Source organism: Pogoniulus pusillus, chromosome 8 (genome assembly GCF_015220805.1).
Source record: "Pogoniulus pusillus isolate bPogPus1 chromosome 8, bPogPus1.pri, whole genome shotgun sequence".
Classification (NCBI taxonomy): domain Eukaryota; kingdom Metazoa; phylum Chordata; class Aves; order Piciformes; family Lybiidae; genus Pogoniulus; species Pogoniulus pusillus.
The window spans coordinates 33616790-33876817 of record NC_087271.1 but is presented as its reverse complement, the minus strand read 5'-3'; the positions used below and the strand labels follow the sequence as shown (position 1 = coordinate 33876817).

Sequence of the window (260028 nt, the reverse complement as noted above, 5' to 3'; positions counted from 1 at the left end):
ACAAATCCTATGAGGAGAGGTTGAGGGAGCTGGGCCTGTTTAGCCTGGAGAAGAGGAGGCTCGGGGGTGATCTTATTACTGTCTACAACTACCTGAAGGGGCATTGTAGCCAGGTGGGGGGTGGCCTCTTCTCCCAGGCAACCAGCAATAGAACAAGGGGGGACAGTCTCAAGTTGTGCCAGGGTAGGTATAGGCTGGATATTAGGAAGAAGTTCTTCATAGAGAGAGTGATTTCCCATTGGAATGGGCTGCCCAGGGAGGTGGTGGAGGCACCGTGCCTGGGGGTCTTCAAGAAAAGCCTGGATGAGGCACTTAGTGCCATGGTCTAGTTGATTGGTTAGGGCTGGGTGCTAGGTTGGACTGGATGATCTTGGAGGTCTCTTCCAACCTGGTTGATTCTATGATTCTATGATAGTGTGGCTTCTCAGAAGAAGAACTTGAACATTCATAGTGTGGCTTCTCAGAAGAAGAACTTGAACATTCATAGTGTGGCTTCTCAGAAGCCACCTGGTTTTAAAAGCAATTCTCAAACCACAGCCCTTCAAGTCTCAGCTGGTGTGTCTGCACTGAAATCAGTTGGTGTAAAAACGGGGTTATATCCTGATATTAAGTTTTAAGTGTCATCAAAATAGAAGGGTAACCAAACTAAATAAACATTTGGTTTCCCTTCCTGGGTATTTTATCTGTTCTATTAACAACTATCTTTTACTTAACAACATCACCACTAAAGTGAGATGACAAGATGAAATGGCCTCAAACAGTGCCAGAAGAAGTTTCAACTGGACATTTTGGGGAAAAAAATCATCACTTAAAGCTGTAAAGCCTTGAAACAGCTTGACCAGGGGAATCACTGTTCTCAGAGTTAGTTAAGAGATCTATAGATACGGCACTGAGGGACACGGTTCAGCGGTGACCTGTCAGCGCTGGGTTAATGATTGGACTTACGATCTGAAAGCTTTGGTTTTCCAACCAAAACTCTTCATTTTAAAATCCAGATGGTTTTATCGATTCTTCTCAGGCTGTAATGCTTGTAGCATGATTACACTGGGCCCACCACGATGCCTCACAGCCGGGCGCGGACGGGGGTCCCGCTGCTGCTGGGGTCTGAGGCGGGGACGGGAACCACGTACGCCCGTCAAGGCGCGCCACACCGCCCCCTGGCGGCGGCTGCCGGCCGGCCCGGGCCGCACCACAACCGCGCCCCGGCCCATCCGCCCAGCTTCCCGCCCCGCCCCGCCCAGAGGCGCCTGGCGAGGCAGCGCGCGCAGGCGTGGCGCGCTGGGCCCGCGCTGGTCCCGCCCCGCCGCCCATTGTCCTGGCGCCACGTGACGGGGCCGGTTACACAGCATCCTTCCCCGCCGCCGCCGCCGCCGTTTGTGCTGAGTCACGGCGCGGCGCTTCCCGGTGCTGCAGAGCGTCCTGCGGCTGCCGCCCGACTGACAGCCTTTCCTATGGGGACGGACGGCGCCCGCGCTCTCTTGGAGCGGGCGGCCACCCTCACGCTGCAGACCGGCAACCTCCTCAACTGGGGCTGCCAGCGCAAGAAGTGCCCGGCTACCCCCAGCGAGGAGGTGAGCGGGGCGGACCCCTCGGCTTCCCTTCAGGGCTCCGCCATAGGGGCTCACCCAGAGGCAGGGGCGGGCTGTGACGGGCGCCTGCGCGGCGGCAGGCGGGAGGGAGGCTGTGCCGCAGCTGAGCGCTTGATGTGCCGGATAGTGGAACTCCGGAGTGGCCATCTCTGTTGCTCGTGGGTGCGGGGACTCGGGGCGATCAAAATACGGCCCGGAGCAGAGTATTTTTTGCTGGCACTAGGCGTCATGGCCTGCTGCCCGTCGTCGAGAGGCAAAGGCTATAACGGCCCTAAGGGTCGCCGTAGCGGCTGCGAGCGCTGGCGAGCCGCGAGCATGGAAAGGGAGGACAGGACAGGGGCCTTGAGCGTTTGTTCGCTTTACCTCTCCTCTGCGAGTTCTGCCGTGCGGGGCGTTCGGGCCGGGCCGGTGCGCGAAGCGGTAGCACAGGGCTGGAGTAGCTGCGCGTTGCGCGTTGGAGAGCCAGCAGGGAGGCTGCGCCGGGCGTCGGAGAACATCCAGAGCGAGCCGTGCTAGCTGCAGCGCAGGGCTGCCTCCGCCATGCCCCTGCGAGCACTTGGCTGTGCCTCAGGCGCTTTGGGAAGGAGCCAGACCGTAAGCTCTCGAGGCTTAAAGAAATGAAAGGCTTACAAGTTGAAGTACTGTTTGTAATAGCAGAGGAGATCTTTGGTAATTCTGGAGAAAGAGGTGAATGGACGTGACCTTGCTTTACAAAGGGAAAATACAACCTGAAATTAATGTAATTAGTTGTTGGTGACAGGTTTCTGGAGAATCAGTCATTGCTCTCGCTCTTGAGGAGTGTAGCTGTCGTTCTTGGGTGAAAACTTGAGAGAACTGTTTAATTGCTACCGTGTTACCTTTAGCAGTGTACTTGGAATAATGCAGATTAAATGTTGGGAGGTCCTGTGGCCGTGAACTTTAGAACCACTGTATTTGCTGTCTTGTCATGACTCAGTCTGAAAATGGTGGTTTAATAATCAGCAGAACTACGGTTTTGGTTGTTTATTGTTAGACAGAGACATTGGTGATAACCTAGAAGTGGCTTGATTGTGTATTAATTTACTTAAATGGGAAGAAAGAGGACTGGATGATGTAAATGAGAAGGCAGAATTCATCATACTTTTCAGTCATCATGTGATGTTCTGTGGGTTTTTTTTTTGCCTGGTTGCCTATTACAACGTTCTGTAATCTATGTGAAACCTCTAGACATAAAGTGTGACAGTTACAAAGTAGCAAGATATAGAATATACATATTTAGCACTGTTTCACTTTCCCTCAGAAAGGAAAAGATAACATAATATGCTGCATCAAATTAAGTCAAAGAGTTCCAGCATTATGGAGAAGTATTCACAGATTGACAGAACAGTTTGGGTTGGAAGGGATCTCAAAGATCATTCAGTTCCAACCCCCCTGTCATGGGCAGGGACACTTCCCACTAGCCTAGGTTGGTCAGGGCCTCATCCAACCTAGACATGAACACTTCCAGGCAGAGGGCATTCACAGTCTCCCTGGGCAATCTGTTTCAGTGTCTCACCATCCTCACTGTCAAGAATTTCTTCGTCATCTCATCTAAATCTTCCCGCTTCAATCCATTGTCTGTCACCATATCACTACAAGCCCTTGTAAAAACTCCCTTCCTGACTTGTAGCCCACTTCAGGCACTGGAAGGCTGCTATAATTCTTGCATTTTGAATCAGTTTGGGTTTTTTTTTATGTGTGTGTCTGTTAATTTAAATGACTGTGAAATAATATGTTGAGTTCATGCTCACCAAGTATTATTTCTGTATTAAATCTTAAATGCTGTGATACCCAGTGTTGTGAGGGAGAGTGTGGCTTCTACTTTGTGCATGGTATTGTGAGCTCTCTGAATTAGTTTGCTGTCACAGGAAATTGGTATTTAAGGGTACAAAAAAGGTAAGGATAGATGTCCACAAAGTTATAAAATAGTTATAAAACTGAAGTACAGCAGGTCATGAAAGTGCTCTTTACCTGTGGCATATAGGAGCCTTGACAGTATGTTTATGTAGCCTGAAGGATTAGAATTCCCAAGGTGTATCACAGGGAAGCTAGAACATTGGCACAGCAGAGGCACTAATACAATGCACTTAATTACCTGATTTAAACTTAGTAGTTATGCCTTGTTATGTTTAAGAGAACCTGCTAGCAGAATCCTAGTCAAGTTTATTTTGCATCTGTGAATGCAAGAGTGGGGCTAGAATCTGAAGGCTCCCACTTGAGTGATGAAGGACTTAAAGCATTAGTGGTTTAGTAAAGTCAGATAGGCAGGCAGTAAATGAAAAGGGTCAAATGCATCTCAGAAAGAGAAGTTAATACTATGACTATTTAATGATTGATTGTAAAGTCTCCTTCCTGCCAGTGTCACAGCAAGTATGCTGTTATCTGACTACATTGTAACTATGCAAAAAAACATGAAACAAAAAAAAAAAAACATGACCACCCCACACCCTTGCTCTTGCTTGCTTAGCATTGTTCTTTCCTTTAAAGATGATCCGAGAAATTAATGCAGTGCACTACTCATACTTCACTGCTAAAACTTGCTGTGAAGTGGAGGGGAAATTATGTAAATAAACTAGTTTGAACAAGTTTCAGATGGAAGCTTTGAAGGAAGAATCATCTGTGGCTGAAGGAATGGTGGTGTAAGTTTGTCTGCTCAGTCTGTCCTACGTGTCTGTGACTCAACTGTGTTTCGTTATCAATGTTTTGTAGGTGCGGGACTGCATTCAGAAAACACTGACTGAATGGAGCTCCAAAATTGGACCAGATCTAAATCAGGTAGGAGAGGTGTTCTTCATGTTATCCATTTTACATGGGGAAAACAGATGCTTGAGCACGTCCAGAGAAGGGCGACGAGGCTGGGGAGAGGCCTTGAGCACAGCCCTACGAGGAGAGGCTGAGGGAGCTGGGATTGGTTAGCCTGGAGGAGGCTCAGGGGTGACCTTATTGCTGTCTACAACTACCTGAGGGGTGGTTGTGGCCAGGAGGAGGTTGCTCTCTTCTCTCAGGTGGCCAGCGCCAGAATGAGAGGACACAGCCTCAGGCTGCGCCAGGGGAGATTTAGGCTGGAGGTGAGGAGAAAGTTCTTCACTGAGAGAGTCATTGGACACTGGAATGGGCTGCCCGGGGAGGTGGTGGAGTCGCCGTCCCTGGAGCTGTTCAAGGCAGGATTGGACGTGGCACTTGGTGCCATGGTCTAGCCTTGAGCTCTGTGGTAAAGGGTTGGACTTGATCTGTGAAGTCTCTTCCAACCTTGGTGATACTGTGAAATATATAGTTGCCTTCACCTTTTCAATTATAAATGCATCTATTAAATTTCTGTTCAAATAGCTGTAGCTCCAGAAAGAGTATTTGTAAAAACTTCTTCTGTAGTATTCAGTGAATTTGGAGAGATTAAGAAATACCCAAGTAAAGAACCCTGTGCATAGCAAATAAGACAAATTTTAGCAAAATGAAGTCCCAGTCTGGAAGATTTCAAGTTAATTGTTGGGGTAATCACACACAAAATTTACATAACATACAATTTTGCTAACATGGAATCACAGAACTGTTGAGGTTGGAAGAGATCTTTGAGAATAAAGTTCAACTGCTTGCCTAGACCTCACAGTTCCACCACTACAGCTAAGCTACTATCACACTGAATCATTAATATCATAGTAGGATGCTGGCCTGAGCGTTAATATGTCATAGAATCATTGAATCAGTCAGGGTTGGAAAGGACCAAAAGGATCATCTAGTTCCAACCTCCCTGCCATGAGCAGGAACACCCTACCCTAGAGCAGGCTGGACACAGCCTTATCCAGCCTGGCCTTAAACACCTCCAGGCATGGGCCTCAACCACCTCCCTGGGCAACCCATTCCAGGCTCTCACCACTCTCAAGCTGCACAACTTCCTCCTCACATCCACTCTGAATCTCCCCACCTCCAGCTTTGCTCCATTCCCCCATGTCCTGTCACTCCCTGACAGCCTAAAAAGTCCCTTCCCAGCTTTTTTGTAGGCCCCCTTCAGATCCTGGAAGGCCACAAGAAGGTCACCTGGGAGCCTCCTCTTCTGCAGACTGAGCACCCTCAACTATTTCAGTCTGTCCTCATAGGAGAGCTGCTCCAGCCCTCTGAGCATCTGAAGTGTAGCCATGGTGGTCTTGGAAATAACTTCTGAAGATGCAGTAGTTTCTTTTTTCAGAACTGAAGACTTGGTACAGTTCCTAAAACCACAGTCAGAGGTGTCTGACATGGAGACCTTGGTATATGTGCCTGCTCCCCTTTCACTATTGCTTCTGGAAATCAGCAAAGCTGTAAATAGATTCCCACTAAATAGAGTTTATTGACTATTTGTTGGTAGGGCAGTAAAAATCACCTGAGAGGTGCTGAGGTGTTGTATGTGTAAGTAATGCAAAAGCTCATTTAGGCAAAGACTTAACAACTTCTTGCCAGCTGCTAGGAGGTGTTAGCCTTGTCAGAAGGTGAATCCTCTGAAACTTTCCTAATTTTAGTTTGAAAATTATTGTTGTAAATCTATATTTTACAGCCTTTTCACTGTAGGCTTTTCAAAGGCTTCACTGAAATTACAAAACACTTTGTATTTATAGAAGGATCTTCCCAACCAATGCCCAAACCTCCTATTTCTGTTAAGGTTTGTTGGGTTTGGTGTTTGGTTTTTTTTCAGCTAGTCAGGAGTCTTTTTCTTTGAAGCAAGACAGTTTGAGTTGGCACAGTGATCTGTTCACATCAGAAAATCAGAATCCATTAAGTCTTACCAATGACTTGTCCTTTAGGGGCATATAGGACCTTTCATGTGACTTCATATAGCATGAAGCTACTTTGTCATTGCATTTTAATACCACTTTTGTTTGTAACTGATGTAAGTTGCAGTCCCTGGAGGTGTTCAAGAAAAGACTGAATGAGGCACTTGGTGCCATGGTCTAGTTGACTGGATAGGATTGGGTGCTAGGTTGGACTGAATGATCTTGGAAGTCTCTTCCAACCTGGCTGATTCTATGATATGATTCTATAATTACTTTAAAAATATTGTTTAGGGACTTACTGTCTCCTCTTGAATTGTTCCTAAGTTTCATATACTTACTACAGGAAATAGTGGAAGTTCTGGAATGTTCTGTAGCTCAAGCTATAGAAAAAATAAATCCTGAAGAAAGGGATGAATTGAAAGTATCAGGTAAGAATGTGTTAAACCACTTTGTGATATAAACCAGTTTCATACGTGGTCACTAACAGGATATTCATATGTCTATGATTTTCTCCATTGTGTTTTGTAATTGCAAAGTGACATCAGTGCACACTGTTGCACTTCAGGTAATCTGGAGGTTGGATAAGAAAGAATTGAATTTGCACTTATGGTTTTAAAGCAGGACAGCATTTTTCAAGTTTAATTTGCATCCCTTTAAGCCATTTTTAAATGTGTTTTGTGGATCTGTTTTTTCTGAAGCAAAACATTACAGGTAATGCCACATTTAAGAACTAAAGTTGGAAGCATGTTTACTTCCATGTTTTTTTTCCAGTTTGAACTTCCTGAACTTGAAGGAGGCAGTCCAAACTAACACTAGTACATGTTGAGTCTCAGTAAATTGTGAAGAGGTCTGTTTGTACTGTTATGTTTGGGGGTTTTTTACAGGGTGCTGTGGTTATTGCTTGGTGTCTTGATGTGGAAGCCATAGCTTTACAGCCTAGTGTATCATCATACTGATTGGTCTCTTGTTCTGAGGCTATACAACTCTGATGTGTAAGAGAACAGTGACCTTATTTGGCAGTCACCTTTCAGAAGGTTGAGTTTTTCCACTTTTTTATACTAACTGGTGCTTATTCTAAGAGACCTTTACCTAAGAACTCATTGTTAATGCATACAGCAAAAGTAAATAGCTATATATTTAATATCAACTGGGCTCCTTCAGGTATTGATTTCAATGTCTTTGAAAATAGCAAAACTTTTCCTGCTGGGATCAAACTCTTCATCGATCGGAGATGCAGTTGACCTGGGTAAGTGTAAAACTCAAACTTCTGCTAGAGTTGTTTTTTTTGTTTGTTTGTTTGGAATTTAGAAAATAACCTTTTTCATGAATAAGATCTATTTAGTGACTTTCAAAAGCATTTCTTGTTAAAAGAGACTTGAGTAATCAGGTCTATTTACACATTAATTCAGTCAATAAACTTAGTTCATAGAATGATAGAATCAAGCAGATTGGAAGAGACCTTCAAGATCACCCAGCCCTTTCCAGTTGACTAGACCATGGCACTAAGTGCCTCATCCAGTCTTTTCTTGGACAGTGACTCCGCCACCTCCCTGGGCAGCCCATTCCAATGCCAATCACTCTCTCTGCCAACAACTTCTTCCTAACATCCAGCCTAGACCTCCTCCGGCACAACTTGAGACTGTGTCCCCTTGTTCTGCTGTTGCTGCTTGCCTGGCAGAAGAGACCAACCCCACCTGGCTACAGCCTCCCTTCAGGCAGTTGTAGACAGCAATGAGGTCACCCCTGAGCCTCCTCTTCTCCAGGCTAAACACCCCCAGCTCCCTCAGCCTCCCCTCACAGGGCTGTGCTCCAGGCCTCTCACAAGTCTTGTTGCCCTTCTCTGGACACATTCCAGTACCTCAACATTTCTCTTGAATTGAGGAGCCCAGAGCTGGATGCAGTACTCAAGGTGTGGCCTGACCAGTGCTGAGTACAGGGGCAGAATAACCTCCCTTGTCCCACTGCCCACACTGTTCCTGATCCAGGCCAGGATGCCGTTGGCTCTCCTGGCCACCTGGGCACACTGCTGGCTCATCTTCAGCTACTCTCTACCAGCACCTCCTGGTCCCTTTCTGCCTGGTTGCTCTCAGCCACTCTGTCCCCAGCCTGTAGTGCTGCTTGGGGTTGTTGTGGCCAAAGTGTAGAACCCTGCCCTTGGCATTGTTAAATCTCATCCCATTGGCCTCTGTCCACCCCTCCAGCCTGTTAAGGTCCCTCTGCAGGGCTCTCCATCTCTCCTACAGATGGACACCTGCTCGTATTTAAGTTGGATTGCTGTAGCCTTAAGTACACAAATTAAAATCTGACTCCTTGCTCCAAGCTGGAGCAAGTTTTTATTCTTTCACACAACTTGTGAAAAAGTAAATAGCAAGGTGTTATAGTAAATAATAAAACCAGTTCTTACTGGTTGTTATTTGCCAGTTCTTTTTAACATTATGAACTTTGGTTACTAACTCTGCAGTATTTCAGAGATTAGTTAAGAAGTAAACTAGTGCTGTTAGGGGATGATGAAATAGGTAACTTGTATTGGAAATAACAATACAATAGCTGCACTGATAGATGAAGTTTTGTTGGACCACTATAGCAGTAGTTGTAAGCAGCACTGAACTTCCTGACCTTGGAAGACTGCTGGGCATAAGAAGCTACCAAAGAACAAAGAGGCAGATATATTTATTTTCTACTGATAGCTAAGTTAGTAACCTCTCTATTGTAAGTTACAATACCATTAAAAATCGTATCCTCTTCCTGAAGAAAATAATACCTGAAGCTATTCAGTTTTATTCTGTTTGTTGTTCTTCTGTTCATCAGTTTTAGCATTGAAAAAGGAGGAGGGAAAAAAGCTTAATGCTTTGATTGAGTTACTATCTTCCCAGAGAGTGATTTGCCATTGGAATGGGCTGCCCAGGGAGGTGGTGGAGTCACTGTCCCTGGAAGTGTTCAAGGGAAAACTGGCTGAGGTACTTAGTGCCATGGTCTAGTTGACTGGATGGGGCTTGGGGACAGGTTGGACTGGATAATCTTGGAGGTCTCTTCCAACCTGGTTGATTCTATGATTCTATTGGTTGGATGATTTGGGCTTTTTGAATTGTTTTGTTGGTTGATTTGGGTTTTTTTGCCTTTTTGTGGTGTATTTTGTTGTTGTTTTGGGTTTTTTCCCCCCCAAGATCTAGAATCAGAAAGTGGCCTTCAGCTGTGTGTTTGGTTCTTTGTGGAAAATATTGTTACTCTCCCTGGCTGCTGATAGACTCAGAGGTTTGAAATAGTGGAAAGCTATCAGAGCGAAGCTGGAGGTGCATTGTTTTTGTGCTTTGGGTTGGTTTTTATTTGGGGGGAGAGAACTTTTGTGTTTTGTGGTTTGGTTTCTCTGTATTTTGAGTCGTGCTGTTTGTATCTCACAAAAAGTTTTGCAGTGTCTTTTCTTTTTCCTCAGCGTGTTCTGCCCTTGGTGTTACACAGTTAGACTCAGTCATCATTGCTCCACCTCCTGTTGACGATGGAACTAGCCTGTCCTTGGAGTACCTGCAACCTTATTGGCAAGAACTTGAACATTTGGTTCGAAACAAAAAGATTGTTGCCATAGGCACCTCTGACTTAGATAAAACACTCTTAGAGCAGCTCTATCTGTGGGCACAGGTGAGAACAAGCCTCCTACTTACAGCATTTCTAAAGTAACTTGTTTTGTTAGCTGTCACAGTGTTAAAAGCTTCTGTGCTAAAACCAGTGTTAAATATTTTGCATAACCCCCCATTTTTTTATTAACCCTATAACTTGCAGCATTTTGTGGATGATTACAATATTGTTCAAGGTGGAGGAGGCTTTAAGGTTGACTGTTACTTGGAATCACAGAATCAGTCAGGGTTGGAAAGGACCAAAAGGATCATCTAGTTCCAAGCCCCCTGCCATGACCAGGGACACCCTGCCCTACGTCAGCCTGGCCACAGCCTCATCCAGCCTGGCCTTAAACACCTCCAGCCATGGGGCCTCAACCACCTCCCTGGGCAACCCATTCCAGCCTCTCACCACTCTCATGCTCAACAACTTCCTCCTCACATCCACTCTGAATCTCCCCACCTCCAGCTTTGCTCCATTCCCCCTAGTCCTGTCACTCCCTGAGAGCCTAAAAAGTCCCTCCCCAGCCTTTTTGTAGGTCCCCTTCAGATCCTGGAAAGTCACCTGGGGATCTCCTTTTCTGCAGACTGAACAGCCCCAACTCTTTCAGTCTGTCCTCATAGCAGAGCTGCTCCAGCCCTCTGAGCATCCTCGTGGCCCTTCTCTGGGCACACTCCAACATGTCCACATCCTTCTTGCAATGAGGGCTCCAGAAGTGGATGCAATACTGTGAGTGGGGTCTCACCAGAGTGGTGTAGAGGGGAAGAATAACCTCCCTCACCCTGCTGACCACACTTCTTCTGATGCAGCCTAGGATCTGGTTGGCTTTCTGGGCTGCAAGTGCCCAGTGCTTGCTCATGTTGAGCTTCTTGTCCACCAGCACCCTCAAGTCCCTCTCTCCTCAGGGCTGCTCTCCAGCCAGTTTGGTGTTCTTAAATAGAGAAAGGCTAGAAGCCATGGGTCTGTTCAGTATCAGGTTCTTTGAAGTACTGAAGGTTTGAGTTTTGAATATTTTTTCTTTAGTAAGGAATATAAACAATATTCTTAAACCTTCATATTTATTCCATTGGCACTGCAAACAAAGTTGGTTTCACTTTAAGCTGAATGTAGAGATTTCCCCTTGGGAAAATGCAGTTGAATGCTTAGCTTTTCTTCTGTGATACCTGAACATACTGTGTAAGAGATCCTGCATAGTGCTGATGGGTGCTCTTTGCTGTTGCCTATACTGAGTGGAGAGTAATGGAGAGGGTTAATGACCACCTGTGTGATGATTCTGAATGCAGTTTGTGATGAGCAGAGAAAGTCAGTGGAAGAGCATTCCTTTTACCTTCATCTGATTTAGGCACTTATCTGAAGGCAAATTATGTCCTCAACAGAAATGTATTTGGATTTTATTTTTTTATTTGAAGTCTTACTCAAGCCAATGTCCCTATAATAACTTGGGATCTTTTTCTGAAGAAGGGAAAAGTCACTGCTGCTGTTTAGGAAGCACAGCAAACACAAAACCAAGATGGGTGGTTGTTGTAGCAGCACCTAAAGTTAGATCTTATTCTTGTTTTCGGTGCTGTGCTGCAGGAAGTTGCAAATGTGTCATGGTTTAGCCAGTTGAATCTGCTGCTGAGTGCTGAATACCAGGCTGACGTCTTGACAGCTTTAAAATGAAAGTGCTGGCTTGTGATATTTTGGGTGTTACCCACCCCTCCCCCACTTAAGATAAATCACCCAGACTAGACCCAGTGGCTGGAAAATAAAAAATGCAGCTTTATCTTTACAGCTTAGCACAGTACACAAGCAGATAGTTACAATCTATACAGCTGTAACCAGAACTATACCAGTTATAAAGTAATACAAAAACACAGCCCTCCCAGAAACCAGAGTCCCCAGGAGGGGCCCTCAATCACCCTTCCACCTTCTTCCCACCTCTCTGCCTCACCCCAGACTTTGCCTTGCGTTCAAGGTGAGTTTGGATGATTGGCCAGGGGGGTTAGGAAGCAGAAGGATTAGTCACACAGCAGGTTAGAGAAGGGAGCCAAAACCAGAGAGCAACTCTGTTATCTATGTTTGTGATTTTGTTTTTATCCATCTCAGCAAGACTGTGAGTGCAGCAGACATCACCACTGTCCTTGTCACAACCTATAATCTAATTCTTCTTGCCAAAATATCCCAGCTAGGCTCAAAATACCACACAGCTGGAGCTTGTAGATCAGACTGTAACATGAAAGGCTTTCTATTCTGGTTGCTGCTTCTAGTTTGGGCTGTTGGTCTTTTCTGCTAGGCTGACTGCAGGCTTGAGGGATGGGAGAGTTTTTTTATGTCTGGGTTCTCCTTTTGCTTTTCTGTGAAATAGCTCTGGTGTTATTTCTATTAAGGCCTTTATCTCAACCAGAGGGATTTTTGTGTTACTTTCCCTCCCCCTTATAAGAGCAGGCTGTGTTAAACCAGGACAGAGTTGCCTGATCAACAACAGGCAGATTTCATGAGCCTTATTCAGCCGTCAAAGGCAAAGTGATCAAAGTAGAAATTTCTGTTGTTAATAGAGGACATGGGGAAAACAAGCACATGATTTTTTTTTCTTACAGAAGTCTTTTGTCACTTTCAGGTGAAACCAAGTAGTAATCAGGTGAATCTAGCTTCCTGTTGTGTGATGCCACCTGACCTCACAGCATTTGCAAAAGAGTTTGACATACAGCTCTTGACTCACAATGATCCAAAAGGTAAGGCTTTGCCAGACAAGCTAACAGAAGACTTCTAAATGCATTTATTAGGAAAAAATAAGTTTAAAGTCAGGAGTAGTCTTTCTCTGAACTTCATCATTGCTTACATATGAAACCCAAACAAAGAATTCTGGAAGATTTTTCCTGTATGAAGTCCTTGGGTTTGCTTCAGTAAAAAGGCATAGAAGGTAATCTTCCAGCCTCAGATAGCTTCTTAAAATCATTTCAATCAGAGAAAATAAATAGAAGAACAAAGTACTGAGAAATTTGTAATACTTGCATTCAAAACCCCACTTATTTAAACAGAGCATAGAGCAAAATTGCACTTGTATTGCTGAAGGCCAGTGGATGACAAAGTCAACTTGTCTGTGATATAGCCTGCACAGAAATGTTGGGGGTTGAGCAGTCTGGTAATGGTAGACATGTAAAATTGTTACACTTGAAGCAGGATTCTCTCAAAATCATGACAATATTATGAAAAGAGTTGGAACACATTCTTGTTTTGTGCAGTGATTCATATACTAAATAAATGAAGGACCTGGAGGCTTTCCTTTAGAACTCTGACTTAACAGCTCCCTAGAATATTCTGGGATATGATATTAGTTTCTCTCAAGCATCATTTAACCTTCATCACTAATGATGCCTTAAATATCTTGCTGGAGTTGTAAGCAAGAAATCTTGAACGATATTCAATTCATTCCTTCCTTACATAGTTCCTTGTAGCCAACCCCACCCCCCAGAGGAAAAACGTGTATGAAACAGTATTTCTGAAGTATGTGCCTTATCATACCACTGCTGAAACAAATGAATTTCATCGGTGCATAAGCATATGTCAGCACTGCTCTGGCAGCATACAAGATGAATGGCCATTCAGTTAAATGGTTTCCATGTTCTGTGAAGTCCAAAGTGCAACCTGCAATTTAATTAATACTCTTCATCAAGAGTCATGAAATGAAGGAGAAAGGGGATTTGGATAGAAACCAAAAAGCAAGCAGTGATTCCTTGATGTGTTGTTTGCTAAGCTTAACTTTCCTGCAATGGGCAGAGGGAGACTATCAAAGAGATGGTTCCCTTGACTTGACTTTCCAGGGGAAACAAGAGGGATTTGTGCTAGCCTTTATTTTCTTCTTTGTGGCATTTAAGACTGTTTTTCTTAATTTGCTGGGGGCTTCAGATTTTTGAGCACAGTTGTGGGTGTTGCTATAGATGCTCAGCATCTCTTGATGGCAGAAGTAACAAATGCTCACTACTCTCCTGATTTTTGGCTTTATGCTTTACTTGCCTCTGGTTCGCCAAGCTAACTTCTGAAATTTAGCTATCTTTTTCTTTTCTTGCTAATGGCTCTGACCATTTCTGTTTGTTGTAGAAATCTCAGTTAAGTAGTTTTGGTGATAAAATATGCTACTCTACAAGTGTTAAGATTTAGGTCATTTTCAGCTGCCTATAACCTATGTGCATTCTGAAACTCTTGATCTGGGGAGTATCTGACACTGCTTAAGATTTTTGACTTTAAGAGAACGCTTCTCTTACTAAGTGTTGCTTTGTGCAGCTGTTTACATGACATTATCTAAAGCATGAGTATCCCTTTTTAACTTCAGAATTACTTTGTGAAGCAAGTTTCCAAGAAGTTCTTCAGGAAAGCATCCAGAATACGAAAGCACAGGAGTGGACTCCTTCATGGCTTCTCCGATACTCAGTCATTGTTAAAAGCAGAGGAATTATCAAGTCCAAAGGCTATATCATTCAAGCTAAAAGAAATGTCTCTTAAAACACTTGCATTTTCTGTTTCCTAATGGCCTACTGGTTTAATTTCTTGGGGATGGGGAGGGGGCAAGAAATTGCTTTTTTTTTCATAGAAATACTTTTACAGCATTTGTAACAAAGACCAAAAGTTGTAATTACTCAGCCATATGTCAGCAGGAGTCTGCAGTGTTCTAACACTATTTTTTTTTTCTTTCTTAACCTATTGATCAGTTCATTTATAATATTAAATATTTTGCATTTGTTTTTATCTGAAATGATCTACAGAGAAACAGTTGAAAATATTTTTCTTTGTATGACCAGTTCACTGTAAAATTATTGTTCTATTTCAGCTGCCATTAGGTAATGTAGAGAAGCTTATATTTTTTGAAAGAATTAATTTCTCTTAATACTTACCTGGTTGGTACAGAGTTGAAGCACTCAGTGACTAGATTTTATGGGAAAATGTGGGATTGTCTGAAAAATACCCTCGAATTAAAGTGATATCTCATTCCTTGGTGTGTGTATATACATGGACAGTTCTATTTGTGTGAATGGCAAAAAATGGTTTATTTTTAATACAGTGTAAAAGACATCAATGATTTAGAGACAATGCATCATCCAAATTACTTTCTGTCTGTTACTTGAATTCCTTCTGTCTTCTTTGTGCCTCAGTGTGCTTTGTTTAGTGTTTGCATAAGTGTGATGACAACTTTACTGCTTGAAATATAAAAGTGTACTGTTTTCTGAAGGTTTAAAACAAGAACTGAAAACAAGTGGTGAAAAAATCTGATAATAGCAAATTGAATTGTGCCTGTCTTCTCAGCTGTGCCTAGCTGTGGTTGTGGGTTTTGGTTTTTCTTTTTATTTAAATACTCATAACCTACTGTCAGAATCATCCAAATGTTGAAGCTGTTCACTACAGGATTGTCTAAAATCAATGCTGCCTTTTGCGGTTGCCTAGGAAACTTGTTTGCCTGAGTGCCACTTAGAAACGATGCAAGCAAGAGTTAGCTTGTAGTTAAGTGTATTTGTGTTTGGCAGCAGCTTAGTTCACTGGCTTTTGAATCCTAGGGAGATTGCTGCAGTTAAGGCAAAGCTTCTGGTTTAATAGGGTGTTTCTCTCAAAGACATCTTTTCACCTTTCTTGGCCTTCAAATCAGAATAGACAGCAAAAGCTCCACTTGTACTGTGTGTCTAAAATGCTCCTTTTTACTTCAGATTTCAGTGAGGAGCAGGACTTCAGATTATTAGTAGTCATTAACTTAATTTGTATATATTTTGAGATCTGGACTGTAAGGGAATGAATTTTCACCAACTTCTTTCAGATTCAGTCATATAGGCAGCTAGTGCAATGTGAATGCCTGTAGGTAGTGTTAGCTTCTTATAATCCATCCCACCAGGATACTGTTCCAAGATACCTTTTTTGAGTCCTCAAATATCTGTAGGTGGCAAATACTGGGAATTTCTTCTAGACTACTTCAGTTCTTTGATAAGTGAGAGAGATGGAGATGGGAACTAATAATGCACCCAAAAACGTTTGTGTTTTCACTTTTTCTGCTCATCAAAATGTCTTTCAAATGTTGTGTCAGTGTGTATCAGGTTCAAAATTACACAAGTTTCATTTTAAACTGCCCCACTAGCTTTGAGGTCTGCTGATTAGCTGTTATCTGTCTGTTTGGCTGGTGACATTCTCTAGTGTGTCGGTCTGCACGCGTGCTTGGTTTTACAAATTGGAATGCTGCAAAACTAGAATTGTGCTGCAAATGTAGAGGCTGCTACGTTGGGGTAACTAATTACTTCCTTTCTGTAAACTGCTATCAGTTTGCTTGCCATAGAACAGAAACTTTTAAGACATGAGAATTAATATTTTTCTAGAGTTGGCACTAGTGTAACATTTTATGAGCTTGATTTGTTTTGCATCGAAGTGGGAGAGATGGGATTTCCTTCTATGAAAAACTTGAAAGTTTGAATTAAAGTTTTAGGCACTTAATCTGTGCTTTCGTTAATTCCTGTCTCAACTGACTTGTGGAAAATGAGACCTCACAACACGCGGAGTGTTACCAGGGAAGCTATGTTTAATCAGCACTAGGTGACAACGGGAGGTCATCCTCCAAAGCCTTGCACAACTTCACCTTCTTCAGGTGAAATGTTTATACTACAACATGATATATATTCAGTACAGGGGTAGGGTTATTACAATTACTTCTGGGAATAGGTGGAGTTACTACAGTCAGCCCCTGGAACTCAATTCCATAAGGTCCCACTGTGATGGTTTGGGTGTTACCTCCCCCTTCCCCCCCTTATGAAATCACCCAGACTAGACTCAGCTGAGCTGGAAATTGAAATGAAGCTTTATATTTACAGCTTAGCACAATATACAAGCAGTTATTTACAATATATAGAGAGAAATAGACAAGTTCGTAATACAGAAACACAGCAGCCCTCCCAGAAACCAGGGTGCCCAGGAGGGGCTCCCAACCACTCTTCCACCTCCTTCCCACCTCTCTACCTGATCCCAGACTTTGCCTTATGTTCAAGGTGAGTTTGGAGAATCAGCTGCGGCTGGGGGGGGGGAGGTAGAAAGCAGAAGGTTTAGACAGCAGGTAAGGGAGTTGCTCTTTGGCTGCCTAACACTTTTCTCCTTAATCTATGTTTGTGTTCTCGTTTTTAACCCATCTCAGCAAGCCTGTGAGTGCAGTAGATATCACCATTGTTTCCTTTTCACAGCCTATAATTTAATTCTTCTCACCAAAATATTCCAGCTAGCTTGAAACTCGCACACCCACCTCTTTACACATGCTCATTCCCACCTGCTGAGTGCCTTTTTGGGGTCTTTGGGAGGAAGGCCACCTTCCTCAGTCTGATGTACCTTTTATCCACCTGGCATCAGTTGTGGGTCACGTTCTTGGCTGGAGTCTCTGATGTTCTCATCTTTTAACACGGTATTCTTCTGCGTGAGCGTGTTTCAAGACCCTCTCAAGCTTCCTCCACCTGCTTTGTGTTTATCTGATTGATGACGCTTTGTGTCGGTGCTCGCCCAGTTGATGCTTTAACTGGTTTCCTACACTATGTTCTCTCTCCCTTTTCCCGTATCACAGCCAGAGCGTTTTACACCGTCATACATGGGAGTTTGTGTCTTGTCATAACATGGTTTTACGTGACCAGCGCCCTGGGGTTTGATCTCAGGGCACCCTTCACCCTCTCCCACTATGGACGAGTGCACGTCCCTCACCGCACGGCGTGGCAGCTGCTCCTGCCGCTGCGCTTCTCGGCACGCTGCACCGCACTGCTCGTTTTCCGGCAGCGCCTGGAACGCGGCTATCGGCGGCTCCCCGCGTCCGCCCCCCGGCGCTCAGACGCCCCTCCGCGCCACGCTCTCCTGAGCCACGCCCTCCCGAGCCGCGCCCCTCCGCGCCACGCCCTCCCGCGCCACGCCCTCCCGCGCCGCGTCCCTCAGCCCTGCTTAGCGTGGCCGGAAGGGGCGGGCACGGCAAGGCTGGCAAGATGGTGGCCACCAGGCGCATGGCGGCCCAGCGCCGGGAGCGAGAGACCGGGGGCGGGAAAGGGAGCGGTAGCCCCTGCGGGACCGCTCCCGCCGACGCTTCGGAGGTGAGCGGAGCCGGGAGCCGGGGAGTGCGGGCAGCCTGGAAGGCACCCGCTCTAGGGAGCGGCAGCCATCTTCGGACGCACACGCGGCCTCGCCGTGGGGCACGGTGTGTGCCGCGGGTGGGCGGCGGAGTCTGCCGATTCCGCGGAGCTCGGTGGTGGCTGCAGTGTGGACTGTGGGTAGCGGCGTGCCCGCCTGCCGCGCCTCCCTGCCGGTGCCGCAGCCGCGCTGTGCCGCAGCCGCTCTGCAGGGCCCCTCGGGCTGATGTCGGATCTGGAGCTGCAGCGCTGGCAGCGCCTTTCCTTCGCGGAGCTGGCAGCCGGTTTGCCTTGTTAAACCTTTTCATTCTGGGAGCTAAAGCTTGGGGTTTCGGGCGTGCTGGTTTGGTGATCCGGTTGGGGATTTGGGGGTTTTTTGGTTTGGTATGGCTTGGGGTTTTGGTGCGGGATTTTCTCTTGTTGGGTTTTTGCACTGCAGTTGTTCTAGCGCTTCTTGGCAGGTTTTCTGCTGCACGGGCAAATGCTTGCCTAAATACTGATCGTTTAGGTGCTGTGATTTATGCTGATCTGTCGTTGTTTTGAGTTTTGGGATGGTCCTGCTGTTCCCAAGCATTATTTTCTTTCCAAAATTTAGGAATTGTCTTTCAGGTAACTTAAAAGCATCTTTAAAGAAAAGGTTTTATACGTAGTGCTGTGGTTGCCATGAGGGCGATCTCTGCCTTAAACTGCTAACACTGGTTAAGGAAAGCATCGAGGGGCAGATTCTGCCACTTGCTAGGCTTCAGCATTTTATATCCGAGCAAATCCTCATCAGTTTCTGAGCACCTTTTCTGGAGTTGCTTCCCATGATACTTGCCATAACTTCTAGAACGAGATCGTTGTTTAAGAAGAGCATGCTGATTTATATTTCTGAATGGATGTGTGTTTCTTCTCTTGCCTTGACCAAGAGGAGATGAATAAGCAAGGGATGATTTGTTAACGCTTTTCCCACATAGATATGTGATATGTTATCAGCTTGAGTAGATGTGTTTGAAAAGATTAGTGATTCATATAGCATCCTTCATATGAAGTGTTGTGATGGTTTGGGTGTTCCCCCCCCTCCAATTTAGAAATCACCCAGACTAGTCTCAGCCGGCTCTGGGAATATAAATGAAGCTATTTATTTACAGCTGGCACAATATACAAGCAGATATTTACAGTATATACAGTTACATACAGAAATATACAAGGTAAAAATAATACAGAAGCACAACTCCCCTCCCAGAAACCTGAGTCCCCAGGAGGGGCTCTCAACCACCCCTGCACCTTCCCCCTGCCCCTCTCAACCTTACCCCAGTCCTAAAGAAGAAAAGAGGTTCAGCCAAGAGGTTAAGAAGCAAAGGTGAGTGGAAGGTGAGGTTAGGGAGCTGCAGCTCAGTCAGAAGCCCAAAGCAGAGTGTGACAAAAATGGCGAGAGTGTTATCTAATCTTTTCTTCTTCAGCAAGACTCTGAGGGAAGTAGACATCACCATTGTTTTCCTTTCACAGCCTATGATCTAGTTCTTTTCACCAAAACATTCTAGCTAGCTTCAAACTAGCACAAGCATACTTCATCTGTCAGTGTCACTCTTTCTTAACTCCTTTTCTAGATGGCATCCGATGAATTGAATACTTCTGTATCTGTAAGGATGACTACAAGAAGAACAGCTAAATCAATTTGTAAGCCAGAGGTAGTTCAGGAATCTCAGTTTGAAGAACTGGAACGTGCAGAAACAAGGTCAAATGTCAGTGATAGCTTAGAGGTGGAAATGACTGGAAATGACAACACAGCCCTTCGTTCCACACAGCCAGTTCCTGAATCACAAGCTGATGGGGATGTGTCAGAAACAGAATCCAACTGCTCTGCCGTGTCTGGTCTTCAGACACCACTGTATGTAAGAGTAACAAGAAGAAGACAGATTGTAATTCCTTATCAACCAGATTATTCTGGCAAAAAAACCCGTGACAGAACAGCTTTTCTAAATAAGTTAAAAAGAATTCCAGATGAAGATGATGTCTCTGAAGCTGAGTCTTGTTCCTCTGCCGTTTCTGGTGTCCAAATGCCTAATGCTACCAGAAGTACAAGAAGTAGGCAAAGCAAAAAGAAACTTCAGCCATATACAGTTCATGAAGACCAGAGTGAAGACATTTCTGATGCAGAGTCATACTTAAGTACTCATTTGGAACCATGTGTCATTACCAAGCGAATTACGAGGAGCATGCAAATGAAATCACAAGCAGAAAATAGTAAGACTGAAAAAGAAAGCAGAGTTGTTTCAGAAGATGAAGATTTAATTAAGGACACCATTAAATCTGAGCTAGTAATAATTTCGGATTCTAGACCTGCTGCTGAACTTGTTCCTGACACAGAAGGTGCCTCTGGCACTGAGGATGATAATAAAGAATCCAGTTCACTTAAAAGCAAATGTTTTTCAGAATCTGCTGATGCAAGCCAGAGCGAGGAAGTGAAAAAGGAGGTTTTGAATGATGTGACACCCAGCAGTCTTAGAAAAATGAGAGGAAATAACACTGAATCACCTGGGAAAAAATCAATTAAAAAAAGACATTCTGCTGGGGGACATGATTCAGGGGAAGCATGCAGCCAAATACAAGGAGAACACTGTAGGGTACTTGTGAGTGAGGGGGAATCTGAGCATATGGATCTTTCTTTGGCTGATTGCTTGAGTCCCAAGGAATTTTTAGAATCTGAGGGGCAAGTAAAACTAAGCAAAAGTAAAAAAATTCCAGAATGCAAGAAAGCAGATGTTGAGGCTGATGCACAGCAATCTTTCACCCATGCTGATAAATTACGAAAGGGTAAGCGGAGCAGTGCAGTCATCAGTCCCCAAAAGGACATAGTTGTTGCACAGAGAGCTGATAGCCTTGGTAGATGCAGCACGCTTCAGATTGATGTGGTCAGTGATGAAGAACAAACAGGAGAGCAAGTGGAATCTTTGTCCCAAAGCAGGGAAATATCAAGCCACAGAGATGATTCTCTTGCCTTGTTTCTGAGCGAAGATAAGACTGATGAATCTGAAAGTAATGGTGAGGCAGACATAGGTATAGTTGAAGAGAGTCCATGTTATAAAGAGGCAAATAACAGGACTCCTTCCCACAAAAAATCTCCAAAACCAAGTTCACTGCATCCTGAAGAGCTTTTTGTAATTGATACTGAGCCTGGCATGAGTTCCAGCCGTAAGTACTATCTGGACCAAGATAGCGATGCTGAAAGTAAGCAACCTGAAGAATGTGAGGAACATGAAGAGTCTTCAGATTTGGAAGAGGCTGACGAGGAATTGGTAGACGAAGATGAGAAAGATGAAGACGACAGTTTGTTGGAAACTAAGCTTGATGTGTAAGTATCTTTCTGGGATTAAGTCAAGAGTTTTTAATTCAAACATATGCTTAGCATTTGTACATTAAGTGCTAAATGATGTGGAATAAATGAGGGAGTAGTTTAATCACATAAGTTCTACTGCCATGGAAAGTGGGGTTGCAGAGACTGTAGAACAAGTACAGTCTGTGAATGGAGGATGCAGGTGTTTTCAGTTTGTAGCAGAACAAAACTCTTTAACATATTGAGGCATCCAGAGGGCTTGTATATCTTCAGCCATAATATGAAACTGAGTGAAACTGGTGGTGCTGGCTTCATTGCTTATTCAGGTCACAGTTTTCTTAATTACTGATTTTTTTAATTTGTTCTTAATATAAATATCAAAAATCCAGTAATTTAATTACACATTCCCTAATTGGATCATCCTTTTAAATCTTACACAGTTTGATACACTTCTTTGGTTTTGGTTCTTGTGTCTGTGGGATGGTGGTACTTCAAGTGAGATCAACCCAGCACAGAATCATAGAATAACTCTTGAACTCTTCTAGTTGGGCTATTGCTAAATCCTTTTATATATGTAATAATCTTTAATAGTAATAATAATAATAAGTCTATTTAGGTTGGATGAATAAGTCATAACCTAAAAACCTTAAGGTAGGTCAGAAGAGTTGCAAAAAAACTTAGCCAATTATTTAATGCAAAGGCATTATGAAGATTACTCAGAGTTCATTGAACACTTGTGAAGGGCTTGTATTAACAGGTGATCAAGTTACAACAAATGTATGTTGTACTGCTTTAGCTGTCACTGTATTTCTCCATAATACTTAATAGCTTTTAAACATTCTTCTCATCAAAAACTTCCATTTTAGGATATAGTCCTTTGGCCAAAAGAAGTATGGAGGGGGAAAAAGTGACATACCCTAGCTTTGAAATGTTTAATAATGATGTTTCTAGTATTGGTACACAGACAAGGACTGAAATCATAGCATCAACCAGGCTGGAAGAGACCAAGATCATCCAGTCCAACCTATCACCCAGTCCTGTCCAGTCAACTAGACCATGGCACTAAGTGCCTCAGCCAGGTTTTTTTGAATGCCTCCAGGGACAGTGACTCCACCACCTCCCTGGGCAGCCCATTCCAATGGCAAATCACTCTGGGAATAACTTCCTCCTAACATCCAGCCTCTACCTCCCCCTGCATAACTCGAGACTGCGTCCCATTGTTCTGTTGCTGGTTGCCTGGGAGAAGAGTTTCCTCGTGCTTTTCACTAAAAGCTGACAACATTTTTACCACCCATATGCTTGTGTTTTTTTCTTTACCAAGCTTCTCAATATTTAGAATAAGGATGCTGGTTGTGAGTTCTTTTGGTAAGGTTAAGCAAATTAAGAATTCTTTTCTAGAAGAGTGGTATCTAAGATAAGAATACAATATTAGTTGAAAGATTTGTTGAATTGGTTCCCCAGACACTGTTCTTTTAATAAGTCTTCATCTAATGATATGGTTATTTTTCTCTGTTTGTTTTACTCAGAGAACAGTAGAAGGTTTAGCTGCATGTTTGTTACTATCATCTAATCATTAAGTATTTCTCTTTTAGTTTACATCTTTCCAGCAAGATAGACCCTGGTTTGAATATGAAGAAGCTTGGAGGTTTATATATTAGTTTTGATGCAAAAACCCAGAAGCCTAAATCCAGTGTAATTAAACAACTGAAGGAGAAAAAGAAGGACCCGGTAATGTGTTTACAATTATGCAGTTACCTAAAGTAACACAAAAATGTCAGTTTAATAAGGTTGGTTTTCTTTCTTTTAAATAAGCATCCTGGTTTATGGTTTGCTGAGAAATTCCATTCTTTTTTCATCAAAGTGAGGGTTTATATTTGGTTTAAATGTTAAGAATTGAAATACATCTGACAATTCAGAAACTGAAAAGCAGTGCAAATACCAGCATTACCTTGTAAAATACTCTAAAGCTGATTATGCTTGTAGTTTTGCCTGATAGTATAAAAGCTGAAGGTCTCCTAATGAGAAACTCTAGTTCATAGCAAGAAAGAATATCAGTAAATAAAGTTCTCTACTCTCCCTGATGTAGAGTCATAGAATAGAATCATAGAATCAGTCAGGGTTGGAAGGGACCACAAGGATCATCTAGTTCCAACCCCCTTGCCATTGTCAGGGGCACCCTCCCCTAGATAAGGCTGCCCAGAACCTCATCCAGCCTGGCCTTAAACACCTCCAGGCATGGGGCCTCAACCACCTCCCTGAGCAATCCATTCCAAGCTCTTACCACTCTCATGATCAACTTCCTCCTCACCTCCAGCCTGAACCTACCCATATCCAGCTTTGCTCCATTCCCCCATGTCCTGTCACTCCCTGACAGCCTAAAAAGTCCCTCCCCAGCTTTTTTGTAGGCCCCCTTCAGATCCTGGAAGGCCACAAGAAGAGCCTCCTCTTCTGCAGACTTAACAGCCCCAACTCTTTCACTCTGTCCTTGTAACAGAGGTGCTCCAGCCCTCTGATCAGCCTCGTGGCCCTTCTCTGGACATGCTCCAGCATCTCCACATCCTTAATTAATGTATTTAGTAGCTCTATTTCAAAAGCACACTTCCAGATACAGCGTTGTCCAAAATTCTGTTTTGAAGATCCCTACTGCTTTTGTTGTGGACCATAGAAGCTTAAGTATTATATTGTAGTGCTTGCTCAGTTTCCATGTGATCGATTTAGTGGGTTTGGTAAATGAGGTTAAACAGTGAGAGGACTATCTAATCTTGACAAAAATTCTTACAGCTCTTGCAGAAGAGTATAATAACTCCAGATTTTGAAAGAAAGGAGTGTGTCCCACCCTTCAGGGAATCCCTTCGCCAGCTGAAGAAACAGCGAAGAGTAAGTAAAGGGCTGATAATGCCTCAAATTACAAAACAAATCTTGGTGTAAAGCCCCATGCTGGAAATATGCTTATGCAGGCCTGTGATGGTTTGAGTGTTACACACCCCCTCACATTTAATAAAATCACCCTGACTAGACTCAGCAGCTGGAAATTAAAGAAATGAAGCTATGTTTACAGCTTAGCACAATACACAAGCAGATATTTACAATCTATACAGCTATAGACGGAAATAGACAAGTTAAAAAGTAATACAGAAACACAACAGCCCTCCCAGAAACCAGAGTCCTCAGGAGGGGCCCTCAACCACCCTTCCACCTTCTTCCCACCTCTCTACCTTACCCCAGACTTTGCCTTGCGTTCAAGGTGAGTTTGGAGGATCGGCCAGGGGGGTTAGGAAGCAGAAGGATTAGTCACACAGACTGCAGGTTTGAGAGAGAGGAGTGCAGCCCAAAGCCAGAGAGCAAACTCTGTGTTGTCTATGTTTGTGTTCTTGTTTTCATACATCTCAGCAAGCCTATGAGTGCAGTAACCATCACCATTGTTTCCTTTTCATGGCCTATAATTCTTCTCACCAAAATATCCCAGCTAGGCTCAAACTAGCACAAGGCCTTACTGGAGGTGGATGAACTGAAGTTATTGATTTCCACCCTGTGCAAAGCCATCCTTTAGTCACCAGGAGAGTGAACTGAAAGATAATGGGCTTGGATAATACAAATCTGTCATTAATAGAGTGTTGATAACCTTCTTGTAAGCATCATAAAATACATTTTTTTTAAGGTACAGTTATGTTCTAAATGCCTTATCAATCCTTTGGGTGGAAGAGTATCCAGATTTAGCCCATCCCGGTTGCCAAGTACAAATTTATCACTTTTGGTGTTGCATCCTAGGCGGAGCGAGAGAAAACAACAGGTGATGGTTGGTTTGGTATGAAAGCCCCAGAAATCACAAATGAACTGAAAAATGACCTTAAAGTTTTGAAGATGAGAGCTTCATTGGACCCTAAGCATTTTTACAAGAAGAATGATAGAGATGGTCTGCCCAAGTACTTCCAGGTAAATAAGATGGCATTGTCCTGCTAAAGTTTTGAACAGCTGTTCTTATTTTATTCCCTGCCTGTTTTGTAGGTTGACTCTACATTGATTTAATTTTGTAGCTTAACTGTTGGAGTGGCTGGAGAGCAGCCAAACAGAGAGGGGTCTGGGGGTGCTGATTGATACCCACCTGAACATGAGCCAGCAGTGTGCCCAGGTGGCCAAGAGAGCCAGTGGCATCCTGGCCTGCATCAGGAATGGTGTGGTCAGCAGGAGCAGGGAGGTCATTCTGCCTCTGTACTCTGCACTGCTTAGACCACACCTTGAGTACTGTGTTCAGTTCTGGGCCCTCCAGTTTAGGAGGGACACTGAGATGCTTGAGCGTGTCCAGAGAAGGGTGACGAGGCTGGGGAGAGGCCTTGAGCACAGCCCTACGAGGAGAGGCTGAGGGAGCTGGGATTGGTTAGCCTGGAGAAGAGGAGGCTCAGAGGTGACCTTATTGCTGTCTACAACTACCTGAGGGGTGGTTGTGGCCAGGAGGAGGTTGCTCTCTTCTCTCAGGTGGCCAGCACCAGAACGAGAGGACACAGCCTCAGGCTGCGCCAGGGGAGATTTAGGCTGGAGGTGAGGAGAAAGTTCTTCCCTGAGAGAGTCATTGGACACTGGAATGGGCTGCCCGGGGAGGTGGTGGAGTCGCCGTCCCTGGGGCTGTTCAAGGCAGGATTGGACATGGCACTTGGTGCCATGGTCTAGCCTTGAGCTCTGTGGTAAAGGGTTGGACTTGATGATCTGTGAGGTCTCTTCCAATCCTAATAATACTGTGATAATGTGATACTGTTAAAGTATTTTGATTACTTCACTGCGGTTTACAACTGCCTACTCCTGAGTATGTGTATATGCTGGGGTTTTTCAGTTTCAGCTGATTTCATAGTAATGAACAAATACTTAATTCATATATTGAACCCTTGCTGGGCTAGATCTTCACTGCTTTTGAAAGTATTGCCATTTTTTTAAACAAATATGTAGAAAATAATGAATGTTTGGGTTTTTTTCATTAGCTTGTGCAGTTTGAATGGAGACAGCTAGCTTTGTGTTCATTCAGAATTGCTGCTGCTGTAGCTCTCAGCTTTCAAGTGGCTAGCAGAAATAGAGTAATTACTGCCAAAACTGTAAAAACAGGTTTCTGACTGCTTGCACCTGTTTGAATAGTTAGCATGCTTGAAGAAGCTATTTTGAGGTATGAAAACACTACTGCTTCACTCAAAAAGATGGGGTCTTATATGTTTAGGAGGGGGTTCTTCAGGGGGAGAGTGATTTGCCATTGGGGTGGGCTGCCCAGGGAGATGGTGTAGTCACTGTCCCTGGAGGTGTTTAGGAGGGGACTGGATGAGGCACTTACTGCTGTGGTCTGGTTGATTGGATCAGGCTGAACTGGGTGATGTTGGTTGGATAGGTTGCACTGGATGGATAGGTTGGATGGGTTGGACTGGATGGTCTCTTCCAGCCTGGTTGATTCTGTGAGACTGCGCCAGGGCAGGTTTAGTCTGGATGTTAGGAAGAAATTCTTCACAGAAAGAGTGATTGCCCATTGGAATGGGCTGCCCAGGGAGGTGGTGGAGTCACCATTCCTTGAGGTGTTTAAAAGGAGGCTGGATGAGGCAAATAGTGCCATGGTTTAATTAATTGGAAGAGTTAGGTGATAGGTTGGACTCGATGATCTCAGAGGTCTTTTCCAACCTGGTTAATTCTGTGATTCTGTGACTCAGGAGTTTTGCACAAGTCCATTTTCACTATGTAACTATGTGATCAATGTATCTCTGGTTCTAACCTGAATGATAACTGGCTAGCATGCTAGTTGGAAAAAACATGATGCATTCCAGAACAAAGCCCTTGTAGTAGAGCTGGATGAACTGCTGTGTAGCCGTCTAGAGACAGGAAAGAGTTCCTACAGTCCTAAGGGGTTTGTTTCCCTCCTTGGAAATATGTTTAAAAGTTAAGAATGGGATTTCTCTTATTCATAAAAGCACTGCTGCAACAATCCAGTGTTGAAAACTGTACAGTCTTAAAGGTCAGATTATTATGCATACAAGGCTTTACTTAATTCTTTTGTTATTTGGCACTTTCTTAAGATCCCAGTCTGATCTTCTCTGTAGGTGACTTTACACTTTTCACTGAGGATTAAAAAGAAAAGGAAGGAAAAAAAAACCCACAAAACTACCAAACCTAAGTAACTAACATCTTGCTGTGCAGTTAACAATATTTCCCCCTCTGTTTTCTAGGTTGGAACTGTGGTCGATTCTCCCATAGACTTCTACCACAGTCGAATCCCTAAGAAACAAAGGAAGAGAACAATTGTTGAAGAGCTGCTCGCAGATTCTGAATTTAGAAGGTATTTAAAAGCAGTTTTGTAATTCTAATGTCCTGTGTAAGAGAAGACTATTTTTAACATTATTTTTTGTTGGGTTTATTCAGCTTATATGGGGTTTTTTTGGATGTTTCACATCTTTTTAGTGTGTTTTAGCACTTTAGCAGCAATGCCATTGAGAAGATCGAAAGACAAGAGGATAACTGGACTGAGACAGTATAATTTTTTTCTTCTGCATGAGAAGGTTTTTATCTAACTCAGGTCACTGCTATTGTGGCTACTCTTAATATCATAGGATGTTAGGGATTGGAAGGAATGTTTAGAGATCATCTAGTGCAACCCCCCCTACCAAAGCAGGATCACCTAGGGGAAGCCACACAGGAATGCATCCAGGTGGGTTTTGAAAGTCTCCAGAGAAGACTTCACAACGTCTCTGAGTAGCCTGTTCAGTGAAGTTTCTCCTCGTGTTGAGGTGGGAATCTGTGTTCCAGCTTGTACCTCTTGTTCCTTATCACAAAGCATCGCCAGAAAAGAGACCATCACCTTCATCCTGACACCCACCCCTCAGATATTTGTAAACATGAATGAGCTTCCCCCTCAGCCTTCTTCTCTCTGCCATTCCTCTTAGGAGATATGTTGAGGTCCCTGAATCATCCTTGCAGTTCTCTCTCCAGTAATTCCCATCTCTCTTGAACTGGAGAGCCTAAAACTGGATACAGTGTGCTGGGTATTCACATCAGGGCAGAGTAGAGGGGGAAGAGAACTTCCTTACTGCTGGGCACACTTTTCTTGATGCACCCCCAACACATGTCAGTGTTTAAGAGAGACTCTATCAGCCCTTTTTTGGTTCACTTCGGTAATAAGTGCTCAGGCTTAAACCAAAATCCAAGGGCTCTGAATGAGTGGTAGACACCTATGTATGAACAGGGATGTTTTGTTATTTGAAAGACTAGTTTTTCTTGGCATAATGGATAGAAAAATGCTAACTGCAATTCTGTGAAAGCTGATAGCATTTTATTTCATAACTCTGTCACCTGTCATGGGAATCAAAATCCCACTAGAAGTCTTATTTGAAGGTTATGATTTAACTCATTACCATTTGCTTAACATAAAATTTCTGGACCAGATCCCTTAGTTGGTCCATTCTGGTACTGTTCATTACATGATTTTAATCTGCACTTACTTTTTTCTCATAATGACATGTTTTCTTGGAAGCAGTAGATGGCTTAGGAATATAAAGTTAATGTTATCAGGCTTGTACATTAATTACTAATGTTGGGAAGGAAAGTTAGTACAGCTATTTCTTAACTAGTTTTCTTGCTTGATCTGGTTTATAAGGTATTTATTAGAGGCTATTTTAAAATTAATTAAAATGTGTTCAGTTAATTGATACTGTGGCTAATTAACATCTTTAACCAGATACTTTAGCATTAGTGCAGATATTGGTCAGGTTTCAGTGTTGCAATTAAAAGCCTTGGTACTTTTCAGTGTGCAGTGATCCATTGTGGATCATTGGTGCATAAGAATCTGTAGTCCAGGAATGTAAGAAGATAGCAATTCATGTTCAGTGAGTATATCCTGTTCATCATTTAGTGTTAATGTCATGTCAGTTTTCAGTCTTAATTAGACTCATTATCTTGAGATTGCTGAGAAGGCAGTATAAAAATGGCTGTAATTTGTCCATAATATTGTCTAAATTTGAGTCTTTCCACTATAAGCAGTAGTAGTATTTCAGCAAACTGTCCAAAATGTGGTTGCATATGCAATGAATCCCCCCCAGTTATGTTAAAAGTAATGATTCTTCAATGAAATATACTTCCCAACTAAATTTACCTGCATCTCCCATTAATCCTAGTGTGGGTTTCCCTTTACCAATGCATAAGTATACAAAACTTAGGAAACGTGACACGGAAAAGGCGAGAGAACTCAGTTTGACAAATTATATATGTAGACTACTTTCCATGTTACCTTTTCCTCAACTTTGGTTTGCCATGCTTAAAAGTAAATTATCTATTTTGTTCAGATATAATAAAAAGAAGTATCAGGAGATCATGAGTGAAAAAGCAGCTTTTGCAGCAGGGAAGAGAAAGCGGAAGATGAAGAAATTTCGCAATTAAGACTTGAAGAAAAGCAACAAGCTGGAGCAACTTACTTGTTATAAAGCTTTTTCACAAAATGCTTTGGTTGTGGTGTTTTTTTCTTTAAGAAATTGAGGCTGCAGTGATAATTTGATAGGGAGCTTATTCAAATTATCAGATGCCTAAAATTATTTTGGATTTTAAAATTACTTTCTTCCCAAATTCATGGTTATGGAAAAAGATAATGATATGAAACCTTATTGTTAAATCTAAGCACAAAATCCACCCTTGTCCACCTTTATGGTCTTTTAAGGCTTCACTTTTTACACCAATGAATTAGTAAATTCAGTTTAAAGTTATGTGTTGAATTCACCTTGGCACCTGTTATTTGCTAGAACTGTTTTTCCCTCATCTTGTCAGAGGTGCTGTGTTCTGTAATAGAAGATACTGAGAAGTAGTTTGGTTGTAAAGAGTTTTATTTCAACATTGACCATAACAAGAGTGAGAATGTCCTGGAATTCAGCATATGCACATACATTTTTTTATATATATATATATATATATATATATATATATATATAAAAATAAGTATATATAATATTTATATTATAAACAATACAGACAATTTATAATTAAATATAAAATAATATGGTATTATACAATATAAAACAATAAAGGTATATTATTATATAAAGATTTCTTTTTATTTATAAAGTTTTACTATCCAGGTAGGTGACAGCTTTTAATATTCTCCTCCATTTGAGAATTGCCAAACCATTCTGAAAGTAACTTGGCAGTGGTGTAGTGTGCAGATTGTGTAGCTGACTTGGAATAATTCTTGAGGGAAATAAAGTTTGGCTGCAATAATGGAACCACAGATGGCATCAGTTTGGTTCCCTTGTAGTGACAGTTGATAATCTTTTGTGATTGTCAGAAATATTGTGGGTTGGATATTAATGGCTTCATTATATTGCTGTTACAGGCAGGATAACTCAGTTATTGCACTTGGGCAGCAGAGAAAACAGATAATAGAAGTAATACTGTTGATACATTGGTTTAGATGGATTGGATGAGAAGATTTAGATGCTGTTATCAGTGGTGGTGTTTTCTTTATCATATGAACACTGAATTTTAAAGGTTGCAAATCTTAAGAAGTATACTCTTGACTAGGTTTTAACATTTACTAGTACTGAGAATGAGTAGTTGGATATTTTTTTTTAAGGATTAGCTATTTGTGCTGATAATAGATAAAATGAAATGAGCATTATGGTATGTACTGATCACCAACAGAAGCATGAGAGAAATTATCCTCTGATCTTTTGGTCCTTTTTTATATTCTTCCAAAGCTGACCATAATGTTTTGCTACCAGAGACAGGTGGGAATCTAGATTACTTAAAAAGGCTTTTGATAGCCTGGAGATAAATGATGTGCTAAGTAAAGTGAACTCATATCACACACAAAGTAGAACCACCTGTCCCCAAGTCTCAGCTAACATGCAAATGTTATTTTAGCACAAATGGGTGTAGGGTAATATCTTGTTACTGTTTTTTTTATCATTTAATCTATTATAGTGTCTTGTTCTCTGCATAAGATACAGAAACACAAAATAATTAATACTGAAAGCTGAGGAGTGAAAAGGCACCCCTGTTGTTGTCATTCTCTTGCATCCCAAAATGTTCAAGTGCAACTCTGGAAAAACAATGTACAACTCTGAAAGACCTTGTAAGAGAAATGCAAGCTTTGGTGTTACAGAGCAGCCAGGTTGGTGTCTGTTACTTATGCTACTGCATAGCTAGTTACAGAAGTCAATTAATATACAACATGGCCAGTGAGGGATTAGGGTTTTTTATCTTTACCTTCCTTTGTTTTTTCTAACATCTTCAGTTTTGCCATACACTGTGCCCAGCAAATGCCAGTGATTTCCTGTGGGAACAAGTGGATTGGAGAGTGTTCACTGGGCTGCAGGGTAGGATTTGTTGTAGGCTGTTTGTCTTTACTGTCACTGTTAACAACAGATTTCCCCCGGAGTAAAGGGCAGTAGGTACCATGTTGGCTTCTTTTATATATGCACCTGTTGCTGGTTTGGATATTACTGGGATGTTTTTTACAGCCATTGGTAACTCCTTTGTGGTGTTTATTCTCTCCTTGGTTTTGCCAGTATACCTTTTTCTTCTTGCTTTTGGGGCACAGGCTATCCTATGGTTACACAGTGCAGTGAGTTCACACTTCATCTAGATGTTACAGCCATAAAACTATAATGAAGAGATGAGGCTGACAGTGGCTGAGATGTTTGTGGTAGTCATGCAACTAGCACAGGCATGGTTAGTTTAGGAACAAGAAGATACTTCTCGCACTCCTCTGTCATGCTCTCATTGTTCACACTTCCTTTTTCCTTCTTTGGGGGTCTTTAGTCTTCTCTCTGCAATCAATTTATCCTCCTTAGAATTTAAGCTTCCTATCATTGCTGTTCATCTTGTATCATAGGAGAGTTGTCTTTTTGCTTACGTCTAGGAAATTCATTACTCCCTGAACCTGCAGTATTTTTTTCTTTTGGACTGTAGCCCTTAATTCTTGTAGCCCTTAATTCTTGTAGCCCTTAATTCTTGTAGCCCTTAATTCTGTATTTTTAGAATATTGGTTATGCAAATATTGTTTGCAGCATGCAACTATAAAAGCCTCTACCTTCAAGGTGTTTGGGATTGGGATTTTTTTGTTTGGTTTTGGTGGGGTTTGGTTTGTGTGTTGGGAACTAAGCATGTTTTATGAAGCTATCCTTAAATACAAGGAGTATGTGAAGTGTAATGTATTGGTAGAACACAAGCCCTACAAGGAGAGGCTGAGGGATCTGGGGTTTAGCCTGGAAAAGAGGAGGCTCGAGGGGGACTTCATTGCTGTCTACAACTATCTGAAGGGAGGCTGGAGCCAGGTGAGGGTTGGTCTCTTCTGCCAGACAACCAGCAACAGAGCAAGGGGACACAGTCTCATGTTGTGCCGGGGGTGGTCTAGGCTGGATGTTAGGAGGAAGTTGTTGCCAGAGAGAGTGATTGGCATTGGAATGGGCTGCCCAGGGAGGTGGTGGAGTCACCATCCCTGGAGGTGTTGAAGCAAAGCCTGGATGAGGCACTTAGTGCCATGGTCTGGTTGACTGGATAGGGCTGGGTGATAGGTTGGACTGGATGATCTTGGAGGTCTCTTCCAACCTGCTTGATTCTATGATTCTAAGTGACTGAACAAGGAGGAACTCTTCTGGCATGATGTAGTTAGTTTCTATAGGGTAAATGTAGAGAGGTTTTGGTAATTATCTGCAAATCCTGAGGAAAGTCTGATGTTTCTGTAAAGGGTTGAATGTATTTTATAGCTAGATGGCATTATTGAGTGAGTTAGTGTGCCACAAAATTGTGATGGTTAATGACCCTGCAGGTGTATTTCAATTAACGTGGATTTTTAAATAAGCATTAGAGACTACAGTCACACATTAATCAGATTAATACATAATTTATTTGATTGCCAGCAAAAGCAAGGAGGATTTTCTAGTGCAGTTGTTGTGTGTTTTTTTTTACCACTCAGGTTTTTCATTTGATTGCCGTTATTAAAATAGCTTCTTCATCCTCTGTCCACAGATATGCATAAGTTAGGGACAAGTTATGTGTATTAGTTCAAGGGTTAGATGCTTCCATTTTGTCTGCTGCATTTTGCATTTTGCTGCTTGAAAATAACCAGCAACGTAGCATAGAGCTACCTGTGGAGTTATCTCCATCAAAGACTGCCTTTTTCAAGTGAGAATACTGTCGTAAGACTGTTCTAGAAACAGAATAGCATGGGTATGCAGGTTCGTAGGTACTCATAGATGTGCCACTTGCTGCTGTGGAGGGGGTTGCGTCCTGGCTCTTCAGCACAAGTTTTTAATTCAAGAGTTGCTTGCCGGGCGAGCTGCCTTCCGCCGGGGGCACTGCCGGCCGGGGCGGGCGAGCTGCCTTCCGCCCGGGGCGCTGCCGGCCGGGGCGGGCGAGCTGCCTTCCGCCCGGGGCGCTGCCGGCCGGGGCGGGCGAGCTGCCTCCCGCCGGGGCACTGCTGGCCGGGGCGGGCGAGCTGCCTTCCGCCCGGGGCGCTGCCGGCCGGGGCGGGCGAGCTGCCTCCCGCCGGGGGGCGCTGCCGGCCGGGGCGGGCGAGCTGCCTTCCGCCCGGGGGCGCTGCCGGCCGGGGCGGGCGAGCTGCCTCCCGCCGGGGGGCGCTGCCGGCCGGGGCGGGCGAGCTGCCTTCCGCCCGGGGCGCTGCCGGCCGGGGCGGGCGAGCTGCCTCCCGCCGGGGGGCGCTGCCGGCCGGGGCGGGCGAGCTGCCTCCCGCCCGGGGCGCTGCCGGCCGGGGCGGGCGAGCTGCGCGTGGGGCTGCCCGCGCGCGGGGCGCTGCCTTGCGGCGCGCGGGCGGTAGCCGTGCTAGAGGACCGCTGGCGCGACGCGGAGCAGAGCTCATGCTGGTCTGGAGCAGATGGACACGCGTGACTGCATCCCTCCTCCGCTCTCCACCTTTCTCAGTGGTGGGGAAAGGATCTTACGTCGAGCGGAGACGGTTGTCTGACACACGGCTCCGTCTCCACGCGTTCCCAGACTTCACTGCTCTCTGTCGGCCTTGCCGGGAGGCGGGCCCAGAGAGCCACTCTGGGCAGAAGCTGCCGCCGGGAAGCGCCAGACGTCGGTCGAGCGGATTGCTCTGGCACTGAGGTAAGTGACGGGAGGGTGGGGTACAAACGTGTTAGACGAAGGTGGGAGAAGCGCGGCGGGGGGAAGTGGGGAAGAAAAAAGGGGAAAAAAAATGGGAGACACGACTCCGCCGGGACTCGAACCCGGAACCTTTGAATCCCTTCACCCTCTAGAAGTCCAATGCGCTATCCATTGCGCCACGGAGCCACCTGTTGGAGTCTTTGCGCACGGCTCAGAGAGCCTGCGCGAGGCGACCCTGTGGCGGGAAGCGGGGGGGCCCGTGAGCGGCTCGCGGGTGAAGTGTGCGTCAGCCCCGCGGCCGAACGCCGCCGCCTGTGCCGTTTGCTCTTTGCCAACCGGTGTGAACTGGCTCAGGCTCACAGGCCGCTGTGTAAATGAGCCTCGAGACAGCCTCTAGACGGCACTTTGAGTGCTGCCCGCGGCGGGGCCCCAGGCGGTAAGGGCTCACCGTAGGGCTCTGCTGTTATTTCTCCTGACAGACTAACGTTACTAAGTTAATCAGTAATCAAGACAAAATATTTGCCGGCATCCAGCAGGGCTTTTTCAATACTAATCCTTACGTTTGGGGGAAGTGTTCCTCCAAACATCCTTAAATTTGTGTAAGGAAATCACCATAGGATTGGGAGCCTTCACACAGGTGAGGATGAATTGGGTGAGCTGGCTTTGCTTTAACAGATACAACATTTGTCATGTTGCAGTTATTTCTAATGCACTTTTTACGACACTCCACTGGAAAGTGTCCAGAGAAGGGCGACAAAGCTGGGGAGGGGCCCGGAACACAAACCCAGGAGGAGAGGCTGCGGGAGCTGGGGGTGTGCAGCCTGCACAAGAGGAGGCTCAGGGGTGACCTCATTGCTCTCTACAACTGCCTGAAGGGAGGTTGTAGCCAGGTGGGGTTGGGCTCTTCACCCAGGCAACCAGCAACAGAACAAGGGGACACAGTCTCAAGCTGTGCCAGGGGAAGTATAGGCTGGATGTTAGCAGAAAGTTCTTCACAGAGAGAGTGATTTCCCATTGGAATGGGCTGCCCAGGGAGGTGGTGGAGGCACCGTCCCCGGAGGTCTTCAAGAAAAGACTGGATGAGGCACTTAGTGCCATGGTCTAGACGACTGAACCGGGCTGGGGGATAGGTTGGACTGGATGATCTTGGAGGTCTCTTCCAACCTGCTTGATTCTATGATTCTAAGGCACTTCTGGAGTAAATATAAACATTGCAGACAAGTGCCCTCCTTTCACTGGCAGTGCCAAAGACATGGAAACTACGCCGAGTTATCTTAACGTTAATGATTTCCAGCATTGTATGTTCCTTAGGGGCAGTTTAGATATGGGAGGTTTGGTTTTAAGTAGCAGCATCTGAATTAAAGGAACATAGAAAAGTTTAGCTGTGTTTACTGAGCATCCCATACACTGCAGCATTTTGCTGGCTTTCCAGTGCCACACCAGGAGTGAGGAGGGGGAAAGAAAGGAAGAAGTGTGGTAATCTGGAAGGCAAGACGTAGGTGACTAGTCCATGCAATCTCTGTCAGCCATTTGAATTGACAAAGAAATGGGATATGGGAACTACACCTGGAAATCAGTACCTTAGAATATTTTTGACGCACCCTGCCTCACTTCACTCCCACCTTGTAAATGGAAAGAATAAAGAAGAAGAAAATAAATCAGGTAAGTAATATTCTATTCTGTGACAGCGTTTTCAGTGTGGGTGGAACCATTACAGTATACTTGAATCGTTGTTCCAGTACTGTGAATGCCTATTGCTAAATCCATTACAAGGAACAATGACTGAACTGTATCTGTTCTAAAATCACAGCAAACCCCTGAGTGGATTCAGTAAAATGAGATTTTCCTTTAAGCACTTAATTAGGATCTGAAACAAGTCTTTGATGTTATTTTAATAAAATCAAGAATAAGCATATTAAAACCCCCAAAAGACAGGAGTATAAGGTTATTCTAAAACTAAAAATCCCCAAAACTGAATTTTGAGACCAGGAGAAGACTGTGGCTTTCTGCCACCTGCCTCTGGGATGACTCCCAGTCCTCAGGGACGGGGCTGCTCGTAGTGCCAGGGCCTAAGTAATGCAGTACAGTGGTTTTGTAAGAATCTCCTGTTTCACTTTGTAATAATTAAAAAATACCTATCTTCAGAAGAATGGAAAAAAAAAACCAACATGAAAATACAGGCACCCTAAAATCTGAGGAACCAGGAAGCTAATCAACTCGGGTAAAATAAACTGATTAAAATACACAGTCCACTAGCTATTGTGGAGAGGGCTGAGATACTGGGTGTAATGAACAACCAAGGTAACTCAGGAAATGAAGGCACACTGGTACTAGTGCACCTTGTGATTCTTGTGATGTCAGCTTCTGTGGCTGTGGCCAGCGGGAAGCCAAAGCTCATGAGCTGGCTGATTATTAAATAGCTCTTGCGATGCTGCCTAGAAACTGGAAGGGTTCAGTAGCTGCAGCAACTACCATATTGGAGGTGCAATCTCAAGCTAAACAAACTCTTGTGGAGCCAGAGCAGTTATAAACACAAAACAAGATATACCAAGTTGTACACAATTCAGGGCAGGACTGACTCAGCTTAAAAGCTCTGGGTCTGTATAGTCTTGCCACCACAACTGTTCTGTTAGACAAAACTCTTCATACTGCTTCTGGCAAACAAATGCAGAGTATGGAAAGTTTTTGAGTCTTCAAGGCCCTGGGCTGCATAAAACCAGCAGTTCTCTTTCTTTTAAGAGCTGAGATAATGTTCAAAGTAAGAGTAAAATTATGTTTATGCAACTTGCAAGTAACTAAAAGTCACCACAATCTTGTACTTTGTGAGTACCTGGGCATATTATTTTGGGGTGAGGCAAGTATCAGTACCTGAGCAATGTGATTTGGTAACATGGTACCCTTGAACCTGTACCAAATGACTGTAGGTGGTGAAGAATTAAAGTTTGCTGTGAAATAAGCCCCAAGGGCATTGACTCATACGGTGGTTACTTCCTCCCGTGTTTTTGTTTTGATTACTTGCTTTACACAGGTATGTAAATGCTGGCTGTTGGTCCTGTTTATTTACTTCCCTGGCTGAGGAAGTATTTGGATTTTTTTCAGAGAGATTTCAACATTTTTAACTTTTCTATACTGTGAATGTAATCCCAATGTGAAGTCCACATGTTCTTTCCAACAGCAGATGGAGCTGCTGCTTGAGAAACAGGCCAGCTCTTCAGTTCATGAACTAATGAAAAGTGGTATGTTAGGCAGAACGACCAATGAGATGATCCTCTGCCGGTGCCTGGATCGGTCTTTAGAATCATAGAATGAACCAGGTTGGAAGAGACCTCCAAGATCATCCAGTCCAATCTGTCACCCAGACCTGTCCAATCAACTAGACCATGGCACTAAGTGCCTCAGTCAGTCTCTTCTTGAGCATCTCCAGGGACGGCAACTCCCCCACCTCCCTGGGCAGCCCATTCCAATGCCAATCACTCTCTCAGGCAAGAACTTCCTCCGAACATCCAGCCTGTATCTCCCCCAGCACAATTTGAGACTGTGTCCCCTTCTTCTGTTGCTGGATGCCTGGCAGAAGACACCAATCCCCACCTGGCTACAGCCTCCCTTCAGGTACTTGTAGACAGCAGTGAGATCCCCCTGTGCCTCCTCTTCTCCAGCCTAAACACCCCCAGCTCCCTCAACCGTTCCTCTCAGGGCTGTGTTCGAGGTGCCTCACCAGCTTTGTTGCCCTTATCTGGATACATTCCAGTATCTCAACATCTCTCTAGAACTGAGGAGCCCAGAACTGGACACAGGGCTCAAGGTGTGGCCTGACCAGTGCTGAGTACAGGGGAAGAATAACCTCCCTTGTCCAACTGGCCACACTGTTCCTGATCCAGGCCAGGATGCCATTGGCTCTCTTGCCCACCTAGGCACACTGCTGGCTCATGTTCAGCTACTATCTACCAGTACCCCCGGGTCCCTTTCTGCCTGGATGCTCTCCAGCCACTCTGTCCCCATCCTGTAGTGCTGCTTGGGGTTGTTGTGGACAAAGTGCAGAACCCTGCACTTGGCATTGTTAAATCTTATCCCATTTGCTTCTGTCCACCCATCCAGCCTGTCACAATCCATCTGAAGGGCTCTCCTAGCCTCCAAGACATCCACACCTGCTCTTAGCTTGGTGTCATCTGCAAACTTACTGATGCTGGACTCAATCCCCTGGTCAAGATCATCAGTAAAGATGTTGAACAGGACTGGGCCCAGCACTGATCCTTGGGGAACACCACTAGTGACAGCTGCCAACTGGATGTGGCACCATTCACCACCACTCTCTGAACCCGGCCCTCCAGCCAATTCTTGACCCATATCAGAGTGAATCTGTCCAAGCCATGAGCTGCCAGCTTTGCCAGGAGCTTGTTGTGGCAAACAGTGTCAAAGGCTTTGGACTTTTCCCTCTTCTGGGACTGACCGAAGTTCACTTCTGTTGCAAGCTACCTTTCATCTTAGTTCCTCTTGAACTTTGTTCTCTGTTTCAGGGAGAAGAAGTTTCCAGGAATACAGTTGTGCTGGGTTTAGTTACTGGCACTTACAAAATGTTCACTGAACTCAGCTAGGTGGCATTTTGCTGATTTTAAATAGGAAGAGAAACCAAGGTAGGAACACCTTGACACAAGACAGCAAGTGCAGTGGCAGACCTTTACAACTCTTTCATTGATTTAAAGAAAAATAAAGGTTCTTCAAGAGACCTTTTACAGCTTGGGTTTCATCATTAAATTATTTAATTATGAGGTAAAATAAAAATTCTCTAGGGTAAGATTTGAACTTCAGTGAATTTATTTCAAAAGCCTGTTGTCCAAATATACAGAGCTCTGATAGGTGTTTGTTGTCAGAACCATCATCTTTCTTGCAGAACCCTTAGAGGAAAATATACTTCTTGAGAGCAAGACTTCATAGAAAGCTGCAGACAAAATGTTTATTGTGTGGAAATTACCTAAATAAGACCCTTAGACAATGGAGTTTTTTTCTTTCCCTTGAAGTAGGGGTTATTATGGCCCTGATGCTATGGTTCATCTGTGTAGTGTTCAAAAGAATCGTAGAATCAACCAGGTTGGAAGAGACCTCCAAGATCATCCAGTCCAACCTAGCACCCATCTCTAGCCAATCAACTAGACCATGGCACTAAGTGCCTCATCCAGGCTTTTCTTCAACACCTCCAGGCAGGTAACCTGATCATCAAAGGAGATCAGGTTGGTCAGGCAGGACCTGCCCTTCCTAAACGCATGCTGGCTGGGCCTGATCCCTTGGCCGTCCTCTAGGTGCTTTGTGATGGCGCTCAAGATGATCGGTTCTATAACCTTGTCTGGCACTGAGGTTCTAACACTATTCACATGGGCAGGGACACCTTCCACTAGATCAGGTTGCACCCTTTGAACTGGCAGGAAAAAAGATGGCATGCACTGAGCCAGAGGCTACTGAAAATAACTTATTCACGGAGGTTTCTTTCAGTTTATTTCTATTGTTTTAAAAATCATTATTTTCCTAACATGAAGGTAAATGCTCCATGTTGGTAGATACTGTTGCATCTCTGCCTTTTCCTCAGCGAGGCCTGTAATCTCCATGTGACTACTAGGGCATTGGAGATCTACTCCTCTTTGATATTCTGAAAAGACATTCTTCTTTTGCTTTTTATTAACATTTCAAGTCTGGTGGAAACTCCAAGCTTGCTCTTTTGGCTGCTTTGCTGAAGTTGTATTCTGTGAATTAATTTTCGTAACTGCAATTACCTTTGGTCTTTGACCTCCCTGTGTTGGGATTTCTGTCTGTCTTGCAGCCTTTTTTTTTGGGGGGGCTATGTATTTTTATATGATCTTATTATGTTATTTGTACTTTTCAGAGGGAACAAAGCAACGAGCTACACTTTTTTTCCCTTTTTTTCCCCCCTCAATTCTCATATTTGTGAGTCAAAGCAGTCCTAAGGACAACATGCTTCAATTAATAATTGGAGATTAATTTATCAGTGCAAAAGTTTTGTTCTTGTCTTACATTTTGAAGTCTAGGTGTAATTATCTAGGCTCTTACTTTTTTTAATTCAAGTCAAACCAACAAATATTTACACAGTCAAGTAGTTCCTGTAAAGCTTTTCAGATGTTAGTACAGCTCATCTTCTGTGCACGTCAGAAGAAAAAGCATGTATGTCTAGTGGTTTAATCCCAAACTTTTGCATTCTTATTCCACTCTTGTGTGCTGTGATTTGCTTAACTCACAGCACCTACCATGCTGTGTGACTGTAGGCAGTGCAGTCTACTCCGTTTTTTCCTTCTGCAATGTGTAGACAGTAGATGCTTCTTATTCCCAGTGTCATTGTGCAAGCTTGTCACCTGTAAGGTAACTTTAATATTTTGATAAAGCATTTCCAGAGGAATTTTCTTACTATTATCTACCTCATTTGTCACTTTCCATAGATCAAACTTCAGTGGCAGAAGATATCTAATAGAATGTACTCAGATGGTTTAGCTGCTCTTAAGCAAGCTTCCTTTCTCCTTTTAGGTTTACTAGGTCCTCTAGGTTTGCTCAGTCCTACTGGACTTGCAAGATATCCTTGTTGAAAATTGTATACATAGTTGACTTGTACACAGTCTTTTCTTGGACCCCTGATCTAGTATTTCTGTATTCATATTCAGTGAAGTGCAAACCAAGAATATACTTTTTTTTTTGCATTAAAGTCAAGTGAATAGTATGACTGGAATGTGTTAAGCTGGGAGTTTTCATTTGTGTCACAACTGTGCAAAGTGAAAAACCTTGGACGATGGAGTTCTCCTGTTGCCTGTGTATTCAGTTTTCCTCAGCTCAGTCACTTAGTTCTTTCTAAACCAATAGCAGGTATTCAGATTTGGTCTCCAGACTTTCAAAATGATCAAAAGGAGTAGGATGTGTTTCACTAGCACACACAGTAAGGCATTGTACTTTGAGATTATTAATATATGATTTTAACTCAAAATCAAGTATGCAGTTTAAAAGTGAGAGTTTGAGTATGTGATTAAAAGATAATAAGACTGAAATAATCTTTTAAAATCCTTACCTTTTCCCACACCATTTACATGCAGTATTTGCTTTCTCTTCTCACCCATGTGCTCTGGGAGTGATGGGCTGTGTTTAAGCAGTGGTGCCGTGCAGTCATCTAGTTCAGTGCAGATAACAGGAATGTTTTGTAAGCAAAAACACTAGGTTATCTTCTGCTTTCATTTGAATCACTCTGAATCTGAACTAACAAAACCAAACCAGCAGAGTTATTTCAAGGCTCTGTCAATATTAGTGAGAGTAGAATATGGCCTGGAGTGCCTTATTTTTTGTAATGGACAGAGTTGGCATGATGCTGCCTTTTAAGAGAGAAAGGGAAATTGATTTTTGTCAATTGAAGATGTCCCTGGTTAATAAATGCAGGCTTTCAGTGTTGTCATTCCCTTTCTTTTATGGGAATTGGGGGGGGGGGAAGCTTTTAATCTGTATTGATTTGGATTTCCTCTGAATATAAATAGGAAGATCAATGGCTGCAGACTCTTGTTTCTTTGATGGGGGACTTCAGTGTTAATGGGATTTATTGCTCTTTTTAAATTTCCCAGAGTGTGCCACCAGTACCATGTGGACTATTTTTCTCAACAGCTGAAAGTTATTGTTTCCTCCTATTAACTGTATTTATCATCATCACCTTATCTGCATTATTGTATCTCTAATTGTGTCCCTAAGGTTGTATGTAGCCTGTGCCAGTTCTGGAAGGAGCTTGTGAGGTATCTTCTAAAAGGATTAAAAGCTGTTGTTCGTGGTGAAATTTTGTTCCTTACTCAATTATGAATAAACCAGTAGTGTTATTTCAAGGCTCTGCCAATGTTAGTAAGAGTAGAATATGGCCTGGAGTGCCTTATTTTTTGTAATGGACAGAGTTGGCATGATGCTTCCTTTTAAGAGAGAAAGGGAAATTGATTTTTGTCAGTTGAAGATGTCCCTGGTTAATAAATGCAGGTTTTCAGTGTTGTCATTCCCTTTCTTTCAGGGGAATTAAAAAACAAAAATAAAGCTTTTAATCTGTATTGATTTGGATTTCCCCTGAAAATTATCAGGAAGAGAAATGGCTGCAGAGCCTTCTTTCTCTGATGGGGGACTTAAGTATTATGGGATTTATTGCACTTTCTAAATTTCCCAGAGTGTGCCACCAGTACTGCATGGACTATTTTTGTCAACAGCTGAAAAGTTGTTGTGTCCTCCTGTGAACTGTTTGTATCATCATCACCTCAGGGATGCAAATGATTGTGTCACTAAGGTTGTATGTAGTTGGTTGGTGCCATTTCTAGAAGGAGCTTGTGAGGTATCTTCTAAAATGATTAAAAGCTGTTATTCTTGGTTAAATTTTGCTCCTTACTCAGTTATGAATGTGATTGACTCAGCAGACTGACTCACAGAGCACTGACTCTGATCTAATTGCAGAAACAATGCTATTTTAAAATTATGTCCTTTTGGTAGTCTTTTAAATGCAAATATTACACAGGCTGGGAATCTAGCCCAGAATTATATGTACACTCTTCTCATAATTCCCCTAACAAGTTTTTACTAGATCTCTTTCAAATGTGTGTTGATTTTACTGTACTGGAAATTTTCAGTAAAATGATCCCTCTGTGGATTTTTAGAATCATCAGGCATGGATTATATTTTAAAGGTTTGCTTCTAAATTTGCTTTGTCAACTTGAATATTCACTTAATGTAGCTGTATAACAATTCATGATTTTGATTTTTATATCTAAGATCCATGTGCAGTGTGAGGTAATGGACTGGGTGCCAGGAATTCCCAAATTCTAAGACTGTCTTGGCCTTGCAGCACAGTTTGGTAATCATTCTTTTTTTTTTTTTCCTGTAGAATCAGTCAGGGTTGGAAGTAACCACAAGAATCATCTAGTTCCAACCTCCCTGCCACGGGCAGGGACAGGCTGGCCAGAGCCTCTTCCAGCCTGGCCTTAAACGCCTCCACGGATGGGCCTCAACCACCTCCCTGGGCAACCCATTCCAGCCTCTCACCACTCTCATGCTCAACAACTTCCTCCTCATGGCCAGTCTGAACCATTCTCCCTAGTCCTGTCACTCCCTGATAGTGTAAAAAGTCCCTCCCCAGCTTTTTTGTAGGTCTCCTTCAGATACTGGAAGGCCACAAGAAGGTCACCTGGGAGCCTCCTCTTCTCCAGACTGAACAGCCCCAAATCTTCCACTCTGTCCTCATAGCTGAGGTGCTCCAGCCCTCTGATCATCCTCATGGCCCTTCTCTGGACACACTCCAGCATGTCCACATCCTTCTTGTAATGGGGGCTCCAGAACTGACTACAGTACTTCAGCTGGGGTCTCACCAGAGTGGGGTAGAGGGGGAAAATCACCTCCCTTGACCTGCTGGCCACACTTCTCCTGATGCAGCCCGGGCTCTGCTTGGCTTTCTGGGCTGCAAGTGCACATGCTGGCTCATGTTGAGCCTCTTGTGTACCAGCACTCCCATGTCCCTCTCCTCAGGGTCTCTCTAGCCAGTCACTGCCTAGCCTGTATTTGTGCTTGGGATTGCCTCAACCCAGATGCAGGACCTTGCACTTGGTCTTGTTTAACCTCATGAGGTTGGCTTGTGCCCACTTCTCCAGCCTGTCCAGGTCTGGATGGCATCCCTTCCCACCAGCCTGTCTGCTGCACCACACAGCTTGGTTTCATCAGCAAATTTGCTGAGGCTGCACTCAATGCCTCTGTCCATGGCACCGACAAAGATGTTAAACAAGACTGGTCCCAGGACTGATCCCTGAGGGACTCTGCTTGTCACTTGGACATGGACCCATTGACAGCCACTCTCTCTTTGGGTGTGACCATCAAGCCAGTTCTTTATCCATCTAGTCTATCTAGTATCCACTAGTTTAATGGGGTCCACCTATCAAACCCACGTTTCACCAGCTTGGAGACCAGGACGTGGTATGGGACAGGGTCAAAACCCTTTCTTAGGTCCAGGTAAATGGCATCAGTTGTGACCTGTTCAGAGAAGGCCACCAGGTTTGTCAACCAGGATGTCCAACTTAGTGTTCTGCAGAATTTTAGCTCCATAGTATTTCTGTGTAATTGACCGAGTCTGCAATCAGCACCCATACCCTTCTAACCCTGCTGACATTCTGCATATTTCTTATCCTTTTACTCCCATTTGGCAAGCATGAGGGGAGTGTGACTGAGCACCTGACCCTGCACAGGCAGAGTTGTGCAGAGAAGATGCTCAGTAGCTCACAACTGACGCAGTGGAAAAGACGATGCAGCACCTGTACTATAAAGGAGTTATGTGTCCCACTCCAGCTCCTTTGAACTAGAAGATGTGACTTAACATCACTACTATCTTAGGCCTCTTAAATCCTCATTTGCCAATTAAATTAATATTTGATGTCAAGAATTGTTGGAAGGGCTACCAACTAGGCAGCAGCACTACACACTGGTATATTATATCATAGAACAATAGTTTGGTCAGTGCTTCAAGACTGACATTTGTGAAAATAAATAAATATATCCGTGAACCTGGTAAATGTATCCATAAACATAGTAAATTTGGTTTGGACATCATTTAGGTATTTCATACATGAATGCCATGTTGCAGTTTTGCAGTTAGCTTAAAAGCTGAACACCAACTCATGTGATGAGCTTCTCTGATCTATCAGTCAAACTTTTCTCTCCCACAGCCCTGGTGCAAGAACACAGAACTAGCAAGTGATTTTTATAGCTCAGCGTTGTTCCACATTCTTCCTTCCATTTTTGTTTCATAAAACCTCATTTTTTGTCTCGTTGAATTTAAGGCAATTTAACACCCTGCGGAATTTACAGTATGAGGAAACAAAAAGCTTCACATCAAAAGGCTGTTTTCTGAGCAGACAGTGCAGACACAAAGGCTTCTTTGTGATGAATGTGCAGAGTTAGCTCTGCCATTCTGAATCAGCAGTGAGTTTTTCTCAGTTCTAGCATTGAACTAAAATGTCCTTTGTTCTTTAGGGGGCTTTACTTTTATTTTCAAAATGCTGTCAGGCAGTAAGCATCAACTTAACAAAACAAAACAAAAAGTTTCCTGTGTTCATAGTTGCAATATACATTTATATAAGTTTATCATGGTTTATCCAAATTAGTACCAACCATCTCTGCAGCAAAAATGAAACAAGCAGCTTCCAGCATCAGTGATGTTTGGAGATCACAGGAACCAGTGATGCCAAGATCTCTTATTTTTACCATCACCCATGAAAATAATCTAAAAAGTGGTATTACTGCAATATACCACTGCTGTTTATGTTGTAAGTATTTTGAGTTGAATTCCACACACTAGGGTGTGGAATACAGAAAAAATTCATCTGAAAAAAAAATGCTGTCATGGATCCCATCCAAAATTACAGACACACAGAGGTTCAGGAACATTGCAATCAGATTTTTATACAAGTGACTTTATTCAGTAAGCTTACTGCAAAGTGATCACTTGTGGCTTTTTTAGTGTTGTGATGACAAGGTATGCTGTTGTATGCAGAAGTGGGGATATGGCTTCTTGGTTTACCTTCAAGCATCATTCCTATCCATGACTGGTTTGGAAGGGAAATGGGCTCTTGTATTTAGCATTAATTTGCTATGAAACTGGTAGTAGTTACATTTTTGACTGTCAGTTTTGCATGTTGTTTTTCAGACACACAGTTATCTGCTGTAGATAGTTTTATGGTTTATGTTACTAATCAGAATGAGAAAAGAGTTGGAAGAGTGGTTGGTCAGAGTGAGAAATGGTGCCTTAGGCAGACTGGACTAGTAGCATTCATATGGGGTTAAAGCAGAAGAGGACAACCTGGCAGAAGCACTACCTCATTTTGCTGCAGTTTTGAGTCAGCCACTTGACCCAGGATGCATCACATTTGTATCTGAGACCATAAACATCAAGCTCAGTACAAAGGGGAATGTTGGCTGAGGAGAGGAGGGCTTCTTGTTGCTCAAGCTCCTCCTGACCCTGCTCCTCTTTCTCCTTCTGCTTCCAAGGACTTTCTTCCCATTTAGTGTGACTGCCATATCTTTTCTGGGCTGAGTATAATTTGATATACTCTATATAATTTTATATACTCTATATATACATATATAATTTTATATACTCTATATATACATACTCATTGTATGGTTTCTGTTTCTGCATACCACTAACATCCTGAGCCCAGCATGCTGTTCCCAGGGCAATGAACTGAAATATAAACTCACAGACAGAGTTGGTGGAGAGGTGACCCTTGCTGTAGGCAGGCAGATGGCCCTGAACTGCAGAACAGGTGCCTATTTATTGGGTGATGCTTACATGCTTTACTTCTATTCCCACATTCCACCGACCTTCAGGCTCATTTGTTTACCAACCACAATTATCATGCGTTCTCACAGCTGGTGTTCAACACCTGCGTTCTCACTCATACCAGCAGTCAGCAGGGTTCTGCTATCTCTGCTCTCATTCAGTTCTCATACAAACCTGAAGGTTGGTTTGCAGTTCGTTATCTGCCAACTCTGGGTTCCCACAACATTGAAATCAGTTTTTATTTTAACTCCTGGGCCTTACTTTGTTTTCCAATCCCCTTTCTCTGCTGGGGAGGGGTTATTGGCTGATAGATACTATAATTTATTTAGATATATGGGCTAGGCACAGAGAGGAGTTTCTTTGGAATCCTTGGAAGTCATGAGAGTAGAGTGGAAGGTAAACAAGAGGCAGAGGAGAAACATAGCGAGTGTAATGCTGACAGTGCTAATAAGGTTTGAAAACATAACTGTTCTCAGGGCAGATGTACAGCCTAGGTGAGAGGGGAGTGATTGTAACTGAAAATCTTCAATAATAAACTGATTATATTCCATAATAAAATAATAATACATGGATGAATTATTATACATACATAGATATTATAAATACTATAGTACATAGAAGCACAGCCTAAGTGGGAAGGGAATGATTGTAACTGAAAATCTTGAGTGGCTCCCATAATAAAATGATAATACATGGTTGTATTATACATACATAGATATTATAGATACTGTAATACATAGAGGGACAGCCTAGCTGAGAGAGGAATGATTGCAACTGAAAATCTTAAGTGGCTTCCATAATAAAATGATAATACATGGTTGTATTATTATATATACACAGATATTATAGATACTATAATACACAGAGTTGGTAAATTTACTGCTCCTTTTTAAGCTGTTTAACTCTGGACTGGTGGAGGATGTTTACAGCCTGTGCATAGTTTTGCAATGATGTAAATGTGTCAGTTTTGTTGTTTAGAGATTTTGGAAGGGTTTTGCATAGTTGTTTTTCAAAAAGGTGTTTGTGGGGAGGTGTTATTTGTTTGTTTTCCAGTTCAAAATTGTTTTCTCTGTGAGTTGTTGAGCATTTTTAAGAATATTTTTCAAGGAACAGGCTGCAAAACTTTCATAAACTGGCTCCTTGGCAAATGACAACTGCACCTTTTTCACCTAGTGGAAAAGTAATAGTAATTAAAAGCAAGGTATGAAAAAGTTCACTGAACACAGTATACAGCTTCTCCTTGACTTAGTGGGGGAAAATGGCAACAACTCATAGCTCAGCTACCGTCACTGTGATTCAGCAGCAGCTGTCTCCCAGGCAGGTCCAACTGCTGACTTCTCAGGGTGTGTCTTTGACCAAGGAGCATTTGCGTTTTAGAAGTACATGATACACCATGATAACCTCTTTCTATGGTCAGAACACTTGTATTTATGTTTATTAATTAGTACCATCTTACCATTATGAATGATGTTCACCAGTCAATAAGAAATAGATAAGTGTGCTAGAAGATATTTTCAGTATAACTTTGTGGAAAGATGTTAATCTTGGATCTTAATTGTGGTAGTTATTCCTCAGTATGCTAGTGCTTTGTAGCACTGTAGTATTTTGAGAGAGAATAGTTTATAATAAGATTTTTACATAGTCAGCATTTTCCATAAAATTCATATAGAATCATAGAATCAGCCAGGTTGGAAGAGACCTCCAAGATCATCCAGTCCAACCTAGCACCCAGCCCTGCCCAATCAACCAGACCATGGCACTAACGGCCCCATTCAATTTTTTTTTTAACACCTCCAGAGATGGCAACTCCAACACCTCCCTGGGCAGCCCATTCCAACACCAATCACTCTGGGAAGAACTTCCTCCGAACATCCAGCCTAGACCTCCTCCTAGCACAACTTGAGACTGTGTCCCTTTGTTCTCTTGCTGGTTGCCTGGGAGAAGAGATCAACCCCCACCTAGCTACAGCTTCCCTTCAGGTAGTTGTAGACAGCAATGAGGTCACCCCTGAGCCTCCTCTTTTCCAGGCTAAACAACTCCAGCTCCTTCAGCCTCTCCTCACAGGGCTGTGTTCCAGGCAGAATCTTGTGGAAAATATAGGACAATGTTGAATACATTTTTGCTTCATATTTCTGACAGCTTAACATCAACTTGACTATCAAAAAATGCAACGATTGCTTTGAAAGACACAGAGAGATTGAACAGTTTTGAATCATGCTACACAGACAAGTTTGCACGCAAACACCTGTGATCTAACACTGCTGGAGTATGGTAGAAAAGGCTTAGGAAAACAGCAGCTGTAACACCCAGTCCGTGGAATGTCTGCTTTCCCACTTCTACAGCAGCAGTGCCTAGAGCTCATTTCGCATGACTGTACTTGTTTTTGCTCTTGGAAAAATGTGGCACCAACATCAACTTTGTGAGGGGTGACACAGCGAGTCATACTAAAAAGAGGTTTTAATTTTAATGTTGCAGTAGTAATAGTCTTATTTTTTAGCAAATATATAACTGAAACAAAGAACCTTTTAATGATAAACAACTCATTTGAAGTAAAGAGATTTAAGATGGATCTCTTTCACCAAACTGTATGAAAAATACAAGGATTTTCTTAGCTAGTGAGACAAAGGTTTCTTACTGTTGTTACACAGATTGAGTTCTAGTTCTTCTGCACCAGTTTGTGCTTTAGAGTAGTAGGAGCCTGTTCTTAGTACTACCTCTGGAGATGCTCCTGATTTACATAATGTTGCAGAATGCATTTTTTCCTCAAAATTTAAACTCTCAGCACCAGAGGATGCCAAAGTGTGACACAATGTTAACGAATCCTAGTAAAATAGCATTATATACATAATAATACATAATACATCTTTTCTAAATGCTGCTGTTTTGATCTCTCTCATTTTTCTCATGATCACATGTCACCACTGTGATACTGTAATACCAGAAAGCCTCAGGTTCTAGGTTTTCTTACAAAGACAGCAACACATTCCACTTGCCAGTGGCTGGCACACTCAAAGAAAAATTTTCAAGTATGTAGATAAACTTTACTTATGTCACACCCTTGTCTTAGTTCTCCTAGCTTTGGTTCGGAGGCTGTGGTTTCTATTTCTGTGTGCCATGCTCTCAGCAAAGGAAGAATGATAGAATCAAGCAGGTTGGAAGAGACCTCCAAGATCATCCAGTCCAAACTATCACCCAGCCCTGTCCAATCAACTAGACCATGGCACTAAGTGCCTCAGCCAGGCTTTTCTTGAACACCTCCAGGGACAGCGACTCCACCACCTCCCTGGGCAGCCCATTCCAATGCCAATCACTCTGGCAAGAACTTCCTCCTAACAGCCAGCCTAGACCTCCCCTGGCACAACTTGAGACTGTGTCCTCTTTGTTCTCTTGCTGGTTGCCTGGGTGAAGAGCCCAACCCCACCTGGCTACAGCCTCCCTTCAGGTAGTTGTAGACAGCAATGAGGTCTCCCCCTGAGCATCCTCTTCTCCAGGCGAAACACCCCCAGCTCCTTCAGCCTTTCCTCTCAGGGCTGTGTTCCAGGCCCCTCACCAGCTTTGTTCCAGTATCTCAACATCTCTCTTGAATTGAGGAGCCCAGAACTGGACACAGCACTCAAGGTGTGGCCTGACCAGTGCTGAGTACATGGGGAGAGTAACCTTGCTTGTCCTATTGGCCACACTATTCCTGATACAGGCTTAGTAAGAACTTAGAAATGCATTTTTCGTTCTTAGGCAAGACCTCATGGTGCAATTAATTTTACATCTTCCTTATACATTGTTTTTTCTCTGGGCTGAAATCTGTAGGATCCACCTGTGTTCCTCTCCAGGTTCATTTCCTCAGTCTTGCAGCTAGCATGCAACCATAATCCAAGTGCAGTTGAGGCACCTGCATTTTATTTGCCTAGAAATTTGACAGCAAATAATTAGATGTTGTGATCTCAATCTTTGGGTAGCAAAAATTATAATTTACTCTGATGCATATGTTAAAGTTGTTTTTACTTCCAAATATAAAGAATACCATACTTAATAGCCCCTGCTGCTGAAGAACTGCAGTATATTCCTAAAGCTGGTTTTAGTTCATTAGCCAACTAGGAGAAGACACATATCTCTGGCTAAAAAATACTGTCACCCAGTTTGTGTCAGACTTGAGTCAAGGAAAAATCATTCAGTAATTTACAATCTTTTTAATGATGGACCAGATCAGAGAATTTCCTCTGTGTGCATAAGCATTTGATCAAGTTAAGCAAATGCTTCTTTGTGTCTTCTTTTTGGGACACACTCAGTAATAAACTGAGTTCAAATAATGAACTGCTAAATCTAAAACTGTTGGAAGCAACTATTAATTTCAGGCTCTTGTTCTTTTTTTTTTCATGTTTATGTTCTGCCCTCACTAATTTGCTGGTTGCAATCACCAGTGCCAATGTTTAGGCAGTTACCTGATTTGTTGCACTGAAGATAGATATCTAAGTGCATTATTGGTTCCTGCAGTAAAAAAAGCTGAGGAGGGACTTCTTAGGCTATAAGAGAGGGACAGGACATGGAGGAATGGAGCAAAGCTGGAGATGGATAGGTTCAGACTGGAAGTGAGGAGGAAGTTTTTCAGCATGAGAGTGGTGAGAGCCTGGACTGGGTTGCCCAGGGTTGAGGCCAGGCTGGATGAGGCTGTGGCCAGCCTGATCTAAGGTAGGGTGTCCCTGCCCATGGCAGGGGGGTTGGCACTAGATGATCCTTGTAGTCCCTTCCAGCCCTTACCGATTCTATGGTTCTATACACCTTCAAATTGTGCAAGAATTGCAAAATCCTTTGCAGTGGATTATATCATTGGAATTATAATTAGATGCCAGGCTAAGAATTCTTTTTGTCATATAAAAGGGCTTCTGAAAGGAAGGAAAATAACCTAGTCACTGTTGGAGTCTTTTTGTATATCTTTAATAAAAGGCCTGTCAGTTTACTTGTTGGAGTAATGTCATCAGATTAGTGCTGCTTTCTTAACTGTGTCTAATCTCATTTGGTTCAAATATCATGGAATAAAAAAAAATCAATGTAGCGTAGGTTTGATTTGAAATAAAGGGAGGGTTAGCAAATCAGTAAACATCAGTTCATCATGTTTAATTAGCTAGCAGGGATTTTCTGAAGCTTACTAAGCAGGATCTGAACTAGCAGATTGGACATAGGTTTGCTAATTTATAGGGAGGTTTGGGTGTGGAAACTGGAAAATTATAAATCTATTCCCATTCTACAGACACTTTTTGTCTAAGTTTAATAGAAATTAGGGAAAAAAAGCCTAGTGAAGCATTTTATTTAGTCATCTTCTACCAAGCTGTGAAAGAAAAAAGATTAATAGCTACCTCTAACTTTAGATCATTTTCAGGAAATAAAGGATCACAAACAACTCAAATTCCTTTACATATCAATATATCAAATGCAAATCAAGTGAACCTTGCAGTCTTAGAGCAGTGACCTCTGAGTCAAGAATTTCTGTTTCCAAGGCTTCTCATTCTTGCTGACTGCTTTTCTGGCATAATGTATGGATTTTTTTGTGGTGTGCTACTTGCTGGAGGATGAATGAAGGCCTCCTGGCTCGTTTATCCTACTGTCTCACTTGGGATTTGAACTGTGTTGCTCCAAAGGAAAGTGCAGTGCTCTCACTTTCAGTTTTAATCCCTTTACCATTAGGCTTGCTATTTTTGTTCCCTGCTGCATATATTTTTTTTCTACAGCTATAGAACATAGTGATGGTTTTGGAAAGTCAGTAAGAGTGGTTTTGAACAATAGCTAACACTTGAACAGTTGTGCTTTTGAAGGTCTCCCTTGTTATAAACATTTTGTGTCTTAGAATGAGAAAGAAGATTGATATTCATCATAATTTAATTTCACTTTCTCCGTGCACTGTCTTGCTTTTCAATTTGATTGCTGCCTTTTTCTATTGTCTTTGTCTCAGACAAAATATCATTTGATATAATACCAGTTTGCTCTGTTTTACTAGGAAGAAATATTTTCTCTCCAAGTGCAAAGTTACAAAGCAAGTCATCTATGTTAAATGAAAACACCATGGCTTAGCAGAAATGTATTTGTCCTGTTCTCTTAGATCTTAGGAAGTATATATTGTCACTAGGATTCTGCTGGTTTTGTGAGATTCAATACATAACAGTTACAATCAAAGTAATTAATATGAAATGTTTTGTCTGGTGTGTTTCCCTCTAATTGAATAGTAGTAGTTTACATTAGAGGTTATGCTTGGAATTGTAAAATAAGCCAACATAAATGAGTGCAGAGATGTCTAGAGAAATGTACTGGCCATGGCTTTGCATGGTATTGTATTAACAGGAAGGAGTAAGGAGGCAGAGAGAAGTAAACAAGAAATAGACAATTCCTGTTCCTCTTAACTACCTGATTCCAAAGTTTAGAGCAGCCAAGCAGTAAGAATACACATGCATGAGTGCAAAAGCAGACTGCAGTGTAGAGAGTTCCAAGGCTACTGAGCTGTTCCAGAAAAGGAGGAATGATGCTCAGATAAACTGAGACTTTTTGTTCTAATTCATTTCAATGCCAAACCAGCTGGGTTCACTCAAGCCACCTTTATCAGTGTCTTAAGCTAAAACGATTGCTGTAGCACTGGTGTGTCTGAGGGCTGCCACCACAGTCTCTTCTCTTGTTATACTGCAGTCAGCTGCAATATGGGGGCATAAAACGAAGCCCTGCTTGAGAAGAGAGCATGTGTTTGTCCATTGGTCATAATTATCAGTGTCTTAAGCTAAAATGATTGCTGTAGTGCTGGTGTGTCTGAGGGCTGCCACCACAGTCTCTTCTCTTGTTATACTGCAGTCAGCTGCAATATAGGGGCATAAAATGAAGCCCAGCTTGAAAAAAGAGAATGTGTTTGTCCATTGGCCATAATTTAGCACACACCTGTGCTGTGTTTGTGTTATTACTGCTGCTAGATTGATTCTTATCACGAGTCTGATTTTATAGATGGCACTCAGTTCCTAGAGTCGATTGGTCATGTTAATATTTCAACCTTAAAAAAGGTAAAAAGTTTCATATTTGTAGAAAAACTTGGGAAAAAAGAAACTTACCATAAGACTTCAAGCACCAGAAGGCAAATAAAAAGCATACTGCTGTTAAAACAATTGTGGGGACTGATTCAGGACTTCTATATGGGCAGCCTTATGAAAAAGAATACAGCAGTCCTACTATTTCCTTTTCATTTTGAGGGGCAGAAGAGATGAAGATGAATCTATTCTATCATAAAACATTTCAGAAGCCTATTGTGGCACTAAGTAGTAGTTCAAGAACTTGAGACAGGCTTGTTGAGTGGTCCTGGATCTGCATATTTTAAAATACATGTGCTTCACAGGGGAGCAGTTTTATTTTGTTCTGATTTGTAAAAGAGAGTGGTTTTGCATGACCCACAAACAGTAGAGTTGGTGCAATGGAGGTAACATCTGGGATGATACATCTGTGAAATTGAAAGGAGCAAGACTAGAAATTTTTTAATTGGATTAGTCTGCAGTGAAATTTTAGCTTGGGATCACAGCTGCAATTTCATTTTCTCTTGATCCCCTCTCCCCAACAGAGAACTTAAGATGCTAGCTTTAACCAGATTTCTGATTACATGGCATATGCATTTACAGTCCATTACTGCTGAGTGCTTTATAGGCTCTGGCTTTTCAAGCTGAGAAGCAAGCTGTGGAGCCTTTTCAGTGGTGCATACTAGCTCAAATTCAGCACTGCTGAGTTTATGCTGCTTGTGACTGGTTTCAGGGGCAGGTAGAATGAATTCCCACCCAGATACAACAGAACATATAGATATACAGAAAGAAGAAATACTTACTGGACTGTAAGGATGAACATTTTCTGTTGAAGTGCTTGATGACTTAGTTCTATTTATTTATTGAACTAGAGTCTCCATCAGAAATGCTGTTATAGTTAGCCCAAGTCTTCCAAGTATTAGCTAAGTTGCATGTATTCAGTGATCTGCAGATTTGTACTACATGTTTCTGGTGAGAAGCTAGGTTCATTAATATTTAATCACTCAATTGCCATCAGTTCATACAATCATAGAATCAACCAGGTTGGAAGAAACCTCCAAGATCACTCAGTCCAAGCTATCACCCAGCCCTATCCAGTCAACTAGACCATGGCACTAAGTGCCTCATCCAGTCTTTGCTTGAATACCTCCAGTGACGGTAACTCCACCACCTCCCTGGGCAGCCCATTCCAATGGCAAATCACTCTCTCTGTTCTGCATCAAGCAAAAGCATTTAGCATTTCTGTGGACTGGTAATAGACAGTAAAGTCTTTGTGTTAACTTTAGGCCAGTTTTGAGAGAGAGGATGGACAGTAACTAGTCTGGGCATAGTTAGGGATTTGCTGGTATGCCAGATCAAGCATAGTTCAATTCTGCAAGAGCAAAGTGGCACCTACAGGTTTTTAACTGATTTGTCCTGACAGAGCATGTTTGTACCAGATCAGCGCTCCAAGTGAAATGGAAGAACATGTGCATGGAATCAGACTAAAAATATGCCATTCTCTTCATAAAGTTGTAAGAACACAAGTATACAGGGATACTTATTAACCCAAGATATCACCATATTGGTTAATAGTTTATGTAAGGATTTCCTGAGCTTTTTGTTGTCTCTCTCTGCTTTAAATAGTTTTGTATTTGTGCTAGTTTGAAGCTAGCTGGGATTTTTTAGTGAGACGAATTAGATTATAGGCTGTGAAAAGGAAACAATGGGGATGTCTACTGCACTCATAGGCTTGCTGAGATGTATAAAACCAGGAACACAAACATAGATAACAGAGTTGCTCACTGGCTCTGGCTGCCTGCCTTCTCTCTGTAACCTGCTGTCTAACTAATCCTTCTGCTTCCTAACCCCCCATGCCGATTCTCCAAACTCACCTTGAATGTAAAACAAAGTCATATAAGGTAGAGGGGTGGGAAGGAGATGGAAGGGTGGTTGGAAGCCCCTCCCGGGGACTCTGGTTTCTGCGAGGGCTGTTGTGTTTCTGTATTGCTATTTAACTTGTCTATTTCTGTCTATAGCTGTATAGATTGTAAATACCTGCTTGTGTATTGTGCTGAGCTGTAAATATAAAGCTTCATTCAATTTCCAACTCAGCTGAGTCTAGTCTGGGTGATTTTCACAAGTGTGGGAGAAGCAGGTAACACCCAAACCACCACAGTATTTTGTTGCTTTGTTTTCTTTGCACATAGTCTTTTCAGCTCATTTATTAATTTACTACCCAGCACATCTGGGACAGTGTTTTCTCCACTGAATAATATTATGTGAAAAACTGTTTCTTCTCGTTTAGAATTTTTCCTTAATAATTAAATCTGTTGACTGCTTACTAACAAAATCTGTCCATGTTATGGAGAAAGTTACACTTCTGTTTTCTAAGTGAGGTTAATGAAGGGTGGTTAATCTTTGCCTTCCATAAGCAGTACATAAAGAATGATGAACCACTGTCTCAGCTGGGGTTTTTTTGTAAACTGTTGATGATGTTGGCTACCTACCAACTGAAAATGGCTAGTTTGAAGTTTGACATGCTGATAAAGTAACTCAGTGGTATTACTTGTGAAATGTCTGGATAACAGAACTGTATCAAAGGAGAAAACCAAATAGATATGTCCCATTTAACTGAATTATTCTGCCACAGTAGCCTGAAGAGATGTTAAGGTACAACTTTAGCTGTGAATTATAATGTGTAGTGTGGTTGCTGAGGCAGTGTGTCTTTAAGTCTTGATTGGTATTTTGTAGGCACTTTATCTTTACATAAACATTGGCCAGAAGAGCATATACAAGTTGAGTAATGTTTTGTGTTTATTTCTCTGTAGTCTGTAGGAGATTTTTGAAACACTGGGCTGACCTCAAAATCTAAGAAGTGTCACTTCAATGCCTGGCCTGGCAACAATATTGATGCTAATTTTCTTTGCAAAAAAATCTATATCCTTAAGTCCGTCACAAAAATATTGTCAAAGTTTTACCCAAAATGTTTTACTTAGGATGCTGTAAACCAGTGATTTCAAAAAGGAAGCATGAAGGAAATCAGGGATTTAAATAACTCAGTGAGAGTGTTGATAGTCTGCTCAGTACATTGCGTAATACTACGTACTCCTACTGGCTCTGTCTGTGCTGAGCTGTTACTGTGAAAAACCTTTCTCCAGGTTCAGGCTGAACAGCATGTGCAGTGTCTGTGACAGTTTGAGTCCTTGGAGATGGAATTGGTTGAACAAAGTAGTCTATTGAGATAAATGTAGGGGATTCATTCACATGGAAATCACTCTTGGCACAGCTGATGCAAAGTATGAGTGAGAAACAAAAAGGAGCCACAGAGGTCTGCACTCTCAACACCAATAAATATCAAAGCTTCATTTTTCCGTAACATATGTAAGATACTTCACATCAATCTCACTCTAAGTTTTAAGAAGTGGTGAGACTTACTCCTACAGTGAAAGATTACTTTAATTTGAAACCTGGCTCTTATTTGTGTGTATAAATAAACCATTTTGTACTATTATAGCCCTAAACTTTCAAGTGAAGCAATTTTCATCTTCCTTAAAAGCCCACAGATATTGTTCTGCAGTACTGAAAGGCTGGATGAGTCTAGCTCATATCAGTAAAGAGGGTATGCAGAGCTAGCCAGTACCATCAAAAGCCTGGTATTATACCTAGGAAATCTTTGTTTTTCTGAATTTTGTTGTGTCAGATTTGTGCTTTAATTATTGAACTCATTTGATGGAAAGTGCTTATAAAATGAAGTATCTATAAAGTTTATCTATATCTGACTGGCTTGCTGTACTTACTACTAATTGGTATTAATATAGCAATATTTATAATTGTAGCTTGTGGTATCTTGCAACCAAACTTGTTATTACTTAGTGCCATAATGCAGCACCTGAGCTGTACAGAGTGTTATATGGATAGGTCAGCTTCTTGAGGCTGCAATTTAGACAGTTTCTTAGAATTTAATAGAATCAGTCAGGGTGGGAAGGGACCACAAGGATTGTCTAGTTCCAACCTCCCTGCCATGGGCAGAGACATCCTACCCTACATCAGGCTGCCCACAGCCTCATCCAGCCTGGCCTTAAACACCTCCAGCCATGGGGCCCAAACCATCTCTCTGGGCAACCCATTCCAGGTTCTCACCACTCTCATGCTCAGCAACTTCCTTCTCACGTCCACTCTGACTCTCCCCACCTCCAGGTTTGCTCCATTCCCCCTAGTCTTGTCACTCCCTGATAGTGTAAAAAGTCCCTCCCCAGCTTTGTTTAGGCCCCCTTCAGATCCTGGAAGGCCACAAGAAGGTCACCCCTGGGAGCCTCCTCTTCTCCAGCCTGCACAGCCCCAACTCTTTCAGTCTGTCCTCACAGCAGAGCTGCTGCAGCCCTTTGAGCATCCTTGTGGCCCTTCTCTGGACATGCTCCAGCTTGTCCAAGTTGATTTCACTGATGCCAGAGGAAAATAAAGGTGTATCTGAAAATGAAAATACACCTGGAAACGAAACTGATGGGCTCTGAATTCAAGAGAGCTAGTTAGAAAGGCATGCCAAATTCAAGTGATTCAAATCTTTAAGAAAATTCTTACACAGGTGTCCAATAAATGAGTTTTTCTTAATAAATGATTGTGTCGCAGCAAGAGGCTAAGCTTACTTTAGAAGTAAAATTTTGCTGAAGTAAAAAAGGCACAATGGAAGGAATTACTTTCCAGATGAGATGAAACTGCTGGCTGTGATGGCTCACCTAAGTAACTTGGCTGGTGACAGGATTACACCATGTTCTGCTTCTTGGCATATTACAGCCTGAATCTCTAAGGGAGATTGAAAAAAGGAGCATGAATTGATGTCTCTGGAATACTTAATATATCCACACAGTGATCTGGAGTTACTCAGCCTTAGCATAGTCATAATGCTCACATACCCACTTCACAAAAATTACAGTGAAGCTAAATTGAGGCAACTCTAGCTGGGTTAAAAATCTGATAGTACATATCACTTAGCTTGTGTCTGGAGTTGAACAGGCTAACAGCAGCAACAACATTTGATACTTCTGGGATATTGTGATAGGGAAAAGAAAAAAAATGAATGAATTGTTAGTAAAGGACTGCAATATCAACAGCTGGATTTAAAAGCTAAATATAAACCACCTTTTTTTCTGTGCCTTTGCTTCAAATATGCCCTGGTGTCTAACATCATGGAATAATTTTGTATTAAATGGAAATCTTTGAACTATTAGGAAAGCTTACATGTCCCTGATGAGTTGATGCAGTCAGAAGGCTACAGTCTGCATCTGCCATTGGAATGGGCTGCCCAGGGAGGTGGTGGAGTTGCTGTCCCTGGAGGTGTTGAAGAAAAGACTGGATGAGGCACTTAGTGCCATGGTCTAGTTGACTGGATAGGGCTGGGTGTTAGGTTGGACTGGATGACCTTGGAAGTCTCTTCCAACCTGCTTGATTCTATGACCGCAGCAGGGAGCATGTTTTTTGTGTCGTACAGAAAAGCACTCAGAAAGCAAAAGCAAAGTTCAGCTCAGAGGGTCTTAGGAACCTTCCACTTGATACCTTTTTGCCAGTGGCTTCATTTCATAGAAATTTCTGTATGGCTGGTGTTCATAAAAAGAACTCTACAAACCTAGCTTGTATTTGAGTTATTTTGATGTGAAAACTCCTGAAATGGTAAAAATTATGTGGGTATTGCTGCAAGAACCTCCACACAAGGATTTCAGAGTACTATCACTTCCCTGTTAAGCTCATTCAATTATAACATAACAAAAAGTCTCACTGAATATATAGAAGCAACTCATGGAGCAACCAGGGCTTTTTAACTTAATCTGGTGACCTGACCAAACCTGTGATGAGCTCTCTATTGCCGGAAACATGACAAGTACAGGAAGTGACAATGTTTAGAATGAGCAAACAGAAGATAGACCTTGTATTGCCCTCCAGTATGTGCTGGCACCCTTCATGTTTTTTCCTTTCTTCCTCTGGAAAGGAAGGATACTAATTTCTCAGTTGGGGAGCACACATATGCCCAACATCTGCCACAGACTGCGATGATGTGTTAATATTTGTAGTTTGGATGTCAGAAATTGTTTGCATTACCTGCCTTAAGCAAGAGTTAGCCCTATAAAATACTAAGCATGAAAGCAGAAGAGTAATAGGAAACTTCCTCTGCATTAAATCAGTTTTCATAATGATGTATTTAGAGTCTTTTGCATTTTTTTGTTGTCATTTCCTTTTACTCTTAGCCTTGTTCAGGCTCTGAATTATCTCAGCTCCCGACCACTAGGCTGTACCCTGCATTCAGTTCATGTAATATTGGTGAAATGAGACATTTGAGTTAATGTTTCTGTTTCCTTTCTTCACTGAAAATACCATTAGCAGAAGGATCATAAAGGCCATTAGTTAGTGGCTTATGTGAGAAAGGGGGGGGGGTGGGGGGTGTTTGGGGATTTTTGTTTGTTTTTTTTGGGGAGGTTTGTTTGGTTTTCAGTTTTTGTTGTTGTTTTGTTTTTTCCCCCCTTCAGCTGTAGGAAAAGAAATTCATGAAAACGTTAAGGAAAAATCCTACACAGGAGTTGACAAAGATTTAATAGCAGATAAATATGCCATAAAATAGTCACATTCAAAGGCATAAGGGCAATACAGCTGAAGAAAATGAATGTTGTATTTCTTAATTATCTTGTCATGTAAAGTTAATTTTCTGCTTGCACTTCAGTTTCTTTTGGTTTAGGAGTTTGGAGGTAAAGTCCTTATTGGTGGGCTTGGTTTTTTGCTGGTTTTGTGGTTTTTTTTGGGTTTTTTTTTGTTTGTTTGTTTGTTTGTTTTTTGTTTCTTTTGTTTGTTTGCTTTAGTTTAGTATAAATTAATACCAGAGCAAATGCAGCTGGCCAAATAAGATTAGATAGATGTTGTTTATCACAATATTGTTCAAAGAGAATGTTGCTCTGTGAAAATTCTGGGATTCCTTTCGTGCTTAGGGCAGAATTTATCTTTGCACTGGAATGATAAGTGTGGCAACTCTCCCCTGATTCTTGTACATATATCTGAATTGCCATGCACTAGCATGGAAACTAAATATTAAAAATAAAATGTAGAATTTGTAGTCTTAACATCTATGCATTCCTAATGAAGTTGTCAAAGAGTTTTGAAAGCAACTTCCTTCAGGTAACTGATTTAGAAGTGTATGAATCAGAAAAACACTGTGTTTTCACTGATGCTCTAACCAGCTAGCTGTTTCCCTTTTATCTCTCTGAAAATCATGTGTCTTTCATGATGACCATCTTGCAATCTGAAAGTACCTATTTAAAACAAGCCAGTAAAGGAAAGACATCAGTGGTAATGCTTGTCCTCGCCTCCCATGAGAATGTTCTTTGTGGCTGAAACATTCCTCAAAGAAATTCTTCTGTGATATGTCCATTAACTGCTGAGAGTTTCTGATCAACATTAATCCACAAAATGTTCTTAGTTTCTGTAATATCATAATTCTTTAGGGGTATATTTGTCACCCCTAACCTGCAATACTCTCCCAACAGTAAAAAAATCTGTTACAAAGCAAGTAATATATAGTGGAATATTCCACTGGAGAACAGAGAGATTTTGCAACATGATTTGTGAGTTAGCAGGTTTGTTCTTCAGTAGATCATGAAGTGGAAAATTTCCAGGGTTGCAACTTGTGTAATGGTGCATGTGTCCCTGAATTTTAAGCCTTTTGACTTGTTTTCAAGGTTGAACATTGAGGCAAAATTCATCGTGGCTTCCAAAACAATGTCTAGTCCAAAATATTGTGTCCTACTAATGTTACTTGTTGTAATTGAAATGCTTTAGAACTATTTCTAGGAGTGTAGTGTACTTTTATACAGGTAATACTGTGGCCTAGCTTTCTGCAGGATGCTATTTTTAGTTTGCAGTTTGTATTAACAAACAAACAAAACCAACCCCAAATCAAACTAACAAAACCACACAAAACCTCAAACCCAAACAAAACAAACTTCAACACTTTTCTGGTGTTCCAGGAATTACAAAAATGCTAACCAACTTTCTCTATCTGACAGAACACAACACTGGCTCTTTGCTGACCATAATGTTGGCCTTTGGACAAGAGTTCAGAGTAGACAGATCTGTTGGAACAAGTGGTTTGTGGCTGGAAAGTTGTATTTCCAGTTTGTTTCTACAGAGCTTATGAGCAAATACTTCTCCTGAAGTATAGATGAGAGGAAAATCTTCAATGTATCAGAAAGATATGATTAAAGATACTACCTGTCTGAACATGAGCTTTCTTGCTTCTGATATCAGTCCCTCCTTGAATATATTTAGGATATGCTCAGACTTGCAAGTAGAAATATCTTCACAAACTCAGCAATTCTTTGGAAGCTTAAGTATTTGTTTCTGTAGATCTTGAACATGAGCCCACGATATCTGCTTGCAGGCCAGGCAGCAACATCCTGGGCTGCATCCAAAAAAGTGTTGTCAGTAGGTTGAGGGAGATGATTCTGCTGCTCAATTCTGTTGTTGTGAGACTTCACCTGGGGTGCTGTGTCCATCTCTGCAGCCCTCAACACAAACCAGAGATGAACCTGTCAGAGTGGGTCTGCAGAAGGAGAGCCTGGAGAAGAGGAGGCTCAAGGGTGACCTCATTGCTGTCTACAACTACCTGAAGGGAGGCTGTAGCCAGGTGGGAGTTGGTCTCTTCTCCCAGGCAACCAGCAACAGAATAAGGGGACTCAGTCTCAAGTTGTGCCAGGGGAGGTATAGGCTTGATATTAGGAGGAAGTTCTTGCCAGAGAGAGTGACTGGCATTGGAATGGGCTGCCCAGGGAGGTGGTGGAGTCACTGTCCCTCGAGGTGTGCCTGGCTGAGGCATTTAGCCACTTAGTGCCACGGTCTGGTTGACTGGGTGCTAGGTTGGACTGGCTGATCTTGGAGTTCTCTCCCAACCTGGTTGATCCTATGAATTCTTGGTGTCATGGAAATCTCATAATCCAAGAGAAACAAAACTAACCCCCAAAAAAACCCAAACCCACCCCCCCTAAATTGAGTTTGTTGCAACTAGGGAAAGGAGAGTATTTTCTACTTTCCCAAATGGACTCAGTCAGTGTCTCAGTTCTAGTTTAAATTTCCCAGACTTAAATATAGTTAAAAGAAACAATAACAATTTATAGGATGCTTTTCCCTCTTCCCCTTTTTTTTTTCAAAGAAAAGGAATTAGATGCACAGAGGAAAAGGTAGAACACACCCAAATAAATAATCTCACTTCGATTTGGAAGTTAAAAGAGAAAACTTTAACAGTAAATAAAAGGTATTTGAGGTAAGGGAGTAACAAAAAGGTATAGAGAAGGGAAAACAAGATATAAAATATCTAAATGCAACCAGATTGATGGCAATGGGTTTGTCCACCTTGTGAACTGGTGGCCACATGGTCAAAGAGCAGCAGGAAACAGGAAGATGATGCTGTCAGGCAGGGAAGCAGGGTGAGAGAGCGAAGCAGGCAGTTCCTCTGTTTTTATAGGGGGCTGACTGGAAGTGGGAATGGACTAACCACTACACCTGGAGTGAGGATCGGAACCTCCTCTGGGGAGGACAGGCAGACCTGGGGCTAGGATCAACACCACTTCCCCAGGAGGGTTAACCCTTTACAGTCATGGTAAGAAATGTAATGTGATTCTCTCTAGCATTTTAACTGAAAAGACAGTAATGGTGGGACAGCTGTTTTGACATGCAATGAACAACAACAAAAGAGATCCTGCAGCAAAAATAGTTTACAGATTACCAAGCTTGAAAGCTGCCTGTAAAAACTTTTTGCTGAGCTGAAAAACTTAGAAATAGGCTTAGTGCATCATTCTGGATAAAGTGAGCTTTTTTGTAAGCTCAAGACCATGAGTCATAATTGCAGTTCTGCAATTTCTGTAGGTTTCATTTGTTATACCACTTCATAGTTCCTTGGCCAGAGAGAACCTTTTCTTGAAACAAAACTTTAATTTGAGTAAATGTTTGACTTACCTTGACTCCACACACTTAATTACCTGCCTAATACTGGGCATATGCTTGAAGAACCATGTTGAACCATGCTTCTAAGTTCTTGAAAGTCTAAGTAATTGCTTTGATGTCTTCTGCTTTTAAAGATAATTACTAATAACTATTTATACTTGGGGGTTTGTCTCTGCAGTACAAGGTATGGTTATATGCATTTTGCTGAGTAAGACAATGCACAGTTTTTTGTACTAAGTTGTTCTTAGGTTAGTAGTAAATTCATGGTAGTAGAAGATAAGAGTTCTTGAGTTTCAGTCAGTGCATTAGCTGGTTCTTGAACCAGACTAAAAAGTGCTGATGAACTTGAATGACGATAGGAAGTTTCAAGGGAGGAGACTGTTCTGCTTGATGAAATTTCCATGTGTTAGTGTCTTCTACTACAAAATGCAGCAAGTTCTTTAAAGCTATATGCCAGAACTGTGTCCAGTTCTGGGCTCCTCAATTCAAAAGAGATGTTGAGATACTGTAACGTGTCCAGAGAAGGGCAACAGAGAGGCCTGGAACACAGCCCTGTGAGGAGAGGCTGAGGGAGCTGGGGGTGCCCAGCCTGGAGAAGAGGAGGCTATGGGGGACCTCATTGCTGCCTACAAGTACCTGAAGGGAGGTTGTAGCCAGGTGGGGATTGGTCTCTTCTGCCAGGCAACTAGCAACAGAAGAAGGAGACACAGCCTCAAGTTGTGCTGGGGGAGGTACAAGCTGGATGTTAGGAGGAAGTTCTTCCCAGACAGAGTGATTTGCCATTGGAATGGGCTGCCCAGGGAGGCGGTAGAGTTGCTATCCCTGGAGGTGTTCAAGAAAAGCCTGGCTGAGGCACTTAGTGCCATGGTCTAGTTGTTTGGACAGGGCTGGGTGATAGTTTGGACTGGCTGATCTTGGAGGTCTCTTCCAACCTGGTTGATTCTATGATTCTATAGAATCTCCTGCTCTTGCTGTGTTTGAGCATATGTTACTCGCTTTATGTTACTCTTTACAAGCTTTTTTGCTAAAGTTCGAAGACCAAGCACATTGTGTCTGTACTAATCTCCATGTGTTTTCTCTTGGAGGATGATTTTAGGGTTTGAGGTGGGGGGGTTAGGTTTTTTGAGACAAGCAGGGGGAGCTTGGCAATGCTGGAAAATTCATTTTACTACAACAAGAATTTATCATTTGCACCAATTTTTGCATTTGGGTAAACCTAGAAAGGGATAAGGTAGGAGTTAAAGCTTCCTTCTCTGATGTCATATTGATACATATAAGGTATCATTTGAGAAACAATATGACATTTTCAGGCATACTTAAATGTCCCTGACAGCCTTTAAAACAGTTACTTGGGTATCTTGACCAAATTTCATTTGAGAAAGAAATTAGAGAAAAAGAACTGATGTTTTAGAAGAACAATTCTTCATTCTTTCAATGACATGGCTTATCATGACAAAGGATCTTTATGTAACATAATTATACTTAACATTTATTATTATTTCTAGTGACTTACAATATCAGAAACAGCAAAGCTGTCCAAAAGAAATTTGGATTTTCCTGGACTAACAGGCATAGTATGTTCTTTACTTTGGCATTTGCTACAGGACTTACTCCGTCTTACAGAAGCTGATATTAGAAAAATGAGATTTAAAGATCCAGTCCACACTTATTATCCAGTGTCCTGCTATGTCAGAAGGTAGAAAAAATATAGATAAAATTTTCATGTTGTCCTGCTGAAGACAACAGAGAATGAGTTAAGGCAACCTAAGCTTTACTGTCATATACAGACAATAAACCAATACTGATTCACCTTAGGATACTGCTCTCAATATAGATCACTGGGGTACTTTACCTAGACAATAAGAAGAATGACTAAATACCTATCTTTTGGCAAGGTTAACAAAATAAAAAAAAAACAAACCCCAACAACAGTGTGACCTCTTAATTTTTTTAGAAGTTGTAATTTAGAAAATGCTCTTTCACTTTCTATTCCTCTCAGTCTTCAGCTTAACAAGATACAGTAATGAGTAATGTAATTGATGGAAGACTATCACAAATGCCTTCCCTACTTGTAAAGATCTTACCCAAAGGTCTAATCCACGCTGTATTGTGTACATACCACTTCAGCTCTGCTGAAGAGAGAGAATGAGTGCTTGCACAGGCAGCCCTGACCTTTCTTTTCCATTTGGGACTTCGCTATGAATTAAGCCTTGATCACTACGTATTTTGTTGCTTTTATGATGCTTTTATCAGTCCAGTATCAAAATTCTACTCAGATTCATGAGAGTTGGAACACGCCCTATAAGATATTCTAGTTTGAGTGGAAGGATGTAGTGAAATGTTATTCAGGTGTGACTTACTGTACAGGGTATTTGGATAATTAACAAGATAAGAGAGCTATGCATTCTGCCCAGTAGTTTTAAAGATGATGTACTTGGCCAATATATCTGCTATTACTCTCTCTTGGTCAAGATAAAAAAAGACTTTTGAAGCATTTGTAGCATTTGGAGCATTGTATGAATTGAATATTCATAAAATCTAGTTAGCTATTTAACTTTTCAAAACAAAATAGAAGTGATGGTATACAGGTAGATCAGTGTGTTTTCTCCATGTTTTCTGAGGAATTACTGGTTTAACAATTGCATCATTTCTACAACTCATTGGCTTAACTTTCTTAAAGTATGGAAATAAATATGACATCTTTGTAGCTGCTAATAGGAACAGATTAGGAAATCATTCAGGCTGATTACTACAGATGTATATCAGTTAGAATTTTGTGTAGCTTTGGGACTGTGTTTTGTAACCTTTTCAGGTACTGGAGTGAGGAATACATGACAGTTTTCAATGCAATTTTGTCAGAGGAAAGGACTGCTCAAATGGTCATTCACATGGAGAATTGTTTTATAGGTAGTTATTTCACATTTCAATCTGATAAACTGAACCAAATCTCATCTTGTCATACTGCTATGGATTTCAGTGAGGCAAGCATTTGCTCTCCAAACTGGAGTGTATATATTTTCTGATCGTCAGATGTACACTTTGCAAAGTCACAGCACAATGCTATTTTGTTTCTCCTGTTTTTTTTTGGCAGTGAAGTGCTAAGTTCTAGTGAAAGCAGTGGTCATTCATATTTTTATGGGTATTTACCTTGGTGAGCAATGGTTTCGTTCACTGTCTGACTTTGGCTAATAAAATTAACTAAGTTTATAACCAAATTATGAGCTTGAAAAAAACAGAGCCAGGATTATCCCTGAGTTTGTTCTGTTTATGCCTGGGCATTTATATCCTAGATAGTTTTGCCTAGTATATTAAATAATTCTCCAAAGGCTGCAAACCAGATCTGTTCAGTCAGTCATACATGAGTGCAGACAGTTTTGTTTTCACAGCAGGGACTAATGGTTATCTGGTCTCCAGCCTATTAGGACATGTTTTTGTTTTGTGTCTTGGACAGTGCTGTGTCTGGAAGGAAAGTGCCTAATCAGTAACACCCAAGTACTTGTTTTCCAGCGCTGAAGTCAGACACTAGAAAAAAATATTGTTAAAAAATCTTCCATTCTATTAAAGAAATACAAATGTATTTATTTATACTCAGTATAAATGTGTTTATATGTGTTAAATGTGTTGATACATGTGTAAAATGTGTTAAATACACATGTATTTATTTACAATGCAGTGCAAAGGCTATACTATTCGATTTGCTGTTCTTTTTAACTTCCAGCAACAGCACTGAATTTGTTATTAGTTCAACAGTTTCCATACAGTGCTTGGTGTGATGAGTCATTTCAATGGGTAAGCATCTTTGCTGAATCAGGAGAAGTGTGACCAGTGGGTTGAGGGAGGTGATTCTCCCCCTCTACTGCACTCTGCTGAGACCCTGCCTGGAGTACTGCATCCAGTTCTAGAGCCCCTATGCCAAGAGGGGTGTGGACATGCTGGAGGGTGTCCAGAGAAGGGCCACAAGGATGCTCAGAGGGATGGAGCAGCTCTGCTATGAGGACAGGCTGGAAGAGTTGGGGCTGTTCAGTCTGGAGAAGAGGAGGCTCTGAGGTGACCTTCATGTGGCCTTCCAGGATCTGAAGGGGGCCTACAAAAAAGCTGGGGAGGGACTTTTTAGGAGATCAGGTAGTGACAGAACTAGGGTGAGTAGAGCAAAGCTGGAGGTGGGGAGATTCAGACTGGAGTGAGGAGGAAGTTGTTGAGCATGAGAGTGGTGAGAGCCTGGAATGGGTTGCCCAGGGAGGTGGTTGAGGCCCCATTCCTGGAGGTGTTTGAGGCCAGGCTGGATGAGGCTGTGGCCAGCCTGACGTAGGGTAGAGTGTCCCTGGCAGGGGGTTGGAACTAGATGATCCTTGTGGTCTCTTCCAACCCTGACTGATTCTATGATTCTACCATTAATTTCATAAGACTAAGCGTTTCTTTGTACATGGAGGTTAAGTTTTGGAAAGTTTTGTCAAAATATTTTCTTTTCTAAAACATTAGCTGATTCTAAAACTACTGTGTTAAGATTTGGATTCATCCCATGCAACTGCAGCTCCTCAGGTTGTGTTTCCACAGTAATTAATACCAAGGTCTGTGCATTGACATAATGCCCAGCAACACACTTGACCCGGATCAAATATGTGCACATGATCACATATCTATTGAATTAGGCAAGGTACACAATACGAAGTTCACTACCTTTATGCTTTTGCACTATCTTTATGCCAGCCAACAGCAGAGAAGTGAATAGAACAACTGGTTTGATGTGACCAGCATTAGCTAATCAGCAGGAAAATAACCATTTAAAACTGTTAAACTACTTCAGTCCAGAAGAACTAATTTTGTAGCAAACCAGTGCTTTAAATAATGAGGTTCTGATATTTTTGATCAGTACTAGAAAAGTGGAAGGTTGCTGTGCCATTGACTCTTGGGCTTTAATTGAAGCTGGGGTTCTAAAATGCCATCCTAACCAGACTATGCCCTCTTTCCTTTAGCTGTTTTCCCTTCTCTGTGACATTCCTTATGTTGTCAGTAAAACCATCTTGCAGCTGCACAGTTGAACCATTGGGAAATTTATCTAGCTGACAACCAACATTTTTTCCCCTCATGTTCATCCAGATTGGGTCCCCATATTAATTTACTGTTCAGCTGCACAAATACTTGCACAAATATGAATGGCCAAAGAAGAGAGAGAACAGAGATGAGCCCTGGTGGCTGAAACAGCCCCACTGCCTAAACTTGAAACCACAATTGAAGGCATTCTATGAGGAGCAACACTCTGTGCTCCTTCAAAGTATTTGTTAGTGATAGATGAATGCAGCAGATATTTCAGTCCACCTTCAATTTGCATAACCTCATGTAGGTATTTATAATTCTTGTTCATTGTAGCGAGTTCCTGACAAATCATTCAACAAGTGCTGACAGCTCATGGAATGAATTTAGGACTAGATGCTTGAACTAAAATTGACCTGGGACATTGAATTTCTTCTTCTGAATGCAGCCTTCCAAATTTCAAGAAAGCATTTTGTTTCCTTTTCTCTAAATCCTGATGATGTCAAACATTTTCTTAGGGCTTATTCCTGTAGTTAATTGACTGGCAAATTAAAGTGCACAAGTGGAGAAATGTTTTCAGTTTCTGTCTGCTTTCTTCCCAAGTGCCACATTATTACTAGTTCTGAATATATTTCTTACCACTATTCATGGGAAGACAACCATATGGCTGTCACATCAGGCTGACAGTTGCTGAAGCTGAGTATCTTTTATCAGGTAGTGGTGAAGTAGATGTGAAGTGAAACATCTTAGGGCACACCAACCCACAATGATGCTTTCCCAGAATACTTCCTCAGCCTCTAAGCATTTAATCTAACAGAAATGACATTTCAAAAATATATGGGTGGGAAGAGTCATAAATGCTCTTTCCACAGCCCTACCTTTTAATGTGCACAGCAGCACATTCTGGAGCTTGTTGTCCTGCCATCTCAGGTCTGTATTAGTTCATGTATTCATAGTATGTTGTGACTCCTTTGAGATGTACCTTTTGGTTTCTGTTCCAGAGAAATAGTAGAGTCAGGGGATGGGGCCTGCATCTTGCATAGGCTTCTTCCAATATGGAATCAAGATGCATCCAAAATTTGGGTATTAAGCCATTCCTAAGTAATATGAATTGTGCTTCTGTCTGTACTTATAGGAGTGTTCTCAGCAGCTATCTGACATCTTTTTGTAGCCTTAGAAATGTTTGCTTGGCATTGCAAAATACCGGGAAATAACATGCTCTTCTAGAAGCAGCTTCTTCTGGTATCTGAGAAACTGATGACAAATTAGGTGTAATCTGACTCCTATGTTCCAGATAAAGATCTCCCTTCCCAGAGCATGAAGGACTCTGTCCTGTAACAATGAGCAGTCCAAGACAGCTATCCTGAAAGCCCTAACCCAGTACTTAGGTGTAGTGCTGCAGAAAGGAACTGTGATTTTCTCAGTATCTTATAATACAACTACAGCAGGGTTTGATGCTATGTGGGATTGGGACAGAATAATATTTATCCATGCTACCATATTGTGCTACAGTCTTCAGGAGTGTGAGTTTGTTATGTCCTACAGTAAAAGAATAAATGAAACAATCCCACCACGATGTGTTTTTATTAGATGGTCATAACAATTATCATAAAACCATGACTGGTTTTGCCTTGTTAAGTCACATGCCTTTGTCTCTCTCAGATAAATCCCTTTTACTCATTCTGAATTTTTTGCTTCTCTTTGAAATGTAACAACTAGAGTGCTTTTGAGCAGTGGTATGTAGTGTCAGCCTGGCAGATTCCAGACTAGTGCTGAAGTATTCTGGTAGCGTTGTCAGTAGCTGGAGAGGGCTGCTTTGAATGTTTTCATCTGCATGACAGAAGCAGTACTGGTACCCGTGTGGTGTATTTTGCTTTCACCAAGAGCCAGGATTTGAAGGCTTTTGCCATTTCTGGAGCATTTTTTACTTCATACTGTCATTCTAATTTGGCCTAATATATCTTTGATTACTTTGCAAATTACCGGCAAATAAACTTGAGTTTCTAGCCAATAGTTAGGCTCATCATTAGTTTTCCTACGTGGCATCTGTGCAAGTTGAGGGAATGTTGCATTTTAGAGCTTGGGTTTTATCTCTGGTAAGTCTGCAGTAGACACTTGCTTTGACTTTTTGTCTATTAGTGAAGCTCCAAGAACTGCTGTGTGAGTAATCCATGCATGCCATGTCATCTTCTTGTGTATTTCTTTTCTATTTTACCACTGCAGCTGTCCACGACAGCTTTTACAGTAGATGTATTTTCTCCCAATTATTTTAGGGAGAGTAGAATTCTGATGTTTAAGGTCAAACTGAGAAATTGTGATGCATGTTCTTGTTTTGTCCTGTTGTCTCTTTTGTTACTGTAAGACAGGCACATTTTGAAAACAGTCTCTCAAGAACTGTCAAGTACAGAACTCTTGGCATAATAAAAGTACATAAGCTACATAATCACAGGTCTTTGGACCTAGGTCCCAATTATGTATGAGAACCACAAAAAAAAAAGCTACAAAGACCCTAATCTAGCATAATTTATTCTTACAGCATTCTTAATTCTTACAGCTTGCAGGCAAATTCTCTTTAATGGTTTTGCATCAAATATGTACCTGGGTGGGTTGAGTAAACTGTCATATGTGAAGACAAAGACCAGATTTTTTTTTTTTTAATCTGAAGACAAAACTGCTAGGAGAAGGATGTAATGACTCATGCAAGAGTAATCACAGTTTATGCGAGGCTGCCCGGCTACTAGCCCCATTCCTTAGCACACAGTCACGTTGCTAAGGAAATTACTACTCCTTTTTGGGTTCTTCATAAAATGTGACAATGAAGCATGACATTCCTTCCTAGGTGATTTCCCAAGTTTTTCAAATGAACCAATAGAGACCATATTGTGTGCCAACTAATCTGAGGGGAGCACCGGCAGAAATGCCACTATGAACTTCCTGTGCCTCAGTTGGAAGAATTTAAGTTTCTAATCTTCTGCCTCCTTTTCCTCCTCTATCAAATATTTTGAGTGCTCTATGCCTTTTTTTTCCTCCCTCGTTTTACATTAAACTTCATCTTACTTGAGCTTTTTTATGCAAAGATTCTACTCAAATCTATGAAAATTCCCAAACTTTCCCAAGAACCTTCCTCTCCCAATACCTACTTCTGCAACATACATGATAGCTAAGGAACTTTGTTTTGATGAGCTAAATGTTTCTTAAGCCTTAGCTACACTTAAAGAGATGGTCCAGTGCTCTCTCTTGAATTGCTTGAAAGAAACAAACAGACAAATCAGTTTTGCTATAAGATAGTTCTAGGCAATGCATCAATGCCCAAACTGCAGAGGTAGATGTCTTAGTTCTACACAGTATTTAGAGGTGTCACTATGGTAGTCACCACGTGAAAATTTTCATCCTGCTGTTATACCCTGGGTATAGCTTAATTTACCATAGTTTCATTTATTTTGATGATTGGTTTGGTAATACATAGAGGTACTGGAAGATGAATAATTTGTCATTTAGCTATTTTAAGACCACAACTTCAGAAGTATCTTGTAGTCAGGCTCTGAAGTAAGTACATCAGAAAAATCTTATTAAAGCTAATCCTGGTAAAAACAGAGAAAGAGATTAAAAGCATTACACAGAGTGAAATGAAAATTGTGCATGGAGAGGATCTCCTAACATAGCAGATCCATGCAACTAGCAGGGAACAAATATTTAATGTCAAAATGAATTAAATGTTTGGTTAGAGGAATATTTGCCTCTACAAAGCTAATGCTAATAAGATAGCTGTGAAAAGGTTTGCAGAATGTTGGCTTATGAATTCTGGTATGAGGGAAAGAACAGTGTTATCAAAATGTTTTGGGCAATTGGAGTAACTGTGACAAAAGCAAAGAAATGTCGGTCTGGCAGTCTGAAAAGCTGAACCAACAGGAAAGAGACAGACACAATGGTAGAGAAAAAATTTGTTCTAGACAGTGCTTTGAAAGTCAACTGAGTGTGCCTTGATTTCTGCTGAAGCAAAAGCCCTTTGGCCAAGTCGGTGGTACAGCTGAACGTGCCTGAGATAGTCTTTAGCAAATGACGGCGCTGTCTGCAAGTACCTGGTTGTTTTGAAGCTCTACTTTACAAAAGGCTGTTAAGTAGCCATTTCGTCTGTCGACGGCTCCCATCTTTTATAGACATTTGACCCTTTAGTTCAGAAAATGTGTTTTATCCCACCAACCTGCTGCCCAGATAACTTCATGTAACATGTTGAGATGAGGGAGAAGTCTGCTAATGTTAAGTAAAGGAGTTGAGTGTGTCAGGTACCGTCAGCAGGGTGGATTCGGGAACCTCCTGATTTTTGCTGTAATGCTCATTTGAGAGAGTAAATCAAACAAGTCAAGTTCTTAAAGCCGCGGGAAAAGGCGAGGAGAGGTCACCGCACGTCAGCGGCTGGCGTGCCGCGGTTCGGCGAGCCCCGGCGGGAGCAGCCGGCGGAGGGGTGTGGCTGCAAAGCCGTAAATCGCGGCTGAGCGCTGGCTGCGCTGTTCGCAGCGCCCGCGGCACTGCCGGAGCTGCTGCGCGGCCGCGGGGGGCTGCAGGGACCGGCCCGGCGCCAGCACCCGAGCTCGCCAGGTGAGTGGCGCCCGGGAGTCGGCCTCGTTTGCTGGCGTGAGGACGGGAGAGTTACGGAACTAGGTCCGTACTTTCGCGGCTCGGGCCAGGGAACGATAAGGCACTCTTAGAAGGCTCCACTTGAGTCATCCTTGGTGTAGTTATCACGTACTGCTTTCTTTTGGGGCAGGTTGGTGCAAGTCTGCGTATGCGGCTCCTGCCGCGGCACGGCCATACCTTGGGCTCTCTCGGGGACGCTCCAGTTCGTTTTCAGGAACCGTTCTGGGCCACTGGTGTTGCGGATCTGGCCTCCGGCTGCCCGCTCCTGGCGGTTCAGCCGTCCCCAGAGTTCCGCAACCACAAGGGAGCAGGACGAGTATCGCTGCTGGGAGACCGCTTGGCCGGGACAAAACCTCCAACTAATCCTCGGGAAGCGTGGGAAGAAGCAGCTGTGATAAGACTGGTAACTCTGGGGACAGCGTTGTCCTCTTGGGCAGAGGATGAGGAGCACAGCGTGTGTTTGTGTTTAAGCGTTCCTCTGTGCCTCAACCTGTGTCGGGGCAGGGAATGGAGGAGCAGGGCGAGCCCTGGCTCTCCCGGCGCTTGACTTGCAGACAGCTAGAAATGCCATAGCTGTGGCAGGAGCTGCTGAGGCGTTCGATCCAGGGCTTAGGTTTTGTAGGGACGGCTTTTATGGAGATCTCTTGTCTTTAAGCATAGAGCACTGGTGTGCTCGAGATAGCAGGTTACTTCGCTGAGTAGCGAAAAAGGAAGTGGTGTGTCTTTTTTTGTCCTTTCCCCCCCCTCCCAGTTATAAAGGAGTCTATGCAGAAGCTCATCTTTTTGTTCAAATTTGTAGTTTCTATGAGTCGTTTGCTAGTTTGGAATAAGTGCAGAAGTACATCTGAGAAAGTTTTTTAAATGCTTCTTTTTCGATTAGAGTGGGTCGTGGGATGGTTTTTTTGTTTATTTGGTTTTGTTTTTCAGTAATGGTGAGAGAACAGAGAAACAGACAGTATACCTATACTAAGGGAGGAACAAAAGCTTCTATTTTGAAGCATTAGCTGAAAAAAAGCTTAGATTTGACTGTAAGGTTGGGGAAGTCCTCTCTTGCTGCCAGTAAAAGGGGAGACAATGTTTATTTCAAGGCAAGCTTTCATACCATTTGGAATTACCGAGTTGATTGGACACTTAAGTTGCTGAGATAATCTCACAGTATAATCCAAATGAGCACATCTTAATCTTTTTGAGTCACCACTTTTTCATGGCATTTACTTAACAGATCTCAAGGCATCTACGTGAGAAATCTCACGAAGAGAAATGTGGAGTTTTATCAGTTTCTCTCATCTCAAAACAAAGAAATTTCAAAGATAACTTATCCTGGGCTGAGAGCTTTCTGCTGCCTAACAGTTAAAAAGAACATTATAAAGACGTTGTCAGATTACAGTGCAAGGATTTAGGGAGGGCAGATATTGTATAACATATACAGTAGAAGAAGAGAGCATGAACGTGAGTGCGTTGAGATCCCTTGGAAGCACTGACCTGACTCTAATCTTGTAGGGAGTTTTTGATGTTTAACAGACTCATGTTTTTTTCTGATAGCAGCTTCAAGCCTTTGAACTGTTGCGTATGCTTTCTCAATCTGTTTCTCTGTATCACAGTGGGCTGTAGGCTCTTGAACCTTGATGTTCTTCTCAGAGTCCTGTGACCTGTTTGCTGTAGTAACTACTGCATCAATATTTATTTTTTTATTATATTTGTTTTCAAAGCAGAAAATACAGATTGTGGAAAGCTGCTTCTAAGCTATTTTGGGAGCAGAGATTTTCTTTTATTATACTAATGAAGAAGACTCTGCTGCTTCTAGAGAGACAATTAATGCGACATCTGCCTTGAATCTCTAGTAGCTACGGTTTTAACTGTGTTTATTGCTATTTTGTATTAACTTTAGTGGCTTTTCAGTCATACTTTTTCTGTTTCCCTAATAAAAAATTAAATCTGAGGAAACTGATCTGGTTTTCATCCTGAACACGACTTTCTTCATCACTAAGATTCACTATTTTCATTATTTCCCATGTACATCTGCTTAGCATGTATGAATGTGCCAAGTAACTTACTAGGGAGAGAGTGAGTGATGTATCTCCCACTCATTGGAGTTTATTGTTAGTGGTTTTCAGGGAAAGAGGGCAGGCAAGTGGGTGGGAGGAGGTTATGAGATTTACTGTGTCAAAAGTAATTAGGGTTTTCACAAAAGTTGACTCAATTTTTTACAGACTTGAGAATGTAGAATCACAAAATGGCCTGAGTTGGAAGGGCCCTCTAAAGGTCATCTTGTCCAGCCGCCTCTGCAGTGAGCAGAGGCGTCCTCAACTAGATCAGGTTGCCCAGAGCCCTGTTGAGCCTCACCTTGAATATCTCCAGGGATGGGGCCCCAGTTGCCTCCTTGGCAGGTTTTCTTCAGTTGTACATATTAAACAATGTTCAAGTCCTTTTAGTTTCATAACATGTATAATGCTGAAGACATGGTAAGACTGTGAGTGCTGTGCTATTTGTGATACAATGCTGCAAGAAGTACAGACTACAGAGAGTTGGATTTAGCAGTGAGAATCACCCAGACTGCAGTTCAATAAGAATTTCAGAGAAGTGTAAATCTCTTAATGTCCAACATTGGTTTAGATTTGAGATATCTTGAGAGTCTAATTTCAGTCTCTGAAATTGATTTTGCTATTTGATTTTATGATGTTTCTATTAGGATGAGCATGTATAGCCTTGCTCTGTTCCTTATGCCATTCATGAATCTGAGCCTGAACTGGAGCTTTTGCTTTCCCTCACTTCCTGTTCTCCTGTATATTGAAACAATATAGAAGCCATTGTCATTAGTTTTGTTGTGCTGTGATATGGAAGGGGCAGTTATTCTTGTACCTTTGTATGAACCATCAAAACATTTATTCAGACTGTATGAACATCAGAGAATTTTTATGAAGAGAAGATAAGCCAGAAAGTTTGTATTTGCATCCCAAAGCCAAGAGGGCATCCATAGAAGACTATTTTTTATTGTTTTGGGAAGAAAAGGTTGTTTTGTTGCTCATATTGTTCTTTTTTTTTCTTTGAGCAATGATGTGAAGAAATGCACAACTCATTGGATTAGACCTTGCTGCATGTTTGGTCTTGCCCACCACATGCATATTTTATTCTATATCCAATCTCATTTTCGTGTTTTTCTCATGCCATGTAGATTTTAAAGTCTTCATTTGTATTTCCTCACTTCCATTCATAACAGAAGAAAACAATGTGTCAGAAGTTACCTGGAAACCTTTCATGTCCTCTAATTCTCTGAATTAATAATCTGACTAATCCCATTCCCATATACCTTCCTGAATTGCAGACTGAAGTGAAATGTCACTCTCTCTATAAATACAAATTCACCTAGCATTTTTCACATTATATTAGCTTAAGTCAATCTCATTTGCATCTAGTTAGGGGAAACTTGTATGACTTCCCAAGTGCTCTGTTAGATGTTACATTTTAACAGGTGAGAATGTATACAATTAAGCTTCTGTTCCTTTTGGGCAATCGTTCTGCTATCATTTCCACCATTTGCACTGTTGATTGTTCAGTGGCAGATGTTCCAAGCACACGGTCCCTTTAGGAAGTAAAATTTTCTGGCTTTCTACATCTAGTGAAGTCAAACATTCTCTGAATCGTATGCTAAAGCATTTGAGACATTCCAGAGTCTTCATCTGGAGAGAATTCCTCATTGCAGTGTTTACATTCAGTATGTGACAAAGATAGGGATAGTTTGGCCAGACAGACCTTTACTACTGAGCTAATTGTTGTAGTTCTTGGTTGGTTCTTGGTTTGGTTTGGTTTTTTTTTTTGGGGGGGGGAGGGGTTTGTTTGTTTCTGAGATTTACAGGGAGGATTGTTCAAAAGATCAATGCTTCTGTACATGTGTAATTTGGGGGCTAAGTGTTTTGCAAGTTCTTGAGTGTGTAGGTATATTGTACGAACTTTGGAATTCTAACTTGATTCCTGAAAACAAAACCTGGGTGTGAATTTGAGGATTGGGTACTGAATTTGTAAATCATGGGACATTACTGACAGCATCTTAAAAGGTGGCAATGATTAGGACATTACTGAGGGAGTTTTCATTTTTGTTTTTAAGGAGGGCTTCTTAGGACCAGAGATTACATGTAAAATTATGTACTTCAGAGGGTCAGCATTGATTTGCTGAAAATCCTCAGCCTCTTGGATTGGAAACCTACTGGGTTGGTGTACTGATTATCTTGTGATATGATTAGAAGGTGGAATTCTCAGTTTTCTCTATGGATCTTCAAACATTAAGTAGTTTACACTTTACCATTATTATAAGCCTATTGTGGACTCATCTGGTATCAATTAACAAACCAAAGATTTTGTTTGCTATATTGTTTGGTTTTGATAATCCATTTGTATGAAGTGTTATGGATTCTATGTCAGTGTAGCAGTGGTAATCTTGCAGGAGAGGCTGAGGGAGCTGGGGGTGTTTAGCCTGGAGGAGAGGAGGCTCAGGAGTGACCTCATTGCTGTTTACAACTACCTGGGCTGCCCAGGGAGGTGGTGGAGTCACCGTCCCTGGAGGTGTTGAAGAAGAGCCTGGATGAGGCACTTAGAGCCATGGTCTAGTTGACTGGATAGGGCTGGGTTCTAGGTTGGACTGGATGATCTTGGAGGTCTCTTCCAACCTGGTTGATTCTATGATCAGGATTTAGAGAAAAGGAAACAAAATGTTTTCTTGAAATTTGGAAGGCCACAACAACCCCAAGCAGCACTACAGGCTGGGGACAGAGTGGCTGGAGAGCAGCCAGGCAGAAAGGGACCGGGGGGGGGGGGGGTAGTGGTAGATAGTAGCTGAGCATGAGCCAGCAGTGTGCCTAGGTGGCCAGAAGAGCCAATGGCATCCTGGCCTGGATCAGGAACAGTGTGGCCAGTGCTGAGTAGAGGGGAAGAACTTCTGGCCATCTACACACTGCTGTCTCATGCTCAGCTACTCTCTACCAGTACCCCCAGGTCCCTTTCTGCCTGGCTGCTCTCCAGCCGCTCTGTCCCCAGCCTGTAGCGCTGCTTGGGGTTGTTGTGGACAAAGTGTAGAAGCCTGCACTTGGCCTTGTTAAATCTCATCCCGTTGGCCTCTGCCCACCTATCCAGCCTGTCAAGGTCCCTCTGCAGGGCTCTCCTGCCCTCCAACAGATTGACACCTGCTCCTAGCCTGGTGTCATCTGCAAACTTACTAATACTGGACTCTGTCCCCTGATCCAGATCGTGTGCAAGTGTGATCTAGTTTATTTAGGATTTCAAATTCTGTCCATTCTTATTAGCTTCTCAAGTTAATAAGAATTCTTTTTACTCTTTTCAGCAAGAAACCTAACCAAAGAGAATCTTTCCACATTGAGCTTTTTATTTTATAGTACATAGTAGCTGTGCCTCAATAGACCCTTGGCTAAAAGAATACAGATGTATTTTTTTAAATCTTATTTGTCACCTATAATTGATGAGTATTTATTGTAGGACTTATTAATAAGGGAGGAATGAGAAGGAGTCTGTTGTTGAAGTTTGGAAATCTTATCCAGCCTTTGAATCTCTGCAATGCAGCTGACAGGAAATAGCAGAATTCTTTCATAAATTTGAGGTCAAGTTACTGTTACTGTAAAACTGACCCTGTTACTTCTGCCTCTGCAAAGAGACAGCAGTAGCTTCAGTGAACCATCACTCTGATAGTACCTGTGATGCTGAGGCCGGAGAAGGGAGCAAGAGGACTTTAGAGGCAGCTCTCTTTCTTTGCAACACCTGTGCCTTCCCCCAAAGCGGAGGAACTCTTGCACACCTGTAAGCAGCTGAATTGCAGATCCCTGGGCCTTCAGGGTGCTGCTCTAATTTTTCAGCATCTGCATTGATTAAGGTCAGAACATATTCTCCTGTTCATAACTGCCGTTTCCAAAAACTCTTCTGCTTTCTGATTTCATACCAATCTCTGCTGCTCCTGTGGCTTTTCCACTTTGTAAGGGAAGCACCTGGTTGATTACCAGCTAGGTTAAGTAATGTAGAACCGGTTGACTTGCACATATATTCCATAGAGTGGCTTTTGCAGGACAGTGTAACAGGATAGCCTGTCTTCTGTAATTTAGCACTATAAAGTGAGCACAAGGCAGCATTTTTTGAGGAACAGAACAGCAATCTGTCAGTGTACCTGAAGTGTTTGTCTCTCAATTTTTTTTGCTCCTGATAACAGAAGAACCTGTACTGTATGTCAGGCTGCAGTTGATTGTACAAGAGACTGACAGCTATGCAAATCCCTAATGTCAACAATGATTTGAGCCAGCAGGGTTTGCGTGCTGAAGAAGAGAATTTCAGTAATCTGCTTCTGCCCTTATCTCTTGGGTAGAGCCCTTTAGTTTACAACCTGTTAGAAATATGTGAATGGTTCTCTGTTTGGTTAATTACTTGAGCAAAAGTCTTCGGAAAGAGGTTTTATTCCTCACAGCATGGCAAACGCTGAGTCTAGAAATGTACACTTCCAAACCAAGCTGTGGAGTGCCTTTTTTTGGTCAAAATATTCCAAAGATTGTTTTTTGCTAATGATTGTGGGTTGCTGTTTGAGTTTTCAGAGGATATAAAGGAGTTGCCATTGGAATGGCCTGCCCAGGGAGTCATGGTCCCTGGAGGTGTTAAGAAAAGCCTGGATGCGGCACTTAGTGCCACGGTCTAGTTGATTGGGTAGGGCTGGGTGATAGATTGGAAGAGACCTCCAATATCATCCAGTCCAATCTGGTTGATTCTATGATATAAAAATAGAGACTTGCTCAGGGCTTGCTCTTATATGTGTATTTCTATTGGCTTGTTGTTGTGACTTTTCATATGTATAAAGGATGACATGTGTGCACTTGGTGTGCAGATGAGAGCAGCAGGATTGAATTTCAATATGCATTATGTCTTGAGCTATCTCTCTGCCTCAGAACAGTTCAGTTCCAGGTGCCTTTGTTAGTCATGCTATTTAGCTTCCATTAAAGTAGGGGGTTTGATGACTGATGTGCCCTGATAAATATTTTTGTTTTTTCCAGAACCAAAAATGATAGCTGCAGGAAAATTTTCAAGTCTTCCCAGAAATGGCCCAGTGAACCACCAGTTCTCGTTGGCTTCTTCCATGGACCTATTGACCACTAAACCTTCACCAACTGAGCATCACTCTGAGTCCTTTCAAGACATCTCTATCCATGGCACTCTCCCCAGGAAGAAGAAAGGAACAATTCCCACTAGGTCCTGTGATATATTTAGCCAGGTGGGAACAGTACCGTACATCAGAACACATCGGCAGCAGCCACCTTTTGTACAGGATCTTAGAGAAGAGTACCCTCCACAGAATGGGAAGAGCAACAAACTCCATGCCAGGTACCTATGAAAGCCTTATTTTACATATGTTTGTGGTATAGAAATTATTGTGTATTTTTCTAGACCTCTTCATGTCCATTTATAGGTGTAGCTGTGTGTTATAACTCTGCATTCTAACAGAGGCTGACTTTTCTCCGTAGTATTCAATTTAGATCTTCATGGAAGGAGCTGGAGAATGGTGTGAAATGTGCAAGATGAGGAGGGGAAGGAATGATTTTTGATGCATCAGTTGCAAGAATTCTGAGAATTTCTTCTTGGTTTTGTCTTGCTGAAACGCTCAGCTTCAGAAGAGTATTCATTTTGCATTAAAAACAGTCAGTATATAGATCATTAAATAGTAATGCCTGTTTAAAGTGGACTTCTATATCATTCTTGATATGGAATCTATTGATCTGGAATTTTAGACTTTCTTCTGACATTTATATAGTTTTAAAAAATAATTTTGAAGGGCTAGGGCTTGCTTCTGAGTGTTTGAAATGTAGAGCGTTGCGTGTGCTGCTCCCACAGAGGAAAATGTTAGAAGTCACTGAATTGCTTTGAAATGACCCTTTACATTGTTTAAACAGAGCAGCTTTATCAAGAAGCAAACTGCTCCAACTTCATTTTCATTTTAATTCGGTGCTTATGCAGATGAAGTGCAGGGAAAAAGGATAGGCTGATGTTGTAGCTGCCTCCAAGCTAGAGCTACACACAAGCTGTTTTTCTTGAAGGCTCAGAGGAACCCAGCGTGCACTGAGCTAAACACACATTATCCCTCTTTATTACTCTTGCCTGACTTCCTGGTTAGGCATGACCCTTGAGAAAGAATTTTAGTCTTGATAGCTAGCATTTATTTTGGGAGTCTGTTACGACATGGGAAAGTTTCCTGCTAACATAAGAAAAATGCAGTGTATCAGTTGAAGGCACAAAGATGACAGCAGGAGGTTGTTGGATGACAGAATTAAAGATTTAGGGGAAAAAATGACAACTTCTTAATTAGAATTTCTGGTATTTCTGTGTCTGTCTCCATAAGATTTCTTGTACTCAAACCTTGTGAAGGAAGGAACAGTTCTTATTATGCGGAGTTGTGTGTATAGAGAGGGGTTTGTCTGCTTTTAGCTTGCAGCATAGAGAATCAGGTTTTCTTCTTGCTGAAAACCAAGTCTTTCTCCTCAATAGCCCAGTCACTTTGCAAAAAGAAAGGGACTGGGCTTTATGTTCCTCTGTCACCAATCTCCAAGATGTACCTGCTTACAGGAGCTGGCATTTTGGCACACTTCGATTTGCGTACTTCTAGGCAACAACTGCAGCTGTAGAAAGAGTATGGTAATCATAGAATCAACCAGGTGGGAAGAGGCCTCCAAGAACATCCAGTCCAGCCTGTCACCCAGGCCTGTCCAGTCAACTACACCATGGCACTAAGTGCCTCATCCAGTCTCTTCTTGAGCATCTCCAGGGATGGCAGAGGTGTCCCCTCCCTGGGCAGCCCATTCCAATGCCAATCATTCTCTCTGAAGAACTTCCTCCTAACATCCAGCCTATACGCACCGCCTGCCACAGTTTGAGACTGTGTCTCCTTGTTGTCTTGCTGGTTGCCTGGGGGAAGAGACCAACCTCCACCTGACTATAGCCTCCCTTCAGGTAGTTGTAGACAGCAACGAGATCTCCCCTGAGCCTTCTCTTCACCAGGCTCCCAGCTCCCTCAGCCTCTCCTCATAGGGTTTGTGTTCCAGGTCTCTCACCAGCTTCGTCACTCTTCTCTGGACATGTTCCAGTATCTCAACATCTCTCTTGAATATACCATGAAATTTCATCATATGTCTTCCTTCTCAAGAGCAACTGCTAAACATTGTTTGCAGGAGATGTTTTCATGAGAGGCTGAAGCCTCCATATGAAATACATCTGTACTTGTAACTGATAACTTTCCTTGTCCTGAGAAGACCACTTCTGCAAAAGCAGTAAGGGTAAGAACAGAATGCTTGGGAAGGAAATGTTCATCAGCTCTGTCTGGTCAGAATAAAAACATGGTGCTTTTGAAATAGTAAGACTTTCAAAGGATATTGTTAGTGCAGGCTGTTAATAGTAATTTTAGTGTTTTGAGTAATAGTAGCATGTTCTGTTCATGTGTTTGATATTCCAGTTGCTAGGCTAAAACACACATGGGATGTTAATAACTTTCAATTTTCGCTTTCTTTAGTTTTTAATGTAGCTCTTTATTCTGCTCTGTGACCTGATAGCCCACTTGTACTGGAGTAAAAGACACCATCAACTTGACAGCCAGCAGATATATAACTTCTTGACTCTTGTGATGACTCTGTGCCTTTCATTAATGTACTTAGAAGAAAATTGAGAGCAATTCTGACTTTTCTTTTGGTGAGTGTCTTGGTTCTAGTTCAAATTTTCCAGAGACTCAAATTGTTGTTTGTTGCATTAACTATATTTATAGGATGCCTTTCCCTCTTCCCCTTTGTTTTCAAAGAAAAAAAATTAGGTGTAGAGAGGAAAAGGTAAACCACACCCAAATAAATAATCTCACTTAGATTTGGAAGTTAAAAGAGAAAAAAATAACAATAAATAAAAGGTATTTGAGGTAGGGAAGTTACAAAGAAGGTGTAGAGAAGGGAAAACAAGATACAAAATCATAGAATCAACCAAGTTGGAAGAGACCTCCAAGATCATCCAGTCCAACCTATCAACCAGCCCGAGCCAGTCAACTAGACCATGGCACTAAGTGCCTCATCCAGTCTCTTCTTGAGCATCTCCAGGGACAGCAACTCCACTACCTCCCTGGGCAGCCCATTCCAATGGTAAATCACTCTGTCTGGGAGGAACTTCCTCCTAACATCCAGCCCATGGTTTTGTCCACCTCGTGGATTATGGCCACGAGGTAAAACAAAGAGTAGCAGGACCAGGAAGATGATGCTGTCAGGCAGGGAGGTAGGCTGAGGGAAAGGCAGTTCCTCTGTTTTTATAGGGGTCTAGACAGGAATTGGGAGTTGAGCTAACCACCACACCTGGAGAAAGGGTTGGGCCCACCCCTGAGGAGGAGTCAGGAGGACCTGAGGTCAAGGTCAAGACCACTCCCCCAGAATGGTTAACCCTTTACAGTGAGCATTTCATTAAGGTATATATTGTAATGCTTACACTCCCACTGAAGTTACTTGGGACAAATAGTATAGGGAAGTCCATGTTATGTTACCTGCACTTTGTCATCAAAGCACTGTGTTTTTTTTTATTTCAGCATAGGAACTTACTAAATAAGTTATGAGGTAGTATAATGTTATGTGAATATTCTCATTCAGAAGTAAATTATTCCTTCATTACTATTATGTCTGTTTAAAGCAACTAGGAGTGTGAACATGCATTTTAATCACACTTTTTCATGAGGCATTGTTCAAGCTAAGCACTGTATTTGGTGTCAGTGGACCAGAACTAATAGTCATTAGGATTACAGTGTTCATGTGCCCATGGATCCAATTATAGTGAACTGTGACTCAAGAATTGTCATCATTGCTTGGATTAATTCTTTTAAAAAGCATAACTATGATAGCATTTCCAATAATTTAAAATTACTGTTACAATCTTTTATATATAATGCATAAGGCATAATTTAGTAGAGCAAAAAATAAGCCACATGGAGAAGAATAGGAAAAAGATAATGAATTGTGGCATTCCTTAATGAAACTCTTCTTATTTCTGGAGAAGAGGAGGCTCAGGGGTGATCTCATTGCTGTCTACAACTATCTGAAGTGAGGTTGTAGCCAGGTGGGGGTTGGTGTCTTCTGTCAGGCACCAGCAAGAGAAGAAGGGGGCACAGTCTCCAGTTGTGCTGGGGGAGGTCTAGGCTGGATGTTACTAGGAAGTTGTTGGCAGAGAGAGTGATTGGCATTGGAATGGGCTGCCCAGGGAGGTGATGGAGTTGCCATCCCTGGAGATGCTCAAGAAGAGACTGTCTGAGGCACTTAGTGCCATGGTCTAGTTGACTGGACAGGGCTGGGTGCTAGGTTGGACTGGATGACTTTGGAGGTCTCTTCCAACCTGGTTGATTCTGTGATTCCATGTATGGTATGGGTCTCCTTGGATATATTAGGAATAACTGTGAGGTCACACATTGGCATTAAACCATCATCATCTCTCTGCTGAGCTTTCCCCTAGAGAATGTAAAAGTGCACCAGGAATGATCACTAAGTTTTCATGCTAATTTAGGCTTTCAAACTCTATGGCAAAAGATGAAAATTTGACAAATAAACTTTGAACCAAAATATATTGTATGAGGTATCTACATACAGGCACTAGGAAAACACTTAGTTTCTGTAGTTCTGAAACTGTCATGGGTGTGTGCAGCTGCTAGACTTCAGACTCAAATTGAGATGCTGGTCAGCAGACCTTTACCCTCTTCTTTTTCTCTGTCAGCTTTTCTCTCCATTATTTCAGATAAAGGGCTATCATCTAGCATTGGACTTTCTGTTGCTGCAGCAGATTTGTTCTGGAGTAGATTAGTTTATCTGGTTATTTAGGATGTTCTGTCCTCTTCGGAAATTTCTTAGCTTCATGGCTCTGTGTGTTTAGCTGGGTGAGACTTGCATACTTGCTCATGTAACTGTCCAGGAAAAATAAATAACTGTACTTTTAAACTTGACTGGTACCACTGGTATTAAGAGGGTGATCTGTTGGAGGATAGGAGAGCCCTGCTTATGGATCTTGGCAGGCTGGATGGGTGGCAGAGGCTGGATTTAACAAGGCCAAGTGCAGGGATCTACACTTTGGCCACAACAACCTCAAGCAGCACTACAGGCTGGGGACAGAGTGGTTGGAGAGCAGCCAGACAGAGAGAGACCTGAGGGTACTGATAGATAGTAGCTGAACATGAGCCAGCAGTGTGGTCAGGAGAGCCAGTGGCATTCTGGCCTGTATCAGGAGCAGTGTGGCCAAGAGGACAAGGGACGTTTCTCTTCCCTTATATACTCAGCACTGGTCAGGCCACACCTTGAGTCCTGTGTCCAGTTCTGGGCTCCTCAATTCAAGAGAGATGTTGAGATACTGGAACATATCCAGAGAAGGGCAACAAATCTGGTGAGAGGCCTGGAACACAGCCCTGTGAGGAGAGGCTGAGGGGACTGGGGGTATTTAGCCTGGAGAAGAGGAAGCTCAGGGGTGACCTCACTGCTGTTAGGAGGAAGTTCTTCCCAGAGAGAGTGATTGGCATTGGAATGGGCTGCCCAGGGAGGTAGTGGAGTTGCTGTCCCTAGAGATGCTCAAGAAGAGACTGGCTGAGGCACTTAGTGCCATGGTCTAGTTGACTGGCTAGGGCTGGTTGATAGGTTGGACTGGATGATCTTGGAGGTCTCTTCCAACCTGGTTGATTCTATAACTTAATCAGCATGAAGTTAAGCAGGCTTACTGTCCTGTGCAAGACGTTGTCTTTGGAGGACAGGGCATTTGGAAAACAGCAAGGTGCTAGTCTTGAGGTATAATCTATCAATGACTGTGTCCTGGGTTGCTGCAACTTTTCTTTTCCTCTTAGTGGTGTTCCTGCAATAGATGAGACCTGCTGGAGTCCTTGAATTGACTGTTGATTTAAAAGGGGAGTGTGACTGTTATGGTGTTACTTGCCCCCCTACTCTGAAGAAATAACCCAGACTACACTCACCTGGCTGGAAATTAAGGAATGAAGCTCTATATTTATAGCTTAGCACAGTATACAAGCAGATATTTGCAATATAAACAACAATGGACAAGGTAAAGGTAATACAGAAACATAAAATCCCTCCCAGAAACCAGAGTCCCCAGGAGGGGCTCCCAACCACCCCTCTACCTTATCCCAGACTTTGCCTTATGTGCAAGGAGAGTTTGGAGGATCTGCCAGGGGGGTTAGAAAGCAGAAGGTTTAGCTACACAGAAAGCAGACCAGAGAGAAAAGTACAGACACCAGCTGCAACAGAGAGCCACTGCAACTGTGTTATCTGTGTTTATGTTCTTATGCATCTCAGTAAGCCTATGAGTGCAGTAGACATCACCATTGTTTCCTTTTCACAGCCTACAATCTAATTCTTCTCACCAGAGTATTCCAGCTAGTCTCAAACTAGCACAGGGAGAGAGCTGGTAAGGCAGCTGTTTGGTGTAGAGTACATATTCAGGGTTCATAGGGTGAAGAGTAGTTCTTCAGGTATGAAAATATTTGCAAGAGATTTAAATTTTAGGGTAAGACTGGGAGGAAATGTTTATAAAAACCACAGAACTGTTATGGTTATGGTGTAAGACCCAAAACTTCCTCTTTGTATGAGTTTTTGTTTTCAAAAATTGGTTCATGTGTTTTGGAGTTCATAGTTGTCTTTTTTAGTAGGAATGAGACAGGTATGGTGAGTTTAGGGCAATGTCTCATTGATTTCTTCCATGAACACACAAATGGTTTGATCAAAGGAAGGATTCTTTAGCTGTTGCCAGAGCTTTATGCTTTTTGCTGTTCTTTCTCTCGATGCCCCATTTACATATGCACCTGCAAACCTGGCCTGTGCAGTCTCAGAGGTAAAACAGAGCTGCCCACTAAAGCTGGTAGATGTTTGAGGTGGAAGGAATTCTCTGTTGTGTAAGCAGAGAGTTTTGGGGCCAGTTTTGTTTGATATTTTCATCAGTGATCTAGATAAGGAGATAGGTACCCTCAGTGAGTTTGCAGAGGACACCAAACTGAGTGGGAGTGTTGATCTGCTTGAGTGTTGAAGGCTCTGCAGAGGGACCTGAACAGGCTGGAGCAATGGAAGAGGCCATCTCTGTGAGGTTTAACAAAGCAAAATACTGGGCCCTACACTTGGTTTACAGAAACCTGATGCACCACTACAGGCTTAGTGGGGAGAGTGGCTTGAAAGCTTACCAGCAGAAAAGGACCTGGTTGGCAGCAGGCTGAACATGAGCCAGCAATGTGGTCAAGTTGTGAAGAAGGGCAACAGCATTCTGGCTTGTATCAGGAATAGTCGGTCCAGCAGGAGTAGGGAAGTGATCATGCTCCTGTGCTCAGCGCTGGTGAAGACATGACTTTAATGCTATGTTCAGTTTTGGTGCCCTGCCTACAAGACCTTGAATTGCTGGAGTGGGTCCAGAGAAGGGCAGTGAATATGGTGATGGGTGTGGAGAACAGGTCTTCTGAAGAGTGGCTGAAGGAACTGGGATTGTTTAGTTCGGAGAAAGAGACCTCATTGCTCTTTACTGCTATCTCAAAGGAGGTTGCAGCAAGGTGGGTGTTGGTCTCTTCTGCCAAGTATCAGTGACAGAATGAGAGGAAATGGCCTTCAATTGCACTACAGGAGGTATAGCTGGATATTAGGAAAAAATCTTTACTGAAAGAGTCGTCAGGCACTGGAATAGGCTGCCCAGGGAGCTGGGCCAGTCACCATCCCTGGAGGTGTTCAAAGAACATATAGACATGGCACTTCGGGACATGATTTAATGGCCATGATGGTGTTAGGTTCACAGTTGGACTTGATGATCTTAGAGGTCTTTTTTAATCTTAAAGATTCTACAGTTCTTTTGTGAACTGCAGGTCATGATCCATTTAGTCATAGCAGTTTACATTTGTTTCCACTGGTGTTCAAATGAGTCATGTCCATGGTGTTGTGCAGCTGTAGACAGGAGGGTGGAATGGCCTTAGGAATGTTGTAGAGATGTGTGTGTGAAGCAGAAGCTGCTGAAGGATAAAATCACAGGATCTTTTATTCTAGTTTACAGTACAAATAACATTGGTCTGCAGTACAAGTACTTAAACACACTGTCTAGCATGCTGAAACTTGCAACTTCATACTTAAGTTGTAGTGTATTTTGTAGAGTCATAGGATGGTCTGGGTTGGAAGGGAAATCCAAAAGTCTAGTCCAACCCCCTCTGCAGTGAGCAGAGACATCCTCAACTAGATCAGGTTGCCCAGAGCCCTTTCGAGCCTCACCTTGAATATCTCCTGGGATGGGGCCTCAAATACCTGCCTGGGCAAGGGCAACCTGTTCCAGTGTCCCACTACCGTCAGAGTAAAGAACTTCCTCCTAACATCCAGTCTAAATCTGTTCTTCTCTAGTTTGCAGCCATTGTCGCTCATCCATCTTGTCACTACAGGCCTTTATATACTGTCTCTCCATTCTTCTTGTAGGCCACCTTCAGGTACTGAAAAGTTGTTGTTGTGTGTCCCTGGAGCCTTCTCTTCTCCAGGCTGAACAGCCCTAGCTCCCTCAGCCTGTCTTCATAGCAGAGGTGTTCCAACCCTCTGATCATTCTGGTCTCTATTTGGACATTGAGCCATTAGCTGCAACTGTGTGAGCGTAGCCATTCAGACAATTTGTTATGCAGTGAGTGGTCCACTCCTCAAGTCCAGAGAGTTGAGACTCAGGAGTTAAGTTTTGTGAATCAATTATTTGGCTAGTTCCTAGTTGTTTGGGCTATCTGTTTTATTTAATGCTGTATATAATGTGGCAGAATTAGAATGAAATTGAATGATAGGAAAATGCAGTAGTTACTCTACTGTTAGTCAGTCTACATCAGTGAATGTTACTATTGTTAAAAAATAACTTCAAAATATTTGCACAAAGGTGAAGACTTAATAGGAGAAGATGGGAAGAGAAAGGAGTAGATCTGGTAGGAGAAAAGATGTTTATATAGTACTCCTAGCTGTCTGATTCCTCATGAAAAACCTGCACTTGTGGTGAATTGCAGAAATTTGTACGTGTTGCTGTGGAACAGCCTACCAGATTAAATATTACAGTACTTGGGAAAAGAGTTATTACACTACCTGTGATGGTAGTGTAATTATGAAATCACCTAGACTAGACTCAGCCAAGCTGGAAATTAAGAATGAAGCTACGTTTACAGCTTAGGACAAGATACAAGCAGATATATACAGTTACATACAAATTAAAAACACAGAAACACAATATCCATCTCAGAAACAATCAAAGTCCCCAGGAGGGCTCCTGACCCAAACCTCCTTCTCCTTCCCTCTTTCCCTTCCTTCATAAATAACCAGATCAACCCATATATATCTTACGTGATAAATCTGGAGATCTGAGGTGAGATGTCAAAAAAAGATGACAAGCAGGTTAGAGGACAAAGGGGTTAGGTGGATTAGAAAGTTAAAGGCAGAGTCAGCCGGAGAGACCAGACCACCAGAAGGAGGGCACAGCCCCAAGTGCAAGAGCTGAGCAGTATGTTTGAAGTGCCCATCTTATCTATATTTTGACTAGTTGCATTTCTCAGCAGAAGAATGGTGATGCAGGTTACGGTTGGGTTTTTTCTTTCTTCTCACAGCTAAGGATTTAATTTCTCTCAGTAAATATTAGCCTCAAACCAGCACACTGTCCCATTCAGAAAGGTAAAAATTTGAAAGCACTTTAGCCATGGGCATGGTAAAGGAACTGCAGGCCACTTTCTCTCTCTTCTTTGTTTTTTTCCCTCCCTTTATATAGGCAGTAAATATATAGGCTGTTTTTTCTGAAACCATTTCTGCCTCTTTGATTTTGTTTTGGCTCCAGCTGTCCTAAAGATCTTTTATCTTGTGCCTGCTGGTGGGAATAGTGGAGTCCATAGCAAAGCTAGACTGCAGGATTAGAATCTGTAAATGCAGACCATAGGTAAATGTGCTCCCTGCCAAATTAAGCAAATAAAGTAATTCTCAGCCTTATTGCTCAAGTTCATTCTTTTGGAGTGTGTGGCATATGCAGTGCTGAGAGCCCCTTTGTCCTGAGAGTTTCTACAGGCTAGTGGAGAGTGGAACTGCAAAGGTTTTCAGAAACAATTGGTACTGGAAAAACTTCCCACAGATAATTTGAATGTGAGAAGAGTTCAGCCATGCTTAATGACTTCACTGAGCTGATTAAGAATGGGATTTTTTTTTCCTGGTCAAATTTCAAAGTATTGAGAAAGAGAGCTTCTTTCTGTTTAGAAACTTTTGTTCTTCCTCTGTGCTTCACCCCTGTTTTCTCCAGTACACTTATACATGTTTTCTGTGCATACAGTTAACCAAGGTGCCCCTTCTTTGTGTATTTGCTAGGAAAAGGTCTCAAGTGCTGCCAAATTATATTTCCATTGAATCTGGCAGTGGTGGTGGTAGTTTTTTTAGGAATGGAACTTGATGACTCTTCACATTATCCTAACATTCATGAAATGGTTATCAATGATACAGCCTGAACAGCTGAACACCATCATTTATGTGTAGGGTTAAGAAATTAATCATAGAATCAGTCAGGGCTGGAAGGGACCACAAGGATCAGCTAGTTCCAATCCCCTGCCATGGACAGGGGACACCCTACCCTAGAGCAGCCTGGCCACAGCCTCATCCAGCCTGGCCTTAAACGCCTCCAGCCATGGGGCCTCAACTACCTCCCTGGGCAGCCCATTCCAGGCTCTCACCGCTCTCATGCTAAAGAGCTTCCTCCTCATGTCCAGTCTGAATCTCCCCACCTCCAGCTTTGTCCTGTCACTCCTTGAGAGCTTAAAAAGTCCTTCCCCAGCATTTTTGTAGGCCCCCTTCAGATACTGGAAGGCCACAAGAAAGTCACCTGGGAGCCTCCTCTTCTCCAGACCGAACAGCCCCAACTCTTTCAGTCTGTCCTCGCAGCAGAGCTGCTCCAGCCCTCTGATCATCCTCGTGGCTCTTCTCTGGACACATTCCAGCATCTCCACATCTCTTTTGGCATAGGGGCTCCAGAACTGGATGCAGTACTCAAGGTGGGGTCTCAGCAGAGTGGAGTAGAGGGGTAGAATCACCTCCCTCACCCTGCTGGCCACACTTCTGATGCAGCCCTGGCTCGGCTTGGCTTTCTGAGCTGCAAGTGCACACTGCTGGCTCATGTCGAGCTTCTTGTTTACCAAAGGCTCTGTTTTGCCTCTGTATAGATACTATGGATTAAAAGCTTTTATAGAACCTGAGTGAAAACTTTGAAACAAAATTACTACATTATACTCAGGCAATACACAATTACATTCAAAACAATAGAGGGAATTTAACTGTATTCTGGGTTGGTTGATTACAGCATAACTCAATTTATACTTAACTGACACTGCTGATTAGGTTTCCAGTGTTATGTTGTTGTAGCAGCTTCTAACAAACAGCATCATGTTTCTCAGTTTATGGGGGCATATGTTGTCTGTCAGCAAATTTGATTGCTATAACAAGCTCTCAATCTCTCTGTAAGTTTTCAGGGTTTTCATCATGACTATTACATGCTTGTATTTAAGGTAGCACTTACATATACATCATCCCAGGTTCTGTCATGTACTGCTAACTCTCTTAACCTGGTAGTTCTTTAAAACAAACTTATTTTCAATGAGGTTTGTATATGTTTATTTTTATCTCTATGGAAATAGTTGTGAATCGATCACAGGGCTCTTAACATAGGCTTTGCTTGTGTCCTTTTCCATCTGTATGTATAGAAAACCTACCAGGAAGTATTTTCCTTTTAAAATAGGGCAATGAATTTGTTATCTGTCTTTCAAGTAATTGTGATGTCTGTGAGAGGCCTGGAACACAGCCCTGTGAGGAGAGGCTGTGGGAGCTGGAGGTGTGCAGCCTGGAGAAGAGGAGGCTCAGGGGAGATCTCATTGCTGTCTACAACTATCTGAAGGGAGGCTATAGTTAGGTGGTGGTTGGTCTCTTCCCCCAGGCAACCAGCAAGAGAACAAGGGGACACAGTCTCAAACTGTGGCAGGCAGTGCGTATAAGCTGGATGTTAGGAGGAAGTTCTTGCCAGAGAGAGTGATTGGCATTGGGATGGGCTGCCCAGGGATGTACTGGAGTTGCTGTCCCTGGAGATGTTGAAGAGAAAAGCCTGTCTGAGGCACTTAGTGCCATGGTCTAGTTGATTGTCTAGGGCTGAGTGCTAGGTTGGACTGGCTGATCTTGGAGGTCTCTTCCAACCTGGTTGATTCTGTGAATTATCATTGTTTTGGGAACTTAGGAGTGCAAGAATTGTATTTCATTGTTTCAGATGTAAAGTCAAACTTTCTACTGTTACAAATCTATGAGATTTCTGCTTTGTTTATATCAGAAGTGTATGCTTTACTTCCTATTTTCTTGTGTTAGCAATGTCCTCTCACAGCTATCAGTAGCCATAGCTTAAATGGGAAAACATACCATACAAGCAAAGGAATAAATTTAGAAGCCTTTGGGATAGCTGTCTTTTACATTTATCTGGGGCTTTTTAGGTGGCAAGTATGTACCACAGCCTTCTATTGAAATTTCAAGGTCATTTTTACTTTGCTTTGAACTGTATAATTAACTATTTCCCAAAATAATTATTAGTGACTTCACTTCCTAATCTTCTGGAAAAGATCAGTGATTAGTAGATTTGTTAAAAGTTGAGCAACATAGGCTATCTAGCTAAAACACATAGTATTTAACTAGGATTTTAACATGATCTAGTAGCTTATTGCTTATATGAATGCATCTCCTTGGTATAAGATTATATTTGCACTTACTATTTTTTTTCCTGTGTGTTTGTTTCTGTGTCCTTTCTTTCTCTCTCCTTGCCCTTACAGAGATCAGAGTGTTTTGGATCCTGCTTTGGAATATGTTAAGGTAAGGTACAATTTCTTACCATCAAAATATTTGATTTGATATGTAATCAGCATTGGCATGGTATTTCCAGGCATTTAAAGGTAGATGGTGCTGCTGTCTATTATTATGTAAAAACTAGTTATATATGTCAAACTATTTTCTGTAGGCCTCAGTGAAATACTTGTGGGTGTTGTCCTAAAGCATTTTTATATTTGAGCCTCTTTTCTGTTGTGTCTACCTGTGATTATGCCTTTGTTAGCAGATTAAAAGAATCTCTATTTCTCCCTTGTGGATTTTGAGGGAAAGATCATAAAAATATCAAATTGAGGTTTATGGTTTCAGCAATGTGCTTAGTAATATTACAGTTAAAACTTCACTTCTGTGCAAAAAATTAAATGGAATCCTGGCAAAATTTTAAGTTCTGCTTTTCCTTTATACAAGACCAGAGTGCTGGCTGAGGGGAGGAAATGTGTTTTGTTAGAGTACATATTAGAGTTGAAGTATTTTTACTCTGGAGCATCAATAAATTTAAGTGGAAAAAAATAGTGCTATAGATGCTTTGGAAGAAGGCTTAAGGTTGCGGTTTTGTCCTGGGAGTCTCTTGCAGCACTGTAATTTCCACTGAATTAGTACCTTTCAACATGTTTCATTTACAAGGAATATTGTTTCTCAGAACCTTGAAAGAATCTGGCTTGTGTGTCATGTCTCTCAACAGTGTCCTCCTTTAAATGTTGAGCTTTGTTCCCTGTCTTTTAGAATACAGTAATCTTCTGAGAAGTAGCTGATAAGCACAGATTAGCCTTGAACATGGGATATTTCTGTAACTATTTGTGTGGACAGCCTAGATTTCTCAGACGCCTGAATTTCTGCTTCAGGTTTGAGTGGGATGAGGAAGAGACTGAGGAGAGCTAGTCAACAAGGTTCTGCTGCTGGAGTTCCTTCTATGGGTGTTCGTAGTTGAGGTAAATTAAGAGGTTCCCAGGCTGAACAAAGAAATAAACTAGGAGAATGTAATGCAGTATTGAGAGGGGACTGCCAAAGTGAAGTGCTGAGAATTAATTTGCCTGATAATATGGAGGGATCCTCTGCTGGACTTTCTGTCTAGGATTGAGATGGATGTAGGAATTCAGGTTTGGAAGATGAGGGGAAGAGTGAAACATAAAGTTTCATGTCAAGGGACTCCAAGGACTGCTACTGGAATTCATCTGTAAACAGTTAGCTCAGTGTTTCAAGGTCCCTGGACTGAATCCCAGCCTAAAGTTGGGTCATGTTGAAGTAGTGGAGACAGAGAAGGTCAAGAAGGCCTTCTGAAGAGTGCAGCATAAAGAGGGGATGCCAAAGGCAGCACTGGTGGATGTGTTAATTGTACTGTACTGTATATCTTGCACTATGTTGCACAGAGTACATTGTTACAGTTTTAATAACATGACCAAATAGAAGGCAGAGGTTTCACATGCCAATTCATCAATATGTGTCTTCTCTTGTTGCAGCAAGTTCTGTATTATGAATGTGGTTTCTAATCTTTTCAGCTTGTCTAGTAGGAGCTTGTCTTAGATGCTTGTCAACAGCAGTGGTGCTAAGCTTACTTATTAAAACTTTGATGTCGGGGAGCAGAGCCTGGGGAAAAGACACTTAGGAGGGAGAATATGAGGGTTGTCATACCCTTCTTTTCACTTTCATTCAGTTTTGTCTGTCTGTATCTCTGCCTTTAGTGAACTGTGAAGCTGGTCCTCAGCTCAATGGTATTATAACAGGGATTCTTGTCAAGAAGTCTTGAAGTACAATTTTAACAAGCACACAATAATATTTACCAGTAAATAGAGCCTTCCAAAATATTTTGGCAGCTGAAGTCCAGGTTACTAATGAAGCTGATGTCAGAAAACACAAGAAAATTACCATTAATGCTAAAAAGTGAACTGTCAGGATTAGTTTGTTACCAGTTTACTATGACTGTAAAAGATGTACCTGAATTCATAACAACAGGATCTTAGAGCTCCCTTTGTTGGCTTAAGTTTTAGCAGATATGTGTTCACTATCTCTTTTAATGTACCTCACAATAGCTATTACATGTTTTAACTCCTTGAAAAATTATGATGGCAGTCATAAGCCAAGTATAAACTGCAGGACTAACCTACTGAAGTTAGGAAGCTGAAAGAATAGATTTCTGTAGTATCTCGCTGTGCTTGTACTACTGGTGCCATCTGTGCAAGCCTATTTGACTTATGTGTATGCCAGTTGGGTAGGCTTTGATCGGTGTTGCCTAATTAGTGCTAAAAATATGCTTTTAAATGAAAAAAGGTAGTAAGAGAAGAAAGAAAATTAGCATTTTTGGGAAGCCTATTTTGCTGATAACTGAAGTTCTGAGAGAGATTCACATTCCTTATGCACAGGAAAATATAGTTAGTGTTGTCTCTAGACAGAGATGTGTTGGTTGACTGAAAACACATCAACTTGACTATTAAGCATGTATGATGTATCAGGCATACATCAAAACTAACACTAGAGCAAGCTAATTCTACATAAGATCTTGATAGAACCAACCAGGTTGGAAGAGACCTCCAAAGTCATCCAGTCCAACCTAGCACCCAGCCCTGTCCAATCAACTAAACTTATTTTCTTTCTTTTTGCCATTCAAACCATAAAGAGAAGAGAGACTTTGGATTAATATCTTGTAAAAATCAGCATTGCATTGAAAGTAGTACATAGCACAAATGTACCATGTATTGGTGTAGTCCATCTGCTGTTTATTTTACCCAAGACTTACAGTCCCAAGAAAAGTGTACTGTGTTAGGGTCCTGAGGGTTCTGATCAGCTCTTAAATGTCCTGAGCAGCCTCACTTAGGACCTCCACCGACACTCACTGAGGAAGGGCTTAAATATCTCAGAGCATTCAGGCCTTGCCTGAGCTGTGTGTTAATATGTGCCTGCCCCAGCACGGCTGCTGAAGTGCTTTGTAGGAAGCCCTGGGTGGACCTTGAGCCTGGCCTGTTAGTCTGTCCTTCCTGATGTAAATTGGACTGTGATAAGACCTCTTGGTTTCATCATCTTGCTCAGCTTACCTGCATCTTGATGCTGTCGAACTGCACCTGCTTGGTGTGTTGCCTACCCTGTGCTTCTGGATCACCTTCCCTTAGGGAGCAGCCCCACTCTTGCTTTTCCTTGATGGGCTAATTGTATCTGCCTTTCTGAAAGATCCACTGTGATTGAATATGTGCTGTCCTCATAACTGATCCACTTTACCAGGCATACCTAGTCTCCTTCAGTTCAAAGACAAGCAGCAAGTTTTAAACTAGTTCTATTTAAAACCTGATTTTAAGAAGGGAATCTAGGCACAGAGCTGATCCTACAGCTTCACAGTTGCAAAGTAGCGCTGTTTCTGCAGTGACGCAGGAATGCTGCTTCAGCTTCTTGTGAGTCCTGTAAGAATGATAAATGATACTTGCTGGCAGTGTGATCAGTGACTCTCCAGAACTGGATAATCCACTCATGTTTGAGTAGAAGTAACTCAGTACAGCGTGGTGTTTTTCCACTGTGCTGTGTTTCACAGTGGAAAGAGTATCATAGAATGGTTTAGATTGGAAGGGACCTCAAAGATCGTCCAGTTCCAACCCCCAGCCATAGGAAGGGACACCTCCCACTAGAACCTGGCCTTGAACACCTCCACAAAGGGAGCATCCACAACCTCCCTGGGCAGCCTGTTCCAGTGTCTCACCACTCTCACTGGAAAGAACCCTTTCCTAACATCTAGTTTCAATCTCCCCTCTTCCAGTTTAAACCCTTTGTCCTGTCATTATAAGACCTTGTACATAGTCCCTCCCCAGCCTTCCCATAGGCCCCCTTATTGTAGTGTTTATTATGACTGTAGTGACTACAAGCAGACACTGCTGTACAGGGCAGAAAGACTTATGCTGAACTTGGAAGCTGAGTGTATAAATTTGCTTTTTATGCAGACCTTTCATTGCTAGAATCTGGTAATTAAAAGTTGTATAAATAATTCCTTATGTTTAGGAGGACTTGGGACAGAGGAAAGCCAAAATAAATTGGATTTTATCCTGTACTATTCCATTCAAGATAGAAAACAGAAAGCACTGATGAGAAAATTAATACCTCTGAAGGCTTTTAAAGAATGTTCTATGCACTATAGTTTCTAATACTTTACATCTCAGAAATGACAGTGTCTTGCATCTTGAATATTGATGTAATAGTTCATTCAGTATAAAGAGAGCTTATTATGCAAAAGCAAGTTCTAAGGAGAAAAAAAAAAAGTACTAATTTGCTGAAGTCTGAGTACTGAAGTTTTCGTATGCCTTCAACCCTTCCTTTGTCCTCACAGTGCTGCTGAAACCATGGTCACAGTTAAATGGCTCTTTCAGGGTAAAAAAAAAACCCTTTCATGGTAGCAGTGAAAACAGGCCAGGCTGCTTGAGTCAGGCTGCTAACCAAGTCATGAAAGAGGTTTACAGGCACAATAGCACGTTGTACATCCTGTGAGATTTTTACAAGTTTTATGAGCCAAATAATAGATCCATTGGTAGTCTCAGCAGGTTCTTCCCACACCCTGAGCCTGCATATCCACAGAACAGACTCCTGCAGAGGAGAAAGGATCAAGTGCTGGCAGATTTGATTGTGTCAGAAAGCTTCTTGTGGGTTGTTTTGATCAAATCCATGTGAACTAAAGATAGCTTTCTGTCCCATTCCTATTCACTGTAAATACTTTAGGATATTTTAATAGAAGAGAGTGGTGAGACGCTGGAATGGGTTGCCCAGGGAGGTGGTTGAGGCCCCATGCCTGGAGGTGTTTAAGGACAGGCTGGATGAGGCTGTGGCCAGCCTGATCTAGGGTAGGGCATCCCTGCTGTGGTGGTTTGGGTGTTACCTGCCCCCACACACTTATGAAAATCAAACTAGAGTCAGCCACTCTGGAAACTGAATGAATGAAGCTATAATTAGCACAATATACAAGCAGATATTTACAATATACACAGAAATATACAAGTTAAAAAGTAATACAGAAACACAACAGCCCTCCTAGATACCAGAATCCCCAGGAGGGGCTCTCAATCACCCTTCCAGCCCTCTACCTTACCCCAGACTTTGCCTTGGATTCAAGGTAAGTTTGAAGGGTTGGCCAGAGGGGTTAGGAAGCAGGTGGATTAGTCAGGCAGCAAGTTAAGTTAGAGAGAGAAGTTCCTGCAGCCCCAGAGACAGAGAGCAACTCTTATCTATATTTATGTTCTTGTTTTTATACCTCTTGGCAAGCCTATGAGTGAAGTAGACAATCACCATTGTTTCCTTTTCACAGCCTATAATCTAATTCTTCTCACCAAAATATCCCAGCTGGGCTCAAACTAGCACATCTGCACATGGCAGGGGGGTTTGAACTAGATGATCCTTGTGGTCCCTTCCAACCCTGACTGATTCTCTAAGTCTGTGCTGTAATCATTAAGGCTGTATGAGGTTGGAAATAAATGCTGTAATGAAAACCTTTTGAGCTTTTTCTGTGGAGATAGTGCTAAAACATACAGAATCCTTATCAGTGCGGAGTTGATGAGTACTATTACAACCTGAGGTTTTGGAATTGTAGTTTAAAAATAAAAAAAGAATCCATGACTGTCTGCTCACCATGGTCATGAGGGAAGTTTATATTTAGATTTGAACTTGAAAAAAACTGCCACTGGTCTATGGAAGTTACAGCTGCAGAAAAATGTTATTTCCTTGTGAAGTTCTGCTGAAGGATTCTTGTTTGTCTCGTCCCTGCAGTGTGCATTTTCCCTCTACTTTTACACCCTGATTTTGTGTTAGGAAGCAAACTGTCATAAATTATTATCATTTATGGTGGCTTTCGTGAGCACCACTGAAAATAAAGTTTTGTTGATGTTCTGGTATGTTTGGTTATTCTCTGTAGCTTGGGAAGATGGGAAAATGTCTTGTGGTTTTAACTTCAGGGAACTTTAATCAGGTGGTGAGGTTTATTGATGCACAGTTTATTCATAGTGTTGTGGATGCAAATCAGATATATATGTGGGTACTTGACTCTCATCATTCTAATGGCTGTTACAAGAAGGTAATATGGTAAGAATACTATCAGAAGTGAAGTTTGTGTGTGTATTGGAAATTAATAATAGTTATAAATTATTAATTTCTGTATGAATATTAATTTGTATTATTACTATTCAAAAATTGGGTCAATTCCCTGAGCTTCTTTGGATTTTTGGTCGACAGGAAGCAATTGCACAGGATTAAACAGTTGAAACAATCAGAACTTGGAAAATAATAATGTGAAAACAGGAAAATTCTGACTATGCTTATGGAGTCTTGGCATTCACTCCAGCATATGTATTGAAAATGCTTTTGGTCTCCTGTAAGGAAGTCTTCTGTATCAAAGACACTTTCAAACTTGTGATAATGATCCCAGAGTAAAATACAAATTATTCTAGGCAGAGGGGAGAGATGCTGCCAAACTGGCAGGTGTGAGCTGCATACACGTGGCCACCTTTAATGAGCCACAAACGAGGAGAGGCAGGAAGGTTCCATGGAAACAGGCTGGTGCAGAAAGGCTAACGCAGAAAGGTTCACCTTTCTAAGTCATCCCCCTTTAAATAGTTAATTTTGAAAATGAAACTGGCCAATAGGCACTAGCACCATTGTTCTGGCCAATGGTTTCAAGGCTTCCTGCCTCCTTTGGCCATGCAGGCACGTTGAGAGCAGCGCAGGACACCTGACACGTGGTGCTAAGCCCCCCAGCCCTCAAGGCTTTGCTGGGGCCAAACCCTTATTGTTTGCTCATCTAACTCTCTACCAGACCCCGGCACAACAGGAGGAGGAGAGCAAGGGTTAAACTGGCCTGGCAGGATTTATGCCCTATCAGGACAATATGTGTCTAGGTGTGTTTGGGAAAGTTTAGGAAAAGAAAAATTAAATCCGAGTCACTATGACAAATAGTCACAGTCTGGGGAAGAATTCTTCCTGATGACACAGAAATTTGCTTGCAGTGAGCCTATTTTGGACTTGGAAATATAGTAATGAAATCCATATCCTGCTAGGAAAGTTGCCAACTAACACTGCATCTCTGTTTGTGAGCTGTTGCATATCGCTGTTCTGTGGGGACTTGCTGGGTGAGACGCAAGTTGTGACTTGTGAGCAAAAGCTGTATTTGGCTTCTGCATTGTCTGACAGTGACACTTGGTACCTGAAGGAATGCCTGACACTAAGGCACCAAATGAGGATGAGGAGATGGCCTCATCCAGTCTTTTCTTGAACCTCTCCAGGGACTGCAATTCCACCACCTCCCTGGGCCGCCCATTCCAATGCCAATCACTTTCTCTGGGAAGAAATTCCTCCTAACATCCAGTATAGACCTTCCCCAGCACAACTTGAGACTGTGTCCCCTTGTTCTATTGCTGGTTGCCTGGCAGAAGAGACCAACCCCACCTGGCTACAGCCTCCCTTCAGGTAGTTGTAGACAGCAATGAGGTCACCCCTGAGCCTCCTCTTCTCCAGCCTAAATGCCCCCAGCTCCCTCAGCCTCTCCTCACAGGACTGTGTTCCAGGTCCCTCACCAGCTTTGTCACCCTTTTCTGGACACATTCCAGTATCTCAACATCTCTCTTGAATTGAGGAGCCCAGAACTGGACACAGCACTCAAGGTGTGGCCTGACTGCTGCTGAGTACAGGGGAAGAATAACCTCCCTTGTCCTACTGGCCACGCTCTTCCTGATCCAGGCCAGGATGCCATTGGCTCTTCTGGCCACCTGGGCACACTGCTGCCTCATGTTCAGCTACTATCTACCAGCGCCTCCAGGTCCCTTTCTTCCTGGCTGCTCTCCAGCCACTCTGTCCCCAGCCTGTAGTACTGCTTGGGGTTGTTGTGGCCGCAGTATAGGACCCTGCACTTGGCGTTATTAAATCTCATCCCATTGACCTCTGCCCACCCAGTTCAGTAAGAACTGGAGCTTCACAAAAGCAGTTGCCTTTTGTGTTCAAGATATATAATTCAGAATCATAAGATCCTGTTAGAGCTTATCCAATGTTAAATATCTGTCTCCCGAGGAAAATGTTCCCTTCTGATGCTTGATTGGGTAGTCGCCAGTTATACACTGCCCTCTGCTGGAGAGAGAACACTGCCTGTGTTTGTTCTTTGCTTAAGTCTGCTATCAAAACCAGGTTTTTCGTTATCGTTGTAACTTTTGTAGTCATTTCGTAGCATTTCAGTTAGGAATTGGTTGCTTTTTTCTTCGGAGGCACAGAACTGGGAGGTTGAGGGGGGAGGAGAAGGGAAGATTTGGCCTCTCCCCATCATTAAGTTGTAGATGTAGGTTGTAGAAAGATCTTGAGAAATCTGTTGGGGAGTCTCTGATTTGTTCAAAATGTTATGATTTGTTCAAAACCTCCAGCAAAAGAAACTTCTTAACCTCCCAAGATAATCTGTTCTACCTCCAAACTGGATTATGCTAACGGCCTTTTCATTATTACTGTGGGAGGGTTTTCCCTTGAAATGTAATGTAAATCACCTTTATGCATATGATTTTTTTTTTCTGTGCCCATTTGTCCATATATCTTCTTTTTGCTACCTTGCTTTAATTTTCTAGTGGGTTATGTTTCAGCTATTGCAATAAGATGGACAAATCATCTTGTCTTGTACTTTGAATCTGTTCTGCTAACAGTCAAGTTTCAGGTAATACATCTTTTCCCTGAGCTTATAGGAGGCTTCTTTTTTACACCATGTGCTGTTTCTTTACTTAGAAGGCACAACTATTTCTTTATGTATGATATTTGTTTCTGAAAGCTTTCAGCAGCCAAGGGTGGGGGGAGAACCACGTGTTATGGTTTGTCTGTTACCCGACCCCCCACACTTAAGAAAATCGCCCAGAGTAGACTCAGTGGCTGCAAATTAAAGAATGAAGCTTTATATTTACAGCTTAGCACAATATACAAGCAGATATTTACCATATATACAGCTATAGACAGAAATATTCAAGTTAAAAAGTAATACAGAAACCAGAGTCCCCAGGAGGGGCTCTCAAACACCTTTCCACCCCTCTACCTTATCCCAGAGTTTGCCTTACGTTCAAGATGAGTTTGGAGGGTCAGCCAGGGGGGTTAGGAAGCAGACAGATTAGTTAATAAGTGGCAGGTTAGAGAGAGAGGTGCATGCAGCCAGAGCCCAAGAGCAACTCTGTTATCTGTATTTAAGTTCTTGTTTTTATCCATCTCAGCAAGCCTATGAGTGCAGTAGACATCACCAGTGTTTTCTTTTCACAGCCTATAATCTAATTCTTCTCACCAAAATATCCCAGTGAGGCTCAAACTAGCATGACATGAGATGTGGAGCTGAAATTGAAGTAGTCAGATTTCCCTAAAGCCATTATGAGAATCTTGCTCTATTTATTTGGAGTTAATGAAAACTCATTTTGTTTGATACATGTGCTGTAGTCTAGTTGATTGGACAGGGCTGGGTGATAGGTGGGACTGGATGATCTTGGAAGTCTCTTCCAACCTGGTTGATTCTATGATAATTAGTGCTGGAATCTTGCATCCAGATTTCAGTACTTTCTCATGTTGGATTTTGTTTGACCAACAAGCTAGTCTCTGAAAAGATTTAGCATTTCTGCAGTCTTTGGAGGGCAAAGTGATGAAATCCCTATGCTGGTGTTTGCAGTAGATGTGCAGGAATTATGATTCTACAACTCCTCAAGACAATGCACTGTTTAGTCTACTGTCCTAGTTCATGTTTTCCTACTAGAGTGATTACAAAGTTAGCCTGCTACTGTTTGAGGCTTTTTGTTCTTTCCTAGCCCCCAGTTCCTGAATGACCTGATGAACTCCAGGATCTGGGTTGGGGTGAATTTATGGATTGGGATGTGGTTTTTTTGGTGTTGGGTGTTTTTATTTGAGAGACTTCATGTGTATGTGTTTTGTTGGGTTTGCTTGGCTTAGTTTATTTTTTAGCATACTGGGGGGTTGTTAGTGTGGGGGTTGGCTTTTTTGGGGGTGTTTTTTTATGGTGTATATTTGTGGTTTTGTTTTGTTTTCCTTGTGAATGATAAACCTCCTAAGGATTCAGTTCAGTGGATAGTGACTTTCCATTGATTCCAGTCTTTATTATGCAGTCTTTTAGTAGTGATGCTTGCATTTCCTTCTCATGCTGGAATGGATTATTTTGCTTATGGAGCATTTTCTGTCATGCTGAGTATGCTTTGGTAAATGATGTTGCAAATTCTTAGAGCAGCATGCATTCTTTCTATTTGCTGATGGTTAATCTTACATCTGACCTATTATGAGTTGGACCATCTTAATGTGTGTGTTTTCTTGTATTATTCCTATGTATTTCAGCTTTTATATACATATGTAAATATGTAAGGGGACGCAGTCTCAAGTTGTGGCAGGGGAGGTCTAGGCTGGATGTTAGGAGGAAGTACTTGCCAGAGAGAGTGACTGGCATTGGAATGGGCTGCCCAGGGAGGTGGTGGAGTCAACATCCCTGGAGGTGTTCAAGAAAAGCCTGGCTGAGGCACTTAGTGCCATGGTCTAGTTGATTGGACAGGGCTGGGTGCTAGGTTGGACTGGATGATCTTGGAGGTCTCTTCCAACCTGGTTGATTCTATGATTCTATTTTGGGTCTTTCAGTATTATTCCACTAAAATTATGCCATAAAGGTGATTTTTGGATTCTTTCCATAATTTTTAAGATGGATGACAAGCAAGAGGTGACTGGGATATGAAAACGTATATACATTTAAACTAACTGAAGTAAGGTTTTGCTATAGAGGATTTAAGTATATGTAAGCATAGAAACCACAAGGGGGAGTGAGTATATAGCTTGTGGAAAGCAGATTAAAAGCATTTCAGGAGCTCATATTGTAAAGCCGTGGAGGTAAAGCTCTTAATTTCTTGAAGCTATGTTCACTGACAATAATTAGAGCAAGGCTAGAGCATTGTGTGTGTTTGTGCATGTTGCCTCTTTTTGAACATGTACTGTTTAGACACAGTCTGGCCTGTAGAGAGGGCAGCAGAAGGAGCAGGAGTACATTTCATTTGAGATGCCATCTTGTAATGTGTGCAAAGGAGTGGATTTGCCTGAGATTTTCTGTGTTGGATGCAACTGAAAACTGAACACCTGCACAAATGCAGGAGTATAATTTTGTGTTGGCTATTTAGAATACCCAGAGACTGTGTCCATGCCCTCAAATCTTTCTGTTAGTAAAATGTTGAAAGGGATGTGCATGAGCTGAGGTGAGCTTGCTGCTTTTGCTTCATCAAAATGTGTTGTGCAAAACTATGAGGGGGAGGCAGGCCTCTTGAATGCATACGTGCTGATAAAGATGTTCCAAAGACTGAGCTCCAGCAGAGCCCAAGTTGACTTGCGAGTTTTATTTTCAAGTGCCACACTTCCTAGATCCCCCTTTGTATAAAAGTATTTCAGGGTATTCAGGAGCTTTAGGTAAATAGTTGATTTTTTTTAATTCATCTACTTATCCTGATGAAGTATTTTTGATCTTTGAATGATATTTGGAATTGTTGTAAGTCTCAGACCAACGCTTTACTTTGACAGGGCTGTGAAGGCTTTCAAAACAGAAATCTGAAGTTAGCAATTGTGTTAATGGCTGCTTTTTGTACGTGAGAAAGCTCTTGCGTGCTGCCCAGCAAAGCTGAATTTAGACTAAGGGCAGCTAAGTCAGAAGAGAAGAGAAAATATAAGCTGTAAGTTATGAACTAATTCTGAACAAAGGGAGAGTCATGACTGTTTCATAGCTTCTTTCCTTCCACTCCCCTCCCCCTATCCCCACTCAGGGAATACAGTGAAGGAAAGATGGGTGAGACATTAGAAAAACTGCTTTATATTTGTACGTGAGTTGGCAGTAGATGGAGCTCAAGAATATGTATACTAATTTTTGGTAGCATGAATAAAACCTGCTGGTGGCTTCTTAAAAGGAAGATGGCTTGTGGGAAAAGCAGTGTTGTTACCAGAGGACTTTGAAGTTTGTATATTTTAGTTATAAAAGGTCAGATTTTTCAAAGGTATTTGGATGCCTTAAAGTGCAAATTAGGATTTAGCATAAACAGGTTGGGTGCATATTTCCTCTAGCTGCCAATCTGGGGTTTAGAGTCAGATTTTCAGAGTGGTTTTCTGAAGCACCATTGAAATCTAAATAGATGCAAATTCTGTTTTCTCACTGTTCCTGTACAGCTGCAGTGTATTTCTGGTTTTGCCTCACGTAGAAAGGAGGAAGAAATTATGCTGACCTCTCCCATACCACACCTGTCCAATGCAAACAAGTGTGATTGCTGTTGCAGCTGTATCTGTTGGTTTATGAGAAGCTGCACTACCAGCAGCCTGCGGGAAGTGAGGTTACAGAAAAGAACATGGAGGAGACAGTTCTAGAGGGGGTTGACACAGGATTGGTAGGACATGAGCTCAGTGGTGGGATTATGTGCACCTGTAGGCAGTTGAATTAGGAACACATCAAAGTAAGCAATGATAGCTGACAGTGTTGTCATCCCTTTTTTTACTTATTCTACCCTTAAAGTGTTTATCTATGGGCACTACCTGTATTTGAGGCATTGTGATGGTTTTGGGTGTTATGTGCCCCCCCACACTTTGGAAATCACCCTAATCCTTCTCACCAAAACATTCTAGCTAGCTTCAAACTAGCACAGGCATCTAACAGAACTTTGCTAGAAGTGATGGGCCATATCTGAAGGATTCAGTACTCAGACTAAGTGGTAGTGGACATTGTAAAGATGTTTGTGTGGACAAATAATTTATCAGATGCTGTCCTCTGTTTCCTGACATTTTCTTCCATTACAAAGAAGAAAGTAAGTATTAAATGAAGAATGTTTCAATCTGAAGATTTGAAGGTTGCCATTTTCTTTGGGGCTTTTCTTTCAAGTTATATTCACAATATCCTTTAATACAACCTTTTAGATGCTATTTTATAGCCAGAGGCAGGCACAAGCACAGTCAGATCATGTGTATGCACTGTGTAACCAGGATGTTCCCTTATTCCATATGTCATCTTTAATCCAGTGAGGGTGAGCAGTGTGCTTTGGATTGGCTACGTGCTATACCAAATCAGATTGTTGATCTTGACCTTTGTATGGCACACCATACCTTCTTTCATTTACAGCTGCCTGGATTGTTTACTTCTGTTTAGTGGAGAGGATTCTAAAGGTTTATATATATTTCACTGGATAGTTAGGCTTAAATGGTTTTTGACGTAGTATAAAACAACAGTGCCAGACTACTAATTCTTTCATCTCATTTAGTGTGAAAATATTTTGCTGCAATATGAAACCCAAGATCATAATTCTGTGTGTGAATTACAAGCAATTCTATGAACATGAGTGGTATTTGGTTCAAAGCAGTTTCTTTGTACCTCTGCAGACTGTTTTGATTACTTCAGACTGCTTGTGATTTTTTTTTTTTTAAGTTTTTATATTTTTGTGGAGTTTGGTTGCTTTAGAATCATAGAATCAACCAGGTTGGAAGAGACCTCCAAGCTTATCCAGTCCAGCCTATCACCCAGCCCTATCCAGTCAACTAGATCATGACACTAAGTGCCTCATACAGGTTTTTTTTAAACACTTCCAAGGATGGTAACTCCACCACCTCCTTGGGCAGCCCATTCCAATGCCAATCACTCTTTCTGGCAAGAGCTTCCTCCTAACATCCAGCCCGTACCTCCTCCAGCACAACTTGAGAATGTGTCCCCTTGTTCTGTTGCTGGTTGCCTGGGGGAAGAGGCCAACCCCCACCTGGCTACAGCCTCCCTTCAGGTAGTTGTAGACAGCAATGAGGTCACCCCTGAGCCTCCTTTTCTCCAGGCTGCACACCCCCAGCTCCCTCAGCATCTCCTCACAGGGCTGTGTTCCAGGTCTCTCACCAGCATCTCTGGATGCGTTCAAGCACCTCAACATCTCTCTTGAATTGAGAAGCCCAAAACTGGACACAGTACTCAAGGTGTGACCTGGCCAGTGCTGAGTACTAGGAAAGAATAACCTCCCTTTACTCCAGCCATTTACAACTGTGAGGCCATAGAAGGTTTTTTGTCTGTTTTTCTTTTTTGATGAAGAGATTAAAAGAAATCAAACCACACACACCCACTTCCCCAAAGAAATTATCCCTGTATTCTCTCTTGTTTGACCAGTACATTTAAAGTAGACTAAAAGGATTTCCCCAGAGCGGGTTTGTACGCCCCAGTGTGAAGGCTTCCAACTCCTACATATGCATTGTAATGCGAGTGGAGCTGGACACAGTTCAGGTGTGTCATGGGAACAGTCTCCATACACAGTGCTGGTAAGTGTAATTTAAATCAAACCATGAAAACCACCCTAAATAACTCTAGAGACTTTGTAGCAGCACAGATGGGGTCAGCAGAGACACGTTGCTTTTTCTTGCTAAGGAAACTTTAGGAACCTAACAGAATATATATCATAGAATCAAGCAGGTTGGAAGAGACTTCCACGATCATCCAGTCCAGCCTAGCACTCAGCCCTATCCAGTCATCTAGATCATGTAACTAAGTGCCTCATCCAGTCTTTTCTTTTAACACCTCCAGGGGTGGTGACTCCACCACCTCCCTGGGCAGCCCATTCCAATGGCAAATCACTCTATTTTTGAAGAACTTCCTCCTAACATGACCTGACCAGTGCAGAGTACAGGGGAAGAATAACCTCTCTTGTCCTCCTGGCCACACTCTTCCTGATCCAGGCCAGGATGCCACTGGCTCTCTTGGCCACCTGGGCACACTGCTGGCTCATGTTCAGCTACTGTCTACCAGTACCCTCAGGTCCCATTTTTTCCTGGCTGCTCTCCAGCCACTCTGGCCCCAGCCTGTAGCACTACTTGGGTTCGTTGTGGCCACAGTATAGGCCACAGTAAGGCTTGGCCTTATTAAATCTCATCCCATTGGCCTCTGCCCATCCAGCCAGGCAGCCTGTCAGGGTCCCTCTGCAAGGCTCTCCTACCCTCCAGCAGATCAACAGCTGTTCTTGTGGCCTTGAAAGCTCACATGACCTTGAATTCTATTTATTTAGGGATCATTTATTAATAAACTTAGTTGTCACAACCATTCATCCTTAGAGATTAGGCAATTATTGGATATTTTAAGATCCCTGGCAAGAATCTTTTAAATCAAATAAATAAATCTAGTGGTTGATATTTTGCTGCTGGAAAGCATTAGAAATGCATCAATACATTAACTTAGCTGAAAAAATGTATTTAATGTTTCTAAGGTGCAAGAAACATGCTTTATTTCTCATGTGCAAACTGTAAGAACCCAAAGTGGCAGCAAAAATTAGTGCAACAGGAGAGTGTAAGTGTGGCTAAACCATCATTTGGTTCTCTGTATTCACAAATGTAAATCCTATCTAGATGTGAACTGTTATTTGAAGCAGCCTGAAAGCTATTTTAAGTCATGCTGACTGGAAACAGCTCCATGATAGCAACCAGTGCAGAAGCTGTTGTGCTGTTGCCCAGAGGTTTCTTATGTACTCATTGGGATTGCTTCCAGTAGTCCTTATTGTCAGAGTGCTGTAACACAGTGTCATGCAAAGGCTCTGGCTCTTAAGAATGCCATCCATTTTTTGTGCTATATGTGCAGAAGTCATGCTAACCTTTACTAAAACCAAAGCTCCCATTAGTTTAGTTTAATTACATTCACATCTAAGTTAAGTTTGTTCTTTCCTACCACTTATACTGTTGATAAAGTGTTAGCAGCTGCTGCATGAAATTGTGTAGTATTGTGTCTTAAAGTTCCATATTCCTGGCTTCCTCACAGCATACAGGATTCTTCATTACAGACAGGAGATAAGGAACTGGGAATCACCAATTGTAGTTGATGCCCTGCTGCTCATAGAGCTGTCAATCTAGCAAAGCTTTTTTGCTGCTGCCTAGTAACAAGCCTTTCAAATGAAAAGTAGACGTGGCCACAATGAATTAGGCAAAATTTACTTTCCAGATTGAACTACACTACTCCCATTGAAGGGGGCTACAATCCAGGAATTCTGATGAAGGTAAGGCTGGATAGAAGTAGGTAATGGCTGGACTTGGTGCACTCAATGGTCTTAAAGGTCTTTTCCAACCAAAATGATTTTGTGTTCCTTTGCTTTTAGTGGGGAAAAGACTGGAGGGGGAATCTAGGTCCTGTTGAAAAACATTGGGAAGATGATTCATACACAAAGGTTTCATTCTTTGTCTCCCTTGTGCTCTTCACTACTTGTTTAAGGGGAAAGAACCACACTGAGAATTACATCATTTGAACTAGAGTCATAAAATCACAGATGTTAGAAGTTGGAAGGGACCTCTAGAGGTCATCTAGTCCAACTCCCCTGCCAAAGCAGGATCACCTAGGCCAGGCCACACAGGAATGAGTCCAGGCAAGTTTTGAAAGTCTCCAGAGAAGGAGACTCCACAGCCTCTCTGGGTAGCTTGCTCCAGTAAAGAAGTTTCTCCTCACGGTGAGGTGGAGCCTCCTGTGTTCCAGCTTATGCTTGTTCCTTGTCCTATCACTGGGCATCACTAAAAAGAGACTGCCACCTTCATCTTGACACCCATTCCTCAGATGTTTGATAAGATCCACTCTCAGCCTTCTCCACTCAAGACTAAACAGCCCGGGGTCTCTCAGTCTGTCTTCACAGGATAGATGTTCCAGTCAATAATATCTGTAGCCCTCTGTTGGACTCTCTCCAGCAAATCTCTCTGTCTTGAATTGGGAAGCCCAAATCCCACTAAGTATCCCTGGGTAAGCATGTCATACGAGAAGCTGCAAAAGTAGTAGCTCTTTCTGTAAGACATGATTGTATGTGTGAAGTTACCAAGGCATGGGAAATGTGAATTTAGCTAGTGAACTACAGCAATAGATGGATTTGCAACCTAGAACCTGACAAAGCAGGAAAACAGGAGTACTTAAAGGATTCTGTGCTGCCCCCATGCTGCTATGGGGGCTTGGGTGTTAATGTTTTCTGTGAGTGTCTAATTTTGAACTCCATTAGACTTGCCACTCCAGCTCTCAATTTTGTGGTTTTTTGTGTTTTTGTTTTTGTTTTTTCAGTTGGGGGGGGGTTTATTCTTGGTGATCATTGAGAGAACTTCCATCTAAATTCCAATATAGCTTTACTCATTGGTTAGATAATTTTTAATTTATGTTGTTGTTTTTTTTAACTCCATAAAGAACTCCTCACCTTTCTGGAACTTGCTTCTAATTCTTTTCAGAGCAAAAGCTGCCAACCTTATTTTGTACTGCAAAGCTAGTTGGTTTCTGCTGCCCAAACACATTGGTAATACTGATAGCCCTTCTTTTCATGTGCTGTAATTTCGAGTTGTCTAGATAGTTTCTGCCCTTGGCATTCCAAATGAAATCTTACAGTGTAGTGCAATGATACTAACACTTTCTTGTCGCTGTTACAAAGCAGAAATGCCTCTCCTGACGAATCTGTGAATTTCATTTACCTTTTTGTCACTTCCACACACCTTGTATTGGAAGGCAGTGCATGTTTTATATCTTTTCTTTGCTCAGTGTTGCTGCTTAGTGTATACATCGAGTCTCACTGCTTGGTGTAGGCACTGACGCCACTCAAAAGTCAGTCATTGTGGGATGGAAGTACTCTGTTACATTTAGATGAGAAGTACTGCCTTGCAAGTAATGAGGATATCAGTAAGCATTCAATATATGTACCCTCCTAATGATGGAACACATTTGTTGCTGATGAAAAAGTAACTTCCTTTTAACCATTTGTTAGGACTAATTAGTTCTTACTCTAAGATCTCAAATACCTGTGACTTCTGGATTTGTTGGTACCATCAAGGTTTTAAATGAGTGGTCTCCATGGAACTTCCTCTTTCTAAGTGTCACAAGGCTTTCTTTACATACCTCAGTTCAGTGCATTTTGTTTCCTTTCACCAAGTCTATTAATTGGGCTGCTAGGGAGGTGAGGTCTTGTCTGTAACACCTGTTATAATTGGACAAGTTATTTGCCTTTTTCTGCCTCTGTTCTTGAGAGAGCCTTGAGGCATGCAGGACAGATTCTTTACTGATGAGTGGTTGACTGGTCAGTAAGCTATGGAGCATACTGTCCAAGTGAATAGAACTGCAGGCATAAATGAAAGTACTGCTTTTAATTTTGTCTTAGTGTTTATTTTGCTAAATCAGAGATGTTCTTGAATCCAGTTCTTTCTTTTCATAGCAGTTTGCACAATCCCTTGGGACTATTGCCAGGATAAAGCTGTCCACTGATAGATCAAAATACTAAAGGTGCTAAAGTTGCACCACTAATACTGTCCACAGTGACAGTGTTGGTTTCTTGCTGTGTATTCCAAGGACTGCTTGCTAGAAGCATCTTAATGAACAATAAACAGACTTACTGTTTTCCTTGTTTACCTAAGCTCTAAGGATGTAATTCTTAGTTGAGTACATAGGGATCAGTAATACACTGTTTTTCCTCTTAGGTTTAGGGGGTTTTGTGTGTGTTTTAAGTGTGTATTATTGATGATACAGATAGAGATGTAGCATGAATGAACTGTAGCAACTAAGTAAGCGTTTATCAGCACAGGGAGACAGGTATTGTATCACATAAAGAGGGGAAGTTTGCCTTGATCTGGTTGCTTAAATACATCTCCGAACCGGGGAGTACCAAGATAGAGGAGCTAGGATTTCACTGGTGAGTGAAGGAGATCACATGAGGGTTCTGGCACTGTATGGCATGCTGGAGGCAAGCACGCCGGCGGCCGCGGAATCGATAGTATCGGCTTCAGCTGTGGGAAGTGTCCCGGGCTGCTAGGCGAGGCGGGGGCGGTAGCAGCCCTGTCGGGCAGTGGCCGTACTAAGGAGCTTGCTGAACCTCCGAACACTGCTCGCAGTGACAGTTACCTTCAGTCTCGAGGAGCCACAAGCAGCAAAAGTGAAAATGCCGAAGGGCTATGATGTTCTTCAAATGCTGATTGCAGCACTCTGCTGCTCTTATCACCGTAAGTCTGTTGTCAGAGTCAAGGTAGGTGCCCTTTTCCAATTGCATGCATCCAGTGTGCTGGGCAGTAACGCTGCTAGCCTTGTTCAGACTGTTTGTTTTTACACAGTGGCTGGGTACAGTGTGTTTCTCTTCTAATGTCTTTAGAATTGACTGTTGTCTCAAACAACTTTCAGTTTTGTGAGCCTGAAGCTGGCTATCTTTATGGTCAGGGACCAAGTTAAAAATGCTCTGTTTTGGAACTTGCTGAATCGAATTTTAGCAAAGCTTCAGGCTTTCAGAATTTAGCTGATCAGACCTAACTTTTTCACCTGCACCCTGAGAGCATAGGCAGTTGTGTTCAGAGGCGTTTTTTTAACACTTGAGATAGTCTGAAACATGTCTTTTTATTTTAGAACTGTTAAAATTACAGCATGGACAATCATATAGTGGTGGAGTGGTTTGTGTTGGAAAGAACCTTTAAAGATTACCTAGTCCAACCCTTTTACCATGGGCAGGGACAACTTTATGCAGAAATGCACTATGTGCAGAGAAAAAGCCCTTAGGAAGGTGTCTAAGTGGCCTGAGAACTGAATTGTTATCAGGTGAGTTATCTAACTGCTTTTGAGGATCTGAGAGCTACACCTCAGCTTTTGAATCTGCTAAGACTTGTGGTTCACTTGTCCTTTGAATAACAAAGTGTCAGTGCTGTAAATCACCATGTAAGACATTTTCTGGAGCACTTGCAGTGAAGAAGGGTGTGAAGGTTGCTACCTTCTGGCCTCTTGGCTTTCAAACTTTGGTGGAAGCACTTGAAGGTTTGGAACAGCTGCTCCCATTCTCTCTCTCCCTTTGTGATTCAACCTTTCAACTGTCCGCTTCTGAAAGTGGAGGGTGGAGCTCAATCTTTTGGGCACACTGAACAAGTGATTCTGCTCAGGCTGTCCTGTCTTTCACGCTGGGACAAATGACAGAAGTTACTATCAGAACAGACAGCTAAAGATGCTCTCCTATTACTGCAATTAATTTTCATTCCAATTTTAATCACAAGGCTTAACTCTTCTGTTCTAAACTTTAAAAATTGCGTTGGGTTTTATTGCTGGCTGTCAGAGAAGTTATGAAACCGTTGCTCTTGACCACTACCCTTTAACTTGGCATGAATTTTTGATACCTAAAATAACAGTGACGTTGTCATGGCAACTTTCCCTTTAGTCTAATGCATATACTCTCTAGAGAAATTGAATCATTTATAGTGTTTGCTGTATGGAAGGCACAAAATAAAACCTTTTATGTGGAAAGAAATTACAGCTGGGCTCTTTCAGAAATAAGATTCTATTTAAAGAGATTTGTAGCATTCAAAATAGATTTGAATGCATGTGTTCCAGCGTGCAGATTTAGCATGAGTTGAATCTGATGAGCTGCTATTTTAAGACATTCTGGTAGTGGGAAACTGGGGTACGTTTGCTGAAGAGAAGGTGGCTGTAGGTGCAGAAACACCTGGTGGTCAGTTGAAGTAAGCTGTGTACCTTGGGGCCAGGCGATGTATGTTCTGTGAAATGCCATAGTGCCTAGGATGGAATGAGCCAGCCTGAGTCATTGTCTTAATCTGTGTAAATGTGCCACTTCCAGCAAAATCAATGTGTGTAATTAGATGAGATTAGTTCTTCATTTCACAGTAATTACAACTGTAATGAAATACTAAATCGATTCATAAATAAGCATACCAAAAGGCCACAGCAACCTCTGCAGAGAGAGGTTCAGGTTTTTGATGCATCAGGATAAATTCACTATGGCTGTGTTGTTTGATTTGAAAACAGTATGTGGCCGAGCTGAGAGATGACTCCTGTCCCTTGAAAGCACAGGAAATAGTACTGCACTTGAGCGCTCAGGTTAAGGTTAGTGTATGAAAATAGTATCCCAATAGCAGTTGTTTCAGTTGTTTTCCCATGCATGAATATAAGAACAATGATCAGAGCAGAAGATCTGAACTTGGACCAACTCATTCTGTAGTCATGGTAGGTATCAATATTTTACAATTCCATTTGGTTTTAATAGCTGTTTACAGGTCAGGTCAGCTTCTACATTTGAGGAAAATGAAAGGAAACTTCAAGGCAAGAGGTTCCTGTTTGTGTTTGAAAAAAAAAAACCAAACTGAAGAGGGACTCCTACATTCTGACTTAGGCCACATTCAAGCCAAAATATTGTTCATTATTTTTTGCATTTCTTTGGAAGTTAAGAATTGTTAGGAAAAATTAGTGATAAAAAATGAATTTCAATAAATTAACAGTTAACTTCACCACAAGACAGAGGTTTTTTTAGCTCTGGCTAGTATAGTTACTGTGATTGGAGGGGAGGACCTTCCCAAGCATTTCAGTTCTTAATTTCTCAGCTATGATTCACTCTCGGCTGAAGCTGTGCAAAAGGGGAAAGCCATTCAAATTATCAGGATTGCCAAGGTTTAAAACTTCCAGCATGTTGATCTATCTCATTACTGGGTGATGTACTAATGCTGTGAATGTGACATGTGTAAGAAGCCATTTATAAGAAGCTACTTATTGCAAATGCTCTCTCTTATCTTGGATGAACTGCAAACACTTTTTATAGATAGCAGATCTTAATTAATATTTCTTTAGCGTGTGATGGTCTAAATCTGTTTCACTGACATCCTCGGGCTTCATGTGTTCAGTTTCAGTGTCTATGTGGAGGCAGCTGAATTTGATAACATGAGTTTGCAAGTCACCAACACCCAGCCTTTTTGCTATTAGATTTGTTGCTGTTAAAGAAGGCCAGATGGGAAAAGGCTGACTTTCCAAAGTTACTTAATGTTGTGTAGCACACCAGTTCCCCATTGTCTGCAGCCAAGTCTGGGTTTTAATGAGCCTTACATAACCTTTTTCAATGGTAGTTTTGTACAGTTTATCAAATTTTGACTGCAGTATATCCTCAATCATAAATGTATGCATAGCACAGACACCACTAGTGCCCTGTGAGCAGTTCCTGTTTAATGGGAATGAGAATATTCTCCAGTAGATGCTTATGCATTTAACTTCTTAGTAATACTTTTCATTGAGAGGTTTCTCAGAGTAAGACAAAAAACCCTACACAACTTCTGAAATCCTTTTAACATGGTAGTTCAAGAGTTGGTGAGATGAGGATATGGCTAACTCTAAACTCAGAATTTCTCAGGATCCATGTTCTAGAAATTAGGCTGTCCCGTCTCTGGATGTAGTCACCTGAAAAATTAAGGACTTGTTTTCTGTAGTGTTGTGGAAAGTGGAAGTAGAGTCCATTAGAATTTTGTCTTTTCATTACCTTCAAGTTAACATTAGATGGAAGTTGGTACTAAAAGCCTTTTTTATGTTCCTGCTTTCAAACAATTACCTCACTTACTAGATAATAAAAACGACTGCTTTGCTGTGACTGACAACACCAAGCTGTGTGGTGCAGCAGACAGGCTGGAGGGCAGGGATGCCATCCACAGGGACCTGGACAGGCTGGGAGGGGTGGGCACAAGCCAACCTCATGAAGTTCAACAAGACCAAGTGCAAGGTCCTGCATCTGGGTCGAGGCAATCCCAAGCACAAATAGAGGCTGGGCAGTGAGTGGCTGGAGAGCAGCCCTGAGGAGAGGGTCTTGGGGGTGCTGGTGCATGAGAAGCTCAACAGGAGCCAGCAGTGTGCACTTGGAGCCCGGGGAGCCAGGAAGAGATGATTACAGACAGGCACACAAGCTGTAAAAGAAATCAGTCTCAGCCAACAAACAACTGCAGCAAGACATTCTACCACTAAATTTGCTTACCTAAGCCATTTCCCCCTTGTGTTCTTTGGGATTTGGGCTAGCCACAGGAGTTCCTCCACCAAGTTCAGAGTTGCACAGGGGTTATTTAAGCATGTTTGCTTCATCTTGGGAGATGCCTGACCTCTGTCAATCAGTGTGTCCTCAGTGTGGTAGACCACGGTGGAGAGGATTTTAACAAACCAGTAATCATGAATGTTAACAATTTAGTTGGTTTGGATTCCTTAAATGTTTCTCTTGTTATGTTGCTAGATGTAATTCAAATGCAATGTGTGTCTCATTGCATTCATTCGAGTAGTGACAAATCCCTTAAACCACCAGAAGAAATTCTGGGTTTCTCTGCTCTATTTGTAATTCATGAGTATCTGTAACTTGATCATCCTGTTTAAGATAATTTGTCAGTGCAATGGATGAGATTAGTCCATACACAAAGACATATGGCTCTTTTGTGTTGGCTAAGAATCTCTCTCCCTAAGCACATTCAGGTATTGCCTTTGTATGTTGCAGTCTGTTCTGTTTACAACAGCTTTGCCTAACAGTGAGACACGGCAAGATGCTTTTGGAATGATGGTAACAGTTTGTACAGTAGCTCTGGATTTCTTTTAAGAACTCTATTCAATCCTAAGCCCTTTCAAAAAATTCAATACAATTCACATTTAAGTAGCAGTTTAGAAGATTTAGAAGATCAGCAAGATATAAAATACCTTGTGTTCATAGTTTTCTACCATTACAACTGAATGTTGTTGCTCAGATTGAAGAGGGTATTTTAAAGGTTTTCCAGCCACTTCCCTCTGTGCTCAGGAGAGAGGTGCTCATGAAAAGTCTTCTTACAGTTTGTGTGCTCTTCACTCTGCTGTCAGTTCATGTGAGTGCTGTAATGCTTGCTATCATGCTGTGAGATGCAGCAGTGAAATGGCCAGCTCTTAAATCTGGAATCAATGCCAGTCAGCTTTAAATAGGTGCCCAGCCATTTGAGTTGGGAAATAAAGGTGACAAGCATGTGCAGTTATTATTTTAGCTGTGTCAGTCTGATGAGTCAGAGATTTGGAGTGAAGAGGGGATTTTTAGCCTAGCTTGATAAGCTTTTGGACACGACTCCTTACCAAGCTTTCTGTAGGACTCTTTTTACACCCAATAACTTCATCTCTTCACATAGAACCATAGAATCAACCAGGTTGGAAGAGACCTCCAAGATCATCCAGTCAACTAAACCATGGCACTAAGTGCCTCATCCAGGCTTTTCTTGATCACTTCCAGTGACGGTGACTCCACCACCTCCCTGGGCAGCCCATTCCAATGCCAGTCACTCTTTCTGGGGAGAACTTCCTCCTAACATCCACCATGTATCTCCCCAGCACAACTTGAGACTGTGTCCCTTTGTTCTGTTGAAGAGACCAACCCCCACCAGGTTGTTGTAGATAGCAATGAGGTCACCCCTAAGCCTCCTCTTCTCCAGGCTGCACACCCCCAGCTCCCTCAGCCTTTCCTCACAGGGCTGTGTTCCAGGCCCCCTACCAGCTTTGTCGCCCTTCTCTGGACGCATTCCAGTATCTCAACATCTCTCTTGAATTGAGGAGCCCAGAACTGGACACAGCACTCAAGGTGTGGCCTGACCAGTGCTGAGTACAGGGGAAGAATAATCTCCCTTTTCCTAGTGAAGGTCACAGTTTCCTGTGTGGCCGCAGTTTCTTCTCACAGAGCTTGGGAGGAGTTAAAGACCTTGATGGTACAGAAGCACAAAGGAGTTTGTTTCCAGTTTGTATCCATTTGTATGGATAAACACCACCTTGTTATGGTCCACAGAAGGAAAGCTAAGGTGAAAAGTTATTCTTTACCAAATTGTTTTTAATTTGTTGCCTTCCTGTATAAGCTACTGTGTGTTTGCCTAAGAGGAGCCTTAGTGCTTCTCTGAGAAAAGCAGAGAGAGGAGGAGAATCTATCTTAGAATTTCTATTGCTCCCAGCATGTTTCAATAGTCTTGGCAGCAGGATGCCTCTTCTGGCATCATTCCACCGAAACCCTGCTGTCTAGTAATCTCTTGTCATTCAGTGTGCTTGCAATTGCAGGGAGCGCTGTGGAAAGACGTGCTAAATGTGTGCCAGCTGCTCCCACAGTTAGGTGCTGCGAGTATTCGGTAGGTAGAACAAACCCTGCCATCGAGAGCTGTTTTGACAGCAGAGTGCTGGTGGGTGAGCACACCCGGGTCCTCTGTGAGCTGTGCCTGTGTTGCCCACTCACAGCAGCGTGTCAGCGAGCTCTGCCTCGTACCCAGAGCAGAGATAAAGCCGTGATGCACTGGGGCAAAACACCGCATTTTAGTCTGCCCTCTGGGCCCTCTCACCTTCTGTCTTTGAGAGAGAGCACACTGGTCAGTGTAGAACATGCTCCTAGCATGACCCTGTTTCTCCTGGGTGTGGTAAGCTTTTGAAATCCTTCAGCAAGAGTGAAGTCCCCTGCCCTTGGGAAATGTTGGGAAGACCGATGAACTTCCCTGCACCAAGCGCTTATGAAAGAGAACATTTTACAGTGGTTGTGAAGATCTCTCCAAGCAGCTCTTCTGCTTTTTGTGCTAAGGGGCAACAAGAGCTTGCTTTCAGTAGGAAGGGAAGATCGTTTCAGTTGGAAAAGACCTTTAAGATTACGTCCAACCATTATCTAACTCTACCAAGTCTGGTGCTAAAACATGTCTCTTAGCATCTTGGACATAAATTCATAGAATCAACCAGGTTGGAAGAGACCTCCAAGATCAGCCAGGCCAACCTAGCACCCAGCCCTATCCCGTCAACTAGACCATGGCACTGAGTGTCTCATCCAGTCTTTTCTTGAAGACCTCCAGGTACAGTGCCTCTAACACCTCCCTGGGCAGCCCATTCCAATGCCAATCACTCTCTCTGGGAAGAACTTCCTCCTAATATCCAGCCTATACTTCCCCCAGCACAACTTGAGACTGTCCCCCCTTGTTCTATTGCTGGTTGCCTGGGAGAAGAGCCCCCCCCCTACCTGGCTACAATGTCCCTTCAGGTAGTTGTAGACAGCAATGAGGTCACCCCTGAGCCTCCTCTTCTCTAGTCTAAACAACCCCAGCTCGCTCAGCCTCTCCTCATAGGGTTTGTGTTCCAGGCCTTTCACCATCTTTGTTGCCCTTCTCTGGACACGTTCCAGCACCTCAACATCTCTCTTGAATTGAGGGGCCCAGAACTGGACACAGTACTCAAGGTGTGGCCTGACCAGTGCTGAGTACAGGGGAAGAATAACCTTCCTTTAATGACTCTTAGAAGTAAGCCCTTTAAGGTTGAAAATTGACTTTGGCAAACTTTTGGTGAAGCACTGTCCTGGGTTGAGCCTTAGGTCTTCAAGGACTGTGGAGTACAGACCTCCAAGAGGTCCAGTGTGGCTGTGAGTAGACAGGAAATTGCAATCCTGAGGTTATTTCACTCCCACAATCCTTTTGTCATACTTCATGTAGAAATACTCAACAACCAAGCATGTCCAGGTTAGCTTGTCCTGATGCATCTGGAATGTTCTTACCTGGATTGGCTCAAATGGAGCATATGGGAAAGAATCTGAATTCGAAATGGAAGCTCAAACAAGAGGAAGACTGTTGGAGCCTGCAGGGCATTTGGGGCCAGCTCTGTTTATTTTCAGGGGTATTGTTTTTGGGAAGTGGAAGCAAGAGCAGTGAGTTTGTAGGTGTGTCGTTGCGAGGTTGGTGTGCAGACGGAGCACTGCGCTGCGCAGCGTGTTACAGGTTCCCTCGCTGGGCGCTGGGTTTTGCAAGCACACTCTGGAGAGCGCAGCCAGGCCAGCCTGCTCCAGGCAGCCACCTGCATTCCAGTGGCTGCTGCTGATCATGTGATGGAAGTTACAACCCAGGTAAAATGTTAATCACTAAACTTGGCACAGATGAAGCTTTTAATCTTTGATTGCAGTTTTCTAGGGAGCGGCAGGTTATGGACAACAGCCCAGAAAAACTCAAGAAGGAGTTAGAGGAAGAGCTGCAGCTGAACAGTGACGACCTGCGCAGCCATGCCTGGTACCACGGACGTATTCCTCGGCAGGTACGTGGTCTTGGCGCTGCAAAACGTGCTTTGAGCTTTCACAGACTGAAGTGCTGCGTGCATCTGTGCTGCCTGCATTGCTGTAGCAGAGACATAATAATGCTTATTCACGTGGAAGGTATGGGAGTTTATCCCAGCTTGGCACAAAATGAGGCTGCTGAGGAAGGATTCAGGGCAGACGCTGGTGGAAACTCAGGGTATTTCAGGATCTGAGTGGACTGAATAAAAGCAAAATGGAACTTAAGCTTCAGATGAGAATCTCCATATTTATTCAGAAACTAATCATTTGGTTCAGTATTCTTAACTGTAGCTAAGATGTGCCTTCTTCTTTCTGTGTTTTTTTTTCTTGCATATGTAATTTGTGAGGAGGGGGAAAGAAACCACGACAGAATCATTCAATAATTTAATTTTGATTGTTACAAACGCAGTTAAAAATACACTAAAACTGTTGTTGGGAGTGGAGCTGAAGTTCCCAGAGCCCCTGGGGCTCCCTCTGCAGGCCTCCCTGCTCTGCGTGCTCTGCTCTCATCAGAGCCGCAGGGCTCACACAAGGAGAGCAGGCAACAGGAGCCACATCGGCTGCACTTCAGCAAAGCCGATCACTCAAGACAAGATGTCTCTGACTCCTCCTAGTGCTATGCAGTATCCATAATGAACAAAAAGTGAAAGCTTTTGTCACTTCGGTTAACAATGAAACGATGGTTTCAGGCATCCGATATTAATGGCTTCTAAAGCTCAGCCTGTCTATTCAGATGCCTTAAACTCTAAAATCCTGAGTCCTGGCTTTCCCTTCATGCCTTATTTAATGGTGGCAAACTGAAGGAAATACATCTGCGAAAGTGGGTTGTGCTTATGGCTCCTGGGCACGTTCTGAGAGCCCCTCCAGACCTCTGCTGTGGGATGACTTTTAGACTTGGAGGCATCATTCTTTTTCATGCTTTGCTTTCTATTTCCTCCCAAAGCAGCCAGATTAACTCCTATATTGAAGAATATTTTGTTGCTATGTGTTGTTTGGGTACTTGTTTTCCGATTCTGAAAGTACTTTCTGTGTGATTCTTCTTCCTCAAAGGTGGCAGAAGGCCTAGTTCAGCGAGATGGAGATTTTCTGATTAGAGATTCTCTCTCCAGTCCTGGCAACTTTGTTCTTACCTGTCAATGGAAAAATACCTCTCAGCATTTTAAAATCCACAGAACAGTTCTAAGACTCAACGAAGCCTACTGCCGGGTCCAGTATCAGTTTGACCTTGAAGGCTTTGACAGTATTCCCGGTTTAGTGAGGTACTACGTCGGGAATCGCACCCCGATATCCAAGCAGAGTGGAGCCATTATTTTTCAGCCTATCAACAGGACTGTGCCCCTCAGGTGCCTAGAAGAGAAGTACGGCGCAACGCCGGTCCGGCAGAAGGAGCCAAGCACCCCGGAGGGCAAAGCAGAAGCTGCCAAAAGGCTGAGCCTTGGGCTGTCTAGCATGCAGTTCCCAGAGCAGAGCATCGCCAGAGGAAGGCTGCTGAGGTACTTTTCTTGTCTCTTTTAGCTCTTGCTGCAGCTGGTGTGAATTTGCACTGGGATTTTAGGTGGACACCTAGGCCTGAGGGTTTGCTGACTTTTCTAAAAGGATTTTTTTAGGGCCTAAAGAAAAATAATCAGCAAACCCAGAGAATGAAAGCAAAGGTAGATTCTGGAAGCTCAGCAGTGGTGCAGCCTGCTCTTCAGTGCCGTGGCAGATCTTGACTAGCATGACAAAATGTTAGAAGTAAAATCTTGCTGCTGCTACTCCAGGAAAGGCAGTCTTCCCATATTTGATTTGATTTGTGGGATAATAGATCCCAACTTCTGTGTCCAAAGCAAACGTTCCATTAAAAACTCCTTAGCATTCAAAGAAATGCCCTCGTGAATGCTGCAGGTTCACACCTTTCACTGCTGCCACAACTGCGTGAAGTACTGTAGCAGTAGTACTGAAGTAGTGTGGCCAGCAGGTCAAAGGAGGTGATTCTCCCCCTCTACTCGGCTCTGCTGGGACCTCACCTGGAGTACTGCATCCAGTTCTGGAGCTACTCTTCCAAGAGGGATGTGGAGATGCTGGAGCATGTCCAGAGAAAGGTCATGAGGATGCTCAGTGGGCTGGAGCAGCTCTGCTATGAGGACAGACTGAAAGAGTTGGGGCTGTGCAGTCTGCAGGAGAGAAGGCTCCGAAGTGACCTTCTTGTGGCCTTCCAGTATCTGAAGGGGCCCTAGAAAAAAGCTGGGGAGGGACTTTTTAGGCTGTCAGGGAGTGACAGGACTAGGGGGAATGGAGCAAAGGTGGAGGTGGGGAGATTCAGAGTGGATATGAGGAGGAAGTTGTTGAGCATGAGAGTGGTGAGAGGCTGGAATGGGTTGCCCAGGGAGGTGGTTGGGGCCCCATGGCTGGAGGTGTTTAAGGCCTGGCTGGATGAGGCTGTGGCCAGGCTAATGTACGGTAGGGTGTCCCTGCCCAAGGTAGGGGGATTGGAACTAGATGATCCTTGTGGTCCCTTCCAGCCTTGACTGATTTTATGGTTCTATGAAGTACCTTTTATTCTTGTAAGCTGCCCAAGTGGAAAGCTAAGGACCCTTTGCACTGGTTATGATACATACTGGCAATTAGGTGTGTGTGTTAAAGACTGCTGCAAATACTGATATGTTTTTGTTTGCATTTTTTTTTCTACCCTAGAAATAAAGAAAAAAGTGGTAGCCAGCCAGCTAGCTTGGATCATCTTCTGGAGAAAAGGTTCCCTTTGAAGGCTCACCAGTCAGAGAGCTATCTGTTAATAGGTATGTTTTAATTAACTGTTTCACACTTAGACCACCCAGGCACACACAAGATTCTGTTAGGAGACTTTGAGTGCTGTATAGTTGAATTTAATGGCCAGGGCACGCAGTGCTAGCATACTGCTTGCCTTTTAACTCACTGCAACAGGTTTTTTATTTACATTGCACCAGCTAGTTGATTGCACAGCTTTGCAGGCTTCCACACAAAAAGAATGGCAGCTGGAGTTGGCATTCACATCCTTTCTGATTGTGTTACCTTTCACCACTTGTGCTTTGCAAGAACTAACTTGTTTCACTGCTGTCACTCTGACAGAAATCTATTAAGTAGAAGCAAAGCTTCATGGCAATCCTAGTAACTGCCTTTTTCATGGGGTCAATTATGCAGATGTGGTAGTGTTCCTCACCAGGAGAAAAGCACTACCGTTGCTTCTGTACCCACTTCTGTCCTCTTGTCTCTCAATCTCTCTTCCCCCAACCATCCCTTTTGCTGCTGTCTGGTTCCACAGCTGTTGCCTTTGTCTTCCTCCAGTGTACCAACTCGATCATTTGTTGGTTGTGCCTTTTCCTTTCTGAAATCCTTCAGGTTTGAGCAACTGTTTCCATACTAATGCACTGTGTATGGAATCCTGCAATGATGCATCTGCTGCCATGTGTACAAATTCTAGTGCTTGGCTTCAGAGGTTGGTAGTCATCTTTAATACAGTAGCTGCTACATGTACAGTGCCTGTTGTGGAAATACCTGAGACAGAGATAAGTTGAAAGGTTTGTATTTATTATGACTTGAGACTGTATTTTGATAGAAAGGGTATGCTCCTGTGTTCAACACTGGGATTGACATACACTCATAAAACAAGGCTATGAACTCTTGTTCCAGTTCATAGCTGCAAAAATTTTCTTTAGGTACTGTAACAGTTAATCTGAAGAGTACTGCTGTGCATTTTGTCATAAGGTCCTCTCAGCAGATTCTGGTATCAAACTGCTTATGAGCAGTGATTGCAGATTTCATTGTCTGCTTGAGAGCCAGGTGGAAACAAGCAGTAAGCCCCACATGATGCAGCAGGCCACTTTGCTGTAGATAGCAGCAAACTGTAGATGTGGGGTGTCTGGTATAGGTTCGGTCTGATATTGGATGCTGAGGTTTGCATGTGCAGTGGGTACAGGATGAGGCACAAATACACAGATTATAGATGCATTTCTTTAGCTCTTCAAATAAGCCACTCTTGGCAAAAAAAACCCCAATTTTAGCATCCCCGAAGTGTATTCCTTCCATACCTTGTTTGCAGGTTCTGGCTTGAATGTGGGAAGCTTTTCTTTCATCTCAAAGTTGTCATTCTCAGAAGTGACTAATCTTCCATGTGGCCTGGCTTGAAAGTTCCCATGTTCATAGCCTAGGTCGGGTTACAAAGACACCTCCTGTTCCAAGCTATGGAGGCTATCTAGCTCTGACAGGATAGCCTATGTAGTGTATGCAGCAGAGGCTGCAGTCACCACAGAATAATGGTATGGTGCAGCTGTTCTCTGTTTGGGGTTTTGGGAGGATCATCAAGTGAAGAGAATTTGCTGTGTAGTTAATTGCTCAATATCATTTCACATACATTTTTGTTAGCAAATGACTGACACCTGACAATATTTTCCTCAAAAAACAGCAGTAGCAGTTGAACCCCAAGACAGGCATCAGGAATTGTGTGTGTTCTGACCTAAAATATCCTTTTCCCCTGCAGGTCTAGGACATCCATCTCGATTACCTGAAGCAGAGACAAACTCCTGTCCCAGCTCTCCTGCGTTTCGAACAGGCAGTGAACCATCTCTAAGCCCCACAGTTGTTCAAAGAGTCACATCAGAGTCTCAAGTAGGGGAAGCTCTTAGAGGATCAGACAGTCAGCTCTGTCCAAAACCTCCACCTAAACCCAGCAAAGCACTCCCGATGAAACCCCCAGATTCTCCTTTGGCTTCCTACAGTGCAGAAGGTCTCTGTTGTGAGCTAAGCCCTATCAGAGCTCCTGCAAAGCAACATTTATGTCAGAACAGCTACGTGGAACACCTGTCACAAAAGGAGGGAGGAGCACACTCATTCAGGAACTCAGAAACAAGCTATTTGATCCTGGAGGATGACCTTATAGTGGACTCTGCAGATCCTTTAGAAGCCTCAACTGAGATGGCTGAAGAAGACAGCATCTTCTCTGCACCAGTTTTTGAGACAGTGTCTAGTTTTAAACCAAATGATTTTGAATCTAAACTACTTCCTCCTGAAAACAAGCCATTGGAAACATCAATGTTAAGAAGAGTCAAGGAGCTTTTCAACAGCAACAATCCCAAGGTGATTGCACAGCATATTCTCAGAATGGACTGCAAGGTAAAAAAATGAATTCTTTGCTTTGTTTTCTATTGTGCAGGTGTAGATTTTTCAAGAGAACTGATTTGAAAAGATCAATGGGTAAATTTGCAGCTAATGTAACATATTTATTGACTTGCTTGCATCGAGTTCTTTTTCCTTCTGGAGAACGAGAATGTTTGCAAAGCCTTTGGATTAATGGGAGCCCAACAACCTCAGCTTTAGACTCAGCTGTTCAGTGTTCCATGTATCTTCTTAATCTCCTATCAGTTGCTGTGTATATGTGACTCAGTCTTTCTTCTGTAGTGGAACAATAGCTACTTGTGCTGTAAACCATGTAGAAGAATCTCTCTGTGACAGGAAAGAGCTAGGCAGATGGCAGGGGCAAACAGTAGATGGATGTGACCTGGTTGCCTTTACTGCTGGCCATAATATAAGACATTAAGTGGAACTAAATATATTCAGACTTCTAAAACTAGTTGGTCTTCGGATCTTTATCTGAAGTCTCTAAAAGCAGGATAGGTCATGTTGGAAGACAGCTATCAAGGCATGTATTTCTTTCCTATCAGAGAATGTATTGCTAGAAGAATTGTTTAGAAAGATATAAACCTACAAATAACTGTTTGGTTTTTTTTACAACATGGATTTTTTATTCTTTGGCCTTCGAGGCTTGGAGATCAGCTGTTGGGTCAGAAATATGGAAAGATAGGAGTAAAGTCCCCACATTTATTATATCATCTGGTAACTGCAGCTGAGTCATAGAATCAGCCAGGTTGAAAGAGACCTCCAAGGTCATCCAGTTCAACCTAGCACCCAGCCCTGTCCAATCAGCTAGACCACAGCAATAAGTGCTTCGTCCAGGCTTTTCTTGAACACCTCCAGGGACTGCGACTCCACCACCTCTCTGGGCAGCCCATTCCAATGCCAATCACTCTCTCTGGCAAGAACTTCCTTCTAACATTGAGCCTAGACCTCCCTTGGCACAGCTTGAGACTCTGTCCCCTTCTGCTGCTGGTAGCCTGGGAGAGGAGACCAACCCCACCTGGCTACAGCCTCCCTTCAGGTAGTTGTAGACAGCAATGAGGTCACCCCTGAGCCTCCTCTTCTCCAGCCTAAATGCCCCCAGCTCCCTCAGCCTCTCCTCACAGGGCTGTGTTCCAGGCCCCTCACCAGCTTCATTGCCCTTCTCTGGAAATATTCAGTACCTAAACATCTCTCTTGAATTGCAGAGCCCTGAACTGGGCACAGTACTCAAAGTGTGGCCTGGCCAGTGCTGAATCTGCACCACTTTGCTTGGACAATTAAGTGCTGTGCCTGCCACAGAGCAGCTACAAGAGTCAAGTGTTGTGTTTTTTATTGGGTTTTGGTTGGTTAAGAGCAGCTTGAGCAGCAACACACAGTGCTTCCTACTAGGCATCTCCACTGCTGACAAGAAAGGAAGTGGGAAGGGTGGTGGTGCTCCAGAAAAAATATGTCAGTAGCACTCTGATAGTGCTGTTAGAGTCACACCATAGCTCTGGGAGGAGGGCAGTTCACTGGAGCAGCAGTGGGGTGGATGAGTGCGTGATTGCCTGCCAGCTGCCGAGTTCCTGCCAACAGCAAACACAGCTTCTCCCTCCAGCAGCAGTGCTGGCTGCTGCTGAGACTTCAGGAAGCATGGTGACTCAGAAAAACTCAGCTGTACAACTGCTTGGTCTTTTCAGAAGTGATAGCTTGTAGCTTCCTTACCGTAGTTCTATAGTAGTAACAGCATCCTCTATCATTTGAGTTTTTTAGTTCCCAAATTCACCTTCAACCTAGTCACAACCACCAGAATGTCTTCTAGTTATGATGTTCAAAGGCACAGGATATGTACACCTTAGAGAAGTAGTAAAAGTTCATATATATATAGGTTGGACTGGATGATCTTGGCCATCTCTTCTAACCTGGTTGATTCTAGGATGTATATGTAATGTTTAATTAGCTCATTATGAGTTTCATTTTAAATTCTGCAGATTTTGGAATGGGGCCATGGAGATTGGCCTGCTGGCAGTGTGGGAGCCTGTACAAGCAATTAAGTCACTGGAGTGTTTTCTGGAAATAAAGGTTTGGATTTTGGAGCAGGAATGGTAACTAGCTAGGATGTGTAGAGAAGCCTAGTTCACCTTCAGCCAATGGCTGTCATTCACTTGTAACTTCTTGCATAGTACTGTGCTAAGAACTGCAGTGAACCTGGCATGGCAGCTGGGCCCACATAAGTGCCTTGAACTGAGATAGGTGATAAGTTCATAGGTCTTATGTCATTTAAATAATGATATGTCTAAAAATCAAAGCAGCACCTCTGTGGTAAGTGATGGAACAAGTATCTGCCTGAGAGGGCATTTTGTGGCCATCAGTGTGTCTCTGCCAGCTTCATAACACTGGCCTCTAGAAGTGAAGTCTTAGATGTTATGACAGCTGTGATGAGGAGCGTGCTAGTAGTTATGTAGTGCAGACAGCTACATGCATGAGGCACTTAGTGCCATGGTCTCTAATTGTTTGTATAGGCCTAGTGATAGGTTGGACTGGATGATCTTGGAGGTCTCTTCCAATTTGATTGAGTCTATGAAACAAATCTAATGCTACATTTTGTACTAGTGAGACTTCTGTGGCCTAGATTACTTTCATCATGAAGCCTGCTAGTGGGTGTATTGGGAACTAGCAGCCTGACTGGTTTGTAAGCATGTCAATATACAGACCATAGACCAGCAGATGACAGGATGTTAGGGTTGGACCTCTGGAGATTGAGTCCAATGCCCCTGCCAGAGCAGGACCATATAATCTAGTGCAGATCACACAGGAATGCATCCAAATGGGTCTTGGAAGTCTCCAGAGAAGGAGACCCCACAACCTCTCTGGCGAGCTTGTTTAAAAAGCAAAGACAAATTGTTAAGGGTGTCTGCTTTCACATACTGACTTCATCAGGCATTTAGGATTCAGTGCCCTCCTTAAAGCCCTTTTACTCATAAATCCATGTGAGGAGCCTGTGATGGTGGTAGACGTTCTGAGTGTCTTTTTGGCAGTGAAGGCAAAGAAGATGTATACACCTTTAAAGCCAGAGAGCAGTGCCACTCAGACAAGGATCAGACCAGGAGAACACCACATTTTCTGGAGCTTGCATGTGAAAATCCTCCTGGAAGCAGAGAGGGAGGACAGAAGTCTGATAAAGCACTTTGGTCACTTATGTTTTCTGATGGCTGAATCATGAAAAAAAGAATGGTATTGGTCTTTCATGTGCAAGTTAAGGTTTTTTCTTAGATGACTGTATGTAATGCTGCATGCTGTGCACTCAGCTCTGCGTGCCCTGCACTCACCTGGAGGACCTGTGTGTGGCTAAGGTGGGGTTTTTTTAAAGGCAGTTTCAAAACTCATGCACCCATTTTTGCCCTTGACAGGTGGCAAGGATACTGGAAGTCTCTGAAGAGATGAGGAAGACTATGGGAGTGAACTCTGGTCTTGAATTAATTACCTTGCCTTACGGCCATCAACTGCGCCTTGACCTAATTGAAAGGTAAGTGTTGCTGTTACTCATTACCTGGGCAGATGGCCAGAAGGTGAGAGCATTGCTGTGTTGTGCTCCACGTTTTCTCCCAGTCAAAGAACACTCTTCTGCACCTTTCCTGAATTCCTGGGTACAGAGGATGATTTAGCAAGATGGCATGGAACTTCCTGTAGCATAGAAAAATTCCTTATGGTCCGGGGCAACTCCTTGCCTGGTAATACAGGGAAGTGTATGGAGAGCAGAGACCCGTCTCAGCACTCCTTTCAGGTGTAAGTTCCCTGAACTCCCGTTTACCTGAGGCCCATGTGCGCAGGTGTTTGTGGAAGAGATGAAAAGCAGCAGCTTTCTGCAGCGAGGAAGAGGCTGGAGGATCTAGCAAAGTAAAAAATGGTCAGCAAAGCTTTCTGTGAAAGCTCTGCAAAAGTTCAGGGGAGGAAATGAGGACCTTCTGCCTGTGATGTAGATTCCTGCATCTCTGATACAGATTTCAGTAGTTTGGTTGCTGAAATTCAGGGCATAAGTTCCCAGGATTCGAAGGTGAAGGAACAAGGGGAGCAGAATGTCGTATACCAGTGCCACCTTTGGTACAAAGCCAATGTCTGTGTCTATGTGTGTATGTATAGTCCCTATAATGGAGTGACTGCTCTTGATACAAAGGTGTTGGTACAGCTAAGTTTGCTGGGTACAACCTTTTAACTGTCTTCTTTAAACACATGTGCAGCATAATGTATTATTATTTAGCAATTTTTAGTAGTATAAATTGTTTCACTTCCAGGCACAATACCATGGCAATAGGAATAGCTGTGGATATCTTGGGTTGCACAGGAAATGTACAAGATAGAGCAGCAACATTAAACAGGATTATCCAAGTGGCAGTGGAGCTGAAGGACTCACTAGGGGATTTGTATGCGTTTTCTGCCATAATGAAAGCACTGGAAATGCCACAGGTAAAACCTTGCTTTGCTTTGTTCTGAAGTATGTGGGGGTTTAAGGTTTATGTAATTGAAGTGGTGCCATTTCTTTAAAGAGATCACCAGAACAGAAACTTTTGTCACTAGCAGAGTGCCTTTCCTGCAAATTGCTGTGGAGTCAGTGATAGGCATTCTCTGTGTTTGTGAACAGGTCATGAGGCTGGAACAAACCTGGACCTCTCTAAGACATCATTATACCCAGACTGCCATTATGTATGAAAAACAGCTGAAGCCATTTAGGAAAGCTTTGCTTGAAGGACAAGATGAGTGGAACAGTGAGTATGAAGGACAATGGTTTCTACTTTTCCCTGGAGGTCTTTATGGCCAGGCTGGATGGGTCTCAGAGCAACCTGATCTAGTGTGAGGTGGCAGGGGGATTGGCACTAGATGAAGGGACTTTGAGGTCCCTTCCAGCCCTGACAATTCTACGATACTTTGTCTTTTAACTCTCCCACTCCTGATTTCCTGTGTGGGGAAATGAGGCAGCTGCTGTTTTGATAGCTGTGCACCCAGTGTTTAGGTGACTGAACTTGTATAATGCAGTATAAAGACAATGAAATAGAGGACAAAGTCTGCCAAACGAACATCAGTGTGTGCATGCATCCATGCAGAATGTAACACTCTGCCTAAACCCACTCTCCCTCTTCGTGGAGCAGAAACTGTGAAAAGAATATTGCAGTTAGAAAGTCTGCCACATGAGGAAGGTATTATCTGCTACAGCAGGTCTGACCATGGGCTTTGTTTGTTACTTTCTGTCCCAGCCGCTCCACAGAACACCGTAACAGTGCCACTCCTAATGCCTCTCATTACCTTGATGGAACGACAAGCTGTTGTTTTCGAAGGCGTGGACGTGTGGGAAAGCAACGACCAAAGCTGTGAAATAATGCTCAAACACTTGGCTACTGCTCGTCAGATAGCACAGAACGCAGCCATGTACCGCTCGACTGCAGAACGTGTGCTGGAAGGTAGGCAGCACTGGCAAGAGAAACTGCCATGCATCAACAAAACGTCAGGGTTGCACATTCTGAAGGCTATGGGCTCTTGCTCAAGTGCCACTAGAAAGTCAGGGAACAAAATTTTTCTCCTCTTCCATGGAAGCTGAGATAGTAGCAAATGTCTTGCAAGTATCTCAGTTTGTTTAAAAGCTCACCATTAGAGCAGTTCTCCAGTAAGCAAAAGACTGTGCCCTTTTTACTGAACATATGCAGAAGTTCTCATGACTTAAGATGCAGACCCCCCAGGAACTGCACAGAAGCACACTAAGGGCTGAGGGTAACTTCCTCTCTTCTGTACAGTTATATTTGAAATAAATCAGAGGAGGAATTTTAAACACCACCCCTCATAAGAAGATTCTTTACCACCTGCATCCAGAAAGCAGCAACAGGTTAACAATGCAACCTTGTATTTTAAACCTGCAGTACAAAAACGCTGAGGGAGAGGGGAGAAATAGAACTATTTGTGGGGGCAGCAAGTACACATCACTAATTACGTTTAAGGTTAGAATGTGACAATGCTTGTCCGTTAGAATTGAGCAAAGGATAGCCTACCCTTAGAGCCATTTGTGTGCTGTCCAAATGTCACAGATGGAAAAGACTTTCACTGTTGCACTAGCTTGTCAAACTCATTGTGCAAAAGGAAAGCAGCACACTAAAGCTTATCTTTCGTGGAGGGAACACAGATTAAAAGCCACTTCTTCCAAATCAAGAACTTGCCTGATGGTGATACTGTGGGGTTCTTTTTATTCCCAAGGTTTCCAGCCAGATGAAGAGATGAGTGAAATCTTCAAGACAGAATTTCAAATGAGATTGCTCTGGGGCAGCAAAGGAGCACAAGTTAATCAAAACGAAAGATACGAGAAATTCAGCCAGATTTTAACCGCACTTTCAAGAAAACTGGAACCTCCTGCTCTGAAGCTGGTGGAACAACTAAGTATATAAGAGTCTGTAGACACTGTTTAATTTATATACTTGAAATAACCTTAACTGGTTTTTGGCAACTTGATACTGCACAAACTTCTTGCCTTTCGCAGGAAGTTTAGAACTTTTAACTGCACACTTGTTTTAAAACTACTGATTTCTTAAACCAATTATTTATTTGCTGTGTCACCAAGTCAGTTAGTAAGCCCTGCAAGATAGTCTGACAGCTTTTTCCATTTCCCCAGAGCTGTGATGCCTTATACTGCCTAGGAGTAAGGGCACTGGTATCTTAATATTAAACTGAAGCAAACAGTGTAAATAAAATGATAGATTAAGTATGTGACATTGCAGAAAGGTGGTGTATAATATTCCTTTAATGAATATTAAACTAATGTACATAGAATTGTGAATTAAAGTATATCTTTATGCAAAATAATTTGCTTATTTCCAGATCACAGAAATTATCAGAGGGCTCAAATATCACCGTGCCTATGAAAGTAGAAAAATAGTGGTGTATGGAGTGAGACAACTTTTTTTGTTAAGACAGCAGCTGTAGTACTTTGGCTTTTGCTGGAGCCTGCACAAGAGCAACACTGCCAGGAATGAATGATGAGCTGGCAAGGACAAACAATCCAGATAACTCAAATGCTTTCAGATATGAGTAAATGTGGGTGTATGTATACATTAAACTTGCTTCATTTGCTGAGGTGAATCACTTCGGTAAGTAGTTGGGTTTTGTTTTCTTTCTGGGATGAAGGCAAAGCACAAACTGTTAGCACTTTTCACAGGGAGTTAAGGCAAAAGGTGTTTTATAGATGGCACTTTTGCAGCGAGTTCTACTTTGCCACATAGAGAACTGGTGTGTAAGCCTTTAGAAGTTGTATCAGTTTGTTATCAAGAACTCTGGTTAGAGCTACATGTGCTCATGGTCGGTGAGCCTGTTGCTGGAGGGAAACACTATTTATAACATGTTCAAGTATTTGAATATGCTAACAACACAATCGGTATTAACTGTTCCCACCTCCCTTCTACAGTCATAGCAGAGGTTCTACCACCACAAGGTGAGGTTGCAGGCCTTATGCTAAAAGCATCCCTGTCCATCTGAACAGAAGACAAATGGGGAAGCTAATTCCTTAGACCATGAAAAGATTTTTTTTATTCCATGAAAATATTCTCAACAGAGAACACTATTTTTAAACAAAGCATTTAACATTTAGGAAATCAACATGTGCACGAGAAAGGATTAAAAAGTACTGGAAAAGGTAAGATTCTTTCAGACAACTCACGTTCAGAATTTTAGAAGTGATTTATAACTAGCTGTGCAAGTACAAATGGTTTTTTTTTTTGCTATGTTTAATAACCCTCATACAAGTTGCACTATCCCTCGTGAAAACAACCTGCCTCCAAAGGAAGCAAATCCTGGTTTTAGAAAAACAAACAGTAGCGTGAAAAGAACATTTAGTCCTTTACCAGGAAGTGTTATTACTGACCTGCAAGGCTGTTAGCCAGGCAAACCACAGACCCTTTAGCAGAAAATACACAAATCACATTTCCTCCTTTTCTCCAACTTTAAAATTTAAAAAAAAACACACTAGACTTCAAAAGGAAAAACAAAAAACCAAAACAAACCCCACAGAACCCCCAACAAACCACCCAAACCCCTCAAACCCAAAAAACTACCTAAGTAGTTTTGTCAGTATTGAGTAATGTCACATTATTATATAAATAACGCTGTATACAAGCTCCAAAAATCTAAACTTTAGAGTTTAATAGCCCCCATAATACACTAGGTCAAGCTGTGTAATAGTGGTATACATAACAAAAGGAATAAACCTCTACACAAGTCACTCAAAGTCGCTTTTACTGGTAGTACACTTCCTAATAACACTGAAATTAAAAAGAATCCAGCACTGCTGCATCCAAATATTGCTTCAGACCCCAGAAAAACAGGATGTTTTGATGATTATTTCAATTCCCCAAACAGCAGGTGGCTGGCTTGACAAGCTTGCTTGGATACAAGTATCCCTCCCCCCACCATCTCTAGTCTAATTCCTATCACCCTACCAAATCAGGTATGATCTGTTTATTAATAGAACCACAAATGGGAGGCAAGACAACAAAGCAATAGGGGCACTGCAGACAACTATATTTACACATATAAACATATCCAAATTTCAATTGTTTACAAGTAAAAGTGCACATAGATCATTATGAAGTCTATCACTCAAATTTCAACTGGTCCATACAATGAAGCATCACCTGGAAATGGACTAGCACTGCGGTAATTAGAATCGTAACTTCGTAGTGAAAAACTAAAAGACAGTTTCCATAAAAATCTTTTAAAAAAATATTAAAGTCAAATGAAGAGAGAGACATTTCAATGTATAAAAGTCATGATGCACCATGGATCCAGTAAAGTAGAGCTCTAGAAAACACCTACCTCAGCAGCTGCAGCACTGTCGAAAGAGCTGAGACGCAAAGCCCTTTGTGGGATACTGTCAGTGGTAGTGTTGGCAAACAACAGATTTAGGCACTCTCTAGTTTAAGGCAGCATTTGAATGGCAAGTGGTTGACTTCTTGGAAAACAGTCATTAGCTTGCAGTGGTGTTCCAGGTTTTCAGTGCTCACAACAGGTTACTGAAGTGCTGAAGATGGACCACACTTCCAGGAGTTTCTCTTGATTGCATTGTAGGCTAGAGCTGAGATGTGTCGTTCCCCCAAACCAACACAAAGACATTGTGGTCTCTTATCAGTTATGCCAAAAACTGGAATGTAATGATGGTTGCAGTGGTATAGTTATAGCAGCATACATGGATACTGGGATGAAACTGTAGCACTGAAGGTATTTGAAGAAAATTATTTGTTACAAAGTAAGACAAGCAATGATGGCAAAGTGTTATGCTAACATGCCTGACTCTCCCTAGGCATGCAGGAGGAGGTTAATGATGAGCATGGAGGTGGCCCAGGCAGACTGATAACTGACATATCTAAATGATTGCCAATTAAAATGGGCTGGCAAGGAGCATAACTCAGATAACCAAAACATAGCACAAGCTAAAGAATAAGCTAAAGTACAGTTTGTGCCTCTGGGACAACCTAGGACAATGAAAAGAAAGCAATTTTAGGAGCAGTAGCCTTTTTATTCTGGTAATGGAACTCTTTTTCTGCACAAATGAAATAATTTGTAGTATATCCTTACCTATATGTATGGAGATGCTAAGATGTTAGTGACTAAATGTATGTCTGCATGCATTCATGCAACTAGCTTTTCCCCTTGGGCTTCCCAGTCTAGTACCCCACCCCCCAACACCCCCCCAGCAGCTGCATGTAACCTCCTTCAAGATCTCGCCCATTTTCTCAGAAACCCGCTTCAGGAACCTGCAGTCCAAGAGGAAAAAGAAAAGAACAAAGTTACTGAAGGCCTTTAGAAGACAGAGAAGCGTGCTCAGTTCTAACAGGCCATTCTCACTGGCTAGACATTAGCCTTGTACTTAATTCCACAAACTCTTATCACAAGTACAAGCCACAGCTTTTACAGCGGCTGTTTTAGTTCTCGTAATCAAGTAGTGCAATGTAGTTTCCAATCCTCAGTGATATAAGGGTGAGGGAACTACTGTACATTTAAGACCTTGATTTCAATCTAAACACGATTCAGTTTAAAGACAGGCACAGATTGAGAACATAAAATCACTCCCTTTTCAGGAGAAGTTGCAGTAAGACATCAAGCATTATGTGTAGTCTCCATTTGTTTGTTCAAGGTGTCTAGGGTTAAAACAATGAAGCTGTGTCCAATAGGCAACGTTCTACATTACAAGGACTGAAAAGGAAGGCAAGAGGCAGGTCAGTGGACTTTCTGTCCTAAGTCATGTTTTTTCCTGAGTATTTTTGTTATGCTTTCAGAATGAGAAAACATTTTCCTGTTTAAGAAGTGAAAGCTGCCAAGTATTTTCTAAGGAAGGAAATTAATAATTTTCAGTCATGGAATTGTTAGTTATTACAGGAAAATTCCTCTGTTTTAAGTGTAGAGCTTAAGTCATAAAAGCAGGGACAGTAAATCTTAAGAGAATTTTAAAACCAGGTAATTTTTTAGTTTTCTAGGGAGCAAGCAGGCATCCTGATCTTTTTCAGTTCAATTTGATTTAGTGCTTCGTAAAGCAGGAATGGTAGATCAGTTAAAGCAGAAGACAGTGGTCGAAATTACAGACCAGAGTAAGATGCTTTATTTAATGTGGTCGCCTCTCAAATATCTGTAGCAAACTCACATTGCAAACAACAGACCATTGCTGACTTCTGGGTATTCTGCTTTCCATGAAACTGTGCAAAACTTACTGTTTTCCACCATTTTCCCTAGGGAATGTGCAACTGAAAGCTGCCAGTTTATTGTTAGATATAGGTTACTGCACCTTTGCTGTTTTTCTCTAGCGTTACATCTATATATGATGTTGGCACATAGCCTTCCTCTCCGTTATGTCTTCGAGCTCTTGTCCACCCATCTCCTTTGTCCTCCTCAATAATGTACAAAATTTCCCCTTCTTTCATTGCTAGAGTGCCTTCGTTGTGACCTGAGAAAAACGAGAGGCAAAGAAGCTTTTCAGTATTCAGACAGAATTTCAAGTCATCTTTTTCCCAGGACATAGCTTCCAGATGACATAAACAGGAAGAAGCAGAAATCTGCACAAGAGAACATAGAGTCAAACAGGCTTACAGATAAAACCCTGCAGCCATTTCTAAAGCTGACATTTGCTAATAGCCATGCTAATATTTATCTTGAAACAATACAAAATTACTCCTCATGAATTAAAGAGATGTAGAAAACACTTCCACTGATTCTGTAAGCAATGAGTTGCTCATACAATTCATTTATTTTGAATCCTTCTGCCTGTCTTCTCTACTGACAAACAATCCATGCCTTACAGCCAAGGAATCACAGTGCACGTTGTTAACCTTACCATCAAAGGGATATATTGCCTTGCAGTGTCCTATAGCTGGTAAAGGGTCATCGTCTTCAAACTCATCATCAAACTCATTTGGATGTGCATGCTGCTGTGGTGGGCCTCGAACTTCCTGATTTGCATCATCTGTGTAACTCCCTTCAGGGCTGCAATGCAATGATTGGAGTGTGAGGACACAGAATTGAGAGGTTTTAGCTCTACAACTCAGAACATATGTGCATCACAGAATCGCCCTGGGAATGACTGTTAGCATGTTTTGTATTTATTGCTGAATGTGAATGTTTTGAAAACACTGATGTGACAAAGGCTAGCACTGAATTCTGCTGCAAAACCAAACACATTCTGTACAGAACATGCAAAAGTGGTGAGCCTTATTCAGTGGAGTAAGATAGCTTTACAAGACACTGCTGTTTAAGGAGTGCTTTGATTAACTATTTCTTATGCTACCATAATGACATAATGCCCTCTAGAATTCAGAGCCACATGATTTTCCTTTGGAAAGACATAAACTTTCAGAGGATAAATGACAATCATTGCCTACTGTTTAACTATCAAACAGAAGTACTGGTTCTAGCACAGGATAAAAAAAGCAGTAGACATAGAATAGTGACCTCTCTCTGCCCTGTGTTACAAGGTGGTTGATGTCACTGCTGTGCCGCCTGTCGCTTCTGGCTGCTACTTTACCTTCAACTTCAGAAAGCCAGGCCTTGGGAAAAAAAAACCAAAACAAATAGTTGTGTCAAAGAAAACTCGATGCTAAATAAACAAACACCGTTTAACAAAGGCACTTAACTGAAAACAGTGTACTTTACACAGACACAAAGAGATTGAAGCATGAACCTATTCCTCATGAGAACATCAAGGTTAGAAAAGACCTAAGACAAGCCCATATTTAACTTACAGTCTCCAGTAGTCCTAAGGAAAGAAAAAAATCTTTAACCACAGATGAATTTCTAAGTAGTTAAAAAGAAACTTGTCTAAACACTTTACAGTGTACATCCTTGTTCTAGATAGAGGAGTGTATGGTACCCAAACAACCAAATAGCTCTTTCTGAAATAAAGTAGCTTTTTTGGGTGTTACAGCTACAACCCATGAAGCAAACGTGATTTTACCACTCGTTCGTGTTTTAGAGTCTAACCTCATTCTTGTGTATTTCCATCCGAAGTCGGTCCATGTTGCTCATAGTCTCAGTTAACTTGGGTTGCAAACTGCCTGGATCGCCCATCTGGGGATTTTTTTCATAAACATCCTTCATCTTGATGAGGGCATCTCTAAAAACAAAAACCCAACAGTCATTAGAAAAATTACATACATCAGTGCAGATTCATTGAAAGTGAAAATAACATTTATGTGCAGAGACCCTGACCCACAATGAAATGCTAAGCACAAACGTGAGGAACTGCTGGACCCCTGGCAAATCTTTTTCCCATTCTGTCACCTTAGCACTTTCCAGCCCTTCTCCAACTGTCAACTCTTCTCTATCCAGACTCCGTACTGTTTCCTGTATTGTTCCTATGCACAACTTCTTAAGCATGAACATTTTCTTAACACACCAATTTGCATCTCTCTGGCTCAACAGAGATATACACTGCTTTATTTTTTGTGTGTGCTTTTCCTGTGCAATGTTAGGATCAAGATGTGTATTATAGTAAAGAAGGAAGCAACTCTAACAGAACCTGCATGCAATAAACCATGAACTGACTCATGTTTTGTAGTAGCCTGGGCTAGCGTATTCTCTCCTAGCTTCTGAGCACTGTTGGCTTAGGTAGAGGACTTTGAAAGAGAGAGAGACCCATTACAAAACTAAAAAATTGCATTCACTTTTGGTCTGTTTCCTTCTGTAGTTCTCTGTTAAGTTCATCAATTCTCTGTTGCAGTTTCTTGCGTCTTTGTTCTGGAGGGAGATGGCTGAAGTCTTCCTGTGCAGGGCCCTGCAAGCACAATTATCATTAAACAAGTAACAGGCACAGATCTGGAGAGCTGCACTGACATACCCACACACGGACAGTGCTTGCTGGAAGCAGGATGGCCTTTCTTAACAACTCGACATGTTCTTGCTGCTACATCCTAGTCCCTCATTCAAGGTTCTTTCTGCCTTCTCTAACAGTTGGCTTACAGAGGCAGTATTGTTCTTCTGAAAAGCCAAGGCATGTATGTCCTCCTACAGCCACTGCACTTAAAGCAGATTTAGAAAGGACAGAATTAATTACTACAGAGTTATGTCAGTCTGAAAGAACACTAAATTGGGTAATAATAACTATAGAATTGATTCTTTTTCTGGCATGTCTGTTTCATGACAATCTGGATGCTATCAAAATAACTGTATTTTGGACCTTCATTCCAAAGTACTAATACAGTTTGCTTCTGGAAATTCAACAATCTTGCTAGAAAAAATATCAAAAGTATTGATGTTTTCACCTCAAGTACAGTGAGTTCATGGAGCATGTACATAAAAAGCCTTTTGCATGTCAGAATTTCAACTTAAATTTCTTAATCTGAATCAACAACTCAATTAGTCCAGGTCACTTAAAAAAGTACATTTCAGGGAGGGAAAAGCTCCTCTTTCCAAATTTATCTATTTATTGCTTAAAGCTTAAGACTACCTATTGTTATGAGCCCAGAGCTGCAAGGTTGGATAGCAGACTTGAGCCAAGATTACCAAGAGGAGTGAAGGGCTTGGGTCTGCAAAACAAGGGAAGATAGCTTTGTGGATCTTGTGATTGGTTGTGTAAACTCTTCCCCCTCAGGGTGACAGACACTGACAATGTTGACAGAAAGTTAAGTTACTTTGTGTCCTGGCTGCCTAAAAGAGTTTGTTTTAGCACAAGAAATTCACTTGTCATAACAGTAACCCTCCACAGAGGCCTGCCGAACTGGAAAACATTTCTTCTGTCAAGAAGAAACTTGACAGAAACTTGATCCTTGACACAAGCAGCCTCAGGGTCAGGTGCCAAGCTTTTCATACCCTCTTCTAAGATCTTCTTGTCCCTCAACTTCTTGTTTCTTTTGCACTTGTAAAATTATAAACTCACTACTTTTTAAGAAGAGAATACAAGACACCATAAAAGGAGGGAGACTAAAACAAGATATGATGCAGAACTGTTTCTTTCTGGAGAGAAAAAAGGAATTAACAACGTTTCTGGTGCTTTTACACACTACAAAAGAAAGAAAAAGACAATCACATTCTCTGTATCATTCTTCTTTAGAGGTCAGTTTAAACCAGAGTATCCTGCAGCAATAATCCTAAGAGGAGTAGTTTTGTGGGCTTTTAGTGATTTATTCTGCAAAACAACAACATTAAGGTGTGGTTTTCAGTTAATATAACAGCTTTTGTAATATTCTTAAGTGCAAAAGATCACCTTTCCTGCAATTTCTTTGTTCAATTGAAAAGAGTGGATTTTGCAGTATTCAACATTTTTCCTTTACACAAGCTTTATCATCTCTCCATGTATCTATTTTTATGTGGCTTTAACAAATTTCCTGACAAAGAGACACCACCAATATTGCAATTACCAACTCATGAATGCTGGTGAACCCTAAATTCAAAAATCACAGCTTTTACTGCAGCCAGATTACAATCCCATTATCTTACAGTAGGCAGGGATGATTAAGGAGACTGTGCATGAGTGGGAAATCTGAAGATGTATTTCAGCACCTGACTTAAAGCACTTATGATATGGAAACACTCTGAAAAGATTACTTCCATGCTGTCTAGCAGAAGTACAGCAGACAGATCAGCACACGGGCTTACCGTCTTCACCGACCACTGCTCAGTTCAGTTGAAAGCAGAAAGAAAGGGGAAATTATTCACATGCAATAACCACTTACAAAAAATTATTCATGTCTAAAAATATTTATCTTCCAAATATTACTTGAGGACTATAATTTTATCACCTCCCCCCATTTTCCTATGAGCACAAATAATGCAAAAAGCAACCATCAGAGATGCACTCCTGCTTTAAGAATTATGCATACGAAAATGCACGACGTGATAATGGGTAGTGTAACTTACAAGATTCTAAACACACAACTTCATTAAACTACTTCTGAATTTTAGTGTTTTGACTGATAAGCTAAAGAGCTTCTATTGTAGAAGAAACAAGCACACAGCACTGCACAAAATAGCAGAACTTGATGATGATGAAGGACTGGTCAGCCATATGCAAATAATTATAGCTAACGATCCGCTACCATCACTTCTACAAGAGTAGTGTTTAGAGTATTTTTGCTTCATTATTGCAGTAGAGCTACAGTATGTGAAGACCTTTTTCATGTTTAAAAGTTAATGATTTTACTTTCTGAAAACCTGAGCAGTTGCTGCTATCCTAGAAATGTTTCAGTCTCGATAAAAATCAAGACGTTTGAAGAGTTAAGACTTTACCCTTGGAGGAAGCAAATGAAACATGGGATGCCAGGTGTCATATCATTATCCACAGCGTTTTGAAGATCTACCATGCTTTCCCATGACATTGGACAACCCCTTCCAGAGAAGGGCCAAGCAACTTAGAACATCTATGCCTCTGACAATTTATAACCCTAAGCAAATGTTAAGGCCATCAGCTGGGGCACACAAAATGAGAATTTCTAGCATGAGGAAAGTAAAACACCTGTACAAATGAAACGGTAGAAACCTCAATGAAGTCCAAAGATGTAAACCAGCTCCAAACTACATTTTTTATTCAATATTAGAGAGAGCCTTCCACAAAAACACATAGAAGAGCTACATATCACTGTTGACAATGCATCTATCATAGCATGTCAGGTTAGAAGGGACCTCAAGGATCATCTGATCCAACCTCTCTTGGCAAAAGCACAGCCTAGACAGGATGGCCCACCACCCTCTCCAGCTACATCTTAAAAGTCTCCAATGTCAGGGAATTCACCATCTCCCTGGAGACATTACTGCAATGTCTGACTGTCCTCACTGTAAAAAAGCCTCCTCTTGTGTCCAATACGAATCTCCCCAGGAGTAACTTGGGCCCGTTATCCCTCATCTTTCCAGTGGAATTCCTTGAGAAAAGGAATCTCCATCTTTTTTGTTGCCACCCTTTCAACACTGGGAACATATATCAAGTGGCACTGAGCAAAGACCTCTCAGAACCTCTAACTGGAAGTGTTATGCTTTCAACAGATAATAAACAGCGGCACCAGCAGCACTAATTAAGCATAAGATAGTGCAACCTGCTTTAAGACTGTTCAATAACCTTTTCTGCAGCTACTGTTTGCTTCCTTTGCTATACTGCACAATAGACAAATCTAATGCACGAGGCAGGGAACAAGGGCAGTCTGGTTTTGTGATCTCCAGTGCTTGAGGGAACTCTTGTACAGGGCACGTTAAACAAAATCAACTATGTGCTTCCTATCTGGTGTACATCAGCTCGAGGATGCATCTTGGTAGAAGCAGAAGCAAATTAAGTAGCATTCAGTAGTTCTGTATGTCAGTACCACCAGACAACATTTAGCAGAGACAAAAATGTGAAAGGCAACTAACAACTCTTAAGCACTGAATCAAGATGTGTTATAAATACAACACTGATCAATGAGACTTCAAAAATCTCTTAGAACTACAGTTTACATCTAAGTTGAAAAGACACTGAGCACATGGTAATATGAGGTCTGTCAAAATGCTTGCCAGGAATTTCAAAACATTGAAAAATAATTCAATGTTCATTCTGAAGATTTACAGAGATTAGTTATTTAGTACTGGGAGGCACTCAAGTTAATCCAGCTTTGTAGGATACTTGTGGCCCTTGCTAGTTTTTGTGGAATAGTATTGCATGTTGAATACATTCACTTTTACAACAGGATCAGTGAGATATAAGAATTTAGAGGGGAAAAAAGTATCCTTTTACATTAACATTCTGTTGTTGTTAGGAAATTATCTTTTGCTTCAGGAAGAGGTTCTAAAACTACCAATATTGTAAACCAGGAGTCAATACATTTAGTGATAATTGAAAGGAGATGTAATCAAGATGTTGCCATTTCAACTGCTGTCTAATCCAGTTAGTTCCTCATCAAGTACTGAAGAAGGAACACTAATTTCCTGACCAGAACCAAGTACGATTTAAGTGACTTAGGAAAAGGAGAAATTGTCTTCTATGGAATATTTAAAGAGGACCACCATGATTTTTGGTGGTAGAAACAGTATCCTGGGCCCTGAAATAAAACTTACTTTAACTAATGCTGTGGCATATCTTAGGTGTAACTCACTGTATTTCAAAATGACAGTAAGGGACCTTCTAAATCCTAACTTAACTGCAATGCAGCATTGTCTCCACATCATGTCAGCAGCAGTCAACCATTCTTGGAGCACTTAAGACAATATTGCTTTCGAGTATCATAAACTCATGAATATGTAATGCAATGCATCAAATGATGTCATTACTTGGATCAGTAAGTGCCATAAAATACACTTACACTGCTGACATCAACGGTAAAGTGCCAGTACATTTATCACTAGCACTATAAATGTTACGAGGAAACCACTTAACATTTTTCTCTTCTTGACTTGCAAACAAATTCTGTTTGCAAAATAAATTAGAAGCACTACAAACTGATAGCTCTCAAAATGGGATTTAGTAGTAATTTTTCAATAGTTTTACTGAAAAGAACTTTGGACAAACAAGAACAATTAATTAATCAGAAAATGCATTAAAAGATAATGTTTTTTAAAAAAATCAGTATTTTTGGCATCTGCAAGCATCAGGTGCTGTAGCATTTAGATACAAAAGGAATGTGATTTTTCCCTTCTTGGTTCAGTGACAATCAACTACTGTTATTTCAATTACAATCAAGTAAGACATCTGACCTGTCAGGTGTTTTCTGTGGTGATATACCCAATGATAAATTACTGCAAAAATATGTTACATGATGGTAGGAAAACATTTGTGAATGTGAACAACAATGAAGGAAAGTATCAAACACATGCTGGAGCACCCTCTTTATAACACCTCCTTTTAGGCACAAGTATTTGGAATGCCACGAACAGCATTTCTACTTTGTTTTACTTTTAACCTACTGGTAACTTCTGTACAATGTGAAACAAAGTATCCTAACAGTGACCTATTGCTGAAGTGTTACTTTTAACAAAGTAAGCCTTATAATGAGGGTGAAGAGCATTAGAAAAGCCACATCACAAACACACTGTTCATAGCCCATCATGCATTTGAACTTGTTATCAAACTTACCCCTCTTTTGAGGCTTCTGAAAGAAGGAATTCTGGGCTTCCCTGTTTTTATGTCACTCATGCAATAATGCACTGGTTCAATGGAGAATATGGGATACTGGGACCCATTAGAAGTACTGGATGTATATAAACTAGTAGGGGTTAGGGGAGGGGATTGTGGCTAATGTGGAAATAAAGAAAGCAATAAATAAGCCAAATGTTCAAAGTGATTGTAAAATGAAAATTCTGTCTTACAAAAAATAGAATTTCCATTCAACACAGAAACAGCTTGTAACACTCCAGATACATTTACACGATTAACTGCATTGCTTTTTAAAAGGTTTCTGACATGAATTGATCCTCAGTTACAGGCTGGTGCAGAGAATGAAGGAACATTCAAAAAAGCTCCACACTCAACTCTTCCAAAAGATGCCTGGGTTTTTTTTGTCTTAAATAGGAATTCTGCTTTGCCCAACCTCAGTTACATCCATTCTGGAAGCTTGTCCATTCCAGCTAATTGTTTCTTCCTACATTCTGAAGTACCCTACCCAGCAAGCAAAACTAGAGCTAAAGAACAACACCTAAAGAACAACAAACTAAAATTATCCTCCAGGTCCTTACTTGAGCTGGGCTGACAAAATGGCTGCTTGGCATTCTGAATACCATCACCAGAACTTCTGCCACTTTCTTCCTCTCCTTTTTTTCAAATTCCTTCTCGTTTTTTCTCTCTCAAGCCTCTGCTACTTTTTCTCAGTTCAACTTGTGTATACAATTTCCACTGCAGCACAACTCATTCTTTTTCCAAAAGATTTTTGTGGCTTTAACTACATCGAAATTAGGTAAATGCATATCTGGAAGCCAAGACCAGACAAAGTTTCAGCTAAATGAAGGCTGAAAGACTACCATGAATACTCCAGCTACAGTAATCAGCATCATCTTTTATATGAGCTAATTTAAGAGTATCTTTTAAAATCTGTAAATAGTATTTGGAATTAAATTTGTATTTCCTGGTAGGAATACTGCTCCTAGGTGGCATTTTGTAGATGGTCCCTCCGTCCTTCCCCTAAAAAGCTACAAAACTGAAGGTTCATAATCTTCCATTTCCTCCAGGTCCTTGAGGAAGAAATGCATTATGCACACATGCATGTACCTGTGATTCTGCACAGAAAATAGTAAGGCTGACTCTCTGAATGATAGAATAGTTTAGATTGGAAGGGACCTCAAAGATCATCCAGTTCCAACCCCGAGCCATAGGCAGGGACATCTCCCACTAGAACAAGTCACTCAAGCCCTCATCCAACTCAGCCTTGAACACCTCCAGGGAGGGAGCATCCACAGCCTCTCTGGGCAACCAGTGCCAGTGTCTCATCACGCTCACTAGACAGACTCCTTCCCTAACATCTCGTTTGAATCTTCCCTCTTCTAGTTTAAACCCATTACCCCTCATCTTATGCTACATACAAAGTGAAATGACTGGGGAGGAGTAGGGCAAGTCCTGTCCATCTTCTTTAGCTCTCATCAAGTTATTTCTTATAACTACAGAAAATGCCAAGGTCCAGACTGTAAACCAATACACATTTTCATAGCTTCTCTCTCCAAAATTCTTGGAAAGATGTTTGGTTGTAGAACTGCTAATCATGATCCAAATTCAGAACAGGCTGAATCTCAGCCACATCTTCAGCCAAATGCAACAAATACACTAATGCATTAATGCATTTTAATGATGCTTAATTATAGAATGTATTTTCACTTTAACACACAGCTACAGGTAAGTAATATACTGAGGAGGAAATAAAGAATGAGCTGTATCTTTTCCATAAAGATCAGTTTTCTTGGAATCCTATTAACTGGAAAATAAATCCTACCACTATCAAGCTCCAAGAATAGATTCCTACAATAAATGGCAGAAACTGACTCAGAGCATTAAAATAACTTCATAGGAACTTCCAAGAATAATTACAATTAGTCATTGATATTAAATGAAGACCTAGCACAAAATGTAAATTTATATATATATGCTTCATTATTCACTTACATAGCTAATGCATTCATTGTACTCTGTATGGGGCACAGAAACAGTTAATCAAACCTCAATTTTTCTGCTTTCAATTTTGTTTTGCATAAGGAATATTTTCACTTAATCCACAGTAGTATTTCTTCTGGGGCATCACCTGTATGGATCTTCAAAATTAAGCTTTAGTACTGAGGTGTTTTCAGATAAACCTCATCAATTTTCAAAACTAGCAGCAGACATAAAAATATGTAACATCTCCATATACACACAGCAATAAAATGTGACATTTAGAAGGGGTTCTCAAGTCTGCCCAATTCCAAAGCATATTCCTCCCTCCCCTTATTTGTACATGCATAATTATCACCTTTTCTATGCAACTGCAGAAAAAGTCTTTATAGAAACTTTGAAGTGTTACAGAAATGGGAAGCTACTGCTATCAAGTAACTACTTAAAACACTCCCAGACAAATCTTACCCCCCACCCTGAGAACTGCATTTCTAATACAGTAGTATCCAAACCTAATCAAATCTTCATATCTACTTATGCAGATTTTAAAAGACAGTGGCAGGCAAGGAAAGAGTTATTTTAATGTAAAAAAAAAATTACTGCTTCCATGTACTCTAGGTCTTCACATTTTCATTTTCCAAATAGTAATTTCTTAATTGTTACCTTTGGCTTCTTTCCAAATAGCCACAGCTTTCCTTTAGCTTTTCCCACTGTAGTTTTTGAATCATTTCTTGTTCCTTCCTGCTTTGGTGTACTGATGGTTCCATCAGAGATAGTTCTGTAAATATTCTGACTGTAATCTTCAAATGGAAAATCTCCAGGAGGTTCAAAACCGGATTTGAAGCAGTCTATCACTAGTTGAGAGTCCTAAACATAGGACATTAAGGAGTTTACAAAACCAAGCAAATCCATCAAGAAACAGAAATACACAGAGACATGAATTTTCACTTTAATTGCAGAGATGCACAGATGGGAAAATAAGAGAGCTCCAAAGTCATGGTTTTGGACAGATCAAGTTAGGATACATTCCTTTTTCTCAGCAATGTTATCATGAGTATAAACCAAAGCACATTCCCCTCTTTGGAATCCAGCAAATACACTCCAAGGCTTATCACAAGTTTAAAATGAGACGTGCTTTAGGACCAACTGCTCCACCTTCTAATCCTTCAACACCAGCACTGAAAGGACAGTACCTTTAACAAACTAGATGCAGTGAGATGCTACAGAAATAAGCTATATTAGAAGGAATAAATGTCAATAACTCCAATCAAACCAGACATAGAATGATACTCTATTAACTGAACACACTTTGAGATTAATGCTACACACTGCAAAAAATACTAACCACAATGGTATTCTAGGGTGTTTCAGGACAAACAAAACATTATGTTCAAATTCACACGCAGTGAGAAAGTGTGAAAGACCTTCAGATCACAAGAAAGCAATAAATTGAGAACAGAACACTCTGAAGGTGGAAGTGACCATTTAGTTAACAACTGAAGTCACAACACTTCTCATGCAGACAAGCATTTGACAATAGAAAGACAGACGTCTAGGGTAAGTCTGTCTTTTTTCCACAGCTTCCATATCAGTTAAATTGCTCAGGCACATTTACCAAGTCACTTAATTCTACTTACCCTGTGTTCATCAACGGACTTTGCTGCGAGGATCATGCCTTCTAAACACTTAGAGATTATCGGAATAACCTTGCGCTCGGAGTCAGCAAAGCCTTTGTAACATTCACTGAGCTTGATAGTCCTCCTTTCATCCATTTCTTGAAGTTGCTGCAAGCACAAAACAAGATAAACTTTTCTTTTACAGTTTTTTGTCCCCCAATCCTAATGTATTCCGATACTGTGGCCACCACTGTAGTACTGAGTTGTTGTGCTTTCCCAGGGCTTTTATATGCTTAACAAAACAAAGTAAAAAGCCTTTTCAGACACAGACTTAAGATGCCCACAGTAATGCTGAAGTTGATGTACTTTACAGAGTTCATGAAAACAAAAAGACTGGATTTTCTTTTCCTCCTCCTTCTTTAAAGTGTGTGCACAATGTTTACAGCCATCTGTTTAGCATAAAATAGTTATTTTATGCAAAAATGAAAACTACAGTAAAGAAATTCTACTAATTTCTACATATCCTCACTCTCCTCTAGTTCCAAGTAATTTCCTTCTGGTGATAAAATCTCTAGCTTGCTTTTACTTCCATACTTTCCAATAAATATCAATGGCTTAAAAATAATTAGGAAAATTAAAATTATGTGCTGTTTAGACATAATTAAATACCATTAGAAGCTAATTATGGAAAATGCTATTAATATAATAGCCCTGGGGAATAAAAAGGAAAAAGAAAAAACAGAGAGAGACCAAAACACCATAGTAAATACAGCAGTAAGTTATTAAAACATGTAAGGCTAAGAGTTGGATCTTTCCTGTTTCTATTCTAACAAAGGCAGATGTCTCAAAAAGCATCCAATTTCATCTCTCTGAAAGAAAACAACAACCTAGTCATGCTAAATCCCACTTGCAAGGTTTTCCCATAGAATGTTACCAAATAGTTGCAAGGAAATAATAAAAATGTAGTCCCAAGAGAAAGCAGGACTAGGCCTCTGCTCTTACTGGACATTTCAAAAAACATAAGTAATATTTTACAATAATAACAGATTTTTGCCCTAGAGAAAGAGGCAATAAACCAAAACCCTGGCCCAAGTTACAAAGATGATCAAACTGTTTCTCCTGGGAGGTGACTGCAATTCTTCCATCAGTGTGCTAATGCCAGATCTACTGCAGTGCTGCTTAACAGTTTAAATGCTACAGAATCCTTCAATAACCCAAGTCCATTTTGTCCTGTGAATTCCAGACTTTGTACTCAAGTGTTTTGTTACATAAAACATGAAATCCTTTGTGCTGCTGGAAAATAACAAGCTTTCTTAACTTGGTACATCTTCAAATGAAACGGGGAAAATATGGACTTCATCTCCTCATTCCATGTCTCAGAATAATTTTCTACAGCTGTAGTACTGTCCCAAATGGCTGATTGCTGTACATGTCAATGCACTTCTCAACTTAACCTCGTGTGCCTCTGACTACTTTAAATTAGCTTTGCAAAACCTTTCTAAATTAAAAACAAAAACCCACCAAACCCCAAAACCCCCACCCAAACAAGCAACAACAGAATACAACCAAGAGGGGAAAAAAGTTACATAAAGCACCTTGAGAAATCTCCTTTTTAGATGCAAAATTTGACCTTTAACTTTTTTTTTAATTATAATTTAAGTATTATTATTTTATTGGATTGCTGGTAATATCAATGAAGGAATGCCCAAGGGCACAGTGGCAGTGAAGTACTTCAGCCTCCAATCCACCTATTTCATACTTGTACATGAGACACACTAAACCACAGTGACAATGAGCTATATGCTTTCCTTTGTCAAAGCACTCAGATACTCAAATATCAAGAGAACTAGTGATCAAACCTTATTAGAATGATTGTTTCAGTTTGCTCTCACCCAAATGTCTAAAACACTTATTTTGCCACACCTCTTCATCAATATTTACAGTTTATAAAATACAGGCTGTGTAAATATTTTCTCCATAGAAAATGTAACAGAGTATTTTCATTAAAAGTCCAAGCATCATTTCTGTAAGCAGTCTCATGATAAAATGTAGGCTGTATCAAGACTATGCTGATTCCTCGATAAAATTACCCACTAAAATGCCCCAAACAAAGTTTTAAGTCTTAAAATCTACCACTGCCTTAAGAAATCAGATATAATTTCTCTGTTATTTATTTTACCTTATAAATCTGTGGAATGACAATGTAGTAGTGTTTGTGCTGTTCTCCATTAAAATTCTGTAGTTGTGCAGCATACTCGTTTTTGTTTTCATCGGCCATATGTGTGCGCAGGTTTAACTGTTGCTTAGCCTAGTAGGAAAGCCTCATTAGTTCAAACATGCCTTGTGCTTTTCAATGACATACAGCACTATTTTGATTTAATTTATCAGCTGGGCAAAATACCTAATAAAAAAATAGTCAAAACTGACAGTCTTATAACTGAAAGATAAAGAACGTGAGAATGGATATATACCAACAGTCTACAGATACAATTTGTTCTATATACACAGAGTGGTCCCTTCAGCCACATAGCTTAAATGCATGTCCTAAAAATCATGGAAGTGACTGACACTGACCACATATACCACAAGATACTCAATAGTAAGCCTGCCTGTTCGAGGCAGAAAGTCATCATCTCAAGAATATAATTTTAACACTAATGAAGCACACTCCCTCTTTACACTGTCATATATATTTTACAGCAGCTCTGATTTTGCACCTAACAAAAAAGTGTATTTTATTCACAATTTATACACTCAAACATCTTTTTTCCAGTAGTGACAATAAACATGCAAGTAAACTACTTTTTATAACGGAGAGTAAAGATGTAAATGGTGCTGCTCTCACCTTCTCAACATCAGCCTTTGTCGCATTAGTGTCGTTGTCCAGTCTTTCGTAGCTCTGCTGTGCCTTCTCAGCCTCTCTGCATTCTCTCTCAAATTTCTTTTTGCTCTATAAAAGCCACAACTTACTGCTTCAGCAACCATTACCCCGTTTTGGAGATATAGTGCAGTATTTCTGAATTCTAAATATCAAAGCTCCCACTTAACTATCAGAAATTCTCTAGGTACCTTTGAATAAACACACTGTTCACACAGGAACCAAGTCTCAAAAATGCTTTTCCATTTAGAACTTATTACCTTAAAGTACTAGCAAGGAAACTATTGTAATTTTGCTACAAAATATCAAGTGATCAAAAAGCAAAATAACTGAAGATCCACAGCTAGTTATAAAGAAACAAGCCCAATTTCTAGCCTGATTTCAATAAACTAAAAGCTAGGGGGCAGAAAACTTAAATCTGGACTTGTAAGAACAAAATTTTCAAGCTCCCTTCTATCAATTACTTGAATAAATTCAACTACATTACTTTGAAAGTCATCTGAAGGACTTATCTACATTGTAAGATCTTGACAGATCTATCCAGTATAATCAGTATTCACATCAGCTAGCCCAGCTACAAGCAGCAGGAGACAGCAGGATTCCATCTACTTGATCTTCAAATTATCCAGCTGTTGTTGAGACAACTGCTGTAGGGAAATATGCATCTCAAAAATTAGTATCTCTAGAAATGAACTAGGAACAGAGATTGTGAGTGAGAGAGCACTGCTCTCCTGCTTCAATTGAAGGCAGTTGAGGCAAATGGCCCTTAAAAGCTGTATGCATTTAGAAGATTCACTTTGCATTCAAGCAAATACAGTACACTGCATCACAACTGTTTAAGGTTAAGTGTGGGAATTGTATTGGTGAAGAGTGACAGCATGTAAAAACTATCACACTGATCTTCTGACCATGACTTAAACTGCTTGATATGACACTGAAACAAGGCACTGATTACTTGGGTCCACAACAAGAAAATAGAAATTCAGCTCTCCAATATTCCTTCATAATAATCTGGAACACACTTGGTCAAATTTTATATTTTCTCATCTATAACAGCAAGTCTCTCAAGAGAAAGGAGCTTATAATCAGTTCTAGAGGCATTTGATTCCTGCATTTCTTTGTTAAAACTTAAGTAATTCTACCTCCTGAAAGTGTACATTGGTACTCTTGAATAGACATCATGTAACAAGCCCACAAACTCAAGTTAAATACAGTGATTTAAGATTTCATATTCATGTCAATAAATTACACTCTAGAGCAAAAATGAGAAGCAACCAAAGCATCTGTACCCACATGGAAAATAGATTCCTTTATGCTGGATAAAACCCAAGGCTTCAGTGAAACACACATATGAGATGTTTATAGAATACAGACCTACAAATCCATTGAACTGTATTTTGGATGTTACTAAGTCTGATCTGAACATTCATTAATACAGCTAGATGTTAAAGCCTATGTAAGACAGATGACAACAGTTCCATTAGGCTGTATATTACTGTGTTTGACAGAAGAAAAAAAACAAAGCAAACCACAAACTCACATTATCCATCTGTTTCCAGCACATGTCCAGATACTGCTGAGCCTTTCGCCCTTCCTGAAGATGCTAAAACCACCACAAATAAGTTTAATTTACATGTATTTTTAGCACTCTTACCATTAATCCCTGCTGACACTCTTTGTGGGAAATACTGCACACCAGTGCTTTTTGGAAGACATTACTGATGATATTAGAACAGTATCAAAGATGAAAATTACAATGGCAATAAAGTGATTAGTAAGCACTATCTCCCAAGACCTTAGTTTAAGTAACTGCAGTAAACAAACCACAGAATAACGTTAGTTTTATGTAGATATTATAAAACCTACTGACTGCCAAATTCCTGGAATTGGATAAATAAATGCATCAATTCAGTAGAAGCCATATCCACTTTGCTAACTTATTATCAAATAAAACCACAGAAATTACCATTTTTCTCTCGGTTTTTAGATCATGAGAATATCTCATCAATTCTCCATAGACTCTGTGTCCCATTTCTTCTGCAACTACCTCTCGTTGGCCTGCATAGTCATTCAACTCATTAAGGATGTTAAAAAAGGCAATACATGAAGTGAACCTGACAGAAAGCAGACAAACACACACATACAAAAAGTGAGACAGGGTTTTTAGCATAGTCTGTGCTCCTGATTCAAGGAAAAAAAACATACATTTGTTACAGTAAACCTTATCTTAATGTTAATTGATCTATAGGAGAAAAGCAAGTTGGGAAAGCCTATTTTAAGCCTAGCATGTACTGTATGTTGCAATGTCTCTTCAAATACACTTTATAAGAATATGGATTTTTGTGGATGGAAAAGAAAGAAGAAGAATACTACCTGGAAAGCCCTGTGGTATAGTGGTATCTCCTAAGCTGTCAACTGAGAGGCCTGAGCTTGGGAACGGATACGTACGTCCCTAGGCTCGGAGGCTGAACTTGCTGCAGAGATGATGTGCTTGGTAGTCTTGAGGGTGGAACATGCCAATCATAGCACTCAGAACAAGTTTGCTATCAGCTCTGGAGACAGCTGCCTGTTTGCCTGCCCACCTCTTGGTTGGAAGTAAGGTGCCACTATGGCTGGCACTAAAAAAGGGGGAAGAGGAGGGGCAAAGGGTAGACAAGTGTGTGTGGAAGGGAAGAAAGGAAAAAAAAAACAGGCACCACATTAAAAAATACATCTTCCTCTCTTTTAACTATGGAATACTGCCACCTCCATAGGCTTGGCTCTGGAGAATTCAAATGCCATCCTAGCACTACAAATCCCATTTCCTGTGGTACAGTATCTTTAACTAGTTAAAAGAGCTAGAGAAAATCCTAGGCACTCTGTACACAGCCTGTGCTCTGGCCACAATCTGAAACTTGTGCACTTTCTTTCTAGGAGTTACTACCAAAGAAAAGAGGAATTAATCTTCCCATTAAAAATTATTATGGACAGCAAAGCAAGCACCTCTCTGACAAACAATCATCAAGCTGTTTAGCACAAATTGCACCTCCACAGTTAAGACATTCACTTACTCTGTCTGGAGTCAATATAAGTCAATAGTTTCAAGAGCTCTTCTTGCCAAAAACAAGAGCATTTTGTGTACGCTCAAGCATCAGTATACAAATGCATAGCTACATTTGTATTGGTATGCAAATGCACTGAAAAGCTCTACTAAACTAAGCAAAAAAAAACCCACAGGCTAAGGCCACATTTGTTTTTCTATCAGAAAAATAATGAATGGCTTTTCTATTAGAAAAAAAAATAGTACTAGACTGTACGTAGCATACTAAATTTCTGCTTTCAAACTTTCAGCTATCTAGAGGTTAATTTGGAATGAAGCATGCACAACCTGCCATGTTTACTGCTTTAAAATATTAATCGAAGTAAACTCAGGTTTCATGCTTAAGTATAACAGAAGTCTAAGAAGCCAAGCATAATTATTTTGTTATATTAGCCAATTACATCCTTTATCTTAAAAATAAAACAACATCTCAAACAAAAAACACCACCACACAACTGCCCCCTGCCAGCAACAACAACAAAAAAAAACACACCAAAACCCCCCATGCAAACAAACAAACCAACCAACAACAATAAAACACCCAATAAGAAACAACCAAAACCCATAAAAGGACAGAGTATAGGAGTGTACAGTACAGTAACCCTCATTTCTTATACACAGAACTTGAAATACACATTTTTACCTGGGTTCCTCATCTTTGGGTGAACGTTTAGGACAATACTTCTTAACCAAATTCCTATTAAGGAAGAAGCAAAAGAAGATGGTATTTTAGTGTCTTTTCAAAAGACATACACACAGAATAAGCTATTTCTGTTTAAATACTTCAAGGAAGAAACTATTCCCTCTGTCATCTTGTAAGGGCCCTTCAGATAACACAAGGCAGAAATCTGCCATCTTCAAGTCGCTATGACCTAAACCAAGTATTTTAAAACCCCTAACTGCATAGTGACCAGATATAAAATATCAAGTTCTTTATTTAACATTCTTTTCACACATGCAAAAGCTAGCAGACAAGAAAAAAAAGAAAACATGATCACTGGGTAACATATATATAGCACACACTGTATGCTATAGCCATAAATGCAGAATTCCATGCCTGGATTAAGCTTTGGGTGTACACTTAGGTTGAAGGCTTTAACCACAGCATCTCCAAATCCTCAATAATGATATTTCCAGAGCAGAAGAGGCATTTCTTTTCATAAAACATGTTACCTTTTGCCCTACCGAAAGTGCTGTAAATATCAGGGGTTTGGAACAGAGAAAATCTCTGAAATACGATCCATGGGACCAGCACTTTTTACAGCAGTGTCCAACTTCTCAGAACATTTTTATGAAGGCATCTGCTTATCATACAATGCAGGAACAGCACCAAACATACAAACCGCACCATCTACTCTAGAGTATAAATGGCACAGGCATACACGAACAACCACAGAGTATTTGCAGTTACATACACTGCTACAAACATCCCAAATCCTGCGATGAACGAGAAGCCATGCGATTGTACAGACAGGAGAGGTAAGAGGAGAGAAGGTCCAGTGATTTTTAAGATTCTTATCTTCCTCTATGTCAACCTCTGCTTTAAACTTCCAAGCAGACATATTTTTTCCAGCACAAAATTGTGTCTTGACTTACAGTATTGTTTTTTCTGACAGCAACGAGGTCTTGAAAAATGCTTGAAATTCAAAAGGATACATGTTGTCAGTCTTAAAAAAACAAAAGGTATCATTTCCTTCTCAGTTTTAGTAGATGGCTATTCATACCTTCAATTGATTGCATCCTTTTTATTTTTAGAACTGCCAGCTATTTCTATAAAACAGTAACATTGAAACTAACTCTGCTACAGTTCCTTTTCCTCTCCCTGTGAGTTTGTCATTTCACAAACAACAACAAATCCTTTTTTGTCCAGAAGAAAACCAGGCAAGACATAGGATTTTTATCACATTGCTTATCCTCAACCTTTGTGCTTTTTGAGGTCAGAAGTGAAATGATGGGTGACAATGCTGGTAAGAGGTCTGGAAAACATGACCTATGAGGAACGGCTGAAGGAGCTGGGGTTGTTTAGTCTGGAGAAGAGGAGAATGAGAAGGGACCTTATTGCCCTCTATAACTACTTCAAAGGAGGTTGTAGTGAGGCTGGAGCTGGTATCTTCTGAATTACTAATGAAAGGACAAGAGGAAATGGCCTCAAGGTGCATCAGGGGAGGTTTAGGTTGGACGTTCAGAGGAAGTTCTTTACTGAGCAGGTGGTCAGGCACTGGAACAGGCTGCCTAGTGAGGTGCTGGAGTCACCATCCTTGGAGGTGCTTAAAAGGAGACTGGATGTGGCACTTGAGGCTATAGTCTAGTGATCAAGGATGCTGGGATGAAGGCTGGATCCTGGTGGTCCTTTCCAACCATAGTGATTCATAGTGATTAGATGCTGTGTTGAGGGATTTGGTTTAGTCAAGGACTTGTCAGTGTGAAACTAATGATTTGACTTGATGACCTTGAAGGTCTTTTCTAATCTAAGAAATTCTGTGATCAAAATCCTGCTAGTAATGTTTAAATTGTAGACCAGATTGCCTGTTACTTAAATTATCAAAATAACACTTAACATCCCAGCAAAAAATAATGCATAAATTATTTTTTTAACAGCCCATAACTAGAAGCAATAGGATGCTGACAATTTTTTCACCCAGATCTCCCTAAATAATCATACCTTCTCTAAGAATAAAAAAGCCCAAACAACAAAATACATACACACAACTTAATGGTTTTGTTGAAGAGGTATTTGCTTTGAGCTTGTCAGGGAAGAGTTTTTGAAGTGTGTTCTTGAGGAAGACCTGGATTATACAAGGCAGAGTTTTGGCTTTTAACTGGCATGAGATAAACTTCACTCAAACTTCCACACTGTGAAAAGGGATGGTATTTTGTAAAAAACCTGCACCCCCACCACTACAGAAAATAAAAAAAAGGAGAGGGGCAGTGTGGGAAGATTTTATGAAACAGAGTAACTTCAGTTGTTACAAACTATGAAGCATCTTATCACTAAAACAAGGCTGCTAATCCTGCTTCCATCTGAAATAAACAAACTGCACACATTTCCTTTGAAAGTCCTATTATCTCTACAGTACAATGATACAAGTAGTGAGACTATGTTCTGGCATGCTGAACAGGAGCCAGCAGTATGCTCAGGTGGACAAGAAGGCCTAGAGCAACCTGGACTGTATCAGAACAGTACAATATATATGACCAGGGAAGTGATTGTCTCCCTGCACTCAACACTGATGAGGCCACATGTTAAGTGCAATGTTCAGTTTTGGGGCCCTCTCTACAAGAAAGACATTGAGGTGAGAAGGACAATGAAGTTGGTGAAAGGTCTGGAGAACAGGTCTCAGGAGCAGCTCAGGTATCACAGTTGTATAGACTGGAGCAAAGGAGACTAAGAGGAGACCTTCTCGCTCTCTACAACCACATGAAAGAAGATTGTAGCGTGGTTGGTGTTGGTCTCTTCTCACTAAAGAAGTGATAGGATGAGAGGAAACAGCCTTGAGTTGCATCAGGGGAGGTTTAGATGGGGTATTAGAAGAAAATTCTTCACTGAAAGGGTTCCCAAACACAGAAGTAGGCTCCCCAGAGAGGCAGTTGAATCCCCATCCCCGCGGGTGTTTGAAAAAAGCGTAGATGTGGTGGCAAAGGTTTATTAGCAGACTTAGTAGAGTTAGGTAAGGGTTGGACTCAATGACCTTAAAGGTCTTTTCCAATCAAAAAACTCTATGGTGATAGGTTGGACTGGATGATCTTGGAGGTCTCTTCCAAACTGGTTGATTCTATGATTCCATGAAGTATATCACAAAACATAAGCTGAGAATAGGTGCTTAGAACCTTCATCTCTTTTTCCATCATCAGACACTACGATTGGAGAGATGAATGACAATATGATAGTCAAGTCCTTCTTACATCACCACATACTAAGAATCAAACTATTTTTTGAAGTCAGTGTTGACAAATTTTCTAAGAGCTTTCCTAATGGATTCTAAACAAGAATTGATTTTTTTTACCCACTACCATTGTAACATTCAACTTGGCAGGGACTAAACACAGATATTTTGGTCAGAAAAAGCATAAACACAAGGAAAAAAAAAACCTTCTTTGCTCAGTAACTTCCCATGTTTTCTTTTCTCTTACATTTCTGCTTTGCTCCACAAATGGGGAACTCCTAAAATTCACATGATTATTCAGAAGGTGCATAAATGTGTAACAAGCATATGATGCTGTAGCTAAGTAACCACACACCAACTTTTTCAAGGGAAGACTTTCAGAGATGTTTTAAATGAGAAAAGAAAGCACTTAATTAAAAACACACAGCTTGAAGTGCCAGGGAAGAAGGGTCACAAGCACTGCCAGCATGCAGATTTCTTTTCTGGTTTCATTTTTTAAAGTAACAATTTCCTATTTCTAGGAAGAACAAAAGCCATAAGCCTTCCTCCTAATAAAAGTCACTTTCACTAGTCAGTCTTGCCCACCTATCATCACAGGAACATGCAGGTTTGAGGCACTGTGTAACAGGACTTAAGGTTCAATAACACCACAAGGTATAATAATCAAAAGTCAATAAATACGAAACAAAAAGCAAATGAAAAACTCAAAGTGAGTCAGAAAGACAGAAGTCATGTGAAAAATGAAGCATAACTGGTTTTTCCAAGAGGAGGACAACGACAATTAGAAAAAAAAACAGTAAAATTGAATTTAAATCCTCAAAAACCCCCACAGACTGACAAGCAGCTAATATGAGTGTGGATCTCAAGAGTGAAGCATTATTTTAAAGAGAAAGCAGTTAATCTTTAAAGAGTCAAAATGTTCTTTAACATTTTTATCCTAGATGTCTGTCTAAAATCATCAGGGCCCAAAACCAGATCTGGACTACTTCAGAAGAAAGTAGTAATTGCAGACCTTGAGAACTGAGACAAATTCATGAGATAAACTTCCTTAGAAAAGCTTAGATTGATGACACCTCTCTGGAAGTACAATTTAGACTTCTACCACAGGCTATCTTACAGCCATCTGAAAGGAGATTTCATACAGGACTAATCACATTCAATTGTGCTGCTAATTAATATAGAATGTAAAGAACAAGAGCAACATCATCATTACGGTAGAACTTGTATTAAGGTAGCAACTTGCATACTGCATCATCATCTCACACACCACATTATAAAAGAGGCTGGGAAAAAACTTCAAGGTACTTTAAAGCATTTCATATTTATATATCAAGTAATACTTTCAGTGGGGTTCTGAGTGAAAACAGTAACAACAGTAACAAAGAGCTCTATTTACTAACGTCAGCAGCAATGCATCTATAGAAATCATAACATGAAATTTGAGTTGAAGAGCCTTGCAATCACTGAGAAATTGCATGTCTTAGATCACAAAAACATCACTATAAAACATGCCTGCCACATATGTATTGGGATAATAATAAATTCTCGGGTCCAGTCAAGCAGAGATTTGATAAATGAACGCATATAGTTGATGATTTGTGTCCATAGCTTCACATTTGAGCTTACACTCATTTTACATGTCACTATGCAAATTATACTTAGAAGAAACAAAAAAGCACTTACAAACAACGATATGCAGAAGGAACATGAAAATTACATTTGCCTTGATTAACTAGATGTCTCTGGAGATCATAACATACAACTATAAAAGGGAACATGTCAACAGTTCATGAGAAATCATCGTCATTTTCTTTAAACTGACAATAGAGAAGTTGACTGAATTCAGAAATCTTGTTCTGCAGGGTATAAATTCATCTATAACTGCATGTGTAACTCGTGTTACTGCCCAACATCATGGAAGTGAAACTCCTCTGCCTTCTCAAGCATGATAATGATTCAGACAGAATAAAAAAAGCAGTGAATCTCCAGAATTCAGGGAGTCATGATGTCAATTCAAATGTCAGGGAGTGACAGGACATGGGGGGAATGGAGCAAAGTTGGAGATGGGTAGGTTCAGGCTGGATGCGAGGAGGAAGTTCTTCACTATGAGAGTGGTGAGAGCCTGGAATGGGTTGCCCAGGGAGGTCGTTGAGGCCTCATCCAGGGAGATGTTTAAGGCCAGGCTGGATGATGCTGTGGCCAGCCTGATCTAGGGTAGAGTGTCCCTCCCCATGGCAGGAGGGCTGGACCTAGATGATCCCTGTGGTCCCTTCCAACCCTGACTGATTCTGTGATTCTAATTATTGTGTGCAACATGGAAGTAAACAAAACAGACCTTCACCTCACCTCTTTTAAGCAAAAAAAAAAAAAAAAACAACCCACATTCTAAAAACTGAATTACAAAATTCAGCCAAGTGCCCAGTAATTTGGCACATAGTAACATTATTTCTTCACAATTTTAAAATAAGAACCAATTAAAGAATCATACGAAAATGAAATTTGCTCATCTGCAATGCATGCGTCCTGATTCACATTCCCGTAACTCAGTAACAGCTTATAATAAACTTCACCAACACTAGGGTACCACAATACTTTAGGTGACATCTAAACTACAAAAACTTAAGATTTTCCTTTAAATTACCTAAAAAAAAGAAATCAGAGTTCCTTTTTGTCAGAACAAAAAAAAAAAAAAGGCAAGCTTTCTAGACAGGCTTTTGCTCTCCACAGACATTTGAGGTTTCAACAGTTTCAACTTGACTTGTACTTTTCCTCCGTATCAAGAAATGCCTATTAAAGAAGAATAGCAAGGAATGACTAGCAACATTAAAACCAGCAATGGGACACAGTTGGAGGTCTCTTCCAACCTGGTTGATTCTATGATTCTCACAGGTTATAATTTCTGGATCTACTCGCAGATATAAACTGCAATAACTGCGTACAATAATACTCTGAGTTCAATCAAACAGTTCCTCATATGAAGTACATGCATCAGTTGTCACCTCTAAGACGACTCAGAAGCACTGTTGCACTTGGGAAGTCTCATTACTAAGTTGTGACAGTACAAAAAAACCCCATAGATTATCAAATGCAAGGGTATACACCAAGTGAAAGTGAATTTCTGCCAGGACACAGACTCTACTTTGTGACAACTGCTATGAAAAATTCACTCACATTTTTATCTTGGGATTTACAAGAATAAGATCCATCAACAATATCAACAATGTTCTTGGCCCAGACTGAAACCATGACAAAAAAGAAATGCCACCATACATCAATGACACTGGTTCCCTCATTAAACTTGTTTCTCTCTTGTCTTCCATTCAAGTACTAAGAGAGCCACTCACTGTACTGTTGATAGATCTACTAAGCAAGGGAACAATAAATCTCAGTCGTAAAGTTCATTATGAAGAGATGTTCAACATTATTTCTCAGCTCCTATTCATTACAGAAGGAAAAAAAACCATGAACTAGAAATTTTAATCAGACTTATTAACATCTACTTCAGAATACATATGCTACCAGTATTAAAATTCACCATAAACATAGTCCACCCCCAAGATCCTATCTCTTCAAACTTCTCCTCTGAGACCTTACAGCTGTTTTAGATGGTTAAAAACAGTGTGTCCTCAAGAGCAACAATGGCTGAAATCAAGTCAAAGTCTCAAGACAGTTCATTACTAACAACCAATTCTCTCCCAAGGAATATGCAGACAAGAATATCAAAGAGTTAACTTCAGGAACTGGTCTACTGGCAGAAAATCAGTCAGCCTCTTGTGAGTGTGCTGTCCAGACCCATCTTGGCAGCAGGCAGGAAGTGCATGCATACACTGTACAACACGTGAGCAGCAAGGCTTGTGCTCCCCCAAACTGTCATACTTACAGCACGTGGACAGTCAGTCCAGCCATCTGACAGAAGGTGTACTCGACATAACTCTTTCAGTTTTGAAAGACACTTTGAGAAAAATCAATAGTTGTACCCCAAAGAGTAAACAGCTGAACAGAGAAAATTTCCTATTTTTAGTCAAATCCTGCAGTAAAACATGGTGTTTCACCTTACTAGTTGTGAAATGAACCTCTACACATGAAATTAAGCAAAATGGCATTCGTTCATACTGTCTAAGGAACAGATCTGGATAGATTTGTGCAAATAAAACACACTTCCATTTTTAAACAGACAACTGAAATCAAATCACAGATGGGCTGTGAACTGGTACTGTGCATGCTTCAACCTTTCCTTTACCTCCTGAAGTTGCTCCACACCAGCTCTGGAAAAGTGGTATTTATTGCCTTCCTTTTAAGAACAAAATTCTTTCAGCAAAGTAGTACAGTATTATGTTATGTTAATATAGACAACTGAATCAAAAGAAACAGATAAAAAAAAAATCACAATGGAAATGAGCAGCCTAGATAGAGAACATCCATACCCTCAGCTGTGAACCTCACTACTGCATTTCTGAGGAAAGATTTCTCAACTCTGTATCTAGTGACAACCTAGTTTGCCAGTGATGAGATAATGGAAGACACCAGAGAGAATCTGCTGCCAGTTTCAGTCCAACAAGGGATAGGCAGCAGCTCCAGCTGAATCCCCAAACAAACTCAAAACAGCCAAGTTCAGAGGAGTGTCCTACTTTAAAATCTAGTTTCTCAAGCACTATATTGTGCACCTTTTAGTAAAAATCAATCCTACTTTATTCTGAAGGATGTTCTTCTGTGCCATTTTATTGCAACTACTCCTCTTGTAAGATCCCTATGCAATCCCTGATGGGAAATTCATATTGGACTTAAAAGATCTTTCACTTGGCAACAGCATTAAGTAAACTGGAGATGTAAGATAAAAGGTGGCTGGATAGCAGTCTCATCCAAAGGGACAAGACCAGCTATGGAAAGGGTGTGCTTTAAGGACAGGAAGATCTGCTTTCTCAAGTTCTATTCAATGATTTCAGATTTCTTAATACAATGTAGTGTAGCTCTTGCCAATTCAACCTGAGAAATCAATTAGTAGCGGAGACTTGAAGCTGGTTGAACACCAACACACCAAAAAAATGTAGGTATGAATAACACACTTTACAACAAACGTGCTGATAGCCAGTGGAAAAATACACAAATGTTCTGAATCTTAAAATTTAAGTCCTGAATCTTTTGAGTTAAAAAAATTGAAGGGAAGCTGGGAAGAGAAGGATGGAAGCAGGCAAGCAAGGAAGCTCACAGCCAAATACAATTTTCTGTTTTGAACTGGTAAAGAAAAGCTTCTCTATCATGAAAAAAAACAACCCAAAAACTAGTGAACTTACTCACTCTGTAAATGAAAAATGATTATTAATAACATCACATGACCTGACACAGTATTTTAAAGTAATTGTTCAGAATCTTTCAAGAAGGAAAAAAATCCTTACCTCAGTTGTTTTGCATAGTTTTGCTCAATTTCTATCCTTTCTTTTACAAATTTTGCGTATTTCTCCAAGAAGTCAATGCCCCATTGCGTATGCTTGTCCAAGTTATCAAACTGATCCTTTAGAAACAAAAATACTCAGAATTAGTTAAGAATCACATCAGTACCTGAAAAAGCATATCATTTGAGCTCTGCAATAATGCTTGCAACTTGAATTCAAGTTATATATCAGTCACATGCCAGCCATATATCAGAACAATAAGCCATATGTGCAATCACGCAACTACCTCACTCTGTAAAAAACAATACCTGCACTTTACATTGTATGAAATCTTTGATCACCTTAACAATGCAACTGTGCTTATTTTTCCCCTAAAAATCTTTTATTTCCAACGAGAATATTTTCCACTACAACAATAAACATATAACCAAATATTAATATTATGTATCTAAGAGACTGTTCCACTAACAGAGGTATCTTGTCATTTAATTTAGTTGAGTACAAAAAGTTACTTCTACTCTTATGACTGCCCACCAAAAGAAAAATAATGTGAACTATAGCTGCATGACTACATTGGGTGTAGTCTGCATACAAAAAACATTTACTAAAGCAAATCTATGCACACAGCTCACAATCAGCTCTAACAGAAGACTCCAAAGAAAGTAAACCTGCCCTTAGCCACTACGAAAGCTACAGCAAAGCAAAGGCAGAAACCAAGGAGAAAGTCTAAAGTACCACACTTTCAAACAACCAACACCACCACCCCCAAAAAAACCCCAAACCAACCAACCAATCAACAGAACCTCACCCAAAACCCACACCAATACAAAGACAACCCCACCCAAAACAAACACCACCACAACCTGTGAAGGGTGTTTGCAGAAGTAGTGCAGATTCAGTAGCTTGCCTGAAATTAATGAATTACATCCACATTTAGTATTAGCAATTCAAGTTCAATTTCAACATGCAGTTGAAATGATCTGAAGTTAAACCACAGTCACTCATAAAATGCTGCAGGGCTTAAGACTCTAAGAAAATGTATTCACTGAAAGAGATAAAGACAGCATGACTATATACAACCAATAAGACTAATAAAAAAGAATGTAATGGGATTAAGGCTGCTCTCAAATCCTGCCTTGCAGCTCTTATTATCCTACACCATGGACTAGCCACCACGGCCATTAGTGCCTTGAACACTTTAATCCAAAGGTATATAAATACTACCAACCAAAGCATCCATCCTGTTCCTCTACCAGCAGTGTACTCCTGCCTCTGCATCACCCTCTCCACCAAAACCACAATCATCTTCTCTGACCTATTTCACCAGATAACCATACCAACAGCCAAGAGACAAAAAAAGAGACCTAAGATTTTAATACATTTGGGAAAGCACGGTCTGCATCTCATACTGTTCTGATGCACCTGCTTTACACCAATTAGACATTTCCATACTAAGCATCTTTTATCAAATAAAATTATATTCCTTCTACTCTTTTTAGAAAAGTTGCATATGCATTGTTTTTGTGTGGGCAGAGGGAGATAGTGACCGTATTGTAATATCAAATATATGCACAAAAATGCATCCATTTCCAAAAGACTATTTTTTATATTCCAGTAATTTTTGTAATTGCTCCAACAACATTAACCTGTCATCCAAAAGAAGCTCTCAAAGGTGCCTCTGGAACAAAGCCAACATCCAATATGGTGAACCTACTTCTTTCGGTGCACAGCAGAACAAAGTTTTTGCTGTCCTACATAAATTCCTTAGTCCACAAAGTTTTCTCATCTGGTCTGGAGGTTTCATTAGTATTACAGACACCACATTACTTATGTTTCCAAAAATATAATGAGAGAGGGTGGCTTTCCAAATGTTTAGTCCAAACAAATGAGAAAAACAACAATCAACAACAAACTCATCAAAATTAGTTCTGACATCAATATGAAAGTGGGCTAGAAAAAGGTGAGTTTGTCTGACCTACTGTTCTCCTCTTACATTTTACTACAAGCATTTCGTCATTAACCAAGTATCAAAAACTCTTCCTTTCCTTAATTCTTCTTCATTTGCTTCTAGAAACAGTATGCTTTGTGCAAAGACAGCTCTGCAGGATTAACACATATTCCCATAAAGGAAGAATGAATTTGTTCCCTTCCTATATGAGGAATATGCATAGAACATCAACAGGACAACCTGAACAGAGTAAACCTCATGTAAGAAAAGAATTAAACCCTATTAGCCGTCCTCATCGCACTGCAGACTTTTACATTAGACCAGCTCCTCTGTGATATATGTGACAGTATTCATGGATGTATTAATAATTTCCTAAATAAAGTATGTAAATCATAATTTAGTGGCCCATTAGTCTACATTTATTTGAATTTTTTAAAGTAGTAGTATATTCCCATTTTTTTTAGTGGCATCTAGTTATACACTGCCAATTTTCAGTCAGCAGTTACATTATGCATTTAGAATGAAGTATAGAGTAGGAAGGGTAAGAAAATTAACACCTTGAAGAACTACCAAAGATTACTTTGAAAACTGGCTTACAAATTATCAAAGTTGGATGTCTTAAAATCTGCAGATGATTGGTACATTTGTATTAAAGCCACCACAATAAATTCTCGCATAAACAACAAATTCCTTGGATTAAATTGGACATACTAACATCTCTTAAGTTCTCCATAAGTCAAGTATGTACTATAGAACAGAGCTCTCATTTAACAGATAAACAAAAACACATTAAGCAAACAGATTAGCTTCACAGTTTCCAGAATTGGCTGTGATAAACTAGTGAATGCAAAATACAGAGTCACAAAAATCACCTCTCACTGACCAACCATAACACTGAGAGAAATGAGCAAAAGGCAACATCGACGAATAAGCAGAAGGGAATGGCCTTTTTCACAAAGGCTTCTAGAAGCAAGTCATAAACGTAAGCAGTCCTTTCAGTTGAGCTCTGGGCCTTGATTAAGCCAAAAGTTTTCTTTTCACCCAGGAACATGTATTACCACAAAGGCAAACAAACTAATGCACTGAGATACAAGTCAAGGCAAATGATGTCTTGAAAAAAATTAAGCCTGAAATTCCAAAGTATATAAGTGCAGTAATTGGCTGGGGCCTTTAAGAAATGTGAACACTGCATTAACTAAAAAATCAGGGGGAAAAAAGGAAAAAATAAAGAGCACATCTTAGAATATTTGGCTAACAACTATCTTGATAGCCAAATATGTTCTCAAACATATTCCAAGACAAACATATATTGTTGCTTGTCTAGTAATTCCCCACATCCCTTAGCAGCTGAGCAGGTTTTCTTAGAACCAAACAAAGAACAAACAAAACAAACCACCCACATCCACAAAACCAAATAAAAATGCCAACATAAAACAGAATGATTTATTAAAACTGCATCTGAAAATCATTAAATTGATTAACATCAACTAATGAATGGTGGTCATCCATTATGAAATGTAGTCTCAGGTCTCTACATCATAAAGAAACAAGCTTTACAATAAGGGCAGCTGAAACATCAGAGCAAGAAGCCAAGCTGCATTAAATCTGCATCAAAACCAAGAAAGCTCCTCCTGGGTTAAACTCAGCAATTTCTCTCCCCCAAACAAGCCTCAAGAACCAATAAAAAGACAGCGGATCTCTTTAGAGGGATAAGCACAGAGGGAATACTTACAGTATGAACACCAAATCTTTATAGTGTTCCTGAAGCAAGGCATTAAACCAGACTGAGATTTTTAAAGGATTGATGTTTCCAGCTTTCATAGACTTTGGAGACTATTTCTACTTGCATTAAAAGGCCTATGGTATCAAATAGTGTAAAAAACATTTCCATTTTACTAAATGATTCATAGTACACTGCATCATCAAATTACTAATTAAGTCTCCATTTCACTGGCATCTACTTTGTTCATCTCAAGACAACACAGCTAAAAGCCTTAGGAATCATACTAAACATAAACCTGCACAAAGTAATTACTGTAATTCAACTGCAGTATCTTTAAAATATGTTATTTAATAAGATCTCTTATTTGAAATCATGACATTTTGCATAAATTATTCTACCATCATTATATACTCATTTGACTCAACTGACTGCAGTTGCCCAAGTAATATTTGCCATTTTGAGGCACCAGCACAAGATTACGTCCAAAAAAAAGTGTCCAGTGGACAGAAAAGCAAGAAGAGGGTCTTCTTCATGGAAAACCCAAAAAACAGTTGTCATCAAAAAAGTCCCAGTGCATTTGTAGATAGAATTTTGTATTTTATTATCACTCCAGGAAAAGTAACAAATCACTTCACCATACAACTGCAAGACCACAGCAATTCAGCTGAGAAAATACATTTGATTATATAACTGAACACTGATCACAGCAGTTCTTGTTTATTCAGTTAAAAGTCCAGGAAGGTTTCTCAAATGAATCTGAATTCTGGATAAATGTGAAGGATAGGTTACATTCTGCATAACGTCCTTCCTTCCTGTATCAGCAGTCCAGCATAAGACAGACTCACTGTACTACAGAAGTTAAATGTTTTAAGTTACCAAACATTACAAACTCACTACTTCACATTAAGATTTCACCAAACTCTTCTTGTGAAACATTAAGCAGCCTGCACTTTTGGTCTTCATTTTAAAAGAATAAAAGGAACAAGACCCTGAATTAAGTTCCAACGATTTGACACTTTACAAGAATGCAACGACTCTAGGTAAATTAACTGACTTTTTCCTAAAACTTGCAGTGTCTGTGTTTAAGGACTTCTTGATGTGCTACATTAAAAATTATGTGAACCATAATCAGATCTAAATATCTTAATAACAAGCAACCTTTGTCTTCATCAGAAATTAAGATTATGAAGTCATACTAGAATTACAGTATGTTACATTAATCTACTTCTGACAATACTTTTACAGTTTTTCTGTTCTTTGAAACCTCTTAAATACCCAATTGGTTTTGTTTTCTAGTTTTGTTTCTGCCTTCATGCATTCCTGCTTCCTTTTCCATCCCAGGATAATAGCTCTTCTATTTTACTGTCTGAACTGATTATCACATCTCTCTCTTTCTGCCTGCTTGTTTTTATAATTATCAATTTGGTATTACAGTCTCTTTTTCTCCTTGAAACTGCTACGTGCATCTTTCTAACAGGCAGACAAGAACCGCTTCCAGCTAAACATTAGTTTACTCTTTTAAAACATCCTATTAGTTTTACATCTAAATACTAACAAAGAGCTGTTTCTACATGAAGAACAAACCAGAAAGTGTCTTGCTGATCTGCTTTCTGCCTTGTTCTGGATTGTAGCTTCCAGACTAATCTGCAAATTATACCTCATTCGTCTCTGAAAACATTCTGTGTATTAGAGTGGGAAAAAACTGTGTCTGTGAGCAACATTAAAGTCTAAGTATTGTGTAGACTAGAAGATTAATAGCAATGAGATGGTTTACAGCAGTAACATCAAAAGCCATAGCTACACTGGAAATAAAGAAGTACTCAGATTAAGATGAAAAAAATATTACAGGTGCATATGCATCAACTGCACAGTACTTTGCATTTTAATTTCATATTAAACCAAAAGTTAGGTATACACAACACACTCAGAATAGTATGAGGAAAATCTCCTATTCTTTTACAGGCATGAAAAGGAAAAATAGTTCCTAATAAGAACTTTTGAAAACATTCAGCAGGCTGACCTTCCAGACACAAAGCTATTACACTTGCAAAAATTAAAAAGACTGGTATTCACAGTAAACTGTCACAGCTTGAAAATATTTGTGAGCAACATCTAGAAATGCAGACTTGAAATGCTTCATATACATATGGAAAAGGTTGATATGTAAAAATTGTTTTTAGCTGGATGAAAGACTGCTTTGCTCAAAAGAATAAAGAATTAATGACTTCATAGCATTAAGAATGAAAAATCCATTTGCCTGTTAAACTTCCATATATCCTCTTTAAAAAAACCAAAACACTGTAAATTTAATCAAGAGTCAGTTTCTGTGACTAGAGAAACTTTTACATTACAAAGTGAGCAAACAACTCAAAAGTAGTACTGGACTACTGTAAATCTAGCTGTGCTGTAAGACTAACGCACATATCAAGTCTCTGAAGTGAAGCTAAAAATGGAGAACAATTGAGCAAGAGAAATAACAAGTCTATGCTCTTCCCTTTAAAGATTGCCTCAGACCAGCAGCAAGAGAATTCTTTGGAAAGTTTAAATGGAAAGTCAGATCTGGCAAAAGGGGATGTCTGGCAGCTAAGAACTTCACAGGTGTGACAGATTCATTTTCCAAGAAAGTACAAGAAGCTAGCAGAGACAGAAGTAGAAACATTTGTGACTACTTTGGAATTTGTAGGCAGAACCATAAAAGAATCAAGTTCTGCATCTGAAGATCATCTAGGACCTTGACAGGCTGAATGGTTGGGCAGAGGCCAGTGGGATGAGATTTTAAAAGGCCAAGGGCAGGGTTCTGCACTTTGGCCACAACAACCCCACACAGCACAACAGGCTGGGGACAGAGTGGCTGGAGAGCAGACAGGAAGGAAGAGACCTGAGGGTACTGGTAGATAGTAGCTGAGCATGAGCCAGCAGTGTGCCCAGGTGGCCAGGAGAGCCAATGGTATCCTGGCCCAGATCAGGAACAGGGTGGCCAGGAGGACAAGGGAGGTTCTTCTTCCTCTGTACTCAGCACTGGTCAGGCCACACCTTGAGTCCTGTGTCTAGTTCTGGGCTCCTCAATTCAAGAGAGATATTGAGATACTAGAACGTATTCAGAGAAGGGTGACAAAGCTGGTGAGAGGCCTGGAGCACAGCCCTGTGAGGAGAGGCTGAGGGAGCTGGAGTTGTTCAGCCCGGAGAAGAGGAGGCTCAGGGGTGACCTCATTGCTGTCTACAACTACCTGAAGGGAGGCTGTAGCCAGGTGGGGTTGGTCTCGTCTGCCAGGTAATCAGCAACAGACCAAGGGGACACAGTCTCAAGTTGTGCCAGGGGAGGTACAGACTGGATGTTAGAAGGAAATGGTTGCCAGAGAGAGTGATTGGCATTGGAATGGGTTGCCCAGGGAGGTGGTGGAGTCACCGTCCCTGGAGATGTTGAAGAAAAGACTAGATGAAGCACTTAGTGCCATGGTCTAGTTGCTTGGCTAGGTCTGGTTGTACTGGATGATCTTGGAGGTCTCTTCCAACCTGGTTGATTTTATGATTAGCACATCATCTGAAAGACATTAGAAACTCGAATTAGAGATTACAGCAGTGCAATTCATTTCACCCACACTACTGCTACCAGCAGAACAAACTGACTGAAAGTTCACAGCTGGGATACTGAACACTAGTATTAAAGACAAGAGAGGAAAGGAATGCCAGCTCAACTGCTACAAGTCCACAATTCTTCCAATAATGGATGGGCATGGTCACATGAACTTAGTGTATTAACCTCACTGTATAAGGATGCCAATTTAAGTAAGGAAAAAGTAAGTTCTTCACAAGTTACCTATTGGAAATCACCTACTGGTTTGCTTTCTATTTCTTTCAGGGATTCCTGCCCTGGTCTGCCATGGCATGCTCACTGCCTGCCTCACTCCACAGGAAGAACAGTTTCCTAAGTGCACTATTTCCTTGTCACCCTCAGTAAGTTTTATGAACATAGTCTGTAGCACTCAGAACAGTCTTATAAGCATCTTTCCTTTCTGCTACCTATTGCATCTTCCTCACATCATGCTTATCAGTGAACAAGGTTGTTTGTTGTGGTGGAGCTTTAATTTAATACCCTTAGCTACAGGTTAGTAAGGAGGCAAGATACTCTGGACTACTTCACCACCACTACCACTTGAGAAAAATATGAGTGCACAAATACACACAAACACAAAGCACTTATCATTAACCATACATTTCTGCTTGAGAACACAAATATACATAAAATATATACCAGGAAATCCTACTTCGAAAACTGGATCAGAATCCACAAATCATATGTTGTCAAGCATTATTGGATTAAAATAGTTGCCAGTTTAACACAGGGACAACACTAAACCTGTCTTGTATATGTGAAAGACATAATTATGTCCATTCCCCTAGAGACCAGGGAATCTTATTTTCACCATAGCCAAAACAGAATGCAGGTACTTTTCAAGTCACTTGAGAGTGGTTGAATGCAAGTTAATAGAAGCATATATAGATTTCAGTCCTAGTTACGTCACTGGCAAAAGGAAGCAGGAAGACTTCAACTATAAATTAAACATGATATGATGCATCATGAGGAAAAAAAACCCTACTGTACAGTGCTTGACAATGCTGTTGCTCATCACAAGAAATACCTGCCGAAAATCCTACCTCTACAGCAACATGGAAATAAGAGTATCAAGCAGTGGGGCTACACATCAATGAAGCAGCTGTATACTAAATTCACTGTACGACCAATAGCTATGGAAGGTCTCACATGAAGCAGGGATTCTGTACAACAGGAGTGCATTTATTGCATGACTAGCACTAGCTTCCATAAAATCAGAATGAAGTAGCTGGCTTGGGAAACAATGCTACAATATTTCTGGTTTTGAAAAGTTGTGTAAAAAAAATCATTTCAGTCTTCAGTTACAGAGGACTACTAAATGGTTTGCTATTCAATGTACAAGGTGAATATTTTAGTGTGTGACTAAACAATCCCTCAGTGAAATACCAAAAACTGGAAAAATTCTTAAATGTTGCTTTACAAATTATAGACAATTCCATAGTGTTATTAAAAATGCAACCACGGGAGATGGAATGAGCAAACAGCCCTGACACCCTCCAGTTCTTGCATATGTGACAATCTATTTTTACATTCTAAAGGATCTGTTTTCTAAAAACTCAAAGAAAGAGGAAACAGATTTGACTACCGCCAGCTTCAGAGTTCCTGCTCTGGTCAGTCTGGCATAGCATCGAAGAAGCAGAGTATGCATTGTTTCTTCCTCTCCATACACTGTGGGAGTGAACTTCAAACTGTGCACTGAAGAAAAGAGAGTGGTATTGATGTTGCAAAGCAAAATTGTTCCCTAAGAGTATGAAGTTATTACCCTAGAAGTATAATGACAGAGAGAGGTACAGAGGAGACAACAGAGAAACGCTAAAAGTTTTGCAAGTGGAGTATTATGGAACACCTAGATGCCCTACATCACAAATTCAGAAGAAAACAAGTTCCACCAGCTTTGCCACTTACTCCGTTTCAATGAGCCTTCATTCCATGCCTCTCAGGTCACAGTCATTGCTTATCAAGGTGCATCTCCATCCCTTACACGTACATGCAGAACTCTGTACAAGAGGTATTACTGTACATCCAGTTATACTGTCCATGAAACCCGTCTTACACTGCACCATTTAGTGAGTTTTAGAGAACTAAAACATGAATATTAGTTTGTATATAACTTTGTCAAGAGTCTATACTATAGCTCAGAACTTTAACAGTCATAGCTCTGAACACAAAAAAGAAAAGCCAAGATGAATATGATAGCAAGTGACACACATTTAAAACAAGGAAGTACTTTCTGCCAGCTGGGAGAGGCAAAAAGAAAGGGAGAGTGTCCACTTCCCTGCCATCCAAATATCACTTCCTTGTATTTATTAGCTCAGCTGTTAAGTAGACTGTTCTAACTATACCATTTTTTAATTACTTACAAAGTATTTAACAAGCAGATTTCACAAACTCCATACAGATGAGTCAGTTTGAAGTGTTTCACGTTTAAAGATGCATATTTAAGCCTTATCTCAATGGAGTGAGTAGACAGAAAAAAATCCTGCTTAGTGTGGGTTGAATCATACTGTTAATCATTCTGACAACTAAGATAATCATGGTATAAAAGTATCTATACATAATCCAAGCACTGAGTAGTTAACCATTTCAACACACAGAGCAAGGCATATCCCCTGTAACTTTCCTCATATGTATTCAAAAATGGTACACATTATTTAGAAAATTAAGTTCATGTCAAAAGTTCCTTTAAATCTATTTCATAGCACTATTTCTCAACAGTAAATGGAGTCAACAATGAAATAAAAAATATAGCACTGGGACAATGATACCTCAGTATTAATCTTTAGAGCCATCTTACAACAGGTATAATTAAAATACCCAGTAATCCTGCAAGTACTGAAATAACACATATTGGAATTTCTGATAAACATGTATCATTTACATTTAAACACAGTGATCCAAACAGAAACCCCTCATTTAGCACAATTCTGATAAGCTCTTTTAACTAATCTAATATCTCTGTTCCTAATATAGAAAGATATAATGAATGCAAGGAATACAAGAAGTTATTTCCTAGTGCTATTATCAGTTCCCATTAGATAGATTTAAGATGAAAGCCTTACATTTGTTGTTACATCTGTATACTACAAACTGTACTACACAGGTTATAAACACATTTGCTAGTCTAAATCACTCACAGTAAGATACCCATGCACAGGTATCTGATCAGCTCTTCAATTGTACTTAACTGAATCATTAGACCTTTGTTTAGGAAAGGTTCCAAATATTAACAGAATTAATCATTGCCGACTCTGTTCTGAGCACACTTACTTCCCCTTAAATGGGAGCAGCCACTGTTCAGCATGTCAGATCAGAGGTCACTGGAAACTGGTTACGTAAATAGTTTTGGAGCTGGAAGGCTTGTCTGTTAACTGATTGACTATATGATGTTTGGTTCTGTAAACTCAAGAGACCAAGGGATTTTTCTGTAAAAAGTCCTACCCTTTCCAATATCTTGCAAATAAACAGTAAATACTTTTCAAACTTGCTTATAAAACCAGATTAATATACTCAACACAGCAGTAAATTAGAACCTTCCTATCTTCTTTGAAACATTATTTTAGGTACAGATGAGTTCCTGGGGGAAGGAATATTCAAAAATCAAATGAATACTTCCCCCCCATAAAAAGAAAAAAAGCAGCAAACAACCAACAAAACCAACCACCACAACACAACATCAACCACCCACACTGACATCTTTTATTCATAAATAGTACTGACGTTCATGACAGAAGTAAACATGGAACAGGATCACATCTAACAATACTGACAACAGGCTGCAAGCATTTTTTTTAAGAGTTAATCCAACAATCAGTGTAGAAATAAAGATACTTCACCAGGAACCTACTTTCTGCAGTTATTTCCTTCTCAACTAAGCTAATAAAAACACAAGGATACTCACACTGAAATATGGTGGAAACACAAAGGCAGTGATAAACAAGCATCAAATCTAGGTACTTCATTTGTAATTGAATTGGAAGCAGCTTGGACACTTCTCCCCCTCTCTCAGTTTCTCAGGATCATTTTGAAATCATCTTCCAATCTAACTTTTTCATCTCTTGTCCGTCTACTATTTCCCTTTTAATTCCCTCTTTAAGCTGCTTTTGCATAATTTCCCCTACTCTTTATTCAATAGGCAGACACTGAGAACCTTCTCTCTCTGCCTTAATCAAGAAGCACTCCACAAACCCAATTCAACAGCAACATTTTAAGCACTATGTTGATTGTATACACCATGGAAAGCATTTTATGCCATTGATGACAGACAGAAAAAGATAGGTAGAAAAAAAATTCAAAATGTCTCTTTTTTCCTTTTACAAATCTTTAATATCCATGTGTAAAATCATGCCTACCTTTTAGAAAGATAAAAATAACAATAAAATCCAATTACTTGTTTTCTTATCCATGTCAGTACCTAGATTCAATACTTTTTTAGCTTATAATGGAGTATTTAGAATACTTTCAGTCATTCATTTTTCTTAAGAGAATTATTTAGGAATGAATAGTTCAAAGACAGGCACATATTATTTCTGAAAAGGAGAACACGTACATAAATATTTTTATTTGTAATTACCATCTTCACAAATTCCAGATAAGTGATTTTTTGAACACCTTAAATGCTTCAGATAGATCAAAATATATTTGACTAAATACTGAATGCTCCTCTGTATCACATATGATATCACAAAACACTTAAATAAAGGGTTTGTTTCCCAAATGCTTTTAAATATTTGTTAAGAATGAGCAAAATTGTTATACATCTAGAGGAGCAGAACACACAAGTAGTGTTTAAAAATTAGAAGGTTTATTGTGATAGCAAATTTTCTTTATGTATTATAAAAAAGCACAAACATTTAACTCTTAAATTGAGATATGTTAATTAGTATTTTGTATGAAGATTAAGTATCACAACCTTCCAGCTTCCAAGTAAATTAATAACATGAAACAAAGGTAGCAAAGCTGTAACAATCAAGAATGTTTTTATCTTGACCTGTCAGCAGTATGCTGAAATATCTCTTTAGCAATTAAATCCTCAAGGAAATATGTCTGGATAGGGCTGGGGGATAGGTTGGACTGGATGATCTTGGAGGTCTCTTCCAACCTGGTTGATTCTAAGAATGATAGATTTCTATTTATTCTCAAGTAATTTCACTCCTTTGCGAATTGAAAATAACCCTGTACAGTTGAGAAAGATTTTTATAGGGAGAGAAAAAAAGAGAGAGTGTATTTCTTACTATTTGACTACTATCTGAAAGTCATCCGAGAACTAAATTTCACAACACAAGTCATTTAAATGAACAGCATGTGTGATAAATGCATGAATTAGGTTAATTTTAGTATTTCTCAAATTCAAAAAATAACTCATTTTCAGTTCTGAAAGTGATATGTCACTTGATTTTATTGTAACTGTTTAAAACTTGTTTCTTCAAATTAGATCATATATATAGAAAACAACTCAAGTGAGATGTGACCAGCATTAATATTTACGTATTTCCCAATAGCTCATTAGCTGGAAATACTCATTTGGCAATACATCCATTACAATTTAAAATGCCCTTATGAAAGTAAAATTAAAGCGGGGCAGGTTATTTTCTTAGATGCAATCTGAATTTCTTATGCCTCTAAAGGATACACTGTTCCACAAACACATACTAAACACTCGTACCACTAGCACTGCACAAACGGGATCATTCACACATCAAATGTGTCATCCAGTTCACAGGCAGTCACTAGCAACAACAGAGCAATTTAAAAATAATTTATCCCTCTGCTACAGTTCTCATCATCTATCTTCATGTTATCACCATCATAAGTCTAATTTGCTCTACTTGCATTACAAAACCATGCTGAGATACAATATACTAGTATTTTATTAATCACACTTCTAATTAAGCCTACATGAAGTGTTTTGATTGATAAGAAACTTTGCTGCTCGTGAATATCACAAACCTCTTGCATCAAGGATTCCAAACTCAACAATAAACTAAAATGTTAAAGTGTTTCTCACCATGTTGCAAAACAGTTTTCCCCATTTTAGCAAACAACTGGAGATTACACAGTACATTTATCACCACATCTGCACAGTCACCTCCAATTTCTGAATCTGCGTATCTTAGAAACAGTTCTAGTAATTTTTACAACTCTAATGTGTAAATAGCTTTTTGACAATAAAATAGATGTAATAGGTAAAGAACTCAAATGGAAACAAGTAGATCCCCAGTGACTACATCAGAATACTGAACAGCAATTCAACAGGACCATAACATCAATAAATGCAAAACTAGCACACAAAGACTGAGGTAGAATCAGGCATATAAAAACACCAAGAAAGTATTGGGGAAACATGTAGTTTTCTCAGAACGTAACTTAGGATTCCTAGTATTAATGTAGGGTAACAACATACTAAATGCAATTCAAATTAACTACTTGCAGCTGAAACAGTAAACTGTTTCCAGACAGGTGAATGCAATTGGATGAGCTGTACTACTCTCTGTGTCAGCTACTGTTAAATACAGCTTTACTGGAAATGAATTTTTGTATAATAAACCCATAAACTAAGCATTTAAGCACTATATAGCACACATCCACCACTGTTTCCACTCAAAAACTTCAAAGCAATGACAGCTACTGCAAATTGTTCTTGGTATGGCAATACTGATTATGAAAGCCTGCTGAAATATTAACATGGAAGTCTTTGGCAACACCTTTTGAAGATGCTGCAGGTGTTTTACATCATATAATACGAGATGACAAACCACAGCCCAGAAGGTAACTGCACACCAAAAAGCACACTATACCTTCTTACAAGGAACTTTACCTAGTACTTCTTCACCAACAACTCTCTATTCTTCAAATTTTCTCACAAAACCAGAATCTCACGGCATGTGCTTAATGTGTTAGAATGCCATTTCCTGCTATAAACTTCCCACTGCATTTTTTTAATGTCAGAGAATACTGAATACCAACTTCAAACACAGAACCAAGCACTTTCAAAGAGAATATACATATTTTTAATTTAGATTTTCCAAGTGCCTACATTAGCTCTCAATAAAATAACAACAAAAAAATACTCAAACAAACAAAACCAACTAAATCACCAAACCCAAAACAAACCAACCAACCAAAACCTTCTTGCGGTGAGGATAAACTGCATACTGTAGTACCTGGATAAAACTGCAATCAACTGGAAATTAATGAAAAATTTGCAAAGTGCTCTTGAAGAAATGCTTTACAATTCACCATCTTAAAGAAAAAAAATTCTTTACACTATACTAAACATCCTTTTATGTGGACTATGGCAGGATGGATGAACCTTTAAAGTGTTGTCCTTCATTACTGCTATCAGACAAAAACTTAGAAGCTTACAAATATGCATCACTTATTCCTCAATGTCTCACAAACAAAATATATACCCAGAATTGATAAGAAAGCATTCTGCAACAGCCATACATACGATGAAGCTAATTACTAAAATGTCACCTATAAATGCAATTATGAATGAGTTCAAGAATGCCCTGTATTGAGAAAAAAAAATTAGCAATCTAAGATGGGATAGAAGAAATGGCATTACAAAAAGCTATGCTGTCTTACTAACAGAGTAACTGGTACCAGTCCTGAAAGTATCACAGGCAACATCCCAACAACTGTCACAGCAACTTGGATATACAGGAGAAACATAATCCTCTTACCAGAAACAAACAAAAAGCAAAAAATTAAACCTCTCTTCCAATGACCTAATGAAGAAAAATAGCTATGAAAGCCACAAGCTTCAGGTCTGACTTAGTGTGACCATGTCAAGTTTGAAATGCTAAGTATTAAAATAGTCTATTGCAATCATACAAAACATTTACATGTAAGGTCTTTGCTATAAATTCACTGTTCTCAGTTTCCCAATATCCACTATATATTAACTACTAGCAGTACTTCCACCAATGGTCTGTATAAAGATGAAACTATTCTGTCCTTTCAGAATAAAAACTCAAGGTTGAAACTTATTTTTGAATCAATGATATTCCATTGTATCTTGTTACTGGAAGAAAAAAAACACACGAATGCTGGTCATTCACTACCATCAGCATCAACTGATTATATAGTTTCTCAAAAACTGCACAACATCCTATACAAATGATGTCAAGATGTATTCATTACACAGCCCAGAGCCTCGCAGTACAGACTAGCCAGAATGTGGGAAAATGTTTTACCTAATTACTAAGCATAAATACCACTGCCATTTCATCTTTAAGACTTTATTTTAAACATCCAAGAAAATTACTTCAGCTATTGAAATTTCAGTGAAACTAAATGACATACTTCTCACAGACGAAGTAAAGGAAAGTCACTGAGTGCTACGCCATCCAAGCATAAAGAGCTCCTAGCACACTCTGCTTGTCTGACTTTGTTTGCACCTACTAAGGGTTTAGCATATAAAGCCAATTCTTCATTTTACAGAACTCCAGTTACAGTCCACTGATTAGATACTTACTCCAGCAAAAATTTCTTAGTTACATACAAGGACTCCTACCTTACCATTTCCCTCTCAGAAGTGCAGAAGGTAAGGGTAAAAATCCTGGAATCAAACTTGTCTTCTCAAGTGCTAGGCTAGAGCCTGAGGACTTGAAACAATGCTCCCAGAAAAGATAATCATTATGCTCCCTAGCATCAGCACCAAAGCAAAAAATGTTTCTTAAAAAGCTGCTTTAGAAACAGCTGCCCTTGTTATTATAAGGATTAGTCAGGAAAAAGACTACTTAATGAATAGTAAACAAAACCAAATAACCTAGAATCCCTACTTCCTTAGGTCACAGCCTAAAAACATAATCAGAACACCACACCTCTTGCTAGAGCAGTAAATATTTGAGTATCATGCCTCTTAGAGTCAGGATACTTCACAATATTGCGTGGCTTGCATCACATGGTGAAAATTTTACTTAAGTACAGCCTACATTCCCTTTATATCACTTACAAAGCACAAAAATCCCAGTCATTTGTATTTTCCTGATAAGTTACTACTTCTTTTCAAACTAATCTTTCCTCTTTTCAATACACCATCTTCTTAAGACCCAACAAGATCTTCCAGTCTAGTTTTTCCCCATTTTACAACGTGCTGAAGAACTTCTCTACACAAATTTCCTTTTCTTCCCCTACTCCAAACAAATCTGTAATACCTCAACCATATTGCACAGATTTCATAAGGATCATCTACTGTTTAGCAAAGATGCCAAAAAATAAAACTCAGTTATTAAGATCAAACTTTCAATTAATTAAATTAATTCCAAATCATTCAAGAGTAAGGGTTTCACCATTCATAATTCCAGTTACTAACCTACATCCTTGTTCTACTAAATCCCAGTTTACAGCACTCCAAGCTCATAAGCCTGAGAAGAAATCCCATTAAATAATTAGAGAAAATAACATACCATCAGTAACCTTTTCTGATTTAAATAATGCAGCACAGCAACTATGATCTACAAGTTGAGCCAGGAAGCTTAGATGCAAAGTAGTAACTCAGGATATACTGGACATTACCACAGAAATGCATTGGAGAGGCTGAATGTGGTGAAAAATAGAAGACTGTCCTGCAAGATAATCTTGAAGAACACATTAGCACTGCAGTATCACCAGAGTACCTGCAGGCTTAATCAGCTTTACACTTACATCCTCTCTTAAAAAGTCTGCTGTGAAGAGTCCCTGCCATAAAACACTTACTTTCAAGCACATTAATGAGCTTCATAGATCCTGTGAAACCTTTGCTCATAAAATGAACAGATATCAGTAAAATTAAATAAGTTTCTACACTAAATGGGTCAAAATAAAAGTAGACCCTAAGGAGGGTAGAGGAAACCCAGACTTGACTCTTCAGAAGAGAATTGTTTTAGCAGTTGTCATTAATGCACCTTCTAATCATGAATTTAAATTTATTTACAGGGGGAAAAAAAGTGTTGTTGTTTTTTTTTTTAAATCAAACTCATTCTAGGCATTCCAATAGCTACAATCTTTATTCGTTTTTCTATCCCACTCATTTCTCAATTACAGCAATGTCCTTTGCTCTGGCATTGAGTGATTATCTAATTTCATGTCTCTTAAGTGTCATCTCTTCCTGTCTCTGCATCTTTCTCTACCACATCAAACGCTAGCTTCTTAACCTCACTTTCAAGTGCACTGATGACTGATTCCAGCTCTATTACCTCGTTATGCCAAAGGACTACTGTTTGTTTTTCACGAGACTATAACACTCCCTTGTACTTTTCAACAAGTATTTCCTACATTCTCTCAGGTTGCTTATGTACTAATCTAATGTGCTAATCCCCAGTTAACCTAAGATCCACCCCATCGGTATTCTTCATTTCCCAGGCTCACAAAAAGGAACAGTTGATGTGCTGGCTGCAGTTGGTATCACTAACCATGATGCTGAAATACACCGGACTTTGCACAACTGTCATTTGGCATGATCAGTACAAAAGCCACCTTTGATTAGAATTGAAAACTACCTGAACTGAGGATGGTCTTCATATTTTTGTGTAGAGCATGACACAACATAAGCCCTCCATGTGACTCACAGTTCTAGGCACTAAACAAACACAACATGCATTCTAAATACTGATTACAGATGTGAAATACTCTAAATATTCCTCTGATTGTGACTGACTTCATATAAATAGGGGAAACGAGTGCAGGACAATTAAATTCATAACAGATAGATAAAATAGGAATATTTCCTCCACATAATTCAGGGAAGGGAGGGAAAAGCACTGGGCATTAGCAGAAACATTATGGTTTCCTTTACCAGAATATTCCTCTGCTGCAGAAAAAGCCAGCTACATCACAGCACAGGTGTTGTTCATAGACATTCATTATTCTGCTACTCATCACCACGTGAAAACCTTACACCACCTAGAGGAAATGCTTATTTGAAAACTTTATTAGAAAGGCAAAACATGATTTACTCGCTTTTAAAACAGTTAAGCATCTCAGGAAAAAAACAAAGCATATAAAAAGCATATCCACATTCAAAGAAAACCACCTCAATTACTCTGCCAAACAGAATTTACAAAGTGATGTTTCCACATCCATTTGAATTGGGCACCCATCATGAGGAAAAAAAATGCAGCAAACATGGTCTTTCCATGGAATTTACCAATCTGATGAAGATCCAAAAAGCTCACATCTTCACTTATATCCGTTTCCCCCCCTTAAGTATGCAGGATTAAGACAGCCTCTCAACATCCCAGTACAATCGCTGCTGTATTTCAGAACTTCTTCAATACTTAATGCCTCATACTCAAGTAGATGTTGTTTACATCATTTTACAGTACTGGGGAAAAAAAAATGCTTAAGGTGGAACTACATAATAGCATGTAGTACTACTTTTTGTGTATCTATGAGAAGTGATTTGTATGGTACCTGCTTCATGACAAATACTTCCTAAGCATAACCAATAGCTTAACAGATGCTATGATAAAATGGTGAATTTTCTTTTTAGTACACATCCGATTTTACACATTCAAGGGAAGCTTTAAACAATCTAGAGAGATTATTTGAAATAACCATATTTGAAAGATAATCAGAACAACTTACTAGAATTTGTTGCTCTTTATGATTTAGATTTTACTACACAACTAACAGAGACAAAAAGTAAACTTTCTTGCTCGACACCAGAGTTCCACAATAAAACCCAAGAAAAACATTACATCTTGCAATAGCCTTTTACCTCACTCTAAGGCTGCACCACTCCTTTGAAAGATGTAAAAAGTAACAGAACTGTATGTGTTGCACAATGCCAGAAAGGAGTTTTAGCAGTCTACTACCCTTTTCACTGTAATGTCAAAGTAGAAGCAGAGTTCTAAGGAAAAAAATAAAGACATTAATGAATCTCACATCTATTTCGATTTTCAATGCAATAAAAACTAACAGAAAAACAAGTATACCTGAAATTATTCTTGGCACCTAGCAGGAAACACAACTCTGCTGCCACTCTCCTCAGAATAAAACTTGTAATTGAGAAAAAACAGAAACTCAAGAGTATTACTGCAGGTAATTCCACAGTCAGCGTAAAGAGTCCGCATTTTAATGAAAACCAGAAAGTTTTCATTAGTGTAATACTTCATTTTGCCTCCCCCCATTCAGCTGTAGCACTGACATGCATCGAAAGACAAAACCCTCAACTTTCTGCCAAGAAAGCACTGGAACTGAGGTATGTAAACTCACTAGGGGCAAAATGAAACAAGCCAATTGGAATTTCAGCTTTCACTGAACAACTTGTTCACCAACACAAGGAAAAAGCTGACTGTATTTGGACTTTAGGGAATTCTTTTTCTAACAAAAATAATCCAAGTTGCTGAAAAAGTATGCACATGCATGCTACAAACAACGAAAATTTGTCTGAAATGTGTTAAAGAACTTCCCTTGCAATTAAAACAAACAAACAAAAAAACCCAACCCAAACACCTCCTGCATTACTCAATTACTGGCTTTACCAAGCACACTAAAATACCGCTCTGCAAATGTATGGATTGAATATTTAACCACTGTATTCGTAACAGAGGGCCTTACCCAATTCAGTCCAGTATAAGAACTAACTTAAATACACAATAGAACTTTCAGACATTTCAGACTCATTTCAGTAGGTCTACAGCATCGGTGAAAACTCTACACAAGCATTAACACAAGCCTTCCTTCCCTCAGTATTTACTTACGATTTGTGCCTTGCACAGTTCATACCTCCTTTGATACTCCTCACCAAAAACAAAACGCCAAAAAACAGTGACAGAAGACATTTCTCATGCATTTCTCTATCCCAATTTCTGATGGATTTGCCATTCCACAGGATCGGTACTGTGACAGATACATTCTTTGCAGAAAGCTGAGATAAAAGATGTTGCAATCTCAACTTCTTGCTAGTCTCACTCAGGAAATCAAACTGTCTACTGTGCCATTCAGACAGAATTTTGATGCAGGCAACTCTTAGATTTGTATTATCAGTAAGGTTAACTCAGTATATTTTGAAAGTTATATATTTTTCTAGCATTCAGCATTCCCAGATAAGTCTCGTGTCTGTACAAACTGCCATAAAACATATAAACATACATTTCCTATATACACAAGTGAGGCCATAAATGAAAACAGATGCCATTTTGATAAATATCAGGAGATAAACAGTTTTTAAAACTGAAAAAAAACAGTTTCTACAGAGATACTGAAAGGTACAAATACATATGCATTCTTAAACAAAATTATGTTCAAACCCAATCTGATAAAGTCTCAAGACAATGACTCATTCCTTCCTGGAAAAGTCAGTAAAAAAGGTCAAATGTTTATGAACCAGACAATGGCTGGAAAAATAAGGACAAACATTACTTCTAACTACAACCTGATACAATTGTTTTCATTCCTGAGCCTGAACTAACTACACATTAAATAGTCAACTACTTGATCCTTACATAACTTATTTGGAAATCTCAGAGGTTCTCACAAGGATGAGATAAAATGCTCAGTAGTCCTCATGAAGGACTAGCCTCACAGAGGTTAAGCATTTTATATTCAGTATCTTATCCCTGACAGAGGAAACATATGGCCATCCCATGCATCTGGAGAACTCTGTAATTTCATACTTAAGCCACCAGACACATTCCTTCCACACATTTGCAGACCACAACAGCAAGAACACTGAATTGAAAAGAGAATCTATATACAACACTACTTGCAATCTTTGGGTTGAGTTGAAGGAATAATCTGGGGAAAAAACATTCAAGATTCAACAAATAAAGCCTTATATATTAAATAAAAGATACCCTTTAATACAATATATGTTAGCACAAAAGGCAAAAGATTTACAAAATACTACGTTTCAAAAGCACAGAAGAATTTCCACATAAGATACAGTTTGATATTCAGAGTGTTTTTTCAACCATTCTAACCCCCCACACACAATTCACTAGCATTAACAATGCTAGTGACTGCACAACCACAGCCACTGACTATATAGAAAGGTTTCTGGTTTCTGAGTTTCCAACTCTTCTGAAAGCTTAGCTAAAAAGAAGCTAGAATTGCAATTTTCTCATCTAGTAAACAAAAACATGCTACAAAGTACTTAGCTACTTTTTGAAGTAATCTTTTTCATATTTACATTCTAAGGATGTCTTCCATATGATTAGACTCACAAATTTTTAGGATTATGCAACACCACCACAAAATTTATCTTCTTCCACAGAAAGACACTGCATGATTTTAAATCAAGATGGAGACAATGTCTAAAATAGGCATTGAAAGCATAAGAAAACTCTCAACAGCTTTTGAAAAGCTACCAGTGCAATGGAATTTTTTTTTAGTAAATAAAAAGCTTGGTTTAAGGAATGGAATAAGAATTTTGTTTAAAGAAAGATTAAAAAGAGCACATAACTAAACACACTTTGATCTTTCTTTGGTCCAACATAGCCAATTATAAAAATAGTGTTCTACAGTGACAATGGTTTAGAAAAGATGGTCTGCTTCTAGCCCCAAAGAGCTCACAACAGTATTAGCACTAAATCTTCTATAGCTTTTTTTGTTTTTTGTTTTTTAAATAGGGAAATCTTAGAATAAAAGCTCTCAGCAAAAATTCTGCTTTCAATATTTATCTAGAGGTGAGAAATAGATGGGTAGACCAATTTTACAGACTGAAAATGCTCTGCCACGGTATCCACTCTTCTGCCAACTACTTTTAAGGGGTTCACAGAGGTTGAAAAGACAGAATGTACATAAAAAAAAAAAACAGGAAGGATTTTTTATAAACAAGAGACAGTATAAACTCTTTAATTAATTTTCAAGGAAGCCACTTCAGAGTGTCAATCATAAAGAGCTTCACTGTCTACACTCATTAAGCCAAGAACTTCATTATCAGCCATCCTCCAGTCTCCAAAGCTCAGTCAGCCTTTAGAATCAAAGCAAATGCATTACATATTCAATTCAGCTATGCTAAACCACATGATGGCTACAACCAGACACATTTTCTTAAATACTGTTCATGTCATTTATACACTTCATAGCCATCACAGAAGGAACTCCATACCTACAGAAACATACACACCGAATAGATGCTCATCCTGAGTAGATTCTTTAACATACCAGAATCCATCATTTTTATTTCCAAATATTTAAAGTTACTAAAAAAGTAATTTTAGTTCCATCCACCTATACTCTTGCCTTGGCTACTGCAGCAGTTTGATAGAAGTCAAATACAGGGACTTTATGAAGCAAGTCTGCCCGAGACTTCAAGCCTTTTGCTGCTCATAAAGCATATATAAGAACACTTGAAAAAAAGCAGGTTAAAAAAAAATATTTAAAAGCCTTTGAAAAGTATATCTAAACAAACTGCAACAATTTTCCACACTAAGAATGTGAAGCAATGCTACTTTGTGACTACATGTCCACTGTCATCAGATGATTATTGCTTTACAATGATTACTTAGGAAAAAAGTATTGCAGATAGGAAAATTCAGTGCACAACTATAAATTACATTTTCTGGGTATTCGAAATGGGATTACAGATTAGATTTCACAGTTCTCACTACTCTGTTCTAACCATTAATATTGTCATGAAGGCAGTTCACTGAAGCATACCTTAAGGAATATGCTGGAGAGTAGCCACAAAGATAAATGCACTGATGAGAATAAAAATATTTGTCAGGGTGGATTAAGTGAATTAGCAGTTATTTAACTGTATTTCATAAAATGCTATCAAATGAGACAACAAGGACTATGACATTTATACACGACATACTGAAAAGCACTACTTCAGCCTACTTAAGGCATGTAAGTTTTGGTCAATGCACACTCACTTCAGAAAATGGTGTCGAACTTGTAAAAAGAATTGTTTGAAAACAAGAAAGCAAACCATAATGTTCAAACAGAAATAGCAGCTACAGAACGTAAAGAACTAGAAAACATTGGCCCAGCGATGCAAATCTTTGCCTCATCATGTCCCTGACATAACCATTTAATTAGCATATGCATAACTTCAATACCATAACAAACAAGTATCACATAAATATCAGGCATGAGTGGCCCTGTAATTTTGCTACTGGCTCCTTATTTGTCTCTTAAATTCATCCACACACACTTTTACTTTATCAGAAACAGCATAAACCTTAAGATCTCAGAAAAAAAAGTTAAAATACATAACTCAGAACTGTCAACCAGCATATAACAACAATCTGCTTTAAGAGATATAATCTCAGAAAGCAAAGTTAGGGAGGTACTAAAACAGGTGATGTCATACTATCAAGTTTGCCTCAATGAATCAACAAAGCCCTCATAAGAATTTGCAAATGTTCCAAAAAGTTGTCAGCTAGAAAACTGTCATCTAGTTTAAATTTTGAAAAGTTCTTCTTTATGACCACAGATGCAAGTGCTAATGCAGAAGAGCTTCAGGCTCAACAAGGTCTCCAGAAAATCAGTGCACAACAGCTCTCTGCAGCTGGAGATCCTAAGACCGCTGACTTTCTAGTGCTCTGCTAGCATTAGCAAATCTAGCACAGCCTGGATGCCTTCTGAAGCTGCACTGGTGCCACTCCACAAATACTGTTTTTCCTTGGATTTTCAGCCCAGATTTAAGATAATTTTAAATTAATTTAATTTTGCAGAAACTTTGTCCAGCACAAGTTGTTAAAACAAGCAGATATTCCATAATCTTTTCAGTCAGTAAGAAGTACTGAATGTTTTTCCTAATAAAACAGCATGCTTTATAACTAAATTTTTTACAAGTATTAGAGTCAACAGAAAAAACACTAACCCATTTAGTACACTTTAGTGTAAAAAAATGTCCTGTTTAGTTATAAACTGTCCTGTGTAGTTAAAAAAAATATATATTTTATGCATGAAGTTCCTTCATTTGTGTAGAGCTGCAAGTATCTCCTGACACAAGCAAAATATATATTAAATTTTGCAGAAATAACACTGTTGCAATAAAACAGTAAGTTTAAAATTCTGGTACTAGTTCTTCAAATGAGCAGTTAAGCAGTGATTTAGGAAGAGGAAAAAAAAAGGCTAGATAAAATTACAATAAGCTCCATTGCAAATTAAATTCCTGCCATTAAAAAGAAGCCTGAGGTCAAAATCCGCTTTTTTTTCTGTGTTTTCCTTAAGCACATAAAGAGGATGAACACTTTTTTTACTGAATATAAGATCTGACAAAAACTATAAACCCCTGCATTTACAAGCTGAACCAAGAAAACAGAGGCTGCTAAGAGGAGTAACCTAAAACTGTTTTCTGAAGTGATAAATTCTTAAGTGTTTATAAAGCCAGCGCTCTCCAAAAATGCAAAATCCCACTCTTCCAAAACACTGACCAACAACCTTTCCTCTGAAGTATATACTAGCATAAGCTACCAAGACACACTTGCACTGCTCATACAAATCATGGCTTTTACTTACTCCTTAAACTTAATATTGCAACGGTTTCCTATTTCAGTTTTGCTACAGCGCTGCTGTCACTAAACGTATTTTATCTTAACTCTCTTCATACCCCGTTAAGTACAAAACACTAAAGTAACCCCTAAGTACCTTTAAATCAGGCTTCTCCACGTAGTGCGGCTGACAGGGTACTATTTCACGTTCATTTTGCATAGAGCGTAACGACTTCTTCAGGTAGCTTCAGGAGCTTCACTGGCCCAGCTCCTGTACCTCACCCACACACTCGGGCTGCAATGCCACAGCCTGCCTTTGACTTCCCAGCTCGCTCTGGCAACTAGTTGTCTTGGTGCTGAGCAGGTCTTTGCTCCTCTAGAGACTAATAGCCTTGTATTTGAAATTACTGATAAAAGAATTTAATTCAACTTCAAATTTTTTTTAAGAAAGCGTAATACTAGGTCCAAATTAACACATCCTAAACTGATTTCAAACTGCAAGGACTAACTTTCTGCATTTCTTTTTCCCGATCTCAAAGGTCTCTTTGAGAGACCTTTACACTCTTCAAAAGCAAGTAAAGAGCAGGTAACATTTAAAACGGGGACAAAACCCCTCCTTGATACAATATTTTTTGCCTAACCTTTCCAACAATCAGTGTCAGCTCCAGTTACAACAACAGTAGGAAATCTGACAACAGGAAAAAAGGAAACATCCTGCAGCTGGCTTCGAGCAGACATCACCATGCTTCTCCTTGGTAAATCCCCCCCAGAAGCCCCTTCTTTACTGCCCTTAGGAAGCAGAGGCTTAAGGAAAGATGCAGTGCAACGCAGACAGGCGCAGACCCTGTGCGTCTCCTGGCTGCCAAATCTTCCCGTTTAAAAAAAAACATTAAACAATACAGCATTAGCCAACGCTCTGGGATGCTTTCAGAGACAAAGCTATATAATAGCTGCTTCCAATTAGGGGCGACAGCTCGAATCGCTTTATTCGTCAGAGCAGGCCGGTGGTTTTCGGGAGGTACAGCCCAGAGGGCCCGGTGTGGGCCGCGGCCGCTGCCCGAGCCGCGCCGGGACCCCGCCCCACGCCACTCTCAGCACGCCGTCGGCCCCGGCCGCCTCGCACCGAGAGCCCTCCCTTCCCGTTGCTTCAGTGGAAGGCAGGGGGTGCACACAAAGAAACCCGACCTGGTGCGCCCATCCCCGGGCAAACGGCGGAGGCGAAGCGGCGGGGCGGCCCCCCCGGGGCGGCGAGCGCCATGGCTGCTCCCAGCGCCGCGCGCTCCCCCACACCCCGGACGCGGCGCTCCCGACCCACCGCCCCATCGAGCGCCCGCCCCCCTCAGCTCCCCCTGCCTCCCTCCGCTGCTTCCAGCGCCCCGTCCCTCCGGCTCCCGCCCCAGCCCACCCCTGTCCGGTGCCCGCGGCGCCAGCGTCGAACAAAGCGTCTCGGCGGCCGCCTCTGCGCCGGCCGCTCCGCGCCTCCCCCAATGAAACCGCCTCGACAGACAAGGGAAGGCGGCGAATCCCAGACACAATGAGAGGCGAGCCAGGACTCACCCAAAGCTCTGTGCCCCAGCTCATGGCTGCCTCGCGAGCAGGGCTGGCTCCAGAAGAAGCGACGGCGGCGATCAGCCGTCGGGCGGCGGCCGGAAAAGGAGTCCCGCCGGTCAGCGCCGGTGCCCTCGGTCACTGGGGAGAGACGGCAGCAAGAAACAACGTCGCTGCCAGCTCCAGCTCCGCCTGAGTCGGGGAGGGGGCCAGCCGCGAAGGAGACTGGGAGAGGGGCGTGCCCGGCTGAGGCGGTGGGGGCCGGGACGGGGTGAGGCCGCCGCTCCCGCCGCGCCGCCGGCAGCCCGTAACGACCGTTGGGCGGCGGCGTGTCGCCGTGCCCAGCGGCCGCCGTTCTCGGGTGCGTCGTTACTCATTAACGCGGGGTGGAGAGGAGGGAGGAATAAGACGCATGGCAGGAGGCGGCAACGAAGCCGCGGGTCTTTGTATGCCGGTCCGAGGCCTCCTTCCCTTTCCTGGGAAAACGCTGACTCACGCCCGAAAGAGAGGAGAGTGGCGCCTACCTGCCCCCGACCTGGCGGGGCTCCTGCCCTCCTCACCTGGTGCCGTGGTGAGAGAAGGAAATACGCATGGAAAGCCTTGGGTTTTTGTTGCTTTGTTGAGTCCATAGGTGCGCGGGTAAATCGCAGAATCTAGGAAAGGCGAGGCTGCCTGCCGAGGAAAGCCACCCTGGATTTGATGGGAGTAGTTGAGTAAAGCCTATCGTTGAAGGATGACAACAGGGACTTTGGCCAGCAGCTTGAAAAGGAGAGGTGTAAATTTCTGACAAGGGTTTATTTTTTGCCACTGAAAGGGTCCGGTAAGAAACTACTAACAGCGAAAGGCTTTGAAAGCCACCAGAATGAAATTCTGTCACGGCATCAATTTCTTCTGTTTCTTCTAATTTCTGCATAGAATCACTTTTGTAGACTGCAATAAAAAGTAAAAATAACTGTTGTGTTCTGTCTCTACATCATGAAACAAAAATTACTTAAATCCAGGGTTTTTATGGTCATTTCTAGGTAGTCAGGTAGTGTTTCTTTGCATCACAAAGATGGAAAGTATGGAAACTCAAGTCCTTCTACATGGATATGAAGTGATTGTATTAAATTCTGATGTTAATATTACTCTACCAAAAATAATTAGATGACAAATCAGTAATTTCTGGAGTAAAATGTTTAAGCTAGTCATTTTAGATGAGAAATTTATTTGGTTCTGTGGGGATCCACAGAATTAAAAGATGTGCCACATAGTCTTATGGCTTACATGTATGATAAAAGAGTCATAGAATCAACCAGGTTGGAAGAGACCTCCGAGATCAGCCAGTCCAACCTAGCACTCAGCCCCACCCAATCAACCAGACCATGGCACTAAGTGCCTCATCCAGGCTTTTCTTGAACACCTCCAGGGACAGTGACTCCAGCACCTCCCTGGGCAGCCCATTCCAATGCCAATCACTCTCTCTGCCAACAACTTCCTCCTAACATCCAGCCTAGACCTCCCCGGGCACAACTTGAGACTGTGTCCCCTTGTTCTATTGCTGGTTGCCTGGCAGAAGAGACCAACCCCACTTGGCTACAACCTCCCTTCAGGTAGTTGTAGACAGCAATGAGGTTTGCCCTGAGCCTCCTCCAGCCTAAACACCCCCAGCTCCCTCAGCCTTTCCACACAGAGCTGTAGACAGCAATGAGGTCAGCCCTGAGCCTCCTCTTCTCCAGGCTACACAACCCCAATTCCCTCAGCCTCTCTTCATTGGATTTGTGTTCCGGGCCCTTCACCAGCCTTGTTGCCCTTCTCTGGACACATTGCAGCACCTCAACATCTCTCTTGAATTGAAGAGCCCAGAACTGGAAAATCATTATGTCCAACTATTGACTCAGCACTGCAAGGTCACCACTAAACCATGTCCTTCAGCACCACATCCACACAAATTTAGGACCTGCTGCCAGTTTGAGAAGAGCAAGGATTCTTCCCTTACTCATCACTCCAGGAAAAATCACCTCTCCAATTGTTTCAGCTTAGAAATGTAAAAATTAACCCTAAAGGTTAAAGTTAAAAATTTCAACCTTAGAAGCCCCATTAGAGTATTGGAAATTAATCTACCAGAAAATAGAATCTAAATTCTAGATCTTTGAGAGTCCAACTTTTGGCATCCAGAAGCTTTGAGCATCAGGCTTTTGGCACTCAGATTTGAAATACAGGCCTGCATGAAACCTACATCAAGAGTTTGAATATGTTATATTCATTTTTTTTATCACTATGTATTTTTTGGCTTGTGTTGGTTGATTGATAACCTGAATCCTCAGGTTCTTTTACTTAACTGTCATTTTAAAATTCATTAATTGCTCCCCTTCTTGCAAAATGTGCAAAGCCAACATTCTCAGCATGTAAAGATTTGTTCTGAGTTCAGAGCAATACAACAGAATTGAATGTTTTATGATGATTTCTAGCTATTTTAGGAGAAGGTAACTCCAGCCTGTATCACAGACATGCAAAACCAATACTTAATTTAGCTTCTCAATAATACTTTAAAAGCCTAATTCTATCTACTGAGACATTCTCCTAGGACAAACAGGATTCCTTCCTTCCAGGCAGCTCTCCTCAAAAAACCCTTTACAAGCCTCAAGGTAAAAGCAAGTATGAGGAGTGGATGATGTTGCAGATATTTTGGGCAACTTCACAACCTCCAGAACAGGTTGAGAAGCTCCTCTGAAATACCACGTGAAATGAGAGGTATTATCACAGCAGCCTCTGGGCTATATCTAACTTTTAAGAGCATATGTACACTATAAAGAAGAGCTGTAACAATTAAATAACAAAAAAACCCAAACAACAAAACCACACCAAATACAAAACTAAGCAGGCTTTTAACAAGCTATTCCTAGTTGACTGGATAGGGCTGGGAGATAGGTTGGACTGGATGATCTTGGAAGTCTCTTCCAACCTGGTTGATTCTATGATTCTATGGTTGCATTAGAGCACTACTGCAGTCTGGCTAGTTATTCATGTTCAGAACTTAACAATTAGACTTGGGAAGTAAGGCTGATTAGGACAGAATTAGTATACTGTTTCTGGGACCCAACCTAGTGTTTCTGTATGGAAGCATAATGAGTCATTTAGTTGTATCAGTTCATAGAATCATAGAATCAACCAGGTTGGAAGAGACCTCCAAGATCATCCAGTCCAACCTAGCACCCAGCCCTGTCCAATCAACTAGACCATGGCACTAAGTGCCTCATCCAGGCTTTTCTCTTCAGTACTTCCAGGGATGGTGACTCCACCACCTCCCTGGGCAGCCCATTCCAATGGCAAATCACTCATGATTAATTTGGAGTGGCAGAAAAAATTGCCTGGCACTCCCTGTGGGTGCACATTCTAAAGAAAGAAGCAGCTTCGCCTTCCATTGCCACAAAAATCAGCAGGACCAAACAAATTGCTTCCAAATATCAGTTTCTCATTGTGAAGTGCTATAAATCCTTTTCTCTGCTGGCCAGCAGTTTGTCATATTAAGACTGGATTTTTACTTCACAAAGAAAATCAACTGTTGCAAACCCATCAAGAATTACCTCTTTTTGCTTCAAGACCAAAATAATTCATCTCTCTTCCTTCTTTACAGATGTATTCCCCCTTTTGCCAACACTAAGTGATCTAATTTTGAAAATATTGATGTTCATAACACCACCATGTGATGAGTGGGTAAGAATTACATCACAGCTCAGCAAGTACTTCAAAAAAAAAGAACAGGCACTTCCACTTGTGCTGAGTTCTTCACAGACTTCCTCTGTCTCTCAGAGGTTAACAATAACCAGCAATAGACAGAATTCATAGCTATGACTTACTTTCACTAGGCTTTTATTTCAGCTATTAAGTATAATTAAGCTTAGTTTCACTCTGAGTTTCACATTGAGATGGGTTTTTTGTTTGGGTACTTTTGTTTGGATACTTTTGGGGTTTGTTGTTGTTTGGGGTTTTTTTTTTGTTTTTTTTTTTTTTTTTGTTGTTGTTTGGTTTTGTTGTTGTTGTTGTTTGGGGGGTTTGGGTTTTTTTTCTCTAAACCAGAAACTTTGCATGAAAATACATTAGTTAGACCATACCAACCCTGCTTCACAGCAGAAGGAATACTGCACTCAATTACTACAGGCTCAGACACTGCTTAGGGTGATCTAATTTTTCTCCTTTCTCTGGAGTTTTGTGGGAAGAACTATACTCCCCTCCCTTTCCCAATCTGTACTGAAGTGCATTTTATACAGCAGAGAAAAAATAAGTTTCTTCTTTTGCCCTTGTCTCAGCAAGCAAAACAGAAAGATGCTACCAGCAACTGGATAACAGAACTGAAAGGACACTACTTGCACCAGTTAAAAATAGGAGAAAAGAAGAGCTTCCATCTGCTTTTATGAAATATCCTGTGCTCACTCATTTTGCCTTCTAGCCAAGAGCACATCTTTCCATGCCATACATAGCAGATAAAATGCAGTATCAAAGTGCATCAACTGCCATATTCTGAGTACAAACAGCTGTTTCATTTAGAGGAATTTGCCCTTTTTTCCAGTGAAGCAATCCCATGGTAATACAGCATTTCCTTTTGATAGTACACAACTGCATCCCAAGCTGGAGGCTGGACAATTAACAAAACATAAAGGAATATCCATAAATATCAAAATACAATTTTCAATTCTTTAATGCTTGCATTATCTGCTTGAACACTATAAAACCACTTAACTTTTATTGCACATACTTTCAGGATTGTATCAGAACATAACTATAAATGGTAGCTTTGCTACTTTAATATCTGAAATCTCCAGATCACCAAACCCATGTCACAGAATCATAGAATCATAGAATCAACCAGGTTGGAAGAGACCTAGAAGATCATCCAGTCCAACCTAGCACCCAGCCCCATCCAGTCAACTAGACCATGGCACTAAGTGCCTCATCCAGGCTTTTCTTGAAGACCTCCAGGGACAGTGCCTCCACCACCTCCCTGGGCAGCCCATTTCAATGGGAAATAACTCTCTCTGTGAAGAGCTTCCTCCTAACATCCAGCCTATACTTCCCTAGGCACAACTTGAGACTGTGTCCCCTTGTTCTATTGCTGGTTGTCTGGGAGAAGAGGCCACTCCCCACCTGGCTACAATGTCCCTTCAGGTAGTTGTAGACAGCAATGAGGATGTCATCTCCATTATCCCACCAACTCCACCCATGCACATTTCTTTACATTAAAAGAACATTAAGCTGTATCTAGTATTCAGAGTTAAGTTTAGCTATGGTGAACTCGAACAGTCAACATTTTTCATTATTATATTATCTCCAGGCATAAAGATTATTAGATTTGAGAGAATAACAAAAGACCTGAAGAGTAACTGTTCCCTGCATCAATTAGCTAGCATACATTTCCAGCATATGGATTGAGATACTGTATCAAAACTGAAAGATGGAGTCTGTTATGGTACTAGTTCAAGCTGCAGAAAGATTAATAATGCATGCATGTGTAACTAAGGGTCAGCAACATCCATTTTCAGACTTGCTAAATATTTTATTATCATCTGACTTTGAATCATGATCAGAAATACAAATATACACGTAGCTGTGTGAAATCTGCCCTAACATTTGAACATAATCAGTATCCTGGGTTAATAGCTAATCTCATTAAAGGAGTTTTAATTTAAAACTGGTTAATGAATTCTCGACAGAGACTGTAAGGTTCAGTCAACAGGTTCAACACGTCCAGCTGAAACCTATGTAGAGAACTTGGCAGCCGCCTGCTGGCAAGTGAAAGAACAAGCACTATAACATAATACCAACCTGTTTCTGCTGTAATCAATCAGATCCTATTGCACTGAATAATGTACGAGTTACATTACTCTGAAACCGAGAAAGCCAACGGTCCCTTGATTGTCCAACCTTCCACACAACTGCAGGTCTTACCTCCTTTAAAAGATCTCATTTCAGTGGTCAGTGCTTTCATTTCAGGCATCCTTCCCTTGTAAGTTTAAATCTGTCCTTTTCTCACGAGAAGGTTGATGTCCATGTTGCACTATATCACATGTAATGGGTACATGAAAAAACTGAGAACAGATTACAGTCTGGAGGGAAACTCATGAAAATTCATACATCCAAAATTTTCTCTGTCCCTTCCACTATCCATCACTTTGAAAGAACAAGAATTAGTATGGAATCATAGAATCAACCAGGTTGGAAGAGACCTCCAAGATCAGCCAGTCCAACCTAGCACCCAGCCCTAGCCAGTCAACTAGACCATGGCACCAAGTGCCTCATCCAGCCTTTTCTTGAACACCTCCAGATATGTAGAGGTAGCTCTCCACATTTACAACTTAAGAAAAGGGAAACAGGCTGTCAAGCCCTAGTTGAGCATTTGGCTCAGGCTGTGGAATAGAAATACGCTGTATTCCTGTAGTTGATGTGACAATACATCATTGCCATGACAAAGTCATATGATCCCTTTCCTAACATATGCAGGAGCATCACCTGCTGCATATTGCTATCCTTGATTATTCAAGCTTATGCTAGACTCATCCACACAGCAAAACCCCATGCTTATTTGATTTGTGAATGATTGATGTACAGAACTATTGAATTCACTGTCAAATTACTTTGTTGCAAAACCTCCACTCTGCAACTATTGCCTCAGCTGCATTCTAGCAGAGTACCACAGGAAAGAACAGCCTCCAACTCAAGCTTTCACAGTATTTGCTTCCTTCCAAGAATGCACAGCTTTAGCATACTTGTCGCCCCATTTATCCCAGAACTGGGATAATTACTTCCAATGCCATTATTAAATTCCCCAAATCGCTAACATCTGTACCTATGTTTGCATGGAAACAAAAAGCACTCATTTCAAATCAGAAAAAAAAAATCAAACTAACCACAAACATCTTTTGAAAGGGAACCTATCACTCCCAATTGCCAGCAAACTTCATCTAGCCTACATCAAGTCTCACTGATGCTACTTTTCGTCAGCGAGTTATACCCTAGATAAACTCTAGTCACAGACAATGTATTCATTGAGTTGGCCTTTATCGAGTCCAAGGGGTCAGAGATCTTGACTGTCTAGTTTACCTGTAAGCAAAATCTATCTTAACACTGCTGTAAGTTGCAAATTAAAACTCTTTCATCTTACACAGATGAACAGCATAACACTGAAAGTAATTTTAACCACAGCATTCTTAACCTTTCATATTATATGCCTTCTTCCACACTGTTTGCTCGTGACTTACACAAAATCACAACTGAACACTGGGAGACTAAAATGAGGTATACATATCAGAGTCAGGGTTTAGCTGTTTCACAATGATCATGAAGTCAGTCCATGTCCTTGACTTGGCACTGCTTGAAAATTATGAAAAGGTCAACACAGACATTATTCCATAAAGTACTCATAGAATAGAATCACAGAATCATAGAATCAGTCAGGATTGGAAGGGATCACAAGGATCATCTAGTTCCAATGCCCCTGCCATGGGCAGGGACACCCTACCCTAGAGCAGCCTGGCTTTAAACACCTCCAGGCATGGGGCCTCAACCACCTCCCTGGGCAACCCATTCCAGGGTCTCACCACTCTCATGGTGAATAACTTCCTCCTCATGTCCAGCCTGAATCTCCCCATCTCCAACTTCGCTCCATTCCCCGTAGTCCTGTCACTGCCTGATATCCTAAAAAGTCCCTCCCCAGCTTTTTACCTCCTTAATGGACTTAGGAGTACCATGTACAATTGGGGTTTTTGGAGACTTTTTCCATTCCAAAAATTCCTTTCCACTGTTTCAATGCCAAATGCAACTAGGCACTTTAAGTACTGAAACCCAAATAGCATTTAAAGTATTTTATGTTTAGAATCATCCCTAAAATAATTCATTTGCAAGTAATTCAGTATGGTAAATGCAACTATATTCATTATCCACATCATGCAGACATACACTTTATTAAAATAACAGAAAAGAAAGATTTTGCAAGAAAGTCACTTAAGAAAGCACTGTGCAACGTGACTGTTAGAATAATTATGGAAAACCCAGAGATAACCTCTTAAGAGACACATCATTATACAGGTTTCTTCTGAGACAAAGTAGCAATACAGTCTACTAACCAAACTTTGCACTCTATGTATCTGATATACCAAAAGATTAGTGGTATCACAAATTCAGAAACCTCTTCTTTGCTGAACAGGTAGTATATGGGAGCACAATAATAAAGTAAGACAAAATTCTCAAGTTTGTTTGAAGATCAGTGAAGATTTTCTCCCTGTGGCTGCCAGAGTTTACTTTTTGTACTTGAGGTGGAATAGCTGAAACAGTGAAGCAGTCTCTAAACCAGACTGTCTACATGAAATTAATTCAACAGGGAAAGTAACATATATTTTCATTTCCCTGTCCTCTGCCTGTGGTCTTTCACTTTGTTAAACTGGAAGTCTTGCAGTAGATTATACCTGATCTGTGGGGGTTTTCTCCAACTTTGTAAGATAAGAAGGTCAGGTTATGAAAAATGCATATACACAAAATGCAACTCCCAAGGGAAAAGAGTGCAGGTCAAACCCAGAAAGATTGTTTGCAAGCATTAACTACTCCAGTGAACAGCAATGCCATCCAACATCATGCAGGTTGTAAAGATTTTGGTCACAAGAAGTGTTCAGTTGTGTCAACAACGGCAGAGTTTTAGTAGCCTTGACTTTTTTTTTCCTATATAAATGCAATGAAGAAGACAGACTAATCATTAAATATAAAAGCAATTTTATAAAAACACATCAGAATTTTATTGCTTGAAGAATACAGCATATGAAAAAGCACAAGAATGTTCAAAAGAAAGGTCACAGGGATCCAAACATATTACACCATACATACCAGATGCAGTAAAATGTTAACCTGAATTCTGCATCAGAAAGGAAAGTTGTGAAAATATACCTAATATTATTTAAAAGGAAAAGACTCATTTAAAACAGAAAGTGTGAAGGTGTTACAGTACAAATTAGAAAAGCCAACACTGCACATTAATATTGTATCACTAGACTAGATTTCCTACCTTTGGTACTTACACCTTTATGGAAAACCACTTCCTCATTCAAACCTTGTCTAATATATATTTCATAGTGTCCACAGAAGGGTTTGTTTTGGTCTGGGGGTTTGGGCCTGTTGTGTTCTTCTTTTTTTTTCCATGTGTTTCTGAATTTTCACTGCATTAATGCATTTAAAAAAACATTCACATTTATGCAATATCCAACTTAATCTACCTCAAATTTAAATCAAAAGTCACCATATGACTGAAATATGAATATATGCCAATTGTACCTTGTTTAGATCTTTAAGTAAAAATGGGCACACCATTTTCTGTTTCCATCCTTATATAAACAGGCTGCTGCAGACCTCCTCAAGCATTTTAACTGGAGCAACTTACTGAGGACATAAGTCAATAAAACAATCCACCTTGTCAGAGAGCTATAAGATCATCTACAGCAGCATGCAAGTGGCTTTTCTAGTCTGTTCAGATTAGTGTACCAGAAGATATGCCAGTATTACTTCAAGTAACACATTAAAACTCAGCAATGGTCACTACTGTGCTTTATTTCAACACAAAGAACAGCTGCTCATCCATTAATCAACAGAATTTCCAAATCAACTATCAAAAGGACTACAACATCACTTCTGTTCCACGTATTGCTGATCACTCTTAGGGAACAGTTTTATCAAAAACCTGGACTTGCCTATGAAACAATTTGAATGAACAAAATGTTATCTTGCAACAAGGTATTTTAGTAATCCAGTGGCAATCTAGTCTGGAGAATAGTTATCACTATGCTTACAACAATGACTATATCAATTCCCTCTTTTATGGTAAGCATGCTCTTAGCTTCAGCTTTTGCTTTCCCAGCCTTGAATACTTAATCATTACCAGTTACATCAGTGGGACTAAAACAATTTTGTTTCATCAATTTCCAGCTTTATGTTTCAACAATATGAACAGACCTGGACTACGAAATACCATCAACAACAGTTAACATTAAACTGGAGTGAAATAGAAGAGTTAGTTCTTCAAACCAGGTAGTCTCTGAAGTGAAATACTCAGTTAGGACTATCAAAGGTGTCATAATAAAACCATGGGTTTATTTTTTCACCCCTATACAAAAAAAAAAAAAGAGACAGATTTTGTACAACTATTAAACATACTTTTCCTAGCTTGGCAAAATGTATGACTTTCAAATTTTAACAAGTGTGGTATTTGAGCATACACAGTATTTATTGCCATATACATCCTCATTTTAAAAAGAACTAAGAATTCAGACTCTACAATGCTGAACTCCGCTTTTTCCCATTAACAGATTATGTCTACTGTACCACTCCCCCCAAAACCAATTAAAAATTCTAAGTAAGATTTTATAGTTTAGTTAAAAGGGAAGAAATGCAAATGTGGATTTAGAGGCTTCTGTATAAAGCTCACTCTATTTTATAAACTCGTTGTTTATTGATCAAATAAATGACGCACTGCTATCTAAAATTTCCATATACACCATTAAAAATCCAAAGTTGATATGATAATGAACCTTAAATCTTCAAGAATTCAAAAAAAGACAGTTTATACATGTACAGCACACAACAGCAGACACCCCTAGAATACCAATTGCCAGTCCATTATGCATACAAACTTACAGGTAAGCATTCATTTCACTGTTTTCATTGTGCAGGAAAAGTATTTCTTAATAAAGACAAACTCAGCTGGTGAATATCAGATATCATCTTCATCATCTTCATCCTGAGAGGATCCTGCCTGATTGGATGCACTGGCTGAGGCAGCAGCAAGCTGTGCCTGTTGAGCTGCTTGTTGCATCTGTAGCCATTCCTGCTGTGCCAGTTCTGCTTGCTGTTGTCTAGCCTAAAGACAGGAATTTAATTGTTAAGGCAAAGATAGCTTGTGAAGAATCTCCAGAGCACCTTATCTTTAGAAGCAGTTTTATCTGCACCTGCAGATGCCATTTGCATAATTTTTATTAACTATGCACATAAAACATATCTAGAAGTGCCTTAATTATTTGTACCAAAATGTTTTGTGATATTCTCTGTCTGAACACGCCACTATTTGGAGGATTTGCAGTTACAAAAACAAGAGGCAGGAGCTAGTGAACTTATCTTCCATTTTAAGGATTGTGCCAAAACACTTCCTAATGGAAAGGCAAAGCAATGGAGATTTTAGGCTTCAAATTCAAGAGATCTTAACCTTTAATCACAGTTCACAGAGGAAAAGAGCCCTACATTCTTGATTACAAATCTTAAAACTTGTAATTATGCAATCATCCAGTTGTAGCACAAAGTCACATACTATTACAAACCCACAGAGAAAGCCATAATCTTAATTTGCTAGACAACCTTTGGGAAAAAGAGCAATGCAAAGTCTTCTCAAATTCAGGCATGCAGATTGAGGCTGTCTTTGCTACAGAAAGGTATAGTTAGTCCTTCACTGAAAAGTGTAAGATATTATAACAACATGTCAGTAGTTCAGCTGGTGACCTCTCTTTTTTCTAGCAGGGATTTCACTTCTTCTTCAGCAGCTACTGTCAATTGCGACAGTACACTAATCAATTGTGTTAAACTTTAATTTCTGTTTTCAGTGAACATTAGAAAAAACTTATTAAAATTAAAAATCTTGTCTTCTTTACTTTTTTACTTTCACCAGTCATCACTATGACTGTAACAATTACCATTTCTTTTCCAATCCCATTGGATTCATTGAATTTTCCTTTTTCTGTTTTTTCTCCTCTCTGTCCAAAGCATCAACAAAAAAAGATGGCACCAAAACATGATACCTTGGAAAGCAATAAAATTTTAACTGCATAGCCAAGTGAAAAAAAGAGAAGTCTTCCTTGTTGTAAGAAGCATCAAATTTCCTCAGTCTGCTCCAGCATTAAAAGAAAATACTTTCAGAGATAGAAACCTCAATGAAGACTTTACGGTACTTGAAATATCAAGTGGTACTGAAGTTATAGGGGTTGGAAAACAATTTAAGACATCGTAAAGTTTTAAACAAAGGAAGAGATCTGCTCTTATAGAAGAGGCAAAAATATTTATCACACAATAAAACAATGGAGCTTCTCACCAATCCCACTACAGTTAAGATTAGTGTATGCTCAATGAGGTGGTACACGTGCATGCACCACGAATCGCAAGCTCAGCACATCACTCTGGAAGGCTCATTTTGTCAGTGTCCAAGCTCACTGCCACATTTACAACAATATCCTTCAGCCATTTCAAAAATGGAAAGAAAAATTAAAATTCCATTGAGCTGTATTGATAAAGAAGCTTTATAAGCATCTGGTAAATTTAACTCATTTATTACACCTATGAACTTCAGTGTGGAAACATCAAAGGCACTTGCACTTATGGACATGCATGTCTTGCACTTACAGACATGCATGGACATCAGGATAAGCCACTTCCCTGAATTCAAATACTTATCAAAGCTATAGGCATAAAAAAAATCATACATTAACAGACAAGTATTTTAAAACCAGAGCAAGAAATTGCTCTATTAACAAGATCAGCAGAAATAAACAAACATACATTTGTTTATTACTAAGAATAATTACAGCACTTCCAACAGCATACTACAACTAGTATGATTGAAAAATTAGACTATCAGTCTAAGCATGATTTTCCATATTACTAAAGAAGATTAGAAGAAAAAAAAAATCACTCATACAATCTTCTCAAGCTTAATCTACACATTAAGGTATAGTATCACAGAATATAAAAAGAACACACCTCCAAGAGTCATTCCTTAAGATACTGTGTGTTTACACAAGGTGGCCAGACTGCAGTTTGTTCTTTTTTTTTCCTTTTAATGTTACTCAGTAGCTAGTGCTCCCTAAATACATCTTATTTTTGCTGCATTATTTTGTATACCATGCTAAGTTTATTTAACAAAACAGTAAGTAATAGGCAGGTATCAAATTGATCTGTAAATCTTACTCTTAATCCAGAAGCAGCCATATTGGTCTTTTTAATGTTAGTACAGCCAAACAAGTCAGGCATGCATGGATTTATCTTAACTAGTTCACTGTATGCTGATAATAACCACATGGCATGCTGAAATTTTAAATGCCTTAAAATTCATCATGCAGTCAAGATTAAAATAGTTGGCATGCTGTAACATGAAAAACAACAGTTATTGTTTCTGCAAAACACAGGTACAGCAAAGGGGAGAGAAGGTTGCGGTAATCAGACATGATAACACGTAACTGAATAAGCATTTTCAGTGGAAGAAATGAAAGTAATCAAAATGAAAAAGTTAAGAGTCATGCCATGAATAAGAGAAAAGTGAAATTCAAAATTTTCTCTCAAAGGAGAATGGAGGAGAATGTGTGTGCATGCAAGACTTGCAGGCAAATGATTTTCCTATGCCTGAATTGCCTTTTTAAAAATTTATGTGTGAATTCACTCTATTAGAGTCTTGCCAAGAGTAAATGAAGGTAAGAAAGAGCAAATTAGACATTTTTAACAATTAAATGTTTCTTTCAAGGCCTAAGAAATAACATCTGTGCACTGATGGCCAGATTTTCACTTCTTAATGCATCAAAACTGCTAATTTCCTAGAACACCAGCTGTCATTCATTTATTTTCTCAGACACCTAATTCCTGATGTATTCTCTACAGCAGAAGAGAAATACCTAAGTAGCAGCAAACCCCATGCTTTTTAAACCTTGAGTAGTCTTACAGGTCAAATCACAGAAGTAACAAGTAGCAGCATCTTGCTAGTTGACTTTCCCCAATTCAAACAGGCCAAGGTCAGCAGCATCTCAGATGCCACAGCAATTCACAAGGCAGGACATACCTCTTGAGATGCACACAAGTTTTTGCAGCACTTGATATGCAGCATTAATTATCCCAACCTCATAAGTACTGCTTCACTTACTTTTGCAAATAATTCCTGTTGCTGTCTTAGAAGCTCTTCTTCTGGAATGCCAAGGTTCTCCAAGCGTGAACTGGCCTTTCTTCTCTTTAGTGCTACTGTTTTGCATTCTTGTAAGACTTCTTTTACTTCACTGATATAGGAGCCAAATCCCAAACTTTCTAGTGCTAGAAAGAAAGAAAGCATGTTATCTTTAACAAAGCTTTGGGTAATAGATAACTGTTTGTTTAAAAGATTTTTTAGACCTTTTCACCTCTTGGTGAAAACCTATCAACGTAGTAACTTTTAGTATCTATTTTCCTAGTCTCATCTCCTGTGTCATTTAAGAGTGCAATTTTTCAGGCTAACAAAATTAAGGTTAGTCATATACAACCAAAGAACCCTACACATACAGAGAATTCAGGTTTTTCAATTACATTTTGCTAGAGATAGTTGTTTTTCTTCAAAACACCTCTTTCTCTCATCTTCCATGCATCAGAATCAAGCAGAATTTACACAAGTAAAAAGTCTTTCCTATCTGAATTGTTAACCTCATCTTTCAGGGATTTTATCTTTCTAGTTTTGTTGCAAAAAGACATCAGCAGAAGGCAAATTAGCCACCTCTAACAGAGCATGTAAAATGATCACAGATTCTTCATTAAGGCAGTAACAACTAATAATACCTTAGCTCTATGCATTTAAGCTTCCATCTTTTAACAGACATTCACGTTTCAAAGGGCAAGGAGCTAAAAATGCATAGTTCACACATTTAAAGCTATACAAAATGATGAATGAGCTCTTCATTGTTTTATTTCACCACGGAAACCCTTTGATTTATCTCCACATGAAAACATATTTGGAAACTAAAATCTTGCCCAAAGAAATCTAAAAAGGCAGCTGTGCCCTTCAACAACATGGGAAAGATGATAAACACCCAGGTAGAACATGTCACTAAAGACACACTCTGTTTCCTGATTCACCATCTACTACAACACACCTCATGAGTGGAATTAGTATGGAATACACCAGAAATATTACAGAAGCAACTATTTTACTAAAAAGGTCTCAGTCTAATAGAACATACAGGTCCCTTCTGATGCTTACACAAAGCAAAGTCTTCTTTATGGAATGACAGTTGTTTTAACCCTTGCCTTACTTTACTTCAACCTTATGTCACAAGTTCTTCAAGAAATAGCACTAAAACTGCACAACAGTCATCAACAACTTGTTATAAGCTCTGAGTTATGCTACCTCAGACTATAACATTAACTCTGTAAGCAACACTTTCCTATCCATAATTACATCAACATGCCATTGTATCCTGCACCTAAACAATAACCCAAAGGCTTTTTGTAAGGTTTCAGCTTCCAACCTGTACTCAGAGACAAGTCATAGAATGGTTTAGGTTGGAAGAGACTCCAAAGATCATCCAGTGCCAACACCCTGCCATAGGCAGGGTCACTTCCCACTAGAACAGGTCATTCAAGGCCTCATCCAGCCTGGCCTTGAACGCCTCCAGGGAGGGAGCATCCACAACCTCCCTGGGCAACTTGTTCCAGTGTCTCACTACCCTCACTGTAAGGAACGCTTTCCTAATATTTAGTCTCAATCTCCTCTCTTTCAGTTTAAACCCATTACTCCTTGTCCTGTCATTACAAGACCTTGTAAATAGTCCCTCCCCAGCCTTCCTGTAGGCCCCCTTCAGATACTGGAAGGCCACTATAAAGCATCCTCAAGCCTTCTCTTCTCCAGGCTGAAAAGCCCCAATTCTTCTAGCCTGTCCTCATGACAAAGCTGCTGCAGCCCTCTGAGCATTTCATAGCCTCCTCTGGACTCACTCTACAGTTTGATGTCCTTCTTGTGTCGGGGGCTCCAGAACTGCACACAGTACTCCAGATGGGGTCTGACGAGAGCGGAGTAAAGGGGAGAATCCCCTCCCTTGCCCCGCTGCCCACACTGCTCTTGCTGCAGCCCAGCACACAGTTGCTGTCTGGGCTGCACATGCACACTGCCAGCTCATTTTGAGCTCTTCATCAACCCAGACCCCCAAGTCCTTTTCCTCAGTACTACTCTCAGCCATTTGCCAACCTGCCTGTATTTGTGCTTGGGATTTCACCAACCCAGGTGCAGGACCTTGTACTTGGTCTTGTTTAATGTCAGGAGGTTGGCCTGGGCCCACCTCTCCAGCCTGTCCATGTTGCCCTGGATAGCATCCCTGCCCTCTAGCAAATTGACTGTGCCACACAGCTTGGTGTCTTCAATAGGGCAGTACAGTGTAGTCTAACCTACATTGCCCTTATCTAGCCATGCAGGACTATCATTCCTATAGCAGATATTTGATAAATGAATTTACATAATACCTATTAAAAAAAATCGAGTTAAAAACCAAAGTGACTTAGAGATAATCAAATTACTTTAGAGACAGGATGCCAGTTCAGCCTCAGCCTGCACACAGACACTGGAAACACTTTGTTCAGTTAGCCCACAGTTTCTATGAGAAATATACCAATCTCATCCCACCTCTCCCCCCCTCAAAAAAAAAAAGACAAAGCAAAACCAACAAAAAACTCAAAATCAACCAATAACAACAACCAACAATTTCAGAAACTTGTTTAATCCAATCTCAGCAGATAAGAGGCCAATACATATCTCCTGATCTGGAACTGGTTATCTAAACATTCAGTATGTATTTAAGAATCCATTCTATTTTGAAAGAGGAATAATTTAGATATCTTATTGTATATAAGGATGTGACAGTTTGGGTGTTACCCTTCCGCTCCCCCCTCTTATGAAATCACCCAGACTAGACTCAGCTGAGCTGGAAATTAAGAATGAAGCTATATTTACAGCTTAGCACAATATACAAGCAGATATACACTAATATATACAGTTACATACAGAAATACATAAGGTAAAGGTAATACAGAACCACAACAGCCCTACCAGAAACCAGAGTCCCCAGGAGGGGCTCCTAACCACCCTTACACCTCCTTTCCACCCCTCTACCTCATCCCAGACTTTGCCTTACATTCAAGGTGAGTTTGGAGGATGGGCATGGGGGGTTAGAATGCAGAAGGATTAGTTACACAAACAGCAGGTTAGGGAGAAAAAAAGTGCAGGCAGCCAGAGACATACAGCAACTGTGTTATCTATATTTGTGTTCTTGTTCTGATCCATCTCAGCAAGCCTATGAGTGAAATAGACATCACCATTGTTTCCTTTTCACAGCCTATAATCTAATTTATCTCATTAAAATACCCTAGTTAGCCTCAAACTAGCACAAAGGTTTATTTCTTTAACTGAAGTAAATAATTTTAAGAACTCTCCAACATCTCTCTAACATCACTTAGACAAGCCTTCACAGCAAAAACACAGGTGCTCATCAAAAGAACGTTCATCGTGATCTGGGTTGGCTGACTGATTCCATCCAAATACAAACAACTCCCCAGTCTGAAGTCAAGAGCAAGATGTGTTTTTTTACAGAAATTTTAAATAGACCATCAAAGAAAATAATGTGAAGAACTGACAGTTATTTACTGAATATAGCACACAAATATATATCCAAAAGAAAATCTGTGATATAAACAGATTTGTATGACTGTTCAATATAATAAAGCTATGAAGAACCACACATCTAGGGTATTAAAAATCTGCTGGCTGTGAAACAACCTCAGAAATTTACTGCCCTGAAAGACACCAAGGCCTTATAGAATGCATACATGGAAAGGATATGAATCCCTTTATACCAGCATGATGCCAAAACGTGTGGCAGGTGATTAGCACTTCAGCAGATGTACTGTTCCAGCAAAACTCAGTCTTTCACAGAATCACTCAGGTTGGAAGGGACCTCCAAAGGCCATCTAGTCCAACTCCCCTACAGTGAGCAGGGACATCCTCAACATCAGGTTGCCCAGACCCTTGTCAAGCCTCACCTTGAATATGTCCGAGAATGGGCCCTCAACCACCTCTCTGAGCAACCTGTTCTAGCACTCCATCACCCTTATATTAAATAACTTTTTCCTAATATCCAATTTAAATCTGCTCCAACTTCAAACTACATCCTATCACTGCAAGCCTTTGTAAATAGGCTCTCTTGAGTCTTCTTGCAGGCCTCCTTCTAGAAGGTGGTGACAAAGTCTCCCTTGAGTCACCTCTTCTCCAGGCTGAACACCTCCAGCTCGCTCACCCTGTCCTCATAGAAGAGGTGCTCCAAACCCCTAATCATTTTCGTGGCTCTCCTCTGGACCCACTCCATCAGGTCCATGTCCTTCCTGTGTTGAGGACTCCAGAGCTGGATGCAGTACTCCAGGTGAGGTCTTACAAGAGCAGAGTGGCAGAATCACCTCTCTGAATCTGCTGGCTGCACTTCTTTTGATGCAGCCTGGGATGCCATTGGCCTTCTGGGCTGCAATTGCATATTGTTGGCTCATGTCCAGCTTCTCATCCATCAGCACCCCCAAGTCCTTCTACTCAGGGCTGCCTTCTATCACCCCCTCCCCCAGACAGTATTTATAGTGAGGGTTGTTCCAATCCAGGTACAGGACTCCGCATTTAGTCTTATTGAACCTCATGAGGTTCAAATGGGCCCACCTCTCCAGACCATCCAGTCCTTCTGAATGACATCCCATTCCTCTGGCTTATCAACAGCACCACTCAGCTTGGTGTCATCTGCAAACCTGCTGATGGTACACTCGATCCCACTGTCTATAACACTGATGAAAATAGACAGTACTGGTCCCAGTATAGATCCCTGAGGGCCACTACTTGTCACCGATCTCCATCTGGACTTCAAGCCACTGACCACTACCCCTATAGATGTGACCACCCAGCCAATTCCTTATCCACTGAACAGTCCATCCTTCAAACTCATATCTCCCCATCTTGGAGTACCATGTTGTGGGAGATGCTACCAAAGGCCTTGCAGAAGTCCAGATACATCACATCTGCAGGTCATCCCTTGCTCATGACACAGCTGCTCTGTCACAGAAAGCCACTAGGGTGGTCAGACAGGATTTGCTCTCAGTGAAGCCATGCTGGCTGTTTTCAGTCACCTCCCTGTTCTCCATGTGCCTTATCAGACCTTCTAGGAGAACCTGCTCCATGATGTCCCCAGGCAGAGAGGTGAAGCTGACAGGCTGGCAGTTCCCAGGGTCCTCCTTTCCGCCCTTTTTAGAGAGGGGTGTAATGTGTCCCTTCTTCCAGTCACCAGGGCCTTAGTCTGACTGACAGGACTTTCCAAATATGATGGAGAGTGGCATGGTAATTCCATCAGCCAATTTTCTCAGGACTCTCGGACGCATCTCATTGGATTCCACAGACTTACGTACATTCAGGCTCCTCAGGAGGTCACAAACCTGATTTTTGCATACAATGGGAGAGACTTCACTGCCCTAGTCCCCATCTTGTGACTTTTTAATTAGAGAGGTGTTGGGAGAGAGACTGCCAGTGAAGACTGAGGGGAAAAAAGTTGTTGTGGACCTCAGCCATCTGTTGTTACTAACTCACTGTTCTCACTCTTCAGGTTGGGTATGTTTTCTTTTACCTTCCTCTTTTCACTGATGTACCTATAGAAGGCTGCCTTGTTATTCTTTGCATCTCTTGACAGATTTGGGTCCAACTGTGCCCTGGCCTTCCTGACCTCATCCCAACACAATCTTGAGCCTAAAATCTACACGTTTATGCAGCTTGCTGAAAATTCAGTATCTTACCAAGGTAAGAATGATCACACCAAATTTAAACAACTAGGGTGGAGATGGGTAACATCTCATATTTAAAAACACCACATCACAACTATCCTTTCCCCAGATTCCTCCCACTCTCAAAGAAATGCATCTTCATGCAGTTTTTGATCAATCAGTTAAGTGCAATTAGTTCTACCTTTTTTCCTATATGAACAGGTCACTCATATCTGAGTAGATATGAGTAGACCATGCAATCAACTTCATAAAACTGGTCATTTACCATCCCATCATTTCCAGAATTCAGTGAAAGTTTAATTCTTTACAAAAAAAAAAAGCTTCAGCATGATTTGCATATTAAATGAGGCTGTTTTCTCTTTCAGGATGGAAGGATACTTGTTTGTTTACTGAAGTCTCTGACTTGGAACTAGGTTCCCAACAGTGGGATTCAACAAGAAACATGGACACCAGACTCTTCACTATTACATAGCCTTGATACCTTTGAGTACTCTCCAGGAAAAGTGCTACTGTTGACAGTAGTGAATGCTTGGCACATCCTGATGTGGTCCTGGGCAAGCTGGTCTAGTTGAAGGTGTCCCTCTCACTGCAGTGGCATTGGACAAGATGACCTTTAAGGGTTCCCTCCAACCCAATGGAATCTATAAATCTGTGAATGAAATTGGACCTCTCATGGGATGCAAGAAGCCTCTGGTTTTCTTTCTCTATGCTGTTAACAGTACTGCACCAGCCAACTGTGCTACTATACAATGAAGGACTAGGGCTGCCCAGGGAGGTGGTGGAGTCGCTGTCCCTGGACATGATCAAAAAAAGACTGGATGAGGCACTTTTTGCCATGGTCTAGTTGATGGGCTAGGGTTGATCTTGGAGGTCTCTTCCAACCTGGTTGATTCTATGACTCTGTGACTTCATCTAGCTGAAGTATAACCCAGCAGTAGGAGAAATGAGTTCTAGCTCAGCACGTGGTCACACAAGAGTGCAGCAAAGAGTAGTGATGAAATGCAGTTGCACATTACTCCTAATACAGTCCAATAGCAGGATGTCACCAACTGTCCCTTTCTCCCTCCTCAATGAAATCACCCTCCTGCTCCTTGCTTCCAATCTAGTAACTTCGTGTTTACAGGCACATTCAGACCAGCCAACTCACCTGACAGAAACTGCGCTTCCTGATAGATTCTCAAAAAGCCACAAGGTCAGCTGCATCAGCAACTGTTAGACCCAGCTTTAGGGAGGGTACAAAAAGATTCCTCTTGGCAGCACCATGTGTTTAGACTGGACTGGACCAGATGCAACAGCCATTAGCTTCGTTTTTTACCCTAAATGAACTGGCTTAAGTACTCAAAAGGAAAAACAGATCTAGATGACCACAACAAATGTATTTCAATTATTTGCTAGCATAATTATCACGGAGCTATGTTAGAAGACAGTCAAAATAGCAAGTATCTAGAATATATGAAGATGGATGAAAATTAATACTATGCCTATATACACATAATCAGTTTCCAAAATCAGCTATCTAAACTCTCATGCCTCACAGACAGATGGGTGGATCATCTGCCAACCAAGCGGCACCTCGAAGAAGCTAATAGCATATACACCACTCTCTAAAGAGAGCAGCAGAAAATGCAAGAACATCTCTTTCAGTCTCCAGAGCATTACAAAAATGGATAGATCGCCAAAGTAGAGACGAGACATCATTTGAAAGTTATTTTTCCCAACTCTAAAATCTGGTAACACAACGACACAGAAATCAGACAAATACTTGGCTCTGGGACCACCTGCTGAAGACACCCACAGAGCTGTGTGTGCACATACACACAGAGGCACTTTAGTTTCAATTTGTTTTCTGAAAACACTCAAACCCCAGGTGATTTTTTTTCTAAAGACCACCATTACTGAATTCTTACTACTGAGCAAAAAATACTTTCAGACCTAAATTCTTTACTTTCCTCAGACTTAAAGACCGTGTCTATTCTTGTGTGAAGAACAGAGCTCTTATGTTCCAGCAGTCAACTAAGGGAACTATCCATATATTAAGAAGCATCAGACTCAAATTATGCTTTTAGTGCAGGCACAAGTTTTACTCTTTACATTCTGAGCTTCTGTGATGGAGTTCCTTTGCTAAACCTCCAGGTTTACATGTATTTTACTTCCAACTTTACACACAATTTATTTAAGTTCATACATGTCATGCATTTTCTTTTGTTGCTAATAATCCAGTCAAGTACTTGAAACTCTTCTGGTAAGCAAACTGATATTATCTAAAGGAATCCGATTTTTTTTTTGGTTGTTGTTTCAGACACGGAATTATTTGCAAAAACCCACAACATTTTTAACTTAATACCACCAGAATCCTGAAAACAGCTCTAGTGCAAATGCTTACTATTCGTATCTCTAACCAAACAGCAAAGCTCTTTCACTGTTACCGCTCAAAATTTGTTTGCAGCATATATTGGTATCAATGGCCTCTGCTTAAGCAACAAAATGAATTATTGCTGACAAAGGATGCCAGCTGCAAACTTGGGAATGAGGCAAGGAAACTCCTTGTTTGTGGCAGATCTCGGTGAAAAGCACATGGAACACGGAGAGAGAACTCTCCTTTTATTGAGCAAAAGGAAGTGGCAGTCAACAGCAGAAAAATATGCCAAGAGCATAGGTCTCGTTTATGTTTTCTACAACACACATAAATATTTGACATTAAACAATTAACCTCCAAAGACAGACCTAGAGGAATATTTCACTTTTTATGGGAACCAGACAGGACGACTCTGGATTAAAGCCTGGGCCCCACAATACTCAACCATACACGTTTTGCTAGTTTCCAAAAGAAAGATGCTTAATAAAGACAGGATCTTAATACATGCTGTACAAAAAAATATGCACAACCATTCAAAAAAGCAGACCTCGTTTCACAGAGACAAAAAATACGAATGGCTTCGGAGACGCCAATCAAAGCATCCCAGAAATCGCTGAGCTACGAAATAAGAGCTGGTCCTGATCACCACCAAGAGTCTCTCTACCCACACAAAGACAACATTCCCTTGCAATCAGGCTGACAAGCCGGACAGCACATACCTTCACTGCACATTCTTAAAAGCTCCCTGTCTTGTCTCTTTTATATCGCTACAAGAAGCCACCGAGGAAAAAGTCGCAGAGGGCCAGGAGTGGCCAAGCTTGAGTGACCCGTGGCGCTGCGGGCAGCAGCACACCGCCTCCGGAAGCTTACCTTGTATGACATGCTCTGGGGAAATGGTTTTCTTCTCCGATTTGTTGCAGATCTCGTTGGCCTCGGAGGAAATGAGATGGATGAATTCAGTGCAGCAGTTTACCACCAGCTCCCGAGCATCGTTTGCGACGCGGACGTTGGGGAGCGTTTCTTTGATCATCTTGTTGATGGCAGCCCTGGGGATGGTGAGGTCGTCGTCGTTGCCCGAAGACGAGGCCATCCTGGCCGCCGCCGGAGAGGCGCTCTGCTCCCGCGCTCAGGGGCTCCCCTCAGCTCCCCCGCGGGGCTCCAGCGCGCGGGGAGCCGGCGCGGGGCGGGCGGTGCCGCGGGAAGCGACGCTGCGGGGAGGCGGCGGCGCCGCTGCTGCCGCTGGACGAGCGGGTCGGTCCGGGGACTGCCGGTACGCGGGGCCGGGAAACGCTTCTCGGGTTCAGGGCTCCCTCGGCCGCGGCGCCTGCCACTGCCGCCTCCACCACATCCTCTGGGAGCTGGCGCCGCTGCTTTATGAGCAGCTCGGGAGAAGGCGAAGCACCAACTCACTCGCACGCAGCACGGCTCCACACCTTCCTCCTCCGTCGGCGGCGGCACCGCCTGGCTCGGCAGTGAGGGCGGCCGCGAGGCGGAAACGGCCTGACTACGGGCTCGACCTGCGGGCGACGTCGGTTCCGGCGGAAGCAGGCACACACTTCCGCTGTCCGGCACCGCCCGCCCGGGGAGCCCTGGGGAGGCTGCCGGTGGCGGCTGCGGACGTGGTTCCTGCTGCGAGCAGCAGCGGTTCAGCACCCTGCGCCGTCGCGGGGTTTCTGCGCGGGGGCCGCGGCCCGACTGCACCCGGCCGCTCCTTCGAGAGGCGAGTGCTGGGTCCTGCAGTTTGGTCTTAACAACCCCGTGCAATACTATAGGCTTGGAGCAGAGCGGCTGGAAAGGAGCTGGGCAGAAAGGGGCCAAGGGGGGCTGGTGGACAGCAGTTGAATGTGAGCCAGTCCTGTGCCCAGGTGGTCAAGGAGGCCAACAGGACGCTGGACTGCATCAAGAACAGTGTGGGCAAGAGGCGTAGGGGAGTGATTGTGTCCCTGTAGTAGCAGTGGTAAAGGCCCACACCTTGAGTATCGTGTTCAGGTCTTTCTTACTCTTAAGAAAGACAGAGAGGTAGTGGAGCAGATGTAGAGAAGGGAAATAAAGCTGGTGAAGGGGCGGTAGAAGAGGTCTTATGACAAACGGTTTAGGGAAATAGGTTTGTTTAGTCCCAAGAAAAGGACCTCACTCTCTGCAACGACCGAGGGAGTAGGGTAGGACCACTACGGGTTCCACTGAAGAGTTAGATTTAGGCTTAGTGGAAAAGTGCTGGGGAAAGAGAAAGCAAATTCATCAGCGAGCTGGAGCTAGGCTCTGCAAATGAAACCAAGCCTGCTGTTGGCACCTGCTAAGACAGTAGAGCCAGGAGGGCTGAGGCTCTGGGCAGTACTGAGGCAAGGCTGGAGTTTAGAATACAAGAATGTTATGCAGGAACAGCACTTAAACACAGGTCCTTGACCTAGCCTCAGCTTACTTGTACAACTATGGTGAAAGAAAAGACAGGGAAAAGACCTTATTTTCATGCTAGAACTTTGGCGAAGCAGTTATTAGGATGGCTTGGAAAAGGGGAGCTTGTGGCTGAGCTTCAGCCACTGATGGTGTTTAATGGATTTAAATTCTTTTTACTGATAATTTTTTTTTGCAAAAAAGGAGTACTTTGGCAGCAAAAGTAGTTTATTTTGAAATGCTTTTAAAAAGCATTTTATTGTCCACTGTGTAATATGCCAGTAGCCACTGCCTATAAACAGAAGATCCAGATTTTAACATGCATATGAATAAGAAATGTTCTAGTTGCAACATTCTAAGATTGCATAGACTTCCTTTGACATTACTGGTAAATAGACCTGATTTCTGAAAATGAAAATGCTGTCATGATTGAGGGATTACTACACCAATTCTAGTATGTATAAAGATAAAATACTTTTAGATTAAGAATCTAAATCATTTAGATACAGGGCACATCACTCTATGCATTATCTTCTAATAAGTGAAGGAGATTGCATTAGTATTGAATACACAAATATCAGTCAGTGTTCTTCCCCTGAAAACACATCTGTGTAAAAAGCAAACACTAACTATAGGTTTATTCTGCTTAAAGGATTTTAATCTCAAGGTTCTGCAAACTGTAAACTTCAAGATAAACACATTGGGCTTAATATCTTAGCTTGAGATAAAATAACAATCCTGAATGCCTTTTCACAACTACAGAGCAAAAGCATTTAAAAGCATACTGTGTTAGCAGTAGTGACAGGTATTTCCAACCTGCACTATGTGATCTCCTACTTATTGTGATGGTTTTCCCAGGTCAAAGCTCTTTCTACTTCTCCACCTCAGCAATTTGATAAAGTTAAGACTTGCACTGAAGATTTTGTCATGATGAAAAACCATTTTGTAGAATGTATCAATGGGTAGGTCTCCATTTGGATCTGCATATTTTAGAGTTGTCATTGGAGTATATAAGGTGTTGGTCTGATGGCGAAAAGGTGGATTTTCTGAAAGAATTATCTTTATTGTATGCTGTCAAGAATGAGAAATGAAATTGTTAATATTCTGGTAAACATTCTTTAAAAAACTAGTTTTCAGTAGAGGAAAACAAGAATGAACTGCTAGAATAATGTAAAACTCTGTAGGTAGTTTTATTAGAATTTCATTTGAAACTTTTCTTTAAATATTTTTTTAAGGCCATAAGAAGTACTTAATTATTCTTAGACCTGTTTCTGTTTATACCATGGTGCTAGCACTTTACACATCCAAAGTTATGCTTATATGCCCACAACAGGTAGATCCTTTATCTCACTGGCAAACTATCGGAACAGGGCACTTCATGCAAACTTGGAACCCTTCAGTTGCCACTGAAGCTGTTTATTAGTAGCAAGCAACTAAAATCATTGACCCTTTCCTCAACTTGTCTAAACTTGTCTTCCTCCAGGAAGCCCTGGGCACTAGGAACTATGTCCATGTATCTTCTCTTGTGCCTTGGTCTAAGGTAGCTGAATCGACTTCACATTAGCAGAGGGATTACTTGTAAAATGGAGAGGAGAGCATCTTTAACCAGCAGTGGGAACTGTGTGTAAGATGTACAGTAACACTGTGGAATGTCCAGACTTCACCAGTGCATCTAATACATCTATTAAATTACAATTCACAACTGTAGGTTGTGAAGATGCCTTGAGCAACCTGCTTGAATGTGAGGTGTCCCTGCCCCTGTCATGGATGTTGGAACTAGATGATCTTTAAGGTTCCTTCCAACCCACACTGGTCTATGACTCTGTAATTGTCCTCAGTACTTCAAAATGAACATTCTATGAATGTTCTAAATGAATTTGTTGAAAACTCGAGAGTCTCTTGATTTTTTTTTAATAAATAAAATATTATGCAAAACACAATCCATTAAGTCTAATGTTTCTATCAAAACCCCACACCTACCAGTATTTGTAAGTTAAAGAAAAAAATACAATAAAGATAAAATGAACTGTTGATGAGTTACCTCTGCAACATCTTCAGCGCTTTGTCCCAGGCTCTGGAAAATTTGTTTGTAATTTTTAAGGTAAATATTAGTAAACATCTGAGCTGTTTCCTCATCTGCAGCTGAAAGATCCATTTTCATGCCATCTTCAAATACTTTTCTCTCAAACTCTGTAACCACTGGACCTGGTTCAATCAGACTTAACCTACTCAAAAAGCAAAGATATTTAGTATCCTCTGTGGGAAATACACCGATCTGTCTTCAGAACATCGAAGAGTTGTACTGCAACTACACATTAGCAAACATACTCAACATTACATTCTGAAACGACTCCTTCCTGCTGTCATGCTTCTACTCATCCACATGTACTAGTTAAAATGAGTCACAGTTCAGCAAAGTGCTGCAACTTAATCCCATAAGTGCAATTGTTACCTGCTGTCTCACAGCTGTGGAATCTAAGGATAATTTATCCACAAAAGCTTACCAAATATTAAGAAAAATAAATGATGGTAGCAAAATTACTTGCTGGACAAAATTTTACATAGAATTGTTCTAGCCATCCCATGATAATAGTATAAGCAGCTGAAAGAAAGGGCAGAATTGCCCAAACAGATTTTCTTTGTCAAGCTGTGTTACACAATTAAAGGTCCATCCACAATATTACAATAAAATACCACCTAGAGGATTTCGCTGTGAGTGGACAGATCTGGCTGCAAGGTGTGAAGAATGTAGACATTTCTATGCCTTTTGTGATGAAGTTTCCCTGGATTCCTCAAATCTGTTTCTCTTAGATACTAAAAAACTTTTTAAAACCCTGTTTGCTAGCTCTCTGTATATTTAAAACTATCCAAAAGACAATCCACACCAGTTCATCAGTACTTACTGCAGTTTGAATTTGAGTGCTTGTATAGCTAAACTTTCGCAGAATCCTTCCACAGCAAACTTAGATGCAGCATAGACATCGTTAAATAAGATACCTGCTGGTACAAACAAAACATCCTGACTGTATTCAACATACTAATAGTTTAGTTTTTTAAAAACTCCTCTATTTTCCAAAAACCTCCAGTGCCTTGCTGGGAAAAGATAAGACAAATCCATGTGTATATTGAATCTAAGTAACAAGGTTTTGCCTATATTCTCAAATTGCTTAAGGAAGCTTGACTAAGGCTTTCCTTTCTCCTTACCTGATGCTGTGATCTCTTTAGATGACATTAAATATTTAGTACTTTAAGGTATGAAGGTGTGTCTGGACATGCAATATTACCTGCTTTATTTACCAGCAAGACTGCAACAGGCTACATATAGATGAATGCAGAAGCTAAGTGCAATGCAGGAGATGCTTGCACCTGGGTGATTCAGAAAAAGCAGTTGGGTGGGTGGGAAATGTATTAAACAATAACAGTTCTTGCAGTTTAAAATGAGACTCTTGCTCACCAGAATAATCCAGGTAAGACCAATGCTTCTTTAGTAACAACTGAAACAAATACAGCTAAACTAGATGGAACACAAGAGTAGGATCATCATTCTCTGGGGCTGAAATTAGACCCTGTAGATTTAAGAGGGGAGAAACTATACAAAAAGATGGCACATTTGTCCAGGACATGACTGGATTTATTCTATTGTTACTGTGCAGAGCGTAGCAAGCATGTTTGCCTGTCTCCAACACTCCTGTTTTCCAACAGGCAGTGTTCAATGCTATTAAGCTCTGTTTTCCAGATAACAAAAATAATATCATTTTTATTTCTTTTTTAATCATGTTAGTTAAAACTGTCTTTTAAATATAATTAAGTAATTCCCTCTGCAGATTTTGTTGTTAAAACATCTAAAGAATAGCTGTTTAGTAACATACTACCAAGATACACAAAATACATCAGGTCTAAGTGCAGTGCTTTTTAGAGCTTCAACTTCAGCACTACAAAGCAAAATAGATAAGGTAGATCCTACTTTTCAACATAAACAAAAAGTATTAGATTTTGAATACTAAACTCTGAGTTCACATTAAAAAAAATAAACAAAGAACACTTTGCCTTGTATTCCCATAACACTGCTTATTATAACTATATGCCCGCTCTTTCTCCTCTTCATATCAGGCAAAATCTCCTTCAGGAGTCGAACCAGTCCAAAGAAGTTGGTATCCATCACAGTTTTCATTTCATCTATGGTCTGACATTCAATAGGTCCAATGAGCCCCATTCCAGCATTGCTAACTGCACAAAATGGAAGACAACAGTGAGCAATAACATCTCTAATATTAAGTTGCAATCTTCACTGGAAAGCATTTGAAAGTAAAGTGAGGATTAAGGATTAAGTGATCATTAAATAATCCTTAAAGAAAGGATTAAAAGATGTTTTGCATGGTCTGACATGAGACTGCACCTGGAGTACTGTGTTCAGCTCTGGGGTCCCCAAACATATTGGAATGAGTCCAGGAGAACCATGGAAATGATCAGAGCAGTAAAGCACCTCTCCTGTGAGGACAGGCTGAGAGTTGGGGTTCAGCCTGGAGAAGAGCACTGCAGAGACACCTTACTGAAACCTCACAGCATTTAAAGAGGGCCAACAGGAAAGAGGGGGAATAACCAAGATGCTTCTGTGTAGTGAAGTTTCCCCTTTGTAATCAGGAAAATCAAACCTTCCTACTTCATAGAAGCACAGTGAGACTTAATCCACTCATATCTGCATGAGACCTTAAGAATCTTGAACACAATACACTATATATTTATTACTTCCCTGATAAATAAAAAATACACTAATTAAACTTCTCCAAGATAGTTAAGATCTTAAATAGAAAACTGCTATCTATTTGTAGCATACATATCCTGTACTTGCCTAGGACATCAATCCTTCTGTCAGGGATGCTATTCACACAAGTTTTAATAGACTGTTCATCACAAACATCCAGTTGTTTTATTTCCAGGGTTTTGCCCAACCTGCGACCTGCAGCTTCCTCAAGTGGCTCCTTCTTGGCCAGATTTCGCATTGTGGCATACACTGCAACACACCAGAAGCCACTGTTACTAGAAGTGAAACTTCTCTGTGAGAAATATTAAGGAATATTGCTTTTACACCTGTATCCTGAAGTATCAGTGACAGAATGCTGATAAAAACTTGAAGTAGAATGAATATATTTTCGACATACAGTGCCACAGATTTCCCAATCTGGTTCTGAAATCAAGAAATTCAAAAGGACAACTAAAACACTACATGAACAAAAAGAGCACAATGACTATATTATTACCAAAAACTTTTAAATGGTATCAAGTCCTGAGACTGAACAATTTTTGGGTACCTAGACCCTAATTTGGGATATTAATTTTTTTTTCCATCACTGTCAACACATCTAGCAGAACCACCATAATTTTATCCAAAACTGGAAGTCAGATGCCTCCTAAGGACAGCAACAATAAGCAAGGTAGTTCTCAAAATAGAAATTAGTGTTATCATTATTGTGGTGTAATTACCCAGGAAACTACAAACCTGCCTCCAGTCAGCAGGAAAATAATACGAGGGTGTGAGAAATGCAATTGCCACTTGCTGTATTCACCTTGCCATCTATTGTCAATCATAGCAGATATCCTGCTTTGTAGCATACAAATCCCAGCCCCCTTATGCACATCCTTGTGCTTACACAGGGTTCAAGCAATGAAGCATGCTTTAAGGAAAAAATTGCGGATTTTAGGACTCAAGAAATTAATTGAGGAGAACAGTTCTCATAGTGCATATAAGTTTCATTCAAAAGACTTTGGTAGGCAAAAGCAGAGCTAACTACAACTGTGAATGTATATCCACAGCAGTACACTCAGAAATTTTCAAAGGTTTGTTTTTACAGCACTATCTTTTTTTTTTTGGTGAACTATTCTCTTTGAGTAGCTGTTCAGCTCCAATGCAGATACAAAACCAGCACATTTACAGAAAGCAATTTATTGTCACTGCATTGTATTTCCATGACAGTAGAAAAAGGGCAACTAACAAGAAGTCAAACTGAATACAAGCACCTGTAAAACCACAGATTAAAAATAGTACTGTTTTGATTAATCTATTTTTATAAATACAACAACAGATATACAGTTACCTTTAAATCTTTTCTGTTCATCTTTTGCCATCTTTAAAGCTAAGGCCAGTCCAATTCCTGAGGAGCAACCTGTAATGAGGACATTTCTTCTTGCCATTCTTTCCACTGGGTGAATGAAGCAAGAGCTCTTGCTCAGAGGAGCAACAACCTAAATGTAGCTACAGTATAATGTCATTGGCCTTTAAGGCTATCACCAAGCTTTCTTGAGTCATCAAATCTGAAAATGCACACCTGGACACCCTGCATGATTAAGGGATAATCTCTAAATAGACTAAAACAGAAGCAGATGCTCCTGCATGAGCTTACAATCTGCATCATCAACAAGGAGTCTATTTAATACAAAATTTGACTATTCTTTAAAAATGAGACATTTGTAAGCAGTGTGATTTTTTTAATAGTGGAATAACCAATTTGCATACTCCTGGCAGGGAAACCCCTGCCATGAGTACAATCAGTTCGTAGTATGAAGTCCTCCACTCGCATCGGCAGAAAGTTAACCACACTCAAAATGGGATCCCTTTGCTACAAGTGTTCACTATTCCTCCACTTAGAGCATCCTCCCCATTCTTTTACAACAGAAAGATAAATGGATTTCTTCCAAGATGCCTTACTGTTGTAAGAGTCTTAATTGGCTTTACAGAAAAAGCCAATTGAAAAAAAGAGATGTGGATTTGTAAAGAGAGAAGTGTTTGTCCTTTAAGGAAGACCTGTTCTACTCACAGTGGACAGCTAATAAATTAAGGAATTAACAGTAGCAAATTAATTTGTAATCACAAGTTTAATCTGTGTGATGACTTCGTAGTAAACTATTGAGGTTTATTTCTCATCTGCTTGCTCAAGATGTGCTTTGCCTGTAGAATCAGATACCTGGTTGATTCTATGATTTCTTTGTAATAGCAAGAGATTCTTCACATGTCTTTCTGGAACTTTTCCCAGCTGAGAATAAAGCAAGCAAGCATGCACATGATCAGGGGAGAACAGCCAGGAAGATGCTGAACAGCAGCTTCACTGCGTTCTGACTAACACTGAAATCTCTTTAAACACTTTCTATTCTCCAACTGACAACTTCAAAACAACAATATTTTTAGAAACACATCAGAACTAGCATGATGTCTGACTCATTTTTAGGTTTTGGAGAAAACAGTCCACAAACTTTGCATATGAACTCTGAATTAGAGGGACATTTGGTCTGGTAATCTGGTGCAGTGCACGTTTAAAGTACAGTAGCTACAGGAATATTACAGAATTAAATCTGCTGAGAAATATATAACATATCCTGGCAGAAGAAGAATCACCTTAAGAAGCAATTTGTTTTCTGAGTATCATTCAGCTAATTACAATGCTATTATATACACAACACTATTTACCAAGATTCAATAACACATGTTAATGCAATGCTGTCTGGAAGAACGAATGCAAGCGTTCGAGGATTTGCACAGAGATTAACTAAACTGGTTAGTAACTAAAGAGAAGTAGGATTCTGCAGAAATAGGTAACTGAAATTATGGCATTAAGAAAAAAAAGTCCCTCCTTTTCAATGCAAATAATTTCATTTGGACAGTATAATAACTCCAATCATTAACTTATCAGGAGAGCAACAAAACAGCACAGCACGATCTGAAGTTAATGTGAAAATGAAATTATGATTCTAAGTATTTATCAGTTTTGACCCAAGGTTTCACCAAAGAAGTCAGTATATAGATACACAATTTCAGTGCAAACACTGTTTAGCTGATTCAGATATTAGGCAAATTGGTTTTGCTGCTTGTGCACATTTATATTTAGTGCATGCAGGAGGAGCAAGCAAGGCTTCATGCGACACTACGCTAGTGGAATACAATTGCATCACACAACATCAGTGGTAAGTACAGATTTGGTATACTGTCCTTTCAAAATCCTGGTTTGAATCTAACAGATAGCTTGAAGTACAGCAAGAAGGCTTTACCAGCACATATGAACCAATTAGTGTCCTAAAACATCCTACAAACTGGTTAATTTTAGTAACCTATTTAATCTGTAACACTTTGTGTGTAAAAAAAAACCACCAAAACACATAAGGCAGTACCATTGTGCTCCTAAAAAGAAGTTAGATGTGAAATGAGTAGCTGGTGTAAAATCCTTGGAGGAATTAACAGCTAAAATTAATTTCTGCAACTCAAGATACTTAAAAGATAAACATTTATTTCTCAAAAATAAATTAAGATGTTATATCAAGGCAATAATGTCAGAAACAGTTGGAAAAATAAAGACTATTTATGTCGATTCAAATAACCACATCCATTATTTACAAGTAGAGTTAAAAGTTCCTCTTTCAATGCATGATTACACTGCAAGCTACAGCAATCCCACAGCATTCCTGTGTCACTGCTTGTCCACTAGGCAACATTCCTTCCTTCACAATTCTTGTCCCTGAAACAAAATATTTACCATCAGAAGCTTCCTTTAACCCTCTGCACCCAGTTTATGAGTTACTTTTCATTATTAATGTTTACAGATTCAAGTAAAGTAATTGCAGGTCTCAAGTCCATGGCTTATTTCTCAAATTCTGCCCCATAGAACAAAGCTATGAATGTATTTGTTAATTGGCCTTGTAACTGAAGTGCTTTTGCTTTCAAAATGAGCATTATTTCCTGTCTTTTTAACACATGCCAAGTTCTATCAGATAAACAAAATATTATGCATAGTACACTGAAAAAAAAAACCTTCATATGCCAATCCTTGTAAAAATTTTGTACAGTTTAAAGCACCACTATCTTGAAATACTACCCTGTTAAGCACTAAGTTTTCATGCTGAGCTGCATTATTGTGTTTAATTTTCCAACAACTTATGTTTCTAGCAATTCAGGAAGTGTTTGTAAAAGCCCTACCAACCTGTGCTAGTTTGAAGCAGGGTAGAATGTTTTGGTGAGAAGAACTAGCTTACAGGCTGTGAAAGGAAAACAGTGGTGATGTCTACTTCCCTCAGAGTCTTGCTGAACAAGAAATGAAAACATTAGATAACACTCTCACCATTTTCTCTCACTCTTGCTTGGGCTGCTGGCTGAGCAACATCTTACTCCCTAACCTCACCTTCCATTTGGCCTAACCCACCTTTGCTGCTTAACCTCTTGGCTGAACCTCTATTTTTCCTTAAGACTGGGGTAAGGTTGAGAGGGGTAGAGGGAAGGTGCAGGGGTGGTTGAGAGCCCCTCCTGGGGACTCCGGTTTCTGGGAGAGGAGTTGTGTTTCTGTATTACCTTTTACCTTGCATATTTCTGTATGTAACTGTATATACTGTAAATATCTGCTTGTATATTGTGCTAGCTGTAAATAAATAGCTTCATTTATATTCCCAGAGCTGGCTGAGTATAGTCTGGGTGATTTTCTAAAGTGTGGGGGGGCAGGGAACACCCAAACGGTCACACAACCATATCAGAGTATCAAGAGGAAAGGCAGCTGTGATTTCTACCAATACAAAGTGAGGAAAATATTATCAACCCTGATGTAAGTATCCTGGATTTTCTATAGTACACAAATGAAGGCAAACAAACCATGTTTGGGGTTGGGTATGTTTGGTTAATCTCTACAGATTTAGCTTCCCTCTCCCTGCTTTAAGGTTAAAATGCTGACAGTTCAGTTACAAAAAGAAATCAAGCAAGAGCATTAGATGATCAACAAAATGGTCTTTCTAGTGTATGATCCACAACAGCTATGTTTCCATTGGCCATAACATGGTTCCTGTTAATTATGTAAGTGATTATGTTGTATCTAGTCATGCTTAGGTAGATGCTTATTCTTTATGAGGAATGCTATAAATAGAGCACAAAGATATCTGTAAGGAGCATATAAGCATCTTACAGATAAAGATTATTACAGTAGCTTCTAGTTACTTTTATACTACATATACCTTTATTAATCAATCTGTGTCAGCACTAATTTAAGCACAAATTTCTTCTTACTTCACTTCGTACTTGTAACAGAATTTTATTTCTCATTTCATTAAGGAATCGTGGCCACAAAAGGTAAATTTGCTGTTAAGTCAAATCTGTCTTGTTTTTAATAAAAGGGAAATACTTCAGTTTCCCAGAAAAAATAAAAAGCCATTCTAAATGTTTAAAGTAAGATGCTTTGAGTTCCTTTATTTGGAATACTTATAACTTCTAAAGGTTGTATTGTTACACACTTGTGCACTCTGTTACAAGATCTTCACTACAGATTAAAATAGAATAGGAACAAAGAACAATTCCACTGAAAAAAACCTGTGATCTAGTTATTTCAAGAGTCCCAAAAGAGCAGAATGGGCCAGGACAGAAATTAACTCTAGCTAACAAGTATTTCTTGTAACAAGCAAAGAAGTTAGTATATCAAGGGGAAAAACAATGACACTATAGTCCCAGTTAAAACCAAGCACATACAAACAATACCACCCCTTCTTTCCCAGGCAGATTAGATAACCAAGTTTTTAGGACCAGGACACAAGCTTCTGCAGAACATAGGTCAGTCAGTCTGCAATGTGTTATTACCTATTCACATTTCTCCACTAAGCAGACAAATAAGACTGTGCCATTACATTTCTAATTCTTAAATCATTAAACTGGTTTACCTTTAGGGCATCAAGATTCAGCCTACACCAGGATATACAACACAGTTACCTGGGGAGAAGTAATGGCACTTATTCTAAAGAGAATCATTCCTTCTTGTCAGCTATGGAAACAGCATAAAAAAAACCCAAAAAATAACAAAAAAAAAATCCATCAAGGATTTGTTGTTTATCCGAGGAACGTTTTACCTTTTCAAGAGCTTCTAGGATCAGTTTTCTTTCAATCTTTTTCTTCAGCTGATTTATTTCTTGATCTCGCTGGAGCAATTCAAACTCTTTTTGACGAAGCTCATCTTTAGAACTCTGGAGTTTCTTCTCTAAGCTCTCAATCTAAGCAGAAAAAGTTATTAAATCATGACAAAGATTTTTGTGAAACCAGGACAACTGAAGAAACAACACTCCAAAGAAAACTCATGAATACAGACAGTATTACTTCTGACTTTGGATTCCCTCGTCAATACTTTATTTTGTCAATTATTTCCTTCATTGAAAAGGCAGTTTGGGAGCTATAAATTATCAAGTGAAAAAAACTGTCTGTCCCTGTAATTTTATTGGGGTTTAGTAGACATAGAAAATATTTTTACTGGCACATTACGGTACTCCATTCCCTCTGTGTAGAATAAGACATGTTTCACTCTTCTTGATTAAATCTGGCCAGCTGTTGTGTCCTAGGACTAGACTTTCTGACAGAATTGCCTGCATTTTTTTAAGGAAAGCTGTTTTTTAAATAAAGTAATAATTACCTTTTTATTGCATTCCTTAATTTCTAACTCTGACTTCTCTAAATTGCACTCCAAGCGGATTATCTGTTGTTCCATTTCTCCCCTATGTTTATGAACTGTCATATCCAACTGTGTAATCTAAAGAAGGAAGAAAGAGAAATATGTTATTATTAACTAATATGCTCACTTTAAGAAAGAGCATTAGAAAATATGACAGAAAAATAATGAAACTAATCCTTTGTAATCTCAAGAAGTCAATATAAAAATGCACCCCTGCTATCTTTAAAAAAAAATGGGGCCATAGACAAAGTGGAAAATGTGGAAAACATCCATAACTGCCTATGTTTGGTCCTCAGATATACATAATACAAACCCAGTCATCATTTTAAACAGAATGTAACAAGTAGCTTATTACACCAATACATCTTGTTAGAAAGTGCTAGAAGTTTATCAAAGCGAAAAAAGTCACAGAGAATAGTTGGGGCTGAAAGGGATCATCTAGTCCCAACATCCCTGCCAAGGGCAGGGACACCTTCCACTAGATCAGGTTGTTCAAAGGCCCATCTGAGCTGGCCTTGAACACTACTCACAGATGAGGCATCCACAACCTCTCTAAGCAGCCTGTTCCAGTACCTCACCACTTGCACAGTGAAGAACTTCATCCTTACATCTATCCTAAACCTACCCTCTTTCAGTTTGAAGTCATTACTACTTGTCCTATCACTGCATGCCCTTGTAAAAAAAGACCCTCTCCAGCCTTTTTGTACGTTCCCTTCAGGTGCTGTAAAGCCACAATAAACCCCTATTATTTTGATAAATGCTTAGAGCAGCTTGGAGGATATGGCAGCAATAATGTATCAGAAGATGCAGCCTCCTGAAACTGATACAGACTGAAAACACTTCAAGTAAGCTACAAAAATTTTTCACAACCAATTGACTGCTTCATATTCAGAGGTTGTCTCGAATGCAGATGTGCTCCAACACAAACCTGGAAAGGAATCTATCACCTCCAAGCAATCTCCAGTGAAGACATTTGCTTTATCAACCATCAATACAACTGTTGTCCACTAACTTTATTGTTAAGAAAGAACTATGAGACAAGTTTGCACAAGGCTTATGTTGTATCTGAATGGTAGTTTGTGGACCCATGCACAACCTGATTTTCCTGGTACCCTAGGACTTCAGTAGTACATAGCTAGTTTTGAGGCTGACACTGTTGGCTATATTAACAGTACAGTTTGGAACAATGTGTGAAGGCAGTTAAACCTAATGGACTTTTTAGAAGTTATCTACTGCACAACAAGAATAATTGTTAGTAACATAATTACAATTATCTGACCTGAGCTGCTCTTTGTTTCAATTCCCAATTCCGTTCTTTCAATGCTTGGTCCAGGTCAAGGAGTTCTTGGGTTTTGCCTTCAATTTCTCCCTTGCAATACCTGAAATTCTCATATGTTTAACTGCTTAATGCATATTCATTCAAGTACCCAGCTTGAAAATCATGAGATTACTTAAAGATAAATTACTTTAAAATGCAAACCAGCTAATTGCATGCAAAGAAACAAACCCACATGAAGTCATTGCGTTAACTGTATTTCAGGTGGAGATTTATCAGTAACTTCATTATTCATGTTGTTTAATTGATTATTGGGAAAATATGTTTAAAAGAATAGTACAGAAGCCCAGAGAGATGGTGGAGGCACCGTCCCCTGGAGGTCTTCAAGAAAAGACTGGATGAGGCACTTAGTGCCATGGTCTAGTTGACTGGATAGGGCTGGGTGATAGGTTGGACTGGATGATCTTGGAGGTCTCTTCCAACCTAGTTGATTCTATGATTCTATGAAGAAAGTAATGTTAAATTATGGTCAGAAAGGAAACTGGAGAGTTTTGCTCTAAATCAACTCCTGATAAAATTATTTCACAACTTTGGGATTCATAAAATAATTTTAGCAAATTTTAAGACAGAAATGCAAAATAAATTCAGCATAATTTCTAGAAACAAAAAGTGAGCTGAGGAGATACTGTATCAATTCATCTTACAGCAGAAACCCTACACATATTACACAGAGCTGCTAAGAAGTTGAAAAAAAGACAGAGTCACACAATCACAGAATGTTAGAGGTTGGAAGGGACCTCTAGAGATCAAGTCAAACCCTCCTGCCAAAAAGCAGAATCACCTAGTGTAGTCTGCACAGGAACACATCCAGGTGGGTTTTGAAAGAGTCTAGAGAAAGAGATTCCACTACCTCTCTAGACAGCCTGTTCCAGTGCTCTCTCTCCTTCAGTGTAAAAAAAGTTTACCCTTACATTGAAGTAAAGACTTCTAGGTTTCTATCCATCATTCCTTGTCTTATTACTGTGCAATACCAAAAAGAGATCAGCCTCATCCACTCGACACACACCCCTCAGACATTCATAGACACTGATCCCTGAAGTCTTCTCTTCTCAAACTCCTCGCTATTCCTATGGAAAAACTAACATAACATTTTTTGTGATGGAAAAGACACACAGCTTACCTGAGCTCACTTGTTAGATCCATGATAGCAACACGCTTCTCCTCCAGAGAGGACTCTGCGTTCTGTAATGCACCTTGCAATTCCTGAAGCCGTGTTAAAGTGACTTTTAATTCTCTGTGGGCATTCTGTAATGCAGATTCTAGATCTTCTATTTTCTGTATGGCTTCCTTGTGGCAAGTCTCACTGTGAAGCAGCTTATCTTCTAAACAATTTGCTATTTTACATGCACCACAAAACACAAGATGTTTAATTAGTAAGTCAAGAATTTTTATGCAATACTGCCACCCACTAGCACTCATAGTGGTAACCAATATTTAGTAGTTATAGAAAATCCACAAGAACAGTGATTTCTGATGCCATACAACTACCTTTGCATGGCACCTAAGTCTTTGTTGGTTTTATTCAGCTCATAGTACACAATTGACTTGAAGCATTAGAAGGTTATCTCTTTGGTCAAGGAAAAAGTACAGAGACAACACAGTAACTGACTACATAGTGCTACGGAAAAAACTAGGAGAATTGCAGAATTAAGTGGCTGAGGAAGGGTTGAAAGGGTCCTAATTTTCATAGACTCTCTTGTGGGGTTTTCTTCTTGTTTTAGAGAGTTACTTTTTTGTAAATAGCACATGCCTTCTCTGAATCTGTGTGCCTTGTTTGAATCTGCAATGCCAATTTACAGGGAAAATAACATTCATTTCACCTGGGGTAAAAGGTACATCCTACACAAGTGAGAACTCGCAAAGGCACATTAAAACAAGTTTGGGGGGGTTTTTTTGAGTTTTTGGTGGAGTGGAGTTTGTTTTGTGTTGTGAGGTTAGCAATACTCTAAAAAAAAGTGTAAGCCCCCCTGGAAGTTATCATCTTTTTACAGATTTGAAAGAGCAGAGGAAAAAGGAAAAATGTAAGTACACATAGAAACAGTACATGAAAGGAAGCCTAAGAAATAAAATAGCAAAGTTACCCTCATTTGTCTTTTCATTGAGCTTTGATTGTGCTTCTTGCAAAGTAATATCCAACTGATTTATCTGCATTGCTTTGTCTTCACCATCCCGTTTTAACTGCAGTACTTCTTTTTCCATACCAGTAAGTTCATTCTTGCACTGTTCCATCTCCAATTTAATTTGTCTAAATGAAAGCAGCAACCAGAAAAAAGAAAACAATTCTTGTAATTAACAAAAGTGATGTATGTGCTTACATGATGCAAGACAAGCATTTGTGAGCAGGAATGAAAAAAGTCATGCTAAGTAGGGTTTTCTTGCTTTCCTAGACTCCACTATCTAGAATTACAAACAACTTGACACAGTGCATTATGAAGAGCCATCTCATAAGGCTAAATAGCTTGCCAGGAAACACATTGATTCTGTCAGAAGACTGTTTCAGGAAGTCATGCCTCTGCTAGGTAGAAACTTCACTTCCAGTCTTGGCTCATGTGGATTCTGAATTCTTTGACCACATAGCTGAATACCATTTCAGACAGCAATCTTTCTTCTTGATATTTCTCTCCACAGAGCATACCTCTCAGTTACTTTAAACCTACCTGATTGTACTATTGAGCTCATCCACCTTCTCCCTGTTTAAATCTGCTTCCTGAGCAGCTAGGCGAAATTTCACCACTACTTTTCTCAACTCATCTTCAGCGTGTGCTTTCTGCTTCTGAAGCTCCTGCTCCAAACTGGATACCTAATTAAATGGATATTTAAAATGTGCTGACACTTTCAGATTACATACCAGAGAAATATACATCTTGGTCTTGCAATTCATGTACTGAATTTTAACACAGATTTCCTATAATTTAAGACCAGGACTTTGCAGTTATATTTGAAAGACAGTTTCTAGTAAACACAACAAGACTCAACATTCTTTCTGTGGTAAATGTCTTTGATTCTCCAAATATTTGGCCTCTCTAATGGTATCCAGAGTTTCTGACAGCACAAAACCTGGTTTAAAGACAAAGTAAGACACTAAACTGTTTATTTTAGATAGATCTTAGTAACTGTCAACTCAGTTATGAAAGAAATGTTCAGCTTTTACAAATACTACAAAGACATATATAAAAGCATTTAATCACCTGTCTTCTCACCATACTGTACCTGTTTTTCAAGTTTAATTTGATTATCTTCCAACTCCTCATTTCTAATAGTTTCTTGCTGCAACATTTGCTGGTGATGTTGCAAAGTCTGTTGCAGGAGAATGTTTTGTTCACTTGTATGCTGAATATTCTGATCTTTTATCTGTATTTCTTTCTGTAAATAACAAACCTGAAAACACATTTTCCATTATAATAAAACATATTTGCACTTGCACCAGCTATTCTCTTTAACCTTAATGAGCACAGAATCACTTAAGATTCACTAAAACTTCCGCCTCTGCATTTAGCTGCATTGCAGTTTCAACACTACATAACCACATCTCGACTCATCACTGAGCTGTGCATTTTAAAGTGAAGAAAGCAGTAACTTACTACCCTGAGGTTTTGGCTTCTTGCTTTCTAAATAGACCTAAACAGGTTGATATTTTAAAAACACAAAGATTTTTCACTTTCAAATTACTGAATGACTTCTCTTTCTGGCTTTCTTCTTACTACCCTATTTCTCAGAAAGTCCCTGTTTTCTCCTTCAGGTTTTGTTCTCAGTCCAACCCCTGTATTTCCTCCTGCCTCTATGGCAATAAAAATCAGCAACTCTGAGTGCTTGACTTGTCACAAACCAGTTACATGTATCTAAGTTTATATTGCAAGAGCATGCTCTCACTTTTTTCTCCAAGAGAACTCTTCCTTTTCACTTCCCTCTGATTTCGTTAGTTCTTTCAGTAATTCATTTATCTCACAACTTCTTTTCCCTACGCTTATCCAGATTTCTGTTGTGGTAGGCCTGACAGGCCCAAAATAGGCTGATACATATCCTGCCTTGCCTAGGCATGTTTTTCTGCTCCCTGAGAGGCAAGTGTGGGAAAAGATGACAAGCACAAAAGAACCTGTAGCCACTGAATCTGGCCTGCCCAGGGTCCTGTGGTAAACAAGGTACACACACTTAGCTTGTGCCTGCCTTGTGCAAGGCCTATGCTTTTCCCAAATTTGGGTAAAATCAAGCCTATGGCTTTGCCTAATATGGTAAGGTTTGGCTAACTGCCATCCTGATTGGCTATTCTTGTGTCCAAAGGGCAATTCATCTTGGGCCACATTGAGAGAAAGGAGAAACACAGGGAAACAATGTGCTTCAGCTTCACTGCTTTGCTTCCCTGCTCTGTGCTGTGCTCTCTCTGCTGTGCTCAGCCGTGCTGCACTTGCCTACTGCATTATTGCTTGCCTGGTGAACTCCACTGTCACGAGTTACCAGGAGCAGACCCTGGATACCTGCACGTGATCAGCCTGTGTGGCCAGCGTGACATCGTGCTGAGACTGCACCACATCTGCCTCTGCACCTGAAGGTCCTGCTTAGCAGCCCTGGACTTAACAAATCGTCCAAAAGAAGCCAGGAAAACAAGGTTAGAGATTGTCTGTGTCCTTTCCCCAGAAGTCAGGAAGATTCAAGTCTCAACATCCAACAAGACAGAGTCCTCTGAAAGCAGTTGGGCACTGTCTGGACTGTGGCTAAGCCCCACGAGTGAGTAAAAATAAATTATGAGTAAATGCTTGAATGCCTCTTTGCAATTCTCCATTGCCTTCTGCTATAGAGCAGAAAGAACTTGAGCCCAGCTACTGGGCAAGCGGCATTTGACTGTGGGAATTTTCTCTTCCAGTTCAATTAATATCTGAATATTTTGTTGGTTATTGCTAGAGGTAGTTATTATCCATAGAATGTTTCCATGATCATGTAAGAACTGAAATGTTATTAAAATTAGTGGTCGAGAGTGGCAAGAGTTCTGAATGTCAAAATTAATAAACAACATTAATTTTGGAAGAAATATCTCACATCAGTTCATTTCCCCTCCACCACAATTTCTTAACCCTCACAAAAGGTAGTCTTCTCAATGCTTACTTTCTATTCACAGCTCCTGCTGCAAATGTTTTGTCTCTTCCTGCTGCAAATGTTTTGTCTCTTCATTCACAAACTTAGATTAAGTTATTCATAAACAGTGTTCTCTCCCATGCAGAAGAAATGTTAAAACAAGCTGTTACCTCTTCAGACTTTTTCTTGAGCTGATTTTCAAATATCTCCTTATTTTCTTCTGACTGATTCAAATAGAGTGCAACTTCTTCCTTACACACATTTAGTGCTGACTGAAGTTGTCTCACCTAGTTAAATGTAACACAATTTTAAGTAGTCAGTTAAATCCATGGCATTTTATTTTAGCCAGTCATAAAAAAAAGAAGTTAAAAAATTCCACCTTGTGTAAAATGTCTGAAAAACTACATTTTTATCCAAAGGGTATTGAAAAACAAGCATAGAAGAGTATGATAAGCTTTAAAACTGAAATACCAATACCAAAATTAAATAGACCACATTTCATTACACAGGGGAACTGCATCAAGAAATTTGGAATGATCATCTTGGGTTGTGACAAGTCTTTTTCAAAAACAACATTCAAGTCTTATTCAGTTCCTCTCAGAAAGCTAATAAACAGCTGTTTGTTTTTTTCTTCCTTTCTATACTGAGATATATTACCCAAGGTTCTACCAAAGAGGTAAAAAGGTAAAGCTTTTAGCTATGTCAACACAGTTTAGCTATTTTACCTTTTTACTGTTAGCTTGGATTTGAGTAATCTCTAACAAATACAACCTCGAATGGATAATAATTGTAAAGAGCAAACTCTCAGAGGTCTAAAGCCATGGAAGTTAAATTTTCCTTAACTGCTTGGTTTCAATTTTAAGAACACTTTTATCATCAACTGGAATTGTGCTGAATTTAGCTGCAGATTGGCTGTTTCAATGCTACCAGCTTTCTGAACTACATTGGATCATACATACCTCTCCCCCACCATTTTTTTTAAGTGACTTTATGATGGGTCTTGATTTTGGAAAACATCCCAAATACTATGAAGTCACTTAGAAAACTCATCCAATACAAGTTCAGAACGAGTGTACTGCTAGTTAAGATTCCAGTGTCCCTCCAAGTGATAACCTGAAGGTTTAATACTGTCTGGAACCTATTGGCAGTAAATGACCACACGGCAATGGGTTATTGAAGTAGTTTTGCAAGGGCTGCACAGAAAATATTTCTCAGGCAAACAATAGGGAGTGGTACAGATGGCTAAAAGCACGACCAATATATTACAGCACCACAACTGTTTAAAATATGTCTTATCTACAGCAAAGCCCTACATAACATTATCTCTGTTAGACGTCTTACTTGAAGAGTACAACAAGCACAATTCTGCCCTGCTTGTAACTACAGTAATTTAATAACACAATTGTGCATTGCATAATCTCTTACTGCAGGTTTCATCATACTTTTCTTAACTTAAAAAAAATAGTTGAAAGACTCCAGGCTAATGACTTGTGAAACATTTGGGGGACAGATTTCTATAGAGCAGCCTTAATAGTTTTTCTAAAGAGAAAAAGGAAATACACCATTACTTCAAGTTTTTTAACTATTAATTGAAAATTACAGAGATCTTACTAACTTTCATTGTTTCTTCTGTTAACTGACTTTTCAGCATCTTCAATCCTTGATCTTTCTTGACATTCTGATTTTCCATTTCCTGTTTGCACACATTTTTATTCAAGAGAACAAAATGGAAACATAGTTACAGTAATCTGAATAATAAAAACTCATTGCAAATCAGGAATGAGAATCTATCTATGCATTTAGATCACAACTGCTTGTGTACTGTATTTGGGTACAACCTGCTCTGAACTGGATTTCACTCCCATTAAGTGTCCCTTCATATTCTGCAGTGGTAGGAATTATTAAAAGGAATAAAATGTTGCCATAACAGAACATTCTCGGGTTTTCACCTAGTGACAAACAGGTGAAATTGTTCTTCATCCTTTGATAAAGGGCAAACCAGAGGCATATAAAGAGTGCTGAGAGAGAAAACAACGGTCACCAAAGTTTGTACAATACAGAGTAGCAGTAGCTGGAGACTACACTAGATTCAGTCAGTTACACAAGAATTAAGAAACAAAACCCAAAATCATAAGTATAATTTTGTTTTTCCCATGTATTTATACATAAGTTTTCCATCATTATTAGTCATTTGTTTGATCTGCATTTAAAGAATAAGCCAACCTTACCTCTCTGCTCTCTATCAGCAGTCTATCTAATGAGTCAATATGATGCTGTTTACGTATAACGTCTTGTTGCAAAACAGATATTATTTTCTCTTGTTCAGTGAATTGTTGATGTTTCTTCTCCAGCTCTGTCTGAAGCTGTTCGTAAGTAATTAATGGTTTAGTTTTAATAAGCTTTTTCAGAGAATTTGTACATCTAAATATGCAGTTCTATCCACCCGTCATTTTAAGAATGAAAAATAAATGCATTGCTATCATCCTTAAAAATATTTAGAAACCCTAAGAGCTCTATCTTTGCTGTCATCAGCCAAGACAGTAAGACAGAATCACAGAATTATCCAGGTTGGAAAAGACCTCTGACATAGGTTGGACTCTATCAACCAACACCTTCCAATTAACTAACCATGGCATTAAGTGTCTCATCCAGCTTCCTTTTAAACACCTCCAGGGATGGTGACTCCACCACTTCACCAGGCAGCCCATTCCAATGGCCAATCACTCTCTCTGTGAAGAACTTCCTCCTAACATCCAGCCTAAACCTGCCCTGGTGCAGTTTGAGCCTCTGTCTGCTTGTTCTGTCACTGCATATCTGGGAGAAGAGACCAACCCCCACCTACCTACGACCTCCTTTAAGGTAGTTGTAGACACCAATAAGGTCTCCCCTGAACCTCCTCTTCTCCAGGCTGAACAACCCCAGCTCTCTCAGCCTCTCCTCGTTGGGCTTGTGCTCCAGCCCCCTCACCAGCCTTTCTGCCCTTCTCTGGACACATTCAAGCACCTCAACATCTTACTTAAATTTAGGGGTCCAGAAGTAGACACAGTACTCAAGGTGTGGCCTAACCAGCACTGAGTACTAGGGCAGAATGACTGCTCTAGTCCTGCTGGCCACACTATCCTGATACAGGCCAGGATGCTGTTGGTCTTCTTGGCCACCTGGGCACGCTGCTGGCTCATACCCAGTTGCCTGTCAACCAGCATCCCCAGGTCTCTCTCTGTTCTCCAGCCACTCTGTCCCCAACCTGTAGTGCTGCTGGGGTTGTTGTGTCCAAAGTGCAGAACCTGGCCCTTGGAAAACTCATGGCATTGGACTGTGCAGAGCCCTCATACTCTCAAACAGATAGACATATGCTCCCAACTTGGTGTCATCTGCGAACTTAATGATGGTGGACTCAATCTCCCCATCCAGATCACCCATGAAGATATTAAACAGGACTAGGCCCAGCACAGATATGTTCTTTAGTAAAAGGTAACAAGCTCCCCAAGTGGCTAAAAATAGGCACTGTTATATTTCTAATCACATGAAGCAATAGAATTCTTCTCTAAAGACTGAAAAACCAACTGGCAGCTCATCCTCAACACACACACTTAGAAGGCTTAGGCTGGCAGAGGTTCAGCAAACAAGAAAACACTGTTAGAAGCCAACATGGTTTAACCCTAGTAGGCAAAGAATAAGAGTGCTCTTCCCAAGTCCCCATTTTTCTTCAATTGAGCAGAAAAGAGTTTATCATGAGATTTGTAATGTTAGATGAAAATGAACAACAAACAGGAAATGCAGGAGGAAGATACAACTTTTAAAGTAACTTTTTAACCGAACATCTGCCTCAGAAGTACTGAATAAAATTGACATAGTAAAAAAGTTACCAAGTATATCACTCATACACACAAGGAAGGTCTTACTAGTTCCATCTGTTTCTCCATCTCTTGGTGCTGCTGAAGGTGAACCAATTTTGCTTTCTCAAGAGCAGAAGTTATTTGCTCACGTTCTTCACGGATAGTTGTTTCCAACTCATGAATGTGCCTGCTTCTTTCCTGAGAAAGAGCAACAGCAAAACAGACTTAATAAAATATTTAGGTGTGGTATTAAATAGTGGTTTATTTGATGATCAAGTTCCTAGATTTCATAAAACACCACCACAGAAAATACTGAAGTTATACATAACATGGCTCATCTCAAGGAATGTAACTCCCATAACACATGTATTTAATGCAGCCACTGCAGAGACAAGCTGTCTGCTAAGGTTGTCTACTAGCACAGATTAGATCAAATGAAGCAAGGAACTTCAGATAATGACAAAAATAAATTCTATATTCACATGGATAGATGGAATCTTTAAAATACATACTTCCATTTTATAGGGACCACATAGTTTCCTTTTCTAGCAACCTTAGACTCCTTCCCAAAACTACACAATGGTATTCAGACTGGAATTCACAGTGCTCCCAGTGTTAAAATAACCTTCTTGACTTACTACCATTTAGAAGACACTTTTATATAGGTCTTTACATACTTCACTGAAAAAAATGGCAATGCTACCACTGATCTCAACAGGACCAGATTTTCACTGCACTTACTGTCAAGAGGAAAAAGTAACATGTCCACTAATAACTTATCATGGTCAAAAGCATGGGAAAAAAAATGTTTCACTGCACTGTTTAAAACTTGACAATCTGCATTTTGAATATATGGAATACTTGAACTTTAATCTCCATTTCTGTTTTTACATAAACAGTTTCTCACTGAAAACATTTTACCATGACTTCCTCTTCCAACTCAGAATTTCTTGCTGCTGCAGCAGAATAAGCAACAGTGTTTTCTTCCAACTGTTTCTCAAGTGCAGAAATTTGAGAAGATTTCTTTGTTATCTGAAATCAAGCATGTCACAAAACAGCACAAAGAGAACTATCTCAGGTTTATTCAAGTATTTGTACATCTTTTCTCACTACCAATTCCATTATAGCTATTACTGTTTTTCAGTATTCTTAATTTTTTTTATCATCTATTCAACTTTACTGCTTTACACAGAAGAATTCAGGACAATTTACCTCAGATGTATCCAATTTTAGACAATTGTCAGCACGAAGAGTGAATTTAGCTAATACACATTTATAACATTCATGGCCATTAGGAAATACTACAAATTCCATTATGCCAGAATTCTATAAACACACTAGCACCAGAATGTAAATGTAAGCATTTTAACGTCTTCAAACTAGGTTAAGAGCCATCTGAAGCTTAATTTCTTTCTTTTGAGACTATTGGATAAGGATGTTCATCTCTGACAATTGTACTAACATTTAATGAAGAAAAATAAAACTGTTCCATCAACATTTCTTATGATCCTACACAGTGAGACTGAGCATGTTTTCTGCATGACAATACAGAACAGAAGCAGTAAAGCCCAATACTAGAGCAGCTTTAAAATAAGATTTCGGGCAACTAACAAGATAAGGCTGCTATCTTAAAATTTGGAGCACAAAGGAAAAACTTATTTTCCAATTCTTAAGTCAGATTTAATATTAATATGGCAATTGCAATTTCCTCATAACTATTGTCTTAATTACCTTTGATTACTGAACTAGGCAAAAATTCATGTATTTTTCCAGCGCTGCTAAAAACTTACTTCTTTCTCTAAGCTATCAGTTTTAGAAGCTTTCTTCAGTAGGTCTTCCTGTATGATTTGAAACTGACTGGTTCTCTGAGCCATGCTTGTCTTCAAAGAAAATTTCTCATCATCTGCTTTTGTCAGCTTAGCACGTAACTCTCTCAACTCTTTCTGGAATCTTTGCCTCTCCTTTTCAAATTTTTTGCTGACAAGTTCCAACTGTAGACACTTTCTCCTCTCTCAAAGAAAAAAAAAAAACAAAAACAAACTCATAAAAGAACATATGAACAAAAGAACATTAAGCAAGCAAATAATCACACAAATCAAAGAGAAAAAGTATGATTTAATGACAGCATATTGAACTAGCACACAGTATTCAGAAAAAAGACTGGGTCTTTTTTCCCCATAATGTAACTGAAAGCTGTGACTCATGAAAACAAACTTCCCTCACAAACAAAATCTACCACCTTCTCAAAAAAAAAAGAAAAGAAAAGAAAATATTAACACAGTAATATTAAGCAACATTATCTAGATGCCTTGAAGCCACTTCATGGAACAGTCTTAATAGTTATTGAAAACGAAACTGCAGAAATTCTGCTGCAGCAGGACAAGGAGAAATCAAAGATAATATGGAGACCTTCACGTAACTTGCATTAAAAAAAAAAAGTTAGCTCTATTTCAATACAAGATGTAGCTTATTGCTGACCAAGTAACTAACTTGCAAAAGGAAGAACACTGTGCCAGGAGATCATGACAAGTTCCAGAATTTCAAGTAGCAAAACACTCTTGTTCAATTAAACCATATCTGTTAACACAGGTATATTTAAGAAACATTACAGAAACATTTGAAAACCTCTCCAAAATTCCTATTCTGTGGATTAGTCAGAAGCACATACCTATTTTCAGTAAGCTTACCTTCTTGACTTCTGATCAATTTGACAGGCTCTGTTTCCAGGCCACATAATCTGTGATTTTCTTGTCTTTCATTATCATTGGAAAGATGTTCAGCTCCAGTACAGATAGATAAGTTTGGAGAAAGCTTTACAATTTCTGTTTCTTTCATTGCTGGTTTAATGCTACTATAAAAGAGGAGACAATTATTTAACATTCTTTCTACAATGCCTGTCTTAATACCAGCTTATCCTGACCATACTTCATTAACCAGAAAGTTATACCTTAGATCTGCAATCAAATGTTTATTCAATTCACAACAAGGTTCAGAGAGAGCTTCTTTTGCTGAGGAACGAGATAGCTGGTGTTTCAAGTCATGCCAATTAAACTACAAGTTAATGGAAAAAGAAAAAAAAATCAATATATTACTGCCTTACAGTATGACTAATTGTGGTGGTTTGGGTGTTAGCTGCTCCCCCCACCTTTGGAAATCACCCAGACTAAACTCAGCCAGCTCTGGAAATTTGAATGAAGCTTATATTTACAGCTTAGCAGGATATACAAGCAGATATTTACAGTATATACAGTTATAGACAGAAATAGACAAGGTAAAAGGTAATACAGAAACACAGCAGCCCTCCCAGAAACCCCAGTCCCCAGGAGGGGCTCCCAACTGCCCTTCCACCTTCTCCCACCCCTCTACCTTACCCCAGACATGGCCTTGTGCCCAAAGGAAGAATGGAGGGTCGGCCAGGGGGATTAGGAAGCAAGTGGATTAATCAGAGACAGCAGCTGAGGTTAGAGAGAAATGCCCAGAGCTCAGGCAGCGCCCCAAGTGCGAATACCTTATCTATGTTTATACTCTTGTTCTTACACATCTCAGCAAGCCTATGAGTGAAGTAGACATCACCATTTGTTTCTCTTTCACAGCCTGTGATCTAATCCTTCTCACCAAAACATTCTAGCTAGCTTCCAACTAGCACATTAATCAGTGTGTTACACTAGCATATAAATGTTAAGACACATCAGCCAAGATGTTAAAACTGGATAAACTGATCATTAAAATTATTCTAAGTAGGTGCATGCAAAGCACTGCAAATTTGTTTCATGCTGATAGAAATTATAGAAATCCAGGTCACCTGAAACTGAGACCATTCCTTTTATATGATGGGAATTGAAGTAGGAATATTTTTGCTCTGAAAACAGAGATATGAGCAGTAGTTCCATGCTTTGAGCTTCTCACATCATGCTTCCTTTCAGAGTTTGATGGCTGCATTTATTATCTGTTTTTCTCAAATTACAGATGACTATTTCCTTAAATTACCAGAATAATCCTGTATTTGTCTCACCAAAAAAAAAAAAAACCCACAACATTTTCCAAAAAGGGTCCTGAAACAATTTTTAAGGCTCTCCAAAGTAAGTTTCTACAGTTGCAACCCTCCCAAAGAAAAAAATGCAAAATTACTGTACATTCTTTAGCAGAGGTCATTCCAAGTCCAAAACCATATAGAAAGCATACTCTTCTGTTTCATTACTGCTACTCACATATATGCTGCAAAAATTAAGATATCTGATGCTATTTGTACTCCTGACTTAATATATTCTCTCTAGCTCTTTCTGACTTCCTAAGCAGTTCACAACTTTGGCTGTTTTTACATGACTCACCCAATCACAGTCGGTTTATCCCTAAACTCCACCAAGACAACCTTCAGACTCATGCAACAGAATTCAAACAGGTAACCACACCAGCCAGAGATGGTGTGCCTTCTCTTTTCCAGCAAAAAATTAATTGAAAATTAGTTTCAAAATCTCTCCTGCCTTAATTACTTCATTGCTGAGGCAAACACACCAACTCTGGCTGTGTCACACAGGGTGTCTGCCACACAGTAAACTTCTCACTGTTCTATTCTGCATCGTGTAACAGGACATCGTCAGGTTTTAGAGATTAAAAATACATCAGAGGAATCAATATACAGAGCAAGAGGAATGGAAAGAGTAATTTTAAATGCTTGGTGATTCATCTATTCCAACATGCATATTCCTTGTTCTTTAATGTGCCTGAAGCCAGCACATTTAAGAAGGCAGCAAAAGTCAAATATTGAAGTTTAAAAGAATGTGTCATCCATGTGTCTTGAAAACCAAAGGTATTTTACTCAGTTTCTCTAGAGCATCACATGATTTCCATGCAATGTCAGTTTCTTAAGATACATAATACAATTTGTAAGGATCTCTCTCTTACTGTACCTCTTCAGATGTACTTAGACACAACTGGGAAATAATGGTTTCTAGTACGCTGAGCTCTTCTCTTGAGTCTTCAATTTCTTGATGGCATAATTTCAAGTGGTTCTGTTGCTGTGCGGTAAGAGCTCTTAACTCTGCATTTTCACTTACTAGAGCATTTTTCTCTTTCACTACTATTTCTTTTTCATTAAGTTTGCTCTCAAGCTCAACAATCTTCTGATCAGACTGAGTCAACGTGGTTACCATTTTGGTGTTTTTTGCCTCTAGAGTCTTAATTTCTTCTTTTGTGCTATGGTTCTCTTCTTTTAATTGCCTAAAAAAGTATACCAATTTAGAAGTTATAGCTCAGTATAGAGGATTTTAATTAAAAGAACATGCCATAACTATACTGTTTTACCCATTTCTTCCTTCCCAAAATCTAGGATTAACTCTATACAAAAAAATAAGAGTTGTCACTGTTTTACTAGGCTTTCACTGTTCCTAAGGACCAAGATATCATACTAAGACTGAGCTAAGTCTAACATTCTGCTACTAAAAAGAGTAGAAATCCTGTCTATTTTCTCCCATTTTATCTGACTCTACAGTGAGCAAAATGTATTTTTAGCACAAGGCAGATTATTTCTTTTATTAGGTACCTGCTGATTTAACAAACTTAATTAGCTCAGCAAAGGTCCTGATGAGTGCCAAAGCCAGTGCAAGTTTGCAGAGAAAAAAGGCAGTCTAGAGGAAAAACTCCCATAAGTAGCAGAGAACCATCAATGCAGGCTCAAAGCTAGTATAGAAGTGCTCACACCCTGTCCACCGCTACCAAAATGGCCTAGACAATTAAGGCAGAAACGAGAATGCAGACAGCACAAAGGGCATAAACAAAATCGTCTGTGGTGTTTGTCCAAACCTAATAATCCAAAGACAACCAATAACTGTCTTCCCTCATTAAACTAATGAAGGAATTACTAAAAGACTTCTGAAACAAAACAAGGTTCAGCTTGGAGGAAAAATAAAACTTCAACAGGGGGAAAGGACCTTGGTGTGGGAACAGAGTGGCAGTCAAAATCTGGTTTGACGTTTCAGAAGATGCAGCCAGAATCAAAATCTTTGTCCAGGCCCAAGTGCAGCCTCCTCATTGGATGCCAGGAGTATCCTTCATTCTAGCTAGGAACTGACAAGACTATGCCACAAGTTGGGACTCACACCTGGCAGTGTAAGTGAACTCATTGGTGCTTTCTCAAGGGCACATGCACAGGCAGCAGTACAGGTATGCATAAAGCCAGAGCATCTGCACCTCCCACAGAAGCAACGCAGGAGCAAGCGAACCCATAGTCCCAGAAGGCTTAGTGGGGTGTTGCTTTTTACTACCAACGTGGCAGCATTAGTTACAGAGAATAATTTAGAAATTTATGGTCTGTTATATTGCTGATATTGATCCCAAGTATTCACTGATGCTGGTCCCGATTTAGTTTGAACTATGCAAATTGAGCAGCATGTTTACAGTAACACTTGTAACAGGCATTTTCTTCTTAAGTAATGGCACTGAGAATTTTGAGAGCCTTTGCATTACCTTAATTGCTCTTCTAGGATGTCTAGATCCTTTCTGTAGCTGGCACAGGTGTCATTCAACTCCTCTTTTTCTTTTTCACAATTAATTAAACGTTTTCCCAAGGCTACTTCTTCAGCTTTAACCTTAAAAAACAATTCTTTTTTTCATTACTGTACAACAATAATCTAAGTTTCCTTGGCCAATAGGCTTTTTAAAAAGAATACTATAAATATTACACTTCTTTTTTTTCTGGTAAGTCTGTAAATAATTCTGTTATGAATAAAGGAAGAGAGGCAAAAAACCTTGCCTTTTTGTCATTTGGGAAAAAAATAGTGTTATTTTGCTTTACTATTTTAAGGCATATTTGTTGTTGGCAATGTCCTTCCACAAGGAAAGAAGTCTAATCAAATAAAAATTCTCTGTAACAGCTGTCTCAGACCTGTGTCTTTTCCTTCCATGAGGTGGGAAGCATCAACAATTCTGACCACTGGAATTTTGGGAGATTACTTCATTTTCATCTCAACTCTTCTCTAGATAATGTTTAACTAAACAAGATGTAGAGACTGGGTCAGAAGAGTCCTTTCAAAAGGATCACATACTTTTAAAATGTAAAATTGGCAGCTGGCAAGCAGGAGACAAAAGAAACAGCAGCAATATTAGGATACCTCCAAGAAGCAGTCTGTCCACAGTGCAAAGACAGCAGTTTAAAAAGAATAACTGAAGTTACCAGCACAAGCAGCTGTTTACCCTGTCCCACCTCTTTTAGGACTTCTCCACCAACAAACAGAAACCAAGTGAACTCACAGCTGTTTGTTTCCTAGCTTATCAAAAGCAGCAAAACCCTAATAGCAATGCAAAAGAAAGAAAAATCTTCTTACCTTATCCAGTTTTTCAGACATCTTCTCTTTATACTTTTTGAACGCTCTTGTCAGCTCCTCCACATTCAACAAAGCTTCATTTCTTTGCTGTTCTGCTCTGCAAAGCAGCATGCCAACTTTAAAAATCACAGATTCTACTCATTATGTAACTATCTCCTCCAGTTAAGCTACTGCATTCATTGCTGCAGGTAACTTCTTATCTTCCTACTGGTTTCCAAGTCCTAGGTAACAAAAACTGCACCTTGTGGCTTGCATTAGTTTCAAATACAATTTTTGTATAATAACATAAAATTTCCTGATGACACTTTTGATTCCACTTCAAAAAAAACTTTGATTCATATCATCCTTGTGTCCCACACAGTAGAAGCCCATTTTAGGCACTGGGATAGCACAGATGGTAAATAAAAGACAGCAGCACTCCTTAAAAATTCAAACTGCTTGAGGGGAACTACTGAAAGAATTTCTTGTGTTGGAATCACAATGAGACTGACAGTATAAACTACTTAGAGAGTACTGTAGAGATTCCATCAGTAATAGTAGAGGACTCTGAGACTGGGGTGATATCTGGTGAGCTACTGCTCAAGGGAGCAACCCAAAGACCCTGCTATTTTGCTCTATTACCCTGGGCCTCTGCCCCTTTATTACTGCTCCCTTCTGTTACTTAAGGAAGAAGTTGGAACAGTAACCTTGGGCATTCAGTCTCTTCAGACACCCAATACAGGCACACAAGAATTACCACTGCTTAATTAACATTTGCTTCTCTTCTACTAAGGGAATTCATGGGGAGGGGGCAGGTACCTGATTTAACTACAGTGTACCCTCAGATTAGAGGGTTTCAGTCTGAGGATCACTGCCCATTTGGAGATGGCAAAAAGCATTAAGAAAAGAGGATAAAGTGATTTCATAATAAAAAACCAAAATATTGTTAGTCTAAAGCACTAAAGTGTCTATTTAATAACTATATTCACACAAAATTTCCCCGCTTCAAAAAGCAACATATCCTTGAAGCCAAGACATCATTTGATTCCATAAACACCTGTTAATACAAATAAACACTTATGCACTATTATTCTGCTTGCAATTTATTAAAATTACTCAGTTACCTCTTTCCTTGCTTGCTTCGTTCAATTAATTCAATTTTCAGATTCTTATAGTCCTTTTTATATCTTTGTAACATGCTTTCTCTTTCCATTTCTGTTTTCTGGCTTTGATCTAGTTTATCTTCTGCATCTCTAGCAAATAAACAAAGCATCATTACAACATAAGAAGCTTTTTTGTTAAAAAAAAAAACCACAACTTTGCTGTTCTTTTCTGCAGTGTTAGAGAAGCACTAGTCAAACACGCTGCAAGAGCAGTTTAGTCTGGAGTGGTGTCCAAATCACACCAGTAGATGTCAGATGCCACAACTGCCAAGAACCCAGAGGGCTGTGTTATGAGATCTACACAGAAATAACCATTCTTCTGCAATACGTATGACTGGTCAGGATACACACATGGAAAATAACACTACAATATAAATTAAATAGAACGGGTTTTACTTATTTTGTGAAGGCAGACTGAGATATTAATTATTATACAGCATGAGATTATAAGATAAATTGACAGACATGTGTGTCTCCTGACAGCCTCTAGACATTGCTTACACTAGCTTTATATAGCTATTTACCTTGACTCAGGATGAAGAATCTTTTACACTACATGCTGCAGTAACATTTGAAAATACATATGCTTGCTGTCTACAGAAGATATGCAGTCAGGTAGTACACAATCACTCTTAGTTAAAAGGGCACAGATGTTTAGCATTATAAACCTGCCTTATTCTTTCCCATTTCTTGAAGTAGAATAGATTCAACCAGGTTGGAAGAGACCTCTGAGATCATCCAGTCCAACATATCACCCAGTCCTGTCCAATCAACTAGACCATGGCACTAAGTGCCTCATCCAGGCTTTTCTTGAACACCTCCAGGGACAGTGATTCCAGCACCTCCCTGGGTAGCCCATTCCAATGGCAAATCACTCTCTCTCTGGCAAGAACTTCCTCCTAACATCCAGCCTAGATCTCCCCCGGCACAACTTCAGACTGTGTCCCCTTGTTCTGCTGCTGTTTACCTGAGAGAAAAGACCAACCCCCACCTGGCTACAGCCTCCCTTCAGGTAGTTGTAGACAGCAATGAGGTCATCCCTGAGCCTTCTCTTCTCCAGCCTAAACAACCCCAGTTCCCTCAGCCTCTCCTCACAGGACTGTATTCTGGGCCCCTCACCAGCTTCATCACCCTTCTCTGAACACATTCCAGTATCTCAACATCTCTCTTGAACTGGGAGGCCCAGAACAGGACACAGTACTCAAGGTGTGGCCTGACCAGTGCTGAGTACAGGGGAATAATAACCTCCCTTGTTCTACTGGCCGGACTGTTCCTGATACAGACCACGATGCCATTGTACATTCAGTACAACACAAAACATCTCCCTCCTCCTATATATGGCTCCCAAATCAAAGTTCCAAGCCCCAGACCACATTAACCACACAATTACATCACCCCAAAAAAGATTGGTCTAAAAAGCAGAGTAATATAAAATGTTGATGTAAAAGTACACATTACCTCAAAATCTTGTCTTGAGCTGAAACCTCTGCTTCCAAGTTCACAATCTGTTCTTTCAGCTTTGGAATGCTTTCTAAATGTGTACCTAGGGTTGCTTCGAGATACGAAATCTGAAATATAAACATATTTGAGGTTTCATTAAGACCTGCATAAATAGCTTTCAGGAAAAACATGTAAGCACAATCTGCTTGCTGAAAGACTTAGTGCTCTTAACCATACTGAGGAAGATGCTTGCTCATCTATACAGGTTGTTTTCCCATTTTTTGCTCAGTTAACACCCTTCCAGTTCCCTAGCATCGTTCCAGTGTAGTATGTTGTCTAGCAGAATAATTTCTTCATATATTGATCATCATCTGCTTTTCCCCCAGAATTTTGCTACTTGTCAAACAGACTGATAGTCAAACAGTCTGTTTACTTTTGTACTGTCTTGGAGATAACATTCCTCGAATAAAAAGCATTAAACATAGCTATGTTTTGCAAGTGTTACACATAAACAGAATACAAAAACACAGTGTCCTGGAAGAAAACTCTACATAAAATTCCGTATTAAATCAGTAATGATTTCTTGAATACAGTAATGCTTTCTAGCTGACCTTCACTTTTTAAAGGAAGCAATATTAATCCAATCTGAGAGATTAACATTTCTGATGTTGTAGATAAATGACTACTGTATCGTTATTATTCTTCTCGTTGATCTTAATGCAGCTCAAACACATAAACATACAACACCAAATACTTTTAATTACTTCCTTACATAATGTATTTTTCACTCCATGACTTACTGGCTTTAGATTCGATTATGTTCTGAGATTAATGCTACATGTTATGAAGAAAAATAGACTATTCATCTTCAAATATTAACTTCAGCATTACTACATTTAGAATTACATTCCCAAAAGTCACAGTCACTGGGGTGTTCCAGTTCACTAGGGAGTTTTCTTTTAGATGAATACACTAAATATACTTACTCTTGTATTTGACTGCATCAATTCCAAGTTCATTTTTTCCATTCTTGTCTTTAGGTAGTGATTCTGAGAAGTCAAAGCTGCATTTTGCTCATGAAGGGCATCCAGCTTCTCCTTAAGACGTTCGTTTTCTTCCACAGTTCTATCAGAAACTGTAGCCACTGAGTAAGACTAGACACAATAAACATGTTTAACATAAATACATAAATAAACACACATGCATATGTAAGCAATATATACATCAATGGAAAGTCTGTAGAGCAAATCTATTTAAAACACATTACAAGAGCTCTGTTGATATAACCGCCTAATGCTACAGTTCATCAAGTTCAAATGCTAAAAGCAAAAACAACTCAAAAACACAGCAAAGAAAAAGAAAACAAATTAATACAAAGAGGTAACAAAGCACAATATTTACTTTGGGATTTCTTTGAAAATCCTGGCAAGATGTTTTACCAGCATTCTTACAGTTGGAGGAAACTTGATAGTTGCAATTGGGCTCAACAAGGTCCCCCAAAGTGAAGTCTACAGCCTCGTTGAAGCACTGACCACAACGTTCACTTGTACTAGTGCTAGGAGAGAGAATAAAAAGTTGCTACATATTTTTTTCTTTGTTAAATTGCTCATACAGAGTATTCAAAAGGGCAACACACAATGAACTACTTGCAACAACCCATTACACTGAATGAGACAGATTTACACAATGAGAGACATACTGTTCTCACTTCCAAACACAATTCTACCTGTAAAGCTCTTCCTCTACAGTTTGGAGGCTTTTCTCAGTTCTCCTCAGCTGTTTTCGTAACGACTGTAAAGTTGCAAGCTGATCTTCAGCAGCAGCACTTTCTGAGCAAGTCCACATACTGTATTTGATAGGAAACACACATGTAGTTAAAATAATATTTAGCATTAAAACACTGTTAAACGTTTGCAAGTATTATTTGCAAAGGTACTTTCAAAGATGCAAAGGGAAAAAAAGAAAAACAAGAAAGAGGAAAAACTCCACAAACTAAACTCTCAAATGTTAAAACATACATTTTGCACACTACCCCCTCCAACGTCAGCTAGAGAAAAACACCTATGTTAATTATCTTTTATAAGAAAGAGCTCTGTATATGTTCACGAAGTACAAGAAACTACTAAGAGAACTGGAAAAATCTATACATTAGTAAAAAAAAATCAACAAAAATGTTTATACAAAACATCCCAGTTACTTCAGAAAGCCCAAGCAAGCAGCAAGGTGCCTAGAAAAGTAGAATCATAGAATCAATCAGGTTGGAAGAGACCTCCAAGATCATCAAGTCCAACCCAGCACCCAGCCCTGTTCAGTCATCTAGACCATGGCACTTTTCTTGAAGACCTCCAGGGACGCTGCCTCCACCACCTCCCTGGGCAGCCCATTCCAATGCCAATCACTCTCTCTGGCAAGAACTTCCCCTAACATCCAGCCTTTACTTCCCCCGGCACAACTTGAGACTGTGTCCCCTTGTTCTATTGCTGGATGCCTGGAAGAAGAGACCAACCCCCACCTGGCTACAGCCTCCCTTCAGGTAGTTGTCGAGAGCAATGAGGTCACCCCTGAGCCTCCTCTTCAGCCTACTATCTATCAGTACCCCCAGGTCCCTTTCCTCCTGGCTGCTCTCAGCCATTCTGTTCCCAGCCTATAGTGCTGCTTGGGGTTGTTGTGGCCAGAGTGCAGCACCCTGCACTTGGCCTTGTTAAATCTCATCCCATTGGCCTCTGCCCACCCATCCAGCCTGTCAAGGTCCCTCTGCAGGGCTCTCCTACTCTCCAACAGATCCACACCTGCTCCTAGCTTGGTGTAACAGCACTTGCCTTGCTGTCCAGTGACCAGCGAAATTAAACAAATCAGAGCGACGAGAAGTCGAGTGCACTGAAGACACGAGATAATAGCCTGCGGGAGCGCAGCTCTTACCACAGCTAAGAAAGCTTTGCACATCGCCTGAGATACCCGAAGGAGAGAACAATCAAACAATTTAGAAGGACGAACACCGCCGGGAAAGGCGCTGCCGCCGCCTCCCGCCCTTTTCCATCAGAACCGCAGCCCCTCCGCCGCCCACCTCTGCAGGCCGGAGGCAGCCAGTACCCATAACGGCTGCGATTCCTCCTCTGCTTTCGCGCCACTCCGCCCGCCCTCAGCTACCAGCCTGCGTGCCCAGCCCGAGTACTGCCAACAGCGCGACTTAGCGACGGCAGTCGCTGCTCCTGTGGGGCGCCCGGTAGGAAAGAGGCTGCGGCCCGAACGTTCAGAGCAATAGGACACAAACCAGCCGAAAGGCGGCGATATCAGGCCATCGTCTGCCCTAGGGTTCTCCGACCAGCAGCCCAGGGCTGTCAGCCTCAAAAGAAAACAGAAGTCGAAAAGGAGCTGCCCCCACCTCAGCTGTGAAAAAAACCACGGTGACAAGGACCCACTGCTAACATGCCCTCCTGCCGCGCCGAACCTCCCCGGGCCCGGCCCTCACGCCGCTTCAAACAGCGCGGGCCAGCTCCCTGCTCCCCGCAGAGCGCGTGCGCGGTGCCGCCCTCCCCTCCGCACTGCGCCGCCGCCGGTGCCGTACCTGGGCGGGGAAGCGCACGCCGCGCAGAGGTGAATCCGCTCCCCCGGCGGCGCACTGTGGGCGGGCGGGCGGAGAGCGGTGCCGCAGCAGCTGCCATTGGAGGACCCGTGAGATGGGCAGGGCCCGCCCCGCCACGCCCCCCCGGGGCCGGGCTCCCACCTCCCGGGCTGGCGGAGGTGGGTGGGCCGCACGCACGGACGCCGCAGCACGCCGCCGGGATGGGGAGATCGCTGCGGCCCCGGCTGCGGCTGCTCGCCTGCTTCGCGCTGCTCCTGCTGCCACCCGGCGCCGCCGAGTTCACCCCCTCGCTGGACAGCGATTTCACCTTCACGCTTCCCGCCGGCCGCAAGGAGTGTTTCTATCAGCCCATGCGCAAAGAGGCCTCGCTGGAGCTCGAGTACCAGGTCGGGCGGGGCACGGCAGGGCTGCGGGGCCGCAAGGGGCCTGCCCGCAGGGTAGTCCTCAAGGGAGCCGAGTGGTCCCGCATTCTATCGTGACGGCGTCGCTACTGGTCCTGGGCCGTGGGCGGTGCTGGGCGGTTCAGCTACCGGTTCCCTTCTCGCCAGACTCCGCCAGTAGCAGCGGTACCGAGCGCCTCTGCAGCCGGGTGCTCGTTCCCGTCTGCTCGGGGGTTCCCCACCCCTCGCCTGCATCCACGGCTGGAGCCACCTCGCGGCCGTCCGCCTGGGGAGACCTGTGCTGGGGGAAGCAGAGGGATCTCCGTGTGCTTCACGGGGCTACGGCCGGGTGGTCCCGCCGGCCTTCCCCGATAAGGTGCGGCAGCTGGAGTTCGCCCTGCTGCCTACACATCCTGCTCTGGGCAGGATGTGCACCCTGCCTGCAGCAGGCCTCGTGTAGCACCACAGATCTGCCTTAAAATTGCACGCTATTCAAAGCTGTATGTTTGGGAGATAAAAGAGTACTGCTACAGACTTTTCATAGTTATTTTCACCGATTATTCACTTCATTGTACAAGATCACGTCGCCATCCTTTAAAACGGCAAAAGTTTAGACAGTCGACAGCCGTGATCTTCTGTTGTAGCTCTAAACAAAACTGCTGCTGATGCACATCCCCTTACATACCTTTTCTGTGTATTGATATTAATCACTTATCTCAAATGTATGTTTTTCGAAAAGTCTTATTATCTACACTACCTTTAAGGTCTGGGAAGAGTTGTCAAACTGCTGGGAAAGAGGAAGATCTCTATTCCATGTGTTACTGAAATAGATTTACTTTGTACTTAATTATCCTAGCTGAAGCATTGCAGTAATCTATGCAGGATGTAGGTCATTCTCTAAAGACATAATTCAATAAAGGCTATTCGGATATGAATTTTATTCCAAGGGTCTAGGTTGTAGAAGGCATTGCTCTGCATATGGCTTGTAATTTGATCAGCTGTTAGCTACTACTTTTCCTTGTCTGCTCTCTTGGGTAAGAGTAGTGTCACTTCCAAGCCAGTGTAAACTTTACCCTCAATTTAAGCAGAGGCAGACTGCTCTACTCAACTAGCTTAATGGAAAAAAGGCAAACAAAAATGACCCCTGAGCATGGACTCAAGTAATACCCTAAAAATGATCCTTCTCTGCTCCCTTGCAGTTACTGCCTTCCCAGAAGAGAATTTCTGTAACAGCAGATGTGGCAACGGCACTGTAGCCATTTACACAGTTGTACAACCGTGTATACTTACTATGAGCTTAGGAAGCTAAATGTCTTCAGTTGCTTTTGCTTTTGGGAAATGAGAACGCCCAGGGAAAATTCATAGCTCAAATGTGCATTCGAAGGTGAGATCATCTGTGGGTGCAACTTTGATTAGCACCAGAAGTCTACTTCTGTCTTCTACACTGGTAATTAGCCCTACAAAATTAGAGATGACAGTACGTGAAAGTGAAAGACTTTGAAAAGAATGAAAAAAGTTGCTGCCACTGAACTAGCACTAGGATTTGGCCATTAGTCTCACAGGTTGTCTAACCCTCCCCACTGATAAAAGTGTGTGCATTCTAAAACCAGGAGATGGCTCAGTATAAGCTATCGCAATGAGATTTTATTTCTATATCACGGTCCAATATAAGCTAACATGATGAGATAATGTTTACATTAAGATTTGAAATGGCTAAAATGCTTGGGGGTTGAACCAGTTCTTAATCTATTCCCAGTTAACTTGGTGTGAACTCATGCAGTCAGATTCAGCTTCTAGATTCTGTATCTCTTCCCTTACCTAAAAATGTTGCCATCAGCAATCCAAACAGGAATTCCACTGGTTGGAGCTTTTTTTGTTTGTTTGTTTCACAGGTTCTTGATGGAGCAGGATTAGATGTTGATTTTCATCTACTGTCTCCAAAAGGTGAAACTCTAGTTTTTGATGAAAGAAAATCAGATGGAGTTCATACGTAAGTTTAAAATCCTCAAACTTAGAAGTGTTATATAAAAGTACTTATCTGGTTTCTTTATTAAATGTAACTGAAGCAAAGGTCAAGTACTTCTCCTTAGTATTACAAAAGGCTAACAGGACAGTTGGAGAATAAAATCTTTTGAATGCTTTTTTTATATGGATTTTACCATACAGTGAAGGATGGTGGCTGTTAAGAGTGAACAAAAATTAGAGTTGAAAAAGGTCTCATCTGATATCAAAAGGTTATCAGTCATAATAATATGGGATTTTTTATATTATTTTTCCAGTCCTCTTATTATGATAGAGTGCAATTATTGTAATCTTACTATATAAGAACTCCACTTCTAATATCAGTTTTGTAATGATTAGAAATTGTTCAAAATTCCAACAAAAGACAATAAAATTATGTTACCACCTTCATTTTAAATCTTCAATCAGTGGGATTGCTTTGCTGTGATTATGGAGCCTGTCATTGTCTTTAGAGTTATTTTTATATTAAAAGCATAGTCAGTTATTTCCAAGTGCATGGCTGTCAGTCTTGAAGAGGAAAATTTACTTAAAAACACCTTTTGAGAATCAGCACTAAAAGTGTTGTTGATTTAATGACCTTTTGCTTATATACACAGGGTTGAAACAGAAGATGGAGATTACATGTTCTGCTTCGATAACACATTCAGTACCATTTCTGAAAAGGTGATTTTCTTTGAACTGATACTGGACAATATGGGAGAAGATGGACAAGATCAGGAAGACTGGAAGAAGTATGTTACAGGCACAGATCTCCTAGATATGAAATTGGAAGACATTCTGGTTAGTAGTTTGTTTAATTCTTTTCAGTGTATCTGAGGGGGGAACAAATCAATGTCATTTTCGCCATTCTGCCTTAGTTTGGTAAAATCCTAAAAGCAAATATCCACAAAGACTTAGGGATGCACTGATGTAGAAAATGACATTGTGTTCTATTTCACAAAATCACCACAGAATGTTACAGGTTGCAAGGGACCTCCACAGATAAGAGTCCAACCCCCCTGCCAAAGCAGGGCCACCTAGGCCAAGCTGCACAGGAATGCATCCAGGCAGATTTTTTTAGTCTCCAGAGAAGTAGACTCCACAACCTCTCTAGGGAGCCTGTTCCAGGGCTCCAGCATCCTCACAGTAAAGAAGTGTCTCACTGTGTTGAGGTGGAGCTTCCTGTGTGCTAGCTGGCACCTATTGCTCCTTGTCCTATCACTGGGCACCACTAAAACGAGACTGTCACTTTCATCTTGACACCTATCCCTCAGATATTTTAGACATTGATATGATTCCCTTTCAGCCTTTTCCTCTCAAAACAAACAGCTTCAGGTCTGTCAATCTCTCTTCCTAGAAGAGATGTTCAAGTTAGTCATTCTCATAGCTCTCTGTTGGACTCTTTCCAGCATATCCCTGCCTCTTTAATTGGGAAGCCCAAAACGATGCAGCATTCCAGGTCTTGCCAGGGCAGAGTAGAGGGAGAGAAGAACTTCCCTAGACCTGCAGGAGATACTTAATGCACCCCAGGATGCTGTTTGCCCTCTTGGTCACAAGAGCACACTGCTGTCAAATGCAGTCTATGAAACAACAAAACAAACGATGTTTAAGATCTTTTGTAGGTGTACAGTACACTTAAACAGCTAAAACCAAATCTGAGAAGCTGACCAGGTACTTAAAATTGACAATCAAGACAATTAGAGAAAGTCTAAGGGAAACTGTGTGGCAAATCCCTCTCGCACTAACCACAAGCAGTAAAAGAATGGCTTTGACAGCTCCTTGTGTGTGAACTGGTATCTCATCCAAAAAAAAAAAAACAGAAAAAAAGGTTAAACTTGTCTTAATTTCAGAGCCTTGCAGGTCTTAAAGTAGGTAATTTTTGTAAGGTTAACAATAAGTTATTTTATGCCATCGCATCTTAAGTCTTCATAGAACTTGAAAGTGATAATTACATGAACATTCCATAAACAACATGTTTGCTGGGGAAAATGGACATTCTATCTTATTTCTAAAGTTCTTTATCTTCTTGGTGTTTGTTATTGTGTAATACGTGAACTTTAGTACAATCATTACATTATTTAGCTTCCATAAATAGCTCTTTAAAAATATTTGTTAGATATGCCACATAGAAAACTTCCAGGGAGAAACTATTGCTGCTTGGTTTACCCTTTTTAAAAATATTTGTGGCCTCCTGTTATTGCAGACATTACTCTTTTTACTAACAGTCACATAATTGTATTAGGAACAAAAATCAGCACTTGATGAGATCAGTTTTTATGTTGTGACTATCTATTGTGTTGTGGATGAAAATGTAACAGATTGTAGGACCAGGTCTTTGTAAATGCAGAAGTTAGAAAGGTAGGATGTGTTTACCTACTTCCCTAGATACTCTGAAACATGCTCTGTGTCCTTTGTAGGACCTCTAGTTGTCCTAGTCAAAGTTTATTGTCAGAACTTCTACAGTATCAAAGCTGAAGCAGTAGTTGATAGCTGCTACATTGAAAGCATAAATGGAAATTGGAAATAACATTGCTATATTTCTCTTTTGTTATAGCTACAGTCCTGATGGTAGTTTGCATTAAGCAGTGCTTAAATTAGATTATCCAGCAGAAAAAATAAATCCTACATTTGTCTGCTACTACTTAATTTCATTGAGGCCAGTTCTTCAGAGATCACTACCTTCTTTTTTTATCTGAACACCTGGAATCAGTTTTCCCTAAAATACATGGAACATTAGAACACATGATTTTAGGGGGTTGATTTCTTTCTTGCTTCCTGAGCCTGTAAAAAGGGAAAAATCAAATTACTGTAAAACATTAATACTGTTAATTAAGCAAACAAATTAATGAAAATATGGCTAAGCACAAATTTGAATTACAGGTGGTAAGACTGTATTAATATTAGCATGTGTTGAAAGTTTTACTTTTTTTTTTCTAAAACTACTCTTTTGTCACTTTCCAGGAATCTATCAACAGTGTCAAAGCAAGATTAAGCAAAAGTGTCCAAATTCAGACACTCCTCAGAGCATTTGAGGCCCGTGACCGAAATATACAAGAAAGCAACTTCGACAGAGTGAATTTCTGGTCCATGGTCAACTTGGGAGTTATGGTGGTGGTATCAGCTGTTCAAGTTTACATGTTGAAAAGTCTCTTTGAAGATAAGAGGAAAAGTAGAACTTAATATTCAGTGTGATCATAAGAATGTAACAGGTATGCAGGGAGAGGGGAAGCAATAACTATTACAGTAAACCCCCCAACACATGACCTTTCAGATTCTTTTGAACATCAGATTTTCAATTCACGTAGGGTTTTTTGGTTCAGTGGTGGCAGTGGAGGTATTCTTGCATAGTTTGTTATTGGGGGGTGGCTTTGTTTGGGATTAAGCTTTTGTTTGGTTAGATTTTTGTTTTTAACACAAACAAGGCCTTGCCCTCAGCACCTCCATTTTTCCAAGTGCTACTAACACTATTTCTTTTTGCTTGTAGCATTTGCTCATGACAGACATGCATAGTGCCCAGAGGATGCCTGATGCATATGCAAAGTAATGTTAATGCTCTTGTGGTTTTTCCCATGTTCACATAAAACTTTGTGGTAATGTAAGCATCCCTTTATTTGCTGTTAAACAGTGAATTTACATATGTGCCTAAGTGTTTACAAGATTAGGGGCCATAAGGGTAGTCTGTAGTTATTGTCATTTGTCTTTAATGTTACATGGGTTTAACAATCTTCAGCTTTTGCTGTATGGGTTAACATCATGAGAACTCCTTATTTAGAGGCAGCAAATACCAGCACTTCAGAGAACCAGTCAGTGTTAAAATTAATGGGAGAAAATATGTACAGTTCCTGTTTATAAAACTGACCTGCTGTTGTAGAACTTATTTTTTGTCTATTACATCAGACAAAAGACAAATGGCTAACATATACAACCAAATGCATACACACCTTGAAGTATGGTTTATAAATTCTTAGTTATCAGAACCTTATGTAATAGATTTCCCAGAAGTAATTTATCATATTACTCTTTCCCTTAAATACAGAGGAGTATGTAACTGTGCGAAAACAATTACCTTAAGATAGAGAAGGATTTTGTAACTTCAATTTGCCAATCTTTTTTATTAGTTTACCTATTGAAGCTGTGACTATGGTAGCACTTAGTAGAGGGACTTACCTAAGCATGAAAAAAACCCAAAGCTGTTCACCTAACCTTTCTGTTTTTCTCACTCCCACAGGCCTTTTAGCTAAGTACACTCAGTGCACATGAGCAGTGTTTCTGTATCTGGCTACTTGAGCACAGCATAAATTACAGGCTTCAAATGCTAGGATCAACTGAAGACACATATCACTTTAGGCAAAACTATCCTCAAATCAATAACCTGTAATTTCTAAATGAAGTGGCTTTTTAGCAGTTCAGTGAAGGCATGCAGAATGTTTGCCACAACTCGTAATGAGTGAGAATGAACTTTTTGTGATGGTTGGAAGTTAGTTATTTTTACAATGTGCCAAGTCACTGAAGTTTCCCAAGTGTGTTAAACTGCATTTCATCCCAGAAGTGTTTTTAGGAAACACTTTCTAAAAAAACCTTTTAAAATATATTTGAAAAACACAACATCTCTATTAATTGTTCTGCCTGTTGCTGGGTCATCTGAACAGGAGAATGACAACTTCAGGACTGATTAAAAATTATTTTAATGGAGATTAAACAGGGTCAATAGATACATGAAGAAACTTTGTTCAAATGAAGTCAATGAGAGGAAGGGCTACAGTACACCAGAAAGAGCACTTCAACTTCTGAAAATGGGACCTAGCAATAACATTTCTAAATGTTTTTTATAAGCAAAAGTGTTATTCCTTACAGAACTTGCTATAAAGGGCTCCAAATGCTGTTGAGCTGCATTTTCTTTCTGTGCAAATATATCCAAATTAAGATTGCTTCCATTTAGAGGTCTATCTTTTTTTCCACATGACACTTTCTATTCTGAACTGCTGGAATTATAAAGCTTATTTCTATGAATAGAACAAAATCTAGAAAGAGTTCCTTCCACTAGCATAACAAATAGTACTTTTCTGCCATTTCCCTGTACATTTTCTAGTACCAATCATGCCATGCATCTGCATCAGGGCATAAGCCAAAGCTTGCTGAAGTCAGCTTCCAATGTTTTGAACTGGTCCCTTCAGGACAGGACTCTATTCCTCTTATTAGAAGACCTGTATTGCTTACATCACCACAAGTGTAATGCTACAACCCATCTGCAAAATGCTAAACCAGCTCCATGAAGCTGTGACTAGGACATCTACCTCCTGTATCAAAACTACTAGATTGTAGATTTTAGCTTAGACCACCCCCAAATGAGCTCTGAAAAGTTTTTCAAAGGCACCTTAAGGGATGACATTCCCCATCTGCTCTGCCTTACTGACAGTGGTTATATATCCAGTGGTGAACAGTATGGTATAATAGCTAAAAGCTGCTAGTGAATGCAGACTCCTGTGATCAAACACACAACACTGAACTGCAAGTTTCTCATAGTACAAGTAACAGTTCCTGGTAAAAGAGAAACATTGCCAGCAAAATTTGTCTAAGAAATTATTACTTTAACTAGGAGCTCTGACTATTTCTCCCCATTCATAAAGGTAACTGCTTTGACCTTGGCAGCTGCAGTATATATTTATCATACGTGAAGGATTTGGCATCTAAACTTGCAGCTCAATAAAGTCTTGGTTGGTTTTTGAAAAGTAGATTACTTTTGATTGTGTACAATTTACAATGAGATTATAAATCAAGTTTCCTAATTGACTTTTTTATTCAGAGCTAAATGTTTTAAGACTTGCAGATGTTGAATGAAGTTATGCATAACTGAGATTTTCAATAAATGATGTTTAAACCTATGTTTGTGTTCTTGATTTTATAGTGAAGGAAGAATGTTATCTATGAATGTTACAAATTTTGTATCAAGGATACTAGGCTAGAAAGAACTTTGATTTTGGTCACACAGCTTTTTAATTTCTTTTAATGCAGCTTTCAAGTTCTGTTGTTATTCACTGTAAACCAAAATCAGCTTTACCAATGTAAATAAAATACACATAGTCATCAGATCAGAATGACACCAACCTCTGATGTTTAAGAGAATACATTTAAGCAGATGCATGTCAGATATAAACCTTTTTTTCCCCCAGCATTTGCACCTCAATACTTATATTCCATATTGTACTTGTTAATTACAAATAGAACAGCGTATTTTCCAGTTATGCAGGCAGTAAGGTTAGGAGCAATTCTGAGAAATATTGTCTTCTGCAAAATTATAGAAGTTAGTAGTACCACTGAGTAAAAAGTGTTGTTCAAAGCTAGAGAATGTGAGATCTTAAGCTGGTTTAAGTCAAGATTTCTTGGTATTAAACCAGCACCTGTGACTTTGGGAAACTGTTCACTTGAGTGTTACTTGTTAGCACCTAACTCAAGTCCCAATTTTCCCCCAAAACAAAAAAAGGAGCAGCAAACTGGCATCTGTACTCTAAAATCACTGCACTAACTTGTTGGTCATCTGTCCTCACAAATGCTTTTCAGAATGGATTTTACAGAAGGTACACTGGTGTAACTTGGGTGCAGTTTGTGCATTTCTAACATCACATGAAACTCAAGATTAAAAAAAAAGGGTTCCTCAGAAGCAAACATAACTGACACCTGATAAAAAGTTTTTAATTTCTAATTAGGTATAATCAGCATATTACAGAGAAACACCTAGGGAGAAATAGGAAATCGGCAAGTAGTATCACAATATAAAACCATGGCAATTTACCCCTCAATATAAATTACTAGTAGTTACTAGTATATAGTAATTGCACATTCTTAACAGAATATGCAAGATCCTGAGACTAAAAGCTCACCCTTTTGAAACTTTTTTTCCAGCTTAATGAAGTTTGTTTATTACTTCAAGAGAAACTTGGGCCTGTCCGGAAGCCTGCTAACCACATTGTTCAAACAGTGACATAGGAACTTCCTTTCTGTACTGTGTTCTGAACTGACAAAGCAAACAGCATGGAATACTAGAGGTACAACATCAGGTTGCACAACATTAGGCAACTAATGGTAGAAGAATGGTTTGACTTGAGAAGGTAAATGCACAGTGAAAACTATCAAAAGCCATATTAGACAAAGACAGCCTAAGTGGTCTCTTGAAGTACATTGCAAGAAATACTTTCTGTCTGAATTTCTTCCAGACTGACACAAGTCCACTGCATCTCCAATACTTGGCAGTGTAGCACCTGCTTGTCTAACTGCTCATTTGTCAGGTTGCAGGACTACCCTCAGAGACCAGGACTATGTGGGGTACACTGGCAAGACTTATTCAACCACAAATTACTCTTTTTAATTATTTTCTGATTTTTTTTTTCAATATTTACATGGCAGTCTGTCCTAAAGACTCTCATCCCCAGCAGCTAATTGACATCCTGAAACTTAGCAGAGTGAGCTTTTTCTGATATCTTAAAAAAGACCCAACAGAACACCAAACAAAAACTCATGGTTCCCATGCCCTCTCCAGTTTCAAATAACAATTCTCTTTGAGACTGTCATTTTAACATTTGTAAACTTTAGCTGCTGACCAGAGACCTACAGCTCTCAGTTATCACTCAGAAATGGCTTCTCTTAAGCATTTTTCATTCTCTACCCTGCTCCAGCATTCACTATTCATACAGGAGGAATGCTAGTACAGCGAAGAGTAAGCACCATATTGACAGATTGTTATAAAATGGATCAAAACCTATATGCCTCATGGTACAAATTTGTTTTCAGAACCAAGAATTTACTTAAAGTAACTTGGTTTTCATCACCACAGACAATAATAACAGCAATCAAAAATTCTTTAACAAATTAGCAAATACACCTACCTACACTGTTAAGTTTCACCAGAAGCATCTGAATTAAAAACTGATAGCAAGAGAGAAGGTGTATAGTTGAAGACAGTTAATGAGGCTAGAAACCTATTCTGCTCACAAGTCTATCCATTTCTTCCCTATGTACCAACCCTTCTGGAAATAAGATAGCCTTCTTCACTTGCCATCTGCTACCTGCCAGATTGGTACACAGGTATGTAAGGAAGATCACTGCCAAGAGGTAAGTCCTAAAAACATTTATCTATGTGGTGTATCCTTATTTTAATGTTCTGTTAAAGGACCTGACATTAACCATCTAATTAAGGTCTTTTTTACTATGCTAGATGATTTCAGGGAGTAGTAGAAATGGCAGTCAAGTCAAAGACAGCCATAGCTGTCCATACAAAAGGCTTCTGACAATTTAATCAATCCTAGTTCCAAACAGTTAACAAAAAGATTACTGATTACCATCTCTGAAGACGAGCAGAGCCAGACCCCACTATCCCAGTTCCAAAGCCCTGAGCATGCTTCAGTCATTCACTTACGCTGTCTCTTCAGAAATAGCTCCTCCCCATCAGTTCCCTCCCACAGGGCAACACCATGAGACTAGGAAGAAGGAAGCAGGTTCAAATGCCAAATGCCAAACTGGAGTTCCTATTCTAAAGCATCACTATTTCCCTCCAACTGTGGGGTAGCTGAGCATCATACCGCTAGAGCTCATTACCACAGGCAGAGAAGAAAAGGCATGGGAGAAAAAGGCAGCAAGGACCACGTTAGCAGTTTTTATTTTTTTTTAAATACCCAAAGGCTGTCTTAATCTTTTCACATCCTGCTGAAAGACTCTCTTAAAAATAAGACATTCTCACTGTAATTCAATGAATTTGTTTCTCCTTGTATTTCTCAAACTTTTGTATTTCTGCACTTCAGTATACATACTACATATATGCATACATAACTAATTTTCTGCAACAAGCCATTTGCCTCATCAGTCAGGTTTGTCAGAAAGCACAGTTCCAAGTGTGGATTTCATAGAAAGAGCATCACCAAGAAAGTCTACATTATCCTGATCATTTCTTAGTTCTACTTTATATTCTTTTTAGGCTCACCTTTTCTTCCTGCTACCACTACAAATATATTTTAACATTTTACAGCCTGAACACCTTTCCAGTTGTTCAGGTATCATTTCTTACCCTGAATTTCTCATGTCTGTTGGATTCTCTACTACTCTATCATTTTCATGTTAGTACTTTCTAACCTCTGCTATCTATCTGTGAATACTCAGAGCATGTATGTGAAAAACAGTAAGCAAGCAACCTCAGCAACATTCATTAATGAAAAATGTACATGTCCAAGCAGTAACTACCAGATTGAGTGATGATGCAAATGAACTATGTAATAGCAACAGTTTTGTATGTATATGTTTACGAATGGAAGAGCACAAGTATTTGGAAATGATGCTTACATTAGAA

At 40.6% G+C, this 260028-nt stretch overlaps 8 protein-coding genes and 1 non-coding gene across 22 annotated transcripts; 4 read left to right on the top strand and 5 right to left on the bottom strand.

The window, feature by feature from the left end:
* Window positions 1-1290: 1290 nt before the first annotated feature.
* On the top strand, window positions 1291-16405 carry GCLM (glutamate-cysteine ligase modifier subunit). The gene is made up of 7 exons (XM_064148043.1): window positions 1291-1571; window positions 4317-4382; window positions 6693-6777; window positions 7539-7595; window positions 9780-9982; window positions 12558-12672; window positions 14271-16405. Exons 1-7 carry the CDS (start codon window positions 1452-1454, stop codon window positions 14438-14440), a joined length of 816 nt encoding a protein of 271 aa, XP_064004113.1. The 5' UTR covers window positions 1291-1451; the 3' UTR covers window positions 14441-16405.
* Window positions 16406-17881: 1476 nt separating this feature from the next.
* Window positions 17882-29829, top strand: DNTTIP2 (deoxynucleotidyltransferase terminal interacting protein 2). Its single transcript, XM_064148042.1, has 7 exons — window positions 17882-18024; window positions 19650-21394; window positions 22969-23104; window positions 24158-24253; window positions 25145-25309; window positions 27568-27677; window positions 29677-29829. The coding sequence occupies exons 1-7, from the start codon at window positions 17920-17922 to the stop codon at window positions 29768-29770; spliced, it is 2451 nt and encodes an 816-aa protein (XP_064004112.1). The 5' UTR covers window positions 17882-17919; the 3' UTR covers window positions 29771-29829.
* Window positions 29830-34282: 4453 nt separating this feature from the next.
* On the top strand, window positions 34283-132349 carry BCAR3 (BCAR3 adaptor protein, NSP family member). Of its 6 annotated transcripts, none has more exons than XM_064148034.1 (13): window positions 73302-73453; window positions 80464-80791; window positions 93279-93318; window positions 119963-120091; window positions 121161-121603; window positions 122784-122884; window positions 124603-125234; window positions 128627-128742; window positions 129509-129680; window positions 129856-129979; window positions 130466-130669; window positions 131454-131643; window positions 132072-132349. In XM_064148034.1, the coding sequence occupies exons 2-12, from the start codon at window positions 80472-80474 to the stop codon at window positions 131639-131641; spliced, it is 2469 nt and encodes an 822-aa protein (XP_064004104.1). In that variant the 5' UTR covers window positions 73302-73453; window positions 80464-80471; the 3' UTR covers window positions 131642-131643; window positions 132072-132349. The 6 variants fall into 6 exon arrangements, with proteins under 6 accessions (XP_064004101.1, XP_064004102.1, XP_064004104.1 ...); XM_064148035.1 differs by having other exon boundaries at window positions 73304-73453; window positions 121161-121369; window positions 121454-121603; window positions 131454-132349; XM_064148031.1 differs by lacking the exon at window positions 73302-73453 and adding an exon at window positions 34283-34450 and having other exon boundaries at window positions 131454-132349.
* TRNAR-UCU (transfer RNA arginine (anticodon UCU)) lies at window positions 34552-34636 on the bottom strand. The gene is given in 2 exon segments: window positions 34552-34587; window positions 34600-34636. It is a non-coding gene; the product is annotated as a tRNA-Arg (tRNA).
* A 400-nt stretch (window positions 132350-132749) lies between the features above and the next one.
* On the bottom strand, window positions 132750-189142 carry FNBP1L (formin binding protein 1 like). Of its 6 annotated transcripts, XM_064148037.1 has the most exons (17): window positions 187422-187557; window positions 162609-162724; window positions 153975-154028; window positions 152219-152366; window positions 151793-151855; window positions 150220-150324; window positions 149554-149682; window positions 147396-147542; window positions 146422-146625; window positions 143761-143919; window positions 140325-140339; window positions 138395-138504; window positions 137712-137844; window positions 137184-137278; window positions 136570-136718; window positions 136024-136182; window positions 132750-134998 (listed from the first exon to the last, which is right to left on the bottom strand). In XM_064148037.1, exons 1-17 carry the CDS (start codon window positions 187482-187484, stop codon window positions 134991-134993), a joined length of 1857 nt encoding a protein of 618 aa, XP_064004107.1. In that variant the 5' UTR covers window positions 187485-187557; the 3' UTR covers window positions 132750-134990. The 6 variants fall into 6 exon arrangements, with proteins under 6 accessions (XP_064004107.1, XP_064004108.1, XP_064004106.1 ...); XM_064148038.1 differs by lacking the exons at window positions 132750-134998; window positions 187422-187557 and adding an exon at window positions 188822-189142 and having other exon boundaries at window positions 135818-136182; XM_064148036.1 differs by lacking the exon at window positions 132750-134998 and having other exon boundaries at window positions 135818-136182; window positions 187422-187556.
* Window positions 189143-197550: 8408 nt separating this feature from the next.
* DR1 (down-regulator of transcription 1) lies at window positions 197551-212271 on the bottom strand. Its single transcript, XM_064148028.1, has 3 exons — window positions 211617-212271; window positions 202719-202882; window positions 197551-199685 (listed from the first exon to the last, which is right to left on the bottom strand). Exons 1-3 carry the CDS (start codon window positions 211834-211836, stop codon window positions 199539-199541), a joined length of 531 nt encoding a protein of 176 aa, XP_064004098.1. The 5' UTR covers window positions 211837-212271; the 3' UTR covers window positions 197551-199538.
* Window positions 212272-213364: 1093 nt separating this feature from the next.
* LOC135177677 (retinol dehydrogenase 8-like) lies at window positions 213365-221307 on the bottom strand. The gene is made up of 6 exons (XM_064148027.1): window positions 219230-221307; window positions 217987-218148; window positions 217185-217364; window positions 216041-216134; window positions 215179-215362; window positions 213365-214208 (listed from the first exon to the last, which is right to left on the bottom strand). Exons 1-6 carry the CDS (start codon window positions 219324-219326, stop codon window positions 213975-213977), a joined length of 951 nt encoding a protein of 316 aa, XP_064004097.1. The 5' UTR covers window positions 219327-221307; the 3' UTR covers window positions 213365-213974.
* An 83-nt stretch (window positions 221308-221390) lies between these two features.
* CCDC18 (coiled-coil domain containing 18) lies at window positions 221391-248371 on the bottom strand. Of its 4 annotated transcripts, none has more exons than XM_064148020.1 (25): window positions 248296-248371; window positions 246457-246576; window positions 246132-246285; window positions 245717-245884; window positions 244749-244858; window positions 243252-243380; window positions 242149-242245; window positions 241292-241413; window positions 239737-240046; window positions 237777-237880; window positions 237517-237680; window positions 236620-236840; window positions 235751-235861; window positions 234896-235027; window positions 233222-233356; window positions 232609-232686; window positions 231164-231280; window positions 229137-229304; window positions 228584-228726; window positions 228008-228171; window positions 227047-227260; window positions 225870-225969; window positions 224552-224668; window positions 223998-224138; window positions 221391-221638 (listed from the first exon to the last, which is right to left on the bottom strand). In XM_064148020.1, exons 2-25 carry the CDS (start codon window positions 246573-246575, stop codon window positions 221624-221626), a joined length of 3333 nt encoding a protein of 1110 aa, XP_064004090.1. In that variant the 5' UTR covers window position 246576; window positions 248296-248371; the 3' UTR covers window positions 221391-221623. The 4 variants fall into 4 exon arrangements, with proteins under 4 accessions (XP_064004090.1, XP_064004089.1, XP_064004092.1 ...); XM_064148019.1 differs by lacking the exon at window positions 221391-221638 and adding an exon at window positions 223322-223860 and having other exon boundaries at window positions 237517-237677; XM_064148022.1 differs by lacking the exons at window positions 221391-221638; window positions 248296-248371 and adding exons at window positions 223322-223860; window positions 248113-248193.
* Window positions 248273-256576, top strand: TMED5 (transmembrane p24 trafficking protein 5). The gene is made up of 4 exons (XM_064148025.1): window positions 248273-248699; window positions 250586-250683; window positions 251312-251495; window positions 253656-256576. The coding sequence occupies exons 1-4, from the start codon at window positions 248514-248516 to the stop codon at window positions 253872-253874; spliced, it is 687 nt and encodes a 228-aa protein (XP_064004095.1). The 5' UTR covers window positions 248273-248513; the 3' UTR covers window positions 253875-256576.
* The last annotated feature ends 3452 nt before the right edge of the window (window positions 256577-260028 follow it).

What these genes read in the sequence shown, in the direction of transcription:
- DR1 (XM_064148028.1), bottom strand. Translation starts at nt 211,836, where the DNA reads ATGGCCTCGTCTTCGGGCAACGACGACGACCTCACCATCCCCAGGGCT. An exon ending in CCCAGAGCATGTCATACAAG is followed by an intron (nt 202,883 to 211,616) that starts GTAAGCTTCCGG and finishes CTTTCTTTCTAG; the next exon opens with CACTAGAAAGTTTGGGATTT. An exon ending in AACAGGAATTATTTGCAAAA is followed by an intron (nt 199,686 to 202,718) that starts GTAAGTGAAGCA and finishes TCCTGTCTTTAG; the next exon opens with GCTAGACAACAGCAAGCAGA.
- FNBP1L (XM_064148036.1), bottom strand. Translation starts at nt 187,484, where the DNA reads ATGCAAAATGAACGTGAAATAGTACCCTGTCAGCCGCACTACGTGGAG. An exon ending in TGGAAATACACAAGAATGAG is followed by an intron (nt 137,279 to 137,711) that starts GTTAGACTCTAA and finishes TTTTTTCCCAAG; the next exon opens with GCCTGGCTTTCTGAAGTTGA. An exon ending in GTAACACAGGGCAGAGAGAG is followed by an intron (nt 136,719 to 137,183) that starts GTCACTATTCTA and finishes ATTGCATTGCAG; the next exon opens with CCCTGAAGGGAGTTACACAG.
- TMED5 (XM_064148025.1), top strand. Translation starts at nt 248,514, where the DNA reads ATGGGGAGATCGCTGCGGCCCCGGCTGCGGCTGCTCGCCTGCTTCGCG. An exon ending in AAATCAGATGGAGTTCATAC is followed by an intron (nt 250,684 to 251,311) that starts GTAAGTTTAAAA and finishes TTATATACACAG; the next exon opens with GGTTGAAACAGAAGATGGAG. An exon ending in TGAAATTGGAAGACATTCTG is followed by an intron (nt 251,496 to 253,655) that starts GTTAGTAGTTTG and finishes GTCACTTTCCAG; the next exon opens with GAATCTATCAACAGTGTCAA.
- CCDC18 (XM_064148018.1), bottom strand. Translation starts at nt 246,575, where the DNA reads ATGTGGACTTGCTCAGAAAGTGCTGCTGCTGAAGATCAGCTTGCAACT. An exon ending in TGATGCAGTCAAATACAAGA is followed by an intron (nt 244,859 to 245,716) that starts GTAAGTATATTT and finishes TTTATATTTCAG; the next exon opens with ATTTCGTATCTCGAAGCAAC. An exon ending in TGCTGATAGAGAGCAGAGAG is followed by an intron (nt 232,687 to 233,221) that starts GTAAGGTTGGCT and finishes GTGTGCAAACAG; the next exon opens with GAAATGGAAAATCAGAATGT.
- GCLM (XM_064148043.1), top strand. Translation starts at nt 1,452, where the DNA reads ATGGGGACGGACGGCGCCCGCGCTCTCTTGGAGCGGGCGGCCACCCTC. An exon ending in GGATGAATTGAAAGTATCAG is followed by an intron (nt 6,778 to 7,538) that starts GTAAGAATGTGT and finishes CTTTGAAAATAG; the next exon opens with CAAAACTTTTCCTGCTGGGA. An exon ending in AGCTCTATCTGTGGGCACAG is followed by an intron (nt 9,983 to 12,557) that starts GTGAGAACAAGC and finishes TGTCACTTTCAG; the next exon opens with GTGAAACCAAGTAGTAATCA.
- DNTTIP2 (XM_064148042.1), top strand. Translation starts at nt 17,920, where the DNA reads ATGGTGGCCACCAGGCGCATGGCGGCCCAGCGCCGGGAGCGAGAGACC. An exon ending in GTCTGCCCAAGTACTTCCAG is followed by an intron (nt 25,310 to 27,567) that starts GTAAATAAGATG and finishes TCTGTTTTCTAG; the next exon opens with GTTGGAACTGTGGTCGATTC. An exon ending in GCAGATTCTGAATTTAGAAG is followed by an intron (nt 27,678 to 29,676) that starts GTATTTAAAAGC and finishes TATTTTGTTCAG; the next exon opens with ATATAATAAAAAGAAGTATC.
- BCAR3 (XM_064148031.1), top strand. Translation starts at nt 80,472, where the DNA reads ATGATAGCTGCAGGAAAATTTTCAAGTCTTCCCAGAAATGGCCCAGTG. An exon ending in CTGCTTTGGAATATGTTAAG is followed by an intron (nt 93,319 to 119,962) that starts GTAAGGTACAAT and finishes CTTTGATTGCAG; the next exon opens with TTTTCTAGGGAGCGGCAGGT. An exon ending in GCCAGAGGAAGGCTGCTGAG is followed by an intron (nt 121,604 to 122,783) that starts GTACTTTTCTTG and finishes TTTCTACCCTAG; the next exon opens with AAATAAAGAAAAAAGTGGTA.
- LOC135177677 (XM_064148027.1), bottom strand. Translation starts at nt 219,326, where the DNA reads ATGGCAAGAAGAAATGTCCTCATTACAGGTTGCTCCTCAGGAATTGGA. An exon ending in TGAACAGAAAAGATTTAAAG is followed by an intron (nt 218,149 to 219,229) that starts GTAACTGTATAT and finishes GGTGTGTTGCAG; the next exon opens with TGTATGCCACAATGCGAAAT. An exon ending in CAGTGTTATGGGAATACAAG is followed by an intron (nt 216,135 to 217,184) that starts GCAAAGTGTTCT and finishes TTGTACCAGCAG; the next exon opens with GTATCTTATTTAACGATGTC.